We start from the raw sequence: 210896 nt of genomic DNA on the forward strand, positions 1-210896 counted from the left end.
GGGGAGAAAAAAGTCATTTAGTAGGTAGACTCAGCAGGACTCAGTGACTAACTATAGCAAATGACTGGGGGGTGGGGCGGGGGGGGGGAGGTGGACACCCTGCCACCTGGAGCTGGGCAAATGAGGGGGGCAGAATGACAGTAACTGCAGTTCTAGAAAATACTTTCATGACAAGTTAAGGGATGGAGCTGTCAAGGTACAGAGCTAGGTTTGCCCCTGGATCCTTGAGGTAAGAAAAGACAGAGCCCAGCTGGAAAAGGTGTGGGAGGAGGGGACTGAGGGCCCCCAGCGAGAAAGTTGAGGGAGGATGCCAAGTTTGAGAAACGCCAGGACTTGTAATCCATTCTCCCGTTATAACCCAAGAACATCTGGAGTTTTCTGCTGTGGGTGGTGTCTGGGGAAAATAATTGCTCTAACCCAAGTACAATAGATGGAGGAAAAAATAAATTATTTTCCCTCCTTACAAAAAGCAGAAAGCTTCCGAAGTTCTCAGGGAACGATGGGCGGCGTGATTAGGAAATTTAAAAGTGCGTCACTCTGGATTTCGTTGTATCCTCCACTGGTCTGGCCAGAAGAATGAAAATATATGTTGTGGGTTCGCTAAAATGCAGTCCTTAGCATTTTCTGGGAGGGTCAAGGGCCAAGGAATGAATATTGGATCTGGAGAGGAAGCCGCGGCTAGTTTGCCAGACCCTTGCTGATTCCATGGAGGTTGATCTGCGAGCACAGAGCCTGCTTCACCCTGCTTTTCCGCAAAGGTTGTCGCAAGCGTTCTCTAGCAAGTTCCAAGCTCTCTGGTCTGCTGTAGCTTTGCTGAAACGGTCAGTGCTGGAGCTGCAGTCTTTGTGGAAGTTCAAGCCAAATAGCAGGGACTCAAACTTTTTAAAAAATTGATTCTTGCCTCAATAGAAGGAAATCAGCAACGGACAGTGTAACTGACCAACGAAAGCATAGAGGCCTATAGTAAAGTGAAGGAAACATCTGGTTTTGTTTTCTTAAGTTTTATTAATTCATCTGAGGTGTGAGTCACCAGCTCACCCAGCCAATGTTTCCAAAATGGAGTCTTCTTTGCCTCCAAGGTCATTGGGAAAAGTTACTTCAGAACTACCTGGAGAGAACAATGATCTGCAGAGAGGTGTCAGGTTTTGGGTTTTTTGGTTTGTTTTTGTTTTTGTTTTTTTTCAATGTAATGTTGGTCCTGATAGATATTTCCTAAAATTGCTTTTATGTTAACTCAGGATTACAGTCCTTCCACAGCAGGATTTAAGTCCTCCGCCCAGAAATTGTAGGACTAATGTGCTGCCTAAAAATGTGCATTAAACTCAGAATCTCACGAAGTATGCCCTTCACACTATAAAGAAAATTTTCTTGGCTCACCTTAGACTTTCCTGGGAGAGGCAGGAGTGAGATGCATAGCCCCTGGAAATGCTGCGGAAGGAGAAAATCAATCTCTCTTTCTCTCTCTATCTCTCTCTCTCTCCATCTTTCCAAGGTTTTCTTGAACCAACACCAACCACACCCCACAAAGGGAGCTCAGGTGGAGACACCAAAGAGAGATGACGATGATGGGCTGGGGTCAGACCCTACCGCCCTTGGGGCTGATGATTCTCTGCTCTCATCCACAGCCCTTTGTGACCACCGTTACATTTCCAAGATGGCCAGTTAGAGTTCAAAGTTGGCCTATGGCTACCATCCAGGACAAGCTGACTGGTTGTGGAATGATGGAGCCGGCAACTTTGCTCTCATTACTCTGTACTCTAACCAGCTGAGCTCTACTTTTTCTGACCTGTTGGTAGAGACGTCAGTAGTGGGAGTCAAACCTCTACCTCTCATAGGTGGCTAATTACTTGATTCGATTTGTCATTATTTATTGAGCAAACTTTGAGTGCCTACCCTGGGTACTGGGAATTCAGAGGTGAATAAGGCGAGGTTTGTGCTTGCGAGGAGACCACACATTAGTGATAGAGACAGAGCTGCAGTAAGGGGGCACTAAGTTCAGCTTTATATGTGCTGCCGAAGCCAGCAACTAAGTTCAGCTTTAAAGGACACGTTAGATCTCTGAGCCCAAAGCACAGGAGAGAGATCTCGGCTTTGGGTGTGGATGAGATCACCAAGAGAACCTGGCCTGCAACAGAAAGAGTCCTAGAAATAAAATAGGAAATAAACCAAAACCAAACCAGAGCAAACGAAAACCAGTGACATTTAAAGGGCAAGTAGAGGGATGCCTGGGTGGCTCAGTCACTTAAGCGCCTGCCTTGGGCTCAGGTCATGTATTCAAGTTGAACTTGGGGGGTTGGTGAGAAACAGTAAGAAAGTGGTGTGGTTACAGATACAAGGGAGAAAAAGAATTTTCATAAGGAAGGGATGGTCAAAAATGTCAAAATCAGTCAAGAGGTCAAGTAATAGACCGAAAGGCATCCACTGGGTCCAGGAATATGGAGACATCACTGACCAACAGTGACGGTCAAAGCAGGTTTAGGAGAGACCCTACTGACAGATGGAAGAGTGAGGGAGAGTGGAACATTCAGGATAACGACCACGTTTTTGGCCCAAGTGAGTGGTGAGTGGTGGGTCCGTTCTCCACAATGTGAACTCAGGAAGAGCAGGGAGAGGGAGAAGGAAGGAGTTCAGGTTGGGACACATTGAGCGTGAGGTACGCGTGGCTCTCCAAGCGAGCATGGCCAGGGGGCCATTAGCTAGATGGGTCTGGAGTTTCAAAATCCTGGTTTGTAAATCAAGTAGACTAACATGGCCAGTTTTTTTTTCCCTGTGGGTAACTCCATGCCACTCCATTTTTATTATGCCCCTTTCCAGGATCAGTCACTTAGATTATTTTCTGATTCTCAGTATTTCTCTGCGAGTTCTCAACTGATTTTATTTGAAGCAAAAGCATCTGTACATGTAGTTTCTGTACCACACATTTGGAACCACTTGTAAGGAAGAACAGAAGAATTTACAGGCAAATTAAGGAGGAGCTGGAACAGCTCCCCTCTCTGTACTAAAGCAGTCACCACCCCCCCATAGCATTGACGGATTACATTAGAACTCTCTCTTGTTGCTAACCTTAGGAAGAAACCAAAGGGTAGCTTTAGATTCTATCTCATTTTTTTTAAGATTTTATTTATTTATTTGACAGAGAGAGAGATCACAAGTAGGCAGAGAGGTAGGCAGAGAGAGACAAGGGAAAGCAGGCTCCCTACTGAGCCAGGAGCCCAACATGGGGCTCCATCTCAGGACCTGGAGATCACAACCTCAGCGAAGGCAGAGGCTTAACCATCTGAGCCACCCAGGCATCCCCAGATTCTATCTCAGTTATACAGCAGCGGATGTCGTAATGATGGACAATGACCTGTTCTCTATTAAATAAAGCACAAAGCAGTCACAAATGTTTAAATGACGTGACTGGGTTGGACAGGGCCTACCCTGGTCATTCAGGACAGGAATCACAGTGCCTGTCTCTATGCTGTAGATATACTAAGCCCTCGGGTCCTTATGTATGAGGGAGGGTCTGTGTCTAGGTATTTCATGCCAAATTCAGGCTCATGTAATTTCCTACTCTAAGATAGTTTTTATGTTGTGTCCCTTGCAGTAAATGAAAACTCCAAGCTTCGTAAAGAAAATGATGTCATTGCCTTGCCCTTTTCTGGATTCCCCATCTGATTGATTGTAGGTATGAGATTGGCGAGAGCAACAGTATAAATGATCAATTTGTGATGCGTCCGGTCCAAGGGGGATGACTTTGACCGTCTGCTCTAACCATACAAGTGATGTTTCCAATAAAAAGTTTTATTAGGTGTTGTCACAGATGTAAATGTTTCATAAAGATACCACTCCAGTTGTAAATCATATACTTGAATTCATACTAAAGTCACCTCATTAAATACCAAGAAAAACTATGTCTTTCACATAAATCCTGGTCTCAAGTGACTTTTTTAAAAAAAGGAGCAAAGAATGAAAAACAAAACTCAAGCCCCAGTCATCTAAGGCTGAACGTGGGGAGATTGACAGGCATAGGAAAATTCTTTTTTTCTCTGATCTTCTTTTCGAAATTGTATACTCCAAAATATTCATTATCTTCCTATGTTTATTGGACTGTCCCGAGATAATAGAACTGGAGAAATGAGCCACACTCCAACATTAAAAAAAAAAACTCTGATGTATTAAGGAACAATTTATATACAGTAAAATTTATCATTTTTTGTGTATAGTTCTATGAGTTTTGAAAAACACACAGTCATGTAATCACTACAAGAAGGATACAGAATGTTTTTAATCACTCCAAAAAATTCCCTTGAGTCCCCACACCAGACTCCTGGCAACCACTGACCCGTTTTCTGTCCCTATAGTTTTGCCTTTTCCAGAATGTCACATAAACAGAGTCATACAGCATGGGCCTTTGGCTGGCGCTCCACTTTCGAAATTTACAGTGTTTTTCAGATAATAAAGATTAGTAATGTTCAGTGTGGGAACACTTAAATGTTTAAGAAACAGGAAGATATAAAAATACTTCCCAAAGACAGCCCTCATTAACATTTTGATGTGTTTCCTTCCCACCCCTTTTGCTGGATATGCACCTGCTCTCCCATGTACAGAAACAAACTATTTGATAAAATTGGAATCCCCCCAGTCTACAGGATTTTGCCTTTTTACTTTGTATTTCATAACCTCAAATCATGAGCATTTTCTTAAAGATGAACTGCTGGCGGGTTGGAGGCTTGAGCCTAATCGGCAGGCTCAGGAATGGTGGACAAGAAAGAAAACCCGAATCACCAGGAGCCAGACGAACAAGCTCGTTTGCAAGTTCTGCACCAGCTGCATTTGGTTTCCTGGGCTGCTGAGTTCCGCTTGTTTTCATGAGAGCCTATTTTTTGTTGCTGCGGCTGCTGGCTTTTTCTTGGACTAAAACAGACACGCTCCACGATGAGCTCAGGGCCTGTTCCTCTGGGGCCCGCCGCCCCCCTGTGCTCCTCTCCTGCGGAGAACTTTGCAGAGCATGTTGGAAGCGCTTGTTTATTTTGTCCAGCTCCCCCACTAGATGGTGTGCCCCTCGGGCACGGTCACCTCGTCCTGTTTGCCCCTTTCCCCTGTGCCTGAGGCATATTACTCAGCGAAGAGTAGATGCCTCCTGAGAATGGAAAGAATGAGCAGAAAGATGCACCAAGACAAAACACTCCCTCCCCTGGAGCTGTTGCTACCCCTCATTTTTGTTCCCTCTTCCGCCTTACCTCCAGAAACACCTCTGGGGGCACTATTTGGGGTGGGCCATCACAGAAGGGGTGGGTTTTCTTTTCGGATGCCTTGGCATTTCTGATTGACAGCTACACATCCCGGCAAGGTAGCCCACTGCCAACTTCTCCTGGGGAAGCAGGCCAAAGTCACGTTGTCCAGGGAGATGCAGAAGGCGGACCTGGCCAGGAGGAAGAGGCAGGCTGCTCAGAGTCGCCACTTACGGGGCCGACAGAGCCACAAAGGATGGCTTTGTGCTGCCCGCTCTGATGGTTCAGCCCTTGCCCTCTGCCCACCCTCTTCGGGGGTTGGGGGAGAATGGAACGAGTCTGTGTCTAAGAGCCAAGGGAAGGTGAGAAGAGGGAAGGCGAGAGAGGACAGAAGTCATACGGAGCTAAGACTATTCTCATTACCCCCTTCGATCCTAATCACTGGATATTTTTCACGTGGAACAGTTGCCGCCCATGTACAGAGTGCCTAATGGGGCCAGGGACATGGTTAAGCCCTTCACACACGTGGCCCCAATGAGGCCCTACAACAGCCCCCTGAGTGAAGCACTGATATTACCCCTCTTTTCCAGATAAACTACAAACGGAGGCTCAGAGAGGGTCAGGGAATGTCCGAGGTCACACAGCTACTTAGGACGGCACCTGCGCCACCAGGAACACTCAGTGGTAGCTGTTATGGGCTTTATCACTATTATTCATCCTAAGCAGTGGCTGATGCCATGGGCTCACAGACGCCTGCTCAGTGGGCACGAGACTCCCTGACCCCCCTTTCTGCCTCTTTGAGACTTGGGAAGGTGGCTCCTTGGGTGGTGGGAAAAATGATGCCATGCCTGTGTTTGGCTCCTTCTTGGTTCCCACAAATGCCCTGAACATTTTCCATTTTCTGAGTGCTTTTGTGAAACAGCTATGATGTGGTTGACAGTATTTGTAGTCGGAGCCAAGTCAAGCCTTCCTCTGGAGGAGAGCTGGAAGCCTCTAAGGGTCTTGTCAGTGCTCACATAGCCCACAGGCCCCTTCCCGGTGTCCCCCGAGGCTGAGGCTTTCCGGGCAGGCAGCCGCCGAGACAGTGCGCCCATTGACGCCCGCGCCGTGTCTCCAGGTGGGGAAACCGGCACCGTATCGGCCTGGCAGGGCCTTGCCGGGGCATTTCTCCAGCAAACTCTTTGCTGGAGCCTCTGATCTGCTCACGATGCTCTTCGTGGTTTCAGAACTGCCACGGGTGGCTCAAGATGATTTCCCCTCCCGTGTTTTCTTCAGGTTTGTTTTTTTTTCCCAGAACCTGGGAGAAACTTTGAAACTTAAAATGACCCCCGTGCCAGAAATCCCCACAGCCTCCAGCTGAGGGGGAGATGAGCACCATATGCTGTTTATAGAAAAATAAATGGCTTCCCCCCAATGAAGCACACGGGCCTGAATCACTGGCTAACCCCTCTTTTACCTTAGCAGCTGGAGCAGCGGCCCTCTGGATGGGGATGCGTCTGTAGAGAGCAGTTTGGCTCCAAAAAGCCCCAGTCTGTTTGTGCAAGAGCTGTGTCTCCTGGGGAGGCAGGTGGCGGCCGGGCCGGCAGCCCTGGTGGGAGCAGCAGAAGTCAGGACCGGAAGGCAGACAGGTAGTGCTGGGCCATGACCTTCTGCCTCCGCAAGTGGATTTTCAGAGGGGTCCCTTTGTCTAGTGCCCCCCAACATCATGAGCTCTAGAGATGACGGAGAAGGGGTCTCTTTTCTTGGATTTCAAACACCAAAGGACTTGGCTTGGGCGATAGCTGTTCATTCATTTGTTCATTGGTTCATCCATTCATTCGTTTATTTGCCAAGGAATTATTGAGCACCTATTCCCTCCAAGTTCCGATATGGCACGAAGTCTAGCCTCAGGCTCCAGTCCTCAGTGATGACCCAACCAGGCCACTGGGCCCAAACTGAGAGTTTGGAAGTGAGGCAGATGGAAATTCGCCAGCCTAGGCATAGTGAGTGAAGGCATCGCATGCTGCATTTCTGTGGGGGGCCTTCATTCATTCAACAAACAATTCGTGTGTCTACTGTGTGCCAGGTACTACGCTAGGCGCTTGGCTCATGAGAAGGGAGAATCCCAACACGAATCGAAGGGAATCTCAGATAATATTAGCTGACGCTGTTTGAGTCCTTGCTGTGTGCCGAAGACTATGCCGAGTGCTGTCCATGCCTTGTCTTTTTGAAGCCTCATTCCAGAGCTGGCAAGATGGGGAAACTAAGGCTCAGAGGCCACCCAACCAAAACGTGGCAGAAGTAAGTAAGCTTGAAAAATCCAAGTGAGTCCAAAGGTCTGCGGCTGTTTTGTGCAATCCTGCCTACTGCAGGGGTCAGTCCCCTGTAGCCCATAGTCCAGATCTGGCCCATTGCCTGTATTTGTACAGCCCAGAGCTAAGCATGGCTTTTACGTTTTTAAATGGTTAAAAAAAAAAATCGAAAGAAGAATGTTTTCTGAAGTGAACATTACATGAGATTCAGATTTCAATGTTGATCGATAAAGTTTTATTGAGACACGGCCACACCCATTCGGTTACACATGGCGGAAGGCCTTTCCTCTGCAACAGTGGAGTCGAGGAGTCGTGACAGAGACATTATGGCCCGCAAAGTCGAAAATGCTATCTAGCTCTTCACAGGAAGTTTGCCCAACCGCCCTTCCCATCACCTTGCAGGTCACCGGCAGAAAGAAAAAAAAAAAAAAAAGCAGGTCTCAGCCTGAATTCAGGTGGTTTCCAGAGCCCTGGCCTCCTCTCCCAGTCTCTCCCAGCCTCTTCCCCAGCCACCCAGGGCGAGCTCCAGGGAGCCTCCAATGAACATCTCCATGACGGCTGCCTTTGGGTTATTTTCAGCATTTCTTTCAAGAATCTTTGAGGCCTGGGATATGTAGGGTGGTATTAGGTTTTTCCTCAAATGTTTAGATGAAAATGTAGACAGCAGAGCGAGAATTATTTGTGAACAAAGCCCCGAAAGCAACCCTGTTGGCCTTTGCCGAGAGGTGCCAAATTATCTCAGGCTCCACTGGGAGCTGCCTGCAGGGCCTTATATGGGCATCATCTCCTAACCCGGCCTTGTCTCGCTCTGCAGCCTGGCCAGAGCCACTTTTAAGGTTATGTGTGACCATTTCTGGTCTTTCCCTTTGCTCGGGCTGTGGGGGAGTTCACTGCTGCCACACTTGAAGGAAACATGAATGCTGTCAACTCTGCGCCCGTCTCATTTGGACACGAAAGATGACAATTAACCTTTTTGGGGGGGCAGTCCTCTCCCTTTATGTTTGTCTGAGGGTGAAGGGAGGCATCTTTGGAAGCACTGGAGTAGGGCAAATGTGGCTTCATTATCCTAGCTGTTTCCTGGGATTCACGGGGTTGAAGAGATGTTGACGAAGAGAACATTCACAGAGTGCCTACAGGCCGTGGGTACTGTGTGAGGCATTCCTGGTGGGTTGGCTTACGATACTCAGACCTCACTGCATTCCTTCATGCATCCCACACATAGCTGCTGAAAGCTGGCTGACGTGCCAAGTGCTGTGCTAGGCCAAGGCCACGACAGTGGGTAAGAAGGACGGCCTGTGTCCTCATGGAGCTAACCCACCAGTAGGGAGAAGCAAATCACGCACAAGTCAAGACATATGACCAGTCATTACAGATGGTGTTGAGCGGGACAAAGCAAAAGAACTGTGGGCCAGGACAGAGTCGCGGGGAGACCTACCCATGACTGGGGAGTCAGGGACAGCCTCTTGAAAGAGGAGACCCTGAAGAGAAGCCCCCTGGAGCATAAGAGGGAGCTGGCTGGGAGACTTCCAGGAGATGGATGGAAAGTCTTGGCATATAAGAGCTCAGTTAAGAAGGTTAACGGAAGGGGTGCCTGGGCGGCACAGTCGGTTGAGCGTCCGACTCGTGGTTTCAGCTGAGGTCAAGATCTCAGGGTCATGACCTCATGGTTGTGCGATCAAGCCCTGCGTCGGGCTCCAAGCTCAGTGCAGAGTCTGCTTGAGATCCTCTCTCTCCCTCTACCCCTCCCCTCGTGCGTGCTCTCTCTCTCTCTTTCTGAGATAAGCATATAAATCTTTAAAAAGAGAGAAAGAAGGAAAGAAGGAAGGAAGGAAGGAAGAAGGAAGAAAGAAAATAAGGTAGGTAGTTAACGGAAGAGCTATGTGAGTGATACAGTTGACGGGAGCTTTGTGCTGAGGAAGCCAAGGCTGTGTATTCTAGAGGCCTTCACCTGGAGCCCTAACTGAGGCTAGCCCTGGAAAACACAGCTGTGGTTCAAAAGAGAACAGCTGGGCACGTAAGGTGTCTCCATGATTGGGCATCTACCCTCACAGAGGTTTCTGGAGTTCTTCCCGAGCACCAGCATGCTCTCTGCCCTGGGGATCCAGAGACAAATCGGACCTCAAGGAGCTCGCGCTCTTTTGGAAGAAATCAGTCAGATAAGCAAATACAGGACTGGAGAGTGTGGTACGTACAATAGGAGAACCATGTGTGAGAGCCCAGGGTAGCACAGAAAGGGGGTGGTGCTGGACACACTTGCGAGGGGCAGGGAACAGCCCAAGGAGACTGAATTTTGAAGGGGAGACAGGACTTCAAGAACAAGGAACCCCAGTGAGCAGGGGGCCACATACCTCTGGGCCTCTGGGGAACAAGAAGCCATTCCGTGCTGTATTTTGGAGCCTGGAGCACACGGCGGAGAGTGGTGGGCACCAAGGTTTCAGCAGGAGCAGGTCACAGGAAGGCCTTGCGGATGCATGTTCGGGATTTGAGCTGCACTAAAGGTAGGTAAACACCAGAAACAGATCTCCCCTGGGGCTCTGCCTCGATAATGCTGCTCTTGTTACCTAATCCTGCTGGTTTAGACTCGGTTTTCTAGTAAGCATTTCAAAGAAACAGCCTGATCCCTTTCTAGACAAATTTCATGCTTTTAGACGAAGCTTTCCCCGCCTAAGTACTTTCTACTTTTCTTACAACTTCTCAAAGCATCTACCATATGGTGTTTCTCCCAAGTGAGAGATGATTACCCCTTTATTTGAGGGGAGCTGAAATGAAGTCATCTGTCCACTAGAGTGACAGCTGCAAGTAGAGAGGTGCTCTCCTGCCATCTGGGCCTGGCCCAGTGTGCCTCCTCCGTGGGAGTGACTGTCCCTCGAGTCACCGCTTGCTGCCTTCCCTTTGTCCCGGCTTCCCATTATGTAAGAGCATTTTTGCAGAGATGAGCTCTGGGCTTGTTCTGAATATTTTAGGTGTCAAACATCCTGTTTTTCTGAGTAATGTGACCCTGTCGGTGACCCACTGCATTGCAGAATGACATCATGGGATTAAACTGAGAACGGCTGAAGAGAAGTGATTATGGGAGCCTGGGGACCAAGCTCGTCCCTCTACCTTTCAGCAAGTAGTTTGGAGACGTTCAACGAGAAGTCTGCAAAGAGGTGTTCGCTCTACGGAGAGCAGAGGTCGTGAACGACATACAGCCTGCGAACCAGAGTCGGCCCACAGACCAAGGCTGGGCCGGCTGTTTTTGCAAATAAAGTTTTATTGGCACACAGCCACGCTTGTTGGTTCGGACACCACCTGTGGCGGCTTTTACACTACAAAGGCAGGGTTGAGCCCATGTGACAGAGCCCAAATGGCCCACAAAGCTGAAAATATCTACTCTGTGGCCCTTTCAGGAAAAGTTTACCAAGCCTCCCAGCCCCGGAAGAGAGCATGTGAATTTAGTGGCATGTCCTGTTCCCTTCCCCTGCTCCCAAAACACACAGCATGCAAAAAAAAAAAAAAAAAAAAAAAAAGAGAGAGAGAGAGAGATTGATTTTTAACAAGCATCTCAAAGCTTTCATATTTATTCAATGACATCAGAATTTTTACATTTAGTAAATGAGCGTTGTCCTTCCAAGAAGTTCCCTAGGGAGATTGCACACTTATTCCAATGCAGCTGCCAGTGCCCTGGACATCTCAGGGGGCTGCTCCTCAGAGCCCAGCTCTGTGACACCTGAGAACACCCCCTTCACCCTTTTGGACCCAAAGAAGTATGGCCTTATTGGGACATCGGCCTCGTGGCCATGGATCAAACACTGGCCAATTAAAAAAAAAATCAGTATAGCACTCGGGCTATCTCAAGGAATTGGCTGCAGGTTCTGAATGAAGCAAGTTCCCTAAAAAGCACTCCACAGAGGATTTCTTCAGAGAAAAAAAGAGAGAGTGAGTGTGGTCAGCCTTACCCAAGGGATCAGGAGTCAGGGTTCTATTTCAGAAACACGTTTTGGGATTTGGGTGTATGTTTTCAGCATTTGGGCCATGCAATTTCTCAGTGGGGGCTTTCTCTCCCTCTGCAGGGACTGCTGTGGGGTGGCGTCAACATTTGGGGGGCTGTCCGGAGTTGGATGGTTTCTGAAAACCACGACATACCTGCTTTCTCCTCTTCCTGGAGTTCATTCTGCCATGGGGATATTGCCTGGCAAGAAGATAACCAGCTTGGAGTGCCTGGGTGGCTCAGTGGGTTAAAGCCTCTGCCTTCGGGTCAGGTCAGGATCCCAGGGTCCTGGGATTGAGCCCCACATCGGGCGCTCTGCTCGGCAGGGAGCCTGCATCCTCCTCTCTCTCTCTCTCTGCCTGCCTCTCTGCCTACTTGTGATCTCTCTGTCAAATAAATACATAAAATCTTTAGGGGCGCCTGGGTGGCTCAGAGGGTTAAGCCTCTGCCTTCAACTCAGGTCATGGTCTCAGGATCCTGGGATCGAGCCCCGCATTGGGCTCTCTGCTCAGCAGGGAGCCTGCTTCCTCCTCTCTCTCTGCCTGTCTCTCTGCCTACTTGTGATCTCTGTCTGTCAAATAAATAAATAAAATCTTAAAAAAAAAAAAGAAGATAACCAGCTCAACAAGTTGCTTTTTGATGTGTTCTTTCTTCCTGACTGTCTTTCTTTCTTTCTTTCCCCCAAGAGCCGCTGCCTCCCACACAAAATGTCTGCATTTTCTGAGCTCACAGTCACTTCACTGATTTCTGCTCGGCTGCATCTCAGATGCCCGCCTCCGGGGAGGTGGTGGGGAGTCACTCAGATCCATGTTTGTACTTAGACTTGCCACGAGCTGGCATGGAGAAGTACGATCGCATGGATTACTGAGAGGTGAGAAGGATTAGGATAGGAGCCATGAGTCCTGGGTTCGCGCCCTGCCCTGGCTCCGAGGGGGTGAGGCTGGGGCTCTCCAACCCACTCTCCATTCCCGAAGAATGGAGATCTAACAGAGATTTCAGACAGAAGGCTCTGGTGCTCTTCAGAGATCTTCTTGTTCCAGGGACCCGAATTTAAACTTGAGCTGTTGTGTCTAGCCCTGGATGAGGGGTGGGGCCTGGTCCTCGGGTTCCGGAGTCCCAAGGACACCGGGAGTCTCTGACCACTTACCAGAGGCAATGCAGAGGGAGATGCTGGCCGCCCTGTCCCCGCGTCCGCTCTACGAGATTCAGCATTAACGTGTCTGCCTTTCCAAGTATGTCGATCTGGCCCACCTTGACTCTCTTGGGGGTAGGAATGAGGTCTTCTATTGTTCAGGCAGTACGACATAGGGTCTCCTGAACCAGGGCACATAAAGGGCCAAACTGTCCACGGTGGTACAGGAAATAGCAAGAAAATGGGCCTTTGGGGGTTGGGTTTTATCCTTGGAATGTAGTGTTCGCTCTGCTAGTTCTTAATAAGCGAGAGGACTTTGGGTGTGAATCCTCCGAGGGTTGAATCCCACAGGACTTCCAGCCATCAAGCAGCATTTGAGGGAACTTGTGCTTTGTTCATAAAAAGCCTGGCATAGGAAGTCTGGTCCTTGGGAGATGTCCAAACTGGCATGGCTCTCCAGCTAAGGGAGAGGCGGAAGAGAGGCTTTTCACGCGAGAGCTCTTTACTTTTCAGTTTTGACAAAAGGAAGGGGGTGGCTTCAGAAATGTTTGTTGGAAAGCTCAGAACCTCGATTTTGACGTCGAGCAAGGGAGAAGTGATGTTGGCACGGGCTCCGTTTGGGTTCCCTCCTTAGTATTCACGGGAGTGAAGAGCTCCGTTTGGTAGGTTGGCCACGTTCCTGTGGACAGAACTTCTGGAGGTGGAACGATGACTTTCTGTTCCTGCTGCTGGGGGGAGGTGGGGGGGCTGAAGATGGGGGCCAAGGATGCAATGCGGGGCCTGGTGGCCAAAATTCCTCTGCACTGCTCTCCAGAAAAGCTGAGACTATTCAAAAGGGCCCCCAGACATCCAGGCCATTCTGTCCTGCCCTGGGTCTTACCACTAGCCAATGACATGCTGGTTTCCATGAGTGTTCATGGGACATCTGTGTCCCAGGCCTTACCTGTCACTGATTAACCAGTCTCCAGCAGCCACTGGAAGTTTTGAGAGCCCACTTCCCGCCAGCCCCTTTTTTTCCAGCCAGCCACGGGGGGAGGCTATTTTTTTCTCTCCATATCAAGGGTGTGTCCCATCTGGAAATTTTAAAAGAGCACCTTTCATGAGTGCCAGAGGCAGTTCAGGCTAGAAAGTAGGCCCTGGCCCTTAGGAAACCACTGAGGACCCATCTTAGGCCCCAGCTCCGGTGTCATGGGCTCCTCACTTAGTTTACTGCTTCTGCCTGCGGACTGCTGCTCTCCTCTGAGGGTTCCATCTGATTCATTCATTCATTGGTTCATTCATTCCATTCACCCATCATGTATTCATCCAATATTCATCCTACCATGTACCAAGCTTTAACCCAGGCACCACGTTATGGTGTGGGGCAAAACCAGACAAGGTCGCTGGTCCCATGGAGTATACGTTTCTGCCCGAAAAGATGGACAATAAACAGACAAGCACACACACACGCACGGAAAAGATTCAACAGTGACAGGTGCCACGCAGCAAATAAAAGCAGGGTAATGTGGGGGCACCTGGGTGTCTCAGTTGGTTAAGCATCCAACTGTTGGTTTAAGCTTGGGTTGTGATCTCGGGGTCCTGGGATGGAGCCCTGCATGGGGCTCTGTGCTCAGTGGGGACTCTGCTTGAGATTTTCTCTCTCCTTCTGCCCCTCCTGCTCATGCTTGCTCTCTCTCTCTCTCTCAAATAAATGGATAAATCTTAAAAAAAAAAAAAAAGAAAGAAAGTAGGGTAATGAGGTAGAGTGACCGGGTGAGCAGGGACAACATCCATGAGGAGATGACCATGGGATGAGACCATGAGGAGATAACCATGAAGCCATGAGATGACCATGAGATGTGAGGATGTGTGGACAGACTTTCTAAAATGAGGGTATAAGGCCAAGCTGGAACAAAGAGCTAACTATGAGCTCGACACCCAGCATACAGAGAGGAACAAGAGAGAAGAGGTCTCTGCTCTCCAGAGTTTCTACTCTAGATGGAGAGACAGAAAAGAGGGAGTTACAATCCAGTTAGATCAAAACTATGACAGGAAGAATATGTAGAGAGCTCTGGAAACACACAGCAAGGGCCCCAAAGGCTGCGTGTGAGGGCCAAAGGGGGCTTTCTGGAGAAAGTGACATGTAAGCTGTGACATGAAGGTCAGCCAGGTCAACAGGGTGAAGGTGAGGTTAAGAGAAGGGGCCCCTTCAGGGCCAGTGCTCATAGTGCCTAGGCATGTCTAAGGGACAACGGGAAGTTCCCAGAGCTTGAGGAATGGGAGGGAGTTCTGAGAGGGGGTACTGGAGAAGTAGACCCAGTCATGTTATAGATTTGGGATTCATATTTTGATGATGGTGGAAGACACCAAACAGCACTAAGAGAGGGAGAGACATAATCCAATCTGCTTTGAAAAGACTATGGTTCCGGCTGCTATGGGGAAACTGGGCTTTGGGGGAGTGAGAATGGAGGCAGGAAGATCAGTTAGGAGGTGTGTCCAGTTACCCAGGTGATAGATGATGTTGGCTTAGATCAGGGTGTTGGTTGGAGACGAGATTCACGAGATATTTAAGCTGCTCATTAAATATGTGGGGCGCCTGGGTGACTCAGTCTGTTAAGCATCTGCCTTTGACTCAGGTCATGATCCCAAGGTCCTGGGATTGAGTCCCTCCCTGATCAGTGGGGAGTCTACTTCTCCCTCTCTCTTTACCCCTCCCCTGTGCTTGTGCACGTGCATGTGCATGTGCTCTCTCTCTCTCCCAAATAAATAAATAAAGTCTTTAATAAAAACATGCTCCTGTGTCTCCTATATTTTTTGTATACTAGAGATTGGATCTCGAGGTTTAACCAGATTTGGGTGTGTGGGTTGGTTGGTTGGTCGGTCTATCTATCTATCTATCTAACTATCCATCTATTATTTATTTATTTGCCAGACCACTTCTGTGGTGGTGTGTGTGCTTAAATTGAGAGGTATGAAAAGGTGATAATGCCTCTTTGTGTGATGTTAGCAGCTATTACTAATATGCCTAATCTCATGCATAGATTTCCACTGAGGATTACAATGTGGTGATATTAGAATTCTACCATCCCATCTTCAGTTACTAGCTGGAAATATTTCAATAAAGAGAAATGCCCCCTCATCTACTATATGGTTTTATAGTGGTACCATTTCTGTAGAAAGGCAGGAAGGATGCTTGATTCTCTCCCTCTATTTACCAGTTCTCAAAATAATTAGCTGTATCCTTAGCAGCCTCTAAGGGTGACCAATGATTTCTTCACCATCTCACGCCAGTCAAGCTTTCACACCCATCATCTCACCTTAATGGCTCTGGTCAAGGTCATCAATGATCTTCATGATGCTAAATCCAATGATACAGGCTCAACCTAGGTTAAATCTCAACAGCATCTGACACTCTTATTGAAATTTTTTTTCTCTTTTATTCCAAAACATTCCACTTTCCTGGTTTTCTTCCCACCTCACTGACTGCTCTTCAGTCTCCTCTGTTGATTCCTCCTCTTCTGACTTCTTTTTTTAAATTAATTTTTAAGTAATCTCTACATACAACATGGAGCTTGAACTCATGACCCCGAGATGAAGAGTTCTGAGCCAGCTAGGCGCCCCATCCGACTTCTTTTTTTTTTTTAAATTGAGATATAATTCACATACCATAAAATTTACCCTTTTGTACTGTACAATTAAGTGGGTTTTAGTGTACTCATAGAGTTGGTAATCATCACAATGATCTAATTCCAGAGCATTCTCATCACGGCAAAAAGTAACCCTTATTTATGAACAGTCACTCTCTGTCCCCACCCCCACCCACCCATGAATCTATTTTCCATCTCTTTGGATTGACCCATTCTTTTTTCTGACTTCTTAGCATTGGAGTGCTCTAGAGTTCAGTTCCTCTTCCTCTTTATCTATCCTTACCCTTTGGTGATTTCATCCAGTTCCATGGATTTAAATACAATCCATATACTGATACCACCATCATGGGCCTCTCCCCTGAATTCTCAACTTGATATCCATCTTCCTAATTAGCTTGTCCATACAGATGTCTAATAGATTTCGCAAAACCAGCTGCTGAGCACCTCGAATCTGCTCACCCTGTACAGTCCTCACCTCAGATTATGAAAATCCCATCTTTCTAGTTGCTCAGGCACCAAAACCTTGAAGTCATCTTTGACTCCTCTCTTCCACTCACACCCAACATTTACTAAATCCGGAAATCCTCTTGGCTCTAACTTTAAAACATATCCAGAACCCGACCATGTCTCCCATCCTCCACTGCTGTTACTCCTGTCCAAGCTGCCATCATTTCTCATCTGATGATGTCAAGAATCTCCCTGCTGCCACCCTTGGGCTTTCTACAGTTTTCAACCCACAAAAGGATGGTTCTTTAAATATTTAAGTTTGGTGATAATGATGGCATCGTATAGTAAGACCTATTACGTGTCAGGCACAGCAAGGCCTCACGTGATCTGGCCCCATTACTTCTCTGACCTCATTTCCTACTACTCTGCCCATCATTCACACCACTCTACACTCTACACAGCCTGCTGTGCTGAACACCCCATTCATGCTTCTGTTTCCAGGCTTTTTAAGTTGCATCCCCTCTGCTGGAAACCTACTTGCCCTAGATATCCTCATGGTTCATGGCTCATGGCTCACTCTTTCACTTCCTTCAGGTATTAGCTCACACACCATTCATTGTCTTAGGTGACCGCCTCATCAAAACTTACAACCCCACACTCAATCCTGACACTCCCCAGTCTCCTTCCCCTGCTATGTTTTTCTCCATAGTAATCATCACCTTCTGACAAACTACTGGTTTTCAGTAGACTGAAGATCCATCGGAGAATAAATTTTGGTTTCTTTTCTTAAAAAAAATTTTTAGGGGCGCCTGGGTGGCTCAGTGGGTTAAGCCTCTGCCTTCGGCCCAGGTCATGATCCCAGGGGCCTGGGATCGAGTCCCGCATTGGGCTCTCTGCTCAGCAGGGAGCCTGCTTCTCCTCATCTCTCTCTCTGTCTGCCTCTCTGCCTATTTGTGATCTCTCTCTCTGTCAAATAAATAAATAAAATCTTTAAAAAAAATTAAAAAAAAATTTATATATTTGAGTCATCTCTACACCCAAGATGATGCTCGAACTCATGACCCTGAGATCAAGAGTTGTATGCTCCACCAACTGAGCCAGCCAGGAGCCCCAAGGTTTTGGTTTCTTTTTAAACTGCTGTATTCTCAGCCACTAGAGCAGTGCTTGGAAAATAGGTACTCAATAAATATTCATTAAATGACCAAATGATCATACCAGGTAATGCCAATTCACAGACACAAACAGTGCAACTAGACACCCAACAATTATGACATCGCCAAATTTTCCTAAAAACCCTAAAAAGTTGTATTATATCCATATTTTGCAAATGTGGAAACTGGAGAGTTAAGTGAATTACTGAAACTCACACATCTGGTAAGTGCTAGACTTCCCAGTCAAGCTTCCAGAGGGTCACAGTGTGGCTTCTTCTGCTTCCTCTCAAGGTATTTTGTCTCGAGAGAGTATTCTTCTATGGGTATCTATGAGACTCTCGATGTGAACATGTAAATGGGGCCCAAATAATGATTTTTACATTTTAGAAGTTGTCCAAAAGCAGGCTGTGCTTTGTGGGTTTATTTTCCTTTCATGGGTTTGCATCTTTGAAGCTACAGTCACAAAGGACAAATGTGGTCCTGCTCAGACACCAGAGATGACGGAACTGACACACGCTTGAGTGGGAAAGAACAATGTGACAGGAGTAGAAGATGAATCATTTTCTGGAGTGAAAATTGTGTACAGCGGAGGCAATTTATCATGTCATATCATCACTGAAATTATCTCCCTGCTGCCTGCCAGCCTATCAGAAGATTTGCTTCACTGGCTTCCTTAGTGTTATTTAAGCAAATGAAATGTGTTTGCTTCTAGCTTTGTTTATGCAATTTTTTATACTGCTTTAGTAAGAGAATGTGTTTTAATAACTTTATGTATTTTATAGATAGTCACAGATCGTTATGACAATATTTTTGCAGCCGGATAATAAAATAAGCATTGCATTCTGGACAGGGTCAGATTGACCAACACTTGTTGGCATAATCCTTTATATTTGATGCCAGCTATGCTAAATTAAATACGGTTAAAGCAAAATCACTTTATTATAAACATAAAGATCTGGTGGGTTTTCCACATGGCCAGACTTGAGTTTTGGGGGGGAAATGGGAGTGTGGTTGATGGGGATGTTTTTTAAAGGGTAATAAATAAGGTGTTCTCTATGCTGCTTGACAGAGTCAAGATTTTGAAATGGGTGACCCCATAAATGGACTGGAGAGTCTGGACAGCACTTGGAACCGGTCTCTCTCTCTTCTGAAAACATAACACTGGTGACTGATCTTAGCTCCATTCTTTTTTTTTAAGATTTTGTTTATTTATTATAGAGAGACAGAGACAGTAAGAGACAGCATGAGCAAGGAGAAGGTCAGAGGGAGAAGCAGACTCCCTGTGGAGCTGGGAGCCTGATGCGAGACTCAATCCCAGAACTCTGGGATCATGACCTGAGCTGAAGGCAGTCGCTTAACCAACTGAGCGACCTTAAACTGAGTCGCTTAACCGAGTTGCTTAACCAACCAACCACCTAACTCCATTCTTTTAAAAATATTTTTTATTTATTCATCTGAGAGAGAGCACAGCAGGGGGGAGGGTCAGAGGGAGAGGGAGATACAGACTTCCCGCTGAGCAAAGAGCTGGATGTGGGGCTCCATCCCAGGACCCTGAGATCATGACCTGAGCCCAAGGCAGATGCTTAACCCGCTGAGCCACCCAGGTTCCCCAATCTTAGCTCCATTTTACAGAGGTGACTTGGGGAAGCTGCAACAACCTGACCTTCTACTTCTGGTCCATTTCCAGCTATAAACATTTGATGCTTTATCTTTACGGGGTTCCCCACTGGACACCCCCTCACTTGTAAGAGATGGCAAATGGGGAATAGTGATGCAGCATAGGTATTAGCATGTGTCCTTTCTCATGATCTGCAACGTTTCACCTTCCTTCCCCCAATGCCATTCTTTGTTTCTTCACATCTGCAAACAGGCACTGTGCCGCAGCTGTCCTCTGAGCACTAGCCAGCCTGTGGTCTCTGAGTGATTGCCTAAATTCTTCCATCATGGCCAGCTCTGTTTCTTTCTCAGGACCCCTGACATTAAGTGGTCCCTTCTTAATATAGAATGTAGGCAAACGTCCCCATCATGTGCAGGATTAGCTCTGTCCTCAGGAATAAACAAACCTGCCCTCTTCTGCATGTCAGCCCTTCCAATATTCAAAATGAAGGGAACCTTCCATGTCCCTTTGTTTTTTTGTCTCAAGTTCCTCCATATATGCCACAGTTAATTCTCATTACCATCCTAATTACTGGCCTCTGGGTCCTCTTAAATTTGTTGAGAACTTTTGAATGGCTTTGCATTTGGTCTCTAACTCAAAGTCCAGGTATAAAGAAAACAACGCGTTGGATTCTTGCTCAACATTAAAAACAGTTGTCTTAATTAGGAAGAGTTTCAAGGCTTTGCTTTATTTTCCTAGCTAGGAGTTCTTTTTCCAACTTCATTCTGTCCTACATGACAGAATTCAAAGAGATCTGAAAATGATGGGCTAGAACCAAAAAGATGAAACATAACAGAGTTTTTGCTTTTGCTAAAGCAGCTTAAATTACATGCACTTTTAAAATCGCTGACTCATACAGAACTTGTGGTCAACTGAAGCCCCCAAATTTTTCTCCATGCTGCCAGTCAGCTCTTCCTCATGCTCTACTTTAAAACTGCCAGACATTAAAGATCTCAATTTGTTGGTTTCAACTCATTATTCTGGCCTGTCTGGATCTTATTATTTAAAGCAATTTTATTAAGGTATAAATTAAGTAAAGTGTATAGGTCTTTAAGTGTACAGTTTCTCTGTTCTTCACACACACAAACACATACACACTTTTAATCAGCACTCAGATCAAGAAATCAAACACTGCCAGTACCTAGAAGGCTTCCAGTCAATAGCTCCCACCCAAGGTAAATACTATCCTGATTTCTAACAGTGTAGATGAGTTGTGCCTGTTTTTGAACTTCATATAATACTCCATAGTGTATATGGACCAAAGAAATCATACAGAATGTGCTCATTTGTGAATGGCTTGCTTTGCTCAACCATTGTATCTGTGACATTCATCTATACTCTCGCATATAACAGTAAGTTGTTCTTTGCCATTGCTAAGTAGTAGTCTATTGTGTGGATATGCCATAATTTCTTTATCCATTCTCCTGTGGATGGAAATTTGGGATGTTTCCAATTTCAGACTAACACCTTAATGTTCTTATGAACATTCTGCTACATAACTTTTGGTGGATATATGGATTCATATTAGGTATAAACCTGGAAGGATACTTGCTGAGTTATAGGGTACCTGTATGCTTAGCTTTAGTTTATGATGTCAAACAGTTTTAAAATGTGATTATGGCAATTTAAAGTCTGTGATGACCAGTTTTACGGGCCCTACAGTCCCCATTCAGTCAAATACTTATCTAATGTGTTGCTCTGAAAGTATTTTGTAGATGCGATGAAAATCCGTAAGCAGTTGACTTTTAAGTAAGGGACATTAACCCAGATAATTTGGGTGGGCCTAATTCAGTCAGGTAGAAGACCTTAAGAGCAGAGCTGAGGTTTCCCTGAAGAAGAAATCCTGCCTGCAGATATCATCTTCAGCTCATGACCAAGAACTCCAGACTGAAAGAGGAAGGCTATTGGTCTATTTCAGACTTGCGCAGCCAGCTTCCACAATTGCATTAGCCAATTTCTTCCCATAAATCTCAATATACATTTCATCCTGGTTTTATTTCTCTGGATGAACCTTGACTGATACAGATTTTGTATCAGGAGGGTGCTGCCACAGCAAATGCCTAAACATGTGGAAGTGACTTGGGAATTGGGCAATGGGTAGAAGCTGGAAGAATTTTGAAAAGCATGATAGAAAAATCCTACATTGGTTTGGACAAATTGTTGATAGAAGTATAGGTGTTAAACATTCTGCCAGGGAGGGCTCAGGAGGAAGTCAAGGGCATGGTAAAGAAAGCCTAAATCACCTTAGAGAATTCATATGCCATCATAGAAAGACTGTTGGTAAGATTCTTTATCCTCTTCATTTTTTAAACATAGATAAATCAAAATGTAATTCTAAAAAAATGTTCAAGTGATCCACAGGAAGGCAGGAAAAAGGAAACAAAAAGAACAAAGAGAAAAAACTAATAAAATTGTGGACTTAAATCCTAACATATCAATAACTGTATTACATGTAAATGATCTAAGTATATCAATTAAAAAAAGAAGAATGGCTGAGTGAATCAAAAAACACAACCCAACTCTACAAGAAATCCACTTCAAACATAAAGACACAAAGAGGTTGAAAAAAAGTGTAGGAAAAGATATATTGTACAAACATGAATTTTTAAAAAGTGGGAGAGGCTATGTTAATATCATATCCAGGAGACTTTAGACAAAAATAAAAACTACCAGGTGAAAGGGAAAATTACATAATCACCAATTAGACATAGCGCTCCTAAATGTATTCATCAAACAACAAAGCTTCAAAATACATGAAGCAGAAACTGAAAGAACTGGAAAGATGAATAGAAAATCCACAATTATAGTTGGAGACTTCAACATCTTACTCTCAGCAATGGGTAGAACAATTAGACAGAAAATCAGCAATGATATTGGAGACCTCAACAACACCATTAACCAACAGTACCTAATCAACACTTTATTGAACACTCCACCCAATAAAAGCAGAATACACATTATTTTCAAGTGCCCATGGAACATTCCCCAAGAACATTCACAAATTTAAAAGAATTCAGATCATACAGAGTGTGTTCTCCAGCCACAATGGAATCAAACCAGAAACCAAGCAGAAACAAGGAGCCCAAACAGAAAAATCCTCAATGCTTGGAAACTAAGTAACACCCTTCTAACTAATCCACGAGATTAAAAATAAATAAATAAAAAAGGAAGTCTCAAGGGAAATCAAATAATACATTCCCAAAAATGACAATGAAGTACAACACATCAAAATTTATGGGCCACAGCTACAGCAGTGCCAAAGGGAAATTTGTAGCACTAAATTCACACATCAGAAAAGTTGTCCCAAATCAATAATAAAAGTGCCCACTCAAATTGAAATGGAAAGGCAAGAACTTAGAATAGCTTAAAACAGTTTCAAAAAAGGAGTATGAAGTGGGAGGGATCATTCTACCCAATGTAAGTTGAACTACATAACTGTGGTCATCAGGACAGTGTGGTATTGGTGGAGAGACAGACACACAAACTGGTTGGAGTAGGACAGGTATTGTCAAAAAGATTTTCTATTCTTGTAGACCACCCTTTATCTAGTCCTTTGGTATAAAGAGGAGACCCTTCTTGGAGATCTTTTCATCCCTGCCTGTTGGTTGTTCCAGGTTACAGGCTTCAGCAGTGCCCATTCCAGATTCATGGGAGGCAAAGGAAACCCAGAGAACTCAACGCCATGTCATTCCTGAAGTCTCAAGGTCCCTAGCCAAGTCTGCCTTCTTCTTGACACCTTTTAGAGTCTTCATATGTTTGTTTGTTCTGTTGTGTCTAGGGTTTTTTCATTGTAAATACTATCTTATTAGAGCAGGAAGTCAGATTTCTTTACAGGTTTTTTCTTAAAGATTCTATTTTTAAGTAATCTCTACCCCCAATGTGGCACTCAAACTTACAACCCCAAGATCAAGAATCACATGCTCCACTGACTGAGCCATCCAGATGCCCCCTGGGTCTTTTTGAAACCTTATTCTGTCATGCAAGTTGTTTAACCATCCCTTCCAAGCTGCATGCTACTTCCAAATTCAACTAACTTTCCCTCTAGTCTTTATTCCAGTTACCAATAAGAGATGTTGAGCAGAACAAGAGGATACGAAGTCTGCCTCCTGTTTTCTTTCACTGTGGTTTATTCCCAGTCACCTCTGGCCTCTTCTAGTTTCCTGGCTGACACCCCCAATTCTACATATTGGCTCCAATTTGTCTATTCCATGATTATTCTATTTCTGTAAATTTATTCCTGGTGTACCAAAGGCATTCCTGTCTTTTCTACAAATTTATTCCTGGTGCACCAAGCCCTGTCAAGTAACCCCTATTTACAGGTCAAGTATATGGAAGAGCTCCTCTTTACATAAAAATAATCTGGCTATACACATTCACACATGAGAACACATTTGACCTAGAAGACATTTTTCTCCCTTCTCGCCACTTTCTTCTTTGAACTCCAGTCAGACCTGGAACACAGAAGCAGTCCAGACTGCCAAGGAAAACCCATCATGGGACATATTTTTTTGTTGCTGATTTTTTTTTCCCCAAAGTCTGTCACTTGTGGTGAATTACCATATGCCAGACACTATGTTAAGAACTTCGCATGTACTCTCTACTCCTCACTGTAGTGCTGTGAAGTAGGAACTAGCATCTGAAAACCATTTTGCAGAGAATAAAACTAAGTCATCGAGAAGATAAGTACCTTTTGCAAAGTAACAGAGTCAGAATTCGAACCCAGGTCTCTACAACCAGAGCTCCTGAACTGTTAGTCATGATGTTACCCTTACCTGATGACTTTGCTCCAGAGGTGACTTGACGTAACCAGCTGACATAACTGGTTGTGCTGATTCACACTAAGCCACTGCCCCACATGGCTACTTCGGCATAATTTCTTTATTTGGGTTTAGGCCAAGCATGGAGCAAGGCCATAGGAAACAGGGAGAAGGTTTGGGGAATTGATTGTGAGGACCAAGGGAGTTTGGTGCCACAGTGATAGTCGAAGCCTGGATTATGAGTCACTGTCCTGTGGTGGTAGGCTTCTTGGGGCACCGTAGGGTCAAGTGCAGCAGAGAGTAAGTAGAGCTCAGTGTTCATCTCAGTTGTCAGTAACAAGCTGTTTGATTTGGGGTGAACTGCTTGGGCCCTCTGAATCTCAGGTTGTCATCTGTGTTGAGATGGTTGGAGTATCACAGAGTACGCACAGGTGTCCTGTGGACTGAATAAAGTCAGCAGATATGTTGTGTTGGGATAGCTTGGTGTTATAAAAAAAATTTCATTTTAAACACCTTAAGGGAAAATATGTGCTTTCCAGATCAATGCAGGCTCCATCATGCTCTCTGTTTCACACCCAGACCCCTGGAAGTGCCTCTTAGTTCACCTGCCAGCTCCTGAAGGGATTCTAGGTCTTGACCACTGGCCTGGCTCCTCCATTTAACTTCCTGAAGAGATATTCAGTCCTAATCTTCCATGAATGTTATGTTCATTACAAAATAAACTAAGTCTACCCTAACAGACAAAGCCTGGTGATGTGGAACAAATACTGGACTAAGAACCAGAAGGGTTGGGGTGCCCAGGTGGCTCAGTGGGTTAAGCATCTGCCTTTGGCTCAGGTCATGATCCCAGGGTCCTGGGATGGAGCCCTGCATCGAGCCCCACAGCAGGCTCCGCATCGGGCTCCCTGCTCAGTGGGAAGATTGCTTTTCCCCTGCCTGCTCCTCACCATGCTTGTGCTCTCTCCCTTTCCAATAAACAAATAATATCTTTTTAAAAAGAACTGTTCAAGGCCCACATCTGACACACACAACCGAGTATCTCAGAAAGGTCAGCTAACTTCTCTGATTTGGTTTGTTCATCTGTAAGATAACGTGCTCTGCTATGCTCACAGGGTTATTGTAGAAACCAAATAGTATAAATAATATGAAAAAACCTCTGAAAATGAAGAGACTTTCCGGATGTGAGGGGTTAGTAATTAGTTACTACTGCTCTTCTGCTAGTAGACACCAGCATAGAAGTGCCTGGTGAAGGGCGTTTGTGTGGCTCAGTCGTTAAGCGTCTGCCTTCGGCTCAGGCCATGATCCCAGGATCCTGGGATCGAGCCAAGCAATGGGCTCCCTGCTTGGCAGGAAGCCTGCTTCTCCTTCTCCCACTCCCCCTGCCTGTGTTCCCTCTCGCTGTTTCTCTCACTGTCAAATAAATAAATAAAATCTTTTTTAAAAAGGGCCTGTTGAGGAGCACCTGGGTGGCTCAGTGGGCTGAGCCTCTGCCTTTAGCTCGGGTCATGATTTCAGGGTCCTGGGATCGAGCCCCGTATCGGGCTCTCTGCTCAGTGGGGAGCCTGCTTCCCTCTCTCTCTGCCTGCCTCTCTGCCTGCTTGTGATCTGTCAAATGAATAAATTTAAAAAATCTTTTAAAAAAGGGGGGGCCTGTTGATTATGGGGGTGCCACCCTGATAGATGGCTGTAAACATTCTTTTTTTTTTTTTTGTCTATTATATGTCTCCCTCCACTAGAATGTAAGCTCCAAAGAGCAGGAGATGAGAGTTTGTCTTTTATGTAAACTGCTCTATCCCCAGTGCCAAGCACAGTGGGGCTCAATAAATATTTGAATAAATGAACAAATATATGAATAAATGAATAAATAAGCACATAGTCTGAGCAGAGAAGTAAACATTCAGTTATAGTATAAGCCATGCTATGGGGGCACCTGGGTGGCTCAGTCAGTTAAGCCTCTGCCTTCAGCTCAGGTCATGATCCCAGGGTCCTGGGATGGAGCCCCGCATTGGCCTCCCTGCTCAGCAGGAAGCCTCCTTCTCGCTTTCCCGCTGCTCCCTTGCTCCTGCTCTCTCACTCTGTCTCAAATAAATAAATAAAATCTTTTAAGAAAAAAATCCATGCAATGATTGCTTGGAGTATTGTGGGGGCCCTTGTCAGGCTAGAAGGTAGACTGGGGGTAAGAAATATTAATGGAAGCTCCTTGGAGCATGTGCCACCTCAACTGAATCCTGCAGAATGAATAGGACTTTCTAGGTCTAGAAGGTGGGGAAAGGATATTCTAGGAAGAAAAAATAACGTTGCAAAGTCCCAGAGATAGACCCAGAGATTTTAGACATTTCAGATAGTTCAGTGTGACAGAAAGAAAGAAATGAGGGAAAGGGGCACCAGGGTGGCTCAGTCAGTTGGGTGTCAGCTCTTGATTTCGGCTCAGGTCATGATCTCAGGGTTGTGGGATCAAGCCCCACAGTGGGTGCCATGTTCTGTAGAGAGTTGGGTTGAGGTTCTTCCTCTCCCTCTGCCCCTCCCCCTGCTCACACTCGCCAGCTCTTTCTCTCCCAATAAATAAATAAAATATTTCAAAAAAAAAAAAAAAAGAGGGTGCCTTGGTGGCTCAGTCAGTTGAGAATCTGACTCTTGATTTTGAATTGGGTCATGATCCCAGGGTCCTGAGCAAGGACCTGCTTCTCCCTCCCCTCCCCACCTGTGATTTCTCTCACCATCTCTGTCACTGTCTCTCTTTCTCTCTCAAATAAATAAATTTTTTTAATTGGCGCCTAGAATCTCATAGGCTTAGAGAACTTTGGTGCAATAGTATTGGGTCTAGATTGTATTGCAAGAACATTGGGCATTATTGGGGAAATTTAAGTGGAGAGAGGCCAAGGCAATGTTAAAGATCTAGGCTTAGCTTCTAAATCAATTATGTCAGTGTGCCTGGGTGGCTCAGTCGCTTAAGCGACTCTTAAGTCCAATTCTTGATTTCAGTTCAGGTCAGGATCTTAGGGTCATGAGATCCAGCCGACATCAGGCTCCACGCTCAGTGCAGTCTGCTTGGGATTCTCTCTCTCCCTCTCTCTCTGCCCTTCCCTCTGCTCACTCACTTTCTCTCTCCCTCTCATAAAATTTTTTTAAAAATCAATTATTTATTCCTATCTTCTCTATGAAGAATGAATTGAAAATAAGATCAAGGGTGGAGGCAGGAGACCAGCCAGAAAGATGCTCTAAATATCCAGGCATGTTATGGAATGCTCTGGCTGCCTAGACTCTGGCTGCCTAGACCCTGGCTGCTCAGTGTGGTCTGAGACCCGCAGGACAGGCATCACTTGGGAACTTGTCACACGTGTTGGATCTCGGGTCCCACCACACACACACCTGCTGAATCTGATCTGCATTATGAGAAGATCCCCCGGTGACTGAGGTCTGTATTGAAACTGGAGAAACACTGGCCAAGACCAAACCAGGATGGGCAGGAGGGTATAGATGGGAGACAGCTATTTAGGTGGAACACACAGAATTTAGCATCTGATGTAGCGATTCTTCTTCAATGAGTTCATTCCTCCATCTGCTGACATTTCCCCTTTTCCATCAGCTAGGGCTCCAAGTGACCGCACACTCTCCTGGACTGGCTTCCCACCACAGCTGAATAGCTGGCCTTCATTTCGGATTTGGAGTCATGTGTGGACAGAAAGTTGGTTTCTTTTCAGGAGTCCCAGCAGATGGCCTCTTACGCAGCTCAAAATCAATAAAATGTAAGACAGAACAGTGAAGGCTAATTCCACATTATTTTTTTTTGTTTTTGCCAAAGCAGATTTAGACTCCAGCTGTTTCAATAATGTCTTTAAATCTCCTCAAAGACAACAGTTGACTTTCATTTAAAAGCACTGGAGGGGAGGGAGGAATTGAATTACCTTGAGAAGTTTGGAAAAGGAAAATGTGATCCCTTGATTCTAGTGGCAAAGCACCAAAGGCATCCTTGCTTCCATTGTGGATACATTTCTTAAGATCGGGAGGTCATGGGTTTCTATAGCTGCTGTTAGAAATATGGCAAATGGTGAGTGGGTTCATCATTAAGTAAAAGAGTCTCCAAAGAAGGTTCTTCCCCATGAATAATAATTCCCACGTGTTATTTTTAGATGGAAACTGACTTCACCCATGAGTCAATATGTTTATTCCTGTTAGATTAGGATGACAGTTACTTCAGCTGCTGACCTCTTGTTTCTCAGTCCTTCAAAGACTCCAAGGAAAGATGTCAATTAACCGAGAGAGAGAGAGAGAGAGAGAGAGAGAACTCGCCATTAGACCACGGCAGCGATGGTGGAAAAGCAGGGGACTCCTTGCTGAGTAATTTTTAGTTAGGGGGAAATTATTCAGACACTTGATCAGCAAAAACTTGTTGAATGTCCACCAAGTTCAAGGCATTGTGTAAAAGGGTTCTTAGCTGCAATCTACAAAAACCCACTCTGGTGAACCGAAGGAGAAAAGGAATTCACTGGCAGGAAATCAGGTAGCAAACAGAACTAACAGGAAAACCAGCGAACCAAGCTTGGAAACACTGGAGACTGAGGGAAGCTCAGGGGTCGGAGTCCCAGCCAAGCTCACACCACAAAAACAGACTGGTTAGGTGCCTCTGCCATCTGCACTGGATGCTGAATGCTGACACCGTCACCACCAACCACAGCCGGTGACCACTTTGATGCCATAGCGGCTGCCATCAGAACAAATTTAAAACTGTCCCTTGCTCCTTTGCAACACTGGCCCCAGATTCAAAGTCCTGGACGGGAGTCTTAGGTCACATGTCCGTACCCCAGCTGCCAAGGGTCAGGGAAGTTGAGTGTCTGGCATTTTCAGTTTCCCCAGGGGAGGATCTCATCCCGCCCCTTGACTTTAGATACTACAACACACCAATGGCCCCAAATTCCTGTCTCTTTCCCTTTTTCTTTTCTCCAAATTTCTATTTCTAGCCAACATCTGTACTGAGCTCCAGATTCGTATGTCTGCATGCCTATGTGACATTTCCATTCGAATGTCTCATCAACAATTCAAATTAATCACAGCAAACAAGAAATTCTTGCTTCTCCCTACAAGCCTGCATCTGCTTCAGACTTTCCTGCCCCAGTAAAGAATATCACCAATCACTCAAGCCCGAATCTTCAGAACTTCCCTCCATCCCTCTCTTTCTCAGCCTCCACATCCAACATGTAAGGACAACCTGTGGTTTCTACCTTCAAAACATATCTCAGATCGGCCTTCTGGTCACCACCTCCAACACTACTACTACTACTACTACTACTACTACTACTACTACTACTACTGCCATCCATGCCAGGGTTTTTCTGCTTACAACAGCCACTGGCAGCACTCAGAGCACTGACAGGAAAGAGAGGCACACTCAAAAGACATTTCCAAAGAGAGTCTGTAACTAGTTAACTATTACCTGTAAATCATTGTCTATTACCACTATATATTATTATTACTATATATATAATATATTCTTACTTAACCAGTATATATAAGCTATTAACTACTGACCATTAACCAAGGTATGAGCAGGTATAAGCAAACAAACAAAAGGTAGTGGGGGCTCCCCGGGGGGCTCAGTCTGTTAAGCGTCTGACTCTGGATTTCTGCTCAGGTTGTGATCTCAGGGACCTGAGATCAAGCCCCGCTTCCGGCTCCATGCTCAGTGCAGAGTCTGCTTGGGATTCTCTCTCTTCCTCTCCCTCTGTCCCTCTCCCCACTCATGCTCTCTCCCTAACTTTCTCTAAAATAAATGAATAGAAATCTTAAAAAGGGAAAAAGAAAAAGGAAAGAACCAAAAGGTCATGAAGCACCAGGAACGAGCACCAAGAGCTTTAGGAACAGCCACAGCCAGGACCTGGTTGAGAAAGAAAGGAAATGGGGCAGAGGGAATGGTAGTGAGGACCCTGATCTCTCTTCTCTTTCCTTCTGATCTCCTCCCAGTGCCTACCATTGGCTAAACTCAACAGGAACCAGCCAGCAAAGGAGCCCTAAAGATTCTCTCTCTAGGGTTCAGCTTTCAGGGTCAGAGAAGCCGGAGAATGTCATGGGGTAAGAGGTGAAGAGCTGAAAGAGAATAACCAACATGGCTTCTGACTGGCCACTTGCTTCCACTCTTCCTGATTTCCCAAATCTACTCTCCACAGAGCAGCCAGGGAGATCTTTCACCATGCAAGTCACACCATGGGCCTGTTTAAACCCCTCCAAGGACTTCTCATCCCACACAAAAGAAAATCCAAGTCCATATGGCCCTACATGTTCCAGCCCTGCGTCTTTGATGTCTGCCACCCACTACCACTTTTCCCTTGCTCACAAAGTTCAAGCACATACCAAGCTCATTCCTCTCTTAAGAGTCTTTGCATTTACTTTCCCTCTGTCTGGAACTTTCTTCTCTCAGCTCACCACATGGCTTCCTAATTACCCAAACTAAAATAGTCCCTTGTCCAGTCACTCTCTATCACATGACCTTATTTTATTTTCTTCATGGTGTCAAAGGACTTTGAGACTACCATTCAGTATCTGAGTTCCATTTGAGATTCCCAAATAATCATCCAAGTAGCAATGTCAATTAAGTAGTTGGATACATGAGGTCCTTTTGTGGCTGTTTCAAGCTTCGCGGCTACATTTTTTATTTTAATTGAATTTTAACTTATACTTTTAATTAAATTTTAATTATAAACTTGTAACAATTCATTAATCTGAAGCTCAATGAGTTTAGACCATTATACACCCCAATCAAGCCATAAAACATCTCTTAAACGAGCGCTAAATAATGCACACAACTGTGGAATCACAGTATTGTACACCTTAAACTAATATAACACTGTAGGTTAACTACGCTGGAATTAAAATTTAAAAGTTAAAGAAATAAATAAAATAAAACCTATCCATCACTCCAGAAAGTTCTATCATGCTCTTCCCCCACCTATAGATTAGTTTTTTTCTGTTCCTGAACTTTATAGATATGAACTCATATTGTATAAACTCTTAAGTCCAGCTTCTTTTGTTCAAAATTATTTTTTGAGGGACGCCTGGGTGGCTCAGTTGGTTAAGCAGCTGCCTTCGGCTCAGGTCATGATCCCAGCGTCCTGGGATCGAGTCCTACATCGGGCTCCTTGCTCGGCAGGGAGCCTGCTTCTCCCTCTGCATCTGCCTGCCATTCTGTCTGCCTGTGTTCGCTCTCTCCTCCCCCCTTCTGATAAATAAATAAAATCTTTTTTAAAAAATTATTTTTTGAGATTTACCCATGATGTTGCATGGGTTAGCAGTTCGCTCCTTTTACTGGTGACTGATATTTCAATACAGTCCACAGTTTGCCCTTTCGCCTGCTGGTGTATGTATGTTTTGGTCCTCTCCCCCTAGTTTTTAACTATATGAATAAGGCTACTATGAGTATTCTTATAGGAATCTTTGTGAGGATATCAGCTTACATTTATTTTGGATAAATACCTAGGAATGGAAGTGTTAGGTCATAGGCAAGATCTGTGTTTGACTTTATAAGGATCTGCTAAGCCGTTTTCCAAATATTTTACCATTTTATATTCCCAGCAGCAACGTGTGAGGTTTCCTCTAGCTCCGCATTTTTGCTAACATTTTATGCCGTCAGTCTTTTTCACTGTGGCCATTCTAAGGCGTGTGAAGTGGTATTTCACTGCAGTCGTAGTGTGTGTCACCCTGATGACTATATGTTGAGAACCTTTTCGTGCGTCTGTTGTGTTTATTTTCGCATGTTTACTTCACCTATCTTCTTTTGTAAAGTGTCATTCAAGTCTTTTTTTTTAATTTATTTTTTATTTATTTTCAGCACAACAGTATTCATTATTTTTGCACCACACCCAGTGCTCCATGCAATCCGTGCCCTCTCTAATACCCACCACCTGGTACCCCGACCTCCCACTCCCTGCCCCTTCAAGACCCTCGGATTGTTTTTCAGAGTCCATAGTCTCTCATGGTTCACCTCCCCTTCCAATTTCCCACAACTCCCTTCTCCTTTCTAACTCATTCAAGTCTTTTGCCCATTTTTCTTTGTTTTTTTTTTCTTTTGTATTTTGTCAGTGATATATATTGTGAATACTTTTTTCTCACTCTGTGACTTGATTGTTCATTTTCCTACATTTCCATGAGGAGAAATTTTTTTAATTTTGATGAAGTTTTGCTTATCTTTGTGTTTCTTTTATGTCAGTGCTCTCTTTTTTTTTCAACTTTTTGGTAGCTTTTTTCTTTTTGTTTCTTTTTAAAGTGATCTCTCCACCTAACATGGGACTCAAACTCACAGCCCTGAATTCAAGAGTTGTATGGTCCACTGGCTGCATCAGCCAGGTGCCCCATGTCAGTGTTTTCTATATCTTGTCTAAGAAACTATTGCCTTTCTCTAATTCATGAAAATATTCTCCTACGTATTCTTCTAGCAACTTTACAGTTTTAACTATACCTAACTACATTAGGTACGTGATACATCTCAAATTATTTTTTTATTAATTTATTTATTTTAGAGAAAGAGAGAGAGCACAAGTTAGGGGAGGGGCCAGAGGAGAGGGAGAGAAATTCAAGCAGACTCCCTGCTGAGTGCAGAGCCCCACACAGGGCTCGATCCCACAACCCTGAGATCATGACCTGAGTCAAAATCAGGAGTCAGACACTTAACCAACTGAGCCACCCAGGCACCCCTTAGATTAATTTTTAAGTAAGCAATGAGGTAGGGGGGCAATGTTTATTTTTTTTTCCCATAAGAATATCTAGGTGTTCCCAGTACCATTCACTGAAGAGACTATCTTTTCCCCCCATTTAATTGCCTTTGCACTTTTGTTGAAAATCAACTGAGCATGCGTGTCTGGACTCTCTAACTTGTTCCACTTATCTATTTACCAACTTCTATGCCGGTAGCTTTAGAATTAAGCATTAATTCACTGTGTAACATCCAAAGTTTTTCTCTTTTAAGACTGTTTTGGCCAAATTATTCACATTTTCATATAAATTTTATAGTCAATCAGAGTCCTGTGTGGCTCAGTTGGTTAAGTGTCCAACTCTTGGTGTTTTTGGTTCCAGCCATGATCTCTGGGTTGGGAGATCAAATCCCATGTCTGACTCCATGGTAAGGGAGGAGTCTGCTTCTCCTCTCCCTTTCTTTCTGCCCCCTCCCCTAACTTGCTGGCACATGTGCGTGCTCTCTCTCTCTCTCACCCACTCTCTCTGAAATAAATATTTTTTAAAATAAAATAAAAATAAATTTTATAATCAGCTTGTTAATTTCTACCAGAGAAATTTGCTGCAATTACAAGTGGGACTGCATTAAGCATTAAATTCATAGATCCATTTGGAGAAAATGGAAATCCCAACCATACAGATTCTTCCAATCCATCAACATGATATATCTCTCTATTTATTTAGGTCTTCTTTAATTTATTTTGGCAATGTGTTCTATTGTTCACTCTAGAGATCTTGAATGTCTTTTATCGAATTTTTTTCTGGGTGTTTGAAGGGTTTTTTGATGATAACATAAATAATAATGTGTTTTAATTTTTATTTCTGAATTTCTCCTTGCTAGTCTATAGAAATACAATTATTTTGTATATTGATCTTGTATCTGTGACCTTGCTTAATATGCCTATTACCTCTAGTAGGTTTTTTTTTTGTAGGGTCCTTAAATTTTTTTCCTTACACAATTATGGTATCTGAATAAAAAATTTTATTTTTCCTCCCCAATTTGTATGCCTTTTATTTCTTTTTCTTGACTTATTGCACTGGCCAGAACTTCCAGGATGATGTTGAATAAAAGTGGTAAGAGTAGATACCTTTGGGGTGCCTGGATGGCTCTGTTGAGCATGTGACTCTTGATCTCAGGGTTGTGAGTTCAAGCCCCACATTGGGCATAGAGTTTACTTAAAAAAAAAAAAAAAGGAAAAAAGAGTAGATATCCTTGCCTTGTGACCAATCTTAGTACTCTATATATCACCAGTAAATATGATGATATATAAGTCTCAAGAAGAATACTCTGGCTGCTGTGAGGAAAGGAGGCTCAGTAGATAAAAAAGACTAGAGTTGGAAATTTGTGATTCATAACTAGATGGAGGGTTTTTAAACCATGAGTCCTGAAGAATAACAAAATTCAGAGGTTGGATAATAACTTAAAATAAGAAAAAATCAATAGCAGATTTGGGGGGGAAAAAAGGAAGAAAAAGATGCAGCAGGAAAACTTGAAATAATAGTATGTACCATTTACTGAGGGCTTACTATTTACCATGAACTATTCTAAGCACTTTTCATGCATTATTTTAGTCACCCTCTGTAAGAGTAAAGGAAGAGGTGGGAGCTAGCAAAAGGCACTGAAGGAGAAGCTTGAAAAAAGCCAGGATGTGGGATGGTACCAAAATCAAGAAAAGAGATTGTCCTCTGAAGAAGGACTGACTTCTGGTTATTGCTGAGAGGTTAAATAATAGGATAGAAGAATGTTCCTCTCCTTTGCCATCATGGAAGCTGGCTGCCTTGGCAGGAGTGGTTTCAGTCAAGTAGAGAGAAAGGAAGACTGATTAGAGTGGGTTGAGGAGTGAATGGGGGCTGAGAAAGGTTGGATAAGAGGCAATTATTTGGAGAACGTGCACTGTGTGGGAGGTAGGAAAGAAGAGTATCAGATGGAGAAGGCTGTGGGGTCAACAGAGAAATGTTTCTGCTGACTATGTTCCTGCCACATTTTCCTTCCCATAGTTCTCCCAAACTTGGCTCTGTCCATGATGTTCTTTTCACATGCAAAATTCTGCCTCCACCCTTCTCTACCCAAGAAGCTCTTACCCTTTAAGAGCCACCTCAGATGTCCCCTCCTCTCTGAGGACTTCAGTAAATCAAGGTAAAATGAGTTTCTTTCTCCACCATGTCTCTAGGTACCACGTGCACACCTCTATTGGAGCACTCAGCACGTGGATGATAATGGCACCATTTTGCTTGTCATCCATCTCCTGTATCAGACTATGCCTTCCAGTGCAGAGGGTAGGTCTTGCCCATTTTTTGTGCATTTCCTGCCAAAAATCCTCCACTGGAAATGGGTAAGTGGTCAAGCAAGTGTGGTCAGCTTGTGAAAATTCACCAAGCTCTATACTTTTGAACTCAACAAAAAGGTTGGTTTTTAATGCACAGGAAGATAAAAAAAAAATTTTTTTAACTTCCCACCTCCATATCTTTGGGATAAAATCCAATTATTGAGCACTTACTATGTTCTCAGCACTGTGCTAGGCTCTTAGATGATCCCAGCAAGCACCCCTTGGCCTCTCTGTCCCTCTCTACCTCTTAATCTATGATGGCTAGAGTCTGGAGAGATCATAAACATGTCCTGTTTGAGAACTGTAGACTCCAAAATGGTCGAATCCTTGTTTGGCTCTGTAGAATACTTTACAAGGAGTTCAAAAAAAAATGCTAGATAAACAAAGAGGATGAATTTACAAATGTTTGGGACTGCATGTTATACTTCTGTTAATATATTCTGGAAAACAGCAAGGTCTTTTGCAATAATATGTTGATATTTCACACTGTGCTTGTGAGCGATTATCTATACATTCCTGTTGGGCCCCATGTCATTAACAAAGAGCAAAGTTCTGAGAAACTAATTTCTGGACCAGTGTGATGGAATTTTTTACCTACTTTTTTAAAGTTCGTAATGACATTTTCATGTCTTCCAAAAATAAGGAAGCAAACATCTTCTTTCTTCATTTATAGCATTGGAGTGTATTACTCGCAGTTAATCTGTGTTTAGCAATCTGAAATGGGGCCTTAAGGGTGTTTAAATTCCTGGAGCCCTTTCACATTTCCAGACTTCAATTGAGTGAGATGTACACACTACAAGAGTAACCATCTGTAAACAGGGAAAATCAACCCATATTAAGCAATTAGAATCAGAATATGGCTTGTGTAACAGTCCAGTTTTGAAATCTAGCCCTGACTAAATGTCTGACTTCAGCTAAATTGTTCAATTTCCTTGCTCCTTAGGCTCTCCATCTTATAAAATGGAATGAATACAGTAATTCTTAAGATTAGTAATTAGAAGGCATATGCTAACAATTATCAAGCTGTTTGCTAAGAGAAAGTATGATTCCTCACATGAATCCCTTTATCTGAAGAAAAGAGAATTCTGTGCCCCAATTATAAAGCCTCCTTAAGTGTCACATGTAGAAGACTTGCCGAAGACATAGGGACACTGGGAACTTAAAACAGATGCATTTGGGGGGCACCTGGCTGGCACACTCAGTTTGGGCCCAGGTCATCATCTCAGGGTCCTGAGATTAAACCTCACATGGGGCTCCACGCTCAGTGAGGTGTCTACTTGAGATTCTTTCCCCCACCCTTTTCCTCCCCTTCTGTTCCTCCCACCCCTACCTCAAATAAATAAATCAATAAAACCTAAAAAAAGAAATGAGGTGAGGGGCGCCTGGGTGGCTCAGTGGGTTAAAGCCTCTGCCTTTGGCTCAGGTCATGATCCCAGGGTCCTGGGATCTAGCTCTGCATCAGGCTTTCTGCTTAGCGGGGTGCCTGCTTCCTCCTCTCTCTCTCTCTCTCTCTGCCTACCTCTCTGCCTACCTGTGATCTCTGTCTGTCAAATAAATGAAAGTCTTTAAAAAAAAAAAAGTGAATTTTGGGGCACCTGGCTGGCTCCAGTGGTAGAGTGTACGACTCTTGATCTTGGGGTTGTGAGTTCAAGCCCCAAGTTGGGTGCTGAGATTACTTAAAAAAAAGGAAATCTTTAAAAAAAAAAAAAGGTGACTTTATGGTATGTAAATGGTACCTTGATACAGCTGCTTTAAAAAAACAAGCAAACAACAACAAAAACCCAGGTCCACCTGAGCACAATGTCCCCAGTCTAGAAGGACCTATGAGTGAATTTCTCTCAGGCTTCTAAACCAGGGAAAGCTGCAGTTATTTTGAGCAAAACTACGGTTTCTCTTGTAGACATTATGAATTTGGTGCTGCTTCCTTGTTTCTTTGCCTACCAGACAGCCTGTATGTAGGTTTCTGAACCACTTGTAGAATTTCAGCACACTGTTTTAGCTTTCCAGTGTCATGTTTTTTCCCCACTCTTGGTTTCCCTTGGTCGTGAACTTTATCTGTTGATTATTTTTTATTCTGTTATATTACATGGATTTAAGTGACCCACCTTACATCCCCTTATGTTACTGACCAAACTACTATGTCAGTCACCTATTGATAGAGGAAAACAGTGTGAACGTAATATTACTCCCTGTCGAAAATGCCATCCTTGCTAGACATTTCAACAAAAGTGAGGGGGGAACAGACTTCACTCAGCTGACCAGGTTGCTTGGCCATAATGATCTACAAGGATAGGTCTGCATATAACCACTGTCTTCAAAGATTCAGTTGGATATCTATGAAATGTTGAAGGCTAAGGCTAACGTATTTTCTCACTAACACCCTGTACCCACGTCCCCCATGAAAGTTTATAGAGAAAGAGCCAGTCTGAAACAGAAAGTCAAGGAACAGTAGAGTATAAGCAACATTTACATTTTCTCAGTGCACTTAGCTAGAAGAAGACCCACCCCCTCACCGTGAGCTGGAGCTGGTCCTTGTCTAACCTGTTTCCTTCCAATCTGCCTTTTGTTCACCATCTTTTCATCTTCTCCCCATCTTGGAAACTCTCAATTTTCTGTTCCCACTGCTTGGAATGTTCTTTCCTTGGCTTGTTGTTTCCTCTCCCCCACAAGGCCTCTGTTGAATTAGCAACCTCTCCCCAACCCCCGAGAGACCTCTGACCACGCTTTGTTGCTTTGTTTGTTTCTTTTATCATAACCCACAATTAGGTTCTTTTTTTTTTTTTTTTTTTTGGTCTACTTGTTTTTAGTCTGTCTCCCTCACCAGACTGAAAAGCTCTCAGGGCAAGGCTGTCATAGTCAAATGAAAAATGTTGAACCTCTATAGTAGCTATCCCCCAACACACACCAGTGACTCTTACCATACTTCCCTATTTATGTCTGCCATAGCTCTGCTCACAACTTCAAATGTTCTTCCTTTGTTTTCTTGTTTATGGTCTGGCTCTTCTTAATGGACCGTGAGCATTATGAGGGCAGGGAACAAGTATATCTCGTTAGCTTCCATACACCCAGTACCCAGCATAGGCCCCAACACTGGACAAATGACAGAACCTTAGCTTTTGTGTTTAGGACAAAACCCCATGCTCACCCCTTCTTGAGTTAACACTTTCTGCTTTGAACAGTCTAGTCTAGAATCACGATGGTGTTGGCTCCTGATTCCCAAGATGCTTTGGACCATTTGGGCTGCTAGAACAAATGACCACAGACTGGGTGGCTCTACAAAGAGTACAAATGTATTACTCACAGCTTTGGAAGCTGGCAGTCCAAGACCAAGGAACGGACAGATTCAGTGTCTTGGAGGAGCCACTTCCTGTTTCCCAGACAGCCATCTTCTCGCTGTGTCCTCCCATGGTGGGAGGGATGAAGGAGCTCTCTGGGGTCTCTTTTATAAGGACATGAAACCCATCATGGGGGCTCCACTTCATGATCTCATCATCTCCCAAAGTCCCGCCTCATAATACATCACACTGGGAGTTCGGCTTAAACATATGAATGAAGGTGATGGGAGGAGGCACACAAATATTCAGTCTATAGGGCTCCTGGGGGCTCAGTGGGTTAACAGTCTGCCTTCGGCTCAGGTCATGATCCCAGAGTCCTGGGATCAAGCCCTGCATCAGGCTCCCTGCTCAGCGGGGAGTCTGCTTCTCCCTCTGCCCCTCCCCACTGGCTTCTGTTCTCTCTCTTGCTGTCAAATAAATCAACAAAATCTTTTAAAAATTCAGTCTATAGCAAAAGGAATTAGAATAAATGAGAAATGATCTTCTCTGTTGTGTACCTAAATCGTGGAGGCCTTCAGCACAACATTTGAGTGGTATCGCAGGAATGCAGAAGTGCATAAGCAAATGTTTGGGAGACTGGAAAACTGTCTGTGTTACTTAGCAGCTGCAAAGTTGAGAAACATATTTTATGCCTTGTGTGCACTGTGAAAATACAAACAGTCTCTCATTCTTGAGCTTTCTCCCAACTCCTAATTTAAAAAATATTTTTCATGTTATGAAAGTAACAATGAACGCAAACCATATCATACACGCTGCATTGACTAGCTTAGAAATTCCAGAGGTTAATGGGAATGAGCCGGGTTAACTGCTACAATTTGGAGCAAGCTGGAAGGATCCCAAGATTCAAGGGAGATAATCTTTGGGTTGGAGTTGCCACTCAGAGTTGTGGCAGAGAGGACCTGGCTGGGATATTGAGAAACCGATGAGAGCAAGTGGGGAGGGAGGGATGGAAACCAAGCCCAGTCCCTACCCCGCTCCCCTCTGCCACTGCCATGATTGTCATCTTCCTCCCCTGCCGCTGGCTGCCTGCCTTGGGAGCTTATCTTCGTGCAGTTAACAGATATTTTTTAGTTTGTAGATACAACATCATGTCCCGTTCAAATCATCAGACCCAAGGGATGCCTGGATGGCTCAGTGGGTTAAGCCTCTGCCTTCAGCTCAGGTCATGATCTCAGGGTCCTGGGATCGAGCCCCGCGTCACTCTCTCTGCTCAGCGGGGAGCCTGTTTCCCCCTCTCTCTCTGCCTGCCTCTCTGCCTACTTGTGATCTCTGTCTGTCAAATAAATAAAAATTAAAATATTTAAATTAAAACAACAATGACAAAAAAAAAAACCCGTCAGATCTTCAGGTATGCGTGGGTGGCACAGGTGGTCAAGTGGTCAGCTCTTGGTTTCAGCTCATGTCCTGATTGCAGGGTCATGAGCTCGAGCACCGCCCGGGGCTCTGTGCCGGGTGCAGAGTCTGCTTGGAGACTGTCTCCCTCTCACTCTGCCCCTCCTCCCAGCTCTCTCTCTAAAATAAATACATTAAAAAAATGTTTTTTAAGTTAAATCTTTAGAGTTCCCGGAAGATTCAGGAGGTGGGTTTATAGACCAAACATATGCTCAGTTGTTTTCAGTCATGAGGTAACCAACATCTTCCTCATTTCATAACGCTCTGATGCCGAAGTCCTTTGGCACTGCTGATAGATAGTTATCTAACTTGATATCATACTTCTCAGGCGCCTGGCCTCTCGAACTACCACTTGCTCAAACTCCAGTTAAGCCTGTGAGGATTCTCTACACAATTCTATTAAAATGCCTTGTTTGAAAACATCCGGATCTGGGTTTTTCAACTCTGCATTGGATCAGGGTCTATTTGCTAAAGATAAAGAGAATGGGATCTTGGAAGGCCTCGAGCTCTTAGGGGCAAATAGAACAAGCCCTGTGCTTCCTCCCCTCTAACCCTCTACCTGGGAACGGATCTCATCTGTGCACCTGAAGCCAGCTGGGTCCTGCTTTCCGTCTGATTCACCGGCTCCGCTCGATCCCGTCTTCTCCTAGGAAAGCAGAGATGAGGGCAAGGCACTATGGTTCGGTTGCCATCTGAGGATACATTCATTTTCTAAAATAAGCATCACCTGGGACACCTGGGTGGCTCAGTTGGTTGAGCGGCTGCCTTCGGCTCAGGTCATGATCCCGGCAAAAGATGCAGAGCATCTTTCCCATGCTTATTGGCCATTTGCATACCCTCCTTGGAGAAATATCTATTCAAATCCCCTGCCAATTTTTATTTATTTATTTATTTATTTATTTATTTGAGAGAGCGAGATCATGAGCAGGGGGGAGGGGTAGAAGGAGAAGCAGACTCCTCACTGAGCGGGGAGCCCAATGCAGGACTGGATCCCAGGACCCTGGGATCATGACCTGAGCCAAAGGCAGATGCTTAGCCCACTGAGCCACCCGGTGCCCCTTTTGCCAATATTTAAAAAATTATTCCAGAAACAGTATTTCTAATCATGTAAAATACACATAACAGAAAATTGACCACCTTCACCATTATTTTTAAGATTTTATTTATTTATTTGACAGAGATCACAAGTAGGTAGAGAGGCAGGCAGAGAGATAGGGGGAAGCAGGCTCCCCACTGAGCAGAGAGCCTGATGAGGATCCTGGGACCATGACCTGAGCTGAAGGCAGAGGCTTTAACCCACTGAGCCACCCAGGTGCCCCACACCTTCACCATTTTTAAGTGTACAGCTCAGGGGCACTAAGCACGCTCACACTGTTGTGCAAACATCACCACTATCCACCTCCAGAACTTTCTTCATTTTGCAAAACTGAAACTCTGTTCCCATTAAACAACTCCCCTCTCTCCCCTCCCCTCAGCCCCTGGAAGTCACTGTTCTACTTTCTGTTTCTATGAATTAAACTACTCTTAGTACCTCATTTAAGTGGAATCATGCAGTATTCATCTTTTTGTGACTGGCTTGTATCACTTAGCATAATTCCTCAAGGTTCATCCAGGTTCTACATGCGTCACAATTTTCTTCTGAAGGCTGAATAATATTCCATTGTATGTCTGCACTGCATTTCATTTACCCATTCATCCATCTACGGATACTTGGCTATTGGGAATAAGGCATGTACAAATATCTCTTCGACAACCTGCTTTAAATTCTTTTGGGTATGTACCAAGAAGCAGAAATGCTGCATCATATGGTAATTTTACATTTAATTTTTGGGGAAACTGTCATACTGTTTTCCATACCAGTTATATCATTTTTATATTCCCACTAACAGTGCACAAGGGTTCTAATGTCTCCATATTCTTTTTAAAATGCTTTTTCACTCTTATTTTTTCCAGTTATATTAAGATGTAATTGACATATAACATTGTATTACTTTCAGGTATAGGACATAATGACAATAATGTGTATGTTGCAAAATGATTAGCATGATAAGTTTAGTTGACATCCATTACCTCACATAGTTACAATTCGTTTTTCCTTGTGAGGGGAATTTTTTAAAGTTTATCGCTTAAGCAATCTCTACACCCAACATGGGGTCCGAACTCACGGCCCTGAGATCAGGAGCTGCATGTTCTCCCTACTGAGCCAGCCAGAAGCCGCAGAGATGGCAATTTTTAAGATGTAGTCTCTCCTTGTGGTTTTGATTTGCATTTCCCTAATAATTAGTGATTTTGAGTACCTTTTCATGTGCTTATTGGCCATTTGTAGGCCTTATTTGGAGAAATGTCTGTTCAAGTCCTTTGTCCCAGGCTTGTCTTTTTATTATTGTGTTGTAAGTGTTCTTTATATGTTCTGTATACAAATACCCTCCAAGGTCTACGATTTGCAAATGTGTTTTCACATTTTGTTGGCTGTTTTTTCACTTCCTTGATGGTGCCCTTTTGAAGCACAAAAGTGGTTAGTTTTAATGATGTCCAATTTGCTTATTTTTTTGGTCACTTGTGCCTTTTGTGTCATATTTAAGAAGGTTTTCTCTACCCAAAAGTCACCAAGATTTACTCCTATATTTTCTTTCAAAAGTTTTATAGCTTAGCTCTTATGTTTAGGTCTTTAATGAATTCTGAGTTAATACTTGTATATGGTATGAGGTAGGGGTCCAACTTTATCCTTTTACGTGTGGATATTCAGTTGTCCCACCACCATTTGTTGAAGAGACTACTCTTTCCCCATGGAATAATCTTGGCACCCTTGTTGAAAATCAGTTGATCATAGGGGCACCTGGGTGGCTCAGTTGGTTAACCATCTAACTTTTCATTTTGGCTCAGGTCATGATATCAGTCAGGGTCATGAGATTTGGCCCCCCAGTGTGAAGCCTGCTTAAGATTCTCTCTCTCCAGGGCACCTGGGTGGTGCAGTTAGGTGTCCAACTCTTGGTTTCAGCTCAGGTCCCGATCTCAGGGTCATGAGATTGAGCCCTGCATTGGACTGTGTGCTGAGTTTGCTCAAGTTTCTCTTTCCTCCTCCTCTGCCTCTGCCCCTCCTTGCCTCTCTCTCTTTCTCTCTCTAAAAAATAAAATCAATCAATCATAGATGTATGGGTTAATTTCTTAACTCGCAATTTCATTCCATTGTTCTCCATGTCTCTCCTTACACCAGTACCACACTGTTTCCATTGTTATAGCTTTGTAATAAATTTTGATGTTGGGAAGTGTTAGTATTCCAAATGTATTCTTTCTCACTATTGTTTTGACTATTCAGGGCCCCTAGTGATTACATATGGGTTTGAGAATGGGCTTTGCCATTTCTGAAAAAGAAAAAAAAAAGAAGATTGTTGGAATTTTGATAAGCATTGCCTTGAACTTGTAGATCAGTTGGGGAGTACTACCCTCTTAACAATATGAAATCTTTTGCTTCCATGAATGTGGAATGCCTTTCACCTATTTAGGTCTTCTTTAATTTGTACAGTGCTTTGTACTTTCCAGAGTACAAGTATCATACCTTTTTTGTTAAATTTATTCTTTAGTAATTTATTCTTTTTGATGATATTGTAAATGGAATTTTCCTTAATTTTATTTTCAAATTGTTACTGTAACTTTTTACATTTCTTTTTAATTTTAATTCTGGTATAGTTAACGTATGTGTAATATGAGTTTCAGGTGTACAGAATAGGGATTCAACATTTCATACATCACCCCGTGCTCATCACAGCAAGGGCCCTCCTTAACCCCCACCACCTAGTTGAGCCATCTCCCCACCCACCTCCCCTCTGGTAACCGTTAAGGTTGTTCTCTAGAGTTAAGAGTCTGTCTCTTGGTTTCTCTCTCTCTCTTTCCTTTGCTCATTTGTCTTGTTTCTTAAGTTCCACATATGAATGAAATCATATGGTATTTGTCTTTCTCTGACTGACTTATCTTGCTTAACATAATACTATCTAGTTCCATCTGTGTTGTTGCAAATGGCGAGATTTCGTTATTTTTTATGGCTGAATAACATTCCATTGGATAAATAGAAACACACACATACCGGCTTTTCTTTATTAATTCTTCAGTCTATGGGCACTTGGGCTGCTTCTATATCTTGGTTATTGTAAATAATGTTGCTATAAACATAGGAGTGCACGTATCCCTTTGAATTAGCATTGTTGCTCTTTTTTTTTTTTTAATTTTTAGGCTAAATACCCAGTAGTGGGATTACTGGATCGTAGGGTAGTTCTATTTTTAACTTTTTGAGGAACTTCCATATGGTTTTCCAGAATGGCTGCACCAGTTTGCATTCCCACCAACAGTACAAGAGGATTCCTTTTTCTCCACATCCTCGCCAACCCCGGTTTCTGTTACTGTAATATTTTGAATAAGAGGTTTAAAAAATCACCACAGTCAACCTCCAAGTTTAAAATCAAAGGTTGGTAATATTTTTAGGTTGCTATTTTCAGGGGTCCCAATGTTTTGCAATGGTCTGTGCAGTAATAAAACTGAAAAAATTATCCTATTATTATGTTTTGGTAATATGGAAACAATTGACTTCCCTAATAGAGTTAATATTATCAAAAAAATTCCCAGCCAATCCCATCCTATCTGAGAAAAGTTAATGTGAAACTGCTTTCTTTGGTTCTTCTGGGAAGTTATATGGCAATTGTGATAGTTAAAGTATTCAGTATGCTTCCTGGATGAGTGAAAGTTTCCGTATCATTCTTCTAAAGGGCATAGAAAATACCTGGGTATTGGTATCGGTCTCCTCCTTTCTTTTTTTTTTTTTTAAGATTGTATTTATTTAAGGAGGCCTGGGTAGCTCAGTGGGTTAAAGCCTTTGCTTTCGGCTCAGGTCATGATCCCAGGGTCCTGGAATCGAGCCCCACATCAGCTCTCTGCTCAGCAGGGGGCCTGCTTCCCCCTCCCTCTCTGCCTACTTGTGATCTCTCTCTCTCTGTCTGTCAAATAAATAAATAAAATCTTTAAAAAAAAATGAACTGAGAGTCCGTTCCAGTATTGGTTAAAATTTTCTCAAAGACCAAGATGAGAACTCTGCTGTTAAGAAGTTTTGGATGAATTCTGGGTTTCGCACAAAACATAAATTCACAGCAACCCTTCACCTAGGGAGGCTGGTCTCCCTATGTCTTCCTCATCTTGGCTTGAAGACATCCCAGCTAGCAAACTCCTTCTCTCTTTAGATTGCTGGCTCCCCTTGCTCTGCGCTTAATTAAATAAAAAACAACTTTATCGAAACATCTAGTATATTGGTCAGAAGTACACAGTGAATATTAACTTATTTGACTTGAAACTATGTCTTCTTTCGATCTTATAAAATAAAAAGGTTTCCTCTGCTAATCAGTGTTTTAAAATGTTTACCCAGATTATGTGTCAACTCTAGAAAAGAAATTTCATGGACTAGAGGCATTTGAGAACTTGGAAAGAACTTTAGAAAGCCAGGGCAGGGGACTGTCAGCCAAGTTCAGCCTGTAGACATGTTTTATTTGGCCCCTGTGGTATTTTAAAACTATTTAGATTAGTTGCCAACATTGAAAAATCAAGCAGTTTCACACAAAAACCTGGATTTATGGCCTCCCTTGGAAAAAAAAAAGGGGTAAAGTTAGCCATGTTAGGCCCACACTGCCCTATGGCACCTATGGGGGCATGCATGGCCCAGGTCATCAAGTCCTCCCTGCAGGAGTCCCCTGATAACCCCCCCCAGGCCTCTGAGCCTGTGACTCCCAAGCACATTCAGTCCTCGCCTGAGATGCACAGAAAACATCATTGCTCAAAATTCAGCAACAATTCACTAGTTATTAATGTCTCAATTTATTTTGACTCAGACACCAAAAGCATTATTTATCAAGCAGGGCTAATGATTCTAAAATGTCAGAAGCTTTTCTTGTGTGATAGCATCCTCATGATGTCCTTGGGCTTTTTATTTTTTTCAACGATTTTATTTATTTATTTGACAGAGAGAGAGAGAGAGAGAGCGCCAGAGAGGGAACACAAGCAGGGGGAGTGGGAAAGGGAGAAGCAGACTCCCCACTGAGCAGGAAGCCCGATGCGGGGCTTGATACCAGGACCCTGGGATCCTGACCTGAACCGAAGGCAGAGGCTTAATGACTGAGCCACCCAGGCGCCCTGTCCTTGGCCTTTTTAAATATGTTTAACCAACAGAGGAGCTAGAGGAACCACAGCTAAACAAAGATCAGTCACATCTAAAATCAGGAAAATGGGCTCTGAATCACCATTTTTTATTTTTTAAGGATTTCTTTATTTATTTTGAGAGAGCAAGAACAAACAAGGAAGAATCTCAAGCAAGCTCCACTCCCAGCCCCGAGCCCAATGCAGGGCCCCGAGCCCAATGCGGGGCTCTATCTCAAGATCCCGAGGTCGTGACCTGAGCCGAAACCAAGAGTCAGACACCCAACCGACTGCACCACCCAGGTGTCCCTGAATCATCATTTTTTAAAACCTATCTCCCAGTTGAAGGGCATCTGGGTGGCTCAGTCAGTTAAACATCCAACTCTCAGTTTCAATTCGGGTTATGATCTCAGGGTCCTGGGATCCAGCCCTGCGTCATGCTCCCTGCTCAGCTGGGAGTCTCCTTGAGGATTCTCTCTCCCCCTCTCCCTCTACCTCTTTCCCCACTTGCATGTGCTCTCTCTCTCTCTCTCTCTCTCAAATAAATAAATGAAACTTTTTAAAAAACCCTATCTCCCAGTTGAACTCTGAACTCCTCTTTAAATTTTCTTTCATTTCTCCCCTTTTCCTTGAAATCCCTGGGATTTACTTACATCTCTGGGTAATAAGTTAGCACTCAATCATTTATTCACTCAATCAATATTTATTTGAGTACTTGCTAGATGCCAAGTGCTGTTCTAGGCACTTGGGACAGCACAGAGAACAAGAGACAAAAATCCCTTGTGCAGTTCACATTCTCGTGGGAGAAAGAAACAATAAGCAAATGAATAAAACTAGGTCCGTTAGTTACACACACTATGAAGATATAAAAGGAAGATCTGTGACAGTGACCTGGGCTGGGTACTACTGAGATAGGGTGCTTAGAGAAGACTTGATGGCAAGAAAACAGCCATATGAGGTTGTAGAAGAAGATTGTTCTGGGCAGAGAGAAAAGTAAGTGCAAAGGCCCTGAGATAGAAATAAGCTAAGTGTGTTCCACGAAGGAAAAGGCAGTATAGCTGGAGCACAGGGAGGGGGGAGGCTGGTAGGAATTGTGATGGCGAAGCGAGGCAGGGGCCAGACATGCAAGGCCTTGTAGGTGATGGCAAGAGGTTCAGATTTAATTCTGCTCTAGAAGCCATTGGAGGGCTTTCCATTATACCGGTCATCCCTTAAATTTTTTCTGAGTCTTCTGTAGCAGATATAGTAGTAGTGAGTGAATAAATACTTACTGATTCATTGGCTAATTAATTATAATAGTATTATAATAAAATAATATTGTATGGTGACTACACTTATTGTGGTGAGCATTGAGTAGTGTGTAGAATTGTCATATCACTATGCTGTACACCTGAAACATTGTATATCACCTATGCTTCAATAATAAATAAGATAAAAATAATAATAATAGAGAAAATAAACAAAGAAAACTTAAAATGAACAACAAAAAAACTAAAGGGTTTCCACTGAGAGTTCCTGGCTGCTCTCACAGAGTTCTGAACTTCCCCATTCACTGATTTATTGAAAGTGACAGGAAGAAGGCAATCGTGCCAATTTTTGATCAAACATTGCACCAAACAATGACTTAAGTCAATGGTAAATCATGGTACAACACTGCTAAAAAACATTCTTTTTTTTAAGATTTTATTTATTTATTTGACAGAGAGATCACAAGTAGGCAGAGAGGCAGGCAGAGAGAGAGAGGGGGAAGCAGGCTCCCTACTGAGCAGAGAGCCCGATGCGGGGCTCGATTCCAGGACCCTGGGATCACAACCTGAGCCAAAGGCAGAGGCTCTAACCCACTGAGCCATCCAGGCGCCCCTAAGAAAACATTCTATGAGGGGCGCCTAGGTGGCTCAGCTGGTGGAGCAGCCAATTCTCCCTTTCAGCTCAGGTCATGACCTCAGGGTGGTAAGATCGAGCCCTGAGTCAGTCTCTGTGCACACAAAGTCTGCTTGTCCCTCTCCCTGTTCCCACTTGTTCTCTCCCTCTCCCCCCACTCTCTATCTCAAATTAAAAATATATAGAATCTTGTTAAAAAAAAATTATATGTGATGGTGAGGAACACATCAATGAAAAGAGATCTATCTATGTCAGCTTAATGGTCAGAGTGGTCGGGGCTTGAATACTCACAACCCTCTTAACAACTGTGTGACCCTCGGCAAGTTGCTTAACTTCTCTGGGTCTTCAGTTTCATCATCTAGGAAACAGGACAATATAGCACCTCCTTCATAGGGTTACGGTAAAGTTTCAGTGAGACCAACATGTAAAGTTCTACTTTACATCAACAAACATGTACTGGTTTTCTTTCTTTATTCCTGCCTTGTTTGCAAAAAAACAAAAACAAAAAAAAAAAAACACATAGAAATAAGGCAATTGACATCTGTACTAAACTCACAGCCGTTGATGACATACTCTCTGAGCTGAGATATGGGAGTGAAGGACCCAGAAAAGAAAAAGTGGCTCCAGCGAACGGTATCTTCAGTCACTGCACCATCCCCGCCCCCCGCCGACTTCATGGCTGTCTTCTCGGTGAGCTTTACAGAGAACCATTCACACCCAGTTCCCAAATATAGGTCTAACCGCCACTGGCATGGGTTCTCACTCCTAAATCATTCCAGTCTAGAAAATAAGTCAAGACTTTATTTGCCTCCATTTTTGTTCAATATTGTCAATTTGTACAGTCCAGACTAAGAAAACAATTACAGTGACATGATTTAAGACCAGCCAGAGCAACCCTCCCAAGCTTCGGTGGGTCTGGCTTCCCTCGGCCCTCAGTATTCTAAATGGGAACATTAACCTCTGATGTGTGGGAGACCGCATTTTGGGGGGAGAAAAGTTTTGCAGTTATCAGTGGCTCTCAGTTCTGAAGTAGCAGGAAAATGGTAGACTAGGACATTCATGTGTCCTGAAGATGTGTGTGTTGTTCCTATGAATCGCTTTTTCTACAACAATACTGGTTGTGCTTCCACAGTGAACAACTGAAGTATTAATGGCTGAAGAGTAATGTTTAATTAACTTGCTTTTATCAGATGCATGGCCACTGCTATATTTAGCGACTGAACTAACACAGAAAAACGCTGCAGAATTAGTCAGCACATCAGCTTGTTAACTATCAAAGAGCAGAAGAGGCCCTTTGTCTCAGCCTTGAACCAGAGACTGAAAACACATCCAATTTTAGCATTTCCAGAGGAGGATAAGAAGATGTAAAACACAATAATCAAGGAAAATGTCATGCATGACCTAAGCACACATCCGTCAGGGGAGAAATGCTGGGCGGGTGGCCACATAAGTAAGAAGTCTGCCCGGAAGCCAGAATTCACCATCACAAGTGGGTTTCTTAAGATAATTTATCATTAAAAAAAAAAAAAAAAGCCAAGACTCCGTCTACATAAGAGGTCTTAGAGGGTGATACAGGGCACTGAGTAGGCTGTTATTTATTTATGATTTTATTTATTTATTTGGCAGACAGAGATCACAAATAGGCAGAAAGGCAGGCAGAAAGGGGGGAAGCAGGCTCCCCATTGAGCAGAGAACCCGATGCAGGGCTCGATCCCAGGACCCCGAGATCACAACCCGAGCCGAAGGCAGAGCCTTAATCCACTGAGCTATCCAGGTGCCCCTTATGTAACTATTTTTACCAGAAACAGATTCGTATGGGCTACTTTACCATTTCAGGTCTCCTGGGCATCTAATGGAAGGAATAAAGGAATAAAGAAAAGCTTTTCTTCTCAGGGTGAGTTTTTATTTTCTATAGGAAAGCTTTTATTTTGAGAGTGTGTATTCTGGTGGAGATGAGGGAGGAGGAAAAGGTGAGGTGAGCACTCCTTCTGAGGATCCTAGCAACCCTGATGTTTTTGAAAGGCTTTATTGGATTATGAAGGCAAAGTGCACATGTTAATAAACAAAGCCTAAAGCAAAAGAAACGTGAGCTTTGACTACTTCTGATCATTTCTTGAATTTGTTTTGGTGTCCCAAGACCCTGGACCAGTGCTGGGCACATAGTAGGTCTCAATAAATATTCATTGAACAAATGAACGTGGTTTCACATCAAGATGGTGAGGAAAATACATGCAAAATCCTCCCCCCTCCTATTTCAAACACATGGGAATGATCCATAAGGTCTTTAAAGATATATTTAAAAGTACATAGCAATCAAATGTTGAGAGGAAAATTGGCATGGACCAACACCAAGAAGCAAACTACAGTGGGAAACCATGAGCAGTGGGGACCAGGGCTTCAAGTCCATGGGGCAATGGAGCCAGACTTGCTCAGTATGTGGTACAGGCTTGGAACCAGGATCCCAGTGTGAAGCCAGGGCTTAGAACCATGCTTTCGCCTGAGAGCAATGGTTGAAAGAGTTCTGTCTACCCACCAGGGTTGGGCCAGGATCTCCTTCATGCTTTAGGGAACAGCTGAATCAGAAAACCCTAACCAACATAGCACTTACGTCTGGGTTTGTGCCATGTGGGTATGGGCATTAGAACCATTAAATCTTTCAGAAAGACTCCATGAGCTGAGCTGCTGCTAACTTGAGGGGCCAGACCTGAGGCAACTGAGAAACCCTCCCCCCACACAGGAATGGGCATGCAAGAAAATCCCCATAGACAATTCGCTCTAAAACCGAATCTGCAAAATTTATGGGAAGTTGGGCACTATGACCAGTGCTCAGCAGACCCAGTATCTGAAAAATGGAGACAACAGAACAATCAAAAAAAGATTTTCAAGTAACCTTGTATTATAACTTCATAGACTGCATTGTGTTTGCAAGATGTGAAATATTCTATACAGTATGCTACATTTTGTGTAAAAGGATATCTTTTTAGGTATCTGCTAGTATCTGCAAAATACATTTTGCGGGAAGGATAAACCAGAAATTAAGAAAATTAATTACTTAGGGGTTCCTGGGTGGCTCAGTCATTAAGCATACAACTTTGGCTCAGGTCATGATCCCAGGGTCCTGGGAACCAGCCCTGCACAGGGCTCCTCACTCAGCAGGAAGCCTGCTTCTCCCTCTCCTACTACCCCAGCTTGTGTTCCTTCTCTCGCTATGTCTCTCCCTGTCAAATAAATAAATAAAATCTTTAACAAAAACATTGATTACCGGGGCGCCTGGGTGGCTCAGTGGGTTAAAGCCTCTGCCTTCGGCTCAGGTCATGATCCCAGGGTCCTGGGATCGAGCCCCACACCGGGCTCTCTGCTCAGCAGGGAGCCTACTTCCTCCTCTCTCTGACTGCCTCTCTGCCTACTTGTAATCTCTGTCTGTCAAATGAATAAATAAAATCTTTAAAAAAATTAAAAAAAAACATTGATTACCTAAAGGGAATAGATGCAAATAGAATGCAAGAAAGGGCGATGGAAATCTTCCGGTATATTTTTGTATATTTTGTCTGTTACTTACATTTATATTTTATATATTCAAAAAATCAAATCAATGTGAGAAAAAACCCAAAATTCAATATGAACAAATTAATCTAACTGCACAAAAAACTGAAGGTATAACTACACAGCAGAATATTTAGCCCAATAACTGTTGATACAGTACTCTCACTTTACTCCTTCAGTGGGATACATTATATAGACTTTTAAAACACCTGTAAAGCAATCTTGAAGATTTTTAGCAGTCTTATTATGGGTAATATATTGCTGCAACAATTCTGAAGCTATTTTGTGTGTCTCATTAGATATAGAAAATAATTCAATGCATTGCTAATGAGTATATACCCTGGGAGTCAGGGTTTCTTGCCATGAGTAAAAGGAAATACAAACTATATAATGAGGAAAGGAGAGGAAGAACCATGAGATGTTGAACTGAACACAGCTAGTAGTGTGAACTCATGACTTAAAAATAGGTATCTGTCTACTGGAAGGGCCTAGAAACAATGACATCCCAGTTGCAATGAGCACACACCTAGATCTCATTTACTAAACACTACATGCCTCAAGTTGGGTTCTCTGGAAACAGTGCTGGGATGGAGTGTGAAGTACAAAATATTTACAGGGATCAACAAGTATATAAAGATGTAGGGGGGCGCCTGGGTGGCTCAGTGGGTTAAGAGTCTGCCTTCGGCTCAGGTTGTGATCCCAGGGTCCTGGGATCGAGCCCTGCATCGGGTTCCGAGCTCAGTGGAGAGCCTGCTGCTCCCTCTCCCTCTGGCTGCCACTCTGCCTACTTGTGCTCCCCACCTCTCTCTCTATCAAATAAATTTTTAAAATCTTTGAAAAAAAGATGTATGGGGAAACAGGATTGAGAGGATAAACAAGATTCAGGCCTGACAAAGCTTCATTCAACCCAGCAGGGAGCTTGGAAGCTGCATTTTTGTCCTAACAGAGGGTCTTGGATCAAGTTGAAAAACTGGGCCTTTATACTGCTGCTTCACTCAGTCACTGGGTGTGGGTTGCCCCAGGAAAGGCATGCACTTTAGGTGAAGTGGTTCGGCATCTGAGCCAGGCCTTGGAGGAGCTGAGAGCTGGAGGTACCCCACTAACCACACTCCCCACCGCTGGACAGCAAGTCCTTTCCTTTCCTTTCCTTTTTTTTTTTTTTTTTTTTTTTTTTAAGTAGGCTCCATACCCAGCGTGGAGCTTGAACTCACGACCATGAGATCAAGACCTGAGCCGAGATCAGGAGTCAGATGCTCAACCGACTGAGCCACCAAGGTGCCCAAACAAGTCCTTTCCTGAAGGGTGATCTGTACCTGTCCATGTCCACCACACTATGCCCCACTAAAAGGTGCTAGATCTCCTTGGAGAACCGACTCATCCTATGTCCAGGGCTAGGAAAGAATGAACTGAGCTTGGAATATCTTATTGTACCAGAAAGCAAGGAAATGCTCAAAAATGGATAGACTATGTAAAAGGGACACAGGGGCCAGCTAGAAGGGGTCCCCACTAGACCCATTTGAGATCATTTGAGCATAAAAATGGATAAGGACAGCAATGGATTGTAACACACTGAATAATAATAAAGAACCCATGAATCCATACAGATACTGAAAAAAAAAGTTCAAAAAAAGTGGGAGAAGGAAGAGCTCTTATCGACAGAATTCCAACTAAGAAAGTGGAAGGGATGATAGAAATAGCAAATCATCATTTTATAACTGCCAAAGGAATAACTGACTCAAGTGAAATTCATCAGTGGTTGCTAAAACTATCAAGTGAAAGCAGGTTGAGGAATAGGGTGTTCACACAGTCTCAAAACATCACTTCACAGATCCCTCACTAAGTACAAGAAGGAAAAGAACCTTTTCACTGGAGAAGTCTGCTGGAAACCACTCAAACCCAAGCGATCAAACCTCACATTACAATAATGGGACAAGCTGACATCATGAGCCTTCTGATATGATGCACCAAGAACACATATGTTGTATATTTGCCAATATGTAAACAGTCAGACAAATCCAAATTGAGGGACTTTCTAGAAGGTAACTGATCTGGACTCTTCAAAATGTCAATATTATGAAAGCAAAAAAAAAAAAAAAAAAAGGCTGCGAAGTTATTCTAGATTTAAGTAGACTAAAGAGACACAACATGCAATGATTAATTCTCAATTGGATTTTGATTTTAAAACAGCTCTAAGGGCGCCCAGCTGACTCACTAGAGCCCGGACTCTTGATCTCGGGGTTGTAAGTTTGAGCCCTACATTGGGTGTAGAGATTACTTAAAAATAAAATCTTTTTAAAAAAAGTCTTTAATGAAATAAATAAATACAAACAGCTCTAAAGGATATTACTGGGACAATTGGGGAAATTTGATTGTGGATGAAAATTCAATGATATTATTATACTAATATTAAATTTCCCAAGTGTGATCATTGTATACTGGTTATGAGAGCATATGCCCTAGTTTTTAGGAAATGCATGTTTGAAGTATTTACGGGTGAAGCATCAAATTATATGCAACTATAACTTTGTTTCAGGTAAACTTTGTAACAGGTAAAGCAAGTGTGAAAAAATATTAAACATTAATATTTTAATTTAAATAATTTAAAATATTAACAATAGATGAATCTAGGTGAGGGGTATATGGGTTTTCATGATACTGGTTTTGCAGTTTTTCTAAAGGTTTAAAATATTCCAAAATTAAAAGCTGAGGAAAACAAAAATATAAACCAAAAACAAATACAATTTCCAAAGATAAAAAAAGAAAATTAGCACATAAAATTTTAATAGATTATGAAGTAGGAGCATACAATAAGAAATGAATTGAAAAAAAAAAAGAAGAATGTAATTGGGTAAAGAACAGAAAAACAATACAACCAAACAAAAAGTCGGGTTTTTTTAAATGAAAATATCAATAAAATTCACAAGCCTTTTGTGAGACTGACCAAAGGAAAAAGAGAGAAGACTCAGATTACTTAAGTCAGAAATAAACGAAGGTACATTACTACTGATTTTAAAGAAATTATAAGGCATACCAGTGGATTCCTAGAAAGACACAAACTACTGAAACTGACTCAAAAAAAAAAAGAAATCTGGATACAGCTATAATAAGTAATGAGATTGATTTAGTAATTTTCAAATTCCACACGAAGAAAAGCCCAGGTCCAGCTGGCTTCAGTGATGAACTTCATCAAACATTTAAAGAAGAATTAATAACAATTCTTCACAAGCTCTTGCAAAAGATTGAAGAGGAGGAAACTTTCCCTAACTCATTCAGTCAGGCCAGTATACTGATACTGATACCAAAGCCAAACAAAGACACCACAAAAAAACTATAATCAATATTTCCTATGAATGTAGATGCAAAAATCCTCAACATAATACTAGCAAACTGAATCTGGCAATATATATGCACATAAGAACTATTATGTATCTGGCCAAGTGGGATTTATTCCAAGAATGCAAGGATAATTTAACATCAGACAAACAATATCCTACAGCATATCAATAGGATTAAGGTAGAATATCTGTAACAATAGAATAAAGGACACATGATCATCTCAATACATCCAGAAAAAGCAACTGACAAAATCCAACATCTCTTCATGATAAAAACACTGAATTAACTAGTAATGGAGAGGGCTTTCCACTACAAAAATCTACAGCTAACATTATACTGAATGATGAAAACCTGGAAGCTTTCCCTCTAAGCTCAGATACAGGACAAGATGTCTGTTCTTACCACTTTGACTCAACATTGTTCTGGAAGTTCTGGCCACTGTTATCAGGCAAGAAAAAAGAAACAAAAGACATCTAGATTGGAAAGAAAGAAGTAAAACTATATTTACTTGCAGATGACATGATTTTGTGTATGAAAGATCCTACAGAACAAATAAACCTATCAGAACTAATAAATGAGGGCAACAAAGCTGCAGGCACAAGATCAATATTTTAAAATCAATCATAATTCTACACACTAACAATTAACAATCCACTGGTGAAATTAAGAAAACAATTCCATTTATGACAGCGTCAAAAAAAAAAAAACCCCAGGAATTAATTTGACCAAAAAAAGCATAAAACCTATACTCTGGAAACCAGAAAACATCGTTTAAAGAAGGCCTAAAGAAATTGAAAGACATCCCATGTTTATGCATTAGAAGACTTAATTTGTGAAGATGACAATACTCCCCAAATTGATCTACAAATTCAATGCAATCCCTATCAAAATCCAAGCTGGCTTTTCTGCAAAAAACTGACAAACGTCATTAGTCATTGTGGGGAAATGCAAAATCTACAATGAAATACCACTTCACACATACCAGCATGGCTATACTAAAAAAGATAAGTGTTGATGAGAATATGGAGAATTCTAAACACTTATACATTTCCATCGGGAGTGTAAAATAGTGCAGTCACTTTGGAAAAAGTTTTGGTAGTTCCCCCCAAAGCTTAAAGATACAGTTACCATTTTGACCCAGCAACTCCACTCCTAGGTATGTACTTGTTAACCTTAAAAATAAAACTGCCAGTTATTTTACCAGCAAACATGGATTTCTTCAGGAATAGCACAGAGTTGCAATCTAGGACAAGCAAATTAATACGAAATCCCAGGCAAGACCAGAGAAGAAAAGAGAGGAAGGCTCTTTAATAGAGGAAAGGGGGCAGTTGGGAGGGCTCTTATAAACAAGAAGTCCATTGGAGTAAACTGGGAGCTCTAAGTATAGTGGCTTCTCATTGGCTGAGCTGTGACAGTTTCTCATTGGCTGGGCAGTTGCCAGCGTGAGAAGGAAGCCTTCTTTCCTCGCTCTGGGGTAGTAAAATCGTACCCTGATGTAAGGTCTCTCTCTTCCTGTTGGGTCTGTAACTGACAATGACAATTGACTCCACTCTAAAGGAGGTTTCCCTTATTAATTTTCACATATCCAAGAGAGCTGAAACATATGTCCATACAATAAGTTACATACAAATATTCATAAAGTATTATGCATAGCCAAAAGGAGGAAATAACTCAAATGCCCTTCAACTGATGAGTAGATAAACAAAATGGAATGGATGAACGAAATATCCATAGGATGCCTATTATTCAGCAATATAAAGGATGAACCTTGAGAAGATTAAGCTAAGTGAAAGAAGCCAGACACAAAAGGCCACGTACTGTATAGTTTCATTTATATGAAACATCCAGAATAGACAAATATATGGGGAGAGGAAGTAGATAAGTGGTTGCTGGAGCTGGAGGTGGGGGACAGGAAATGATGGAGAGACTGATTGCTAGTGGAGTTTCGGTACATCCTCTGAAAACCAATGAGTTATACACTTGAACATGGATTTTATGGTTGATAAAATATATCGTAATTCAAAAACAAACAGGTGTTAACTAAGGCTACAATGGCAATCATGCTGCAGTATGGAAATGTACTCGATCAACATGCCGTACAAAAACAGAACAAAAAACTGGAACTAAAGTCACACACAACAAAAATACCAGAGTTGAGGGTGGAGGAGGAGAAACTGGGAGAAGGATAGAGATACACAGTATATTGGACCAAATAATATAAGTAGTATTTATAACTTCCAAAAGTGATGATGGCAGGGAAGAAGGAGAGGAATATATAAAGCCATGATATCAGTCAAGTAGATCATCAAAAATAAGCTGCAGAATGATATATAATGGTACCACTAATGTACTTTAAACATAAAATCATAAAACAAAACCAACTCCTAAAATTGGTTGACACAAGGAAGAGAAGGGCGTTGGACTGACGTCAGTGGCCAATATTGAATATTTATCTATAATGTTTAATTCCTTTGTGTCTCCAAAGAGAGACTTAAAGTAAATATAAACTGTTATCAGCTGTTAATTCTGAGTAATGGAAGCATGAGTATGTGTTCTATTATTATTCTTTGTGTTTTTCTTTTTAAAAATGTCTGAAAGTTAAAAAATAATGCACAGGGAAATGTCCTGAATTGTATTTTCAGCCCACTTTTATTGATTTCATGTGTCATCTTGGCCACATAACATGTTTCAACATGCTTCTTAGGCTGTAAAAAAAAAAGAAAAGGAAAGATTATCAACGGTACTTGTGTAAAAATGGGCAAGTCAAGGTGGAAAGGTGGGGGAGGAAGCTGATATTTGCTGAGTATCTACTCTACGGCTGACATTGTGCTAAGTACTTCACATGTGGGGTGTAATTTAATTCCATCCTCATATTAATCCTATGAGTCAGGTAGGGCCAGTCCCAAATTGCAGCTGTGGAAACTGGGATGAGGTAAATTAAGTCAAACTAGGTCGGGAATATCAATGGGCTTACATTAAGAATTGCCAGGAGTCCCTGGGCACATTCAGTTGTAAAGAAATCAATTTCTGGACTAAAACTGATCTCCTGAGAACACGGAGTCTCTGCCAGGTGGATTCTCTTTCTCACCTCCTCTGGCTCAACAGCCTTTCTCCCATTTTATAAAAGAAAGACAATCCTGTCCCGACTCCCCTCCTTTCTGTCATTAATCTGACTTTGGTGCATAGCCTGGGGGTAGGGGGGGAGCAGCCTGCCGGTACCAAACAAAGGAAATGGCTAAAATCAGGGTGTTGGTGTGGAAAAATGAATGACCCTAATCACCGCCTAACAAGCCCTTTTGCAACACAGGTGGTTTCTAATTCTTTGCTTTCAGCAAAACTGCTGAAGGCGCTAATGGAATTGTCAGCTAATACATCATTAAAATTAATTTTTGATGATAGATCTCATTGGGATTTTTGGTACATAACTCAGAAGAAATACAAATAATTCTGTGGTCATGCTGTGAGCAGAAAAGATTCATTTCATTCTTACTATTTCTGTGAACAAAGCTTCTTAACATTTACATTTTTTAAAACGTAAAAAAAGGATCAAAATAAAATCAATACTGAATTCTGTTTCATTCTAGCAAAAAGGAATATTTATTCACAAATGCACGAACCAATTGAAAAAACACCTCATCCATCCCTAAGACAAACGTTTTCAAAACATTCCTTACATTGTAGATTCACAGACCTGTACCCCTGGGGCTAATAATATATTATACGTTAATAAAAAATAAAAAATTTTTTAAAAAACATTCCATACATTGTATATTTAAATTATTTTTCAAATTTCATAAAATATTTGTTCTTTTTAAAAAATATTTGTTCTTTTGATCAGTTGTGTACTAAGACTAACTCTATCCCGAAAACTTTCTTTTTTTAACCCATAGAGCTTTATGGTGATAAGACATTTTTATACATTTATTTTATTTTATTTTTATTAACATATAATGTATTATTTGCTTCAGGGTTTGGTGATAAGACATTTTAAAAATCTATTTTAACTGCCCTGGCTTTATTGGTGGAAATGTAAATTGATGCAGCCATTATAGAAAACAATATGGAGGTTTCTCAAAAAAAATTAATAATAGAAACACCGAATGATTTAGTAATTCCACTTCTGGGTATTTAATTGAAAACACTAACTTGAGGGGCACCTGGATGGCTCAGTGGGTTAAGCCTCTGCCTTCGGCTCAGGTCATGATCTCAGGGTCCTGGCATCGGGCTCTCTGCTCAGCAGGGAGCCTGCTTCCTCCTCTCTCTCTGCCTGCCTCTCTGCCTACCTATGATCTCTGTCAAACAAATAAATAAAATCTTTAAAAAAAAAAAGAAAACAATAACTTGAAAAGGTATCTGCACCCCCATGTTCATTGCAACATTATTTACAATAGTCAAGATATGGAAAGAACCCAAGTATCCATCAGCGGAGGAATGAATAAAGAAATTGTGGTATCGGGGCACCTGGGTGGCTCAGTGGGTTATGCCTCTGCCTTCGGCTCAGGTCATGATCTCAGGGTCCTGGGATCAAGCCCTGCATCGGGCTCTCTGCTCAGCAAGGAGCCTGCTTCCCCCTCTCTCTCTGCCTGACTCTCTGCTTACTTGTGATCTCTGTCAAATAAATAAATAAAATCTTTTAAAAAAGAAAAAAAGAAATTGTGGTATCAAACAAAATAATATGGAATAAAATGAAATATTACCTGGCCATAAAAAAGGATGAAGTCTTCCCATTTGTGACAACCTAGGTGGACGTTAAGGGCATTACACTAAGTGAAATAAGATAGAGAAAGGAAGAAAGAATCTAAACAAACAAAAAGCACCCCAAGGGGTGCCTGGGTGGTTCAGTGGGTTAAAGCCTCTGCCTCCGGCTCAGGTCTGATCTCAGGGTCCTTGGGATTGAGCCCCGCATCGGGATCTCTGCTCAGTGGGGAGCCTGCTTCCTCCTCTCTCTCTGCCTGCTTCTCTGTGGCATCTGTCAAATTAAAAAAAAAAAAAAAGCACCCCAAGCCCATAGATCCTGAGAACTGAAGGTTTGGTGGTTGCTAGAGGTAGGGGGAGGGTGGGGTGGTACTGGTGGAGTTACTGAAGTTGCTGAAACCCAGAGAAGTACAGAGTGATCAAAAATAGACTTAAAAGTATAAAATATATGACATTAGGACAACATTCTGTAGGTGGAAAGGGGAAAAGAGAAAAGATATAAAATTTCCAACTGCTAAAGATCTTAATCATGGATTTTTACAGTAGCTGATGGTGGGTATGAAATGGCCATTGTATTCAGATTCAATTGGGCAGACTAAAAAAAGTGATGCAACTATTTTAAATGTCAATATTTACTATACACTGAAAATAACTTCTTTTGGGGTGCCTGGGTGGCCCTGTGGGTTAAGTCTCTGCTTTCAGCTCGGGTCATGATCTCAGGGTCCTGGGTTCGAGCCCCGCGTCCAGCTCTCTGCTTAGCAGGGAGCCTGCTTCCCCTTCTCTCTCTGCCTGCCTCTCTGCCTACTTGTGATCTCTCTCTCTCTGTCAAATAAATAAATTAAATCTTTAAAAAAAAATAACTTCTTTTGTAACTAAACATGGATGAAAAACTTTTAGATATCTTAGGGAGCGTGAGAGCAAAAATGGTTTTTGGGTTTTGGTTGAAGGCTTTTTTTTTCCTTCTTGCTATAGTCACCAGCAAAAAACTTTGAAGACACCTGCATTTGTAACTTGCCCTGGGCCACAACAACCATCAGGTGGCCAAGCTTGAATTTGAACTCATGTCTGGAAGATTCCAGAGTGTGGTCCTTTCAGTGTACCTGAGGGAGACAAGGGGGGGGTGTCTATGAATGTTGGTCTTTATTAAGCTCCATTCAGTTTAGAAAGAATTTATTTAGTTGTTTAATATGAGCAAGGTGCTGTGCTTGGTACCACTAGACACAAAACAGTGATTAAGGTGTATTACTTCTTGGAGCTAAAAACATTACAGGAGAGATAAGCTGTCTTCACAAAATCATTAAAATAAGATTGAATGTAATAAAAGAAACAGATATTTTGAGAAATGTTATGAGACAAGGGAGAGTTTGCTTTGAGCTGGGGTCTCAGAGGGGAGCTTGAGCATATTCTGGCATCAGATAGATGGGTCTCTGTAAAATGGGTAGAATTTGGACGACTGAAGGTGTGTTAGTGAGAAAAGGTAGGGAGCATTCACAGACTCATTCATTCATTCACTTATCCACACATCCATTCATCCAAGAACCACTAACTAGAGACATTAACCAAATATAATAAATGAGACTTTTAAAATGCCCTGGTTGGAATCAACAAACTGTAAAAAAAAAAAAACAAAACAAAAACTGGGGAGACTTTGGGGGATTTTGAATCTGGACAGGGGATTTGTTGATATTAAGGAATTTTAGTTCATCGCTTTTAGGTGTGATAATGATGCTGCACTTCTGTTAAGAAAACAAAAGGAGAAAGTTGGCTGGCTCAGTCGTCGGAGCAAGCAACTCTTGATCTCGAGGTTGTAAGTTCGACCCCCACTTTGGGTGAATATAAAATCTTAAAAGAGAGAGAGAGAGAAGTCTCTATCTTTCAGCAATGTATACTAAATTATTTCTACATGGAATATGATGTATTGCATTTGCTTTAAAGTAGTCCATTGTGCGTGTGTGCTTTGGAGGGAGTAGGTGGGGAATGTAAATAACACAAAATTGGTCAAATGTTGATAATTGCTAAGGCTTGTCGGGTACATGTAAGTTCATTACACTATTTTCTCTATTTCGTATATGTCTACATTTTACCATAATGAGATAATTTTTAAGTTTATTATTTTTTAAAAGATTTTATTTATTTATTTGACAGACAGAGATCACAAGTAGGCAGGGAGGCAGGCAGAAAGAGAGGAGGAAGCAGGCTCCCTGCCGAGCAGAGAGCCCGGTGTGGGGCTCGATCCCAGGACCCTGGGATCATGACCTGAGCCGAAGGCAGAGGCTTTAACCCACTGAACCACCCAGGCGCCCCTAAGTTTAATATTAATTTAATGCCGACTGTGTTCCAAGAAACTGGAAATATAAACAGGAAAGACACATCACCTGCCCTCGAGAAGCCTATGATCTGTTTGAGGGAAACAGACCCCTGACATCAGCAGGATTGTTCATGATTCCCTGCTGTACTAATAGTATAAACCTATTGCCATGGGAGCAACGAATTCTGCCAGAGTTTGTCAGGGTTGACTTGGAAAGGAGGTGAGGTTTGAGTATTTCACAAGCAGAATTTATGTATTTATTTTTTTAAGTAGGTTCCATGCCCAGCATGGGGCTCACACTCAGGACCTGAGATCAAGAGTCACATGCTCTACTGACTGAGCCAGCCTGGTGCCCCTTAAGCTGATTTTACAGGATTTGGCAACTTAAATGGATGTGAAGGAGTCAAAGGTGGTGGAAGAGGCGCCTGGGTGACTCAGCTGGTTCGGCACCTACATTTGGCTCAGGTCATGATTTCGGGGCTGTGGGTCATGAGCTGGGGGTCATGGGATCAAGCCCCACATTGGACTCTGCTCAGTGGGGAATCTGCTTCTCCCTCTGTGCATGCTCTCTCTCTCTCTCTCTCTCTCTCTCTCTCTCAGATAAATAAATAAAAGCTTTTTTAAAAAAAAAAAAAGCTAATGGAAGCTTTTGCCGTGGGTACCTGGGTGGGTGGCATGCCATTAACGAAGACAGGGAATGTGAGGAGAAAAACAGGTCAGGGGGAACCTGGGTGGCTCAGTGGGTTAAGCCACTGCCTTCGGCTCAGGTCATGGTCTCAGGGTCCTGGGATCAAGCCCCGTGTCGGGCTCTCTGCTCAGCAGGGAACCTGCTTCCCCCTCTGTCTCTGCCTACTTGTGATCTCTCTCTCTCTGTCAAATAAATAAATAAAATCTTTAAAAAAAAGAAAAAGAAAAAGAAAAACAGGTCAGGGTGTGTGCAGGCAGTGTGGGGATGTCCAGGAAATTGATGAAGCCCTGTTGTCATCGAAGGAACTGCAGCAACAACATTTTCCACAGGGGACTGCACAGGATGTATTTCAAGATCCTCAAAGAGCCCAGGCTGCTGACACACTGCATCTGAGAAGGAAGAAGTGGGACGTAAGGCAGACCAGAGAAACAGATGTGCTCCCTGGGAGAGGCGCCACCACGCATCTCCACCACGTGTAAAGGTCATGAACAGAGCGATGGTCAGTAGGCTTGAGGCCCTTGTGGAAGAAGACATTTGCACCCCATGGGTTTCGTTGATAGGCAAAGGTCACTGAGATCAAAGACTTGGCATCACTTTGGAAAAAAGAACCACTGACCCGGTAAGAATCAGCCACTTTGGATGCCCACAGTGAAAGTGATGAACTCCCCTCTTTCATCGTTTCAGAATTACAGTATACTGCTTTGGATTGTGGGCTCTGGGGCCACACTGCTTGGTTTTAAGCCCTGTCTCCAAAGTAGTTGAATCTCTTTGAGTATCGGTCTTCCCGTCTGTACAGTGGGGATGAGTATCTAATGTGAAGAGTAAAGAAAATGAGAAAATAAAAGAATGCATATAAACTGGTATAATAATACAGCAGTATAGTAATACCCTCTCAAGAACTTAGACTCATTAGTCATGATGGTACTTTTTGAAGAGAAGGCAAAGGACTTGATTATTCTGTATGCTGATAACTGCTTCATAATTCCTTCCAAAGATGTTTTAAGTTCTGTTGAAATCTAAGAACTTTCTCCTCCTGCCTATTTCTTTACTAAAACAAAAAGGGAAAAGAAGATCAGATCTGAGATCACACCATCTGATTTTAGTCTGTGTAATTTATTTTTGCTTTCTAATGCTGGAAACATTACCAGAATGTAGCACACGAGTTCACAATTTGGGCCGCCTTTTTCCTTTTATTCATTATGCTGATTCTGCAACACAGTCCCCTACATACTTTGAGTGGAACAATGTGTTTCCATGACCCACAGAAGTTGAGTTCACATCCAAGGAGATGAAGTGTGAAGAGGCAGACAGGACTGACCGGCCTTGCGTTGTAGACCCAGCGGGGGCAATGTGGGAGAGCCGTGCCTTGTACCTACAAGGAGCACATCGTGAAGATCTGTGGAAAAGAGGAAGCGGGGGAGTGGAGGAGGCAGGAAAGAGGCTGGGTGGTAGGAAGGAAGGAGAAAGAAGGAAGAAAAGATGGAGAAAGGAAAGGGGTGGAGAAAGGTGTCTGGTGAGAAACGAACCACAAATACTACTGATTGCATACCTAAGTATGGCCAGGAGGGTGCTGGGAGAGGGCCCTCCATTCACAGCCCTCCATCTCTAGGTACCTCTTGGCTATATTTGGGCTGGATGCTGGGCTGGTATTCTATTCAGGGAGTTGCCTTCTCATTCAGAGCCTTCTAGGCATGAGAGTGGGGCAGATCAGTTGCTTCTCTTCCTAGCAAGTGCGAAGCCGGAGTCTCTTCTGCCATCCAGAAGGACCAAAGTTCAGTGCTTCTGTGAGCTTGGAATGGGAAAAGGGAAGGCCCGGGTTACTGGTGCCAGGGAGAGAGAGGGGAACTTTGCAAGGGCTTATGGTCTCTCTTAAAGGAGGCCAGCATCCAGTTTGTGCATCACGGGAGAAAACAGAAGTCATCAGACTGGATTTGATTGATCTATACATACAGCCAGCTGCCCCTCTCCCTACCCCGCTCCCAATATACCTTTAGGGTCACAGTGGAGAATGCCTTTGAGCAGGTGGAGGGCCCATCCTCTGCACAGAATCCAGCTCTCATTTCATCTCGCCAGGGCAGGATCTTTAGGGAGCCCTTCTCTCATCAGCAATGTCTCCCTCCTGCTTATGCCTAAACATGCTTGCATCTATCAAAAGTCAAAAGAGAGGAGGGAACCTTCTCTGCTCCATGCTTGTCTCTCCTGTTCCACTGGACTTCTGTTCCTCTTTTACAGTGAAAGTTCTCAAGACAATTATCTACACTACGCTGTCTCCACTTGAGTTCCAATTTCCTCTTTCATTCAGCTCCATCAAGTCCAAAACCAAGGCAATCTTTTTTTAAAAATATAAATCAGACCAGGAATACTAGTCAGCAGTAAAAAAGAAAGAGCTATGGATACATGCAACAATTTGGATGAAGCTCAAGAGAATTAAGCAGATGGGGAGGAAAAAAGCCAATCCCCAGAGGTTATAGATGTAGGATTCATTTACATAACATTCTAGAAATAACAAAAGTATAGAAATGGAGGGTAAATCTGCAAATTGGCAAATGGTCACCAGCAGGGAAGAACTTGGGGTCTAGGGCAGTGGGTGTGGCCATGAACGAGGAACAGGATGGATTCTTGTATTGATGGGGACTGTTTTGCATTTTGATGGTGGTGGTGGATACATGCCCTTACAGATGTGATAAAATTGTATGAATTAAACACACACACCCATGAGTACCAGTAAAACCAGGGAAATCTGAGTAAGATTGGTATATTGCACTAATGTCAATATTGTGGTTGTGATCTTGTACGATAGTTCTGCAGTGGGATAAGCTGTATGTAGCATCTCTCTGTATAAGTGCTTACAAATGTATGTGAATTCACAATTATTCCAAGAGGAAAAGAAATGTAAAAGAAATATAAATGAGAGCATGTCATGCCCTGGGATAAAGCCATTCATTCAATGGCCTCCCATTGTTTTTGGAATAAAATAGTCTGCCCATGGCCTAGCACACAGTGCAAAATCTGGTCCCTGCCAGCCTGTCCTGTCCAGCTTTATATTATGCTTCTCTCCCGGGCTCTGCTGGTGCCGATCAGTCACCACCTCTTAATTCCAAGGCATCAAGATCTGCCCCCTCCTTCTGGCCTTCACACATCTGCTCCCTCTTTCTGGAAGGCTCTTCCTTGGCTATTTCTATGGTTGCTTCTGTGAGAACTTCCAGGGCTCGACTTAAACGTCACCTCCTCCTTCCTCTCCCAACCACCCATTTTGCAACCTCTTCTTTTCCTGCACAGACCTTAGCCCAAATTTGATTATTTTCTCCCTTCTTTTTCATCTGTCTCCCCTCTCTAGATTGCAAGCTCCCAGGGCAGGGCGGATGGTGCTTCGTATGACTCTCCGCTGTATCCCCAGCACCTGGCACTAGGCTTGGCACGTGGTGACGGCGCAGGAAACCAAATGTCGAGTGAAGGAGTAGACACGTGCCGCTTAGCCATCAGTGCTTTTCTGGGTGATGTAAAAGCCTTCTGGATGGATGGTGGCATTAGGCGTATGCATGGAGCTCCTTTCGCTCCCACCAGCTTGTTACTAAGCGGAAGGGTCGCCGGTGGATCCTCCCACAGCGTTCCTACCCACGGGGTTCCGCAGTCTGCGGCCGAAATGGGGCGCACCCTGGACCCCGACCGCTTTGCAGGGAGTGCGCAGGTTAGCGGAGGCCGCCGGTGAGGCCACCTTCGCTGGACTCTCTTTGTTGCTCCCACCTCCCCTGCCCTGGCCGCGGCTGCCTGCAGTGACTCGTGACTCCCCGCCGGCCTCGAGGGCTGCAGCGCGAGGGGGGAGACCGAGCGCCCCCCGCCCGCCTGCCCTCCCCTCGGTCTCCAGACCAGAGACGCCCCTTGGCGGGGGAGGAGGGGGACGCTCGTCCCCGCCTTCCCGCAGCCTCCTTCCCCGCGTGCTCGCGCCGCACCAGCAGCCCGGCCGCTCCCAAGGCGGGGGCACGTGCCCGCGCGGAGTGCGTGGCGCCCCCGCCCCCTGCCGGTCCGGCTCCCGCGCGCGCCGCGCCCCGCAGCCCCGGCCGGCAGAGCCCTGGCAGGCGCGCGCCGCGCCCCGCCCCCACGCGCGCGCGCCCGCCCCCTCCCCGCCTCCCCCGCGCGCCCCTCCTCTCGCGCCCCTCCCGCGCCCTACATCCAGCGCCCGGCCCAGGGGGCTCAGTCCGCAGCCGCCGCCGACGCCGCCGCCGCCGCTGCGCCTCGGCCTCGGTGCAGGCAGCGGCCGCCGCCGAGACAGCTGCGCGGGCGAGCATCGCCAGGCAGTAAGCCCGCTTTCTCCCCGCGTGTGCGTGCGTGTGCGCCTCCCGCCCGCCGGCCCCGCGGCCCGGGGGAGCGGCCGCCCTCCAGCCCCGCCGCCGCCCGGGCCGCCCGGCCTGCCGCGGCGGGTACCTGCGGCCTGGGGCTTCGGCCGCCCGGCCCGGGTGGGGGCCGCGGGGTCCCTCGGGTGCGTGCCTCGGCCACCCCGGTGGCGGGCGTGGGGAAGGGGAGCGACTGGGGAGGGAGTGGCGTGGGGACGGGGGAGCGGGCGTGCCGGGAGCGGGGGGGTCTCCCGGTGCTTTCTCCGCGGAATGGTGGGGAGTGGGGAGGGGGGAGGGGAAGGGGCCCCTGGTTTTCCTCTCGAGACTGGAGGGCGGTGGGGGCGGGGTGAGGTGGGGGCACCCATTGGTGTTCTCCGCCAGGATGGCTGGGGGGCGCGGGGCGAGGCGGGGCCGCCCTCCCGGGGCATGCACCTCCGGGGTGGCGGGGATGGGGCGGGAGCGAGGGGGGACCTGCCCGGCTTCGCACAACGAGGAGGACTGGGGTGGGGACGAGCGGGCGTGGAGGTGAGCGGGCTAGTCGGGCTTTTCTCGACGGGGATGCTGGGGGGGCAGTTGGAGGAGCTGGGGGTGGGGTGCAGAGAGAGTGAGGGGGGCGGGGAGGGTCCGCAGCGGTTCTTCTTACTGAGGGGATGGCGGGGGTGGGTGAATGGGGGTGGGGAGAGTGGGAGATTTCAGCTCCAGCGTGGAACCTAGAGAAGAAGCCAGAGGAACGTTCTGTCACGTGGGTTGAGCCTTAGAAGGTGGATTTTCAAAACTGCAGGGTGTGACCTTTCCGTTTCGAAAGCGTGAAATCCCTACAAGGTGCTGTCTGTTCTAGGTTCTGGGAGAGAGGTTTGTGCTTTCGAAGTTTCTCATTCTCTTCCATTCCTTCTCTTTCTCTTCCGTTACTGGTGGCCTCTTCCCAGCCGTCCAGGACTAGGTAGAGGTTTGCAAATGAGCAAGGGAAGAATGTGTGTGGTTCGTGTTCAGTGCTATATTATTTTCTGCACTGGGGACTGTGCGAGTTTCTCAGGTTTGTTTGAATTGCCCTTTACAATAAAAACCCTGTGCTAGGAAGACCCCTTGGGAAAAGAAAAGAGAACGAGGTTTATATAGGGGACTCCGGGTTTGGTTTTTTAATTTCCTGAAGGGCAAGAGATACGTCGTGTTAGCATTTTGCTTGACATTTTTTTTTTCTTTTTGGCTTGGCTTTTGGACGAAATAGAAATGGAATAAATGTACGTTTTTGCTGAAAGTCCCCTATATTCGTTTAAATTATTCCATCGGGATTATCTGAGCCCCCCAATGATTTAAATTTGGAATAGATCCAGTTTTCCTAATTGGAGCCATCATTTTGTAATTGCCTGTAATTCTTCCCTCGGTTATCAAATCTATGGCAAGCCTATAGAGCAGTAGGAATAATTTTTTTCGTATCTTGATTAAGACAGTTTTAATGTAAATTTGATGTTGTTCCTTGGAAATGTGAACATTTACAAAATAGCATAAGTTTCAACTATAAGTTCCCTTGGAATTTTGCAAAGCCTTTCCCTCCCCAACTCCTCTTCGGGAACAGAACCCTCCCCATTCTTTACACTGAAGAAGCAAGGGCTTCTGGGATGGTAGCTTTGCCTTCGGAAACTCATGCTCATATTTGCTTAAGAAGGGTGCATACTAAAAAGGCATCTGCCTTTAATGTGGTGAGGCTATATGTGCCTTCCCATTTTGGTTACATAAGGTTCCAATCTAGTCTTTACCTTCAGTCTTTAAAAATGGTTATTTAACATTTTTAAGAGCAAGTATAATCTTTATGCAACGGGAAATTGGTCAGATAGGCCATGATTTGTGCATATTGCCTTGCAATAAGTTTGTATCAAAGACCACCATATAGGATCTGTAACCATATATGGTTTTTAGAATTCTGTTTCCATGCCCATATTGAATTTCTGTGTTTTTTTTTTAATTTTCAACCAAGTCTAGATTTTTGAGTGAAATTTTCAAAAAAATTTGTGTAAGATTCCTCTGGTATGATACCAGTGTATTGGAGCTAATCTAGTATCTACCAAATGAATGGACCACTTAAGTAATTATTTTGTTTACTGGAAATGCAAAACTGAAAATGTTTTAAGTGGAAATAGAGATTCTCCTCTCATAGACTGATGAAAATGCGTTTAAAAAAGCATTATTAAGTGCACCATTTCTTTCTATTTTTTTTAAATGCACCATTTCTAATGTTACTCTGATACACGTTCTGTATACAGGCAACAATCTAAAACTTGTGCATTTAAAAATATAATTTAAGTCTGATTGTTTTCTCTCATAGGAATAGAATGCTAAGAATGGTAAAATCTTTTACAGAGGGAAGCATTTTGATGGGTGGAGGGGGCTTACAGTTTCTCCAGACAAAAGGAATAAATGGATGTCTTTAGCCAGCTTTTCGAGAACCTGTTGTTTGCCCTGCAGGACTGGAGGAGGAAAAAAGATGAAGAAATTTCAGAAATTAATCAAAGAATGATCAAGAATCATTCGAAACAGTCTTGAAGATTTTTGCATATAGCCATTTGAAGAATAATTGGCAAATCAAGTCTTTGCAGTAGAAATTTGACCCTCTGGGACACTTGGGTGGCTCAGTGGCTTGGGTTAAGCCTCTGCCTTTGGCTCAGGTCATGATCTCAGGGTCCTGGGATCAAGTCCCGCATCAGGCTCTCTGCTAGTCAGGGAGATTGCTTCCCCCTCTCTCTCTCTGCCTGTTTCTCTGCCTACTTGTGATCTCTTTCTCTCTCTCTCTGTAAAATAAATAAATAAAATCTTTAAAAAAAAAAAAAAGAAATTTGACTCTCACCCTTAAAGTTTTGACAATAAAAAAAGAAAACAGTTTGTTGAAGGAATGGAAGCAACCGTCAGAGGCTGATCCCTGCTTTCCTGCTCTCCACCTCCTGGTTCCCTTCTGCCCTACACCCCTCCCTTTTTCCCCCTCTGGTGCCAGCGACATTGGGAGCTGAACAAATGTTTGTGCTTGCTTGAACTTTAGGCCTTATCTCTTTGGCTGCTTTCCCCAACTTTTGCCTACAAAATTTTTTTGGTTAATTGAACTTTCCAGTTGTTTGGATTTGGGGTAAAAAGGGAGTAGACTGTAATTATTTTCTCCTAAAAAGATCTTTTCTTTCAGCTCCTGTTGGATGAGAGCAAAGAAAGGTTCTTTTTTTTCCCGTTGTCAACAGAGTACTTAATTAAGCAGAATATATGACCATTTATTTATTCAACAAACATTTACTGAGTTGCCGCCTGGGTTGGAGGCTCTGCACGAGATCCAGGGATACATGGTGGATAAGAAATGGTTCCCGCCTTCTGGGGCAGTTATTAGAATGAAAAACAGACCATGAATTTGTTGTGAACAATTAAGGGGTGTGCAGGGTCTTTTGGGCATTAACATAGCACTTTATACACATTAAACATGCTTCTGCGGTACGCACAGTGGAGTCGTTTCTTGCCAGGGAAATATTCATTGTATAAATAGTACCACACCTTCCTGATGAAGATGTACTTTTTCAGTTTGGGTAATAATTTGGTTCATAAGTCATCTTTCTAAAAAAAAGATTTTATTTATTTATTTGAGAGAATGAGAGGGAGAGCACAAGCAGGGAAGGGGGAGAGGGAGAAGCAGACCCCACTGAGCAGAGAGCCTGATGTGGGGCTCGATCCCAGGACCCCGAGATCATTACCGGAGCCGAAGGCAGATGCTTAACCTACTGAGCCACCCAAGCACCTGGTTTACAAGTTTTAAGGGTCTTAAGGCCTATGGCGTTTAAAAAAAAAAAAAAAAGATACGTTTGACATGAAGTGCTTAGGACATAGACTTCTGCTCTTTAAGGTCAGCATTTTATGTCACTTAAAGTCATCTTCAAACAGCAAATGGGGCCAAGCAGAATTATTCTTCTGTGGTCAACTTTGAGTTATGGATAATGGACGTTGGAACACAGAAGAGGGGATGATACTGGACAGTAGGTCTGGTAAACCTTCGCCCTCCTACAGGGCTGCCTCCCAAGATCCTTGTGCATTGCGCTGTTTGTGGATAGTGTTAGACCAGTGGTTTTTAACTGGGGCATTTTGGCCCCCTATGGGACACTGTACAATGTCTGGAGACATTTTTGGCTGTCGTGAATTGGGATGCGGCACCTGCTGGTGTCTAGTGGGTAGAGGCCAAGGATTCGGCCTCAAGCAGTCTGTGTCACCTGGGGCAACCCCCACACCAAAGAATTACCTGGCCCAGAATGTCAGTCGTACTGAGGTTGGTAGAATTCCCTCTACAAGAGGCAGTAAAATGTAACTTCAGGCAGAGTAGAAAGCAGTAACAGCATCTTGACATGACATTGAATGTTGGCTGAGCTCACCCTACTAGTCTTAAAAGTGACTAGTCCCAATACATCGACCTGAATAATTAAAAGACCAGTAAGAGCTACCATGTATGGCACTTGCGCTGTGCTGGGCCTTTGTATACATTCTATATTCTTTTCATCTTATACATGAAGAACCAGGCTCAGAATGCAAAGGGACTTGCTTTAGGTTGTACAGCTGGTCAGGGGTGGAAGCAGACATCAAGGTTAAGATCATCTTACTCTTCAGAAGTTCATGGTTTTTGAGCACAACCTTATTGTACCATCTCCCTCGTGGCGTGCTCCATTCAAAATTTTACTTAACAAAATTAAAATTACTGCATGCCCTATATACCATTGAGCTTGCTTGAGAGTAATTAAAATCATGAACGTTAAATTTGATCATACTTGGAAGTAAGTGGCCAGGAGTAGGGGGAGAAAGGGAACTGACATTCCTTGAAGGCCTGCTATAGTTCTAGAAATTACGCTCCGCTGAATTTACACCCATTGTGTAATTTGATCCTCCTGGCAACTCTGCAAAGTAGCGATGTGCATTTCACAGATGAGGCTAGCGAAGTAGCTTGTCTAAGATTGCACAGCCAGTGGGAGAGTTGGGATTTGAAGGTAAGTCCCATGACTAAGCCCCGGTGCCTTGCTGCTTTCTGAATCTTGGGGTCAGTGAAGGGGGGGTTGAGCTGAGCATGCTGCATGAAGGTGAGTTACTGGTCCTGGATAAAAAGAGGCTTCAGAGGTAACATGTCATAGATGATGGATTGTATCCAGGAAGAGAATGGGGAGCCGAATCACTGCACTTTCCTCCACTAATGAGAAATGAGTTCAGCAGCAAATTTGTTCTAGGGATCTACCCGAACTAAGCCTGTAATTGTCATTTTGGAGAACTTCATTTGCTGTCTGACTTGAATTTTTCGAACACTGTTTTGATGACCATGACCCTGGAAGTTAGCTGGTGGTGTTCATATTCTTTCTGCGGTGCACCTGCTACCTTTCATGGGACTGTCGTGTAGAACTTAGTAATGACATCATCTGGTTTTGTCATCTTTTTAAACAATTTAAACATTTGTTTATGCTGTGGAAGTTGTTTTTATAATAAACGTCATCAAATTCATACTTGTGTTTTCCATATGGGGGGTGTGTTTTGTTTTGACAGCTAAATATTTATTTTAACTTTTGATGTGTTGTGTTTTCGAGCATAACAAGAGGGGGGAAAAAAACCAGCCCAATAGCAATCATTTTGTCTGGCAAGCAGTTTTTTTTTTGGGGGGGGGTTGTGTGTGTGTGTGTGTGTGTGTGTGTGTGTGTGTAGAAGGAGGACTTCATGTTTCATTTCATTTACTTTAAATTGGAAAGGAATTTTAACCATGATTCTCAAGGGCCAGGATGCTGCGGGGGGCAGGGGGAGAAATGTTATTTAGATAAAATGCATGTTTTGATTTCCACAGAGGTCTGGGAACCATAGATTCTGATTATAATAATAATGTCATGACTCAGGCTGCGGCAATCAGCCCCTGAGCGTGGGCACGCATTGTGATAGGGATTTTGTACCCCCCCTTCATGATTTTAGAGTAGACTTGGGAGATCTGATAAAACTTGCAAGAATGCACTAATCCCTTTCAAAAATCCAACTTTTTAATGACAGTACTGGTACTCTTTCATTGTAGGGAAGTTCAGAAAAACACAGAAAACCCTAAAGAAGAATAGAAAAATTGGTTATAACCCACTGCCCAGAAATTAGTGACAGCGTTTTGTATTGTTTTTAAAATGTAGTGGTTTTTTTTAATGATACGCTCGAGGGAGTCCAACTGCAAAATCTCCAACTTACAAACATAGCCTAAGCTATTTTTTTTAAAAAAACTTTACTAAAAGATTTTGAGTTACTATTACTTCTCTAGAGAGAAGTCATGGTCATGGGAGTGAGATGGGAGCCGTGCCGGGGAGTTAGAGAAGGATCACATAAGCTCCTTTAAATTTCTCCTCCTCCAACTCGAGCCATGGCATTCCCACGCTAGAAAGGGCTGTCAAGACCCATTCGCCTTCATTTTATGGATAAGTAAACTGAGGCACAAAGAGGTGTGGAGCATCTGCTTCCAGATATAAAAATATAACGTGCTAATGGGGTTCTAGTTTGAAGTTTTAGGTCCTACGTACAGAGTTAAGTTTTTATTTCCTAAATAAAAACTCTTTACAGTCACAAACTTTGGTGGCCTGTCCCTCAAAAGAAGACTTTTATGGTGGAAGTATGTTAACTATACAAAAGGATACCAAAAAGGCCAAGTATTTCCCAACTTCAGAAAATGATCAGAACAACTGAGAGTAGGGGCACCTGGCTGACGCAGTCCGTAGAGCCTACCAAGCTTGATCTCAGGGTTGTGAGTTCGAGCCCCACACTAGGCGTGGAGATAACTTAAAAAAAAAACTCCTCACCAAAAAAAAAAAAAAAAATCAGCTGGAAGCTTTATAGGAATTTGTCCTCTTGTTTGCTTTATTGAAATTGAGCGTTAGTGGTGGGGAACCTCTTTCTTGCATCTAGCTCTCCATTTAATTTCCCCTGGCCTACGGGGCAAGTACCAAATGTCAAAGCTGCCTATAGTCGCAGAAGTGAAAATTGACTTTTTGAGAGTCTTTCTGCATGATAGTCTGGAAGACCATGGGGCTATTGTTGCATGAATGTATTCTTTTTCTTTGTAAAATGGGATGTCTGTTAAAAATGTAGGAAGGAAATTTTAAAGATTGTATCTGGGGCACCAGGGTGGCTCAGTCATTAAGCGTCTGCCTTCCACTCAGGTCATGATCCCAGGGTCCTGGGATCGAGCCCCGCATCGGGCTCCCTGCTTGGCACGAAACCTGCTTTTCCCTTTCCCACTCCTCCCCGCTTGCGTTCCATCTCTCCCTGTCAAATAAATCAAAATCTTTTTAAAAAATAAAGGTGGCATCTGCTTTGACTTAGGTAGGAAGTTAAAATCATAGCAGATGCTGGCCGTGTGGCGTCATTAACACAGACCCACAGAGGAGTTGTAATGTGGTCCTGTGAAAACCATCCACAAGCTTCCCTCCCTTTCCTCGCCTACCCTGCTTCCTTTCTTCCTGTAGCTCCCTCTTTCTGCATCTCCTTTGTGTGTGTGTCTCTGTCACTCTTGGGGTCACTCTCTTTTCAGCCCAGCAGACTCTCCCCACTTGCCTTTTACTGGGCTCTGGGTGTAGCCACATGGTTCCGCTCATCTGCCGCCGAGTCTTCTGCTGACCCCACTTGACAGTGTTAGGGTTCCCCCAACCCCGGGCCGGGCAGGGAAGCCGCTCTCCGGAGCAGGCGTGGGATAAAGAGAGCCGGTGCCACTGGGTAGAGAAACCTCCCTGGTGGACGAGCATTAAGCACACACTCTGCGTAGAGATCACGCCTGCTGCGTAGACACGGAAACCTGCAAACACGACCTCCTCCCTTGTCTAAGGCCCAGACCCCAGCGAAGCGGCAGCTTTGTGAGATAATGAATATGGATCGGATACTCATTGCCAAGGGCTTACCATTTGAACAAATTAGAAAATTGTACCCTTGCCTAGGGGTGTGTTCTTAAGTAGGTTTTGCTCTTGCTTCTCATTGCCGCCTGCTAATGACTGCGCACGTTATCGGGGCGCAAACGGCGCTTCCCGGCGTCCTGGAGTACACCGGCTCTCTCTTCGGAAAATGGGTTTTCTTCTGTATTTAAACCAGCGAGATCTGCTAGGGCTTCATTTTTGAACAGCCATAGATATAAAATGCACAGAAGATACATGTGTAGTGGTTTTTAAATGCGGTGAAACCTAGAAGAAGAACAATCAAAGTAAGTCTGCTGTCAGCACTTCAGTGCTTGTAGAATTCATATTTTCTTTTTTTTAAAGATTTTATTTATTTATTTGACAGAGAGAGATAGCAAGTAGGCAGAGAGACGGGCTGGGGGAAGCAGGCTCCCTGCTGAGCAAATAGCCTGATGTGGGACTCGATCCCAGGACCCTGAGATCATGACCTGAGCCGAAGGCCGAGGCGTTAACCCCCTGGGCCACCCAGGTGCCCGAATTCATATTTTCTTTACCGACATAAACTCTGTGGGTCTTACATATATTCCAAGCCAGGAAATGTTCACCATATGCTCTGTAATCACAAGACTTTGTAATAGCCACAAGGGTTTACATTTATTTCTCAATACTAAGAAAATGCTAGCTGGGAGTTACAGAGGTTTTATCGGCAAGGTGCTTTTGATGAGGCTGGGACAAAACTAAATTTCTATATTGGATTAAGACTTGTTACTTTCAGTTTTAGGGTGTGGGTAAGACTGCTTGACTCATGTCACATTGGAAATGCGTGATTTACTAGGAAGACATCGAAGCTTGGTTTTGCATTCTTGTTTTCAAAGCTGATGGCTAGCATCTGCCCAGGCCTAATCCATCATGTGCACTATATGTGGCCAGGTGAAGGGAAGTAACAGGTGTTCTCCCCTCCCCACAGGTCTCTTAGAGACCACAAAGTATACACAAGCACACACACAGGAGCCATAAAGTCCAGACATTTCTGCATCAGTAAGCCATGGTAATAGATTCACAGATTTGAATTAACACAATTTTATGTTTTTCAGCAGCTTCTAAGAAACAGCCTATAAATAACTGTAGTCTCAAATTCCTAAAATGATCAGTTCCTCAGCCAGGTAGCTTCTGGAAGCTAAAGGGACACTAAGTTCCTAATGATTCTGCATCTTCAGATTCTAGGACCAGTTCAAATATTTAAATCCTGGGCGCTTCCCTTCTAGGCTACAAAAAAGCCCTGCATCTTTTAAGGAAGGACGTGGGAAGGAATTTTGCAATGTGGTAAGCACAGCGAACCACGCGAAGGAAAGAAACCAGGCAGCCGGGTACCTAATAGGAGGTGAATGTTTATACTTGCTTCTACAGCTAAAGCTGTCTGCCCTTGTTAGAACCCCCACCCCTTTTTAAGATTTTATTTATTTATTTGACAGAGATCACAAGTAGGCAGAGAAGCAAGCAGAGAGAGAGGAGGAAGCAGGCTCCCCGCTGAGCAGAGAGCCCGATTCAGGGCTCGATCCCAAGACCCTGGGATCATGACCCGAGCCGAAAGCAGAGGCTTTAACCCACTGAGCCACCCAGGTGCCCCTAGAGCCCCCTTTTTAATATCAAATGTTTTCCCTACTTTATTAAGGAATAATCAGATTGCATAGAGGGTACCACAATTGTGTAAAGGGTACCACATCATTATGTGGTGCACATGTACGCTGTAGAATGATCGAGATGATTTAAAATCCACTTCATTGCTTATCATTATGGACTGTCAAGTGCATCCACTTAAGGCGTGCGCTTTGTTGAGCTTGGGCAGACGTATGCGCCCGTGAAGCCACTGCCACCAGCAGGAGGTAGGATATTTTTATCATTCTCCCAAAACTTTCCTTGTGCTCCTTCGGCCCTTACATTCTACCCTCTGCCCCCATCGCCAGGCAACCACTAATGTGCTTTCGTGTGAGAGCTGCTTTGTAAGCTTAGATTCCAGCCCAGAGGGAAATGATGCTGATAAAAACAGAAGAGTGGCCGTGTTCTTCTGAAGTAGTTACCATGTGCTCTGTCACATCCCCCAAGAGCAGGACAGATGAAATAATTTGAATTTTGCTTCGCACTAGTAAATATTTTGCCTGTCTATATATTTATACCTCTAGCTAGTGTCTGTACATCATCGATAGACAGGAATAAAGAAACCCTGTCCCTTGAGCCTTCGAAAAGGTTTCGGAAGGCATTTTCCGTGGGTGGTAGGAGTGCCATCTTTCCACGCTCGTGTGAAAAGCTTTTAGTATGTTAAACGTTGCCTTCCCCTTGACAGATTGAGATGGAAGAAGAATTAGGCAGTTTCGGGGCCAGAGTACTGAGACGCACCTTGTCCCTTCCTCCCTCACTCCTTGGAAAACCGTCCATGGCACTGTTGCGTGCGTCTAGCTGGCGGTCGGTTTCACTGCCGTCACGCTGTCCGGCTAGTGTCCAGCTGTCGCTCCTGCGTGCCACTGCGTCCGGCCCGCCCCGTCTTCCTCTCCCCGGTTTCTTCTTCCTCGGCTTTTCTGTCTCCTGATGCCGCTGCTCTTCCGCTGCCCCGCGTTCTGCTACCAAAGCTGTTTTTGTAAACCTCTCCAGCCCGAGTTATCAACACACTGACTCATTCCAACACATCAGCTATCATTTCAGAGGCTGTTTTTCTTACTTTTTGTTCTGTGGTCCTGTCATTTCTCCAGACTCCTTTCAAGGTCGGGGCCGCTCTGGAGGTTTGGGAGTGGTGAACAGTTGGCTTCCAGATAATCAGAGTTGAATGTGTTTGTGGGCTATGGGGTGGGGAGGGGACAGGCTTTGAAACCATGAATCATTCAAAAGAAGCAAATGATTTACGTTATAATCCTAGGAGACTTCCTTTTACAATGTTCTCTCGAGGTAAGGTAGGTGATTCATCGCACCTCAGCACGTATGTAAAGGGGAGAAAACCTTCAACATTTGTCAAAATCTGTAGAATGCACAGCACCGATGTACACTATGGACTTGAAGGAATGATAACGTGTGACTACCGCCTCATGGGTTGTGACGGACGTGCTGCGGGAATACAGGATGTTAACCAGGAGGGAGGTGTTGAGGTAAACGGGAGCCGTACTTCCTGCTCAGTTTCTCTGCAAACCTAAAACTGCTCCCCAAATCTATTTAGAAACGCTTTAGGATTCAGAAATACCAAGACTGTATCAGGCACTTTTTTACTGTGAACTTGCAGATAGAAGGGCCGTGTGTGTGTTTCAGTGCTAGTAACATAAGAGACGTGCTTCTGAGAGGCAGTAACTGGTATCCTGGGCCCCCTCTCCCCGCCAAGTGGAAGGCGGAGCTTCCGAGGGAGCGGGCCAGTTCCAGCCGGCTGGCTGCACAGTAGTTTCTGGAGAGGTCTGTGGGAGCATTGGGTTGGGTCTTGCTTGCTTTGTCACCAGTGGGGGACATCACACAATCTTTGTGGTGGAGTAGGGTCCCGGACTTAACAAATTCCCCACCCTACAACTCCATGTGCCCTTTTTTGACCCTTGTATTTATGGTGTTACGAGCAGCAGTGATCGTTGGTGAGCTCATGCCGACTCTGAGCCAATATCCAGGTCAGCCTGGCGGCTTTGGCCCAGACGCTCTCGCATGGCGTGAGATAGGGTAGAGACTTAACATCAGAACCTCTGCGCCGTTACTCACTGCAGCCAGCTGTCCAGGAAACTCCGGTGAGAAGATTGAGGTTTTTAAGGTCTTATTGTAATTGGTTTCTTTATATTGGAACCGGGTGATTATTACAAGCCAATTGCAAGTATGTGTTGCTTTCTTGAGTTGGCTATAGAAACAGAACATTCTAGGGGCACCTGGCCAGCTCAGTGGGTGGAACGTGCGACTCTTACTCTCAGGGTCATGAGTTTGAACCCCAAGTCGGGGATAGAGTGTACTTAAAAACAAAACCACAGAGTGTTTTATGACAGGTGGTAGTAAGCAGAGGTCAGGGGTTGGGTTCTGAGAGGGGTGTTGAGACTGAGGGAGACTAGAAGAGCAACTGATGAGACATCCAGGATTAGAGCATAAATGAAGGTGACCACCCAAGGAATGGATGCCTTGGGGATGTGGTTGGTCACAGATTGTGTCCATCCCGTTGGGTCTGTCATTAGACCCAGAGAGAAGAACTCCAGAGTTGCCTGAAAAAATGCTAATAAAGGGGAGAGTTGGTTATAGAGCTCGCCTATTTAAAACATGTTTTATATGTCAGAAGTAATTTTTTGTGTGTATACTCATCATTACACCTGTTACTGGATAGACTTCTTTGTATTTTCTTCCCGATGCCACCATGTGGTTGCACTGACCAACTCTACCTGTGCCGCCCCCTCCGTTAGGCACAGAAAAGAGCTCTTCCCTGAGTCACAGTCCCTGTGGAGGCCAGGGGGTTCCAGTTCCATTGCCAAGATCACAGGTCCCTCTCTGCCAGTGGTGACCAAATGCAGGCCGAGCCAGCGCGTTCCTCGTGGCCACCCTCGTCATGGATACCGTGTACTGCAGCCGACTTGATGGTACAGGAATTTCTGGCCATCATCGGTGTGATCAGTTAAACATCTGACCACATTGTGATGTATCTGCATTATAGGTAGAGACAGGCGTGGCGAGTCTCGAGGCCTCCAATAGTCTGGCTCCTCTGGCCCTTTGTTGCTTGCCTGAGTGCTTCCCCAGCCCTTTGGCCCCTCATCTCCTCCTTCCCGTCTGTCTCCTCTTTACCTGTAATTCAGTTACTTGTGGATTTTCTGTTAAGGAACAAGTAGGACCTCATCACAGAAGAGCTAGGGAACTGTTGGCCTAAGCATTTGCACTACTAGAGCAGTGCTCTACCCTGGTGACGGGGTTTGTCCTGCAGCACTGGGCTGTGAGACGATGGAACCCAGGGGTACTTTGTAAATGTTTTCTGAGACACAGCTGAAAAGTTGAGTCATGTCCCCTTATAAGCCCCTGTCATTCTTCTTTGTGTGCTTATTCTTGTCCCTGTAGTGGATCCAGCAGAGTGCACACTGATGTGAAGGATTTACTCTGTGGCTAATTGATGGAAGCAGGGCCGCCTGGTTGCCCACATGTGAGGAAACAGTTCATGGGGTGCCAGACCCAGCGTTCTAAAGTAGGAACCAGAGAACATCATAAAATGAAATCATGCAAATATTTGTTGTGCGCTTACTCTATGTGTAAGGCACTTGGCTAAGCTTCCTAGGTGCTGTTGGGAGTTATTAAAAACAAAAGTGATCTCTTCAAGCAAGAAAACTTCTATTCTGATTGCAGAAGATGTTAGAGACACGGGAAGGGTGTGGGGGAGAGTATGGAACTGAGGGGGAGGAGGAGAGAGTCGGAAGTCTGGACTCTTAGCCCAAGTTTGCCAACCATGGAAGAGGTTCCAGAAGATGGTACATTCTCTTTTACCAAATGAGGTGTACCTACAATAGTTACTGTTGTGTGTCTACAGAACATATCTATACGTATCACTGTCCTAATTTTAGCCACTGACCACTGTTCTTCCAAGTGGGGTCTTTGGACCAGCAGCATCACCGGAGAACTTGTTAGAAATGTGGATTCAGGGATGCCTGGGTGGCTCAGTTGGTTAAGCAGCTGCCTTCGGCTCAGGTCATGATCCCAGCGTCCTGGGATCGAGTCCCACATCGGGCTCCTTGCTCAGCAGGGAGCCTGCTTCTCCCTCAGCCTCTGTCTGCCATTCTGTCTGCCTGTGCTCGCTCTCTCTCCCTCTCTCTCTGAAGAATAAATAAAATCTTTAAAAAAAAAAAAAAAAAAAAAAAAAAAAAAAAAGAAATGTGGATTCATTGGCCCACCCCAGACCAAATGAGCCAGGAACACTGGGGATGGGGCCCAACACTTTGTGTGTGAATAACTCCCACGCCCCCTGGAGACTCTGATGCCCACTAAACTTTCACAGCTACAGGCTGTAGGCATTCGGGGTAGTCGTTCTCAGATTTGGTTACACATTAGATTCCTCGGAGGGAATTTGGCTGGGGGGGTGGCACCCAGATATTGCTAGTGGTTCTAGCTCTGCAGGGGCAGCCAGAATTTGAGAATCTCTGGTTTAAGGGGAGGGGGGCATGAGCCAAAGCACCTGCTCTTCTCCAGCAGTGATAAAACTTTTGGCCAGAAGTCTAGAGTTGAGAATGGGGAAAGGTGAAATGGGTCTGATGGGAAGGTCTTGAATTTCATGCTGGAAATTTGGTCTTTAGATTACGATGGAGGAAGGTTGAGGGCAAAGGGAGGGATGCATTCCCGGTGGTACATTTGAAAAATTATTCTGGCAGCTCTATGAAGAAGGGGCATGTCTGATGAAGTTGGTTTAGGTGTGAAGTGATAATGGGCCAAATTAGGGTTGTGGACTTGAGATTATAGGGAAGAGAAGGTCTGGAGGCTCTTCTGCAGATTGAGTAGACATGACTGGGTGATGGTTCGTGGGAGTGAGGGCAGTATTAGAATGTCTTTGCCCAGTACTTCCTCTCAAACTTCTGAGATAGCCGGTGCTCTCCAGATGCTTCTATCAGAACTGTCACATTCTATGGATCTGAGTTCATCCTTTGTCCCTCGTTGCTTTGATTTGAGGAGCTGGTATTCCCCAGTGAGTTATGTAAAAATACAGAACTGTAGTCCCCCAGAAAACTACCCACAGTCATCATGGCAGGGGAAACAATCCTATTTCTTAACGAAAGAATGCTTGGAGTTGTGGGAAAGTCACAAACTTGGCAATGAGTAATTCAAGCCTCTCAGTCAATTAAGTGAATTTTTATTTTATCATTTGTTTTATCTGGGAGCTGTTGTAATAGTCATTGAAGGGCCATCAATCTTCATATTTTTAAAACAAAACAAAAATACCATTGAACATTAGGGCAAAGGACAAGAATGTTAAGGTTTTACCTTTTGACTTTAGCAAATATTTGCCACTCCATTTTTCTTGCTGGATTTTGCCTTTTGATTTGTTTTGCTTTGGTGGTTTTGCATTATTCACATTTGTTCCCAATGCCTGATAATTTTAGTGTCCCCTCTTCTGTTACAGATGGCTTTTTTATTCTTAAGTGTTCCGCTTTTTTTTTTAAAGCTTTTTTTTATTTATTTATTCATGAGAGAATGAGTGAGAGAGAGCATGAGAGAGGAGAAGGTCAGAGGGAGAAGCAGACTCCCCAAAGAGCCGGGAGCCCGATGCGGGACTCGATCCTGGAAGTCCGGGATCATGACCTGAGCTGAAGGCAGTCGCTCAACCAACTGAGCCACCCAGGCGCCCCAGTGTTCCGCTTTTTTAAAAGATTTTACTTACTTGAAGAGAGAGTGAGCACAAGCAAGGGGAGCAACACAGATAGAGGGAGAAGCAGACTTCTCACTGAGCAGGGAGCCCGACGTGGGGCTCAGTCCCAGGACCCCAGGATCATGACCTGAGCTGAAGGTAGATGCTTAACCTACTGAGCCATCCAGACAGCCCTATTCTTTATATATTCTTGAAATCTCATTACATTTTTTCATTTTCTACTTTATTCTCATTAAGCTCATTTGCTGGGAATTGTGAATGATCTATGTGGAAAAATAGCTCTGGTCTTTGTTGTTTTATTTCTTAACCTTTCACCCATTTCTCCCACCCCCAACCCCCTGCCTCTGGCAACCACCTGTCTGTCCTCTATAAGCTTTTTTTTTTTTTAAAGATTCCACATATAATGTGGGAGATCATTTGGTATTTGTCTTTCTCTGACTTCCCTCTGCACAATGCCCTCGAGCTACATTCCCTGTCATTGCAAGTGGCAGGATTCCATTCTTTTTAATGGTTGAGTAATATTCCACTCTGCATCTTACCACATTTTCTTTTTCTTTTTTTAGATTTTATTCATCCACTTGACAGAGAGAGATCACAAGTAGGCAGAGAGAGAGAGAGAGGAGGAAGCAGGCTCCCCACTGAGCCGAGAGCCCAATGCGGGGCTTGATCCCAGGACCCTGGGATCTGACCCGAGCCGAAGGCAGAGGCTTTAACCCTCTGAGCCACCCAGGTGCCCCTTACCACATTTTCTTTATCCCATGTCTTGGTTGTCATAGATGATGCTGCAGTGAATGTGGGGCTGCAGATACCTTTTCAAGTTTCTGTTTGCATTTTCTTTGGCTAAATACCCAGAAGTGGAATTGCCAGACGATAGTTCCTTTTTTATTTTTTTGAGGCATCTCCATAGTATTTTCCACAGCGGCCACATCAATTTCCATTCCCACCCACAGCACACAAGGGAGCCCCTTTCTCCACATCCCCACCAATGCTTGTTGTTTCTTGTCTTCTTCCTAAGGGCAGACGGCTGTTCTGCCAGCTGTGAGGTGGAAGCTCACTATTGTTTGGATTTGCATTTCCCTGATGCTGAATGGGGTTGAGCATCTTTTCATGTACCTGTTGGCCATCTGGATGACTTCTTTGGGAAAATGTCTGTTGAGATCTTCTGCCCATCTTTTTTTTTTTTTTTTTAAAGAGTTATTTATTTATTTATTTATTTGACAGACAGAGGTTACAAGTAGGCAGAGAGGCAGGTAGAGAGAGAGGAGGAAGCAGGCTCCCCGCTGAGCAGAGAGCCCGACGTGGGGCTCGATCCCAGGACCCTGGGATCATGACCTGAGCCTAAGGCAGAGGCTTAACCCACTGAGCCACCCAGGCGCCCCTTCTGCCCATCTTTTAATTGGATTGTTTGGATTGGGCCCTGAAGCGGTGGGAATGCTTTCTGTAATGGATATGCGCCTCCATCGGATATATGATTTGCACCTGTCTTCTCCCATTCACTAGGTTGCCTTTTCGTTTTGTTGACGGGTTTCCTCTGCTGTGCTCAAGCATTTTAGTATGATGTAGTCCCACTTGTTTATTTTTTGTGTGTTGTTTTTAAGATTTTATTTATTTATTTATTTATTTGAGAGAGCGAGGGGGCACAACCAGGGGGAGAGGCAGAGGCAGAGGGAGAAGCTCTGCTCAGCAGGGATCATGAACTGAGCCAAAGGCACAGGCTTAACCCACTGAGCCGCCCAGGTGTCCCTATTTTTTGTTTTTGTTGCAAAAGTATTCTTAATGTTTTTCGTACCCCAGTCAAAAAATAAAAAATATATTTGTATTTAATATCTCCTCCTTTATGACCAAAAAATTCTTTAAATTTGCATCCAGAAATGGCCCATGGAAAGAGCTTCTTAGTGTTTATTTGGGTCATGGTGGGGGCATCACTCACCTTTCCCCCTTTTGTTAGTTTATAGGTCATGCCATATCTGGAAGGCAAGGCACCTTTTCTTACCTTGTTTGGCAACCTATAAAAGCAAATTCAATATTTCTTAGAAGTGTTACATGTCTTTCAGTGCAAGGTTTAAAAAATGGCTCATCGCTCCAACTTTGGTAAAGGTGTGTACTTTTTAGTTTTCCAAAGGAACTATAAAAATCTGGGGAAAAATCTAGAGTGATCACAACTTTAAATGTATAGTATATCTAGTGGATATCTCTTAAAAATAGAGCCTGTCTTTTCTGAAACTGAGTAAGGATCAAAACTTTCTCTTTCCAAATTGTGGAGAATAATGGGGAGCCCATGTTACACACCTGAAACTAATGTAATATTGTGTGTCAACTAGACTCAAAAAATAAAAATAAATTCATAAAAATAAAGTGGGGGGGGCACCTGGGTGGCTCAGTGGGTTAAAGCCTCTGTGTTTGGCTCAAGTCATGATCCCGGGTTCTTGTGATTGATCCCGGGGTCTTGAGATCGAGCCCCGAATCAGGCTCTCTGCTTAGCAGGGAGCCTGCTTCCCCCCTCCCTGCCTGCCTCTCTGCCCCTACTTGGGATCTTTATCTGTCAAATAAATAAGTAAAGTCTTTTTTTTTTTTAATTTTTTATTTTTTATAAACATATGTTTTTATCCCCAGGGGTACAGGTCTGTGAATCACCAGGTTTACACAATTCACAGCACTCACCAAAGCACATACCCTCCCCAATGTCCATAATCCCACCCCCTTCTCCCAAACCCCCTCCCCCCAGGACCCTCAGTTTGTTTTGTGAGATTAAGAGTCACTTATGGTTTATCTCCCTCCCAATCCCATCTTGTTTCATTGATTCTACTCCTACCCACTTAAGCCCCCATGTTGCATCACCACTTCTTCATATCAGGGAGATCATGATAGTTGTCTTTCTCTGCTTGACTTATTTCGCTAAGCATGATACGCTCTAGTTCCATCCATGTTGTCGCAAATGGCAAGATTTCATTGCTTTTGATGGCTGCATAGTATTCCATTGTGTATATATACCACATCTTCTTGATCCATTCATCTGTTGATGGACATCTAGGGTTTTAGTTAAATCTGACTTGTCATATCCCTACTGAAAATGTTTCACTAATTCCATACCCCACTGATCTTGTCATAAATTCTAGATCTTTGTATGCTACTTGATGCACTGTATGATTTGTCCCTGACTACACTACACCGTAGTGTGAGCACCCGGATAAAAGTAGGACAAGTGGGGGCACCTGGGTGGCTCAGTGGGTTAAGGCCTCTGCCTTTGGCTCAGGTCATGGTTCCAGGGTCCTGGGATGGAGTCCCGCATCGGGCTCTCTGCTCGGCAGGGAGCCTGCTTCCCTTCCTCTCTCTCTGCCTGCCTCTCTGCCTACTTGTGATCTCTCTGTCAAATAAATAAATAAAATCTTTAAAAAAAAAAAAAAAAAGGTAGGAAAAGCGAGCCATCTGAGCTGCCCGTTGCCAGGCTGAGTGGACCTGATGAAGATGTTTGAGCTTCACCGGTCTTTTTCCGGTTTCAGAGGTAAGAGAGAATAGTCTAAAGAGCGTGATTAAGGAGCGGTTACCATGACAATCACGTTTCAGAGAATTTAGAGGAGACAATGAATCTGTGGGGCTCATCCGTTGTGATTGATTCAACTGGTCTTTTCGGTTCATTCCAACAGCTGCTGGCTCTGGATTTTATTTTTTCCACGTAATTCACCCAATTGATGGGTGATTTGGGGACCGCTGAAGCTTGGCTGCCGGTAGTGACAGGGTCACCCCTGGCTGTGACCGCGACAGACTGTTGTTAAACCTGCAGGAGAATGCTTACGTATGTTAAATGTCACCTGGATAAACCTGCTGGCTCCTTCTGGAATCCTGTGAATGGTGAAATGAGCACTTATTAATGCTGTCAGGGTGGGATGAGACGAACATGGTTTTTTTTAAAGCATGACTAACCCTGGATTGTTTGGGTTTGACTTCGCTGTCATCAACGTTTTACCCAGTATGTTTGGCTGCCATTGGGTTTTTATTCTTTGACTTGTGCACAGTTGTCAGTACAGTCCGTGTCGTGTGTGTCCAGAGGCGCGGTTACACACCGCACATCGGGAAGGGTACATGGCTCCCACCTGCCCCAAGTGTCTCATCCTCCCCAGCGGGACCACAGCAGCACAGAGAAGGGAAGGGGAGACGCAGAGACTGGTCGTTATTATCTCCCTGCATGTTGTTCCTGTCCTTGGTGGTCTAGCACTTGACGGGGGGAAGCATGAGCTGTGGCACGGCTGACTTGGGGGGTGGGGGGGCCCCAAGGTGGGCCCCAGTGTGAGAGCCCCGCCTGCCCAGCCTTTGGGCCTTTCTCTCTCCTGCCCTCTGGAGGGTGTGTGGGAACATGGCAGGCAAAGACTCCCTATGGGAAGTCAGTCTTTTGCTGCCCCCCCCAACCCCGCATCCAGCCTCTCCAAGCCTGAACTTGTAGCCCATCTCTACAAGATGGGGAGCAGACCAAGGAGGCAGGAAATGTACTGGCAGGGTGGGAAGAAGTTCTTCCAGTTCTTTAAGCCCAGAACCCATTCCCTCAGTGGAGCCCCGTGTGTATGGAATCCCAGTTCCAGGAGAAATCCATTCCACAAGGGGGGAGTAAGGTGAAATAGGTCATTAATGCTTGTGTGTGATGGGTTTGGGTTTGAAGTTTACATTGGGCTGAATCTGAGCAGGGGCATAGGTGGTGCCAAGTGCTTATGGCAGCGCAGGAAATCGTTACCCGAGTTTGATAACATTTTTACTGTGCACCTGCTATCCTGGGGGTGATCTGGGCCCCTCTCCTATTCGGTGAGGCACTGGCAGGGGCTCCCCATGTCTGACCCTCCTGCCAGACAGCCGCTCTGTGAGGCGGCTCCCCATTGTGAGGCTCAGAGGGGTTTATACAGCGGCCGTGAGGCCGGGCGGGTGTTTGGGCCCAGGCAGTCTGACTCCGGCACCCTTGTGTGAACAGCTGTGCCATGCAGCATTCGCACCCCAGTTGCTTGAAAGGGTGTGGCACCTTCTAGAAACCGTGAGTTCCGTGTGAATGGGTTGTGGGTAGTGGGAAAGGAGACTGGCTGAAGCCTTTCGGTATATGTTTTTGTGCCCTGCTGAGTACCGTCAGGAAAGAAAGGTGGGGTTTCCGGCCCTGCCTCCGAGACAGACCTGCAGGTTCTGTAGTACCGAGGAGACACAACACGGAACGAGTCGTGCGTATTCGTACGTAGCTCCAGGTAAACAGACGTGGGAAGAGGACTAGAAGGTATTTGAAGTCAGTCACTTTCAGACGTGTGCTTTTGAAAGCTAGAGACTTGTTCTGGTCGCTGGCGCATATGGCCTTCCTCTGGGCTTTTGATCTGGCAGACAAGAACCTGTCCCTGTGGTCAGCATCCTTGTCCGTCTGGAGTTGGGAGTAGTTGTCTTCAGCATGACAGTTGTCTTTAAGATCCCTACACAGATGAACCCGTCGGCCTGTTGGACTAACTGGGCCAGCTACTTCTTTTCCAGTATGCGAACCCTTTTAAAACTCTCTAACCCCTGCTTGTTTGGTGAGCAGCCCAAGGAAACGTTGGTTGGGGGGCGGGAGGTGGGCGTTCACGACCCTGGTTATAATCCACGGTCTATGTTCGATATTTTTTTAAAGGATTTTATTTATTTATTTGACAGAGAGAGAGCGCGCGCGAGAGAGGGAACACAAGCAGGGGGAGTGGGAGAGGGAGAAGCAGGCTTCCCACAGAGCAGGGAGCCTGATGCGGGGCTCGATCCCAGGACCTTGGGATCATGACCTGAGCCGAAGGCAGATGCTTAAGGACTGAGCCACCCAGGCGCCCCTCCATAATACTTATTCAGGGGAAAAAAATACTTATTTATTTATTTTAGACAGGTAGGGCAGGGGGAGGAGCAGAGGGGGAGAGAGTCCCCTGTGTCAGGCCCCCCGGATCTTGATCGCACTACCCATAAGCGGAAACCAAGAGGCAGAGGCTTAGTGCACTGTGCACCACCGGACACGGCTCCATAGATCCCTCTTGAGAGTGTCCCGTGTGTCCTCAGACCCTGTTCGGGCATGGAGATGGAGCAGGGAACAGAACAGAGCGGCCCTCCCTTCAGGGAGCCATCTTTCCCTCGGGTCTCATTTGCTCATGTCCCTTTCACAGTTGCTTTAAAGGTGCTCTTGGGCTGGGTTTCAGGATTTCACGCACCTCTTTTCTCCTTAGCCCCAGCCAGCCCTTCTGAATTGGGGGGAGGGAGCATCGAGGTGCCTCTGAGGAGGCGTCAAGGGCTTGGGGGCAGCATGTCAGGGGACTGTCTTTGCTTGGATGACAGGAAGAACACAGGGCACACCTGTTTGCTAGCCATGCGAGCTCTCCACCCCTCCACCCCAGGCAGGGATGAGCCCCCTTGTCAGCCTGCATCCTAATGCATTAGGATGCCGTTGTTGATTGGAGATAACTTCGATGGTCACGCGGCCCCTTGTCTCCATGGCAACACCTCTAAATATTCCTCTGGTGACTTGTGCTCTACATTCTGCCTGGATCGTATCCCTCCTGTGGCAAAATATTCTAAAGATGTTAAGGGGGGGGTAAGGCTCAACTAATAAATCTATTCTAAACGACTGAGTCATTTGTTTTGATTACCCGGGTGATTGCCAAATGTTAATTTAAAACTGAAATAGGCCATGAGCTCACTGTGCTAACAAAGCTGAGTGTTTGAGTTAATGCAGCCTGATAATGAGGGGGCCAGATCCGCCCGCTGGTGCGAATGTTATGCGATAAACAGACAGTGGGGAAATATGCGGAACATCTTGGCAGTTTAACTTTGAGGGTTGTAAATACAAAGTAGAAGGTGTTACTGTGAGCCATTTCGAAGGAAGTAGACTTTGGGGTATTTTTTGGGTTTTTATTGTGGGCTTTTTTTTTTTTTTTTAGATTCTCTTAACTTTTCTGAAAAGGTAACTTCGCATCTTGCTTCGCATTTTTTTCCTGACTCAGGCACATTGGAAGTTGTCATCCACTGTGTTCCGCCCTTGCTGATACATCCCAGTCTCCTCGTGTCCAGTGTAAGGTAAGTTTTACCGATGGCCACAAATTCAAACACTGATTTTCAGTCTTCCAATAGGTGATGTTGGGGTCAACACTGTTTAAAAAAAAAAAAAAAAAAGCTTTATTTGTATAGTAGATTGAAGAGGATTCATTTTAATTGATGCGACCAGTATCCCTACTTATCCTAAATATTAGCTCTGGGGAATGTCTTTTCAAGGGGGAGAAAAAAAATCTCACTTGCTTTTAATTTGGGGCCATGAAAAGTGATTGTGCCAGGTACAACGGAAGTGTTAGAAGAGCTGCCCGGGAACCCCGAGGCGCTCATGTCCCAACGTGGACAGTAGGGAGCAGGAAAGCTCCGCAAAGCAGCGGTGGCATCGAGGGAGGGGCTTGGTGCCCAGGCGACCTCGTGGGAGGGTCGGGCTGACTCAGTCAGCCGTCCTGGGTGCAGCAAGCCAAGGTGTGCACTGCTGGCCTTGCAGGATCTGGGGTAGGAGTGCCCGAGGGGGCTTCCAAGGGGTTACATCGGCAGGGGCCAGCGCGCTGTTTGTGGATGGGAACCGAAGTTCAGAGCACGGCTGCATGGGTGTGAAGGGCCAGATTGGGCAACCGTCTCATTAGCACACATCCTCGGTTGGCTTCCTTTAGTCCTGTGGCCAAAACGTCCCAGTCCTCTGGGACGACTCGGTGGCTCAGGGCTCTCCCGGAAAGTCGGCATAGTCACCTTTGCACATCTCAGAGATGGCTCATCCAGGCCCAGAGTCAGGGGCCCCCGGCTTTGTGCTTTCCGGGCCCCAGCCTTCTCCCACCCCCCACGTTTGTGGGAGAGGAGCTGACATGTGCCGGCCCCGGACTACTCAGGACTCTCACATGCAGTGTGTGCCGTTGATTTCAGTGAGGGTAGAGGCTCGCAAGCTGGCCCTCGCTGTTTCCTTGACACCCACTTGCTGGAGAATTCTTCACACGTTTTGAAATCTATATATTCACACCTTAAAGAATAAAAAAAAAAAAAGTAGGACAGATTTTTAGGACTGTTGAATGCGAGGTTTGTCAGTTTCCTCAATTACATGGAAGCTGGAACGTCTTCCCAGGGCCTGGGGCTTCCAGCTGGCCACAGACCAAAGCATCTGCAGCTTCTTGGCCACCAGTGCTCGATTCTCCCCTCCGAGGGTCCCAACCCTGCCGTGGCTGCCATCTGTAGCCTTTACCTAGAAGGGTGGTTTTCAAACTTTGTTTTTTCTAATGATAGAAACCTGTCTTCAAATGAAATCTTAGGTCCCTCCACCCTGCCCCAGAGAACACCAGAGCAGAACCGTGACTCCCAATGTCCTCTGAGGACCCTGAGGGCAGCTGGAAGCCCGGTGCCCTCTGTCTGAGGAGCAGAGGCTGCCACACTGGGGCCACTTCCGTGGAAAGTGTGTATTCTGGGAGGGAAACATTTTCACTGGAGGCTTTTGAGTACGTACTCAGAGTGGTCTTGTGATATTAAACCACCCCGGCGGCATCTTTAATTTCACCAAAGCTCAGCATCCGTGGGTTTCCTTCTAGAGCAGTGAGTTTCACAGGCGGCTTCATGGAGTCTGTAGAATGCGGTTTCCCCACGGCGGGAATCTACAGGCTTGATGGGAAGCAGCACAGCGGCCCCCGCGCTGCTTGCTGTTAACTTGCTTCGTCCTGGTGGATTCATTCCTTCAGCCCTACTGTGTACGAGGCCAAGCGTGTAGGCACGGGCCAAGGACAGTAGTACCACATTTTGGTCTGGTGCTCCCCAAGTGTAGGCCATCCCTGGATGCTTTTCCTGCCTGCAGATGGGGAAGCTGACAGTTGGTTTTCCTTTTTAATTCAGTTGCCCAGTATCGCGTAGGCCCGGGTAGGTTCAGGGGCGCAGTTCAACGTGCCTGTCGCCGATGTGCTCTCTGGGCCTGTGATTTATGCCGCCTTGGGTGAGACACATGCAGATAGTGAAGTATGTAAGCCTAATGCTGGGGGAGCAGCCCTGCCTGGAACCCACATGCCCTAAAATGGAAACAAATGTAAATCGTGTATTTCACACTCTGTTGTTTAAGGTTGCTCGAAACAATTGAACAGTTTAGGAAAATGGACTTTGCAGTTTTCATATGAGGATATTTTGGTTTTTAGATAATAATGAATCCCAACTTATGTTTAAAGATTTTATTTATTTTTCAGAGAGAGAGAGGGGGAGAGAGCGAGCACAGGCAGACAGAATGGCAGGCAGAGGCAGAGGGAGAAGCAGGCTCCCTGCTGAGCAAGGAGCCCGATGTGGGACTCGATCCCAGGACGCTGGGATCATGACCTGAGCCGAAGGCAGCTCCTTAACGAACTGAGCCACCCAGGCGTCCCCCAACTTATGTTTAATACACTATTTGTCATTTGACCCCCTTTTAATTATGAAATTACTTGGAACAAAAACTTCAACTCAACATAACTCTTTTTTTCTTTCTTTTAAACTCTGTATTTATTTACTTGTTTGTTCACCGATTCATTCATCCATTTATTCACTGAAGTCCTTTCTACACCCAGCATGGGGCTTGAACTCACAACCACGAAATCAGCAGTCTTATGCTGACTGAGCTGGCCAGGTGCTCCGAACCCACCATAATTCTTAACACACCCATGAGCTGCGTATTTTTTTTTAAGATTTTTTTTTAAATTTATTTGACAGAGAGAGACATCAAGAGAGGGAATACAAGCCGGGGGAGTGGGAGAAGGGGAAGCAGGCTCCCCGCCAAGCAGGGAGCCCAGTGCCGGGCTCCATCCCAGGACCCTAGGATCATGACTTGAGCCGAAGGCAGACGTTTAACGATTGAGCCACCCAGGCACCCTTGAGCTGTGTATTCTATGTATTTGTTTCTGTTGTAGTGACAATGTTGTTAATGAATTAAACATGTATTTCACATCTAGGAAATATTTGTATCACTGACATATGGTCATTTTCATTATTGATTTATTTGGCAGTTAGTAATATTCACAAAACAAAAATTTAAAGTATAGTAGTCATAGTGATTTGGTTTGTACCATTTATATTGATGTGACCTCTCTTCTTGGTGCCCTGGCAAGTAAGCATGAAAACCAGCACAGATGGGTTCACAAGCTTAAGGAATTTGGAAATCGTCAGTCTAGAGCCAAGGTCTCAAACTGGTGGGCTGAATCTGGCACACAGAGGTGTTCTTTTTAAAATTTTAAGTGAATTGCCAGCATTTAAAAATTGAGAGATTGCACATGTTTTAAAGACTCAGACTTCCAGCTTCTTTTGAAATATCAGAAGATCTGGCCACATGGAGCCTGCATTCCTGTTGGGCAACAGCCGGCTGAGGAGCCGAGTAGTTGCTGTGTCTTCAGGTGGAAGGCGGGCTCCGAAGTTTGCCAGAGCCTCTGCCACTCTCTCAACCTCCCCGTCGCCAGGGACAGGCGTTGGTGGCTGTTATCGGAGTGTTTTACTCATTTTGAAGAGCTGCTTGGCTCTTAGAGGCATGTGAGTTTTCAGCCTCCGGTTTAGATGAAGTTGAGGTTCCAGATGGAGGGCCATCCTTTCTCTCAAAGTATTAGCTTTTAATTTTCAGGTACATGAGGTTGGGTGGTACTAATTTTAACTTAAGAGACTGCATTGAAAGGGTTGAGGGTCGGGCACCTGGCTGGTTCAGTCAGTAGAACGTGCCACTCTTATCCTGGGTGGGGTTGTGAGTCCGAGCCCCACGTTGGGTGTAGAGATTGGTTCCACCAAAAGAGTTGAGGGTAAACATTTGAGGAGAGAGCTACCTCCTCATGGTATCTGATTGAGCATCAACAGAGTTTGGGGGATTCCTGTGCTCTTTCCCCCAGCTTTTCTCAAACTTTCATACTTGGATTCTAACACAGGAAGTCTGGGAGAAGGGCCTGAGATTTCCCAGTTCCAGTAAACACTGGATTGTACCACTGGCTAGTCCGAGGACGCATGCCCCTTGGACCAGCAAGGGGACTCAACCCTAAAGAAATCCTAAGGAAAAGCTCATGCAGTGATGTTTCTTTTCTCTCTTTTTTATTAAGATTTTATTTATTTGACACAGAGAGAGAGTGAGCGAGCATGCGCACGGCAGGGGGAGCAGCAGACAGAGGGAGAGGGAGAAGCCAGTTCACTGAGCAGGGAGCCCAATGTGAGGCTCAATCCCAGGACCCCGGGATCATGACCTGAGCTGAAGGCAGATGCCCAGCCAACCGGGCCACCCAGGTGCCCCTCACGTAGTGACGTTTCTATGTATATTTTTCTTTGGCCCAAGAAAGAGAGGAGATCTTGGACAGGCTGTTTGTGGTTGATTCTTCATAGGTAAACCTGAGTTCACTTCTAGTTCTCTTCTAGTTTAGTCCACCAGTAGGGTAAGTTTAGAAAGTCAGCTATTTTTTTTAAAGATTTATTTATTTGAAATGGAGGGGGGTGAGGTGGGTTGGGGCAGAAGGAGAGGGAGAGAGAGAATCCCAAGCAGACTCCTTGGTGAGTGTGGAGCCCGACCCCAGGCTCTGTCTCACAACTCTGAGATCATGACCCGAGCTGAAATTAAGAGCTGTATACCCAACCGACTGAGCCAACCAGGCACCCCAGAAGTCAGTTTTTTAATATAACATAGCCATATAAAAGATAATTTTTTTATTTTAAAACATGCTTTAAGTATCTACAGTAAAATAGCTACATGTGTTAAAGCTCAAGAATAGTGAAGTAGGAATTGGAATTGTGAATTTTGTAGGAGAATAGATTTATGAGACGCTTAGAAAACTTGTAAATAAGACCACAGAAAATAGGACAGTTACCGAGTCCCTGGATAAATGTTAGCCTTGTAAGCTATATAGTGAGAGTGGTAGTCAGAAAGGAAGAGTATCAACAGGCTCAAATACGTAAAATTTTCTGAGAGTAGATCTTCAGTGTTGTTAAGCACCCACATAAGAAACAGGAACTCTGGGGTGGCGGATATGTTAACTAACTCTGCAGTGGTAATCAGCTCGCAGCATAAGCCCATGTCAGGTCATCATGCTCTCTACCTGCAGCGTGTATATTTCTTGTTAATTAAACCTCAGGAAAGCTAGGAAAAACTCAGGAAAGGAAAACACCAGGAGAAGAGTGTGGTGCCTTTGGTAAGATAGTTAATTTCCATATCACGCACAGAATGTGCCGAGATAGTGCCGCCTGATGGTAGGTGCTCCCTAACCGCTGGCTGAGTGAATTCTGCAGCTAGGTACAATGGTAGATACTCCCTAACCACCGGCTGAATGAATTCTGCTACTAGGTATGATGGTAGGTGTTCCCGAACCAGCAGCTGATTGAATTTTCCAGGTAGGTGGGATGGTAGGTGTTCTGTAACCTCCAGGTGAATGAATTCTGCAGCTAGTTACAGTGGTAGATACTGCCTAACTGCTGTTTGAGTGAATTCTGTAGCGAGGTAGAAGGTTGAGAAATGTACCGTTATCTCGCAGAGCAAATAAATGCCTGCAGAAACGTTCAGCCTCTTTGGTGTGCAAAGGTAAAGCATATTCAAACATCTCAAAGATATATTTTTCACCTATTAAGTCAACAGAAACAAAAGGAAAACCTAGTGCTCATACAGTTGGTTGCCTCGAAACTGAGAAACACTGCTGGTAGTGCTGGAAGCTGGTAATAAGCCTTCTGGAACATGATTTGGCAGTTTTTGGCCAAGCTCCCAAGAAGAGAATGAAGGTATTTATCACAGGTATTCTCATGGACAAAAAGAAAGGATTTACATGTCCAACATTAGAGAATTGGTTTAAGGACTCTAGAAGGAGTCTTGGTTAAGCCATTAGGATACAGCTGTGCGGTGGAATTCCACAAATCGGCCTGAGATGATCATCTTGAGGCATACAGAGCGGTATGGAAGGACTGTACAACACGGCCTTCCTAAAACACGCCATGCACATCTGTCTGTGTGCTGTGATGACAGCCTGGTAAAGAGCCACGTGCATGTGGACAAGAGCGAGAGGGAACACGTCGTTTGAGGTTTTCTCCATATTACTGTCTGCGGTTTGTACATTGTACCGCAGGTCTATGGCCCGCCTCGAGGTCTAACTTCCCCAGCTTTCACCTCCTCCACTGGTGTCACAATCCGTTGGTGTTGAGATCTGGTGGAGACTCCTGCCTAGAGCCTAGGCCTGGGGTTCTGAGGATAGAGTTCCTACTTGCTGCTTTGTTCCATCATGCTCCACTCTCGGTTTTCTTCCCTTTTCCTTCTCTTTCCCCATTTTTCTTCTGTTTTCTGTGGTTGGTAGAGAGGCATCTTGGTGACCTACGTGGTCGAGTATAAATCTTTGTCTCTGAGCTTTCTCTTCCCGGGTAGCAGTGCCAGGGCACAGATCTCGCTGTCTGAAGGCTCCGGGTGCCCATAAGTAGAGCATCAGTGGGGCCGCAATGCAAGGACTATGCCTGGTTCCTCTTCTGGTGGCCTTGAGCTAAGTGACAGAGTCCCCTCTGCCGTCCCGAGCCTCTGTACAGCGCCCCCTACCCAGCTGGGTTCCCTGTGTCAGATCGACTTGTTTCCCTGCTGGAAGTGTACTCTTCTCCTTTAATTAGGTCAGTTACTTCATGTCTGTTTTTCTTTTCTGACATGGTTTCCTCTGGCTTGAGCACCGCATATTTTCCCCATATGTCATTGCCTCTAGAGCTTCATGTTGCAATCGTTGTTCAAGGGGAACAGAGAGCACATTACTGGGGGGGGCGGGTAGCTCTTGACTCTTTGCCTGCCCTTTGCCTGCATGAGCGTTCCTATTGCTTTTGGGCCCAGTTCTGTTTGGTTTTGTAGTCTTCCTCGTCCGTTATGTTTGGACTGAGAGATGCTTAAGTAAAAATAATGGTAAGTCAGAGATCTGTCTGGCAAAGGTGCAGCCCATTTGTTAAGGTTACTGGTTTATTTATCTCCCCTGTCTCTATGGTGACTAAGTCCAGTGCTGAGATTTAATGGACTTAATTTTGACCTCTTGTACACGGCCTAGCTTTCCCAGCCTCTGATGTAGAAGGAATTCATTTTCCCTGGGGGAGGGATACTACCTCACTTAGAGGAAGGGTCCTCACAGGTCTCTTGAAAAGTGGGATCTCCAGAGTCTTGGACTCTTGGGCCGTCTTCAGAGTTCGTGTAGCACTTGTAAAGAAATGAGAAATCTTCTACAGAAACGTGCGCATGCACACAACATTACTGATAGCCCCAGGAAACCATTTTCTTTTCAGTGAAATAAAGTACTATATAGATAATGTGAAGGAACAGTCCATAAGAACTTTCTATAAGAGAACCATTTGTAAGAAAAGTTAAGTCAACGGGAAGGAACGTTGATTGGACGTTACGCATTTCTTTATTTTTAAAACATATCTTCTTTATCTATTATAGGATTATAAATCCACATGCATGTACATGTTTAAACCACATTTCAGACTTTAAGCATATTGAACTGAGGCATGGAGGTCCATAATAAAGGTCGGGTTGGACAAGGATTCCCACGGAAGAAGCTAGATTTGTACACTGCAATTTAAGTCTAGTGTATCCACTCGATGTAAAACAAAGGCCTGGGAAGTCTGACCTCCAAGGTAGCTCGTGTCAAGCCATCTTGGACTAAAGTTGGTTCAGACTGTTAAAATTTTGCATCATCTCCCATACGATGCTTTGAGACTTTGAAGGATACTCCCGTTTTAGGAAGTTTAATGATTTATCCATAATCACATCAGAGTTCTTTCCTTTAAATAAGGCTTGTATATACTGTGTTAGTCTTTTCGTGGAGAATTTACCTGTTTGCAGGTCCTTATATCTTTTCTAGGAGCAAATTCATATATGCAAGTTCTCTTTCAAACCATAGCAAAGGAGCCCATCCATGACTAACACGCATGGCGCGAAGGCCAAGGCAGGAGGTGACATAAGTGTGTTGCATCCTTATTCCACAGTGAAATATTAGGGATTAGATATGTCATCAAATTCAGTCCAGGTCGAGCAGGAACTTGTGAATATTTAATGTTTTTATTAAGACTTTTTAAAATCGTAAAACTCCATGGATGTGGAAGTTGTTTTAAGACACTTTTCTCCATCATCAACTCGTCTATTAATAGGACAAAGTCTTGAGAAGCCAACAACAGATGCTCGCCTGTAAAGAGATCCATACTTGGGAGATGAATGTTGGATAGTCACTTAAGTCCTACGTTTGAAACTTCTCAGATAAGGTCACACACAGCTAAATCATGTACATTTTATCGTGGTCAGTACAATAAGCCCAGCTGAGGTCAGAGCTTTCGCAGACCTCAAACCCTGAAGGCTGAAGCCCTTGACAGTGCTTTTGAGAAAGAATAGCACTTTTTATCCTCCTTATTGTCATTGTCACCATCATGCTTATCCTGTCAGCCTTACGTGAAAGCCCGGCGTGGAGAACCGTGCTAATGCTAGTCGTAATTTACTATGATTGTGAGTATTTCCATTTTGTTGAAACAGCTCTAGGAATCAGATCAATGTAACTAAAAAGGATGAAATATTCAAAAATTTATGTAGAACAGCCGCCTCCCTCTCTTGTGCCGTCCGCCAGATGAGCTCCGTCCTTCCTATCCCGTGTCTTCCACAGGGGTAGCCGGGTAGCTGGTGAACAGTCAGTTTCATAACGTGTCCTCACCTAAGATATCAAGCAGCAGTCCTAAGGGAGTTTGGTGAAAATCTGTGGTCTTCCTCTCCAACCATGACATGTGTGTATACGATAGGACCATTTTTATACATTCTTCGGGGCTACGAATTAGTCATTTACATAAGATATACCAAGTGTTTCTATTCCAGAGCCAGTGGTGCTTTTTTTTTTTTTAAAGTTTAACATTTGCTAGTGGTGCTTTTTCTGTGGATTCTATGATGGGTTTGTGTACACAGTTGTCAGTGTCCGTGTGGTAGGGGATTCATAATCGATAGTGCCTTCTGCTCACGAAAGTGGTTCATATGCTCACGGAATGGAGAAAGTGAGTTCCCCTCTTGGCATTGGGCTCACAAGACAGGTTTGAACCCGGAGACAACCCAGTGTGTTCCGTTATTTTAGCCCTTCCTTCGTGTTCCCAGCTGTGTCCTCCATATCCCCAGTCCTTACATAGGACCTTGCCCAGCTCCTTTGGTCCTCTCCTGGGTGTTCCCTTTTTGGCACTGGGACAATCGAAGGCCCAAAGGGAGTTAGGGATTTGCTTGGGGCTGCCGTCTCTGAACTCCGTTCCACTTTCTGGGGTTTTTGTCACCTGCGGTCAGCCATGACCTGGAAGCAGGTGATCCTCCTCCTGACGTGGTATGAGAATATCAGAAGGAGCCTGATGCCATCCTTCTCCTCACTTTGTCTCATCGCGGAGGCATTTTCCTTCCCATCAGCACCACATGGAGGAAGAGCACGTCACGATAAGATACTGCGAGAGGGACCACGTTCGCATAACCTTTATGACGGTATATCATTCTCATCGGTCAATGTTATTATTAGTTTTTGGCATTCGTCTCTTATTGTGCTTAATTTACAAATGAAACTTGACCATCGGTATGTATTCAGGAAAAAACAATCCATGTCGGGACCAGTACTGTCTGTGGCTTCAGGCGTCCATGGAGGGTCATGGAACAGATCCTCTGCAGGTGAGCGGGCGCCCCTGTCCTCCCCCCAGGAAACTGGAAACTGTTTTCTCCGATACCCTCCATGTCAGCTCTAACTCATTGCTAAAGGCTTTGCAGGCAGTCACTAGAGAAACCGTTAACTGAATGAAGGGCATTTTATGAATTAGAAACCCTACAGAGCATTACGATGTTATTACTGAGGACCGCCCCAGGATCGTTGTTTGACTCCCTGTTCCCTCTAATACCAGCCATCACTGGAGCGTGTTCTCGAATAGAAGAGTCCCTCCTACCTCACTGTGGCATGGCATCATTGGTTTCCAACCTTTTATTATGCAGTTTTTCAAATAGGCAGAAAAGTTGAAGCTATATAGGAAATGTTCATATGCGTACCGCCCAGATTCTATGATTAAGCATTTCACTGTGTTCACTGTTTCATCTATGTATCCATCCATGTGTTAGTCTGCCTTCCTTTCTGGAGGCATTTCAGCATAAACCGCCAGCACCCTTATACTCCACCCCCAAACACTTCAGCATGCATGTCGTTATGTGGTTTCAGCCTTGACCTTAGGGCTGCTTTCAGATGTGTAATGTCCTGGCACTTGTCGGGGCAGTGGCTAAGAAGAGACGGTAAGTCGAATGTGAAATAAGCTCCCTTTTCAGACGTGGGGTTTTTTTTTTTGTTGTCTAAGTACAGCAAGCACACTGACCTGTACATGCCACTGCCCCCGCTCCCCACCCGCGGCATGGTCACATGATTTGTATTATTGAGACTTGGAACGTCAGCTGAGGATGTAGAGTTTGAGGGTCTCGTTTCTATGAGGAAAACTGGAGGGTCGAGGCTAGTGGGGCAGAAGGTTCGAGGTAGGTCTGACAAGGGATGGGGAAGGAGGTTCAGAAGCAGGAAGTGAGCAGTGCACTACCTCTCATACTGTCTGGGGAAGGCTCAGTGGCCATGGGTCTCATAAACGCTAACAGTACGCGTATAGTGTCCTTCCGTTCTTTTTTTTCCCCCCCAAGGTTTTATTATTAAGTCATCTCCGTGCCCAATGTGGGGCTCAAACTCACAACCCGAGATCAGGAGTCACGCACTCTAGCGATTGAGCCTGCCAGGTACCTTATGGGTCCCTCCATTCCATTGATTTTCCCATTATATTCCGTGGAACCCTAGAATTCATAGAAATGTGGCAGAGGTTTCACCAACATTGAAATTAGACTTTTCAAAGTGTACTGAACTATTAAAAAAAACTGACAATGGGTGCCTGGTGCCTCAGTGGGTTAAGCCTCTGCCTTTAGCTCAGGTCATGATCCCAGGGTCCTGGAGTCGAGGCCAGCATCAGCCTCTCTGCTCAGCGGGGAGCCTGCTTCCTCCCCTCTCTCTCCGCCTGCCTCTCTGCCTACTTGTGATATCTATCTCTCTCTCTCTCTCTCTCTGTCAAATAAGTAAATAAAATCTTTTTAAAAAATTAAAAAATAAAAATTAAAAAACTGACAAAAAGCAGCAGACCTCTTCAGCACCACATCAGCGGTGTTTTATATTAAATTTTAACATACTGGGGAACACTTACCAGTTGACTTGAAAATAAGTAAAGGTTATTCATGTCAACTTAAAATAAAATTTTGGTTAACACCTATCTGTCATCCATCAAAGCCAGGGTAATATTTCTGTTACGGGAATAAAGACAAAAGGTCTTCAGCAAGAGCATTGCACTAAAGCCCTGGTGTTAAGGCCTTGGCCTAAGAAAGCTGAAGTTACAGTTTGGTTTCTAGTTACCATGAGTGCTTAGCCATCTGTTATATTTAGATTTTTTTTTCTAGTACCTTTAGGAATCTGGAAAGCGGTAAGTATATACTTTTAGCTTGAAATGGCCATAAAAGGGGGAAAGGTAGTTAAGAAGCCAGAGGCTGGCTCCTGTCTCATTCCTCAGATGGGGCCGAGTAAATGGATCAGAGAACCTTCTAAAAGGTCTCTCTCTTGGCCCATAGCTCAGACTGCTCAACCTAAGTCCGCAGTGTTGCAGTTCCCAATGAGATTTTTCAGGGCTTCTTGGATTATGCCCGAAAAGCTTTCTGGTGGCTTTGGCAGGTTTCTTTGAGCTGGAGGCGGGGGTACTCACCGTCCCTTCGTTCCAGACCGTACCACGTTCTGTGCTTGTCGTCTAAAATGCGTTTCCGAAGCCAGTACCTGCTTGTATGTGGCTGCAGTTGTGTTTTGAAATGTTTGCTTATGTAGACTTTATTCTCCCCTAACATCTTATGATGACTTTCCAAGCTGAAGTGACTTTGTGGTGCACACCTATGTACCCATCGTCTAGGTCCACCATTAAGGTTTTACTTTCTTCCGTCACCATTTCTACGCATCCCACTGTCTATCCATAAATTCACTCTCTCTTTGGATGCATTTCAAAGTAAATGCAGTAGATTTCGCCAGTTAAGGAGTTTTACGTATTTTACACCCTTGGAGTCTGGCTTTTTGAACACGTTTGTGTAACATGCATACATTGGCGTAGAGGCCCATGAAAGACATAAAAGAAATGCTCGGTTTTACTGGGAAAAATCTTAGAAGCCTTATTTTAAATGTAACAGATTTTCTGGAATTCTGGCCTGGTGTTGGAAAAGAACAGTGGCGTATTTTTAAATCTGAACTTTCTCGTGACTCATACGTTACTGAACCCTAATAAAGAAGGGGGGTATCCTTGTAAATTTTGTTTTCATTGTTGAGACAGGAGCCGAATACCTTCCAGCTCTTACAGAGAGGCAGGATCGTCTTTAAATCTGTTATGAACGGCAAGTGTTGGTCACTCCAACAAAATCTATTTTATTTGGAAAGCAGAGGGGAGCAGTTAACTGATGACTAAATTGGTCTCCACTGGACCCGATCCCAAACGCTGGTGTCAAGGTGTTAAGTGCAAATTATTATAAAACACTCCTGTTACAATTGGAGCGCTGAGACCAGGTTGCAGATGAGAGCTTTGAGTGTATGGCTTTTGCCCCTCTTTGTACGGAAAGCGCTGTACATTCTTGCAAAGCTGTGTTGTTGCTCCCTTTATTCTCAATCCCCAGAATCCTGTCCAAACGCTCTCCCTTGGCCTAGGGGGTTGGCTGGGTATACTTCCTTCTGGAAGTCTTCACTTGCACTCTTGAGTTAGCTGGCAGATCCCTTAAAAGCATTTCCAAGCAGCTTTTCCCACTCCCCATAGGGACAATTCCTGTAGCTTCCACCCCAGTTCCAGCTGCTGTTGCTTGGGAAGAAGCAGGTCCCTGCTGTGACCTTCCAAGAAATGTTAGTGTAGATGAAATAAAAGTTAGGAGAAGAGATCTTTGGGGGCAGGGAGTAGGTGGGGGATGTGGGTGGCGAACTGGGCGATGAGATACATTTTAAATGTGTCAGAAATTGACTAGGACCAAATTATGCATAGGGACTTGTACAGACTTTACTGAGCACCGCAGATGGACATACCACCCTTTCCAGCTCATAAAAACTCCTTGGCACCATAGAACAATTTGTACTTTGATCTCAGAAGAGACCATTAGGTCGCAGAGGTTGTGATTCCTCACTACCACTGACTTGCTCTTTGGTTGGTCGGTTTGTTTTTTAAGATTTTTATTTATTTGACAGAGAGAGAGAGTTTAAGCAGGGGAAGCAGGAAGCAGAGGGAGAGGGAGAAACAGATTCCCTGCTGAGCAGGGAGCCTAACACGGGACTCAGTCCCCGGACTCTGGAATAATGACCTGAGATGAAGGCAGACACTTAACCCACTGAGCCACCCGGGAGTCCCTAATTGCTCTTCTGTTTGTTTGTTTTTCTTTCTAAGGATTTTATTTGTTTATTTATTTGTCTGAGCGGGGAGAGAGATGGGGGAAATACTCACACAAGCAGAGGGAGAGGCAGACGCAGAGGCAGAGGGAGAAGCAGGCTCCCCATCAAGCAAGGAGCCTGACGTGGGACTGGATCCCAGGACCCTGGGATCACAACCCAAGCTGAAGGCAGATGCCCAACCGACTGAACCCCACAGGCACCCCGACTTGGTCTTTGATCTCAGAATGTGACTGGCCTGTTTGGAGTCCGTGGCATGAACCCGACAACACAGAGGACGAGTTGTCTTCGCTATACTAGAGCAGGTTACAACTGCTTCTAGATTTTGTTTCAGTTCAGGTGCTTGAATTATTTCATTAACGATCAGGGGCTATCATGAATCAGGTTTTATTTTTTAAAAAAGATTGATTGATTGATTGATTTGACAGAGATCACAAGTAGGCAGAGAGAGATTGGGGGTGGGGGAGAAGCAGGCTCCCTGCCGAGCAGAGAGCCCGATGTGGGGCTCGATCCCAGGACCCTGGGATCACGACCTAAGCTGAAGGCAGAGGCTTTAACCCACTGAGCCACCCAGGTGCCCTCAGGTTTAATTTTTGAAAAGGGTTGTTCTAGGTACGAATACTTTATGTTCTGTTGTTCCACGTACAGTACCACCTTCATTAAACATTTCCACAGATCCGTTCAGAAGATGTGTCTTCTCCCTGCAAAAACGTGTTTTTAAAACACATCGGAATTGGTTAGACTGTGTACTTACTGCTAGCACGAAGGTGGACAGTTGTCTAGATTTATGATTAGGACAGGTGACAAAACTTGTGCTTCTATTCTTGGCTTGACCTCGCCCCCCTCCCTTAAGGCAAGACACTTAATCTTTTTAATGACTCAGTTTATCTGTCTGTACCGCCTGTAGTCTTCTTTCACGAAAACAGTACCTGGTTTATATAGCATTTGAGGATGTGATACAGAACGTGGCGTGGAGGTTCAAATGACTATGTAGAAATTATTTGTGTGTTGAATGATGATCTTGACAAATTACTACTTAACTACATTTAGAAAGTTACAGCTCTGAAGGGAATTGATATTTGATATTGTTGTCCTGTGTGTTCTAAGTTACCATCATAACAGTAGGAAAATAAACCCTGTCTTGGCCATGTTACAAAGGGATTAACTCACTTCTTCAAGTTGTTACTAAATCTCCAGCCCTTTCCACAACAGAAATAAAAAGTGCTCCTTGTTTTCTTTGCTTTTTCCAGGATAAAAGTCTTCAGACTAACCTTGGGGTAATTTTTTCTGTCGTTGAGTGTTTTCCGAATTATTCTCTTTGTGGAGATGGAAGGGTAAACCATGTCAGAGACCCAAAGCAACTGAAATTGCCCCTCTCCAAGTGTGCAGAAGGGGAGGTATGCCTTTGATTAGTAGATCAAAGCCAAGAGCCAAGATTATGTGGAGCTTGCCTATTACACATTTGTTCCCAGGCCCTTGAGTCTTTGCAGAGAATGAAATTGTAACGAAATACAAGAGGATTAAAGAGCTAGACCCTAATTGAAAGTGAAATGCCCATATGACTCCTTTCTGAATTCTCTGTCCTGAGAGGTGTGGGCTCACGACACAGAGAATCCCCATCATGGAGGTTGTTATTCTCTTCCCAGTGACCTGCTCCTAGGTTTCATGGTGCATGATAAATAGGTGTATCTTTTTGTGAGACTCATGGCGGATGAATCATGTGAAAACTTAGATCCACTTGAAAAGTGAGCAGACACTACCTGCTCGGGTACAAAGCATGACAGATGTATGTATTTTTCTTTTCTTTGACACATCTGTCTTTTCAGTGTTCCTTTTCATTTCGGACAGTACCAGGGCACAGACGATTTAATTCGGTTCCTAAACAATCAGATCGGTATTAACCTCCCCATCATATCAATGGGGAAGGAAAATGAACCAACAATCCGAGAATTCTCTCTGGGATTTCTGATTCCACGTCTATTGCTCGTTCCTTGAGTTACAAAACAGTCAAGTCAACAAAAACACTCCCAGGTCTTTTCATTAAATGAAAGCTTAAAGTTAATTTCACTTTTATACTCTTCTCTCTGTTTTCACAAAGTCCACTTGTAATTGGCTTTGCTGTGGCTCAGCTCCTGAGTTAAGCTCTTCCCTGCCCACTTCCTGACCCAGTATGATCGCTTATATGGGCTTCAGTGTTAATTTGTGACGATAAACGAATAGACGGTTTGAAGTGAATTAAAATTAATTGGGTTTCATAATTTTTATAATACTCCCGGTTTGCCACCCTGAATTGCTACAACCCTATGACTGAGGACCCCTGTTTTCACATCTAACTGAAATAGCTGGGAAGCATGCTTCTAGATAAGTTTGCATATATTAGTGCTGATTCATAAACATTTGCCCCTTTTCCTGATCTCCAAAGAGTTAACTTGTCCAGTGTCCGCTGGGAGATCAGAGTGCGGTGCTGGGGACATTTCTTTCTCTCATTGGTCTCAGCTGGTAAGTCAGGGACGAAGAGAACCCAGGTCACCTGGCCCTGGATTAGTGATGTGACCTTAGAATAAGCGCCCATTTCAGGAAAGACAGACTTTTGAGGCCACAGACATGGAGCTGCTCTCTTGCTTTCAAGAAGGAACACTCACGGGGTTCATTTAAAACCCTGCTGCAGACAGAGGCCAGAAAACTCCTACCCGGTTTCTGCGAGGAACGAGGCTGGGGTTCTCTTTTCCCAGTGTGTGGCCTGAAGGTCAGGCCTGTGAGTCAGAGCCAGGCACTGGGCTGGCGGTGCACACCAGGGACACGGTCCCGGTCTAATCACCCGCCAGGCTTCGTGGCCGCCTCGGGTCACTCCATTGTAACCCCTAGCCCAGCAGCTGCCTTGCGTTTTTTTAAAAACAAAGAGGAGAACACAAACATTTGAAAGTCAGGTACCATATATACTTTATAGCTTCTCAGCCCAAAGACTTGATGAACACGGAGTGCCTCGTCAGTGTCGGGCTGGGGGACACCCCCCCCTCCCCCGCCGCCAATGGCCGGCAATGTGAGCGTACGTGTAGGTTGTCCGGATAAGTGTTTTACTCCCTTTCTTGTTTTGTAATTCACTGGCGAGGCATTAAGGTTTGGTGCAAAGATCACTAAACTTGGAATCAAAAGCCACTTCCTGTCTGGGTGGCTTATTAACTCAGGGCAACCTTAGCATAGTTGGCATGGGACTCCCAGATGGCATCCTCTCCGCGAGGACAAAAATAATCTGCCATTTCAGTAAGCTTTGGGGGGGGGTGCCACCCAATCCACTTGAGAGCCTTTCATCCTTTTCCTTTTTCTCTCTTGCTCCCTTGCATCCCTTGTAAATCGCAACTCTTCCGTGTGTCCGACCCCTGCTGGGTGTGAGGGGAAGGCAATCCGATGAAATGAACTTACTACTTTTATGAGCTGGTTCGTTGTTTGTAGTAACAGACTGAGAACAACTCAAGTGTCTTTCAGTAAGGGACCAAGTAAGACAATTGCGGTGTGTCTGCCCAGCCGAATACTAGGTACCTTGTAAAAGTAGGAAGCTCTTTATGCTCTCACATGCAAAACTCTTGAAAATATATTAAGTCCAAAAGGCAAGGTGTAGAATAGAGTATGTGTAGTACACCACCGTTATATTTTTAAAAAGGGAAAAAGACCAAATGTATACAGCTCCCTGTTTTCCTAGGCCCAGTATCTCTGGAACCCTAAGAAGACACTGGTATCATTGGTGACTCGAGAGAGACAAAGTGGGTGTCTGGGGACAGGCAGGACAGAAAGATTTTTCACTATAGACTCTCTTGTACCTTTTAAAAAAATTTTTGCTATTTCAAAAATAAAGTAAATCCATACACAAAACAAAAGGTTCAGCAGCAGCATTATTCCTAACAGTGAGAAAGCCAAAACAGCTCCTGTCCGTCACCAGACGAGTGAATAAACAGGGTGCGGCGTAGCTATACAATGCACTATTATTTGGCGGTAAGATACAACGAAGGGCCGTACCTGCTACAGCACGGAGGAAAGAGCAGGCTTTGTGAAAGGAAGGCAGGCACAGAAGATCACACACACCGTATGACTGCACTGGTATGAAGTGTCCAGAATCGGCAGCTCCCCACACAGGAAGCAGACGAGTGGTTGCTGGGGGGCTGGAGGAAAGCTTGGGGGGGTGGTGCGGAGTGACTGCTGATGGCCACAGGGTATTTTTCTTGGTGTCGAAAATGTTCCGGAATCAGATGAGGGCGATGTTTGCACAACTTTACAAAGATGCTAAAAACCACTGAGGTGTGCGCTTTGTGACGGTGAATTTTATGGTGTGTAAATTGGACCTTAATACATAAACTGGACGGCAACTTGGTAGAGTCAGGAACGTGGAAACTTTAAGAATCACCGTGAACATATGAAGCCGTGAACAACTTCCTTCTGTTCCCACTTAAGAAATATTTCCATTGTAAAATATTTCACATAGTGTCACTGATGACACCAGGGGCCTTCTGTCCTTGAGCTGCTTTCCCTGACACTCGCCAGTGATCTCATTTCATTGGGGAATATTGGTAACCCCGATGAAGGAAACCCTGCTCCATAGTAAGGACTTGTGGCACATGGGCTCGAGGTGTCGCGGCTAGAGGCCTTCCCCGGTCCATGCCACTGGGACAGTAGGCCACGGCCGCTTGGAAGGGAGCCACAGGGAACCGTTCGGACTACTCTGCCCTTTCTCTCCCAGTAACTGATCTCAGAGGGGCCCCTGGCCCCATCCTGCCTCCCTGTTCCCAGGAGCCACTCCCTTTCCCTTTCTTGTATTCCCCTGGGTTGAGCTGAGTCATAGGGTTTAAGGAGCCCTTTGTAAAAGGAGGGGAGACCTGTGGGCCTGACAGACATAACTCCTCCTCCCCCTAGTCGCTTGCCTTCACAGGTGCTGTGGCACTACGGACTGTCCCCCAGCAGGACAGTTCCCATCATGGCAGCTGGCCCGTCTGTGGGTTGGGCAGGTAACAGTGTTGTGTCAGTGTTCCCAACTCTGGGAACTTAAACCCAAATTCCTCTTGGGGTGGGCATGGGAAGTTGACCACAACGTGTCTTTGGTCAGGAGCAAGGGAGATGATGTGTCTTTCAGTTCTGACACCCCCGAGACCTCAGGCCTTACTGTGCTCACTCAAACCAAGTCTCTCTACATGCCAGCTCACCTCAGGTCTGCTGCTGAGCCCTTCCTCTGTGTGGCCTAGTAAGATGATAAGATGGTGGTTTCTTTTTTTCCTTTTTTTTTTGGAAGATTTTACTTATTTATTTTAGAGAGAACATGAGTGGAGAAAGGGGCAGAGGGAGAGGGAAAGGGAGAGAAACCTAACTGGACTCCGTGCTGAGTGTGGAGCCTGATGAGGGGCTCGATCCCACAACCTTAAGATCAGGATCTGAGCCAAAACCAAGAGTCAAAACGCTTAACTGACTGAGCCACCTGGACGCCCCTAAGACATGTCTTTGAGACCCATGCCCTTGGCATTCGTTCAGAATTAATTTGTGTATTACATACAAAACTAACCTATGTTATGGCCAGAGCTACTGTTTCTGATGGTACACCTCTTCTCGTTGATCTGCAAGGGCCAACTTAAGATCAGAGATGCGATACACAGATGGCCTTCCTCATTAAGTAGTCCCATCAGAGCAAGCCTTCATTTGTTGTGTTGGGAAGTCTCATCATCCATTGGGCTCACTGGGCCTCACTGGTTGGAGGGATGTAGGGAAAAATCCCTCCCCACCCTGAGACATAAGGGGTCTTCTGTTTTCACTAGAGGATCAAGGGGCAGTCTCATTCTCCCTAGGTGTCCGCCATCTGCTCCTAGACCCTCTGTGTCCATGCCTGGACTGTTGTGCTGCCAGAGGCTAATTGCCCTGAGTCTTTAGGACATTTAAAACTGTCCTCATGGAGACCTCTCACGCTGTAACCCTTATAGGTGGGCTCTTACCTCTTTTCCACATGTCCTCTGTGAAGTAGTAAGCTCGAAAAGAAGTTTTTCTTTTGCAGGAATCTGCTGTTCAGGAATCCTCACTTGTAGAATATAATTGAATGAATAGCAGTATACTGTGCTTACAGCAACCCTATTGACATAGGTGCTCCTGTTATCCCCATTCTACAGAGGAGCAAACTGAGTCACAGAGACATTAAGTAGAATTTGCTGGCACACAACCAGTAAGTGGTGGAGATTCTAGGCCTTCTGTCTCCAAAGTCCATGCCCTTAGCCACTACACTCTTCTCCTGAAACTTGAGAAAATAGATACAGCTGTATTAAACTCAGGGCAAATCCCATGTTGTTTGTCTTAGAACAATATTAGTTCAGACAGTCCCGTATAAAAATTAAGGCTTGAATTTCTTTCATGGATGCCCTCAAAAATCATGACGGCCCGGTCTACACCGTCTGATCTGCATTGCGTGGAATGCGGTGGCATCCTCGCCCTGGGCCCTGGTTTCCTTCTCCATACCTGAGACCGGCGGGGCTCCTCTACACTTGGTCCATATTCACGTATTTGTTCTTTGACTCTCACACGGCTTGAACACGAACAAGAAAGCTTGGAATCTGAGGTAAATGTGAGGTCATCGTTCCAAGTGTGTGACCTTTGGTGGCTCCTGCCACTCTAGCTGCGGACTCCTTCTCGTGTTCTATTTGCCGGACTTTGTGTTCCCGTCATTCTATTCATGTACCCGCGGCCTGGCATGGTGAGCGCATTGCTTGACTTCAAGAGGTTTGGAACCACTCACTCGTGCTCCTTGTGTGTCAGCTGTTGTAGGTGGGTCCTTTGCTCCTCCATCAACCTGTACCTTCCCTGTCTTGGCTCCTTCCTGGTTGCCTCAGCTCAAGTGTCTGGTCTCTGGACTGTTGCAGTAGCAGGAGAGGACCTGCCGACTGTTTCACCTGTGAATCGGACCACTGTCCCTGAGCCTGGAGGTCTGTGACCCAGACAGCTCGCCCCTGCTGATGACCCTCAGAAGTCAGGGGACCATCAGCTGCGTTCCCAAGTTTGACAGTGGCGTGACTGAGCAGCCTGATGTGCGGGGGACAGGGCGTCGGGGGTCCGGACGCTCAGCTTCCAGGTCTGGAGCTGCTGCTAAGGCAGTGAAGCAGGTCATGTCCCATCTCTGGGCTTTAGTTTTCCTGCCTGTCAAGTGGGGTGGCTGGGCCTGGTCATTTCCAACTGTGTCGTTACGCCGTCTCTGTGACGGGGAATCACGCACAGACCCCACCCACTAGACTCCGTCCTCACCATGTGGACTGACAGAGAAAACAAGCTACCCTTCGGGGCAGTGAGGTCATTGCAGGCCACCCACGAGATCACACCGGCCTTCACTCTGGTCTCGCTGTGGCATTTTCACGGTATAAGGCCCGTCCTTGCACACAGAGCAGCCCTTGTCCCAGAAAGCCATTCATGTTTGCTCCCTCAGACGTGAATCACAGGGGGCCACCACCCTCCTGGGTCTGCCTGTGAGTGTGGCCTTCGAATCTGGGCTGCAGTACTGCTCAGGCAGCCAGATCATGGCCCTCGGGAGACCTGGCAGGTGGGGACCAAGCAAGGCTTTCACCTTGATGTCCTTCCGACCCTCCAGAAACCTGGATCATCCTCTCAGTCAGCGCTGTTGCCTGTGGACTTCTTGTGTCACCCCCAGATCCCTGCTTCATCTTCCTCCTGTGCCCTCACTGCCACTCTGTGCCCCATGACTGTACCCCACAGAGCCACTCACAAGGGTTCCTGACCTTTGCCCTGAATTCCAGGGCCACAGCGGTGCATGATAGGGTAGCGTGGTAGTTACAGTCTTTTGGTGGGTGAAGACAGGGTATGTGTTACTAGGTGAGCTCTCCCATCAGGAAGCAGGGCTCGTGTGGTGCGGTGAGGACACCTCTGGTCAAGGCAGTCGATCCCAGTTAGCAGCATTAAGAATGAAGAGATGGGAGCTTATTCGAGGTCCTGTCCTTTCCTGTTGTGGGTATTAATCAGCCGGGTGAATTATAGACTAGGGTCACGGAATGTCTCGCCCTCGAGCGTCTATCTGAGGCTTGAAATGTCCCTAACAGGTGGGCTCGGTGAATGCCAGGACTTAGCATGATTGAAAGGGTGTTTTGAGTCATGGCACATGGCAACATGGAAATAAAACAGAAACATCACAAGTGGGTGGTAGAAATAGACTGGAAGAGAATTTTAACACCTAAAATATGACAAAGATTTATCCTGGCTAGCTGCTCAGTTTCATGAAACATTTATTTTCATCTGATCTGAGATTCTGCATTCACATTACGTATTTCCTTCTAAAACTCTTCCTGGTTTCTGTTTCTTTGCTTAAGTCATTTTCCTCTTTATTTTCTGTTTTAAGTGCCACTCCTTTTTTTTTTTTTTAATCTGAAGTCATTATAGTGGCTTACATTGAAAATCATTTGTTCAACATTGATTGTCCCAATGGTGATTTCCGGTCAGAGGCCCATAAAAATATCTATAGGATGTGGTTGGGCTCATTCCTACATGTGAGACTCTAGGCGGCAGACTCCAGGAGGAGGAGACATTTAAAACTCTTACAAGGGCGCCTGGGTGGCTCAGTCCTTAAACATCTGCCTTCGGCTCAGGTCATGATCCCAGGGTCCTGGGATCGAGCCCCGCATCAGGCTCCCTGTTCAGCGGGAAGCCTGCTTTTCCCTCTGCCTCTCCCCCTGCTTGTGTTCCCTCTCTCGCTGTCTATATCAAATAAATAAATAAAATCTTAACAAATAAAAAAAAATAAAACTCTTCCTAATCCTAGAATGACATTTTCAAAAATCAAATAGTGCATGCCATGGCTTGTGTTTCAGTTCTCTCCAGGTGAGGATTACAAGGAAACTACGTGAGCCCTGGTGCAGTATGAGGTAGACAGGTCTTCTCTGGCATGATGAGCATTTTTAGGTGCTTGGCTGTGTACGGGGTCTTCCACTGCCCATAGCTGACCTCGTTGGTGGCAGGCCTTTGCCTTTTGTGGGCCTTCCTTTTCCTTTGCCTTGCAATTTGGGGAGTCTTTGGGGAGGCACAGTTTTCTGGGGCTTTGCTTTCTTTTGGATCTTGCATGATGAAGTTGCCCCCTTTGTGGTTCTTGGGGGGGCCTCCCTCATTTTACACCTTGACATGTTTGCCCCGAATTATGACTATGACATTTAAGTGCAGTGACTTTGCAAAATTTGACTTGTCAGTCGGAAAAAGTCCTCTTCCCACCCTACAGATTGACAGGAACATGAGATGGCTGAAGCTGTACTGGGCCTTTGCTGGCAAGAGCACACAGGACAAGAGATACTCCGGAGAGCCCGCCATGGAATCCCATCGTATCATAGTGCATGACTAGCTGCCCGAAGCTCGCGGTTGGAGAGTCACTCAGTAAAATTGTTGGCAGAGGGCCTAGTGGCCAGACAGAGTTCTGTGGAGGAAAAAAGCCCTGGTCCAAGTGTTTTCATCAGTCGTGGGCTTGGGCAGACGAGGGCAGGTGTGCAAATGGGCAAGGATGAGGCCCCTGGTGTGTGTACGCTCCATCCCACGTGGTTGTCGGGCTCTGGCCTCTGACCGTACTCATGGGAATACGTTTTCAGCCCTTTGGAAATTTCTTTGGTCAGAGGAGACTATAGGGGAGGCAGGAGGGCGCCACCAGCCAGGCTGTGAGATGTGGAAGCTCCCGCAGTGTGGGCCACCCGGGTCACCGAATTGGCTGTGTTGGACTCGTGGGTCCCCGGGGTGTGGTGTCCCTGAGGTAGAGACTGCGGGGTTGGGTTGCCCCGTGGGAAGGCCCACAAACGCGACTCCCCCGGCACCACACTGTCAGGCCCCTGTCCCCTCTCTCTCTCTCAGCGCAGCAACTCGGATCTTCATCCCCAAGGGGTCGAGCCATGGACCCCTCAGAAGAACCTCCTCACAAGGGCCCAGACACAGTGCCACTGTTCCTCCTGCTGGCTGGCTCTGTGTCCCAGGCTCCCCCCGGGTTGCCCTGACCCCCACGACCCCGCACCTCAGAGGGTCCCCCCCACTGGCCTCTGCTGGCGTCCGGCATATCCTCGTGCTTCCCTGTCCTCCCGGGCCCTTCGCCTCCTGCCCGCCGTCCGCTCCTGTCACCCCATCGAGCTGCAGCGGTACCCTTCCGGGCTATCTCCCTGCCTCTGGCCTCCCTCCCCTCCTCCCTCCCCCACTTGTTGCAGCGCCCCCCACACCACCCCCCTATCCCCCCACACCACCCCCCTATCCCCCCACACCACCCCCCTATCCCCCCACACCACCCCCCGCCGCCAGCTCCTGATGCCTCCGGAGCGCCCCTCTGACCCGTCCTCCGGGGCCGGCTCCCAGGCCCTCAGGTCCCCCAAGCCTCACCTGAGCCCGCACGCGGAGCTCGGCCACTGCCGAGTCTCGGGGCCCCCTTGTGTGTGCGGGGCGGCCTCTGTGCCCTTCCTCGCCCTCGCGGCGCCTCGTGCCCAGTGTCCATGCGCGTTGGAAGGAAGGATGGCCTCGTGCTCTTTGTGGCCAGAAAAATGGCTCGTGCCACACAGCGGGACATCAGGGCAGTGTTTGCCTCTAAAGTACACGAAGGCGGGGGTGGCGGAGCCCTGGGTGGGCGGCGGCCAGGCTGCAGAGCAACTGGAAGGCCGAAGCGGACGGACAGACAGCCGCGGAACCGAGTGGTTCTCGGAGGATCGCACGCGAGAGGAAGCTCAGGGGTTCTGAGGCCTGACGCTCCCTGGAAGATCGCCCCCCAGAGCGAGAGGGGAGAGAAGGCCGGAGCGCAGCCTTCGGGCAGTGACGGGGTCCGTTCCTCAGACCGCGGCCGGCCCAGCAGCGGTCCGCGCCGGCGCCTTGTGAACCCCACGGCGATCGCAGAGATCGTTAAACGTCACACTGGTAACGAGTGATGAACTTGGCTCGGACGCTAACGAAAGCAGCGACTGTTCCGGTCTGTGACACCCCCACCCCCCGGCTCCAGGCAGGGCAGAGTCCGAGGAGCCCTTCGTCACCCCACCAGGGCCCTTTTCTGTCTGGGTTTTGTGAAAGTGTGGCTCTGACTTGGGGCCCCGAGCCGGGGGACCCCTCTCCGTGCTTCCTGAGGCTTGGGAAGGAGTGAGGGGTGTTCGGCGGGCGGGGTGAGGGGAGCCGCAGGGCCAGGCTCCCGCTCCGGCCAGCTTGTCCTCGGCCGCCAGCTAATAACGGGTCAGAAGGAGACTCTCTGGTTTATGTATTTTCTCTCGTGTTTCGGACAAAATAGGTTTCCGGTGGTTTGCTAACTCGGTGAGGCAGTCCGTCTGTCTGTGGTCTGTTGGGACTTTTCAGAACGCTGACAAGCTCCCGCCCTTGTCCTCATGCAGGGCCTGAAGCCAGGACTGGCTTCCTGCGGGGAAGCTCGGCCTCGAACGCTCCTCGCTCAAGTCTGGTTTCCGGTTCATAAAGGTCAATTATCTGCTACGACACACGTGGTTCCGCCAGGCGACCTTTATTTCAGGGACCTTTACTTCAGGGGTGCCGCATGATCCAGCCGGCCAGTCTCCCTGTCGCGATTCATCAGGCCACTGAGAAAGGGGATGTGGCAGGTCGGGAGTCACCCCCTTCTCCCAGGCTGATTCCTGGACCGAACACATGATAAATTTGTCTGTGACCTCCCAGTTTTTGTTGTTTTGGCATTTTCTAGCTAACTAGGACTTACAGCTTCAGCTATCTTTCAGAATAAACTTACTCAGGACGCCTGGGTGGCACAGTCGGTTAAGAGTCTGACTCTTGGTTTCCGCTCAGGTGTTGATCTCAGGGTTGGGAGATCAAGCCCCACCTCGGGCTCTGGGCTCAGCAGGGAGCCTGCTTGAGACTCTCTCCCTCTCCCTCTCCCTCTGTGCCTCCTCCTGCTCATGTGCATTATTTTTTTTTAAGATGTATTTATTTGAGAGAGGGAGCGTGAGCTAGAGGAGGGGCAGAGGGAGAGACAGAGAGAGAGGCAGCAGACTCTCTACTGAGCACAGAGCCTGCCACGGGGCTCGATCTCATGACCCTGAGATCCCGACCTGCGCCAGAACCAAGAGTTGGTTGCTTAACAGACTGCGAGACCCAAGCGCCCCAAGAATAACTTTTTCACTAAACATTTGAAGAGCACAGTCATCATAAAACTCATTCACGCACATATCCATGAAGCAGTTCTGGCTCAGCTGCTGCAGGCTGGGGAGAGAAGACAAGACCAGCCCCCGCCTGCTGGGGGTGGGTGGGGGCACAGAACTGGGCTGAAACCGGTGACATGCACTAGACAAGGCAGTGTCTATATGGTACTGAGCCCAGGGCCTGCCCGTGAGTGAAGGTCGGAGGCCTTCCTTGATGTTCAGCCACCGAAGACACTTTCTGGTTCCAGGTGGGACTGTGCGTTAGTTTGATATGGGGCTTGATGAACACTTTCTGCTTCTCTTATTTCATTTCTCAGCAGACACTTACTGTGGGGAATACACTGGGGAAACGGATAGAGAGTGGGGGTGGGGAGCACGGTTGCAGTTTTAAATAAGTGGTGCGGTGAGATGTCCCTGAAAGGGACTTGGAGCAAAGCCAGGAAGGAGGTAGAGGAGCACCCCATGCTGGGGGAGCGGGTGTCGGGGTCCGAGGTGGGGCGTGTCGGGAGGGTGCAGAGCCCAGCAGGGAAGCTAGCGTGAGGCTCGAGTGAAGGGTGCGGGCGGGTGTGGGGGCGGGTGGGATGAGGGCAGAGAAGGAACGGGCACGGGGTCCTGGAGGGACTTAGAGGCCATCCTCCAGCTGTTGCAACATGTTAGGTCACCCTCTTCATTTTCATCCTTTTTTCTTTCTTTCTTTCTTTCTTTCTTTTTTTTTTTTTTTTTTACTTTTGTTGTCCCTAACACTGAAAGCAAGAGATTTCATCTGTGGGACAAAGTATCTTCCTTGTGTACATGGCGACTACACAGGTGTCCGTCTGTCCTCTGACAGTGAGGAGATGTGTGGCTAGAGTGGCTCTTTCACTGTTCTGCTGGTGTCTGGTACATAGCAAGGAGGACGTGGAGAATACCCCTGACCTCTGTATTCCTCGTGTCTAACACCTTTTAATTACACTGGTTAGCATAAGTCTGTCCCTTACGGTTCTTTCTCTCGTTAACAGCACAAAAATAAGTTCTTCCTAGGGCCCAGCGCAGGCTGTTTAGGCATATGAAGTGGATTCACAGGGGTGGCTCAGCGTTAAGCTATGCCAGAGCCGAGTCCAAATTTTATTCCGGTACAGGGATGACTTTCTATGTGGCCTCTCTGGCTCTGGAGCTAATTTGGATGCTGAGTAGCTCCACAGGTATTTATATGTAGTGTTTGGTATTTTTACTGGGTCCTATTCTTCTCCCTTGGATCACCTAAAATGGTTAAGAATTTTCTAGTGGGATTAAGGTTGTGATCTCTGGGGAGGGGTGGGCCATCTGCTCTCGGTTATTTTTGTGTTAGCCGCTTCCCCTTAAATGTATGTTCACAAATGAGCCACAGCCTTATCAGCTGGGGTCGAGGGAAGACGGGTCTAGGTGCTGCTCCTGAACTTGGTCTCTAAGCCATGGCTTCCCATAGGCACTCAGGTAAAGCTTCCTGTTCTTTATCTTCTGTCGAGCACGGTTTTCTTACAGCAGTGAATCCATCACTCGACTTCAACATACTTTGTAATGAAATGATTTTAGGCTTGTCTAGAGGCTAAATAAGTCCTAGTTCATCTCTGTTCTGTCCTTGCTTTCTATTGTTGTTTCAGAGACAAAAGGCAGTGTGAGTGGCTTGTGTGTGTTTTTTTTTTTTAATCTAAACTTATGACTATAGTTAACACTTTTCAGGACATCCTGTGAAATTGTAAGACATTGTGCAAGAAAAGATTTTGTGGTGGTGGGCGGTGGGGGGGAGCGATTCTTTGTTATTTGTAAGATAGGAATGTTCATCTTGAGTGCTTTAAATCGAATTTAAGGTGTGTAGGGAAGGGCCGCTGAGTATGGGGCTGGAGAAAGTCCGTAAATGACTCACCACATCTTCCCCTTCCTGAGCGGTGGGCTTAGTCCTGCCGCAGAGAAGCAGCTATGATCCTCTTGATGTAACAGGTTAGGAATTGTTCTTATCAGAAAAGGGGCAACATTTCAGAATCTCCTGAACGTCATGACCGTGAGAGTCGTCTTCTTGTTTTGCAACCTGACATGAAGGAAGCCCTTTGGCCGTGGACAGACACCCGTGGAACAGGGGCGAAAGGACTGAAGGACCGGCCATCTTCCCCAGAAAGCTCGGCTCTCTGAAGTCACCCTCTTGCCTGTCTTTCCTCTAAAGCCAGGAATGTTGCTGTGGCTCTTTTGCCCTCTCTGCCTAAGGAACGGTCCCCTCTCTTACAAACAGGCACTTCGTCCTCTCTCCTGGCTTTCAGATTACGGGACAAAGTAATTTTTGGTGGCAGTCTTTTGGAAAAGTGATTTTTGAAAACTTGTAATTGCCCGTGAAAATGTATTTTATTTTTTTTTAAAGATTTCATTTATTTACATGAGAGAGCAAGCACAGAGGGCAGAGGGAGAAGCAGGCTGTCCGCTGAGCAGAGAACCTCATGTGGGGACTTGATCCCACGATCCCAGGATCCCAACCTGAGCGCAAGGCAGATACTTAACCGACTGAGCCCCCCAGGGGCCCGCTCATCAAAATTTAAGTAATGAGAATTCTTTGAGAAATTTCTCCTCAGATATTTTAAAACAAATGCACTGCAATGCATTCTGTGCTTTAATGAATTAATATGCAATGTCTTTGTTGTTTCCAAATGTTGAAGAGCTGTCTTCCCGCCCCCCACCTCCAGGAGCCATTTTACGAACAGGGTAGCACATGCCTGAGATCGTGCTGATCAGCCAACATACACGTTCTCTGGGTGCAGGCAGAGTGTTCAGCTTTGCCACTTGTTCCAGTGGACCTTGAACACGTGGTAACTGGTAGAGTAACTCCCCGTTTTGTTTACTAATTAAGGGATGGATTAGGAGATACATTTGAAAATACATTTAAATACATTCAAAAGGTGACCTGTTTACAACATACCAACCTCTGGTTTTACTTTGCACCAAATCCAGACACGATGCTTGCTTTATATAAATTTGAAGACAATAAATGTGACTAAATTAGATTATTGACACATTTTAGATGATTTTTAAAACCAGGAGCTGTCATTTTGTATTGCATTAGGTTTATAGGTCCGTGAAGCAGACGAGAGAGTTGACCTCACGTGAAGAAATTGCTCGTTGCCCTGAAATGGGTTTTGTATGGACAAAGGAGAGGCTCAGATCATTGGTTCAGGATCTGTTTTTGGTGGCTGTCCCTATACTGAAAGGACATTTCAAGGGCAAGAATGTCTACTTTTGTTATTGAATGCTTTCAGGCTGCAAGATTATGTAGATTCAGTTCCTTTACCCTTGGCCTTGCAAGTTGAGGGCCAGACTGGGCGTGATGGGAAGGCAAGTAAGGCCATTTGCCCTATTACATCGCCATTCGTTCGCTTTGCCAGCCACTGCCCAGTGGGTCACACACACCCGGCAGTCTTTTTGGGGGGGCAGGGATAGAAAACGGCATGGTGGGGTGAGCTAGTAATCGCACTGGGTCGGGTTCTTAAAATAACTGAAAAATGGTAGTCAGAAGAGCTGGTCAAGGGTGAAGCCGGAGCGATGTGTACTTCTAATGACCATGTAACAGCCGCCAGTGACTTTAGCACAACCAGAAAAACTAAGAACCCCGTTCTCTTGCTGCCAGGGTAGAAAATCAAGGGAAGGGGAGCCCCTTTTTGTGCACAACCTTAAGAAAAGCTTCATATCTGGACAAAGTAGCACTGGGATAGAGATGATGATAGCGTACAAGCGAACTTGCAGATAGCATTGAGGCGTTTCTGTTTGTAAGGGGAAAAAACCACTTTCTGATTTTCTATGAAAGTCTGTGAGAGACCACAGTGGTCTCATAACTCATGACCTCCGTCTCATCGTAGCAAGTTAGGTATTTATTCCCAAATGTCTGACGACACCTCTTGGGAAAGCAATATACCCTTTCTTGGCAAGCCAGTATTTATACATGGGGTGACTAACGGACCGGTACGTTGGACTTAGCAATTAACAGACCAGAAATAACCTGAATTATTTTCCCCCTCTGGGTTGCAGTTCATCGTTTGCACTATTCGTTATGCCACTCAGGGAGCACGTCGAAGAATGTTCCTTTGCCCTCCTGGTCACGGTTTCCTTAAACCTTCCAATTTTGAGCCACTCAGGCATGAGGGGGAAAGTGGACATTAGCAAGAAATACGTGAGAAAATCCATATAAAAACACAAGTGAGAGGTTATTGAATACAAATTGAGTCTTCTCTAATGAGACGTTTCCCTGATGTGTACGTGATGGCATCAGAGCCAAAACTTCTTACTGAGATACTGAGGTTTATGTAGGTACCTCTTAGCATGTTGGCTGTCGTTCAGGAATTTTCTGAAAGAGGAAGCTTACTTATTAAGTGAAGAATGATGTGTCCTTTGAAGCAGGCATGGCAAGAAAGTCAGTCTGCCATCCTGGAAGCGGTCTCTAAAATGCGATCAGCCGGTCACATTTCCAACCGCATTTGAACCTGCTGATTCTCTGAAGGCCAGAGGGTCAGACATCAGCCCCTTAGGGTGGCAGGAGCTGTGCCCCGGTTTTTTAAAAAAAATCTGTTATAAAATGCTTTGAATGAAAGAGATTTTAGGAGCTTTGTGGCAGTGATCTAACCCGCCCCCCAATCTGTCCATCCACGGCCATAGCATGTGACTTAGTGGACAAGAGGCCCCGGGAATTTGCAAACTTCTTCTGTGCTAGACAACCCTCATTCCTGCCCACAGCTGCGGGGCACACGTCGGAGCCTGAGACGCAGCCACCGGGCGGGCAGGGACCAGCAGGAAGGGAAGTAACTTTGTACCCAGTACCTTTCCCAGATAACAGCCGCAGGTCAGGGGAAGCAGATCTGGAAGTTTTGGAAGGTTAGAAGGCGACCTGGGTAGGGAGATAAGAAAAAAAAAAAAAAGTACCCCCTAAGAGATAAACGCTTTAAGTATATGTTAATTTAGTAAGATTAAAGGGAGCCTCCAAGACAGGTGAAATGCTCTCTTCATTTTTGTCCAGTCTCTGATTTCTAAGAAAGGGGAAACAGGGAGGCACAAACTGTCTCCTCGTGAAGTCAGAATTTCACTGTGGCTCATTTTCAGGGAGCCCACACACCAGAGCGCTGGCTGTCTTTTGGGAACCTCTGTGTGTTCCAGCGCTGTTCTCCCCGAGCTATTAGCGGCTCCGAAGACGAGCAGTAACAGACTCTTCTGCCCTCCTACCCATTCATGCTTCATGCACCCTTCTGACACAGGGACTATGTCATCAGCAGGAACGTACCCCTCCGGCTTCCTCCTAAGCACGCTGCCATGAAGGCTTGAAACAGTTTGGGACCCAATAATCTTGGTTTAGAAAAACACGAGGTAGGGGCACGTGGGTGGCTCAGTGGGTTAAAGCCTCTGCCTTCTTCTCAGGTCATGATCTCAGGGTCCTGGGTTGGAGCCCCGCATCAGGCTCTCTGCTCCGCAGGGAGCCTGCTTCCCTCTCTCTCTCTCTCTCTCTCTCTCTCTCGCCTACCTGTGATCTCTGTCAGTAAAATAAATAAAATCTTAAAAAAAAAAAAAAGAAAGAAAGAAAAAAAAAAAAACACGAGGTAAACTAATTCAGGTTATCCAGAGTTCGACTTCATTGGAATCATTGCAAAAAAAGTACTAAAGTTCATGAATTTGACATCGGCATTGTTAACATGCCTCAAGTGTTTCCAGCCTGTTTACTTATTAGGCAATAAAAGCTAACGTTCCTAGAAGTGCCTATTTTATCTTGACAAATAAGCGTTTCCACACACACAAAAAAGGCTTGAATCCACTGTGGAAATGAGCCCTAAGAGGACATGCCCTTTGAAATCTGTCCCTCTGGGTGCAGGCTCGGGTTCAAGTGTGCAGTGCGGGGGAACAGAGGGTGGCCCTGGGCTTTCATTCTGCAGAAAGATAAACTAATAATGCCCAAAAGCCGGGACTCGAAACCTCGAAGAGGTGGGAGTCTCCACAGCGGCACCCTTAACTCGGGGTGACTTTAATTTCCCTTTCACTGACTTCAGGACCCTGTCCTGGTGCTTGTGTGTTCAGCTGGTGAGCCGTGGGGTTATTTCACCAGCTGGACATGTAAAAACTCCAAGCAAGTCATGTTCTAGAACCATGAAAGTAACCAGTGAAGAACTTGGCATTGGCAAAGTGACTGTTTCTTTTTATTTTTTAATTTATTTGACAGAGATCACAAGTAGGCAGAGAGGCAGGCAGAGAAAGAGGGGGAAGCAGGCTCCCCGCTGAGCAGAGAGCCCAATGTGGGGCTCGATCCCAGGACCCTGAGATCATGACCCAAGCGGAAGGCAGAGGCTTTAACCCACTGAGCCACCCAGGCGCCCCTTGACTATTTGAAAGTAGGTAGTTTTCAAGTGAAAGAGGCTCGGGAGTAAGATCTCTCTTACTGTAGTGGTTCTCCTTCTCCCCCAAGCTCCGAATACCTAAAGGGACCTCCCTGTGCTTCCTGGCGGTGCTTTTCTGTGGGACACTGACCCCCAGTTTCTGCCATAAAGCACGAGACGGGACTCCGTCAGGCGGTCGTGCTGTCACATCTAGAAATATTTGGAGGCCATTTCCTCTTCAGCAGACGTCAAAGGAATGATAGGAAAAGGAGTGTGCCTCCAAGTTCTATGCTAAATAGGGACTTTGGTGAGGGAGGAGGAGGGATGTCCCCATATGGTCCAGGAAGATAGTCTCCGAAGGGCTAAGGCAGCCACGATTCCTCGCCGCGCAGGAAGCCGGTGCCGTCTAATCTTACAAGTTCTGATTTCCTGCCAAATGGCATTTCGGAGCTGCTGATAATTGAACTTCCTGGCATTTACTTGGTTTCTCTACTCGGCTCTTAACAAGGAAGTCCATCTTGGTTGAGGGCACAATTTCAATATGGAAAAGCTAGTGAGACGAGGATTTTGCGTGGCCTGTGAAAGACCGGCAGGGCCGAGAGGAGGAGCGTGATTGTCCGCGTGCTCCCACGGTGACAGGCACTTTTTTCTGTCTGCATAGAGGCTAATGGCACTTTCGAAGCTGCCTTGGGTAAACAGCGTGCTGCTCAAGGAGACCAGGCCTCGGTCCCCCTGCATCTCTGCTTTTCCTCTCTAACCTGATTACGTAAGGGAACATCCCGCTGGCCTTTTGGGGGAGAAAGTGCCGCTAAGGACCATTCTCTGGTCTCAATGAACCTCTGAGCTCTGGCACAACTGTCTCAGGCAACTGTCTTTGCCCAAGAATGCTACCCACTTGCTTTCCGTCATTCGCTCCCTGGAGATGAGGGGGTCTGTGCAAGGGCCAGCCTGAGCAGGGGCTGCAGCTGGCCCAGAACATTCTACCCGTCCGTGGTGCGATCTGCTTTGTCTGGAGGCCAGCTTCCGAAATGCGCCCAGCTCTGAGGGAGAGTTCACCAGCCTTGGCCGAGGCGGGCTCGGAGACGCAGGGTGTGGTTTCCTTAGCTCACTCTGTGCTATTTGGTTGTCTGTGGCAACAGGATCCAAACAACTTGGACATGTGTTCGTATAAAAAAACTGGGAATGGGACCCAGAGTGGGAGTCCGGGGCCATTCAGCTAGTGGAAGAGCCACGGTGAGTACCGGGCAGCTGCTCGTTCCCTCGCTACATTCCGCGGGGGTATTCGCTAGCGCAAGAACCGTGTTGGTGGGTAATTGGAGAAAATTCTCTCCATTCTCATGTTGCCTGCGCAAATTAAATAATTGCTATCTACTTACCCACGTACGGTTCTTTTCAGGAGGAGCGGGGAAAATTAGCATATGTTTCAAGAAATTGGGAGCTCATAGATCTGGCAGCTTTCTGGCGGCGGAGGAACGGAGTGCCTTAGCTCGCAGCGATTACAGACGTGCAGTCTGGGGTCTGGAGGGGGTGGTGGGGGCTTGGGCACCAGGGGAGTTGTTCCATATGAAGGCAGTGGAAGGGGTTCTTGGAAGGATCAGCTTAACACTTTTAAAAAGCCTTTCTCTCCTGCCCCACCCCCCACTGCAATCATACTTTCACGTCGCAGTTTTTAAAACCGCAAATGCTTCGTTGAGTCTCGAGGCTCACTTGCTTGAACAAAGGGGGGCCTGGATTTTGGCATGTCACAGAACGGCACATCGCCGTGACAAGTGCTCACGCTGGCGGACCTTGCCAGTACGGATGGAGAATGCTGTTGTGAAGGGTCCTCTCCGGGGTCATGGCTCAGGCCTCGGGGGTCCGTGACCTCTGTTGGATGGAGCTCTTTAGGGTCCATTTGGGATTTAAAAGTGCTCTGCCGGATTTGAAGGATCAGATGCAGGCATTTTGAACCGATCCATAAGGGTTGTTCACGGGGCCAGCGTCCTCTCCTCTCTGGGCAGTGAGCCCCAGTCTGTCTGTCTGGCGTGCTGACTCCTGCAGATGGGAGCGGGGTCTGGGAGGAAGAGCCCGAGGCTGGCGGTGGGGGGAGCAGAGCAGCGGCTCCTCCTCCTCGGGCTGCCGAGCAGCTTGCCTCCCGGAGCGGCCGCTGGCACGCGTCCCAAGCTGTGCGTCCACGGCTCGAAGGCACCACACCTTTCTAGAAGCCCTGTCTGGCCAACACAAGCCCTGACCCACTTCTCTCCTCCTCCAGCAGGACTTTCTCTCATGTTCCCGGGGACCCACCGGCCGCGGACTCTGACCCCCGGCCAGCGGGGAGGCTGTTTCTTCCCAGGGTCCCAGTGAAGGACGTCCGGTCCTGGCGCCCGTGGCCAGCCAGGCTCAGCGGCAGCGGGGACCTGACCTCCAGGTCCTGGTGGCACCACGCAGCTGTCCCCTGGAGCCTCGGCGGCAGCGCGCTCCCTCCTCCTTGGGCTCATTTGCTCTGCCTCCTTTCCCCGCAGGTCCATCCAGCTACAAGGTGGGCACCATGACTGAGAAGTTCGACTGCCACTACTGCAGGGACAACCTGCAGGGCAAGAAATACGTGCAGAAGGATGGCCACCACTGCTGCCTGAAGTGCTTCGACAAGTTCTGCGCCAACACCTGTGCAGAGTGCCGGAAGCCCATCGGCGCCGACTCCAAGGTGACCGGGCTGGCCCGGTGTGTGGGGCGGGGGACACCTGTACAGGGCAGGGCCGGCAGGGATGTGGTGGTGAGGGAGTGGAGGCCCCAGCTTCCAGCGCGAGTCCCCAGCTCCCCCCACCACCCCGGCCCCGGTCTGGGGGTCCCCAGTAGCTCTTCCTCGCCTCGGTGTTCTCATGTGTCTCACAAGAACACCTCAGGGACTCCAGGTGTAAGGGACTGTGTCGTCACTGTAGTCTGCCCCAGAGATGTTGGGCTTGATGGGAGGGCCCCTGCCCCCTTACCAGCATCTCTCACAGCAGCTCATCTCCTTCTGCTTGGTTTCCAGGAGGTTCACTATAAGAACCGCTACTGGCATGACACCTGCTTCCGCTGTGCCAAGTGCCTTCACCCCTTGGCCAACGAGACCTTTGTGGCCAAGGACAACAAGATCTTTTGCAACAAGTGCACCACTCGGGAGGATGCCCCCAAGTGCAAGGGGTGCTTCAAGCCGATCGTGGCAGGTAGTGTCCCCTCTCCCCACCAGGGCAGCCAGGGAGGAGGCCCACAGGGCCGAGCTGATGCCGGGGCTCGTGGTGGTGGGGTGATGCTGCTGTGAGCCGCACTTAGGTCTTAGCGTATATATGCACGCATATACGTACACGTATATCTGCGTACACATATATGCTCGCACACACGCACACACTCGGCAGCTAAAGAACCCTGGAGAGAGCGGTCTGTGGCAAGAGAAAGAAGTGAAAAGTATGTTGCGCTTTCTCATTTGGGTAGAGTGAGTGAGCAAAGCATGCAACCTCCTCAGGGTGGAATTCTGAGCCAGGTCAGGTCCGCCAAGGCTGGGGTGTGGGGCGGGGCTTCAGGCATCAACTCCTTCCCTGATAGAAGCTGGGTCCACACCACCCTCGTAGGTAGGCCGGTGGAGAGAGAGGCCCCCACGGGGAGGGTCTTTGGAAGCACGAGGCCGAGACCTGCGGGGCCTACATTCCCTCCCCTCTGGAGGGCCCAGGGTGGCGGGGGGCATGGATTGCAGCCCCTTGCAGGGCACCGACAGGGGGGCTCTCGCTGGCTTCCCCCCCACCGCAGGAGATCAGAACGTGGAGTACAAGAAGACCGTCTGGCACAAAGACTGCTTCACCTGCAGCAACTGCAAGCAAGTCATCGGGACTGGAAGCTTCTTCCCTAAAGGGGAAGACTTCTACTGCGTGACTTGCCACGAGACCAAATTTGCCAAGCATTGCGTCAAGTGCAACAAGGTACGTTGTCAAGGGACTGCTGTTTCTAGAAGCGTTGGACAGTTTGCAGAGCACTTGCACACACACTATCCCATTCCATCCTCACGACAGCCCTGCGACGTGGGAATTATTATTCTCGGTTTGCAGATGAGGAGACTGTGGCAGGAGAAAGTGGCGCCCGGGCCCCGGCCCGCTGTCCGGGGACACATTCACTGTGGAGGCCCCTGGCAACCCCAGCTCTAGAGGCCTGCCTCTGCCACCTGGTTGGCTGTGCGTGACCTCACGCAGGTGCTCGCCCTCTCTGAGCCTCGGTGTCTTCATCTGGAACCCGGGGATAATAATGGCCCCTGCCTCCCATGGCTGTTGTGGCGATTAAATGAGATATTGTATACCAAAGCGCCCAGCACAGTGCCTGGCACATAGTAGGCATTCAACAAAATGGTTGTTGAATCTGAATCCGGTGCTACACTCCCTGGTCTAGGCCATCACATCTGGAGGAATCACTTACCAGGATCAGCCCTGGCATGCCGAGTGCTTTGTGTGTGTTACCTGCTCTAAGAAGCTGGCTGGGCAGCGTTTCACCGCTGTGGAGGACCAGTATTACTGCGTGGATTGCTACAAGAACTTTGTGGCCAAGAAGTGTGCTGGATGCAAGAACCCCATCACTGGTAGGCTAAAGAGTCCTTGCTAAGTCTGCCAGGCTAGGTCTTGCGCATGGTAACCATCTCTCATTTTCCTCCGTCGTCGGTTTCATCCACAAAGGCCCCAGAGAATGTCCTCTCCCCCTGCCATTGTGATCCTGAAGGCCCCCCCCCAATAGTTTGGATTCTCCCTCAGGCCAGTTTAGCCTTTGCCATACAGAACACCTCCTGACTACTGCTGACTAACGACGCTGCCGGAGTTCACGAGCCTGAGACCCACGGCCACGGCCACGGGCAGGCAGGCACCGTGTGCACGCACGCGCAGGGAGGGGAGCGGTGAGGTGGGGGGGGGGGGGGGTCCGGCGGGGTAGGGAGAGGCTGGGGGTGGGTGGTGGCAGGGTTGTGGGGGGGTGGGGAGGTGGGGGGAGGGGAAGCTGGCGAGTGGCAAGCTGGGATTAGAGTGCCCCTAGCGGCAGGCTAGTTGAGGGGACGCTGCGGGCAGCTTCTTTGCGATCAGAGCAGAGCTAATCACTTCATTCCTCATCTCGCGGCCGCGGTCCACGTGCCCTGGGCCCTTTCCCCACCTCCAATTTTCCCATCTCCCCGGGGAGCCTTGAAATGTACATTTGAGAAGACTTTTGCCATCCTCAGGGAAAAGGACTGTGTCAAGAGTGAGCCACCCAGTCTCTAAAGCTAGGAAGCCCCCAGTGTGCCACGGGAAACGCTTGCCTCTCACCCTGTTTCCCAGCGCCAACCTCCGGGGCAGGCATCCGGGTGGAGAGAGGACTTGTCCCTCGTGGGTGGTGGTTCTTTATAGAAAAAATCGAAGCTTAGCAGCTCCTCGAGGCCCGGTAAGTGCACACCCCACGAACAGCCCAAGTTTGCCTCCTGGTGGCCACTTTGATGCCATGGCCCTGACCTAAATCAAAGAAACTGGTTATGCTGGGAGGTCGGTGCGCGTCACAGGGGCAATAGTGGTGGCAGGGGAGTGTGGGCTCGTGGCCGAGCTCTGGCATCTTCTCAGGTCCTGGAGAGCCGGAGCAGGGTGGCGGCGACGCACTGAGGGGAGGGGGGGCAGTGCGCGGTTGGGGGGGGTGGCGGCCGGCGGGGAGTGGGGGCGGGGCGGGCCAGACCGATGCGGCCCCCGCGTGCTTGTCGGCTCCGTGAACGTGAACAGGCCAGGCAGCGGCCTGCCTCTCGCCCGCACTCAGCCGGCTCCCCTGTTTGCTTTGTTGTCTCCCCAGGGTTTGGTAAAGGCTCCAGTGTGGTGGCCTATGAAGGACAATCCTGGCACGACTACTGCTTCCACTGCAAAAAGTGCTCCGTGAACCTGGCCAACAAGCGCTTTGTTTTCCACGAGGAGCAAGTGTATTGCCCCGACTGTGCCAAAAAGCTGTAAAGTGACAGGGGCTCCTGTCCTGTAAAATGGAATCGAGTCTTGTTCTCTGTGTCCTCGCCCTCTGGCCAGCGCCACCCCCCGGGCCAGAGTGGCCTCTCGCCTCTGAAGTCCTCCTTCTGCCTCTGCCCCCATTCTATGCTGTCACTCCCATCAGGGCGCACAGTGCTTGCGCTAGGATCTAGCAGCCAAGTACACTTCTCCATAGCTGCCATGAGAACACACACACTTAGGTAGACCGACTCTTCTGCATGTTTATCCTAGAGCAGAAAAGTGCTGACCATGTAGCTGCTTAGTGACGCAAGCAAGCGGCGTACCCCACGAAGCCCCTGCCGAGCTGCGTCTCGCGGCTCAGCCAGGACCTGCCATGTCCCCATGTTCCTGGGCCATGTGAGAGTTGCAGCGGCCGCTGCAACTCAGCTGCTCACGTCTTTGGTGAGCAGAAAGCAAACTTAGCGAAATGCATGGTTGAACTTGCTCATCAGAGTCTCTTCTGTTCTTTTGTGCTTTCGAACGACTGATACGAATTTCCGGAAAGTTAACATTTGAACTTAGCTGTTAAGTAACTCTAAACTGACCCCCCCCATACTAACTTCCAATTTCCCTGTGTGGCGTGTTTTCTGAACGTTCCTACTTTCAAGCGTGGAACGTGCAGGTGATTTGCAAAGTGTAGGCAGACCCGAGAGAACGAGCCTGTTGCACAGGAACATCGTCACCGCGAATGCTTCTGGAAGCTTAACAGAACTAACCCAGCTGCCCTTTCTCTTTTATTTTTTTAATATTTTTGTTTTAATATGAATAGTAACATAGTTTATGGGTTTGGAGACTTGCATGTCAGTATTTTTGCCCCCTCCAGCGTTCCTGCAGTTTTGAAATCCATCCTACAGAAGTAACCCCAACACCTGAGAGGGGTAGCTGAGCAGCCACCGGGATGGTCACTGACCCGACAGGATGTCTCCAAACAGTGATGTAATGTTAATAGTTGTCTGCTCTTGGTCCCCGTGGTGAAGAGCCCCGTTCAGTCCCTCTTAAAGGACTGCCCCTCAGAGCTTATCGGGATCTCTGGGGGCGTGGCGGCCACCCTCCTGGGCCAGCCTGACGCCCTTGTAGTCTCACCTCACCGCACTCTCATCAACATTGTTCTAGGACGTAGTATAATGAGACAGTACCACAAGTGAACACGTAATGCCAGTGCATACGAACATTCTCGTAGGAGTGGTTAGCGAAGCCAACGCCTCATTTCTGCATTTTGTCATTAGCTATTCTCTAACGTTTCAGTGTATCCTTACAGAAATAAAGCAGCATATAAATAACTGGCCTGGTCTGTTCATTTTGCCGCTGGGGTTGTTGTAAGGGGACACGACTGGGGATCCCAGAACCCCAGTGACTGTGTTCCTTCCTTCAAGCACAGACTCCATTCAGTGCAGCATAGAATAGGAATTCCAAGCAAGATAGAACCTATAAGAGCCCTCGGACCCAGTTAAAAACAACAAAACCTCACTCTGATCCCAAAGAAGCATTTCATAGATGCTCACATCCCTGAAAGAAAGGGGGGGCTGGGCGGGGGGAGGCGGGGAGTAGGAAGAGAACGGCAGCTGAAGGCTGCCCTTACCCTGTGCCCGGCGGAGCGCCTGCTGTCAAGGGCTCCCTCCACCCTCGGGCCAGCGGGAGAAACTCGCTCCCCCTTGTGGCCGGCCCGGGGATGGGGCGATGGTCTGATGAGCATCGGGGCCTTCGTCCTGAAAGCAAAGGGCAAGTCCGCTCTCGTGCTAACGTGGACCTGACCGTGTTAGCAGGGAATCAACCTGTCAGCAAGAGACCACGGGCATTTTTATGAACAGGTGACAGCCCCTTGTGTCTGTCTCTCTAGAGAAATGAGCAGTTAAAACCACGGAAGTGCTGAGTCATCTGGAGCCCCAAGGGAGCAGGGTGGGGTGGGGAATTGGGGTGATCCTCCCACCCGCACCACCCCGCCTCCCAAGGGAGCTGGCTGGGTTATGGAGACTGCGGTAAGGGGCAGAGCCCGGAGGAGACCAGCCTGGCGTGGAGTGGGGACTTCCTTCAGGGACCCAGTGGAGGGAGGGTCCTTATTCTCACCAAGCTAGTGCTTGGCCCCCCAGGGCACGGACCGCTCCCAGCCCATGCCCTTCCTAACTTCTCTCATCTGCCCTAGCTTCTACACTCCTCTTCCATCCTGTGTCACCCTTTGGCCTTCCTATCCCCCCTTGGCCTGCAAAACTCCAGCCCACGCCAGGGCCAGGGTCTGCTGCAAAAATGCACCATGACCGCAGCCTTCGGTGCCACCCAAGCCAGGCCGGCCTGGCCAGCTCGGCCTTGCCTTCCCCGGGGCCAGCAGGCGGCTTCCTCCCTAATCCTCACCCGCGAACAGGTCTGGCTTGATAGCTAACCCTCACAGCCCCGGCTGATGGCACCTTGATAGCTAACCCTCACAGCCCCCGCTGATGGCACGATGGCCCCATTTTCCAGGTGAGAAGGCGGAAGGTCAGAGAGGTCACTGTGAGCCCCCCCGCGGCAGAGGCTGTGTCTGCCGCATCACACTGCGAAAACCATCAGGTCTGCTCAGTACTCCATTTGCAGACGGACGCTATAAGGCACAGGAGGAGGGAGGGGAGATGTCAGCTTTTCATCAGAGAACCCTCTTCTCCCTGCTAACTACAGGGATCGGAGTATCAAGAACATATTGTGGTTCACAGGGTGTGTTCTGGAGCGGGTGGCCTGGGTTCAAATCCCAGCTGCTCTGCCACTCACTATGCCACTGAGACCTGACCTCTCTGGGCTTTCCTCGCCTGTAAAATGTGACCGAATTCCTACCTCCCGGAATCACAGGCAGGTGACATCATAAGTGCTTAGCAGGACAACTGACATCCAGTAAAAGCACTCGATAAATGTTAGCAATTTGCTCATCCCTCCGGCATCAAAGGCAGTCTGTTACCCACCATGCAGGCCACAGGACACTTCCCACTCGCAAAGCAAGACGGGGTTGTCGGCTTTACGATCATACTTGAATTGGAGCATCCGCTCTGCCTCTTCCTGGTTGTACGACGTTGAACAAGTGTCAATCTCCACCAATCTGTGTCGTCCTAGGTCAAAATGAATACCCATCCTCACAGGGTTTAAAGATGCCTAATAACAGAGTCCCTGGCATATGGCACGTGTAGATGTAACTATAGTTATTACCAGACTTGGGGAAGCCCCTGGATGCTCCCATCCGGGAACCCCGCGGCTGGACGGGCGGGAAGGGAGAGCAACAACGAGGCGGCCTCTCCAGGGCCTGCTTCTACAGACCAGGCCTCCATGGCGCTGGGGTGGCAGGTCGGGGGGGTGGGGGGAGGGCACCACCAGGCCACCAGGAATGGACCCCTGATGGAATTGTGGGGTCCAGCCTGCCTCCAGGTTTTTGCTTCTTGGCACGAGCTCCTGCTGCTCTTTCCTCTCTCACCACGAGGGACTCCGATACCATAGCAGGGCCACGTGAAAACACAAGCCAAGTCCCGGAGCAAGCGCACAGTCACCTCAGCTAAGAAGCCGGACTTTGGTACTTTCAGTCCCTGTCCAGCACTCTGTCCAGCAGTCCCTACCGCACCGCTGTGGCAGCCTGGGAACAGAGCTGTCCCAAGGCATCATACCTGCATGAGGACACAGGTACAGGAAACGGGCTCCTAGGCAGAACCCGCTGGCAGAAGTTAGGGACCCGTCCCTCAGGGACAGGGACACTAAGAGACGATCTAGAGAGGAAGGAACACGAGAGGTAACCAAGGTGTCCTATACCCCCACTGAGTTCAAGGGGCTCAACCAGTGTCCACCACCTGGGAGCTGGGAGTGGCTGCAGGTGGCACGCGCCGGGGGCATCGGGGTCGTCGGGGTCGGCGGCTGCAGCCAGACCAGCAACATGCAAGGCCGAGCAGGGCTGGCTGCCGCGGTTCTCAGCCCCGGACCCCGAGACGGGATAAACAGGGACCTCGCCTGTCGGAAGCAAAACCTAGCAGAACAGAATGTGTCTCCGGGGGGCGGGGGGACCAGACACCTACGGGCGGGTCAGAATGCGGGGTTTAGCCATGCACAGGACTGGGAGGGGTCGGGAAGTCAGGACATGCGCCCCCACAGGATGGGGGAGGCAGAGAGCACTGTCCCCTGTGGCAGGCACCCCAAGTGAGGCCCCTGAAGGGGCTGTGGAAGGGGGTGAGGAGTGATTGCTTAAAGGGGACGGGTGTTTTGAGAGTGATGAAAATGTTCTGGAACCAGGTAGTTGCCCAACAACATAAATGTGAATTTTACCACAGTAAATCTAAAGATACTTGGGTATTTTTTTCCAAGATTTTGTTTAATTGAGAGAGCAAGCACCTGAGCAGGTGAGGTGGGGGTAGGGAGGGACAGAGGGAGAGGCAGACTCCCCGATGAGCAGGGAGCCCGGGATCATGACCGGAGCCCAAAGCAGCCACTTCACTGAACACCCCACGTGCCCTGGAGAAAAATACTTTATGACCACTGGCCTCCTGGAGAAGCCAAGAGCCACCACTGGAGAGAGTAACAAGCAAAAAGGCACAGAATTTGAAGATCCGCACCTCTGTGCCCCACGGGTGACTGAGGGGGGACAGCGGAGGGTCCGCTCACCTTTTACTGAACCCGCCACTTGCCGCCACTCACAGCCTGGTTAACAATCAGGGCCACCTTCACACCACCAGCAGAAAGGGTTTTATGATTAGAATGGAAAAGAAGGGGCGCCTGGGTGGCTCAGTGGGTTTAAAGCCTCTGCCTTCGGCTCAAGTCACGGTCCCAGGGTCCTGGGATCCAGCCCCACATCGGGCTCTCTGCTCAGCAGGGAGCCTGCTTCCTCCTCTCTCTCTGCCTGCCTCTCTGCCTACTTGTGATCTCTCTCTGATAAATAAATAAAATCTTTAAAAAAAAAAGAATGATAAAGGAAACTTGCTTTATCTGCAAAGTTTATTTCACAGAGCACACATACAAACATGGGTATAACAGTGTTTCAACATGTGACATTTGTGCAGAAAAATACCAGAAACTCTTTGTCGGGATGATTGTCTCTGCCTTCTACACAAAAGAGCGAGTGTATAAAAAGTTTTCAAATCTAAGCCACCAAGTTCTAACCCATAACAATGGTACAGTACTACTCTGAATGCCCAAGAATTAAAGAATCAGAAAGAATCCCTTCCTTTTACTGATCCAAGGCTGGTGGCTAGAAAGGAACACAGGCTTGCTTGAAACTTGCTTGAAACTCATTGGGACTCGCCAGCGAACTCATTAGCAGTAGGACTATCCCGCATTCAAGTTTTAATTGATGGAGTGTGTAAGCAGAATTTGACAGATTTCAGGAAACCTATTCTGCGTGCGTGCGGGACGTGTGTGCTCAACGTGTATGCACATGCGTACGTGCGTGTGCGCGCGCACACTATCTGTCGCAGAGACCAAAGAATGGCACCGCTCCTGTGCTCACTTGCAGCCAGCGGCTAGGGCAAGGCAAGCAGCTCTGGTCCCTACATCCCAAGGCTGAGTGTGTAAACAAAGTGCAGGCCTGGAAGGCACAAGGACAAAAGAAGACATATCGCAAACAACTAGGAGCACGACACGTGCCCTGCCAGACAGCAGCACGTACTGTCTTAGGTACAATAAAAACACTGCACGGTTTTGGAAATAAATCCCCAAGGTGCACTTCAAAAAAGGTAACACCGATAAGCATGGAAGGTGCCAACACTGTCCTGAGAGCACTTTCTAGAACCCAGAGCATTTGAGGGGTGCCAGGGCCTGTGCACTCAGGTGATGGCAGAGTTAAGAACATACAAACATAACGGTAACATGTGACCTACTGTATTTTGCAACCTCCTGCTTGTTTATTAGAAACAACCCAACAAAGCTCTTAGGAGCAATCTTGAACCCCTCGCCCACCCCATACGGTCTCTATGAGATCAAACATCTGCTCTGCAATTTCTAAAGTAATGTAACTATTAAACAGAATAAGCAGTATTTTAAGAGAGAAAATTCCTCTTCAGTTTAGAAACTTAAAGAGTGACCACTTCTGAAAGGCACTCCTGCTGTGCACTCACACAGCCCGGCTGGAAAACAAGAACGAGACAGCAGAGGTTTTTACAGGGAAACGAAAATGACTCTTTACTCAGAACCCCTGATGTTGTTAAGAGTCAAGATGATACTGTGCATCTTCTGAGATGATACACATTAAGGCGTCTGTCTGTTGTGTTCCCTGTTTCTGATGGTCATCTTAGTGGCGAGGTTCAAGTCAGAGGTTGAAAAATTAGGGGGTCTGGAAGATGAGATCCAGAGATGGTGATTTCTCTTCTGGGCTGCACGAAGTTTACATATCTGACCGGAGGGAAAAAGAAAAAGAACAGTAGAGCAGATGCCGGTCGCACTGCTGCTGGGCCCCAGCCTCTCTTCGTGGTGGGTCTAGGACCTTTGGCAACCCCCTCCCTGATCCATCGTTCCTGACACACAGTGCCCCCAGGATCCCAACCCCCAAACAGGCCCAAGCTGCCTCTCAATTGCAAAAAAAAAAAAAAAAGCTTCTTAAAGGAAAGAAAAGCAAAGGCCTTTTGGTTTTGGGAAATCAGGTTGAGAGACTAAGTCCAAAGGGCTGACAAACCTTGCGCCCTACATGATTATCTATCTGTATGCTGTAAAGCAGCTGGTGTACCGGGGCACTGACGAGAACCCACTTCGTTATCTGTTAGGAATGGCAGGGCATCAGAGCTCGAATCAAGCCCTTTATGCTCTCAAAGCCAACTCAGTGGAAGACCCTTTGATATCCACCTTAGCCTTCAGACCCACCACTGTCTACCTACTTGCCTCAAAGTTACAGGGTGCCAAGAAGGCCTGGGAAGAGCCAGAAGCAGGAGAGTTCATGGCCAACTGCCGTTCAAGCAAGGTAAAGACAGGAGGAGGCCTTACCCGACGGAGCAGGAACAGAATTGTTTTTCTTGTCGTCTAAAGGCAACGGGGGACTCTGGTGGAAAGTCATGGAACCTTTCGGATGGTATTTTCGGCTATCAGGAGGGGTACTGGACATAAGGGACTCTGCCTCATTTCTGATGTCAATAATTTTGTCACAGATCCACTCCTGTGCCTCTGGGTCTAAACTCTTGGAAGGTCCCACGGTGCTACAGGTTTCACTTGCCTTTCTGGTATTGGCTGCACGGCTAGTCATTCTTTTGGTGGGCGATCTGGAAAGAGATGCTTAGGTTAGAACCCTGACTATCCCAAAGCCAAGGTTTTGTCCTGAAACAAGCTTTATCCTTAAATGAAGGATAAGTAACTTAGGATAAGTAACTTATCCTTCAGAATCCTAGCAAGGGAAAGCGGGAAGAGACCCTGGAAATCACAGAACACACTGGTTTCCAAATTGTGTCCTGCCAAGTCCCAGGGTTCAGCAAACACTAAGCAAGGCCAAGGAGCAGCTGAGCACGCAGGCCTCCAGAAGCCCCATCCCCCACTTCACGTGGACGTAGGACGTGGCCAGAACCATGGAGTGAGGACAGACTGGCTCTCCCGGCTCCAGGGCTCAGTCCAGCCCATCACTGAGCCTCTTGGCCCCTTGTGTTCATGCTGGCCTTGGAGGCGCGTTGTCTTTTAAGATTTTATTTATTTGACACAGAAACCGAGCGAGAGAGGAACACAAGCAGTGGGAGTGGGAGAGGGAGAAGCAGGCTTCCCACTGAGCAGGACCCTGGGATCATGAGCTGCGCCAGAAGGCAGATGCTTCATGACTGAGCCACGCAGGCACCCCAGGCTCACCTCTTCTTAGGCAATCCCCAGGGAGCCTTCCTGAGAATCTACTGCCACTCTCCCAACCCAACTCCTGCCCTCAGTTTCCCCACATGTAAAACGACACCCACCCCCGAAGTCAGAGCTGCCAACGAGCATCGAAACAGGCAACATCCAACATGGTATGCAGCAGTCACTCAGTGCCCCCCTCCCAGATCTTAAGAGCAACACCAGTGTGCACAAAAGCACAGCTTAGGGCCGGATGTATCTGGTTTGAATGTGGGCTCTGCCTTATCACAATGGGATGTTGGGCAAATAAGGCCCGTTGACTCTCCGTGCCTCAGTTTCCTCATCTGTAAAAGTGAAGATGATAGCCCTTACCTAGCAAGGCTGCTGTGGGGATCAATTTACTTCTGGAAGTACTTGACACAGTGCTTAGTAAAAACTAAGTGCTCAGTCAGTAATCTTGTGTATGACTCCCACCAAGTTTATTCTGAGAAGCTTTTGCTGAGTGACTCACCTGGTACCCTTTGCCTGAGCCAAAGGGTCTTTCGCACTTTTTTGTCTGGAGTTTTTCATGTCGCCATTAAAAAATGTTTTTGTCTCTCTACGGACTTGGCCAGAAGTGGCGTCTAAAAACACCAGCTTGGGAGTGTTCTTCTTCATGTTTTTAAAATGTGTTTTGAGTTTTGTGGATGAATCCATGCCATTTATAAAGGCTTGGAAAACAAAAGGAAGAAGATTAAAACTGGAGTTTCGACAACGAAGGCAACAGAAGGTGAAGGCTGTGATGGTGGCGCGTCGGGGCACAGCGGCCGCCTACAGGCAAGGGGGGGCCATGCAGCGGGATGCTGGGGTGCAGGGTGCCGCCCGGCACACAGGCCTGCTCGGGCCTCAAAGCACAAAGGAGCCACCTCTGAGGAACCTGCCTCCTTCCTCTGCCAGGCAAGAGTAGCGAGGCCGGAGGGTAGCGGGCAGCAGGCTTCTTACCCCTCCTCCTGCCCAGCCACTTGGCCAATCCCGCCTCTTCTTTCACCCTCAATTCCAGGGCTGCCTCCTCCGTGCCCCTGGCCCCGCTCTGACTGCTCTATTCTCACCGCGTTGGGGCCAAGCCGCCGGCGGCAGTATCACCGCGTGCCTCTGTTTTGCCACGGGCTGCCCTGAGGCTAGGGCTCCTCCTCTCTGTATCCCAGCTAGCCCAGGAGAGAGAAACGCATGTTCGTTTCCATTTGTGGGATTAAAGAGTGCCTAGTTCTGCTGCCATGCAGCGGTGCCTACCCATGAGGGACTCGGCCGCACATCTCAGGGGGTTCTCAGGTCATGACGGGTGTGACGTTTTTCTCCGGGAGGTGCACAGCGGCATTCCTCCTGCGGTTAATCACGGATGCTCGTTAAGCCTCACGTTCGGGTAAGAGCTACTACCTGCAGCCTGACGGCACAAGCTGCACCCGACTAATGGACGCCACAGCGGCGGGCTTTCCCGAGTTGTCTACGCGCCAGGTACTATTCTCAACAAAACATGGATCAGCCTCTCACAATGGGCTGCCTGCTGCTACCCTAGAAGGACCACATTTGCTTCCCCTTTTTCAGGTAGGAAAACTGAGTACAGAGAGGTTCGGTAAGTTGCCCACAGCCACACAGCTCAGAAGCAGAGGAGCCCCTAGATGAACCCAGATAGTCCAACTCCTACACAGTGACTAACAAAATTCAAAAGGCAAGCAAACCTGATGGACGCAGGTCATCAAACGAATTGTCATCACTTTCGGACTCGTCCTCATCGTCCGCCTCGTCCTCCTCGTACGTGTTATCAACAAATGGTTCTGCAGCCTAGGATGAGAAAAGAAGTCAGGATTACATCTAACATTCTGTCAGCCTGACTTGCCTGTTTCAAAGAGGTTTCATGCTGGACTGACTGATGGTTATTTTTCATCATTTCAATTAAAAAGTCTAATGTCTTGGGCCCAAAGACAACAGGGAACAGAAGAGCTGGCCCTAGTTGTGTCTTTCGGTTAGGGAAAGACACTCAGGAATGAAAGACTTCCCCAAGTGGGAGCCAAGGGGGCCATGGCTCTGGGTTGGGATGCAGGGTCCGGACTAAGCTAAGGTAGGGCCAACTGATGGAACAGCTAAAAAAAATTCTTGGCTGTCTCTTAAGGGGAAACTTCCCAGGCCAGCAGGCTAACTGATCTTTCAGATGGTGACTCGCTGCACTTTCCAGGAAGGACATTTGTATTCTACATTGCCACGATATGAATGACCACACTGGGGAACTGGAAAGAGCTAAAATACCAGTGTGGTAGCACAAAGGGTAAAGGGCACAGAATTTGGAGGGAAAAGGCCTTAGAGGCATCTGATGCCTCAAAAGACAGGATGCTGGGGTAAGCGAATACTTTTGAGAACAACCCCAAAAAGCACTTACCATAAAGGAAAACACTGAATCTGAATTCATGAAAATGAACAAAACACTGAATCTGAATTCATGAAAATGAACGTCTGTTCATCAAAAAGCATTATGAGAGTATGAGGCAAATTAGAGCAATACCTACACATGCACAGAAACAGAGGAGGTAAAAACTACACAACAGTAAGAAGCAAGCCAGTGAATGGAAACAAGGACGAAGGACTTGACAAGGCACTTCACCAAAGCAGATCTCCAAATGGCCAAAAAGTAGATGAAAAGGCACTCGAGTTCATTAATCATCAAAAACTACCAATGAGCTTGGTAGTGTGCAAATTAAGAACTTCTGTGCAGCAAGAGGCCACGCGTTAAGACAGGCCGTGAACGGGCAGAGGACACATGCAGCACAAACGAGCAGGAAAGTAGGAGCATCCAGAACAGGGTAAGAACCACAAGTCAGTGAGAGAAAGACAGTATCAGCCCAAAGGCTCTGGGCACAGACCCAAACAAGCATCTCGCACAAGAAAAAGCAGGACAGCTCATTAAGGACAGAACGTGCTCCACCTCCCATAATGAGGGACACGCACGCGTGATGCTCGCGTTACCGCCAGACTGGCCGAAAGGCGGCAAGCAGCTGAAGCAACAGGACTTCTTACGCACTGCTGGTGGGGACACATAGACTACCTTTGCGGTATTCGAATCTGTCTTTCTTGTCCGCTTCATAATCTCCTCAATTCTCTATTTAAGGGAAAATAAAAATTCAAACGTGAAAACAGATTAAAAACAAACCAACAGTCCCGAGGAAGTTGATTACTTCCATTTTCCACAAGCAGACGCACCAGAACTGGCCCCAAGCCACAGCTTTCACCACTTTGAGAGCTCAGGGTGGCCGCCAGGGGCCCTCCAATCCCAACATCAGTCATCCTGAAAACATCCGGAGGGACAGCAGCCGAACTAGCCATCTTAACCCAGAAATCCAATTACCTTTCACTCCTCATTTTGTAGACTCAGAAATTCATGACTTAAAAGCACATACTGCGAGCCAGTTAGGACTTTTTAATGTTTTAGTCTGAACAGATCATGACTGAAGCGGACAGTAACAAAAAGAACGCACCCCAATGATGTAACATTGTCAGAAGGCTGAGGCTGCAAAGAACACACACAAAGGAGGGAATTTCCTCCCTGGTGCACACCTGGCCTCCTCAGGGTGAGCCACTCCCAACAGAGAGGCCTTGCAGCCTGGACTGGGGCCTCCTGGTCCCAGACGAGCCAAACGGAGTTGCACAAAGTGAGGTCCCACATGACAAACAGACTACACCTCGGCCTTTGAGAGATGCCTACACCTGGTGCTCCCTCCCACTCGGCTGCTATGGTTTCCAGCCCAGTCCAGAAGACACTAGCTCCCACCAACTCCTCCCAGGACCAGAGTGATTCTGCTCAAAGGAGCTTTGTTCCCAGAGGTTTGTGATACCGCTGTGTCACTGTACTGGTCATCAGTGGTCTGCCACGGAGAGGTCAGGTCAGCAAGAGGAGACCCTTCTACACAGGAAGGGGGAGATCCTTGGATAGGGAAGAAGAGAGCCGCAGCGGGAAAACCACCAGAGGCTAACATCCCACTTACTTGTGATTTTGAAGAACATGTTTTGGTATCATGTGCCCAACATTGTTTTCGAAACGAACCAAACTCCCAAAACAGAAACAGTACCTTTTTTCTCTCTAATCTCTCCTGCAAATTCTGTAACATAATTCTCTCCTGTTCCTTCTTGCGTTTGTCAGCCTCCTCCTGAGCTTTTATTTTGGCGTCCCCTTTCTAGAAAATTTGCATAAAAATACCACTTACTCTCAATATACAAGTGATAACTGAGAACAACAGCTGAGAAAGTTAAACAGTTAAAGGTTATCCAGCATAAAAGAATGTAACCTTCTGATTGACAAGTACCTATACACACAGCATTCATGAATTCTGACTTTTCAAAACATCAGCTAAAAATGCACAAAACCAGGCTAACCATCGTCTTGAAGATTTAGAAGCCATGTCTGTCCCCTCCAGGACCTCAGGGTCACCATTCCAGCACCGTGGTTATCAGGCCACTATGGTCCCCAAATCAGGAATTATACAGCTATCCATTAACACAGCAACAGGAGCCAAAAGTCTCACACCTTTCGAAAGCATGGAGAGGATCCTTAAAGACAGCTTCCCGGGGAATGCAAATGCACACAACCGCTTATGCGACACACAACTGATTCTATTAAGTGATACACTAAAACTGGAATATTAAGTAGGCTGTGTTAGCAATTCAAAGTGAGTGTATAGTCTGAGCTCAGTTTGTGGACTTATTCACCAGAGGATTTGAATTTGCATGGGTGAGACACTCTTACTGGGGAAATGGAGGACTTTAAACTTTTGGAGGCACTCATAATTTTTATCGTCTCTGTTGGCGGGTATGTGGAGTGCAGTTGTGAGTGCCACAGAGTGCAGGACTGGGAAAACTCACGTAGCACACTTAATCTGTGCGAGCAATGGGACTGAAACCGAGTTGCAATGCTGTTTAACTAATAATTTGTAATTCTCAGCTTTCTGCTTCTGTTTCACTTGGACTTGTAGTGGCCCCGGGTAGCAGCTAGATGATAATGGAAAAACACAGCCACACAAGGCTGCATCTGTTCATCATCTTTCTGGGGAAAACAGATTTTTGCCTTGGGTTTTAAATGAATTTCAGAATCTGGTCCTCAACCTCTTATAAAGTGGAGAGCCAGCAAACCTGTAGTAACACTTTCTGGTCTTCTGGATCTGGAGAGCCTTCCTTCACTTCCTTCTGTTGTTGCCCATCTTCCAGTTTCGAGAATTCTTCTCGTTGGACTTCCGCTGCTTTCTCTGCTGCGTCTTTCGGTTTGCTAATAACACAACACATTCAAACAATTCTTAGCATTTGTCTCGGTCTCTACCATATACAGCTGACAGTAATATGCACATTTTTAAGTCCAACATGTGGCTCAAACTCCCGACCCCAAGATCAAGAGTCACATGGTGCCCCAACTGAGGCAGCCAGTCTATTCTAGAGGCTGCACACACGCACGCATGGGGGGGGGCAGAGGGAGAGGGAGAGAGAGAATCCCAAGCAGGCTCCACACTCAGCACAGAGCCCAACCTGAGGCTGAGATATGACTTGAGTTGAAACCAGGAGTCAAGACACTCAACCGACTGAGCCACCGAAGCACTCCAATTTTACCATTTTTAAATGGGGGAAACTAACAGGGCTTTTAAAATGTTAAATGAGCTGTTTACACGAAGCAATGATGTTCTTCAAGTTAACATGTTATTTTTGTTATTCACAACATCCCTTTTTTTCCAAACCCACATAAAGAGTACTAAAAGCACGTGACTGCGTTTCAAATACTTACTACTTCAAAACGACCTCAGGACTGTAGCTATTCTGTGCAGGCTGTGGACAGAGATTTATATTCTAGGGCCCTAAGTCAAGTGAGCTCAAGACTGACGGTCAAGAAACCTTGAGATGGAGTTAGAATGAACTCAAGTGTACACGAGGTTTGCTGCCCCAGGAAAGCATTTCGGCAAGGCCTGGTGACACTCAGGTATCACAAAAGTCACTGGAAAGTCCTAGCAAAACACGAGGTAGTACACTTTCCAGGTTTACAAAGTCTAAAGTTAAGAAAGACTTCCGAAACGAAGAAAGGGGCTGGCCCCAGTGAATGCCAACAGCAACAGCCTGGCAGGACAACTTGGGTGTTCCTGCTGATGGGGGACCCTGACCCCTGACCCAAGTGCTGGACTCCTTGCGCGTCTTCACACGTGACGCACGGCTACCAGACTACACCATCTCTCTCTATAAACCAGTGTCCTCTCTGCTGGAGATGCTTCCCACATTTGTTTCGAAGGCAACAAGTCATTTCTGATTCACTCTAAAAAGTCAGTCACTCTTTGATTATTTATAATACATCGAACCTGAAGGTGCATTTTGACCTTCAAAATCTGGGCCCCAGCCGAGACTGAGTACGGAAAGAGCGGATTTGTGCTCACCTCTGTTCCCTTTCCTTTTGTATTCTTTCTTCTCTCTCTCTCTGTTCACGAGCAAGCCGTCGTTTCTCTGCCAAAATTTTTGTTGCCTCCTTGGCATTCATAGTCCCTGGTGTGCTTTTATTACTAGACTCTAGTTAAGATTAACACGTAAAACAGTTAGCTGAGGGAACTTAACACCCTTAAGTCCAATAAAGAGGTGCAAGACAACCAACAACATTAAAAACCCAAACAATAAGCCCATGGTCTAAAATTGATAAATAACTAGCAACGTATAAGTAAGTGGTTACAACAGAACAAGTTTGGTTCAAAAACCCAACCCCACTCCCAATAACATAAGTAGCAGTTTATCTCTTGTTAACTACTTGCTCCAAATGAAATAATGTACTCCCACTTTGGTTTAGTCGCTTTGAGAGACATCAGACTAAAGTGACCTTCTGGGGGACAAAGATGAAGACACAGTGAATACTCAGGAAGACAAACTTATGCTCAGTCTATATGAAGCATACAAATAACCTGACTAAAGAAAAATAAATCCAGCATGCATTTTGAAATTTGTGCAGAATTTTTACTAAATAATTACTGTTTAGATGAACATGGTAATAGTAAACTGGATCTGACTGATCATAAAGTGGCAAACTACATAACCAAAGAAACCAAGACTATCAGTAAAATAAGGAGACCACGCAGAGGCATACTGTAATATTTCAGTCCACATAATGACTATTTTAAATAGATCACATATAACAGCAAGGATCTTAAGGAATCAGGAATGAATAATTTGTAATAAAAAGATTATTCCTATGATTTTAAAAAATCACTGTGGAAATCCTTCAAAAAAGAATTTACTAGTGTATTTAAAATGTCATGGCCCATGTATAGAAATGACGGTCAACTCTTTATGGACACCTGCAGGGCCACAAATGGCCAGATGTGCTCTCTCCAAGGATGGACAACACCTTATGGCCATTCACGGAACCATCCGCTATCAGAGCTGGACAGGACCCCAGGGATCACCTAGAGCTCATCCAAGCTGTGCTTTTATTGGTTTTGTTAAGGTTTATTTATTTGAGGGGAGGGCAGGCAGGGGAAGAGAGAGAATCCCAAGCAAACTCCATGCCAAGCACAGAGCCTGCCACGGGACTCAATCTCAGGATCCTGAGATCAGGACCAGAGCCCAGACCAAGAATCAGATGCTTAACTGACTACGCCACCCAGGTGGCCCCCAACCAGTACTTTTAACATTAGTTCCAGGGGTGCCTGGGTGGCTCAGTGGGTTAAGGCCTCTGCCTTCGGCTCAGGTCATGATCCTAGGGTCCTGGGATCGAGCCCCGCATCGGGCTCTCTGCTCGGCAGGGAGCCTGCTTCCTCCCCTACCTCTCTGCCTACTTGTGATCTCTGACTGTCAAATAAATAAATAAAATCTTAAAAAAAAAATCAGTTCCAAAAGTGGTTTTTCCTAAACAACAAGGGGGTGGGGGTGAGTAAGCAGCTCCGGCAAGGAAAAAAAGAAAACAATGTGCCAATGACTGGTTAAATTCTCTATCAAAAAAAGGCTCACTCACCCCCTAAAGTTCTCAGAAATGGAGAATAAAACAAAGGCAACCACCTCCAAACTACCTAAGATTTTCCATGTTGCCAAAATAAACTTCTTAGTAAAGGAACTTACCCTCAGAGACCATCTGCTTTGGGCTCACAGCCTCAGCACTGCTAGCAGCTTTAGGCACTCCTTCTCTTTTCTTTCCAAGACTACCCAATGCATTTTGTGCCAAAAGGCTACGCTGAACAGGGATTACTTTATAGGAAAGAGAAGACTGGGACTGTTTTGACATGACAGGTGATGGTGATGGCGGGCGATTCTTTTGCATTTGCCTGCTGGGAAAAAGTAACCATTAATGGGGGAAATCTGGTATAGTTTTTTAATAGATATGTGCTAATTAAGTTTATAAAGTGTCATTTCATAAATATAATGTCTTGATATAATAAGATAATATTTTATGATGGGGTAAATCCATTTTAAAAGTTTTTTTCTCTTTACATTACGATACATACTACATTATTTCATTTATGAAACACTGATGTGAAATTTGTCCTGGTAAAGTACCTACCAGGAACAGCTGCAAATAAACTTACTTAATACTGATGGGAGAAGGTGGACGCCACCCGCTTGCAGGAGATGACGGCCATTTATAACACGGTATGTGCGATGGTGGGCGCTTCTTGGTAGCAGGATTTGAAGCCTGTTTGTCCATTTCTGATTTCTGAACAAAGCATATGATCAGATTAATAAATTAGCATTTACCTTACTGCAGCTGGCTTTTTTTTTGACAAAAATACCATGAACATAGTACAATTATAGCTCCTTAAACTCCCCATTTTCTTTTCAAGCATAACAATTCAGATTACAAAATTCAAGGTCACAGAAATAATTACCTTAAAACATCTTTCACTTCAAAACCTTATTCTATTTCTAAATCCTGATTAAAAGGTTTGCTATATTTCTCAAAAAATTTCTCTTCAGAGTTTAGAGTTCATGTAACAGTTACTCCCTACTACCAAAAATGAACTAATACTCCAGCTTTGAGGGAAACTGTACAACAAATATCAGAGAATTTTAAATCATTAAAGTAAATTATCCTGTTTTACTAATTTTTTACAGAATGCTATAAATATTAAGAAGCTGCTTATGGGGGCGCCTGGGTGGCTCAGTGGGTTAAGCTTCTTCCTTCGGTTCTGGTCATGATCTCAGGGTCCTGGGATCGAGCCCCGCATCGGGCTCTCTGCTCAGCAGGGAGCCTGCTTCCCCCTCTCTCTCTGCCTGCCTCTCTGCCTACTTGTGAACTCTCTCTCTCTCTCTCTCTGTCAAATAAACAAATAAATCTAAAAGAAAAGAAGCTGCTTATGTTGTGAAACCTGACCTATCATAACCTACACAACTAAATACAGATTTTAATAGAAACTTTGTCAATAAAAGGCACTTGACAAACCTGTGGAGAGTCTTTCACTTTCACCTTGGAAGATGCTTCCGCGCCCACCTTGGGGGATGCCTTGGAGGACGCTTCCACACTCTCTTTGGGGAATGCTTTCACACTAGCCCCAGGCGATGTGTCCAAACTGGCCTCAGGTGACACTCCCACACTAGCCTTGGGAGACGCTTCCACACTGGCCTCAGACGATGCTTCCATGCTCACATCAGGGGATGCATCCATGCTCACCTCAGGAGATGAGTCTAGGCTCACCTCGGGGGACGGATCCACGCTCACCTCCGGGGACGACGGGTCCACGCTCGCCTCGGGGGATGATGGGTCCACACTCGCCTCGGGGGACACGTCCACACTTACTTCCGGTGATGTTTCCATGCTCTCGGGTAGTGCTTCCACACCTGCTTCACACGGTGCTTCCACGCTCCCTTCAGGGGGCCCTTCCACGCTCACCTTGGGGGTGGCTTCTGCATTCGCTTCGGGGGCCACTTCCACGGTCGCTTTGGGGGTCGCTTCCACAGTCACCTCGGAGGCCACTTCCACAGTCGCCTCGGAGGACGCTTCCACGGTCACCTCGGGGGCCGCTTCCACGGTCGCCTTGGGGGCCGCATCCATGCTCACCTCGGGGGCCACTTCCACGGTTGCCTCGGGGGTTGCTTCCACCTTCACGTGAGGGGCCGCCTCCACGCTCACATCAGGGGGTGCTTCCACCTTCTCCTGGGGAGGCCCTGCCGCCGCTGCCTTGCGAAGCGCCATGGTATTCTTCAGTTCGTCACTGCTGTGGCTCCGCAAGGGCATGTTTATATACTGGACTAAGGCACTGTGGGTACCTGTGGGTGAACGAGGACAGGATGAGACTGCCTATACACCGAAACCAGACAAGACACAATTGCGCCACGTAACAGTACAAGAACAGGAAGAGAAAAAAGAGAGACTATGTGTTCACTAGTAAATTGCAGGGATTGCCCCACAACATGGAAGTGTCTAGTGAAATGGAACCCACACACCGGACAGAAACATCTCGAAGTTGGTTACTTCAGAAGCACCACCTTTAAGAGGTGTAGTGAAAGCAAAAGTCCACTACAGGCGAAAAGAGGATGCTTCTTCAAAGTTGATGTCTGCAATAAGTCATTTCTCTTTTAATATCACAGTTTTGAATGATTTTTATAACACATTATAAAATATTCAACACTTTGAAAAAGTAATCTAGAACAACTTCACTAGGGCCAGAGACCTTACCATTTCAAGTGATCAGGTAAGAAACTCCGTATATGGTGATTTAAATGTAAGAAAAGAGCATTTCTCACCCATTCTAAAAACTATAATAAGACATTAATCAGAATGGGCTAGATTTTCAAGGTCTCTTCCAGCTTTAACAATCTAAATTTTTTGCCAGGGCTCCTGGGTGGCTCGGTCATTAAATATCTGCCTTTGGCTCAGGTCCCACTCCCCCGCTGCTTGTATTCCCTCTCTCACTCTCTCCCTGTCAAATAAATAAAAATCTCTAAAATAAATAATTTATTTTTGCCTAACAAATGGATAAAAATGGATAAAAAAGAGGAAGAAAGTGGTAATGCCAATGTTGGGAACCAGGCAGCCCCACACTAGTGGTGGGGTGTAGATCTGTATATGCTCCTGATAGGGGGGATTGGGGCAATAAGGCATTAAAAGCCATTAGGACACAGTCTTTGTTCCCACAATTTTACTTTAAGATCTATCCTTAGGAAAAAAATCAGACACGAACTTACAGCATTATTGATAATACTGAAAAAAAACTATAATCCAAATATTCAACAAGAAATTTAGAAAATACTAAGGCAGGGGCGCCTGGGTGGCTCAGTGGGTTAAAGCCTCTGCCTTTGGCTCAGGTCATGATCCCGGGATCGAGCCCCACATCGGGCTTTGTGCTCAGCGGGGAGCCTGCTTCCCCCTCTTTCTCTGCCTGCCTCTTATGCCTACTAGTGATCTCTGTCAAATGAGTGAATCTTTAAAAAAAAAAGAAGAAAAGAAAAAAAATACTAAGGCAGTCATTCACAGTAATAATATACAATTTCCAGACCTAGAAAATGATAAATATATATATACTTTTTTTAAAAAGATTTTATTTAGGGCACCTGGGTGGCTCAGTGGGTTAAGCCTCTGCCTTTGGCTCAGGTCATGATCTCAGGGTCCTGGGATCCAGCCCCAAATCAGGCTCCGCTTCCCCTTCTCTCTTTCTCTGCCTGCCTCTCCGCCTACTTGTGTGTGCGCGCGCCCTCTCTCGTGCGCTCTCTTTCTGTCAAATAAATAAATCTTTTAAAAAGTTTTATTTATTTGAGAGAGTGCCTCCACACACAGGCACACAAGGGGAGGGACAGGGACAAAGGAGATTCCCTGCTGAGAGGGGAGCCCAATGCAGGGCTGGATACCAAGACCCAGAGATCATGACTTGTGCCAAAGTCAGATGCTTAACCAACTGAGCCCCGCAGGTGCCCCCAGAAAATGGTTCACATTGAGTATAGACAAAAGCAAATCAAAAAAACAAAAACAAGTTATAATCCCATTTTGTAAACAAAACACAAAATATTCAGTTCCCAGTGAGTTACTGAGATAATAAATTATATTTAAAATTTGTGCTACACTAAATATTTATTGCTTGTATAATAAAGAAAAGTAAATATTTTTTAGAAAGTATTTGGTGGTAGCTTTTATAAGACTTGGTAAATTTGTCACCTCTTCTTTAACTGGGTGGTGAACTTTTACATGATCTCATCAAGTAATCAAAATAAAACAAATTACCAAAGACTGACTACTCATGAATAAATAATCTGACATTTTTTCTTTTAGACACCCACTTTTGGTGGAAAAAGCATTTTATTTACAGATCTGTATGTATCTAAATGGTCACATTATTTAACACTGACAGTTTGTGCTACAAAGAATATATTAAGTACAGCTAGAGAAATTTAAGATAAGTAGTATATTTTTGATGGAAGTAACAGATTATTTAACAAGAATGGAAGTTAATATAAGAACGATCTTACAGGAGACTGGGGGAAGACTGGCAGAAAATAATTTGACATATATATAATAGGGCAAAAACAAAGTCAGGAATCTGAACCAAAAGTAGTAAAGCTGCACTCCCAGAAAGTCTATGATAGCACTGTATTATTTTACTAATTATATGAATATTAACAGAAGAAAAAAATAAAAGAATAAAAGTGGTGGGAAGAAAAAAGTGGAGGAAAAAAGAATAATGGGAATAGTGCATTTGAGCTCTCCACTACTGAGGACTTCTTACTACCCACAGTCATGTCTAACACTCTATGTGACCTCTGAGAAAATCCACATAAGCCTGAAAATGGGTTTTATTTTATTATTTATAAAAAGCTGAAGAGCAGCTCAAAGTCACTCTTCCACATTTTAGGGGGAAAAATAGTGGAGTAGGAAACTTCCTCCATAAAAATTTTTGATACTCTGAACATCTAGTACTTTTTTTTAAAAAATCACTTAAAAATTTAACAACCACCACCACAACTACCTTATTTCATCCTATCAATCAACTATCATCCAGATAACTCAACCTACCATGCTAGAAGGCATAAAACAAATATGTAACGCAAATATCAGTCATCTGGAAACTACTGATTCAAATTATTTTTATGCCTTACTGCAACAAATTAAATGATATAACCTGCTTTATAAGTGCAAATACGAACACTTTTAGGCTTTCCACCCTATGCCTGTTACCTGAAGTATCTTTGCCAGGAACTGACAAGGAAGCAGCACTTTTGCTCCTGGCTATTGACGCTTTGGTAGGGACAAGCAGGCGAGTGATTAAATTACTCTCCCGAAGACTGGTATAAGACTGACGAGCTAAATGAGAACAAACAAAAAGAATTCAAGTTGAAGTCTCACAAATAAATGCACAGCATATGAACTGCACATGAGAACTTTCCCAGCCTACAAGTAGAGGAAATGAGAGCAATATATATATATACACACACACACATACATATGTATATATGTATATATATAAATATAAATAATCGGACTGAACATCACTACTAGATCCGACTGCCTTGCTAGGGAAGAGAGTACCTGAATTAAAGGGTCAAAGTCCCCGGCATACTCAATAACCCCAGTGAAGAAATCCAGGTAACATATCTAACAAAGCCCTATCCCAACGTATCGTCTCTACGGGAATTCACAAAGTTGTATGTGGCAAAACAACTTTGAGGTGGACTTCTACAGATATATGCCACTGACAGTCATAGTGGTCAAGTTCATTACCAAAAGCTCCAAGGGACTGACTAACTTATTTTGTTAAAAGTGCATCTTGTAGGGGCGCCTGGGTGGCTCACTGGGTTAAAGCCTCTGCCTTCGGCTCGGGTCATGATCCCAGGGTCCTGGGATTGAGCCCCGCATCGGGCTCTCTGCTCAGCAGGGAGCCTGCTTCCCCCACCCTCTCTCTGCCTGCCTCTCTGACTACTTGTGATCTCTCTCTCTGTCAAATAAATAAATAAAAATCTTAAAAAAAAAAAAAGTGCATCTTGTAGGGGCACCTGGGTGGCTCAGTGGGTTAAAGCCTCTGCCTTCGGCTCAGGTCATGATCTCAGAGTCCTGAGATCGAGCCCCATGTCAGGCTCCCTGATCAGCATGGAGTCTGCTTCTCTCTCTCCCTCTGCCCTTCCACTCCTGCTTGTGCACTCTCTCAAAGAAATAACGTATTTTTTTAAAAAAGAAGTACTTCAGTAATAAGTATGAAATTTAGTGTATAATAATCAGCAGTGAAAACATGCACAAAGGTTAGATGTGGGTAATGCTATGAAACGCAACAAAGCTTTGAAGTTCAAATTATGGCCAATAACTTAAGAATTTCTTAACACTAGCTAATGAAATGTCTGAAGAGAATTAAGTCTTCCACCACAAATCTTTATCTATACCAACACTCTGTGATCTAGTCCCTCAGCTTCATTATAGACCTCCTGCTCAGATGACAACAGAACTACCTATTTCACTTAAAGACAGACTCTTTGGGCATCTGGGTGGCTCAGTGAGTTAAAGCCTCTGCCTTCCCCTTCTCTCTGTCTCTGCCTGCCTCTCTGCCCACTTGTGATCTCTGTAATAAATAAAATCTTTAAAAAAATTTTAAAAATAAAGACAGACTCTTGGCTTCAGCCAAATAAGTATGACATCAAAGGACATTTTGCAGTTAAAGAAAGGATATTCTGGCTTCAAATTTTAGGAACGACTTCTCAGGCAACCAAATGTTGACACAGATCTTTTTTGGGAGAATGACAAGAAGTGCGGGGATAGGGAAGTGCAGAGAGAGACGATCTTGAGCAGGTTCCAAGTTTAGCTTGGAGCCCAACTCAGGATCATGGCCTGAGCCAAAATCAGGAGTCGGTGCTCAACTGACTGAGCCACACAGTACCACAAAAGATCTCTTTTAAACCACTATTTAAGACTGGTACTTAGAAATAACTAACCAGTTGGTTTTTCTTCTACTTGTACAGTTTCTGAAGGTGCCTGCAGTTTGTTAGATCTTCTCGTCAAGGATGAGCTTCTCTTCTTTTCTATATTTTCTGGAGATCAAAGGCAAAGGAATATTACTTTTTACAAATTATTTAAATGTATTATTTCAGAAGTGAGTCACTCTTCACACATTTTTTTATCTTTACTTTTGCTTATAAAAATCTAAATTTCCAATCTTCTGTATATCCCCAATTTAAAGCTCATTTGCTCTTTAGGTGATCTGGACAATAAAATTTATTAGGAAAAAAATAGTTAAAAATTAAGAGGATAATGTCTAATGCTACCTTACAAGATCACCATTCCCAAATTGGGACTATACAACCTTTAATTCTGGACACAATCCATGACATCTATTACTAAAGTAATGTATACTTTAGTTATAATGGTTATTTTTTTAAACAAAAATGATCATTAACCTTTGGCACAGATGTCACAATTTTAGCAACCTAATGAAAAACATGGTCAGTGTAGACACAAATTCTGACTCAGGATACTAAGACGTATCTGTTTAAAGAATAACTTCTCTTTTGGGAACCTATATATTAAATGTGGGGACCTGTAGATATTGACAACATAGCATCATTTGAAAATTCCTGAACTGATAATGTAATTGAACAGCATGAACCAGAGGTATAATCAATTCAATCATGTGATTAAATCACACATCCTTTATTTTCATACTGCAAGAAAAGACAAGATAGTGTGAACAGCTCGAGTCAATAATGAGCAGAAGAAAAACAGACAATTTCAATTAGCCAAGCTGTAAAACAGGGCTACTTAAAATATTACAGGTTATCAGATTATGAACTTCATTTGTGTGTGAAATATTCATCTCTCTGGATCAAAAAGGTTTCATTTAAATCTGAAGAGATTTTACAAAGGTAAGCCACCACCAATACAGACTTTATTTTCCCTGTCATCATTAATTGTTTCAGAGTGTGCAGTAATACTATACCTGTAAGTAAGCTACTTCACAAAGTATCTTCCATCATACCTTCTCATATTAAAAACTAGTAAAAAGGGGCTCCTGGGTGACTCAGTGGGTTAGGCCTCTGCCTTTGGCTTGGGTCATGATCTCAGGGTCCTGGGATCGAGCCCCGCATCGGGCTCTCTACACAGTGGGGAGCCTGCATCCCTTCCTCTCTCTCTGCCTGCCTCTCTGCCTACTTGTGATCTCTCTGTCAAATAAATAAATAAAATCTTTTTTAAAACACTAGTAAAAAAATCATTAAAAAAAATCATTTAGGGGCGCCTGGGTGGCTCAGTAGGTTAAGGCCTCTGTCTTCGGCTCAGGTCATGATCTCAGGGTCCTGGGATCAAGCCCCGCATGGGGCTCTCTGCTTGGCGGCGAGCCTGCTTTCCCCTCTTTCTCTCTGCCTGCCTCTCTGCCTACTTGTGATCTCTGTCAAAAAAAAATCATTTAGGGGCGCCTGGGTGGCTCAGTCATTAAGCATCTGCCTTCAGCTCAGATCACGATTGCAGGGTCCTGGGATAGAGCCCTGTATCAGGCTCCTTGCTCAGCAGGAAGCCTGCTTCTCTCCCTCTCCCACTCCCCCTGCTATGCTCCCTCTCTTGCTGTTTCTCTGTCAAATAAATCTTTTTTAAAATTACTTGGAATTGCTCTTTCAGTGCAATTTAACTAATTATTATCCTAAAAGGCATCGCCTGTTCCTCCTCTTTACAAATCTCTTTTAATAGCATGAGGCCTATGAATGAAAGCATACTAGTATTTGCTCGTTATACTAAAAATGTCATACATGTCTGTGGAAGAAGTATGTGCTAACTCCTCAAAGCAATTAGATAGTTTCTGAAACAGAGTGAATGCTAGTTAAACAAGTAAAATATATCAAAATGAATGTTTTTGTGTATACATGAAAGTATATAAATACAACACTGCAATGAATTCTAGTTTTTCTAAAGGATTGAAATGGTGAATAATAAATTAATTTCATTATATGACAAGGAAGGTGCTAGAGAAAGCCTTCCCACATTAATCTACAAATGATCCCAGGCTACACCTTAAGTGCTTTGGGAAAGCCTATCAAGGCTTAGGGTGGTAAGTGGATCAACTTTTGTTAGACCATTAAAAGAAAAAATGTGATAACACCAGATCAGGGGTTCCCTGCTCAGCGGGGACTCTGTGTCTCCCTCTCCCTTTGCCCCACTTACCACTTGTGCTCTATCACTCTCTCACTTGCTCTCAAATAAATAAAAATGTTTTTTAAAAGATTTTTAAATTGAAACCATAATTATGCCTTTTTTTCTTCAATTCATAAGGCACTGAAGTGGGAATGATGTGGAATATGTTTGCTGTGTCTTCTTCATGCCAAGTCACTTCTGTTTTTGCCTCCAGAAAGGACTTTTTAAAATTGATTGATGGGTATGGTTTGCCTAATCCATTTCAATTATCAGTGGGAAACAACATGCACAGCAAGCCAGAAATGGTCACTGACAGTCAGGTGAAGGATTTTTTTTTTAAGATTTTATTTATTTATTACAGAGAGAAATAGTGAAAGAGGGAACAAAAGCACAAGAGAGCTAGAGAGGGAGAAGCAGGCTCCCCACTGAGCAGGGAGCCCTGACATAGGGTTCAATCCCAGGACTTTGGGATCACGACCCCGAGCGGAAGGCAGACACTTAAAGACTGAGCCACCCAGGCGCCCCAGGTGAAGGATTTTTTTAAAAAAGGAACACTAATTAAAAGGGCAAACACTAGAAGCAAAAGGTATTGAGGTTGAGGCGCCTGGGTGGCTCAGTGGGTTCAAGCCTCTGCCTTCAGCTCAGGTCATAGTCTTAGGGTCCTAGGATCGAGCCCCATCGGGCTCTCTGCTAAGCAGGGAGTCTGCTCCCCCCCACCTCTCTGCCTGCTTCTGTGCCTACTTGTGATCTCTGTCAAATAAGTAAAATCTTTAAAAACAAAAACAAAGGTATTGAGGTAGTCATAGTAGATAATTTCTTTTTTGTTTAAAGAACATCACATTAGCACTACAAAGAGTTGTAAAGAGGAGGTTAGCAATGCTTTGCTCATTAAACATGGGTACCATGTTATTTGCTTTGGAGGAAAACACGGGATTATTGAAATGTACAATTTCAACATCACGATCTATCTATCAAATGACCAAAATATAAGCGAAAAACAAGCATGACAGAGTGAAGAGCACTGAATTTCTTGGGTTCTTAACTATAAAGCCAGGAAGGTAATTACACTTGCCTTTCACCTTTACAAGGTTGTCATGAGTAACAAGTACGACATTATGTGAAGCAGATCAACCTGTCCACTGCTGCATATATGCTAACATTTTCCTTAAATGAGGTGATATTCATGAAACTTAATGGAAATTGAATGACCAGTCTAGTTACTCTCTAGGAAAAAGGATCTCATTTACTGGTAGGTAGAATTTGAATCCGTTTCACTGATGAAAATACAAAACAGTAATGACCACCTCCACCAACAACAAAACCAGGTGATGCTCTTCTGAAATAAATCTAAATGTTCCACAATCTAAAGGATAAGTGGTACTGTGAAAAGACATTTAAAAGAATTTATTTCATTGGTTTAAAATTCAGGAGAATACATGAAATAACTACTTACTCTTGGCAACAGAACTCTGAAGACCTGCAGATGACACAGACATTTGTTTCTGTAAACCAGATGTCTCTTGTTCAAGTTTCTCAGTCGATACAGAACGTTTACTGGCTGAGGAAAGATATATTTACTGTACTCATACTTAAAGCATCACTAGCTGCAACAAAGTAAGTTCATGATGTAGTTCTATAGAGTACGTGCACTAGTTAGGTGCACAATGTTTACTGTCATTCCTTACGCATGATATAAATTTAAGTTTTATGGAACTGTAGAGCTCTGTCCATTTATAGGAAAATTTATAGTAGCTGTAAATGAGACTATTTTTAAAATAGGCACTGGATAAAATATGCATTGGATAAAGCTATATAAAATTCAATCATTTTTATAGAGATTACAAATGTAAATGGTAAGATTTTGTATATACTGGATAAAATATTAAAATTTCTTTTGCAGGGGCGCCTGGGTGGCTCAGTGGGTTAAAGCCTCTGCCTTCGGCTCAGGTCATGATCCCAGGGTCCTGGGATCAAGCCCCGCATCAGGCTCCCTGCTTCTTCCTCTCCCTCTGCCTACTTGTGATCTCTGTCTAATAAATAAATAAAATCTTTAAAAAAATTTCTTTTGTAATCTTACATGATACAAATTTAAACATAAACTTACTGGGCACACCAAAGAGTACATGGCAGCATTTTCACTTAAAACACAAAGCTCAAATCCCCACTGTAAATGCAACCTTGCAGCAACAGCCAATATATAAATATGAGCATGAATAACTTAAAAGTTTAACAGTTTATTAATTACCAGTTTTGGTTTCTGGGTTCACAGCTGTAGAGCCTTCCCATGACCATCTTTTTTGACGATGATCAACACGGTTGCTCCGTTCCAATGTCCGACAGAGAACAGCCTTGAATCTCTCCTATTTAAAATAAATGCCAACAAATTTTTACCTATTCAACATACTGGATAGTGTAATTTAGATCTGTGGGTTAGAACACTAACCCATTACCAAATTTTTGTATCAAGCAAAATTTGGGGGGGGTATGAGGTTAGGTAATAGTTAAAAATGAAGACCAAAAAAACAACCGAAGACCCTATTTCTGGTATCAATCAATGTCAATGCTTCTCCTGAGTAACAGGCTTTAATCTTATGGATATGAACTGAAAAACAGACTGTGCTTACCTCTGCTTGTATCATGAGGAAATTAATTAATTAATCTGAGAGAAAGAACGTGCACATGCAAGGGGAGCAGCAGACAGAGGGAGGAGAAGCAGGGAGCCCGACATGAGCCTAGAGTGCCAGACACCAAGAGAGTCCAGGGAGGTAGAGAGAGAGGCAGGGCCCCAGCACAGCCGGGAGGAAGAGCGCACAGGGCAGAAAGGCCGTGGAAGCCAGATGGGAGAGCAAGCGCTGTCTTCTGACTGGCCTGCGATCAAGTCAGAGGAGCAGCTGTGAGAAGTGAGACCGCGGCCTACTGAGTGCGGGGTCTCTGAGCATGAGACCACTGGCATAGAGCGCAGAGACCCAAGTGAGCCGCAACCCAGAGCATGGGAGGAAGGGCTCTCTTCCCAGGCCTTCGAGGCTCCGCTTTACCTCAGATAGCAAGTCGGAACTCAGGGATCTGAGAGCACAGGAACAAGAGGCTCTACCGCTGAAGGGGAGAGAGAACTGGGACTGGATCCCTTGTCAGGAGAGGGGGCAGGAAAGGCAGTGAAAGGCTAAGAAAAAAGTATTCCAGTCCCAGGTGACACCACGTGGCATCTGATGGAACAGGCTAGGAAACATGTACTGTACCCTTTCTTCCTGTAGTTTTTGTTTCCTTTTTTCTTCTGCAGATATTCTCCGCTGCTCATCCTTCTCTTTTTGTTCTTTCAGCTTCCGTTGTTTCTCCTCCATCTGTTTTTCATATTGGATCCGTGATTTTCTTTCTTTTTCAAGCAGTTGTGTTTCCTTAGTAGCTGAAATATTCCAAATACATTTTCGAGGCATAAGAGCCAAGAAAATATTTAAATTTTCTACAGTACTCACAAAGGAGAAAGTTAATATATCTCCTCCTCTTTCTTAAAAATAACATGACCCATGCCAATAACAAACGATTATATAAGTGAACAAGAATCATGTGCACTGAGTGTTCATTTAATTCTAGAGAACAGAGATGGCATAGATGACCCTCATATCCTGTCCCAGCTAAAATTCTGAATTAAAAACAAGTATTTTCTTTCATGTGATATTTCCGCTGATTTGAGGCAAAATTAAACCCCACAGATTAACATGCTATATACATTAAAATAAGAACTAAAAAGAAAACACATGGCCAGAAGGGGTTTTTTTTCTTCTACTAGGAAACTTCTCTCAAAGGCCTCATCTACCCAGACCATATTTAATCATGCCCGTTTTACATTCATGGAGTTAAGACACCATACTATGGAACAGCATGATGTTTTCCTATTTCAAATTTTCCCTCACTAAAGCCTGGACAGCATCTATGCAGTTCTAAAATGCACTCCCGAAGAGCTCCAGGAAGAAATAACTCCTCACCAAAACAAAGAAAAATGATATCCATTTGAATGAAGCTGAGCACAAATTTTGTCAAGGGATTTCAAAGGCCAGAGAGAAATGCCTCGTTGAGAAAGGCATTCTCTTGAGGTGTAAAAAGATTATTCTTTTAGGTCCAAATTTACACTTAAGAAGCCTAAATTAGGATTATTAACAACTTCATTTTCCTTTTTAGAGTCATTTTTATTGAAACCCCATTCTGCTTGTTCCTACAAATGCTGAAATTTTCACACCTTAGTTTTCAGAAAATTAGAGCTAACAGAAACTACTTCAAAAATTAAACAATCAACTATTTTTTAAGGCCCTCTTTATCTGCCTTAGTATAAATATTCAATCCAACATAATACATCCCAGAAAAAAATGTAATCTATGTATAAACAGATCAGGAAAAGTAAATAAAATCACTTTGAAAATATATAACCTCAACAGAAAATTTATTCATTCCGATTTTAAGTCTAAAATATACCTTCTTGTTGTCTTTTGGTCTCCTCTCTTCGCTCCTTTGCCAACCTCTGCTTCACATCATTTTTAAGCACGGATCCATCTATTACTAAAAACAAAAAAATATATATAGTAAGGCTTTAACATATCTGGTTTTATTGACTTGACATTCTGACATCTATAAAAAAGCATTCTAGAAATTATACCTGGTTTGAAAGCAGATCTTATATTTGCAGATTGAGATGGATGAGTGCTGAAACTACTTTGATTCCGTCTTTCTTCGGCTATGGCGTGAGCAGCCGCAACTATAATACAGGGAGAGAAAAGGAAGGGATTAGATATTATGAATGCAAACAGCTAATACAGGGGGAGGCAAAGCCTGGGCAATCGTCCTTGATGATACAGGACAGCATCTCTTATCTAGAAGACAAAATCAGGACAAATTAATCCAGGTCAACAACAAAGACATATTGAGTACCTATGTTCAACAACACTTTACAAAAGAATTAAGGCTGTTTACTGTGGGTGTGCCAGTTTATCTGAGGACTTAGAGCTTGTTAGTGGGAGTGGCAGCACCAGCTTGTGGATAAGTAGGAGCTAATGATTAATAACTTTCAAAAATGCCTCAGACAAGATATCACACCAAGTACTGGAAAAACTGAGCTGGCACAGAAACGGAATGGAAGCAGAAGTGTCAACAGTGAGATCCTCAGAGACTGGACCCAATATTAAAAAGTACATTTATAAATTACGTAGATGTGGGGTTTTCTTTACCCACGTTGCTTTAAAGATACCAGCAATGCCTGCCTTTCCCCACCCCCAGTCTCTGTCTGGGTGGAGGCCCAGGCACTTCCAGTTGCTAAAAGCTCTATTCTAATGCAGTGAAGGTGGAGAAGCACTCAAGGAATTTCCATTGAGATAGTATTATTCCAGGAAGAAAAATGTCCGGCAAACAAAGATAAATTTACACATGCCTTGTAAAATGTGCCCAAAAGTGGTAAATAAACTTCAATAAGGGTGAAATACAAGATTAGGGGAGCACAATTTGGGGGAGAGTAAGAAAAACAAATGCCAGGATGACACACACAGCAATTATTATAGGGGATTCCGGAGCCCTTGAATTCCATTTATGGCTGCATCTAAAATGTCCCACAATGCTGGGCATCTTCAGGAAGAATCTGGAGATTAACACTGAAAACTCTCCTTCTACCTCTGTGAATGCACAGGAAATATGTCCCTGTGATATTGCATACACTTTTGTTTTCTATATATCAGGAAAAAAATTAACAGTTGAAGATGACGGTTAAAATAATTAAAGGAACAGAGTATCTGTCATTGTACTTAAAGAATGAAAGGACTCTGAGATGTTTCTTGTCAGTGAGGAAAGAGATCTGGGAGTCATTTTACAGAGTAACCTTGAAAGTGAGCTCATAATTGCTGCCATAGGGACCACTATTTCAAAAAGGAAAAAGGATTTTTTTTTAACCACAGAGACCTAACAGCTCAGATAATCCATGATTTAGCTAAATTTGAAGATTAGACTCTTCTCAGCTTCCTTCATAGTTCAACTACCAGCAATTCTGTGGACCACAGATTATCCTCTGAATTTGCATACTAGTGTATTAGAACAATTCTTAAATATAGTCTATAAATTAATTAAACCCTCTTATATACTCTCTCCCGCTTATAACATCTCTATGTGAGCACAGAAAAAAACAGTTAGTTTTGCACATTCCATTTTCCTGATTAGAAATCCCAAAGAAAGTTCATATTTTAGCACAAATTACTTGACCATAAGGACAATTTCTCTTGAAATGTATAATTTTACCATATTTATTATCTCCCTCTCTACCTCTGCCTTTGTCCACCCCAGTCCCAGTCATGTTCTCTCTCTCAAATAAAATCTTAAAGAGTCACCTTTTGCCTGGAGGTTAATGAATAGGGTAGAGTTTATTACCAGAACTGAAGAACCTTAATCTGTATTTATGGTACTTTCCTAAAAATTGCTATAACAAATACCGTATATCAACCTCACCATTTACGAAATTCTTTACATTTGTATAACTTCATTAAATTCTAGCAACCCTATAAAATGGATATTATTATTTTCCATATTTTTTACAGGTAGGAAAAACTGAAGCTAAACATTATTGTCCCAGATCACGCAGGTAGTAACTCTGGGTCTTGTGTTTGAGCCCCAAAGTGGGTAGAGATTACTAAAAAATAAACAAGACACAACAAAATATTCCTCAAAGATATCATGTCTTAAAGTAAATTACAGACAGTTTCCTACCAGTCAGAGCTGCCTACAGTGGAATGGCTACTTGGAAAAATATTAAGCTGTTAGACTATACATCCAAGTTGTAGAAGCTGCCCAGGATTTTATAGCTGGGACTCTGGGTATTAGACTTGAGAATCTTAAGGTTTCTCCAGCTCTAAAATTCTATGATCATCTCACTCAACCTTAGTAGCTTTTTCTGCATTTGTCTAAAGAAATTACTTGTGAATTTAGAAAAACAAGGTGACAGATCAGTGGCAAAGTTTCTTATGCTCATCAGGTTGAAAAATTCATATAAATTATCTTAAAATTATGTGTAAAAGTATAAAACATTTTCTGTTAAGTGTATTTAGGGATGCCTGGATGGTTCATTGGGTTAAAGTCTGCCTTCTACTCAGGTCATGCTCTCAGGGGAGTCTGTTTCTCCCCCTCTCTCTGCCCTGCCCCTGCCCACTCCCCACCACCCCCCATGCTCCTGACCCCTATCTCTTTCAGGTAAATAAAAATTTTTAAAAAGTGTATTTCTTCAGTATGTTACAATCTTAGCACAGTACTATGCACAGAAAACATAATAAAATGAATGTACGTAATTCATGCCCCCTTAGAAGTCACTTGTTCAGGGACAACATTTTAACTCTTGGAGCCAGGCTCCCAGCAGTAAATGAAATTAACCAGATTAACAGATTCAGGGCTACTCATGGTTACTTGGATAACAGAATGAAAAGAAGCAACTGTCACAGTGGCATCTCATTTGCCACTAAGTGGCAAAACATTTCAATGACTCCTTGTCCCCTTCAGGAAAACGCTGAGACCATGAGGGCAAATCTTGTTAAAGCCCGAAGTCTGTGAAAATTCTAACATATAACATGTGATGTTTTCAATTCCTAATAGGAAATGGGCAACAAGGAGGTCAATTAGGGTTCTGGGTTAAGCCCTTTTTGCATGACTAAGTTTTTGGCTTGAAATACTGTGAATCCAAGCAACTGTTTCATAAAAGATTTTAAAATACTTCACAACATTCAATATCCAAAAATGCTGGGGAAGGGGGTTATCCAGAATGCTGGTTACTTTAAATCACTGAAATAAACAAATGGCAGAGAGCCTTAAGTGTCGACAAGTAATGAAACAATCCGAATTTAATGCACTCTCTCTCTAGGTAAAGATGAAAGTGTATTTGCTTCTAATACGTTGTTTGGGGAGTGGATTCAAAGTATTCTGAAGTAACACAAAGCCTCTCAATCGCAGCCAATTTTTCAACTGCAAATGAAAAATCCCCAAGGCTTTCGATAAAATCAATTAAGATCGTTTTATTCTCAAGCTCATAGTAATAGCAACTGGCCTGAGAAAACCAAGTAACCTCCCACAAGCGAGAAATACCATTTCGCTCCGCGAGCGGAGCAGCCTCCTGGGCTAAGCAACGCGCTACCAAACTTTAGAAAATTAACGCTTTGGGGGCGACAAACATTTTGGCGTTGGGGCCAGTTCAGAAGAAAGCACACTGAAGCGCTGCTTCCCGTTCATTGCCGCCTAGGGTCTGCAAGATGTCCCACGGAAGGTGACATCTTGACGAAGTCATGTGCTACAGCAGGCAAATCAGGAGGAGCGGAGAGGCAAGTTTCTCCCAACTTTCAAAGGAACAGCCCCCAGGGCTCCCTCCTCACCGGACGTTGGCCGGGAGGGTGCAATAGATTAAGTCCTTGGGAGAGGCAAGGACTGCGACCGTGGGAGAGGATGCGAGCGCCCCGCGCAGAGAGAAAACTCCCGGCTCCCGGCGCCTGGAAAGGCTGCCCTGGCGCGCGGGGTCTTGGCGGGCGCCTGCACATCCCGGGCTGTGGCGCGTCCGTTCGATGGCCGCGCGGGCGCCCGCCGCCCCCCAACGGCAGGCGCAGCTCAGAACCGTCCTCGGGGTCCGGGGTCACAGGCCCCTCCACCCCCACCCCTGCGCCCACAGCGTCCGTTAGTTCCCTCACGCCCCGCCCGCGGGGTTCGGCCGGTGGCGGCGACCGTTGGAACGCTGGCCGCGGGACTTCGGCCGTCGGTGATGCCGGCCGGCCGGCTGGCCGTTCCTCCTCCCCACCCCCGTCTCACAACGGTTCTCTGTCCCGTCCAGGGAAACTCCGGGGCGGGTGAGGGGAGGACCGGACGGCGCGAGGCCACTCCGGAGTAAAGTTTTCTGACGCCCTCCGCGCCGCTTCAACGGCCCCCGGGGCCACGAGACGCCCGCCTCCCGCGCGGTTCCGAGTTCCCCCGGGAGACGCCAGGCCGCTCACCCATGCGTTCGCGCATCCCCCTCAGGGAGGTGCCGCCGCCGGCGCGCTCCGCCATCTTCCGAGCCGCCGCGTCTGAAACCGCTGGCGGCGCTGGGGGTCCAGTGCGCAGGCTCCGGCGCCGCCGTCTGGCCCGCTTCGGCCGCGGCGCCGGGGGGCGGGGCGGGGCGGGGCCCGCAGAGCCGCCGCGCCCGCCTGAGACCCGCAAGCCCTGCAGCGCTGCTCACTACACACCACGTCCTGGCCGCTGGGCGGGGACCTCTGGTCTAAAGAACCCTCTCCTACGTTCCAAGTTCTCCTCGCATCGGTGTGCGGGGGGCCAGCCAATCATCAGCCGGCTTGGCCGTCCAACATTCCTTTTTCCTTTTCATCCCGTCTACATAGCAACGCAGTAACATTCCTTCCTTTCTTCATTTGTTCCTTCGTTCCTTTAGGGAGCATTATACCGAGCGCCTCCTGGGTTCGCTTGTATCCGGAGTTTGCTAGTCTTTGAAACACTACAGAAAGGCCTAAGTGAGGGACAAGAGGCCCAGAGGCAGGTTAGGGGGTAGAGATGTTCCTGGAAGGCACTAGGGGCCCAATCAAGAGTAGAGCCTTTCTTTAAATCTTTGCAAAATAAATCATGACACTGTCAGGTCTCAAAGTTGCATGAATTGTCTCTACGGTGTTTGTGGATCTTTAAGTGAAGGAGAGGGCTTGTGGGACACGCACTTTGATGAGCCCTCTATATCTCAAGATTTCAGGGAGCTGTAAAGGGGAAGGAGCTAATAACAGCAAACATTTATTGACTCTTACTATGTGCCAGGCCCTGTTCTAACTACGGTACCTATATTCATTCATTTAATCCCCCTACTACCTGACAAAGTCGGCACCATTATCACTCCCATCTCGTAGATAAGGAAACTAAAGCAGAGAGAAGTTAAATTATTCACAGTCACACAGTTACTATCAGAACTGGAATTTGAACCCAAAATGTCTGACCAGTAGCCTCCTCCATGTGCTTAGCCTTAAGCAATACTGTTTCATAAAAGCTGGAGATTCATACATAGTTCATAAATGATTAGCATCCAGAATGCACAAAGATCTAAAAATACATAAGGAAAAAAACCTCCAAGAAGTGAGCAAAAGGCATAAACAGGCCTCCCACAAGAGAAAAATCACAAATGATCAAGAAACTTGAGAAAAGATGCTCACACTCTTCAGCAGTCCGAGAGAATACAAACAAAACCCAGAAGATATCATGTTATACCTACAGATTTAGCAAATTTAAAGAGTGAACAATAAGTGTTGGTGAGGCTGTAGATTAATACTGGGGATGGAGGAAAAAAAATACTGGGGGTGGAGTCAGAAGAGTGGGGGCTGCTATGCGAGTCAGGGGTAGAGTGGGAGTGGGGGGGAGGAAGTTTGGCATTATAAAGTATCCAAAGTCCTGCTCCTGTATGTACCCAGAGAGCAAAGTTTTCCATGATGCACATGATGGTAGCCATGATTGTTAATATGACACACATGTGATTAAGACACCAGCAAAGCAGAGACACATAAATTCAGCTTTGATGATTTATCTGGAACTCCACAAATGGACAATCTAGAAAAATGCAACATCACCTTTATGGTTTCTTTCTATTTTTTTAAGATTTTATTTATTTACTTGAGGGAGAGGGAGGGTGAACACACAAGCAGGGGGAGCAACAAAGCGAGAGGGAGAAGCAGGCTCCCAGCAGAACAGGGAGCCTGACACTGACTGACTCAGAGCTCGATCCCAGGACCCTGGGATCATGATCTGAGCCGAAAGTAGACGCTTAAGTGATTGAGCTACCCAGGCACCCCACCTTTATGGTTTCTTGCAAATGCTCAAGATGTTGAATCCATTGTGAGATGCTGGACCTATCTAATAATGAGGAAATTTCAGACAAATCCAGACTGTGACGTATTCTATGAAACAACTGGCCTGGATGCTTCAAAATGTTATCATCAAAGATTAAAAACAAACATTGGAGAGTGTTTTGGATCACAGGAGACTAAAGCGACCAATATGAAGCATGGTCCTTTATTAGAAACTAGATTAAAGGGCACCTGGGAGGCTCAGTTGATTAAGCATCTACCCTCAGCTCAGGTCATGATCCCAGGGTTCTGGGATCCAGCCCCAAGTCAGGCTCCCTGCTCTGTCAGGAGCCTGCTTCTCTCTCTCCTTCTACTTGCCACTCCCCCCGCTTTTGCTCTCTCTCTCTCTCTCTCTCTGTCAAATAAATAAAATTTTTTTAAAAAAAGAAACTAGATTTTTAAAAAATAGCTTTAAAGAGCATTGATTATTGTAGCAATGGGGAAAATTTAAATAGGATCCATGTATTAGATAATTAGATAATTCATTTGTTCATTTCAAAGGCAGAATCACTCAAACTGTCATCTGCTCTGTGCCTGGCACGTGGCGGGGGGAGACAGGAAAGGAGCCCTGCCCTCCATTGATTCTATGCTGATTATTCGATGTCAGGGTCCAGCCTTAGGGGTTTTCTTGGAACTAGAGCAGCTCCCTAAGGAGCCCCCACAAGACTGTATATTTCTCGGAAAAATATTAGAACTAAAGGGCGTCCGTTTGGGTAGAGTGAGTCTAATTCTTCTGGGGCCAACCCAGACTCAGCTGGGAAGGAACCCAGGCGGCTCCTCTCCTCCTGTGTTTGGAAAGCGTGTAAGTTCCCCAGTGAGCAAAAAAAGAACTGGAATCCTGCTCACTTTTTTCCCCCTTGGTTATTTTTTCCCCTTAAACCTGACACCAGCAGGAAGAACATTCAGAAACCACAGGCACAACAGGTCTAGAATTTGTCACATTTTTTTTTTTTCTATCAACCATGAAGTTTTTAAAAAATGGAATTCACATGTAAAAAACACTCGGCGGACTGCCCGAGTCTAACAAATTTCCACTGCAACTCCCACCACCGCGGCACTGTACTGGGAGTTTTAAGCTTCATAGCCATAAGATGGCTCTCCTCTCCTGAACTACCTGTCAGATTCGCCCGGCAGGCCCACAGTGGAGGCACTTGGCTTCTCATTTCTGACTCTTACTTCCCATCTGTTGCAGCTTGGCTGTGATGCCAGGGTTGGGGGGGAAGGGGGGGGTTCATTCTGGACTCATCTCTTGCCAAATCTATTCACATTTTCCTTTCTTTCCCCAAATCTGCACTTTTCTTCCCTCCTAAGCTACAGGCTTACCTCAGGCTCTGGTCATTTCTCAAAGCTCTCTCAGCTCTGGAATTCCCACCCCAGGAGCACCTTCCACCCACCCAGGCCACAACCCTTCACAGCCATCCCTCCTCACCCCATCTCTCCTCCTTTCTCTTTGCCTGGAGAACTGGGGTGGCCTTGCTCTGTGTGCCCTCTCCTTTTTAGGGAGTCCCTGGGTCCTCCTGGGGTGGTCTGGGGGGTTGATCATCATGGCCTAAGCTCACCAGGGTGAAGGCAGTAAGCTTCTGAGGAGAGGAAGAAGAGGTATTTCCCTCCAAACTGGAAATTCAGATAAACCTCGGAGGGGAAAGGGTGTGGTGGCAGTGGTGGCCCTCTGCTCGGAGCATTGGGTGAGTCTTGGACACTTAGGGGAGATAGTAAGAGCTGTCATTTATCCATTGCCTACCCAATGGCAGGCACAGTCCTAAAGGCTTTGCACGGATCCCTTCATTTAATCCTTACAGTACTTTTATGAGACAGCTTCTATTCTCATCCTCATTTTACAGATGAAGAAATAGGCATGGGGAGGTTGACTAACCTGCCCATCCATGGTTAGCATAGCCAGCAAGGGGCAGAGCCAGGACCCAAGCCCACGTATGTCTACTAAGCCTTCCGCTGTGTCTCCCAGTTTACTAGGTGCTGATCTCCAGTCCACTCTTTACTCCTAACCCATACCTCCTGTTTTTCATTGATCCAGTCCTCCCACTCAGGCACCTGAGCCTTTTCAAAGCTGCACTTTCTATAGTTAGTAGTCTTACTACACCTCCCAACTCAAGTGTCGATAGCTGTTTCTTAAGCCTTTAATAGAATTGACTCTGGACGCCTGGGCGGCGGAGCTGGTTAAATGTCTGAATCTTGGTTTCAGCTCCGGTGGTGATCTCGGGGTCCTGAGATCAAGCCCTGCCCGGGTCGGGTGTCGGCCTCCAGGCCCAACACACAGAGCCTGCTTAGGTTTCTCTCTCCCTCCCCCTCTGCCCCTCCTTGCCACAGGCTCTCTCTCCAAAATAAATAAATAAACCGTTAAAAATTTTTGATTCAAACTCTTGAGTAAGAAACCATTGTAAATAGGTGTTTAATATAGGTCTTGCAGTGGAGATCCGTAGGTCTCCTCTTAAACAGCTTTCTTCTAGAAAGACTCAGTAAAATCAATAAATGCTGAGTATTCAGGACTGGATTCAAAATACACGTTAAAAAAATGCATGTGTAAAGGGAAAGACACCACATCTCTTGTAGTCTATCTTGCAATGAATGTTGGCTGAATGAATGAGAGCAAATACTAAAAGCCTCTATGTACTGGAGGAAGAAATGAAAATATTCTGGATGGCCACTGGGGCGGAGGGGGTGGTTTGAAAAGATCTAGACTTAAAATTATTAAAGGGCAAGTAAATGTCCTCATTTTTCCCCCTTAACTTCAAATAAGGTAGAGCAAACATGGGCTGGGTCTTCTCATTCTAAATACAGGCCTGTAACATAAAGGAAGCTTCAGAGGATGCCAAAAAGCCTAAAATATCAAGGAGTGCCCTTTACAGACACTTAGGAATTTCTAATAGAGCTAAATATTGGTGAAATCCAGATGGGAGAAAATGGGAAGAAAAGAGGAGTCGAGATAGTTTATTAGAACCCACATTGTCGGGCCTCATTCCCAGAGTTTCTGATTCTTTAAGTGTTATTAGTTGTATAACATATAACTCTAAGGAAATATACCAAATGATGTCTAGTGTGATGTCAAGTACACCTGAGTACCTAATGTTATTTCTCTTTGATGATAATAAATCTGAAAAATTCTAATACAGACCTAGTCTCTCCTAGTTCCTGATTTACTGATCCTTAACCTTTTTTTTTTTCTTTCTTTTTTTTTTTCACTAAGGGCAGGCAGATGCTTTGCCCTGGAGTACATTGAAAGCCAAGGTATTGTCATGGCAACGGCGCGATGCATCACACAGGGAAGGGCATCACAGTGGAGGGAGGAGCACCGCACAGAGGGAGGAGGCGTGGCCGGGAAGCCTGAGGGAGGTTTGTACCACAGTCTCCTACGCTGGTCTCTGATACAACACACAACATACTCGGTTTTCCCTCGCTTTCTCTCCATCCCACAGCACACTGTACGCACATATGCACCTACATTTTAAAAGGAGCTAGTTGAATGACCGAGGGGAGAAACATCCAGATCACACACAGAAAGTGAAATGCAAAAGCCATGGAAGGAATCTCATGCAGATTTATATATCGCTCTTCGTTAATCATCAAGTTTTATCTGGGACTACATACTATTCTAAAAGCTCTTAGGTCTTTAAGATTTTCAGACGTGGGGCTCCTAGCTGGCCCAGTCTGTAGAGCTGCGAGTTCTTAATCTCAGAGCTGGGAGTTCGAGCCTCACTTTGGGGATAGGGTTTACTTAAGAAAGAATAAAACCATTGTCAGTGATTTAAAAATTCCATCCTTGGGGGGCCTGGATGGTTCAGTCAGTTAAGTGTCCAAACCTTGATTTCAGCTCAGGTCATGATCTCAGGGTTGCGAGATCCAGCCCCATGTTGTCCTCCTGACTGGGTAAGGAGTCTTTTTAAGATTCTCTCTCTCCCTCTCCCTCTCCTCTCTCCCTCTCTGAAAAAAAAATCCATCCTTATTCTGGCTATTCTTTCTTTTTTTAAGATTTTATTTATTTGACATAGATCACAAGTAGGCAGAGAGGCGGGGAAGCAGGCTCCCTGCTAAGCAGAAAGCCGGATGTGGGGCTCCATCCCAGGACCCTGAGATCATGACCTGAGCCAAAGGCAGAGGCTTAACCCACTGAGCCACCCAGGCGCCCCCCTTATTCTGGCTCTTCTTAAGAATTTCCCTTTGCTGGAGTTGGGGGGGAGGGCTGGCTCTACTAGTTACGAGCGTGTGACTCTTGATCTTGGGGATATGGGCTTGAGCCCCACATTGGGTGTAGAAATTACTTCAACATTTTTTTTTTAATCTTTAAAAAAATTTCCCTTTGCAAAATTCAATTGTCAATGGGCTGATACAGTTGTAGTGGAAAGTCTACACTATAAAGCCCATTGTTCCTTGAGGGCCAGCTTGCAGATCTATTTAGAGAATGTGTACTTTCAGATTTTAAAAAGGGGGCTGAGAGTACAAGGGAACCTTGTGTGCACACTCCTCAGGCCACGTGGGTCTAGCGGAATGCACACTTGGGCAGCCAAGAGCCCAGGCAAGTTTCGCCACTGGGTTTCTCATCCATGTGTGTGGCTGGGGTGAAGGACTCAGCAACACAGAGCAAACCTTCAGGGCCAGGTTCGCTCAACAGCCAGCCCCTCCAGGCCCCCGAGGAGTGTTTTCAGAGAAGACTCTTAGGGTGGATGGGGCAGAGAAGAGAAAGTACAGGTTATCCCTGAGGCCAATGGGTACACAGACCACAGTTCTCTGTTCCTCATGAAAGACACACACCCTTGACTTTGCTTTTCTGTAGTTTGTAGATGTTGCTGTCAAGATAGCCACAAAAGGTGAGAGCTAGGGATGACCAGCAAGGTCACAAAATTCAGGCCTTCACTTTGACTCCAGCTCCTTTCCCTGCACATCCGTGAAAGGCTGTCCAGATAATCTTTTGGGAGGAAAAAAGTGACAATTCCTGATCTGGTGCTGGGAACCATTACGTAATCCAGCTGGAATTTGCCCCATATCCTCCCAATGAAACGGAAAAGGGACACCAGAGGGAAACAGATTGAGATATGGCTACACTGGCAAAGGCATGCTTAAAAGGATGTTGAACAACCATGATTTTTGTGAGGGGTCCAATGAGTTGGTCCCTGTCTGCTGCTCCGGACTCAGCTCCCTCCTGGGAACTCTTTTTTGCAGCAGCAGAACTGGGCAAATACCTTGGCTCTCAGGCCACTCTTGACTCTTCCCCACCGCACAGAGGCAGGATTCAGATTTGGGATAATCTGATTCCAGAGTTCTTGAGCTTTCCAGAAGTAGCAGGAGCCAGAGCAAGAGAGGGCCCCTAAAAACAGTGCCTGGCAGCCTAGGCCAAGGGCAAAAAGAACAGCAAAATCGAATCACTCTTTGAATCTGGGAGTGGACGACATGGGAATGGGGGAGTTGGCCAAGGGCCAACGTAGCTTGAGAGGCTTCCCGGAAAAAGTCGCTCTTACAAGTGTTACCCTCAGAACTCTGCATGGTGTTCGGTAGAGGGTTTGTGCTGTTATTGATATTATTATGCCTAGGGATGATTAATTCGACTAAAACGTACCCAGGAGGAACTAACTAGTTCTTTCTCTGGGGGGAGGAGGGTGTGTGCCAAATCCTGGGATACAGCAGCTGAGTCTGACTTCAGAAGGAAGGTGCGAGAAATACAGCACTGATTTCAATTTTAGTTCTGTAGAAATATTTGGGAAGCCTGCTTGGTGGTGTTTTCATGATTAAAAATGACCCAGTGCGTGAGCTTGACAGGAACATGGGCCACAGCAGGCCTGACATATGCTTTTTCCCATCTCCATATGTTTCATTTATATCTTAATCCACGGCCTGCTGGGGAAGAGCTGGGTAGCATAGCACTTTGGGGACCACTGTCAGTTGGTCTCATGCTATTTTCCTAGCCTATGGTATTCACACATCCTCCACTATGAGCTGGAATTTGGCCCTGGGCCTGTGGAATTGCCATAGGGCTGACTGCAGGGGAAAGCAAATTCGAAATGTGAAATGAATTTGTTCAAATGTGAGTCAGGGATGTGTTCAGTCTGTTTATAGAAGGAGGAAATGACATTTGAAGAAAATCGGTTCTGGGAGAAATGCTGTCATTATGTAAGCTTTCAAAATTTAGTAACTGACTGGCTAGGAGAGTAACAGATTGGCTAACTTGTAAAGTACCCAAACATGACCTTTACCCATTACCGTGTGGTGGCTTGGGTCCCAGCCCTGCCACTTAGACTATTCAACGAAAAGTCTAGGTTTTTGCATCTGTAAAATGAGGGTAATAGCAGTTGCTCGGTCAGTGAAGTGTCTGACTTCCACTCAAGTCACGATCTCAGGGTCCTGGGGTTGAGTCCTGCATTGGGCTCCCCGCTCAGTGAGAAGCCTGCTTCTCCCTCTCCCTCTGACCCTTGCCACTCCACTTGTGTTCTCTCTCTCTCTCCCTCAGTTTCTCAAATAAATAAATCTTTAAAAAAAAACCCATTTTGTTGATAGAGAGGATCAGGTACAGTTCTCAGTATGAGCTCAATATAAAATGTAGTAATAACAACAGCTAATATCTTAGAGGCAAATATCACATGCTTTTTTCATGTTGTCTCACTTACTCTTGACAGTTAGGCTACGAAACCAATAGAATACCATTAATACCATTAATAATGACATTAATAATTAATAATGACAATACAGCACACAGCACAGATTGGAATAGATAATTCACTAGATAATCCATTCACCCCCACACCTTCCACTACTGGGTTTTCATTTGTGGCCAGAAGGTGGGAGATGTTTCACAAGGCAATAGAATAATGAAGATAGGAGACCAAGGGAACAAAGCATTTTGGAGCCCAAATGCTGGAAAAGGGGTTTGCAGTCAGAGCCAAGCAGTGGCCAGGTTTTCAGACAAAGAATAATTGTGTATAACTATCTAACAAAGAGGCTTGTTTGGGGAGAAACAACCATAGGAATCATCCACGCACTTGAAATCTTATAATGAACCAGAAGAGTCACTACCCTTTATGTCTCTGTTCCTCACCCACCTTCCTTCTCTGTTTTCCTCTGCTGTAAGGGGAGGAGAAGGCCTTTTCTAGAAAGGGGTAGGGTCTAGTAAAATACCACCACCACCACCACCACCACCACCACCACCACCCCCCATCCCAGAAGGACAGCTTGCACTTGTGGGACACACAGTGTCTCTTTCAGGGCAAGATTATTTTAATACTAACTGAAACCAAAACAGGTTCAAATTTCCCTTCGGCCTTGAGGAGGTATCAGCACAAAATTTCGACATTTTTTGCTTACCCTGTCTGTGCATGGTTCCAAATTCTGACTACATTTCCCACTCCCCTTCCCCTAACCTCTGCCAATTCTCTGGGTGTGGGAGAAAGGAAGCGCTTTCAGTCTGGTCTCCAACAAAAGTCATGGAAATACGAATGACAGTAATACGATATTTGGAATTGTGTATTGTTTCAAAATAGGAAAGTCAGTTATATTTTTCTCCGGTGGCATTTTGCGCCATACTTTTCAAAACAACAAGTTAAGGAACACTTTCAGGTGAGCATTCTGAGCTGGGATTCCTCAGAAGCACCAGAGAGAGAAAAACTTAAATGATGACTTATTTGCTAGCTCAAAGGCACTGGATTTTAAGAGCTTGAGATTTAATCCTTAGTCAGCTTCCTCTTTATTTTGCAAAGAAAACAATTTAGAGGGAGACTTGTCCAAGGTCACCCGGCTAGTAAATGGCAGAGTCATATGTTTTAACGCCCCATTTTCAAAATTCTGTTATCTTTTTGTGTGTGGAAATTGACAAAATGATTAGTTGCCTCGAGGATTAAACGGGATATAAAGCAGTGTTCATAGCAGCTACACAAAACTGAATGAACATATTCTAGCCACTACACATTTTTCTTCCTTTATATTCACATCCACATATATTTTAGGTTTACATAGTTGTAATGTTTGTGTCTATGCCACATTGTGATCTTTTTTCACTTAACACAGCCCGCATACTTACCATTTTGATGTCTGAAGAATGTTCCATCTGGTCGGTAGACTACTTTTTTTTTAGACACTTTACCATTATTGAACATTTGGGTTGTTTTCCGTTTTTTACCATTATAAATAGTGGGACTTGGAACAATCTTACATAGCTTACCGCCCTCCCACCCCTGTACCCCTTTTGGGGTGGTTTCCTCGGAATATGTTCTCAAAAATGGAATGAGACACAGAAAGAGCTCTCAAACCAGATTGCTCTCCAGAGAAATACCACCAGTTTACTGTGTTTGTGTGTCACTAGTGACGAGAGGCTATATTATTGCAAAAAAAAAAAAAAAAAGTGGTTTAACTGTTCTGTCTAGGCATAGAAAAGGAACTTGGGGATTCTTGCCTGAAACTTCCTTTCCCAGCAACCCCTCCTCCCCCCAACTCTCCCCACCCCTGTACTCTTGGCAGTGATCATGCTTTCCTGGCCTTTTTCTGACTTCCTCCTCCTGTTCAGTGTCTTAGACCAAAAGTAAACGTGCTAATACAGAACAGGATGAATAATTTCTGTATTAAAATCTAAGAAAAGCCTCACATGGAGTGTGACATCCCAAGGGCTTCACCAAATCAAAGGAATGCCAGAGATTCACTTGTGAATTTCCATCACAAACAAAGCAGCGATCTGGGTTTTGAAGAAAAGCCTGCCATTTCAATAAGAAAATCTAACTGTGGCTCTATATATTTGTGGGCTTGAATTCAAAACTTTCAGCCCTCTGGGCTTGGGGTGCCTGTTCTGACTTCTGTCACTTACAAATTGTCACTGATTCAATAACAATAAGTTACATTTTTGAGTGTCAAGGCCCTTTGCCTCCATGCGGCATCTCATTTAATCCTCACAGCCATCCTTGGAGTGAACACTATTATCATCCCTATTTTATGAATGAGGAAATACGAGCTTAAAAAGAGTCACACGGCTAGGAACCACCGGAGCTGTGACATGAATTCAGGTCTGTTTGACTCCAAGGCCTTTGTGCTTCCTCTTGTCCTGCTTCTCACGCTCTCATTTATGACATGGTGACTTACCTGCCACGCTGACTCCAGTGTTGTTTCAAGGATTAAATGAGACCAGAATCCCCAAGTGCTTTGTAAAGAGTAGACAAAACATCGTATAGATGGGTAGGCATTTTATCAGTGTCAGCCATTATTATCACTTGGATTTAATTTAGCTATGGTGACTCTATAGGACTCTACCAGGCCACATCACCTAACCCAGCCCTACACTTTCTGGAGAGACTTAGTGGTTTCTATCCTAAGAACAACTTCTGTGAAATGGGTCTCTGATTAGAGTTACCCTATGCGATCTGCAAACGCAGTGTTCTCCAATCGTGGGGCTCTGCAGAGGAAGTCAGCACTCACCTGAATTGGGGGGTTTTTTCTTGACCTTTTGCATGTTTCCAGTTGAGTTCAATGAACTAGACAGGATGTGGTACTCAGAGACTCATCTTCTGAGCAAGCCCGGCTCTCCACCGCAGGTCTTACTGCAGTGGGCGAATGATGTGGTTAGGGGGTAGTAATGGAAGGAACCTCTGTCTCTCACTTGTTTTCCTAAGGAAGAGACCTGGAGTTAGACACACAGTTCATCTCCATACCAAATCAGTGACTGTTGGGAAGTTTTCCGTTTGTTACCATTATAAATAGTGGGACTTGGAACAATCTTACATAGCTTACCGCCCTCCCACCCCTGTACCCCTTTTGGGGTGGTTTCCTCGGAATATGTTCTCAAAAATGGAATGAGACACAGAAAGAGCTCTCAAACCAGATTGCTCTCCAGAGAAATACCACCAGCTTACTGTGTTTGTGTGTCACTAGTGACGAGAGGCTATATTATTGCAAAAAAGTTAGCTTTGAAAGGAGCCTTGAATTCCTCTGCCATTCCTGATTTCCTGAAGATGGCTTTACTGCTTTTGTTAAAAAAAAAAAAAAAAGCATGTGTACGTCGTATGTACACATACAGACTCTGTCACATGCCTCTCTGTCCCTTACACACATGGTCTCTAATTCTGTTTTTTTTCCTTGTATTTCCTGAAGTCATCTCTACCCCCAATGTGTGGCTTCCATTCATGACCCCAAGATCGAGAGTTGCATGCTTCACTGACTGAGCCAGGCAGGCGTCCCTGGTCTCTAATTCTTGTAAAATCCTAGGAAGTCGATATTATTATTATTACGGCCTTACTACAGATGAGGAACTCTGGCCCAGAGAGATGAACTAATCTGCCTCAGCACGCACAGTTGCTAAATGAAATCTTTGGGCAATATTTACCTCCCCGAAGAAGGAAAGTGGAAGATATTGGGATGCAGAGTTAAAGACCAGAGCTCTAGTTCCTACTTTGCCACTTCACCCTACACCTATGACCTTGGCTAGAGCTGTTTCATCATCTGCGAGTTAAAGGGTCCTACTCAGTTCTTGCTTTGGTTCTTTTATGGCTACACCCCCCCCCCCACGAAACCTGTATCATTATTTACGATTACTGGTTGTTCAGGAAAATAAAATAGAAATAGAAACAGACAGTATGGCGATGCTCCAAAATCAAACATGAGATAGAGATCCTACCAGGGACAATAGACCCTTTTTCTCTTTGACAAAGCTAAGTGTTGCTGCCACCTAGTGAGGAAAAGGAGCATAGCCTCCTTGCAAGGTCTGGTCTTTCTGGTCCCTGGGGTGGCCTAGGGAAAAACTAGGAGAAAATCATTCCATTGACCAAATAATTTGTGGGACTTCAGATATGCTAAACCTTATGGTGTTTCTGCAAGCTAGTCTCTACCTTTAACTAAAATGAGATTAGGAGAGGGGCGCCTGGGTGGCTCAGTTGGTTAAGCCCCGGACTCTTGATTTTGGCTCAGGTCATGATTTTGGAGGTCCTGCCATCCAGCCTGGCTTGCTCGCAGCTGCGTGCTGGATGTGGAGCCTGTTTAAGAGTCTCTCTCCCTCTCCCTCTGCTCCTTTTATCTCTCTCTTAAAAAAAGATTAGCTTTAAAAACAAATAAATAAAATGAGGTTAGGAGAAGAGCTTCTTTGGACGGTATTATTAAATGTACGTGTGACCCATCTCTGTCCTCTTTCAAATGTGCGAGTTATTGTGTTGTTTCCCATACCTCCCCTCCCTACACCAGCACCTGTAATCCTGTAAACTCTAGGTCTGAGCAGGAAAGAACCACCCTCAGAGAATTTCCAGGGCAACTCATTTCATAGTCCAGAGGACAAGTGACCGAGGTCACACAGGTAGTTAACGTATGCACCGGTGACTGTAGACCCGTCCCAGAATTCCCAAAGGTGGTCTGAAACCCACCCGGAAGGGACGAGATTAAATTATTTGCAAAATCACCTTCCCAGGAGACTAGCTCCCAGGCCCGCAGCAAGGTATGGAGATGGAATCAATGATATTTACATATTAAACAAAGCCAGAGTAGTTCCGGTGGGGAAGTGGGGGTGGTCAGGCCGGAATCCCCCACCCCAGGAGCCCTCCCTTACCGGAGCTTTAAGCTCAACAGGGTGCTCAGTGCGGAAGGAAGTGCTCCCCGGGACTCCCTGAGCCCCCCAGCCCGGGAATCTCAATTTCCGGAGAGACCTTTCCCACCCTGGGAGAACTCCCAGAACGTTCTCAGACGTGAGAACTGAAGCAATGGTTCTTGCAGGCCAGCCGGCAGCCAATAGAATGTATTTTAAGCAGTCAAAAGTTTTTATTTAGTACGAGTCCAATGAATCACTTGCAGCCAAACCACCGGCGCCTCGTTGAGCGGATCCACTTACTCTCTTCTTGGCACAATCAACAATCTTTTTAATAAGCAGACTAAAGTGGCTGACGTCACCAAGGGCACCCATTGAGTCAGGGGCTTTGCACTGTCTCCCATTTACATCTGACAACAGCCCAATGAGGTAATAATTATTATGATCCTCATTTTACAACTGAGTAAGCTGAGGCTCAGAGAGCACTGTGCCCAGAGTCCCTCAGCTCACCCTGATGTTCTCAGCCCGTGATCACTACCCCGTACCACCTCCTCCCTGCCACCTTGGCCTCGGGTGATAACAGCCTCCCCTTGGGGAACTGATCCACAGGCTTGGTAGGCTGGTTGCCTGTAGGGGGAGAGATTAGCTCGGGAAAACATTTTCCCTAATTAACAACAAATGTTTGCTGGGCTCAGGCGGAGGGGGAGACAGACTGTAGGAGGACAGGTGATTAATTAAGGGGAAGAATTTTTGATTATCTGTTGTTTCAGCTTATCAGAGCAATTGCTTCTCTCTCTTAACATGGATAATTAAGAACTGACTGCGTAGTTAAGTGGGGCAAACCTTCCTCCGCTCACATAAAATTCTCTTTGGTAATAGGCACAGAATTATTCATTGAAAAGGATGGACTTTCTTCCAGTGTTTGTTTTCAGGTATAATCCCGATCTCCTCCGATTAATTTATCAGTTAGGTGAAGAGCTTCCTTAAACAAGAACATCTATCTAGGGGCGCCTGGGTGGCTCAGTGGGCCTCTGCCTTCGGCTCGGGTCATGATCTCAGGGTCCTGGGATGGAGCACCGCATCGGGCTCTCTGCTCGGCGGTGAGCCTGCTTCCCTCTCTCTCTCTATCACTCGCTTTCTCTGCCTCTCTGCCTACTTGTGATCTTTGTCAAGTAAATAGATAGAATCTTTAAAAAAAAAAAAAAGAACATCTATCTATCACTCCTCTATATGTAATAGAGGAATTACATCTCTGTAATTTGAACAATAGTAATATTACTCTCGCCCCTCCTCTCTCCACACTTTTGACTTTTGTTGGTTCCTTGGGCTACGAATACATATTAAGGCTTAGATAACATTTTATGCTGTCTCTCTATAGCTTTTTTTAAGGCAGAGAATAATAAACAAGGGCATTTGGAAAATGTGAACAGGAAACAGTTGAGCACAAATTGAGAATGCTGTTAAAAAGTGAGTCGGGGACCAAAGGAAACTTTGTGTTCAGAAAGAAAAGAAAAAGCCTTTTTTTTTTTTTTTTTTTTTTTTATGATGCCTTGCCTTTCGCTCTTGTCTAGGCCCCATGCACCAAGTCTGGACTACAAGGAATTTTCAGCTGTTTCCTGAAATAAACCCAAGGTATAGGACCACAAATTTCACTCCTGGGGTTGAGATCTTGTCTCATATTTCATTAAATCCCACCCCCCGCCTAGTCTAGCCTAGTTTTAACATGTTTTAGCTAATATTGAGTGAGTCAAAATGCAATCAGGTTTCAGCCTTCAAGAATCAAGTTGCTTTTTTCTTGTTAAGCAGCAAAAGAAATGAACTATAGAGACTTGATTTCAGAGCGTGAAGGGGGGGCTGTAAAGATAAGTGAATGTTCTCATCCTATTTTATATGAATCGTAAGTGTAATAATGCAGCCAGCCACGGCATGGGCAACTCTGCAGTGGCTGGTTATAGCCAGCTTCCAATCCAACTGTCTACCTGTAGGGTACAATTCACGGAAACAACTGTTCAATTAAAAAGAGAAAACTGCTGTGTGCGTGTGCGTGCGCGTGCGTGTGTGTTGTCTGTATGTTTAATCCAGACAAGTTAGAATTGAAAAGAATTTTTAGTATTGAAAAGCGTTTTTATTTTTTAATTGTTTTAAATAATTTTTAAAATTATGTTAGTCACCATACAAAGCATTTTTAGAATTAGGACAATTCTCACTACCAGAAGTCTGTGCTCAACTTACGTAGTGTGGTGTGTGAGAAGTTCCCTAAGACACCCCTTTGTCTCCCTAACTCCCCCCTGCCTTCCTCCTACAGCACGTGACAGCTACTTAAACCAACGCTCCCCCCAGCAGGGAGGTGAAGATCTTGTCTCTTGGTGGCCTCTGGTAAAATCATGCATTTGGAAAGAAGAGGGTAAAAAAAACAAAAACAAAAAACACCTGAAATCTTGGCAGGAAGCAATTATTATGTGCCAAGCATAATGCTAGCAAACATGCATATGAAAAGATACTCAACCTCATTAGTCATGAGGGAAATGCAAATTAAAGCCACAGTGAGATTCCACTGCATACCCGATCAAGTTGGTTAAAATAGAGACAAAGCAAAACCAAAACTGATACTATCAACATGCTGACAAAGATGCAGAGTATTTGGATCTCTTGAATATTGCTGGTGAGAGGAGAAATATTCAAGGTGAGCAAGATGAAAATGTGTACTAATTTGGTCTCTTATCTAGAATGGACCTTTGGTGGCGGCTAAAATAAAGGATTGTTATAAGCAGGTCCTGACCAGGGCCGTAGCTAAAAACACTAGTGGCTATGTATTATGTAGTGACTAAATCATTCAGAGCAAAATGAAGAACTCTGGAGAGACACTTAAATTCCTGGTCTCAGCCTGAAACCTGTTCCAAAGATGGGGAGTTTGATGTTCTTTCTATTAGAATTACTTCTGGAAACCTAATTTTTTTCAAGATTCTATTTTTAAGCAATCTCTACACCCAACAAGAGGCTCGAACCCACAACCCCAAGATCAAGACTCGCCTGCCTCACTGACTGAGCCAGCTCGGTGTCCCTGGAAACCTATTTTTTTAAAAAAAAGATTTTATTTATTTATTTGACAGGGAGAGAGAGATCACAAGTAGGCAGAAAGGCAGGCAGAGGAGGGTGGCAGGTAGCAGGCTCCCCGCTGAGCAGAGATTCCCGATGTGGGGCTCGATCCCATGACCCTGAGATCATGACCTGAGCCAAAGGCAGAGGCTCAACCCACAGAGCCACCCAGGTGCCCCTGGAAACCTATTTTTAAAAAAAAAAAAAATTTTAAGATTTTATTTATTTATTTGACACAGAGATCACAAGCAGGCAGAGAGGCAGGCAGGGATAGAGGGGGAAGCGGGCTCCCTGCCCGATGTGGGACTTTGTCCCAGAACCCTGAGATCATGACTGAGACAAAGGCAAAGGCTTAACCCACTGAGCCACCCAGGCACGCCAAAACCTTTTTTTTTTTTTTTTAAATTTACAATAAGATCTGTGCCCAAGCTGGGGCTTGAATTCACAACCCCGAGATCAAGAGTCGCATGCCCTACTGACTGAGCCAGCCAGGCGCCCCTCTGGAAACCTAATTTCCACCACTGAAAGAACATATGTCTCCTTTTAATTTTAAGAAATTGATCACTTCCGTAGATTGCTATTAGTAGGGAGAAGTTTGTGGAATGGGGGAGGCGGGAGGCCGAAGGGAGAAAGACAGAGGGAGAGACCTTGTGATCAGGTGGATGAACTCTCCTTCTGGGCACCCGGTCCAGTTCAGGGCTCCCCTCTAATGAATGCCTCCTGCAGCCTTTTAGCCGTCAGGTTCATGTACAGATTTACTGTGTTCCACACGAGTCACAGCAACCTGAGCTTCCTAGGATTGGTGACCCTTGGAAACCATTTCCTCATAAGGGGGCTGCACGTGGTCCCAGGATTTACTGTACCTATCTCAATCAATGCTAATGACTTCCCCACATTAATGGCTTCTGCTTTCAGCAAGAATTAGGCGCCTCCCCAGTTCTGCCATTTCCCTAACAACTATGAATTACAGTCAAGGTTATGCTCTTATCTCCACCGGATTCAAATCACCCTCCTGGCTTGGGAGCTCTGGGCAGCTTTCTAGACAGATGTTGCCATGGTTCTGTTTGCCTGACTACCTGCCAATTTGGTTAATGTGGGTAAATACACTTATACTCTCTGCCTTTTACCTTTGGAGGGGACCTGTCTGGAGTTAATTGAAATAGAGAACGCCAAATAATCTGAATAAATATACATTGTTTTGCACGAGGCAACTAAATCAAGCCGAAGAGTTATCTAAAGTGATAACTACTGTAGAGAAGCGACAGTTTGTGTTGTTGTTACATGCCTGAATTGCTCATGTGGAGGTCATTTTTTTTGGACTAGAAAATGACCTATGATGGTACAATCAATGGGATTGCCAGCTGTTTGATTTCATTCTGGTTGGTTTGGCCAAATACCATTGACCAGAAAACAATCCATCTGACTGTGATCATTTCTAATTGTTCTGACAGAATTGATTGATTGAGGATTTTTTTCACCCATGGAGACAGGCTTGTTTTTGTATGGTTTTGATATTTAGGAATTTGGAGCTCTTTTCCTCTACAAAGGATTCAAAGTTTCCATTCTTTTTTCTTTTTAATTTTTTTTTTTTTATTTGAGAGAGAGACAGTGAGAGAGAGCATGAGCGAGGAGAAGGTCAGAGGGAGAAGCAGACTCCCCGTGGAGCTGGGAGCCTGATGCGGGACTCGATCCCGGGACTCCGGGATCATGACTGAGCCGAAGGCAGTCGTCCAACCAACTGAGCCACCCAGGCGTCCCTTCTTTTTAATTTTTTTATTATTTTTAAAAAAGATTTTATTCATTTGTCGGAAAGAGAGAGAAGGAGCACAAGCAGGGGGAGCCACAGCCAGAGGGAACAACAGGCTCCCCGCTGAGCAAGGAGGGAGCCGTACCCTGGGATCCTAACCTGAGCCAAAGGCAGATGCTTAACCAACTGAGCCACCCAAGTGTCCCAAAGGTTCCATTCTTTTTCTTAGATAAAGCACACACCTGTCTGAAGGCTGAAAGTTGGTAATATGTCGCCTATTATTTGTATAATTAAATCACTAAGCACTCTGGAAATGACCTTCCTCTTTGCCCCAAGTCCTGCAGCGTCTTGCGGGTGACTTTCCTATCTATTATCCCTCTCTATCCAGAATGCTCTGACTCCCAGCTTCTCCCAGCACTTATAGGCACTTAGTAAATATTTCTCTGCCTAGCACAGTGCCTGAAGGGGCTCCATGCTGGGTTGAATGGAACAGAGAGAAGAGAGAAACCCTACCCTTCCCTCACTTATGTAGACAAAATGCCAACCTCCAAATAGCCAATGTAAAACAAAGCTGGCTGGGTGTATTTACAAAACGGGGGAGGAAGCAGATGGTACATTTAGGGTGGCTTGGACTGGCCTCGACCAGCCTACACTGGGAAGCTGGGGGTTGTTAGTATGAGTAGGCCTGGACCTGCCACGTGTTAGTGCCTCCTGTTACCCTTCGAAACCTCATGGGGAATGGGCAGGAGGCTGTGGTCCACCGCAAACTGAAGTGAAAAGGTGCAGGAAATCAGAAAGCAGTCAGTGAGCATCACTAGAATGAGCTAGGGATAATCATAATAACTGCCATTTACCAAGTTCCAGGCCCCATGCTCTATACTTTCCCATACATTATCTCATATCTTGCTCATATCTCCATTTCGTGCTGTGGGAACTAGGACTCATGTTGGTACAGAGCTTGGCAGTGTTCCCACGGAAGTCCAAGGCACTCTAACCCTGGTCTGTCTGAGTTCAGAGCCAGAACTCCCTTTTAACCATTGCACTATTAGCCAAAAAAAGAGTCTAGAAACATGCAAAGCCTACTGGGAGGTGGGGAGGGGGGTGTCAAAGTAGCTTCCAGGGTGCACTTTGATCAGTTGCTAGAGAGCCCAACTGAAGAGATAGACTTATTGGCCACTGGGCAGGGGACCTGTGGGAGGAAGATCTGGCCTGAGCCCCTGACTAGGCTGGAAGAGGGGTGGGACCAGGAAGGAGACCAATAACAATTAAAGGAAAATATCCAGCACCTAGGAGAGCTCCGGGCTTCTCTTCTGTTGGGGCAAAGCTGGACCTGGCAACACTCTTGGTCCTGCCTTTTGCCCAGAGAGCTCCCCCAGGTCAAGCAATGTGTTCAGTGATGTGACAGGGCGGCATGCACTGCTGTGGGCAGCTCACAAGTGGGAGCTGTGTGTTAAGGAGATGAGCTGTATGTCAAACGTCTAAGTTGTAGCCTAGCTATGTCCCTGAACCCAGACCCTGCCCCAAATCCTCGAGCACTAGAACAGCAGTGACAGCTGTGAAAACAAGCCGCCTTGCTCATCTTGGCATTGAGTTATAGAGCACATCATCATTATGGAGGGAATCAGTAACATCTGTCTTTCCTGGCCCTTATTTAACTTATTCTACTTAGGCAACCTCTCCATGTTCCCACTCCGTAACTACTGTAAATGATGCAAAAGACGAGCAAGAGACAGAGACAGAAAGAGGGAGAGAGAATTAATTTACCACTGGGTGAAATGAAAATGTACTGAAGTGTAATGGAATTTCATTAACTTCGGAAATGATGATGAATGCTGTCCAAATAATTCTTACTAATGCATAATTCACAGCTGAAAATAGAGCCAAACTCTCCTAAAAAGCACATCCATTTATGCCCCCAAATTAATTTGGTGTGTTATTCAGGATGGTTGACAGGATAAAAGATCTACTATGAAATGTAATCATCTATTAAGATTAGGAATCTATGAGTCTTTCTGGTTTAGTAGATGAGGGGAACTGAGAACAAGTGGCAGCTTGAGAGGCAGACACCCACAGTCCTCATTCTCATAATTTGAATCTCCCCAAAGACATAATTTCAGACATAACCACGGAGAAGTTAGGATGAGCTTTGAGATCTCCATAGCAACGACGACCCAGTTCATATATATATCCCAAAAGGAAATTAAAATCCCTTTCAACAGATTCAAATGGGGTCAGGAAAAGTCCCATACCTTTCCTGACTGGCGAGGTTTTTACGTTGTATGTTTATATAATATATAAATTATATAGATCATATATTATATACATTTATACATAATTACACAGAAAAGGTTTAAAAATCACTTTCCCATTTTGCGTAATATTGTCTTTCCTATTCCACAAACTCTTAGAGACATTTATCACTTAATGTCTCAAGACATAATAATCCCTTCATTAAAACCCACTTATGCTTTTTGTATACTCAGGAGAATGGTAATGGGGGAGAGACCTTTTCACCTTTGGATCTAACACAAACCCCCACTGTGGTTGGCAGAGAGATCATTATGCTGTAGGAGGGTAGCTATTGGCCTAGCTTCCACCAATGGGAATGCGTGACTTCAGAGGCCAAGCAACAACTCACAATAAGGCGTCATGGCTCTTTGCCCCCTTCAGCCAATCAGAAAGAACCTTGGTCAGACATGTGAATAGTAATGTCAGAGTGACTTCTGTAACCCTCTGAATTCCTTCCCCAGCATGGATCCTACTGTGCAGAGGTGGAGGTGTCACAGAGCAGGGGAGCACTACCTTCCAAGGTCACCCCCATTTGTCTAAATGGTCAGGTCTTATGATTTGAGGTGCTGGGATGATAAACAAGTTAATTGGCTGCTGATACAGGTGTCTGATTCAGGACGCAGCTGCCACTGAGCAGCATCGACCAATGGGAAGCCGTACTATGTAGGACCAACAATACCTCACAATGGAGGCTTCTCCCAACCATGGGTCCCTCAGCCACTAAGAGAATACTTTGTTGCTGACATATGAGTATTATCTGATAGCAGGGATGACTAATTCTACCTTCTCAGGTCTTTCTCTTCAGATGAGGTTTAGTGACTGAAAGTGAATGTGTCAGGGGGCTTGACCTTATGATTTAGAATGCTCGGGTGGTAACTGAGTACATTGTCAGCTGATCCCGAGGGTGTGCTTAAGTAGAAGGGTAGCCATTGGCCAGCTTCCACCAATGGGAGACCTTGGTTTGAGCGAGTGGCAACACCTCACAATAGAGGCATCACCTGCCTCTCCGTGGGTGCTTTAGCCAATCAGACAGCACCTTGTATTGACATGTGAATAGTGACGTAAGGGACGATTTCTGCCATCCTCTCAAGTCCTTTACTTAGGATGAAACCTGGCACATATGGCTGTCATGGGGGCCTACCACCTTCTAAGACCACCCCTATTCCTCTTAATGGCTTGACCCTATGATTTGGAATGCTTGGGTGGTAACTGAGTAGATTGTCTGCTGATCCTGAGGGTGTGCTTAAGTAGAAGGGCAGCCATTGGCCAGCTTCCACCAATGGGAGGCCTTACTGTGAGGGGTCATCAAGGCCTCACAATGGAGACATCATGACTGCCCCCCCACCAATGTGAGTCGTGACGTCGGAATAACTAAGGCTACTCTCCATTCCTTCCCCTAGAGCAGGATTCAGTGTGTGAGGTGGAAAGGTAGTGGGAGAGGAACACTACTTTCCAGGGCCATCCCTATGCCTCTTAACCGTCTTTCTGTATGATATGGGAGCTGAGATGGGAGTCAAGGACATCGTCAGCTGATCCTGAGGGTGTGCTTAAGTAGAAGGGCAGCCATTGGCCAGCTTCCTCCAATGGGAGACCTTGGTTTGAGCGAGTGGCAACACCTCACAATAGAGGCATCACCTGCCTCTCCGTGGGTGCTTTAGCCAATCAGACAGCACCTTGTATTGACATGTGAATAGTGACGTAAGGGACGATTTCTGCCATCCTCTCAAGTCCTTTTCCTAGGATGAAACCTGGCACATATGGCTGTCATGGGGGACTACCACCTTCTAAGTCCACCCCTATTCCTCTTAATGGCTTGACCCTATGATTTGGAATGCTTGGGTGGTAACAGTACATTGTCTGCTGATCCTGAGGGTGTGCTTAAGTAGAAGGGCAGCCATTGGCCAGCTTCCACCAATGGGAGGCCTTACTGTGTGGGGTAATCAATGCCTCACAATGGAGGCATCATGACTGCCCCCCCACCAATGTGAGTCGTGACGTCGAAATAACTAAAGCTACTCTCCATTCCTTCCCCTAGAGCAGGATTCAGTGTGTGAGGTGGAAAGGTAGTGGGAGAGGAACACTACTTCCCAGGGCCATCCCTATGCCTCTTAACAGTCTTTCTGTATGATATGGGAGCTGAGGTGGGAGTCAAGGACATCGTCAGCTGATCCTGAGGGTGTGCTTAAGTAGAAGGGCAGCCATTGGCCAGCTTCCACCAATGGGAGGCCTTACTGTGAGGGGTCATCAAGGCCTCACAATGGAGGCATCATGATGCCCCCCACCAATGTGAGTCGTGACGTCGGAATAACTAAGGCTACTCTCCATTCCTTCCCCTAGAGCAGGATTCAGTGTGTGAGGTGGAAAGGTAGTGGGAGAGGAACACTACTTTCCAGGGCCATCCCTATGCCTCTTAACCGTCTTTCTGTATGATATGGGAGCTGAGGTGGGAGTCAAGGACATCGTCAGCTGATCCTGAGGGTGTGCTTAAGTAGAAGGGCAGCCAGTGGCCAGCTTCCTCCAATGGGAGACCTTGGTTTGAGCGAGTGGCAACACCTCACAATAGAGGCATCACCTGCCTCTCCGTGGGTGTTTTAGCCAATCAGACAGCACCTTGTATTGACATGTGAATAGTGATGTAAAGGACGATATCTGCCATCCTCTCAAGTCCTTTTCCTAGGATAAAACCTGACACATATGGCTGTCATGGGGGACTACCACCTTCTAAGTCCACCCCTATTCCTCTTAATGGCTTGACCCTATGATTTGGAATGCTTGGGTGGTAACAGTACATTGTCTGCTGATCCTGAGGGTGTGCTTAAGTAGAAGGGCAGCCATTGGCCAGCTTCCTCCAATGGGAGACCTTGGTTTGAGCGAGTGGCAACACCTCACAATAGAGGCATCACCTGCCTCTCCGTGGGTGCTTTAGCCAATCAGACAGCACCTTGTATTGACATGTGAATAGTGACGTAAGGGACGATTTCTGCCATCCTCTCAAGTCCTTTTCCTAGGATGAAACCTGGCACATATGGCTGTCATGGGGGACTACCACCTTCTAAGACCACCCCTATTCCTCTTAATGGCTTGACCCTATGATTTGGAATGCTTGGGTGGTAACTGAGTAGATTGTCTGCTGATCCTGAGGGTGTGCTTAAGTAGAAGGGCAGCCATTGGCCAGCTTCCACCAATGGGAGGCCTTACTGTGAGGGGTCATCAATGCCTCACAATGGAGGCATCATGACTGCCCCCCCACCAATGTGAGTCGTGACGTCGGAATAAGTAAAGCTACTCTCCATTCCTTCCCCTAGAGCAGGATTCAGTGTGTGAGGTGGAAAGGTAGTGGGAGAGGAACACTACTTTCCAGGGCCATCCCTATGCCTCTTAACCGTCTTTCTGTATGATATGGGAGCTGAGGTGGGAGTCAAGGACATCGTCAGCTGATCCTGAGGGTGTGCTTAAGTAGAAGGGCAGCCATTGGCCAGCTTCCACCAATGGGAGACCTTGGTTTGAGCGAGTGGCAACACCTCACAATAGAGGCATCACCTGCCTCTCCGTGGGTGCTTTAGCCAATCATTGACAGCACTTTGTATTGACATGTGAATAGTGACGTAAGGGACGATTTCTGCCATCCTCTCAAGTCCTTTTCCTAGGATGAAACCTGGCACATATGGCTGTCATGGGGGCCTTCCACCTTCTAAGGCCACCCCTATTCCTCTTAATGGCTTGACCCTATGATTTGGAATGCTTGGGTGGTAACAGTACATTGTCTGCTGATCCTGAGGGTGTGCTTAAGTAGAAGGGCAGCCATTGGCCAGCTTCCACCAATGGGAGGCCTTACTGTGAGGGGTCATCAAGGCCTCACAATGGAGGCATCATGACTGCCCCCCCACCAATGTGAGTCGTGACGTCGGAATAACTAAAGCTACTCTCCATTCCTTCACCTAGAGCAGGATTCAGTGTGTGAGGTGGAAAGGTAGTGGGAGAGGAACACTACTTTCCAGGGCCATCCCTATGCCTCTTAACAGTCTTTCTGTATGAAATGGGAGCTGAGATGGGAGTCAAGGACATCGTCAGCTGATCCTGAGGGTGTGCTTAAGTAGAAGGGCAGCCATTGGCCAGCTTCCACCAATGGGAGACCTTGGTTTGAGCGAGTGGCAACACCTCACAATAGAGGCATCACCTGCCTCTACGTGGATGCTTTAGCCAATCAGACAGCACCTTGTATTGACATGTGAATAGTGACGTAAGGGACGATTTCTGCCATCCTCTCAAGTCCTTTTCCTAGGATGAAACCTGGCACATATGGCTGTCATGGGGACCTTCCACCTTCTAAGGCCACCCCTATTCCTCTTAATGGCTTGACCCTATGATTTGGAATGCTTGGGTGGTAACAGTACATTGTCTGCTGATCCTGAGGGTGTGCTTAAGTAGAAGGGCAGCCATTGGCCAGCTTCCACCAACGGGAGGCCTTACTGTGAGGGGTCATCAATGCCTCACAATGGAGGCATCATGACTGCCCCCCCACCAATGTGAGTCGTGACGTCGGAATAACTAAGGCTACACTCCATTACTTCCCCTAGAGCAGGATTCAGTGTGTGAGGTGGAAAGGTAGTGGGAGAGGAACACTACTTTCCAGGGCCATCCCTATGCCTCTTAACAGTCTTTCTGTATGATATGGGAGCTGAGGTGGGAGTCAAGGACATCGTCAGCTGATCCTGAGGGTGTGCTTAAGTAGAAGGGCAGCCATTGGCCAGCTTCCTCCAATGGGAGACCTTGGTTTGAGCGAGTGGCAACACCTCACAATAGAGGCATCACCTGCCTCTCCGTGGGTGCTTTAGCCAATCATTGACAGCACCTTGTATTGATATGTGAATAGTGACGTAAGGGACGATTTCTGCCATCCTCTCAAGTCCTTTTCCTAGGATGAAACCTGGCACATATGGCTGTCATGGGGGCCTTCCACCTTCTAAGGCCACCCCTATTCCTCTTAATGGCTTGACCCTATGATTTGGAATGCTTGGGTGGTAACAGTACATTGTCTGCTGATCCTGAGGGTGTGCTTAAGTAGAAGGGCAGCCATTGGCCAGCTTCCACCAATGGGAGGCCTTACTGTGAGGGGTCATCAAGGCCTCACAATGGAGGCATCATGACTGCCCCCCCACCAATGTGAGTCGTGACGTCGGAATAACTAAAGCTACTCTCCATTCCTTCCCCTAGAGCAGGATTCAGTGTGTGAGGTGGAAAGGTAGTGGGAGAGGAACACTACTTTCCAGGGCCATCCCTATGCCTCTTAACAGTCTTTCTGTATGAAATGGGAGCTGAGATGGGAGTCAAGGACATCGTCAGCTGATCCTGAGGGTGTGCTTAAGTAGAAGGGCAGCCATTGGCCAGCTTCCTCCAATGGGAGATCTTGGTTTGAGCGAGTGGCAACACCTCACAATAGAGGCATCACCTGCCTCTACGTGGATGCTTTAGCCAATCAGACAGCACCTTGTATTGACATGTGAATAGTGACGTAAGGGACGATTTCTGCCATCCTCTCAAGTCCTTTTCCTAGGATGAAACCTGGCACATATGGCTGTCATGGGGACCTTCCACCTTCTAAGGCCACCCCTATTCCTCTTAATGGCTTGACCCTATGATTTGGAATGCTTGGGTGGTAACAGTACATTGTCTGCTGATCCTGAGGGTGTGCTTAAGTAGAAGGGCAGCCATTGGCCAGCTTCCACCAACGGGAGGCCTTACTGTGAGGGGTCATCAATGCCTCACAATGGAGGCATCATGACTGCCCCCCCACCAATGTGAGTCGTGATGTCGGAATAACTAAGGCTACACTCCATTCCTTCCCCTAGAGCAGGATTCAGTGTGTGAGGTGGAAAGGTAGTGGGAGAGGAACACTACTTCCCAGGGCCATCCCTATGCCTCTTAACAGTCTTTCTGTATGATATGGGAGCTGAGGTGGGAGTCAAGGACATCGTCAGCTGATCCTGAGGGTGTGCTTAAGTAGAAGGGCAGCCATTGGCCAGCTTCCTCCAATGGGAGACCTTGGTTTGAGCGAGTGGCAACACCTCACAATAGAGGCATCACCTGCCTCTCCGTGGGTGCTTTAGCCAATCATTGACAGCACCTTGTATTGACATGTGAATAGTGACGTAAGGGACGATTTCTGCCATCCTCTCAAGTCCTTTTCCTAGGATGAAACCTGGCACATATGGCTGTCATGGGGGCCTTCCACCTTCTAAGGCCACCCCTATTCCTCTTAATGGCTTGACCCTATGATTTGGAATGCTTGGGTGGTAACAGTACATTGTCTGCTGATCCTGAGGGTGTGCTTAAGTAGAAGGGCAGCCATTGGCCAGCTTCCACCAATGGGAGGCCTTAATGTGAGGGGTCATCAAGGCCTCACAATGGAGGCATCATGACTGCCCCCCCACCAATGTGAGTCGTGACGTCGGAATAACTAAGGCTACACTCCATTCCTTCCCCTAGAGCAGGATTCAGTGTGTGAGGTGGAAAGGTAGTGGGAGAGGAACACCCCCTTCCAGGTCCATCCTCTTAACAGTCTTACCTTGTGATACTGGTGCTGAGGTGGGAGTCAAGGACATTGCCAGCTAATCCTGAGGGTGTGATTAAGTAGAAGGGCAGCCATTGACCAGCTTCCACCAATGGGTGACCTTTTTTTGCCAGGCCATCAGTGCCTCACAATGGAGGCATCATGACTCCTCCCCCTCCGTCTCCCACTGCCCTCCAGGAGTCCTACATCTATTGTGACAAAATCTGGTGCTGACGTGTTAAAAGTGATGTTAGGGTTCATTAATGCTACCCTGTATTTCCTCCCCCAGAACAAGCAAGATTCAGTGTGTGAGGTGGGGCGGGGAGCACTAACTTCTAGGTCCCTCTTTATTCGTCTTCACAGTCCTACCCTATGATATGGGTGCTTTAGTGGCAATCAAGCCCACTGGTTGCTGATACAGCGTATGTGATTAGGTAGGAAGCTGCCATTGGCCAGCTTCCACCAATGGGAGTCCTTAGTTTGTTAGGTCATCAATGCCTCACGATGGAGGCATCATGGCTCCTTTCTCCCATGGGTCCCTCAGCCACTCAAGAGAACACCTTGTGCTGACACCTGAATAGTAATGTCAGGAAATGTATCTCCCTCTCTGAACAGCTTCCCTTGGGGGCAAAAGTGCAAATAAATGGGTCACTATCAATTAAGAGGTCGCCGAAGTATTTCCCACCCTGGTATCCCCACCCTGTCCCTGCTGCTATGGTGTGATGTCATAGACTTCTTACATCACAGTAACCAGGTAACCCTTGTTGAAGATACTTGTCTCTGCCTGTTCCCATACCCAGGGATTTATGTGCAGTTACATGGAGATAAGTCGCTTACCTTATGAGTCCGACATTTTCTATGCTGTATCTCAGTTTTTCATACCTTGGCGCCTTTGGAAACTGCTGTGCCTTTACAAAGGAGCCCAGTCTTGTTCTTTAGCAGGCTTTTAGGATCCCATGTGGCTTGCTCGGTCCCCTCCACGCACCCACCAAGGCTTCTCCCCACCACCTCCGCTGTGAGCACATAGGTATCAGGGCTCCCCCGGGGCCTGAGCTCACTTTACTTCATCTACACCCATTCGAGTGCTACTTACCCTTCCAACGCCAGCTTCACCGTCTTCTTCGGAGCCCTCTTGCTCCGGGTTGAAATGTTCCCCTTTGCTGTGTGTTTGAACAGAGCATCAGTGTTAGTACTGGATCTTTAACTAGTTTACCAGCTTAGTACATTTATCCCTTGGCCCTCTAAAATTTGTTTAGATGGCTATATTGGGGGAAAAAATCGCTATATTGAATGAGTCCTAATAAACTATCTCCAATTCATTGTGGAACAAATAGAATAAATGAATAAAGAAATAGTAAAGAAAATAGTCTCTTTCACCTCCAAGTTGCACCTCTAAGCCCTATTTGTTCCCTATCTTCCACCTCTGCCATTACCTTGATTTTCTGATGGGACTACTCACCTGGTAGTTGGATGGATGTTGTTTGTTCTCTGGATACAAGCCTTGCCTCCACGAAGGTGGGTTCCAGACGTCTTCATCAAGGCTCTTCTCCAGTGTCTGAGCTGTCCCAGGGAGTCCACCAGTATTTATACCCTAGCCCCACCCAGATTGCCCTATTGTGTGCTAATCATCCCACTATGACCTAGCCTGCACTATGACATAGGTGGACCAGGACTACTTGTAGATGGATGTATTTCAATGACTGAATACTTTTCAAGGTAGAGGAAACATAGTTACATATAAGCACAAAGACTGATACAATAATGTTCCCACAAACTTGTTTAGAATTCTGGATTCACAATCCCATCACTTTTTCTGTTCATAAAGTGTGTGAACTGGCACTGGAGCTGCTGCCTGACAAGCTCCATGACACTCTTCAGAGGCCTATTGCTTATTTCAGTTTTTCATCAGACCCCATAGCCAAGCCACATACCCCTAGTTTCAGAGCTATACTAGCAGTAGCTAAACATGAAACTTCAGTTAAGTTAGTTCTAATTAAACCTAATGGCTCTTCATGCTTTTGTGCTAAAAAACATACCCTTCTTGTATTAAATAAAAAACAGTGGTCACTTGTGGGTGCCTGGGTGGCTCAATCGGTTAAGGGACTGACTCTTGATGTCTGCTCCAATCATGGTCTGAGATCAAGCCCTGCATCAGGCTCTGGGCATGGGACTGGCTTAAGATATTCTCTACCTTGGGCACCTCGGTGGCTCAGTTGTTAAGCATCTGTATTCGGGCTTGGGTCATGATCCTGGGGTTCTGGGATCGAGTGGCCCATGGAGCTCTCTGCTCAGCGGGAGGCCTGCTTCTCCCTCTCCCACTCCTCCTGCTTGTGTTCCCTCTCTCACGGTCTCTCTCTGTCAAATAAGATAAATAAAATCTTAAAAGAAAAAAAGATTCTCTCTCCCTCTTTCTCTGCCCCTCCCCCCTGCTTACATAGGCTTACTCTCTCTCTTTCTCTCTAAAACAATGCTCACTACTTTTAAGCTTGTTACCTACCTCCCATTGGGTGTTCCCGTCTCCTTCGGACACCACTGTCCATTGCTACAGCACTATAAACCCAACCTCCTTCCTTTGCCTGAAAAAGGAAACCCTGAAACTGCTTGTCTCTGTTAAAAAAAAAAAATAACAAGCAACTACCCATACACTGCACAGACCGTCTAGAGACTCCCTTGAGTAATGCCAATTTAACTTTGCTTGTTTAATTGTTCATACATGAAAAGCAAAAACCCGAAATTGACAAACAGGATGTGTTATTGTAGACTTCAATTTACTCTTAAAATATAAACTTATCAGAGAAATTAAATGAGTCCTAAGAGCTAAATTGGTGGTCTTTTCCTAAATTGACCAAATGCCAAGAGACAAAGGTTTATATTGATAGCATATGGTTTTAGGTTAATCTGACTTTGAAATGCTTTGAAACAAAGATGTTTACTGACCTTGACAGAAGCACCTGTAAAAATGGACCAAGTCAAGAACTATAATAAAAGAGGAGCGCAGTTCAAAGTGCAAGGACCCAGGGTCTTCTAAGAAAACCTTAGCTGACCGCTACGCTAGACAAGCAGCTTTGGCCCAGATAATTGCTCCTGCAATCACTCAGAAAGGAGACGACATTGAAGGAATTAATAGATCTTCTGAGATTGTTGTTAACTGTCAGAGACAGATTGCCATTAACTGTTGTTAACTGCTGGAGAGAAGCCTTTAATTTGGAAAAAAGATACCTGGGAAATACTTGAAGCCTCATTGCTTAAAGAGAATATTTGGCACTTGTCAGTGTGCTTACTTGGTAGCCTTTCAAATGGATTTTAGCAAGAATTCTTCATGATATTATCCACAACGGCAGAGATAAATTGGCCATATTACATTACCATCCATGGGGTAATTTTAGAGGTATTGTCAAATTGTTTCCAAAACATGCCCTAGCAGCTAACAGGCTAGTCCTGGCTAAACAGTAAAGTGGGTCATGGACAGGTAGCAAAGCCTGGAGGGTCCTTTGAACACCTCCAAATAGACTTCATTTATTTATTCTTTTTATAAAGAGGGTTTTTTAAAAAAAAAGATTTTTAAAATGTATTTGACAGAGATCACAAATAGACAGAGAGGCAGGCAGAGGGAGAGGGGGAAGCAGGCTCCCCGCTGAGCAGAGAGCCCAATGCAGGACCCAATCCCAGGACCCTGAGACCATGACCTGAGCCAAAGGCAGAGGCTTAACCCACTGAGCCACCCAGGCGCCCATCTGAATAGACTTTATACAAATGTCTCCTTGGTAGGCTATAAATATGTCTGGTCATTGTTTTCAGGGTGGGTTAATGCTCTGCCTGTGAGAGAGTACCGCCCTGTTTTTGTGTCCTAGGGCTGTGTACTAAGGTACCATACATTGGGTAGCTTACATAACAGAGATTGGTTGTCTCACAGTTCTGAAGGCAAGAAGTCTGAAATCAAGACGAAGGCAGGGTTGGTTTTTCTTCTTGCACTGTTGACTGAGCGAAGTTAGCTCTCTGCCCAACATGGGGCTTGAACTCACAACCTTGAGATTAAGAGTTGCAGCTCCACAGACTGAGCTGGCCAGGTACCCTGGGTTGCTTTCTCCTGAGGCTGTGAGGGAAGGGTCTGCTCCAGGCCTCCCTCCTTGACTTGTAGCTGGCTGCCTTTCCCGATGTTTTTTTTCACATCAATTTCCCTTTCTGTGTGCCTGTTTCTGTGTCCAAGTCTCTCCTTCTTGTAAGGACACTGGTCATAGTGGATTAGGGCCCACCCTGATGACCTCATTTTAACTTAGCTAATTATTTCTGCAAAGGCCCTATCTGCAAATAAGATCACGTTCTGAGGTCCTGGGGGTTAGGACTTCAACTTGTGAATTTTGGGGTCACTATTCAATACATAACCGGCCCTAAATGCGACAAAATAAAATGCTGATTTCATTTTTTCCCAATCTGGGGCATTCCAACTTATCTCTCTGGTGACTGGGAAACTTACTCACCAGCTGTTATTAAGGAACTCTGTAAATGTCTCCCTTTTACCCAGAAACTCCACTGTCCTTATCATCCACAGTCCTATAAAAAGTAAATAGAATTAATGGAACTCCAATAGTAAAACTAGCAAAGCTCTCAGAAACCTTAACACTTCTACGGCTTCAGGTATTACCATTAGCTTTAATATCTGTAAGGTCAGCACCCTCTGGGACCCACAAGTTATCTCATGAATTAATAAGGACTATTGACATAATAAGCCCTATGTGTTTGGGAATTTTACCCCCTCCCTAGCCTTGGATTCTACCCTATTACAAGCAGACATGATTAGTTCTTGCGAGACATTCAAACCATACTTCCAGCTTTATCACCGACAGGTGCCAGCCACATTTCCAAATATCTACCTAGGCAGCTGGATAGTTTGTCTTCTGGAAAAGACTGGAGAAAAACTGCTCTTGAGCCTTCACAGAAAAGACCTTATCAGGTCCTGTTAACAGCTGTCATAGCAGTAGACACTCAAGGTATTGATCCTTGGGTTTGCCGTTTCCAACTCAAAAGATGTGTGTCGCTCCATCCTGATCACCAGACATCCGTTCCGCCCAGAGACCTTCATCTTCGGATTCTTGGGAATCTCCAGAAGCTGCTGACTTGAGAGGCGGACAGCTTCTGCCCAAGATAACTGAACAAGATTAATTTTCTGATTCTCCAACACTCTTTTTGTTCTTTTATTCTCCTACTAACCTTGCTTATTACTATACTTTGATGCCCTCTAGATGTGACATCCCTGGTCTCCATCTGATTATTTTGCTTCCTTACGTCTCCTTCTGCCTCTTAAGAAAAAACTTAAACTCCGTCATGTTTTTTTTCTGTACCCACTGCCCTGAATTTCATGGACCGGCGGATCTGTTACCCTTTGACTATCACTGCTGACAAAAATTTAATAGCTATGCCTTTAAATACCTTGGAGGAAGCCTCTCTTTGACAGGTCCCTTCTGGTACTTGTTTCCTTCCCAGTGTTAACTCTGACCTTTGGTCTTTTAAAAATTGGACCTTGACCTCACATAAACAAAATGCTTCTGCTGAAGTCCTTAGGATCTTATCAAGTCCTGGTCAATCAGGAGTAGGCAATGATATTGGGGATTTTCCCGTTGCAATGGTCTGATCTTTTCAACTTACTTTGGAAGAACTGTTTAACTCCACTAAAGGGATTTGTCCATCTCCAGGGACATAAATTGGCTTACTCCCATTGGAATATATCTATATCTATATCTATCTATCTATCTATCTATCTATCTATATTTGTTACATTTATGTAAATATTTATGTAATATTTACATAAATATTATGTAAATATGTACTATTTACATAAATGTAACAAATATAGATATAGATATAGATATAGATATAGATATAGATTTATACACACGCACACACACACCATTTTACTTATTTGTTTGACAGAGAGGGAGCACAAGCAGGGAGAGCCGCAGAGAGAGAGGGAGAAGCTGGCTCCTGGATGAGCAGGAAGCCTGACATGGGGTTTGATCCCTGGACCCTGGGATCACAACCTGAGCTGAAGGCAGGTGCTTAACAGACTGAGCCACCCAGGTGCCCCCAATTGTTACAAGTCTAATATAATCTGTGCTCCTAGAGTACCACTTTTATGAGGATATCAGCCCTACACCTTGAGGAGGACACCCAGAAGCCTCCCACATGAAGCAAAAACAGGTTATTCAAGAGAACTTATAATCATGCCTACACCGTGAGCTGCAATTCTGTAAGGGGGTGGAAGTAGATCTAGATAAGTGGTCCCAAACTTGTCCCTGCCACTGATAGAAATAATAAATGACACACTTCTGCTTTGGAAGCCCAACAGACTCATCTAAATTAATTAGCTGGTGTTATCACAAATGATCACCTAGCCTCTGATTTCCTCTTAGCCAGCCAAGGGAGAGTTTGTACTATAGCAAATACCACTTGTTATGTTTATGTAAATAGTACAGGGCAGGCAAAAGAGTTTGTGACTAAGCTAAAGAAAAAAGCCACCTTCTAGTCGAACACAGACTTGATTGGATTCTGCGGCATGTTTTCATTAGCTGGGTTTCATAATCTAAGCCCCTAACTTCAAGACTTGTTACTGATACTCGCTTTGGATAATTGCTTGTGTTACATTGGCTGATGCAAACCTCCCAGTCTTAGGACACTGAGTTATTACTGTGTAGTCATTTTTTAAAAAGGTTTTATTATTTATTTGACAGACAGAGATCACAAGCAGGCAGAGAGGCAGGCAGAGAGAGAGAGGAGGAAGCAGGCTCCCCACTGAGCAGAGAACCGTATGTGGGGCTCGATCCCAGAACCCTGGGATCATGACCTGAACAGAAGGCAGAGGCTTTAAACCACTGAGCCATCCAGGCGCCCCTGTGCAGTCATTTTGATCTCAGAGAATGCAACAGTTCTTCCCACAGCAAGCAGGAGGGAAAGACTAACCCCAGCCCGACTACAGACTACGTTTTCTAGATTGCCACCCTGACCAGCAGTAGGGAAATCTGGGTGTCATGGAGAAATGGCCTGTAGCTGGACTTCATCTGTCCTTGGCCAAGAGAGAAAAAAGCAGCCCTGTCATCCAGGCAGTGGTCTAATGCTCACAGAGAGGCCTGAGTGTTGGTACAAGCTGGCTCGGTACTCACCGCTAGACCACGTTATTCTCCCGCTAGACACAAACAATCTTAGAGAAAACCGGTGTCAGCCAAGGTTACTCTAAGATCACGATAGAGTAAGATCAAACAAGGCTGTTTCACAATTCTGTTTAAGTAGAGACAAAAACAAGATTACCCTGTAGCCCGCAAAGTGCCAAACATCTCCCTCTACTGGTTATTGTGAGTGACTGCTGCCTCTCTACAAATTAAGGTAAAGGAACCCCTCTTTGTCCTCAGTTCTGCTTTCCACAGTTTGTTACCCATGGTCAACCATAGTCGAGAAGCAGATGACGCTCCTGATGAATCATGAGAAGGTCCCCAGTAGCCTGACGCTGCGTGACAATGCCTACATCATTCATCTCACTGCGTCTCATTGCTAGGTGTTTAAACATCTCACGACATCACAAAAAAGAGGACAATAAGATATTTTAAGAGAAAGAGAGAGAGAGACTACATTCACAGAACTTTTATTACAGTGTATTGTCATCATTGTTCTATTTTATTATTAGTTATTGTTGTTCATCTCTTCCCATGCCCAATATATAAATTAAACACTGTCATAGATACATATATGTGTAGGAACAAACATGGTCTATGTAGGGTTCGATACTGTCCATGGTTTCAGGCATCCACTGGAGATCTTGGAACGGATCCCCTGTGGGTCAGAGGGGACAACTACAGCTTTATTCCTGTGGTAGTGGGTTCTCTCTGTAGATCAGACTTACTGAGATGCCCAGTCATGCAATTGTCCCTGCTTTCGGCCGGCCGCTAACCTAAAGCAAACTCTTGCTTCCTTATACCATCCGCAGATTCCCCAACCAAAGCCCAAATCCTGTCAGAAGTCTTTCCTAACTCTCTTTTGCTGAGATACCTCACAGTTCGTCCACTGCTTGTGTTCTCTCTTGTTGCAACAAGTAATGAAGGCAACTTGTTCAAATACAGATGTGTTCCTAGTGGCCTTCAACAGGAGGGCGCTAAACACGAGAGAACTTTGGTGGGACCTGAGAGCTGCTAATGAGACTCATCTTCAAAAGCCCTGAAAGGGGCGCCTGGGTAGCTCAGTAGGTTAAAGCCTCTGCTTCGGCTCAGGTCATGATCCCAGGGTCCTGGGATCGAGCCCCGCATCGGGCTCTCTGCTCAGCGGGGAGCCTGCTTCCCTTCCCCTCTCTCTGCCTGCCTCTGCCTACTTGTGTCTACTACTACTGTCTGTCCAATGGATAAATAAAATCTTAAAAAAAAACCCTGAAAGAAATATTTCAGGAAGTGATAGACCTTCTTTTAAAAAAAGATTTTATTTATTTGACAGAGAGAGAGAGAGAGATCACAAATAGGCAGAGAGGGGGCGCCTGGGTGGCTCAGTAGGTTAAAGCCTCTGCTTTAGGCTCAGGTCATGATCTCAGGGTGCTGGGATCGAGTCCTGCATCAGGTTCTCTGCTCAGCGGGGAGCCTGCCTCCTCCTCTCTCTCTGCCTGCCTCACTGCCTACTTGTGATCTCTCTCTCTGTGTCAAATAAATAAATAAAATCTTAAAAAAAAAACAAACAAGTAGGCAGAGAGGCAGGCAGAGGAAGAGGGGAAAGCAGGCTCCCTGCTGAGCAGAGAGCCTGATGTGGGGCTCGATCCCAGGACCCTGGGATCATGACCTGAGCCAAAGGCAGAGGCTTAACCCACTGAGCCACCCAGGCGCCCCAGGAAGCTATAGACCTTTGCAGGAGGATGAACTTAAAGTATCTTACACAGTTTTTCAGCTGAGGTGAGGGGTGTGACTGACTTGGATGTTCTCAGCTCACTGTCAGATAAGAAGAAAAAGACGAAAAAAGAAGATCTGGAGGACACAGTAGAGCATGCAGCTTCTGACCCTGGGTTGTGTGTTCAAGCCCCATGCTGGGTGTAAAGGTTACATTCAAAAAATTTATAAAAGATCTGGAGGTCACTAAGGAATAAGGTGTGCCCTTATAGAAGCCTCAAAACTCAACTGAATTGTGTCTCCTGGTTAACTAAGACTGTCTCCTTCTTCCTTGTGCTCCAGGTTCCTTTGAGCTCGGGTCTACCCATATCCCCAGGGTGGTCTAAGCAGGCCTTTGCTCTCCTGGGAATCCTACCATCGCAAAGCCTTAGGGATGCCAGCACTCGGGTATTGGGGCTTCACTTTTATCAACAGGGCCAATTATTACCCTTGATACATTAGGACAAAAGGAAGCTGAAAAGGTGACTTTTATCTCTCCTAGAAGTCCAGAAAGATGGCACCAAAGGAGAGGAACTCTCGTCCCACAATGCCTTGGATTTCTAAATGGTTCACTATAGGCTAAGTATAGGACTTGAGGACATGGAGCAGTAGGGGAGGAAGAGGAAGAAGTCCACTGGGACCCGGCTCTGGAAGGGCTTTCTTTGCAATGCCATGCTTTTTTTTTTTTTTTTTTTTGTAGTTTTAATTCCACTATTGTTAACAGAATTCAGAGGAACCAAAGTTTATATGTCAAAATCCCAATCCCCACTGTGACAGTATTTGGAGGCCTTTGGGAGGTCATTAGGATGAAGCTCTCTTGAATGGGATTAGACCCCCCCCCAATAGCTTCCCCGTTCCTTCTGCCATGTGTGGACCCAGCAAGAAATGGCCATCTGTGAGCCACAAGGTGGGCTGTCACCAGATGCTGAATTGGCCAGAGTCTTGATCCTGCACTTCCCAGTCTTTAGAACTGTGAGAAATAAACGTGTGTTGTTTATAAGTTACCCTGTCTCTGGTATTTTGTTATAGTAGCTCCAGAAGACTAAGACAGGGAGGAACAGGGTATTTACTCTTAAGTAAATAAATCTAAGCAGACTCTAAGTAATTTCCTGTAGATCACTTGTGAATTACAAGTGGAAAAATTAAAACTTCTCAGATTTCAGGAGGAATCTGGTGAATGTCCACCTTAACCAACTGATCAAATTTTGCATCTTCAGTCATGGGACAGAGTGATATCCTGTGTCTTCATGATGCCCTGAGGACACAACAACCCTTTTGTGTTCTTCCTGCCGGAAATACATCACCGGAACTAGGAGGAAAGATTAGACAAACCCAAACTGAGGGATTTTCTGTAAAATGGCTGTCCTGTACACTTCAAAAATGTTGATGTCATGAAAGTCAAGGTAAGTCTGAAGAATATTTCCAGATTAAAGTGCACTAAGACATAATGACAGCTACAAACAACTGGTCATCCTTGATTGCTCCTGGATCAGAGGGTAAGGCTTCGATAGATGATCGTAGTGAGGCAGTAGCTTAATGTTAACATGGACCATAGAAGGGATGGAATTACATCAAGGTAAATTGCCCAATTTTGATAATTATACAGTGGCTATGTAAGAAACTCTTTCTGTTCTTAGGAAAATGCCAGCTGAGGTGTTCGGGGTAAAAGGGCACCGGAGCTCCAATTTACTCTTAAGTATTTTTTTTTAAAGAGGAACTTTCTTTTCAAGTATTCTCCACCCCCAATGTGGGGCTCGAACTCACAACCTCGAGATCATGTATCCCATGTGCCACCGCTGAAGTGTTTAAAAAAAAAAAAAGTAAAGAGAGATGATCCGGCAAGTCAAAATGTTAACTAATTGCAATTTTTAAAAAAAGATTTAATTTATTTATGTGACAGACAGAAAGCACAAGTAGGCTGATGGTTGGCTTCCATTCCTTTAACAAACTGTTCTCTTTTTTTACTGTCAAAACGTTAGGGGAGAAGGTCAAATTTCTTTTTTTGTTGTTTGTTTTAAAGATTTTATTTATTTGTTTGATATATAAAGATCACAAGTAGGCAGTGAGGCAGGCAGAGAGAAAGGAGGAAGCAGGCTCCCTGTTGAGCGGAGAGCCAGATGCAGGGCCTGATCTCAGGTCCTTGGGATCATGACCTGAGCCGAAGGCAGAGGCTTTAACCCACTGAGCCACCCTGGGAACCTTAATTGCAATTTTCTTACAACTTTCTTCCTCAGATTTGATGTCCTTTTGAAGTCACATGTTAAAAAACAAACAAACAAACAAACAAACGAAACTCTGCAAGGATGGCTCTCTGTTTCTCCAGAATAAGGTCAAAGTTCTGAAAATGGCCCACCAGAGCCTGTGTGTGTGCTTTGGCTCTCCAGTATGTCTCTCCTCTCACTGTGGTCCCCTTACCTTGTTCTGCTCCTGGCACACTGACCTCAGCTCTGTTTCTAGAACATCCGAACATAAATTTTTTGACGAGAGAGAGTTATCTGTTTTGTTTACTGCCAAATTGCCAGCATCTTAGACTCATCAAGTATTCTTTTTTTTTCTTAAAGGATTTTATTTATTTATTTGACAGACAGAGATCACATAGGCAGAGAGGCAGGCAGAGAGAGGGGGTAAGCAGGCTCCCTGCTGAGCAGAGAGCCCGACGCAGGGCTCGATCCCAGGACCCTGAGATCATGACCTGAGCCGAAGGCAGAGGCTTAACCCACTGAGCCACCCAGGTGCCCCTCATCAAGTGTTCTTGACTAAATGCTGGTGAGGTCGAAAAATAAATTTACTATGAACCATGCAGTATTCTAAGTGCATTACATATATTACCTCATTTATACGTTAAAAAAAAATACTCGATGTGGATACGATCGTCATCATCAGCATCAGCATCATCTCCGTCATCATCATCATCAACATCCCCATTTTGCAGAGGAAGAAGCTGAGGTGTTGAGACAAGAAATAACCCAAGCAGTCTGCTTTCAGAGTCTTTTTTACTAACTACGCTGCTGTGCTGCCTCTCTTGTGGTACAGTCCCTTCTATGTTGTGTTTAAAAGCATGCACATTGGGCACCTGGGTGGCTCAGTGGGTTAAAGCCTCTGCCTTTGGCTCAGGTCATGATCCCATGGTCCTGGGATTGAGCCCCGCATTGGGCTCTCTGTTCGGTGGGAAGGCTGCTTCCTTTCCTCTCTGTCTGCCTACTTGTGATCTCTGTCTGTCAAATAAATGAAATCTTTTTTAAAAAAAGCATGCACATTTAGGTGATGTCTAAAAATGTGTTGATAAAGGACGCCCACTTATGTAGCCAATCTATGAAGTTACGATGGGAATGACAACCAGCAGGGAGTCGGCTGGATGGGAGTGTTTAAGGTAGCAGGCAGACCTAATCAAAATTCCCCTTGAAAATCGCTTAGCAAGTACCCAACACTGATGATTTTTTCCTCCAGCATTGGATCCTTTCCTTATTTCTATGGTTCAGACCCAAACTCAATGGCTAATTTGCGGTTGGGGGCCATGTTGGATGGAAATCACCTGCCTCTCGGTTGGCCTGGTAATAGTCACACCAGGAAGGGAAGAGGGAATGATAATAGCACGGACCTTCACCAGATTAAAGGTCTCTTCTAGCGTCAGAAACAGGGACAGAGTCTGAGTTAAGCTCAGCCATCTCGCTCTGTGGGAGGACAAGCAAATCAGCAGAGCCACATGAGCTCTCTAGACCTTCGAGTTTCCAGGATGGCTCATCAAATCCCGTGACAGCCTTTTCTGGTGTTTATCAACTCCTATCAGCAGTAATGACTTACTTATGTTTAACTCTTATCTCCCACTACAATTTCAGCCCATTTCCTATTACTCTGTAGATACAGAGAACAGATGGTCAACTTTCTCCTTCTAACCTTCCAGAGAGTGGAAGATAACCACTGAAGCCCTCCCTCCTCAGGTGGCATTTTTTTTTCCTGACCAAAGACTTCCAGCCTCTTCATTTTTATGCATGTTTCATTTTTCAACCAGTTGTTTCATTTGTGCCACACTGGATTTTTTTTTTTTTTTTTTTTTTTTTTTTTTTTTTTTTTTAGTGGGCTCTACTCCCAGTGTGCGGCTTGACCCTGAGATCAAGAGTCACATGCTCCGCAGACTGAGCCAGCCGGGCATCCCGCACTATATTGGATTTTTAAATAAAAGTAAACGTAGTGGGGGCGCCTGGGTGGCTCAGTGGGTTAAGCCTCTGCCATCAGCTCGGGTCATGATCCCAGTGTCCTGGGATCGAGCCCCATATCGGGCTCTCTGCTCAGCAGGGAGCCTGCTTCCTCCTCTCTCTCTGCCTGCCTCTCTGCCTACTTGTGATCTCTCTCCCTCTGTCAAATAAATAAATAAAATCTTTAAAAAAAAAAAAAAGTAAACATAGTGGGGCACCTGGCTGGCTCAATGGGTTGAGCCTCTGCCTTCGGCTCAGGTCATGATCTCAGGGTCTTGGGATTGAGCCCCACGTTGGGCTCCCGGCTCAGCGGGGGACCTGCTTCTCACCCCCTCTCTCTGCCCGCCTCTCTGCTGACTTGTGATCTCTATCTCTGTCAAATAAGTAAATAAAATATTTTAAAAAAAAGTAAACAAAGTGATTTTTGGGGAAAAAGTAACAGATGCAAATGATGAAACTTCTAGCAGAACAAAAACATACGCAGAGAAAAGTAAGTTTCGCTCCCATCCAAACCCTTCTCAGTCTCCTTTTCTAGAATCAGCTCTTCTCATCAGGGTCTTCTCCCACAGAATTTTCTTAACATATCCAAGTACATATGAATATATTCTTCTCCTTGAAATTCTTTTCCAGTTCAACAAACATGCATGAAGCATCTACTATGTGCCTGGCACTGTGCCAGCTCCTGGGGCTGGGCCTGAGGGGAACAGAGATGGCTTCCCTGTCCTTAGCAAGGGCACACTTTAGTGGGTGGGGGGAAGGCATAGTCATGTATTCATTTGTTTATTAAATATCCAACAAGCCCTCCCTCTGTGCCAGGCAGTGTGTGTGCCACTGAACAACATGGAGTTCTGTCCTTCCAGAGCTCATAGTGTCGTGGGGGTGGGGGAGGCAGACCAGTGAGCAGACCTGGTGTGAAGTAGAAGCCAATGCCAAGGAAATGGGAAGATGATCCTTGGCCACGCCCCCCCCAATACGCTGTGTGGACCACGTGGGTCGTGGGCCACAAAAGCTCAGCCTTGCACACAGTGGGAAGAGAAAGCAGCGGTGAGTGGCCCAGGTACCCCGGGTCAGACCCTGAGCTCAGCCCTTGACATCCACTGTCTCCTATAATTATCACAGGGATATGACGAGAATGCCATTAGCCACAGTTTACAAATGAGGACGCTGGGGGCTCCGCATCACACAACTGAGAATCAAACTCTAGTCTACCTTTCTGGAAAGCCTGGGCTCTCATCCACACCACTCACAGTTTCTGGGCTTGGAGATGAGTAATGGATGATTCTTATATGCCCCCTCCTCCCCTTGCCCCTCCTACCCCCCCAGGAGAGCCACTAGCCTACAGATAACAAGCTGTCTCAGTTCATCATTAGACGGAATTTTCCCATTTAAGGTGTGGATGAGGGGAAAACACGTTGGCCCGGGAACCAAGGACCCTCTGTCCTAACTCCTGCTCTCATAATCTCTGTGACCTTGAACAAGTCATGGTACCCTCTGAATTCTGGGTCCTGACCTTGGAAACGGGGAGGTTGGAGGGAATCCTCTCCGGAGGCTTGATGGGATTTGACGATATTTCCATCATTCCAAACGGTTATAAGGACACGTCTGGGGGCAAAAGCTGTATTCCCCCACCTTGAGAATGACATAAAACCAGTTCTGTAAATCTACTTTTGAAGCAACTTGAAGAATGGATTGGCAGTGAGGGTAAAAAGCTGCCTCCGTCTCACTGAAGGCCTGAGGCATGAACGTGCTGGTACTTCCTTGGCCCCCTATTTCTGCTCATAGTTCTGAGCACTCTCCCCGATCCCCATTTTCTCAATAAAGTGAAATGAGCCTTGGATAAGTGAGCAAGTACCGGTTTAATAGATCCAATTTAATTAAAGTGATAATCAACTAGCAACTGCAGATAATCCTTAGTGAACACCAGGAAAGAACCCTGAAATGAATGGGTTATTGTAGGTATGTAATAACCTGAGAACTTTGCTCAGGCTGATTTCATGCTCGGGAGAGCAGCCCCATGACGTACTGTCAGCGGCAGAAAGAGGATCTGCCCTGGTCAATTAGCCCCATAAAGCTAAGAGCAGAGAGGCTGGGTTGATCCAGGAAAAAAAAAAAAAAACCCCAAAACCAAAAAACAAAACAGAACAACAAGCCAGTGGCCGAGGCAGGACCAGCTGATGAGGAGGCTTCCTGCATCTTGCTTGTCCCATTTCACATCAAGCATAGGGATTTGGAGACCAGACCTGGTCATTCGTAGAGTAAATTCTCCTGGACTCCATAGTGACACACGGTGGGCAGTTAAAGGAATCCAGCTCTCAGGTAAGTGTCTTTCTTCCTCCCTTCTACGCTTCCTTCCTTCTGCTCTCCTCCCTCTTTCCTTCCTTCTCTCCCGCCTTTCTTCCTGCCTTTACCTTTTTTTTTAAATGATGAAAGAAGCACATTTTCCTCACAGAAGAACCCAATTACCTATGACTGTATGAAGTATAAAACAAAGGTCCTTACTCTCTACCCTTTCTTTCTCTCTCTTTCTCTTTTTTCCTCCTTCTTTTCTTTCTCCCATTTTGGAAAAAAATATGAAAGTAATGCATGTTTAGCATAAAATTCTCAAACCATACAGAACGGTATTAGCTATAGAGGAAGCCTGTTGTGTCAGCACTCTTCCATCCTGTCTTGTCTTCTTCCTCTCTCCCTCCCTCCCTTCCTGTCTCCTTCAATTATAAAAATCACGTATGTAACAAATGATAACCCTACAAGGACCAAGCAGTACAGAATTGTCTGCTATACAAAGGAAAGTCCTCAGTGCCCATCCCCCAACCTTTTCATACCTGACGGACTTAAGACTTACCCGATTCCTTTTAGTGGCTGCATAGTATTCTGTAGCGTGTCCCGTGAGTTATTTACTGGGTGCCAGGTAAGTCTCTGAAACATACGTTGCAATTGTTATGAAAGTTTAGAGGAAATGCCAGAAAGATATCAATTGGATTGTTTGCCACTGAAAATTCCATTTTATAGATAGCAATCATATCCATTTCTATAGCACTTTAGACTCTGAAAATTGCCTTTGAAATATCACCTCATTTGATCCTCTTCCACAGCAGCTCTGGGAAATAGGCAGATTATTATCTCCATTTTTACAGATAAGGAAACTGAGGCCCAGGGAAACGAAGGAACAGAAATACAGTCCCACAGCTACTTATGGATTCTCAGTCCGGTCCTCCTCCAGCACTGTAAATTTAAGCTGAATTTCATCTTACAAGTCATAAAAAGATTTAGACATTCCCTACTTCTAAGCTTGCAGTTTGGGAAATGCATCCGAGTCATACAAATTCCGTTATTATTCTAATGAGAATGGCAGTAGACCACTTTGTAAATATGAAGAACTATATTAATGGTTGGGGCTCAGAGCGAGCCCAAGATTCATTTGGTTTTGTAATTGGGTTCTGTTACTTTAAATGTAAAGCCGGTCTATTCACTCCAAATCCCACTTAGAAGTGGTAAGAAATACAATGTGTCGCATTATCCTACAGGAAAAGAGATGTTTAAATCAGTAGTAAATCATTCAGAAGTGCATTTTATTTAAAATCAGAAAAGGCCCATCAGCGCCCTACTGCCAAGCTTCTGTAATATAGTTCTGTAAGATTCATAGTTTTAACGGTGTTTTGGCTGGAGAAAAGGGGATCTCCAGTGTATTTCCCAAATAAGCAGCTTTAATTACACTTTTTAAAAAAAAATGACTAATTTCTATTTTTAGAGTGGAAGGAGGGGGAGGGGGAAAGAATATCAAGCAGACTCCCTTGAGATGTGGAGCTCCATTTCAAGACCCTGAGTTCATGACCTGAGCTGAGACCAAGAGTCGGACGCTGAACGGACTGAGCCACCCAGGAGCCCCTAATTACACTTTTTATTTTATTTTGCTTTGCTTATCTATTTGCTTATATATTTTTAAAGATTTTATTTATTTATTTATTTATTTATTTGAGAGAGAGTGAGTACGAGCAGGGTAAGGGGCAGACGGAGAAGCAGACTGAGCAGGAAGCCTGACTCGGGGCTCAATCCTGGGACTCTAGGATCATAATGAGCTAAAGGCAGATGCTGTTACGCCACTGATTATTTATTTATTTTTATTTTTAAAAACTAATAAAAAGATTTTATTCATTTATTTGACAGGGATCGCAAGTAATAGGATTTTTTTTTAAGATTTTATTTATTTATTTAACAGACAGAGATCACAAGTAGGCAGAGAGGTAGGCGGGGGGCGGGGGAAGCAGGCTCCCTGCCGAACAGAGAGCCCGATGCGGGGCTCAATCCCAGGACTCTGAGATCATGACCTGAGTCAATGGCAGAGGCTTAACACACTGAGCTACCTAGGGCCCCCTATTTATTTATTTATAAATATTTTACTCATTTACTTGAGAGAGAGAGTGCATGAGCAGGGAGGAGCAGCAGAGGGAGAGGGAGAAGCAGGCTCCTCGCTGAGCAGGGGGCCCAATGCGGAACTTGATCCCAGGACCCTGGGATCATGACCTGAGCCAAAAGCAGACACTTCATTGACTGAGCCACCCACGTGCCCTCCTCATTACACTTTTTAAAGGAGAAATCTGCGTAAATGTAAGGAGATGATCAGGTTTCTCTAAGCAGATCTGCTTTAAAAATAGAAATGATTTGATGAGTTACTTTTGCCAATAAAGCCTTCTTGCATGGTGCTTCCTTCAAAATATTTAGGATCATTAAATTTGCAAGTCGTTGGGTTAAGTTGTGTGCATTAAGGTGGAATGCATCTCATTTTGTAATTATGCATTCGATGTCTGTCTTTCCGTCTGAGCCAACTTGTCTTCCCAGCGCTGTACTGTCAGTGCATGTGTGCGCGTGCGCGTGTGTGTGCGACACAAGGTCTGGCACATATAGGCCCTCAGTGGAGTTTGTTGGAAGGATAGGCACATAAATCAATCTGTGAGGTTTCAGCAAGGCTGCATAACTCAGGCAAGCGTCAATATTGCAGCTGGCGGACATGGCTTTAATCGATAGGAAAAGCCTGGCGTCGGGAGAGGAAAAGTGTGCTCACGTACTAGAAATTGTTTGTTCTGAATCTCAGCCGGGTGAATTTCTGACTTTTTGAACACAGGTTTACACAATGAAAGAACATATCACATGTCGGAGGCTTTATGGATTGGTCCTCATGTTGAGTTTTATCTTTCTCTCAGGTAAGAAAATGGATTCTTATGATTTCTTTCAATGTCTCATATACAGTAGCTTACAGAAATAGACCATTTGAGAAGTTTTGGGGCTGCCTCTCAATGGCTTCCTTGTGATCAATATGGCTGTAGGACAGGTTGAAACTTCAGTAAATGAATCCATTCACTCAGGATTGTGTAAGACTGATCGAAAATTGGCCTCAAGTGGACAGTAGTTTGGACTATTGTTTTTGACATTTCTTTCTTTCTTTTTTCTTTCTTCCTTCCTTCCTTTATTTTTTCTCTTTTTCTTTTTTCTTCCTTTCTCTCTCTCTCTTTCTTTCTTTCCTTCATTCTTTTTTTCTTTTCTTTTCTTTTTTTAATTAAGTAGGCTCCACACCCAACATGGGGTTTGAACTCACAACCCTGAGATCAAGAGTTGCATGCTCTACTGAATGAGCCGCCAGTCTCTGTCCCTGACATTTTTTATAAGATTTTATTTATTTATTTGTCAGAGACCAAGAAAGAGAGCGTGCACAAGCAGGGGGAGCAGTAGGCAGAGGGAGAGGGAGAAGCAGGCTCCCTGCTGAGCAGGGAATCCGATGTGGGGCTTGATCCCAGGACTCTGGAATCATAACCTGAGCTGAAGGCAGATGCTTAACAGACTGAGCCTCCCAGGCGTCCCTGTCCTTGACATTTCTTTTTCTTTTTTTTTTAATATTTTATTTCTTTATTTGACAGAGAGAGATCACAAGTAGGCAGAGAGGCAGACAGAGAGAGAGGGAAGCAGGATCTCTGCTGAACAGAGAGCCCGATGCGGGGCTCGATCCCAGGACCCGGGGGCCATGACCAGAGCTGAAGGCAGAGGCTTTAACCCACTGAGCCACCCAGGCACCCCCTGTCCTTGACATTTCTTTTTTTTCTTTTTTCTTAAAGATTTTATTTATTTATTTGACAGAGAGAGATCACAAGTAGGCAGAGACGCAGGCAGAGAAAGAGAGGGAGAAGCAGGCTCCCTGCAGAGCAGAGAGCCCGAGGCGGAGCTCGATCCCAAGACCCTGGGATCATGACCAGAGCCCGGGCCACCCAGGCACCCCTGTCCTTGACATTTCTTAGTGCAACTCTGAAATGCCATTTGGTAGCTAATGCACACCCAGTAGAAGCTTTGAGTTCTCTCGTGGGCTGTTTTTCCTCATACAAATGTTTTATTTATTTATTTCAGATTTTATTTATTTATTAGAGAGAGAGAGAGTGCAAGCACGAGGGCAGGGAGGGGCAGAGGGGGCGGGACAAGCAGACCGCTCGCTGAGCAAGGAGACTGACTCACCCCAGGACCCTGGGATCATGACCAGAGCTGAAGGCAGATGCTTAACCAACTGAGCCACTCAGGCGTCCCAAGCTTTGGACTCTTGATTTCAGCTCAGGTCATGATCTCAGGGTCAATAGCTAGAGCCCCAGGTCAGGCTCTGCACTCAGCAGGGAGTCTGCTTGTCCCTCTCCTTCTCCTTCTATCCCTCCCCCATTTGCAAGTGTGTGCGCGCGCACTCTCTCTCCTCTCTCTCTCTGAAATAAACAAACAAATCTTTAAAAAAATTAATGCTCCCTAGAGCATGATGATACCATTTTTTTAAAAAGATTTTATTTATTTATTTGACAGTGCGAGAGACCACAAGTAGGCAGAGAGGCAGGCAGAGAGAGAGGGAGAAGCAGGCTCCCTGCTGAGCAGAGAGCCCGATGCTGGGCTCGATCCCAGGACCCTGGGATCATGACCTGAGCCAAAGGCAGAGGCTTAACCCACTGAGCCACCCAGGCGCCCCACCATTTTTCTTTTTTAAAGATATATATCTTATATTTTTAAAAGATGTATTTATTTATTTTGAGAGAGAGAGTGTGGGTCAGGGGAGGGCAGAAGGAGAAGGAGAGTCTCAAGCCGACTCTGCTCTGAGCAGGGAGCCTGTGGCAGGGCTGGATCCCATGACCCTGAGATCATGACCTGAGCCAAATCAAGAGTCGGATGCTCAACGTACCGTGCCATCCACGTGCCCCTAAGACATATATTTTAAGTGCAACAATTTTTTGAATTGTTTTGTTTGGTCACTATTCTTTTCTTTTCTTGTGTTTTACTTTATTTTATTATGAGATCATCTTTCTGTCCTTTATTTGTATATGGCAACAAGCATAGACTAGAGATGGGGAAACCAAAGTATACCAAAAGCTGGTCACTAATTCACAGGGACAAACAGGCGTCTGTTTTGCAGTGGCCCAGATCTTGCTTAGGCTCTGTGACAGGAATGGAGGTAGATTCTGTCTCTGTGTCTATTCTGCAGTGACTAGATGATTAAGACAGTTCAACTTTAGTAGCTCATAATTTAGAGACTTAAGGAAAAGGTTGCCTTGGAAAATTGCAATCTTGTCCATATTAAGTAAATTCAGTTGATAACATTGTTCATTTAGCACATCAGTCTTTAGCTAAAAGGTCATACATGTCAGTGAGTGACAATTCCTGATGAAATAGACCTGTGGTTTAATTTGAATAGTCCTCACATTGAGAGCTAATCTTCTGGAAAAATACCAAATCATCATCACCATCAACAACAAACACTGACTGCCTTCTTGCTGTGTGCAGGGCCTGATGGGAAACCACGTTTCTCATAATAAAGCTTGAAATGGGACCTATGGGGCACAGTGGCAACTCTGTCACCTGGCCTTGACTACCTGCTAAGATGTTGATTTATCTTTTCCCCTGTCTGTTTCCTCAAAGGCAAGAAACTATTTTTGCCATTTCTTTATCCAGAACATCCAGCACAGGTCTTGACATGCAGTTTAGACATTCAGTACTTATTTGCTGATTTAATAGATTTGTTTTATTTAATAAACCGATGCAATTTGAAATCGGACAACTTTGAACACCTGTACGGTGGTAGTATATAAGACACAAACTCTAAGTGGGTTATTATTTTTTTAAAAGATTTTATTTATTTATTTGACAGATAGAAATCACAACTAGGCAGAGAGGCAGACAGAGAGAGAGAGAGAGAGAGAGAGAGAGGAGGAGGAAGCAGGCTCCCTGCTGAGCAGAGAGCCCGATGTGGGGCTCGATCCCAGGACTCTGGGATCATGACCTGAGCTGAAGGCAGAGGCTTTAACCTACTGAGCCACCCAAGCGCGCCCCGGGTTGTTTTTTTGTTTTGTTTTGTTTTTTGAGGGCTCATGGGGCATGAAATAGAGGGATCCAGGAAGAGGGCGATCTGGAAGTCTTTAGTATAGTCATGAAAGAAAAAGTGGGAGTGTGTCGTACTGGAAAGTTAGAATGAGTTTGAGAGCAATATCATTGGTCAATGGAAATTATGATAGATATGCAGATCTGAACCCTGAAGAGATCACTTTAAAACATTCATAAGGTTTTGCAGGCTAAGTCTCAAAACCATAAATCAAGACAATGACTTTTCTAGGTTATCAAAGAATTAATTCTAATTGTTCTTCAATTGGTAAGAAACTCATTATTTTCTTCCCTGGGGAGTGGGGTGGGGGGTGGTGCGGGGAAGATCCTGTCCTTGAAACAATGGCATCACTAAGGTTCAGTCTCCTTCAGTCTCCAGATAAGTCACCAGCTTCCCAACTGCGAGGGTGATTGTGAGATAGAGGGCCAGGGTCAACACTAGACCAGGCAGAGGGTGACTCAGATGCTCTAACTGGATGGAGCCAGAGTGTGGAGCAAAACCATGTTCTTGGAAGAATACCCGGGGTCAAGAAGAATAAATGAACCCTGTCATAAAGTCTAAGGGTTGAGAGCAGAGCCAGCAAGAAGGGATGAAGGCCAGGTCAGGAGCTGAACAGGTGCAGAATGGATCAGGAGATAAGGAATGAAGCTGCAACAGCCTCCTCACTGGTCTCCCTGCCTCCACTCTTGTTCTGCTCTAGCCCATTCTCAACATGGCATCCAGAACAATCCTTTCCTGTGTCAACTTAGATCATGTCACCCTTCTACTCAAAACCTGCCAATACGTTTCCATGACAATTAGAACACAATCCAAACTCTTTCATAAGACCTAAAAAGCACGGCATGATCTGGTCTCCCACTGCTTCTTGGGTCTCATTTCCTCCCATACTTCCACTCTCACTCCACTCCAGACACACCGGCTGCCTTCCTATTCCTTGAACATTCCAAGCACAACTCTACTTCGAGGCCTTTACATATGCTATTGCCCATGTCTGGGTGAATCTTATTCCACACCTTTGTAACCCTAGTTGTTTTTAGTCTCCTAGAAATAAGTAAAAAAGACTTTTCCCTCAAGGAGGTCTTCCTTAACTATCGTATCTACTATAGGTATTCCCATCACCTCATCCCTGTCCCTCCCATTAGCTAACTCATCAGCCTATTAATTTCCTTCAGAGGGCTTTTCACAGTTGGTAATCCTTTAAAAAAAAAAAGATTTTATTTTTAAATAATCTCTACACCCAACATGGAGCCTGAACTCACAACACTGAGATCCATAGTTTCATACTCCACCGACTGAGCCAGCCAGGTGTCCCACAAGTTGTAATTCTTATATTTGTTTATCAACTACCTCTCTTTGGAATTTAAGCTGACTAGGGCCAAGGACCTGGTGTGAACGTGAGTTCACTCTATCACTGTCCTCTAGCACTGACACATAGTTGGTGCTCAGTGACCATCATGGTTGAGTAAATGAATTTTCCAGGGTGCTTCTGGTTTTATGAGTAAGGACATCCATTTTGTTA

At 45.6% G+C, this 210896-nt stretch overlaps 2 protein-coding genes across 17 annotated transcripts; one reads left to right on the top strand and one right to left on the bottom strand.

Annotated features, from left to right (window-relative positions):
• Positions 1-66795: 66795 nt before the first annotated feature.
• Positions 66796-128362, top strand: FHL1 (four and a half LIM domains 1). Of its 8 annotated transcripts, none has more exons than XM_032329810.1 (8): positions 66797-66936; positions 89175-89247; positions 123603-123784; positions 124112-124286; positions 124864-125033; positions 125494-125680; positions 126305-126504; positions 126898-128362. In XM_032329810.1, the coding sequence occupies exons 3-8, from the start codon at positions 123629-123631 to the stop codon at positions 126979-126981; spliced, it is 972 nt and encodes a 323-aa protein (XP_032185701.1). In that variant the 5' UTR covers positions 66797-66936; positions 89175-89247; positions 123603-123628; the 3' UTR covers positions 126982-128362. The 8 variants fall into 8 exon arrangements, with proteins under 8 accessions (XP_032185703.1, XP_032185701.1, XP_032185704.1 ...); XM_032329813.1 differs by lacking the exon at positions 66797-66936 and adding an exon at positions 87200-87217; XM_032329812.1 differs by lacking the exon at positions 89175-89247 and having other exon boundaries at positions 66796-66936.
• A 3631-nt stretch (positions 128363-131993) lies between these two features.
• MAP7D3 (MAP7 domain containing 3) lies at positions 131994-189467 on the bottom strand. Of its 9 annotated transcripts, XM_032330446.1 has the most exons (21): positions 189367-189467; positions 189001-189067; positions 172137-172325; positions 156518-156616; positions 156337-156420; positions 155109-155272; positions 154118-154232; positions 153326-153430; positions 149688-149783; positions 147946-148071; positions 144223-145046; positions 143369-143496; positions 142905-143110; positions 141239-141368; positions 139962-140094; positions 138905-139009; positions 137884-137937; positions 136526-136628; positions 135322-135520; positions 133989-134260; positions 133310-133403 (listed from the first exon to the last, which is right to left on the bottom strand). In XM_032330446.1, exons 3-21 carry the CDS (start codon positions 172168-172170, stop codon positions 133396-133398), a joined length of 2985 nt encoding a protein of 994 aa, XP_032186337.1. In that variant the 5' UTR covers positions 172171-172325; positions 189001-189067; positions 189367-189467; the 3' UTR covers positions 133310-133395. The 9 variants fall into 9 exon arrangements, with proteins under 9 accessions (XP_032186339.1, XP_032186344.1, XP_032186337.1 ...); XM_032330447.1 differs by lacking the exons at positions 172137-172325; positions 189001-189067; positions 189367-189467 and adding an exon at positions 160860-160986 and having other exon boundaries at positions 144223-144813; positions 144862-145046; XM_032330448.1 differs by lacking the exons at positions 172137-172325; positions 189001-189067; positions 189367-189467 and adding an exon at positions 160860-160984 and having other exon boundaries at positions 131994-133403; positions 134215-134260.
• Positions 189468-210896: the final 21429 nt, after the last annotated feature.

Source organism: Mustela erminea, chromosome X (genome assembly GCF_009829155.1).
Source record: "Mustela erminea isolate mMusErm1 chromosome X, mMusErm1.Pri, whole genome shotgun sequence".
Taxonomy (NCBI): domain Eukaryota; kingdom Metazoa; phylum Chordata; class Mammalia; order Carnivora; family Mustelidae; genus Mustela; species Mustela erminea.

Bases quoted from the DNA above. Each gene is read 5' to 3' on its own strand.
- FHL1 (XM_032329809.1), top strand. From the start codon at position 116,185: ATGGCTTCCCATAGGCACTCAG. The intron at 124,287-124,863 runs GTAGTGTCCCCT...CCCCCACCGCAG, and splicing joins CTTCAAGCCGATCGTGGCAG to GAGATCAGAACGTGGAGTAC. The intron at 125,034-125,493 runs GTACGTTGTCAA...TCCCTGGTCTAG, and splicing joins ATTGCGTCAAGTGCAACAAG to GCCATCACATCTGGAGGAAT.
- MAP7D3 (XM_032330452.1), bottom strand. From the start codon at position 160,914: ATGGCGGAGCGCGCCGGCGGCGGCACCTCCCTGAGGGGGATGCGCGAA. The intron at 140,095-141,238 runs GTGAGCACAAAT...TTGTGTTATTAG, and splicing joins CAAAAGGAAAGGGAACAGAG to CAAACCGAAAGACGCAGCAG. The intron at 139,010-139,961 runs GTTTGCTGGCTC...CAAATTTTCTAG, and splicing joins ACCAGAAAGTGTTACTACAG to AAAGGGGACGCCAAAATAAA.